This window comes from Hemitrygon akajei, chromosome 21, assembly GCF_048418815.1.
Source record: "Hemitrygon akajei chromosome 21, sHemAka1.3, whole genome shotgun sequence".
Taxonomy (NCBI): Eukaryota; Metazoa; Chordata; class Chondrichthyes; order Myliobatiformes; family Dasyatidae; genus Hemitrygon; species Hemitrygon akajei.
Genome location: NC_133144.1, coordinates 10,011,909 through 10,227,999, shown reverse-complemented (window position 1 = coordinate 10,227,999; position 216,091 = coordinate 10,011,909). Strand labels below are relative to the sequence as shown.

The window sequence follows — 216,091 nt, the reverse complement described above, 5'->3', positions numbered from 1 at the left end:
AGCCTTCATTTCAAGAGGACTAGAATATAAAAGTAAGGATGTAATGTTGAGACTTTATAATGGGTGAGGCCTCACAGAGTATTCTGAGCAGATTTGGGCCCCTCATCTTAGAAAGGATAAGCTGAAACTGCAGAGAATTCAAAGGAGGTTCGCGAAAGTGATTCCAGAATTGAATGGTCTGTCATATGAAGTGTGTTTGATGGCTCTGGGCCCGTATTCATGAGAATTCAGAAGAATGACAGGTGACCTCATTGAAACCTATTGAATGGTGAAAGGTCTTGAAAGAGTGGATGTGGAGAGGATGTCTCCTATGGTGGGAGAGTCCAAGATCTGAGAACACAGCCTCAGAATAGAGGGCATCCCTTAAGAACAGAGATGAGCAGGAATTTCTTTAGCCAGAGTGGTAAATCCATGGAATTCTTTGCCACAAGCGGCTGTGGCAGCCAAGTCTTTATGTATATTTAAGGCAGAGGTTGATAGACTCTTGATAGGTCAGGGCATGAAAGGCTGCGGAGAGAAGACAAGAGATTGGAGCTGAGAGGAAGGTTAGATCAGCCATGATGAAATGACAGAGCAGACTCAATGGGCTAATGGCTAATTCTGCTCCTATATCTAATGGTCTAAATGGAGAAAGAAAACAATACATTGTTGCTTTGAAAAAGTCTTTAATTTCTTTAAGTAGATCTATGACAATATTTCCACATCCATTAAATAATGAGTAATTTGTTTTAAGCCATTTTATATTACAAGAAAATTACTGTGTACTATATAATATTGTACAAAAATATGTCTGTTTACTTATCTTAGTAAATCATCCAGAATATCAGCATTATAGCAATAGGACTTCACATCACAGCAAGCAGTCATCATCTGTGTTTTAGTGCAATGCACTGTGGAATAAGACTGGAAATGAGTTTATGCAGCCCTTTTAATTTAGTATCGGTGATTCATTTTGGGTTCTGATTCTTCTCGCCCTCTGCAACCCAGTATCTCCCCAATTTTCTTCCCATCTCGACCAAAGGCTTGACACCAAGTGATGAGCCCAAGTGCCTATGTACAGTGTATGAATAGGTAACTGATCACACAAGGCATCACAGCATAGCCCAATAACCAACTTGTGCACTTTAAAATGGCACGTCACTGAATAGTCACTGAGACAGTAACTTTGCTTTCCACCAACAAACCTCAGCAACATTAGAAGAATTACAAGGATGTTGCCAAGACACCAAGGAATTGGTGATGGGAAGAGGTTGGACAGACTAGCTTTTTCTTGGAGCACTGAAGAGGGAATGAGGATAATAAAATAATAAGGGGCAGAGACAGGGTGAACACACATCAGTCTTTTCCCCCTACAGCTGGAGAACTACAACTCATTCCTTTCAAGTCTTTGGTCAATCTTTCAACAAGACCCGATTTTGTGACTGCTTTATGCACAAGACAAGATCTGGAATGATTAAATATATTAGTGCAATGTAACTACACTGGAGTGGGGAGAAGGGGGAGAGGAGACCAGAACCCAATGAGGTGCTGTCTTTTATAATGAATTATAAACCATCTCAATGTGCAAACATTTCAGCAAATTTGTTTTTATCTAGCTCGGGCAAAGTGTAATGGCGACTGATCAACCAGCAGGAATGCGAAGAACTAATGATTATTTGTAAATTTCCAACTAATTATGGAGATGCTGGGGTAACTAGCATTTGCACAGAATACTGCCAAAGGAGCTGTGCAGAAAGGTCAGAAACCACATTGATCTATTCCTTAATTTTTGCATATTCTGCTGCGTTAATAAGCTGTTCAGAAAAATCCAGACAGTATGAAATATTTTATCAGCTCTTCCTTCCAACTTAGTACAACAATAGATATGGGCTTGTGTTTTAACCAAATGCTGGAACAAGTTTCCCAGAACAATGCTGATTTGTTGAGTACAGCATCTGGGGTTCATCAGTAGACTAAAGTGCATTGACAAATGTCAGAAGGTGGAGCTGTTTAACATTTGACAGTGAAAAGCTATGTTGGGGATGGACACAATGGAGCAGAGTCTGAGGTAATCGCTCTAAATGTGGCACCAACAATGAAGTGCAGGTCAGGATTCGGGCAGCAAGACACCTCCACGAGTTTAGAGGAGTACCCGCACAAGATGGCTGCTACACCATTATGAAATACAGCTCTGCTCCCTGTCCGTCCATATCCCCACTTGGGTATCCCACAACGCACTGCAAAACATAGCAGATTAGGCGATGTCACTCCATCCCCTTACCCAACACAGCACTGGGACAATCAACTCCCCTGACGGACACACACACATACTTTGATTCTTTTACATTTTAAGTTGCATATTATCAAATCATTGTTTATAATATATATATATTACAATTTACAACATATACCTGCCCCCACCCCAAGGCCTGTAATTATATTGCTTTTATTAAAATAATAGTTACATGGTGCCAAGTTCAAAGAAGCCACAGTGACCCAGCTTTACCAGGATTTCAGTAAGGGTGCTGCACATTGATTTTGGTGCCTGATATTGACATAGAAAGAGAATTGTGCATATGAAAATAGTGCAAAGTCAAGAGATAACCTAATGATTTGCAAGGCTGTTAGATGACACATGCCTGAACTGTCTCTTCCAACACTCATAAACCCTCTGTCTGATCTGTGTAATGCTTTGTGTTAGCCCGCTACTCAACATGGTTTGTACAAACGCCAACCAAGTGGCTTCCATCCTCCAGCGTAACGCCAGCACTTGTGACTGTGTCATTTCTTCATAGGTTGAGGATATACAACCGGACATCCCTGCTGAACACATTATGAGATGCCTGTCAATCAACAGACAGCCCACTGGGAAAGAGCCCCACTGCCAGGTTGGGACCCATTGCTCACACCTACACATTTAAGCCAGAATACTGATACCAACCCAGCAACAGGAACTTTTGAAAACTCTTCAGTTTCCCTGATGGAGCAGTGCTGGATGTAGGGGCCCAACTAATTCACTGGCTTTGGTCAATTGAGGACAAGACTTCTATTGCACAGTTCATAGTTAGCCAGGGTCCAACAGAACCCTTCTCACAGTACCTCATTTGGCTTGTCAGAACAGCGGCAATACAATTACAATGTTTCACTGTAGACGTGCTTCACAATTTGCAAAGTTATCCTGCAGAATAAAATTTAATTCCCTACGTGCAACAACATTTCACTAGCCCAGTCAAGTACAGGAAAACACCCAGTTTTTCAAGGTTCAGCTAAATTCTCTCCATCCCAAGTAACTTGTGCTTTCAATTTTTTCCACCCATCACCCTGACAATGAATTTGAAATTGGTTAAATGCCCAGTTGGAGATGTATCATAAGAACTCAATGATACTCCACTAACTATTCCTGGCAGTAACCATTCTGTGATCAAAGCTCGATTCAACTTCCTTGAAGCTCTCCCGGAACCTGTGATATTCTATGAGCTTTATCAATGCTGCCTAGAATTTTTATCTGATCACCACAGCTGTGAAAATTTGCAAAGTGGCTCAAGGGTCTGAATGTGGCCTTTCTGCTTGTGTCAATTGTTTCTTTAATCTTTCTAAAGATTGAAATTTGAAACACCAGGATGCAGTGCTATGAGAAGTGTCTTGGTTAATAGTGAAAGGTCATGAATTGCAGGATTGGTTGAAGTTTGATTTTGTTCTGCACTGTGCCAATGCAAGTATATTAGACAAGCCAAAACCAAAAGCGACCAGAATCTCCCCTGAAAACACAGCATTAAATACACTTCATGTTGGCAGCTACAGCAAAGCTCTGAGTATGGATTGGTGAGCAACTCCTCCAAAGTGTAAATAATTTATCGGTCTCATCCATTATTATTGATACATGAGAAAAATAATGTAAAAAATTCTGAGACAATGCCCTTGCTTCACCGAGAGAACTGTTGGTGTCAGTGAATCACCCTGAGACAGATTTGATGATTTGGGAATGCCTTTGACCCAAAGTTCTGAACACTCACTTTGAAAAAGACTTATCCTTACCCAAACGCAGTGATGTTTTGTGCTCGTTGTATTTGCTCAGACACTGAGGATCAACATTTTTCACAGCTACTCGCCACAACTTTAAGCATGTTCTCTCAGGCCAGGAGGCACGAATGGTAAATGGGGATAAACACACCTTGTTTAAACTGAGCTAATGAGGTAGAAACACTACGCAACTGTACAGGACATCTCAAGGCTTCATTTCATGACTCAATCAGTAGGTACAAATTTGTGAACTTCATGTTCAGAATGGGGAGAGAGGTTCCCAAGTGGACAGTTCTATATCATAGGTGGTTTTTGCCATAGTCATATAATGAAGACAAGTACAGCACTTAGACATAGGATAAAGTTTCCTATTTTCTGTTAAACACTCTTGGCATAGAGTACAGGTCAGACACTGAGGGAAATTCCACTGTTCTGTTAATTTACCTCTGCTCCAGGTACAACAGCTTGCGATCTTCAAACCATGTTGCCAATTAAACAATTGAGTGCTCTGTACACTACAGCTGTCTACTTGGAATTAAGTGGAGAGCAGACTTTACATTAAATCAGATTTTTAGAACTGGAGGAGAACTCTGCTCTTTCCAGATTGACCTGTGTAGGGTACCAAAAGAAGCACCTCAGCCACTTTGTCACCCATTGGGAATATTTCCCTTAAATGGCAGAGATGCCTCAACAGTGTCTCCTCAGAACATGAAATATTTTGTGGCTCAATGAAGAAACGTGTATCAAACATACTGGAAAAGGTCAGGAGAATGGGAATACCACTGTTTTAATCACATGAACACACTGGATTTAAACCTGCCTGACTTTGCTTTTTTAGTCATATAAACAAGCATTTCCTTCCCCATAAAAAATGCAAGCCACGTGCTTACAACCAGTGCTTCAAATAAAATAATAGAAGTTCGATCTGAAAATTGTAAGCCAGGTAGGAACTAACATCTATATAAAGTGCTTTTGAGGAGAGGTGCATCAACAGCTAAATTGCATGGTGTGCAATAAATAGGGAGGTGGCATCCTGGGTATCCAAATTGGTACACTACTCCTTAAGAATTATCAAGCCCTCTCTCCCCCAGCACCACTCTCAAAACCATACACCCTCTGCATAGATGATAAGTTTTGATTTACTGTCCATCCCTTCAGTCAGAGGTTTTGCCTCTTACAGTCTGTATGGACAGTGCACAGCCAAGGAATCTTGCAGAAGAAAGGAAGCTGTTGTCCCAAAGTAAGGCCTGGATTTGATGCCAGACCTTGTCTAAGTAAGGTACATGACAATTTCACCTAGGAATACCAAAGATTGCAAAGCAATGAGCCACAAAGAGCTCCATACTTAACCTCTGATAATTTTATTCCCCCAGAACTGTCTGTGTCCAACCTCCACTGGAAAGCAAAGGTGTTACAGAGGAACACTCCCCACGTCTCTGCTGAAGGTGCTGATCTTTGGGTTTGGGCTGCAGAAGGAAATGCCGTTGGATGAACGGGATCGAGATCAGACTTGACTTGCATCCATATGCACTTTCAGCAGGAACAGTTCTGACAGCCTCACTATGCTGAGCCTTAATCCATAAAGTTCCAATGCCTCAAACACTAGAGTGCTTCCTATTTTGCCTTACAAGTCAGAGAGAAAGACGTATAAATTACTTCCAACTTCAGCCACAATTCAGTGAGGGTTTTAAGGGATGGAAGTTTTAATTTCTTTTTAAAGTGCAAAAAATGTTACCCCTTGAAACTGTCACTACTGCTACAGAACTAAACCACTATCAAATATTAGAAAGGCTTCAATTTTCAATCAAAGTGATTAAAATAATTTTCCAATAATTTTCTAAACTGCAAGAAGTCCACTTAATTAAATGACTTCAATGTAACCAAATCACTTGTCAATTTTATACACAAATTTGGGATTTCCTACCATTACTATTCAACCATTCTGACCATATCCCACAGAGAAGTCTGTACCTACCTCAGTTAAGAGCTGTGAAAAATGCCCAATTTCCAGTATTAAACAGTTCAGCTACAAGGGATGTTCCAGATAAAAGCGAGTGTGTGGATTTCTTGTCCATTAGAGACACCTTTCCCTGAAGTCCATGAAAATGATAGATAGGTAACCCTTCATTACTTAGAGGATACTTTTGAAAAAAAAAATATTAGAGGACACTTTGTATTTTCTTTAAAAAAGCCATTCTCTCACTTTGGCCCTCAACATCAAATTCGTCGCAATCCGATTCGGATAAATCCCCGTCCTTCCAGGTGTCAGGAATTCCTTTGTAAGATATAATCCCTTTCCCATTCTGAAGTGTGTAGACCTTCACCTTGCTAAACTGGAATCCTGATCTCACCTGAAGAACGACAAATATTATAAAAAAGACCATTATAATAAAGGCACAGATGGTTAACGCAAACCATATTGGTACGTGGGAGCCAGTTAGAGGCTCCATGACTTCCTCATCTTCCAGGGGCGACTCTCTGCTGACTTGCATCTGAGGCGAGCAGTTCAATTCAACTTCATTGTAGCGTGAATGAGGAAGGCAGGAAAGGCAGTGATTGGCAGTGAAGCCATTGCATGTGCGGCAAGAAGCATGACAAGGAAGGCAGGCCAAGACTTTCGGAAATAGTTCATTGTTTACGAGGGGACCATCGATGATTTCTTTGTAAAAACCAGGTGGGCAATTTTCCACACAGCTTTGTTGGTGCAGAAAAAATGCTTCATTACATTCTATGAGAGAAGAAAAATAAATATGTCAGGAATAATTTTAGTAGACTGCTCCGTAGCTACTGAAATGGGACAAGACAGAAGAATATAACACTTAATGCTGGATTGGACATATTGCAAAATCATTTGTTAATTTGCCATTCATTTTGGTTCAAATGATCAAAGTTCAAAGTCTGGGGTGTCTCTAATCTTTTCACACCATAAGATGTAGGAGCAAAATTTGGCCATTTGGTCCATCAAATCTGCTCCACCATTCTATCAATGGTGTGATTTATTGCCCCTCTCAACCCCATTCTCCTGCCTTCTCCCTGTGACATTTGACTACTCAAGAAGTAATCAACCTCCACTTTAAATATACCCAATGACTTGACCTCTTTGGTGTCCATGGTAATGAATTCCACAGATTCACCACATTCTGCTACTCATAGTAATTACGAAAAAAGGGAGTAAATAAGAAGAAAAAAAATCCCCAAAAAAGAAAAGAAAAAAAAACCTAACCAACATGGGCCATTGCATTATGTCAAATATACACAGTAGCGTCAATAACTCCGCACCTCCATCCAAATAATTAAGGATAATAGTAGCAGGGTTTAGGAAAAGTCAGTTTAACTGATATGAAAATGTTGGATAAATGGTCTCCAAGTTTCTTCAAATTTAACTGAAGAATCAAAGACAACACTTCTAATTTTTTCTAAGCTCAAACAAGAGATAGTTTGAGAAAACCACTGAAATATAGTTGGAGGATTAATTTCTTTCCAGTTCATTAGGATAGATCTTCTAGCCATTAATGTAACAAATGCAATCATCCATCGAGCTGAGGGGAATAAACAAATATTATCCACCATTGGTAAACCGAAAATTGCAGTAATAGGATGCGGCTGCAATTTGATATTCAGAACTGTTGAAATAGTACCAAAAATATCTTTCCAATAATTTTGCAAACAAGGGCAAGACCAAAACATGTGGGTCAATGAAGCTACTTCAGAATAACATCTGTCACAGGTTGGATTAACATGAGAGTAAAATCGAGCAAGTTTATCCTTGGACATGTGAGCCCTATGTACAACCTTAAATTGTATTAGGGCATGTTTAACACAAATAGAAGAGGAATTGACTAATTGTAAAATTTTCTCCCACTGCTCAGTGAGTATAAGACAATGAAGTTCTTTTTCCCCATTCCTTCTTAATTTTTTCTGATACTTCTGGCTGTATTTTCATGATCATATTATAAATGGTTTTTTTTCTTTTTTTTTTATCTTTCGTCTGTTTTGATTCCTTAGGTTCTCGTGATTTAGACATTTTAATGAGTTGAAAATGATTCAAACAGTTGAAAAAGATTTCATAAGTATGAACCCCTTTAGAATAGGTATAAACAGGTCAATTAGGGGGTGTTTGTAGGTAGAAAAAAGTAAAAGGATTGGAGCGAAGCCTAAAACAGTTTCACTCCATAAGTGCCATCTTGAGACCTCCTGCTCCTCTATGTTCTAAAGGAATCAAATTGGAGTCTTAAAAACTGTGGTTCAACCAGAACTGAAACAGGCACTGCAAAGGGGATTTGACTACAATTCTATATCGCGATCTTAAATAGCCAGGATTTCAGAGGGTGTTTGCACTTACTGTTAATTCTTTGCACTGCTTGAAATAGCAATGAATGGTAATTCAAGCAAAACCAGTGTTCAGCCACTGGCGCACATCACTAAGGTTACACTGGGCCGATGATCATGATTAAACCCTGCTCACAGACTGTTTGTCCCACTCCAACAGGAAGGAGGGTATACAGCATCCATGCCAGGACCACCAGACTGAAAAACAATCACTTTCCCCAAGAAGCAAAGCTGATCAACCCCTCCACCTACTAACCCATGCCCCAACAACCACTATTTTATCATTTTGTGTCAGTCACCTTATGTACAGACACTCTTGAATCTATGTGCATAAGCTATCTTAAATATTTATATTTATTGTGGTTTTTGAAAAAAGTGTTACTGCGTTCTTTATCTTGCGCTGCATCTGATCCACAGTAACGATTATTTTGTTCTCCTTTACACTTGTGTACTGGAATGACATTAAACAATCTTGAAATACTATGTTGGAGCATGCATACTTGTCAACGAACAAGTACAACTAAAGCTGTTACTATTGTAAAACACCAGTCATTGCTCCAATTTGTACCCATTAAGCTGGTTCCCTTTGATGTTTTTCTGCAGTGGCTGCCTTCTCCAGCTCCCAACTTCTGACATTGGCATTCAAAATAATTAAACCAGTCTGGGACATCATCCAAAAAAATTTATCAGCATTTATTTGAAGGATCATTGACACTTCAAGGAACAGTAATTATTTTTTAATTAAGTGCCTTATATTTGTTTTTAGGGTGTGGGAAGCTCATTTTGATAAGCAAAGGATAACATATCAGAAACATAGCATAAACTTTTAACCAGCCATTTCTCATACTGGAGATAACACCTGCGTTTTAAGGCAACATACACAAAATGACAGAGGAGCTCAGTAGATCAAGCAGCATCTATGGAAAAGAGCAAACAGTCGATGTTTCAAGCCAAGACCCTTCATCAGAACTGAAAAAGGGAAGTGAAGCTGAAATGGGTGGCCAGAGGGAGATCCTTCTGTTTCTGCTGATACAGCATAGATGTTCAGTGAAGTGGTCTCCCAATCTATGTCAGGTCTCACTGATATACAGAAGGCCACACCAGGGGCAAAGGATATAGTAGATGACCCCAACAGACTCTCAGAATAAGTGTTGCCTCACCTGGAAGGACTGTTTGGGGCCCTGAATGGTAGCAAGAGAGGTGGTGCAGGGGCAGGTACGGCACTTGTTCTGCTTGCAAGGATAAGTACCAGGAGGGAGATGTGCTTGGTAGTGGGATCCCATTGGAGATGGTGGAAGTTACAGAGAATTATGTGCTGGATGTGGAGGCTGGTGGGGTTGTAGGTGAGGACAAAAGGAACTCAACCCCTGGTGATGTGGCAGGAGGATGGAGTGAGGGCAGATCTGTGCGAAATGGAAGAGATGTGGGTGAGGGAAGAGTTGATGGTAGAGGAAGGGAAGCCCTTTCTTTGAAGGAGGAGGACATCACATTAGTTCTGGAATGAAAAGCTTGTCCTGAGAGCAAATGTGGTGGAGACGGAGGAACTGAGAGAAGGAATAAGATTTTTATAAGTGAGAAGAGGGATAGTCCAGGTATACAAGCGACAGGGTGGGAAGACCTATAGTGCAGGTAATAATATCAGAAATTTTTAATCCCACACTCAGACTTTTCCCCCAATTAAAAAAAAATCAGATTGAAGATGTTTGTTAATTCACACTCCTTTAAAAGTACTGTAGAGCAGAGTAAGTTGTGAAACAGAAAGTGAAAGAAATTAAAATGACAGAAAGGAACCAGTTAACTTCAAAAAAATGTAAATCATTTTTAAGGTCACCTTTTAAAAAGCTCCCCCAGACAAATTTGGCTCAAAGGGAGATATAAACACCAGACTACCTTTGCAAGATGTCTTATCATAGATCATTACAGTGCAGTACAGGCCCCAGGGCCCACATTTTAACCTACAAGATTATCAAAAAATAATATGTGGGATTTAAAATCTGTTGCAACCCAGTCGTCATCAGTTTAAAAAAAACTAACAAAACTATACCTGCAAAGTAAATATACGGTGGTCAGAAATCTTTTAACAGGGTGCACAAATAAAATGAACTTTGAAGAAGTTTTTCAAACTATTTTTCCAATTATTTTCTAATGATAAAATCCAGATGACTCAATCCCTGAGACTAAGCACAGCTCTATGTCTGGCTGTGGAAGTGATGTAAAATGGAGCTACTGTAGCGGTGTGCTACACGCAGCGCTAAAATAACGACATGGAGTCGTAAACTGCAGTTAAAGAAGATTTTATTCGAACTTCACAGCCTTGCTTTAAAGCCTCCCTGATCCCACCCTCCCTGGGTGCGGATGCTGTCGGGGGCACGTACTCACAATCCCCTGCAGGCTTTTCCCTTTGTTGGTGAAGCAGACCTGGCGCCCTTTTGGGACTGGCCTTTGTGCCGGCGCGCTGGCTATTTGTGAGCCGGTTCGAGTGCGCTAGGAAGTGGGTCGCCACATAACCCCCCCCCCCCCCCCCCCAGAACTGGCGATACATCCCCCAATGTCCACAGTCTGGGCCGGACCCTGTTTGGGAGGTCGGCCTCTGCGCCGCGGTGCCGGAAACTCGACCGGTTGCGCCAAGTCCACATGGGCCGGTTTGAGTCGGTCCACCGTGAAAACCTCCTCTCTCCCCTCAACGTCCAGCACGAACGTGGACCCGTTGTTCCTAAGCACCGTAAACGACCTCTCATAGGGCCGTTGCAGCGGTGGCCGATGCCCGCCCCTTCGTACAAACACAAACTTACAGTTCTGCAGGTCTTTGGGTACGCAGGTCGGGTTCTGCCCATGCTGTGAAGTGGGTATGGGGGCCAGGTCACCGAGCCTCTCGTGTAGTCTGCCCAGGACTGCTGCGGGTTCTTCCTCTTGCCCCCTTGGGGCTGGTATGAACTCCCCGGGGACGACCAGGGGTGCGCCGTACACCAACTCGGTCGACGAGGCGTGCAAATCGTCTTTGGGCGCCGTGCGGATGCCGAGTAGGACCCAGGGAAGCTCGTCCACCCAGTTAGCTCCTCTCAGGCGGGCCATGAGAGCCGACTTTAGGTGACGGTAGAAACGCTCCACCAGACCGTTCGACTGTGAGTGGCAGGCAGTGGTGTGATGCAGCTGAGTCCCCAAAAGGCTGGCCATAGCTGACCACAGGCTGAAGGTGAACTGGGCGCCTCTGTCGGAGGTAATGTGGGCCGGTACACCAAAGCGGGACACCCAGGTGGCGATCAGTGCCCGGGCGCAAGATTCGGAGGTGGTGTCGGTGAGCGGGATCGCCTCTGGCCATCTTGTGAACTGGTCCACGATAGTGAGGAGGTGCTGCGCTCCTCGCGACACTGGCAGGGGGCCCACGATATCCACATGAATGTGGTCGAAACGCCAGTGGGTGGGGTGGAACTGCTGCGGCAGAGCTTTGGTGTGCCGCTGCACCTTGGCCGTCTGGCAGTGCATGCACGTTCTGGCCCATTCACTGACCTGCTTGCGGAGTCCATGCCAAACGAACCTGCTGGAGACCATCCGGACGGTTGTCCTGATGGAGGGGTGCGCTAAGTTATGAATGGAGTCGAAAACGTGTCGCCGCCAAGGTGCCGGGACGACGGGACGGGGCTGGCCGGTGGCGACATCACAGAGTAGGGTCCTCTCACCTGGGCCTACGGGGAGGTCCTGGAGCTGCAAACCGGAGACTGCGGTTCTGTAACTCGGGATCTCCTCGTCTGCCTGCTGCGCCTCTGCCAGTGCTTCAAAGTCTACCCCTTGGGAAAGGGCATGAATGTTAGGGCGAGAGAGCGCGTCCGCCACGACATTGTCCTTACCCGAGACATGCCGGACATCCGTCGTGTATTCAGAGATGTAGGACAGAAGGCGCTGCTGGCGGGATGACCAGGGATCGGACACCTTCATGAACGTAAAGGTAAGCGGCTTGTGGTCCGTGAACGCGGTTAAGGGCCTACCTTCTAAGAAGTACCTGAAATGCCGGATTGCCAGATATAGCGCCAACAATTCCCGGTCGAAAGCACTGTATTTGAGCTCGGGTGGCCGCAGGTGTTTGCTGAAAAACGCCGGGGTTGCCAGTGACCCGCGATGAGTTGCTCCAGTACCCCACTGACTGCCGTGTTAGATGTGTCCTCTGTGAGGGCGGTAGGGACGTCCATTCTGGGGTGCACTAGCATCGCGGTGTTTGCCAAGGCTTCTTTCGTTTTAATGAAAGTGGCGGCAGACTCCTCATCCCAGGTAATGTCCTTGCCCAGACCCCGACAGCAGGGCAAACAGGGGGCGCATGATTCGGGCAGCTGAAGGGAGGAAGCAGTGGTAGAAATTGACCATACCTACGAATTCCTGAAGGCCTTTGATTGTGGTGGGTTGGGGGAAATGGCAGACCGCGTCTACCTTAGTGGGCAGAGGGGTTGCCCTGTCTTTAGTAATCCTGTGGCCCAGGAAGTTGATGGTGTCGAGCCCGAACTGGCATTTGGCCGGGTTGATTGTTAGACCGTACTCACTCAGTCGGGCGTAGAGTTGACGGAGGTGGGACAGATGCTCCTGACGACTGCTGCTGGCTATGAGGATGTCATCCAAATAGATGAATGCGAAGTCCAGGTCACGTCCCACCGCGTCCATTAACTGCTGGAACGTCTGTGCGGCATTCTTCAGGCCGAACGGCATGCGGAGGAACTCAAAAAGGCCGAAAGGGGTGATGAGAGCCGTTTTGGGGACGTCGTCCGGATGCATCGGGATTTGATGGTATCCCTGGATGAGGTCTACCTTGGAGAAGATCCGTGCGCCGTTCAGGTTTGCTGCAAAGTCCTGAATGTGCGGCACAGGGTAGCGGTCCGGTGTGATAGCCTCGTTCAGCCTGCGGTAGTCGCCGCATGGTCTCCAGCCCCCTGTCGCTTTGGGCACCATGTGCAGGGGGGAGGCCCATGGGCTGTCGGACCGCCAGATGATCCCCAATTCCTCCATCCTCTTGAACTCCTCCTTCGCCAGTCGGAGCTTGTCCGGGGGAAGCCTTCGAGCACGGGCATGGAGGGGTGGTCCCTGGGTCGGGATGTGGTGCTGTACGCCGTGTCGGGGCATGGCTGCCGTGAACTGCGGTGCCAGAACCGATGGGAAATCCGCCAGGACTCTGGTGAAGTCGTTGTCGGACAGCGTGACGGAGTCGAGGCGTGGGGCTGGCAACTGGGCTTCTCCCAGGGAGAACGTCTGAAAGGTCTCGGCGTGGACCAGTCTCTGCCTCGGCAGGTCGACCAGCAGGCTGTGAGACTGCAAAAAATCCGCACCCAGAAGCGGTTGGGCTACGGCGGCCAGTGTGAAGTCCCACGTGAACCGGCTGGAGCCGAACTGTAGCTGCACCGTACGGGTGCCGTAGGTCCTTACCGTGCTGCCGTTCACGGCCCTCAGGGGGGGACCTGGTGCCCTGTTGCGGGTGTCGTAACTCATCGGAGGTAAGACGCTGATCTCGGCACCGGTGTCGACCAAAAAACGGCATCCCAACCTCTTGTTCGACACATACAGGAGGCTATCCCGATGGCCAGCCGCCGTAGTCATCAGCGGCGGCTGGCCCTGGCGTTTCCCGGGAACTTGCAGGGCGGGCTATAGCGGCGGGCTTCTGCGCCCCACCGCTGGTGGTAGAAACACCATTGTTCGTTGGGCTCCTCACCCCTGCCTCTGGGGTTAGCGGGTTCTGTGGCCGGGCCTGGTCTGGTTTGCTGCTGGGAACGTGGCCTGGTGATCTGTGCGACGGACGCCCCACTCACCTTCTTGGCCTTCCACAGCAAGTCCACCCGGGCTGCCACCTTCCGGGGGTCGCTGAAATCTGCGTCGGACAGCAGCAGGCGTATGCCTGCTCAAACATGAGGGAGGGCTTCTGTCCTCCGGCCAGAGACAACATCTCATTCATTAAAGCCGATGGAGGTCTGTCTCCCAAACCATCCAGGTGCAGAAAGCGGGCAGCCCGCTCGCGCCGTGAGAGTCCGAAAGTCCTTATGAGCAGGGCTTTGAATTCCGTGTACTTGCTGTCCACTGGGGGAAACTGTATGAACTCCTCAACCTGGGCCGCTGTGTCCTAGTCGAGGGAGCTCACCACGTAGTAGTAACGTGCGTCCTCCGAGGTTATCTGCCGAACGTGGAATTGGGCTTCTGCTTGCTGGAACCATAGGTGAAGTCGCAGCGTCCAGAAGCTTGGCAGTTTCAACGAAACCGCATGAACAGATGCGGCGTCGGTCATCTCAGGTCCAAAAATCGTTTGGACTGTCAGGGTCACCAATTGTAGCGGTGTGCTACACACAGCGCTAAAATAACGACACGGAGTCGGTAAACTGCAGTTAAAGAAGATTTTATTTGAACTTCACAGCCTTGCTTTAAAGCCTCCCTGATCCCGCCCTCCCTGGGCGCGGATGCTGTAGGGGGCACGTATTCACAGTCCCGCGTGGGTTTTTCCCCTTGCTGGTGAAGCAGACCTGGCGTCCTTTTGGGACTGGCCTTTGTGCTGGCGCGCTGGCTATTTGTGAGCCGGTTCGAGTGCACTAGGAAGTGGGTCGCCACACTACCTTACTTAAACAGAGGACACTGAAACCAGGCTCAATGTGGCCTTCATGCATTCACATGAACTGGAGTTCGATCATTCCTGCCCCGTCCTTCACTCTACCTCCAGAAGCAGACTACAACACTCCTACTGCTGGCCAGTCAACAGACAGAGCCTAGTCTAACTTAAATATAGTGCACTGACCATCAAGAGGCCAGAAGCTGGTGATTTTTTAAACATGTTAATAACACATCTAGAGATGGGCAATGGGAGCTTGCAGTCTAAATTATTCTTACATTTTACCAATAGAAGATTCATGTTTGATCAGTTCAACCAACCAGTACTTCATCTATTTAATTATTAATCAACAACTTCAGGTGAACGTGCACCATTCACACCCCTCTTGCATCGGCAGCATGGCAGTGGAAACTGTGAGCAGTTTCAAACTCCTGGGAGTCAACATCATGCACACATTCTCGTGGTCCCAGAACACATTATACACAATCAAGAAAGCTCATCAATGCACCTACTTTGAGGCAGCTGGACTCTGCACACCTATACTCACATCATTCTACAGATGCGCAGTAGAGAACATCCGAACGTGCATGGTATGGAATCTGCACTGAGGTGGATAGGAAGTCTCTACAATGAGTAGTCAAAAATGCCCAGAGCAACCCTGCCCTAAGCCTACTCACAACTGATGACATACATACTGAGATGCCGGAAAAACATAGAGCAGAAGAGTACAGCACAGAAAGCAAGGCCCTTTGGCCCACAATATTGTGCCAAACCAGCTAAAAGGTAAAGCACCCAAATGCTAATCCCTCCTACTTACACAATGTCCATATCCCTCTGTCTTTCTGACATTCACGTGACTATCTAAATGTTTTTTAAAAGCCTCTACCACCATACCAGGCATCCATGACTGAGTAAGGAGAACTTACTCCTCACCTCCCATTCACTTACCCTCTCTCACCTTCGATGTATGGCCTTTGGTATTAGACATTTTAACTCTAAGAAACAGATACTCTCTGTCCACTCTATCTATGCCTCTCATAATCTTATAAACCTCCATTAGATCTCCCCTCAGCCTCTGCCACTCCAGAGAAAACAGCCCAGGTTTATCCAGCCTCTCGTGATAGCACACGCCCTCTAAACCAGGCAACTTCTTGGTAAACCGCTTCTGCACCTTCCCCTACATCCTTCTTTTCGTGGGGTGACCATAACTGTACACAATACTCCAGATGTGACTGAACCAGAGTTTTATAACGCCAGTAACATGATCCCACCCATCCTACTCATGGACTGTTTGTCCCACTCCCATCAGGGAGGACGCAAAATAGCATCCATGTCAGACTCAACACCTCCACCACTAACCCACCATTCCACACCAACTACACAAACTACTTTATCATTTCCTGTCACAGTCACCTCATGTAGATACTCTTGCGTCTAGTGTCACCTAATGGACATTCAACCAATCTGCGTATATAAGCTATCTTATGTTCATATTTCTTTTTTTTTAATCTTTATCTCATTGTGCTTTTTTTTGTGCTGCATCAAATCCAGAATAACAATCATTTTGTTCTCCTTTACACTTGTGTACTGGAAGTGATATTAAGCAATACTACTCATTCCTTTTCTGGTGTTCTCACAACCGATGGTCTCACTTTAAGGACTCTATCTTATTATTTTATGCTCTCATTATTTATTGCCATTTATATTTGCATTGATCCTGCTTATAGTTACTGCTCTATAGATTTGCTAAGTATGCAAATCTCAGGGTTTCATGTGGTAACATTTATGTACTCTGATAATAAATTTTACTTTGAACTTTGAATCTTGAATTGAAGAGCAATGAGGCAGATTGGGGATAATTTATATTACTGGGGCACTGTATACATGCACAGTACACTTTAAGAAAGGAGCCATGTCCCTTTAATGACAGACATATACATGACTTGTGATTCAGTTTTGTAACAAACTTCACACAGGGATAATTTTAAAATTTGCTTTAATGGAAGAACAATACACGAGTCCTAATGAAAAGTCTCAGCCCAAAATGCTATTTATAGATGCTGCCTAACCTGGACTTCCTCCAGCATTTGTGCGTTCCTCTGGATTTCCACATCCTCTTGCAATTACAATGGAGGAAGCCAATTCTCTTCTTTCCAAGCAACTTCAGCTTTTATTCCCCTCCCTTTAGTTACTAACTTCATCATTTTGAGCTAAAGATTTTCACTTCAGTTTTCTTTAAACTATTTGTTTCTCCATACAACTGTTTACTCTTCACAAGTTGGCAGTGACTTGGGGATTAACATTATGGTGCAATCTGATGTGTTGGCTTTTCATCTCAAATGTTACAATGCAGTGGCATAAGATCCAAGTTGTAATTAACCTCAGTTAATACAAATATTATGACTTGAATTTTAATACCAGCAGGGCTCAGCTTAATTCATGCTTTTGTTTTCACTTGATTCCCAATCAAGTTACAAAATCCACCTTTTTTGTTTAAAACAATTAGGTTTGCAAAGCCCCTTGGACTGGGGTGCATGGATCAGGAATGAACCAAATTGGTGCAACAATAAAGCCAACAAACATGAGCAAAGAGCTGCCAGAAACACCTGCCAATCACTCAGATTTAACATTAGTCACAAGCTGGAAACTTGGTGATGCTCTGTACATGGCTATGGAATGATTTAAGAATGATTTGACTGAATTTATAATTGTTAATCACTTATTTCCCCAAATGCTGGAAAATCTACCATAAGACATAGGAACAGAAATAGGTCATTTGGTCCATTGAGTCTGCTCTGCCATTTGATCACGGCTGATTCATTATTCCTCTCAACCCCATTCTATCTTCTCCCCAAAACATTTGACACCCTTATTGATCAAGAACCTATTAACTTCCTCTTTCAATATACCCAATGACATGGCCTACGCAGCCATTTGTGGCAATGAATTCCACAGATGTACCATCCTCTGGCTAAAGAAACTCCTCATCACTTCTATTCTAAAATGATATATTTCTATTCTGAGGCTGTACCCTCTGGTCCTAGACTCATCCACTATGGAAAACATCCTTTCCATATCCAGTCTATCTATGCCTTTCAATATTTGATAGGTTTTAATGAGATCACCCTTCATTCTTCTAAACTCCAGTGATTACAGGCCCAGAGCCATCAAATGCTTCTCATACATTAATCTTTTCATTCCCAAAATCATTCTCATGAATCTCCTCTGGACTCTCTCCAATGCCTGCACATCCTTTCTTAAATTAAGGCCCCAAAATTGCTCACAATACTCCAAATGCAGTCTGACCAGTGCCTTATAAAGCCTCAGCATTACATCCATGCTTTTATATTCTAGTCATCTCAAAAGGAATGCTAGCATTGTATTTGCCTTCCTCACCACCGACTCACCTGCAAACTAACCTTTCGCGAATCCTGCACAAGGACTCCAAAGCCACTTTGCATCTGAGTTCTGTATTTTCTCCCTCTTTAGAAAATAGTTTACCCCTTTATTCCTTCTGCCAAAAGTGCATGACCAGACATTCTCTACGTAATATTCCAACTGCCACTTCTTTTCTCATTCTCCTAATTTGTCCAAGACCTTCTGCAGGCTCCCTGCTTCCTCCATACTATCTACATGTCCACCTATCTTTGTATCATCCACAAACCCATCAATTCATTCATCCAAATTATTCACTTGTGGAAAAGAAATAGTCCCAACACAGACCCCTGTGGCACACCACTAGTCACCAGCAGCCAACCAGAAAAGACCCCTTTATCCCCACTCTTTGCCTCCTGCCAGTCAGCCAACCCTCTATACAAGTTAGTAGCAGTAACTTATAGAACCAGAATAGTATACAGGCATCCATTAGTCTCGTGAGACCATGGATTTGCGCCTTGGAAAGCTTCCGGGGCGCAGGCCTGTATGGAAGGCCAGCAGTTGCCCATGCTGCAAGTCTCCCTTCTCCACGCCACCGATGTTGTCCAAGGGAAGGGCAAGGGCCGATACAGCTTGGCACTGGTGTCGTTGCAAAGCAATGTGTGGTTCAGTGACTTGCTCAAGGACACAACACACTGAGGCTCGAACTTGCGACCTTCAGATCACTAGACCAATGCCTTAACCACTTGGCCATGCACCAACACAATAGAACCAGAAACCTATAGAAAAGCAACAAGTAACTTATAGAATCACTCAGTCTGGAAACGATGAGCTTTTGTTGTGTTTAGTGGGGCATAAAATAACCATTATTTTTTCTTGTTTCTTTTTGTAAAGTGTTTTATAAGAGGTGTTAGATGGAGCAAGTTTGAGACCCTAACCCAACACCTTCCAATTTTTCCCAGTTTCCCCTGTAGAGGGCGCTCCAAGGCAGTGAAATTCAACCTGTTACTTTGCTTACTTACCCACACACACATGCTGAGAGTTCAGTGTTTTGCAGTTGTCAGGCAATGTGACATTTGTAGCTTTCAGCTGGTCATGGTTAGCTGGTGCTGTGCCATACAGAACCAGAGTAAACTGCCTCAGCGTACCTGAATAGAGTAATGCAGAAATATTTTAGGTTGCAAAATAACAGCCAAACTTCTTTTTAAAATAAAACACTTAAGTTTGTAAGAAAATAAAAGAAATTTCAAAAGAGTTTTCCATTTTTAAGAAAAAGTCATTAAATGAGAAGACGATGGAATTGCATCCTGGACGCTCATGAAATGTCAGGCAAATCTCAAGCAAGACTTCCTGATCTCACGTTGATGAACACTAAACATTGCATTCAAGATTTTAAGTGCAAATTCAAAGATAGTTTGATGAATTAACATCAACCAACTGGCGTGTGGGTTTTTAAGGGCAAGACTTAAGTGTTTGGAAGCATGGCGAGGAAGATAACAAGGGAATGCGGACGGGCAGAATGGGTGGGCAAGTAGCAGCTAAAGTTAAACACAGAATTGTTCAGTGATAGTTTGGCATAAAGAACTAAGAGAGTGGCTAAACAACAGCTGTAAAGGCTGAGGAATAACAGAAAGGTGGGTGCTGGTTGAACAGGTGCCCAAAATTCCCATTAACACTTTTGATTCTAAAATCAGACAGACTGAAGATCAGCAACAGATACACAAAGGTGGGTGGTTTAAGGAATGTTTTCACTTGATAAATTCATACAATGTGACAAGTGCCAATTAAGACTAGATTATTTGACAGTAAATTACATAATGGAAAGACTATCAATGGACATCAAGAAATCAGCAGGAAGGATTGAAGTAGGTATCAGTCACAGGCACCATTGTCCCTCGAAATAAGTTATACAGAAGAGACATGGAATCCAAATAGAACATACAGGGTAAATGGTAGGGCATTGAGGAATGCAGTGGAACAGAGAGATCTAGGAATAACAGTGCATAGTTCCCTGAAGGTGGAGTCTCATGTAGATAGGGTGGTGAAGAAGGCTTTTGGAACGCTGGCCTTTATAAATCAGAGCATTGAGTACAGAAGTTGGGATGTAATGTTAAAATTGTACAAGGCATTGGTAAGGCCAAATTTGGAATATTGTGTACAGTTCTGGTCACCGAATTATAGGAAAGATATCAATAAATTAGAGAGAGTGCAGAGACGATTTACTAGGATGTTACCAGGGTTTCAGCACTTAAGTTACAGAGAAAGGTTGAACAAGTTAGGTCTCTATTCATTGGAGCGTAGAAGGTTGAGGGGGGATTTGATCGAGGTATTTAAAATGTTGAGAGGGATAGATAGAGTTGACGTGAATAGGCTGTTTCCATTGAGAGTAGGGGAGATTCAAACGAGAGGACATGATTTGAGAGTTAGGGGGCAAAAGTTTAAGGGAAACACGAGGGGGTATTTCTTTACTCAGAGAGTGATAGCTGTGTGGAATGAGCTTCCTGTAGAAGTAGTAGAGGCCAGATCAGTTGTGTCATTTAAGGTAAAATTGGATAGGTATATGGATAGGAAAGGAGTGGAGGGTTATGGGCTGAGTGCGGGTAGGTGGGACTAGGTGAGATTAAGAGTTCGGCACGGACTAGGAGGGCCGGAATGGCCTGTTTCCGTGCTGTGATTGTTATATGGTTATATGGTTATATGGCCTTTAGAGAAGGAGTCAGAGACGATACAATGCCTGATTTCAGAAGCACAAACCATAATTTTTTAGATCAGGCGTGTTCTCCAGTTCCAGAACCCATTCACCAGATGGGTTTTCATCCCATGAATGTGTCGTCATGAATGCCCAATCTGTGAATCCTTCAGATGAGTAGTCATGTTGTCTGCAAGGGATAAAAAGAATGCAAATCAATACTTCAGAAACAGCTCCATCACTCCACAACCCTTCTCCACGACCCGTTCTTGCATTTGGAAACATTAAATATGATGTAAATTCTGCAGTGGAATAAATGTTGACGTTTTGAGCTGAGTTACATTCCTGATGAGAGGTCTCTGCCTGAAAGATTGACTGTTTATTCCCCTCCATTGATGCTTTCCGAGTTATTCCAGCACTTTGTGTGTGTATTGATCTAGATTTTCAGCAAAGCAGAATCTTGTGTTTACATTAAACTCTGTTCCCTCATCTCATATCCATTTCCCTCAATTTCCATCCTGAAAAATTCGCAAATCCAAGAGCAAGGAGTTTTCTCCTCATCCAATCCTACATGGTTGCTGTATTGCGGTGTAGAACCATTAGTTTTGTTGGAGTTTACCTTTCCTTGCCTTCGGCTACCTAAGCAACAGGTCTACAACATTGGCTCATTGGCTCTCCACACAGCCCTGGAACATCTTGACGGCAAGGATGCATACATCAGGATGCCGTGTTATCAATTACAGTTCAGTTAACACCATCATGCCCACTAAACTAATCAGTAAACTCCATGACCTGGGCATCAATACCCCCTTGTGCAATTGGATCCTAGATTTCCTCATTGTAGACCCCAGTCAGTTTGGATTGGCAAAAACATCTCCTCCACAATCTCCATCAGCAAAGGAGCACTGGTATTGGAGCTGTGCTTAGCCGCCTGCTCTACTCACTTTACACCTATGACTGTGTGGCTAAGTACAGCTCCAACACCACGTACAAGTTTGTTGATGACACCACTGTTGTGGGCCATATCTAAGGTGGTGATGAATCAGCATACAGGAGGGAGATTGAAAATTTGTCTGAGTGATGTAATGACAACATCTCATTCAACGTCAATAAGACCAAGGAACTGATAGAAGACTTCAGGAGAGGGAAACCAGCGATCCATAAGCCAATACTCATGGGAGAATCAGAGGAGGAGAGGGTCAGTAACTCTAAATTCTTGGGCGTCACCATCTGAGAGGACTTGTCCCGCACCCATTATATAAATATAATTGCAAAGGAAGCATGATAGCGCCTCTACTTCCTCAGGAGCAAAGATTTGGCATGTCATCAACAAATTTGGAAAACTTATAGATGTGTGGTGGAAAGTGTACTGACTGGCTGCATTACGGTCTGGTACGGGAACACCAATTTCTTTGAGCAGAAAATCCTACAAAAGGTAGTGGATTTGGCCAGTACATTACGGGTAAAGCCCTCCCAACCATTGAGCACACTGACATGAAACATTGCTGTAGAAAAGCAGCAACCAAAATTCCTCACCACCCAGGCCATGCTATTTTCTCACTACCATCATCATCAGGTAGAAGGTACAAGAGCCTCAGAACTTGCACTACCAAGTTCAAGAACAATTACTACCCCTCAACCAGAGGCTCTTGAACAAAAGGGATAACTACACACTTCTGGTGTTCTCACAACTGATAGGCTCATTTTAAGGACTCTATCTTGTTATTTCGTACTCTTGTTATTTATTGCCAATATATTTATATTTGCATTTACACTGTTTTTCATTGATCACATTTACAGCTACTTTTCTATGGATTTGCTAAATATGCCCACAGAAAAAGAATCTTAGGGTAATTGTGATAACATGTATGTCCTCTGATAATAAACCTTACTTCAGACTTTTTGAACTTTGAATTTGTAATTTTATATAATCATCCATATACATGTCACTGTTCAGTGAATTTTCCAGTAATTTTGGTACAGTTGCTTCTGCATTTTTCTAGAAATTTGCTAATTTTCAATAACAGGTGCTACACCACTTGAGCTAACTACTTTATAGATTAATTGTTATCACTGGAATTTTGTATCTCTCTGGTCTGAGTACGAGATGACCATGAATACATTTTCCTTTGACTTTCTTTCTTTGTTCACAATGCACAATTAAATTGCGAGCAATAAATTTCATGCCTCATTCTTGACTTCCAATAACATTTGGCATTAGGATCCAACACCATTTTGATTTGGAAATGGTTCTTTATCGTTGTAAGATTTTAATCCAAGAAATCCATACTCCATGTTGTAGGCGTATCTTCTCCAGAGCTACTGCTGCCCTTCAGGTTAGCTCATCATCAGTTCGCAGAGGCAATTACAAGTGACCAATAAGTGCCAGCTTGTAGTGATGTCCGTAACACAATGAATGTTCTTCAGCCTCGCATTAGAAACCATTGAGCCAAATCCCTTTTGTCAAATAGGCAAACACAATTTAAAACTGTAAAACCTACAGTACAATTTGATGGCAAACACAATTTAAAACTCTAAAACCCACAGTACAAAATGGCAGATTTTCATTATTCACAACACTACTGATTTTATGCAATTGCAAATTCATACCTTGGTGCCAGCAGTGTTGACCTTGTTCCCATTGGGCTGGTGAGGTATATAGCCAGGTCTCCACGCTTGCTATAGGATAGTGTGATCCTTGCCTGCACATGCTCCAAGGACTGAATAAAGTTTGGTGTTTGACTGCATGCATCAATACTCTTCCGTATCTCCAATCGGTTTTTAATTTCCCTAAAATGGCAAGTTCAAAATCAGACCATGGAAAAGGAATGTCACAACATCCTCTGTACTCTTTACACAAGTTGTAAAGAGTAGTTCTGGCCCAGGCTCTTGTCAGAGCTGTGGAGAACTATTTACATGTAGGTTGCCTCACCTAGTCTAACTCTTGCCTTAAAAACCAGATGGCTACGGTTTCAAGTCTGAGAGAAGGATGCGAACACAACATAGGCTGACACACAAATGCAGAGCTGGAGGCAGTGTAACACTCACACAAGTATCCATGCTCTGGTGTGTTGCCGATTCAGGTGGATATTAAAGGATCCCAGAACAGTCAGGAGAACAGCAGGGAATGAAGCTGTAAATATCCAGCCCCATCAAATACCTCCAGAAATGAATAAACTCAAAGAACGTTCCGAATGATCAGGATTCAATTCCCGCTGCTCTCTCTGTAGAAGTTTGCATGTTCTCCCTGTGACAACATGGGTTTCCTCTGTCTACTCCCACAGTCCAAAGACGCACTGGGTACTATGTTGTGGGCACGCAATGTTGGCACCAGAAGTGTGGTAACACTTGCCGGTTGCCCCCGGCACATTCTTGGACTGTGATTATCGTAGAAGCAAACTGCCCATTTCATTGTCTGTTGTGATATTTCCATGTACTTGTGACAAATAAAGATAATTTTTAATCTCTGCTGGTTGCAAGTTTCTTGACGATTGATTCACTGCCTTGAAGTGCTCAACATTTCAGAGATACTGTACATTGAGATGTACAAGCTTTTTCTTAAAATGTAATTGTGTGAATGCTGCAATTTTACACAAGCCCTGGGGACAGTTTGCAGCCACCCACACACAGAAATTACAGTAGCTGCATTGCCACCACACCGAATGAATAACAACTGTGGGAAGCACAAACCACAACAATGGTGAACTCAAGACAAAAGCCACTTGTCAAAAATCACTTAAGCTTTTGGTTAAGAATTCACCCCTTTATGGTGTCGACATTACGTTCTTCACCCTGAACACGGCTATCACATGAAGCTGTTAGAAAATTATTAATCAGCAAACCAGAACATGTGCTAATGTATTTCAGCAGCTCATTTTCATCAGAAGTTTGACAAGAATTGGTACAATTGCAAGAAAAAGTTTGTGAATCCTTTGCAATTACCTGGCTTTCTCCATTAATTACTCTTAAGTTGTGGTCAGATCTTCATCTGCCTGAACTGATAACACACAAACAATTGTACTTTTCATGTCTTTATTGATCACAGTTTTTAATCATTCATAGTCCAGGCTGGAAAAAGTATGTGACCCCTGGTATTTAATAACTGGTAGAACCTCCTTTAGCAGCAATAACCTCCACCAAACATTTCCTGGTCACAATCAACAGAAAAACTGCAGATGCTGGAAGTCCAAGCAACACACACAAAATGCTGGAAGAACTCAGCAAACCAGGCAGCATCTATGGAAAAGACATTTTGGGTCGAAACCCTTTGGCAGAACTCTGCTGCCTGGCCTGCTGAGTTCCTCCAGCATTTGGTGTGTTGCAAACATTTCCTGATGTTCTTTTGCAAACTTGCAATGTGCAGCATTTTTTTTTGGGAGAGCAGTAGTTTCCCCGGGGTGTCCTTCCATGAACACCATTCTTGTTCAATATTTTTCTTACTGTGGACACACAAACAGAGACTTCAGCAAATTTTCCAGGTCTTTTGCTGTTACCCTTGGGTTCTTTTTCACCTTCTTCAGCATTGTACATTGTTCTCTTGGCATGATCTTCTCTTCCTTGGGAGAATAGCAACAGCACTGAATTTCCTCCATTTGTTAACAATGTCTGTTGCTGTGGACAGATGAACAATCAGGTCTTTAAAAATGCTTTTGCAGCCTTTTCCAGCTTCATGCGTCTCTACAATTCTTCTTCTCAGGTCCTCTGAAAGTTGTTTTGATTGAGGCATGGTGCACATAAGCAGATTGTTCTTGAGAAGACCATAAGACATTGAAGCAGTATTAGGCCATTCAGCCCATTGAGTGTGCTCCGTCGTTCCATCATGGGTGATCCTGGATCCCACTCAACCTCGGACACCTGCCTTCTCGCCATATCCTTTGATCCCTTCACCAATCAGGAAACTATCAATTTTCGCTTTAAATGTACCCACGGTCTTGGCCTCCACAGCTGTATGTCGCAGAGCATTCCACAGATTCACCACTCCCTGACTAAAAAAATTCCTCCTTAATCTGTTCTAAAGGGTTGCCCTTCAATTTTGAGAGGCTGTGCCCTCTAGTTCTGGATACTCCCAGCATAGGAAATACCCTCTCCACATCCACTAGTCCTTTCAACATTTGATAGGTTTCAATGAGAACCCCCCCCCCCCCATATTCTTCTAAATTCCAATGAGTACAGACCCAAAGCAGCCAAATGCTCATGCGTTAACCCCTTCATTCCCAGAACCATCCCTGTGAAGCTTTCCAATGACAATACATCCTTTCTGAGATAAGGGGCCCAAAACTGTTGATAATACTCCAAGTGTGGCCTGGCTGGTGTCTTATAAAGCTTCAGTGTTATAGATAGATAGATAGATATACTTAACCTGCTCCACACATTCTCCATTAATGATCACTGGCTCCATATCTCCTTGTTTTCATGTTCTATTTCCCTTGAAATAAATGCCAACATTACATTTGCCTTCTTTACCACAGACTCAACCTATAAATTAACCTTTTAATTTACAGAGATAGTGATTTAGATGCATATCATATTTTTTACTGAGTTAAGTATTGTATGTAATTAGTTTTGCTACAACAAGTGTATGGGACATTGGAAAAAAAGTTGAATTTCCCCATGGGGATGAATAAAGTATCTATCTATCTATCTTCTGTTAGTAACCTGACTGTGTGTCTTTTTTATAGGGCGGGGCACCTCTACAACCAACATCTGACTCCATATAACAATTACAGCATGGAAACAGGCCACCTCGGCCCTTCTAGTCCGTGCTGAATAGCTTTTGTAAAAGGCATTATCTGAGGGGCTCACATACTTTATTTGAACCTAGACTATGATTGTTTAAATGGTGTACTCAGTATTGAAGCAAAGTAGTACAATTGAGTGATATTAGTTTAGGCAGATTGTGTTTGTCTATTATTGTGACTTAGATGAAGATCAAACCAAATTTTATGAGTAATTAATGTAGAAAACCAAGTAATTGTAAAATGTTCACAAATGTTTTCTTGCATCAAGGCCTGTAGAGCCAGGCCCTGACACCTCATCCAGCATCAAGGACTGTAGGGAGGAACCTGACACTCACCCAGCACCAAGGATGGCAGAGAGGCACACCAACACCTCACCCAGCACCAATGACTCAGTCCAAAATGTCAACTGTTCATTCCTTTCCATATATGCAACTGACCTGCCAAGTTTCTCCAACATTTTGTAGGTATTGCTTTGGATTTCCAGCATCTGCAGAATTTCTCATGTTTAAATGTACCAACAATAAATTGAGGCAAATGGCTGAGAAGTTTGGTTGGGGGCGAGATCAGGGATACCACAAAACATAGGTACAGAATTAGGCTGTTCAGCCCACCAAGCCTGCTCTGCCACTTCATCATGGCCGATTTATTATCTCTCTTAACCCTATACTCCTGCCTTGGTTTATCAATTCCAAAGTAGCCCAATTTCTTGCTTCCTTTAAGAAATCTGTACCATCTTAATTTGAAAGCAACTCAACTGTAGTTTAGGTCTTTGGGAAACTATTAGTTGTATATGTCTATAATTGAGTACAAACCAGGAACATTCCGGGCTCGCTCCAAGTATGCATTAAATCATCGTTTAACCTAATCTGAAGAACTTAAACATCTTTGTCCACGAAAGCTAGTGGTAATGTTAGATTAACATAATGTACAAAATTAGAATATCATTTGGGGTTCGAAGACTTCACAACTCTAGCTTTGCAATATCAGCAATTGAAAGATAGGGGTTCAAGTACTGCTGCTGTTGGTAAGGAGTTTGTACATTCACCCCGCCACCGCGTGGGTTTCATCCAGGTCCTCTGGTCTCCTGTCACACGCCAAAGACCTATCGGTTAGCAAGGGGCTAGTAAATTGTGGGCATGCAATGTTGACGCCAGAAGCATGGCGACACTTGAGGGCTGACCCCAGTACATTTCCGGACTGTGCTGGTCATATGCCACATTGGCTGTGCGGTAGTGTTCTATGTTTTCTGTGTGCATGCCCAGTTCAACTAGTTCATGAATGATTGTTTTACTCAACCATCCAGAGAAGAGAATTGAAAACTTGGCACTGAAATTCAATTAGTGAGGCGTGAGGAGTGAGCAGCCAGATCTGAGCCTGCTCTGCTATTCAGTGAAATTGTGGCCAATTCAAAAGGGATATTTATTTAATGATTTATTTCAGCGATGCAGCGCAGTGTAGGCCCTTCCAGCCATGCCACCTCAGCAACTGCCAACAAACCCGATTAACCCTAACTTAACCACGGGACAATTTTCAATGATCAATTAACCTGCACGGTACGTCTCTGGACGTGAGAGGAAGCTGGAGCACTCAGGAAAAACCCACGCAATTCACAGGGAGGATGTACAGAGACTGGAGTTGAACTCTGAAATGCCCTGAGCTGTAATAACGTCACACTAACAGTTGTGCTACCGTGGTGTAGACCAATAGTGTCACTGTTGGGAAGACACTGTTAGCATCCTAACCTGCAACAGCCAATCATAACTGCATTGATATATCTGACTTTGGTTTCAGTTAATACATCTGCAATCAAAGAGGCAAATTGTGAGGAGGCATCGCCAAATCGTCCAGTTCACCTATGACAATCATTACATGTGATGATTTGGCATTTCATCATATTTCATTTGTCATTTGGAAGTTCGATTAATTTACTACTTATTCAAAGCATGTTATGGAACCAAAACAACCAATGCCCATTGCTCAGCTGACAACCAATCCCAGGCTGACTGCCACTGATTGGTCATTGTTCCTATCAATGTCTCTTCTACTGACGACGACGACTTTTAATGGCAGTTGGCAGTCAAACTTAAAGGTGCATTACCACCATCAACTGGACTGGAGAGTGGTGTACAGAGTTGGGAAATAAAACCCCTACTAGTTCTTTATCAAATGAAATCTAAATTGCCCCAAAAAGCCCTATAAATTGCAAATAATGAAAGACAATATCGTGAATTCAATTAAAGTCACTTCCATAACTTAATGAAGTTTTTAAATGAAAGCCATCAACCCCCAAAGATAGTGGTGATGCCTGTATGTGCTTTCTTTCAACCTTATTCTTTTACAAAGTGAAGCATATGTGTTCAACTATTTGATAATGACAAAATCTACACACCTCATAATGATGCTTTTCCCACAAGACATAAGGAATAATTATGTACAGTATGCCCAATTCTAAGTTGAGTCAATTAATTCCTTCCCTTCTTGTTTTACCCCCTTCTCCCATCAATCCAACAGTTTTATGTATTCTGTAAAGGTATCTCCCCTTATGCCCATTACCCCACAAGTCTTGCCATAACCCTTTAATTCTTAATGCCACCAACCCCATTTGCTTCTGATTTGCTAAGTGGAAGATCTATATCCACAGCTGAGCTTAACAGTTGTTTTGGCCATACAATCAACAGGCTCATTCCCCTCTACACCTCTATGTTCAGGACCCATAAAGAGATGGTATGTAAACAAATACTTTGAATATGCAATAAAGTTTGAAGAGCTTCCAGCAATAAGTCTGACCTACTGCCAGAATGACCTGTTTTATGACTAACCAAAACTGAAAAAGAAGAAGAAAGCCCTTAAATCCGAGTGGAGTCAGCGGGACGCCATCATGACAGCGTTTTTTTTTTTAGCAGACTTTCTTATATTTACGAGGCCAAGTTGCTAGCTCGGCACTCAACCCAGCACAGATGGAAAGCGTGCAAGGGAGCCGGCTGGATTTGAACTCAGGAGCCTTCGCTCCGAAGTCCGGCACTGATGCCACTACGCCACCGGCTGGCTAAACTGAAAAAGAATCTCAACAAATTACAACTTTGCAAGGACAAATTTCCTCCACCCACTGTAAGCCCAAAATGATGGGAACCAATTCTGCTGTATATACTGGGGTGGTTAGCAAGTCATTTCTTTATAGTTACCTGTAATTCAGGCACAAAAACAGCCACACCAGCATTCCCAGTTAAATTACCTTTTGATCCATCAGTAAAAATGGTTAATGTATCACAATATCTTTCTTTAACATATTGATGAACCAACAGACTCACAGACATATCAATGTCTTGAATGTTACTCTGGGTAAACTATTTAAATTGTTGCCCTTTGGGATGTACTGTTGAGTTCTGAGATTTTTGTAGTTGTTTGGTTTTCCTGAATAAAGGTTTTTTCAAGTTCCGCCTTTGTTCTGTCTCCTGGCTTTGAGTCTCATCAGTAATTATAAGACGAGCAAACACAACAAAGCATCAATAATTTTACTTTAAGTTTCTCTACTTCAAGCCGTCATTAGATGAAATACCAAACTGTTCCTCACGTACACGTGTAGTAAGCTAGCAGATAATGAGGACTTCGTAATTATAAAAATCTCTTCACAAGCATCCAATTTTCCATGATCCCATAATCTATACAAGCTATTAAATTCAAGGCAAATAGCATAAAATTTTGCTATAGGCACACCTTTCCAATGGAAGTGCCCATTAATAAATATTTACTTACTTTGGCTCAGAGGTAATCACAATGACACATTTCCGCTGATCTCCAACACTTGTCCAATTTTTAGCTAATGTGACCATAGCTCCAGCATCAAGTAGCCCATATCCATACGAGTGACTGACTGTAAAGGAAGGGGAACACCTCACTGTTAATTTTACAGAAGTAATCTCATCCCTTTTAATTAAATGGTAGCACAGTGATAAGCGCAAAGCTATTACAGCTTGGGGTGTCGGAGATTGGAGTTCAATTGTGACTCCGTTTACTCCCAAAATACAAAACTGTACAGTTAGTAGGTTAATTGATCATTGTAAATTGTCCCATGATTAGGCTGCGGTTAAGTCGGTGGGTTAGAAGGGCCTGTTCCATGCTGTTATCTCTAAATTTAAAAAAAATCAATTAAAATAATACAGCTAAAATGACAATTAGGGTTATACATAGAGAGAGCATTTTAAGAAACCCATAACTATCTATGAAATAACTAGGCAGGGTAGGATGGGAGAAAGAAACAGAAAAGAAACTGAGGTGGAAGGAAAAGGATGATTGAGGAGAGAAAAATATAAATTACAAGTCTGAAATGTTGAATCTTTTTTAAACCTACTGTACTATAGTTTAATTTGCAATTCTATCATAGAACTGGTGAAAGTGTGGAAGGAGCTGAAGGATTCGCTAGACACAGCACATCAAACCTTGCAGCCTCCTAATTTATGTAGAAGACAATAAAATATTATAAGATCCAAAATGACCTCACGGATGTACATTAGCAAGAAGTTCCACAGCAACATAGCCAAGCTACTCGAAAGGAGCAACACACACAAAATGGAGGAGCTCAGCTGGTCAAGCAGAATCTATGGAGGGGAATAAACAGTTGATGTTTCAGGCCAAGATCCTTCATCTCGACTAGAAAGGAAGAGGGAAGAAGCCAGAATTAAGGTGGTGGCGGGTGAAGGGAAGTACATGCTGGTAGGTGATAGGTGAGGGGGAAGGTGGGTGAGTGAGGATGGAGGGGGGAGGATGAAGTGAAAAGCTGGGAGGTGATAGGTGGAAAAGGTAAAGGGCCGAAGAAGAAGAAATCCGATAGAAGAGGAGGGTGGATCATAGTAGATGATTGTTTTATTGTTGAAGAGAGATAGGCCAGTCAGTGTTCTTTTCATTTAAGAGGAGAAAGCTGACGGGGATTCGGAGGGAGAACCCAGAGGGATACAAGACCATGAGGGGCACCATGGCAAGGGAGTCTAAATCCACAGGGTAAAGGTTCAAGGTTAGAAGTAAAAGGGTTAGAGCCAATCTGAGGAAAATTAGTTTTACTCAGTGGCTGGAATCTGGAACAGCGCTTGAGATAGTGGAAGTACTCACGCAATATTTAAATGGTATCCAGAAGAACAACTGAATAGCTAAGAAGCAACAAGACTGAAGACTCAGTGTGAATGGGTAGTTGTTACATTAGACTGCTTAAGTGTTAAGCTGCAAAAAAAATAAATTGTCTGCTTGTATTTTATAAACTAGTTATATTAATGTAACTGTTTAGTATGCTTCCTAGTGGTCCCAGTATGTATATGCAGCTGTTCAGTGTGTCCCCTAGTGGCTACAGTTCTTTGTATCATTCTGGAAAGCTCTGGAAGCTTTTCTGGTGCTGCATTATTTGAATAGGAGCTATCTGACTGGCTGACTCTTATCTGCAAAGTTGAATGCAATGTTCTTTGTCTTTGGAGTACAAGAGCTGAACACATGGTGGTGCCATTTTCTAAACTCGTTTTGCTTCTTTCCCTTCACTCTCTAGTCTCTGCTTCTGTTTCTGTCCATTTTCAATTTTCTTTGTTCTATTAACACTCAATAAAATAAGCGCGAAGCAACAAGTTTCACACCTCTTTCCTGACTTCCATACGAACCTTGGATTAAAAACATCCAAATCCGAACAATTAGCATAGATAAAGTGGGCTCAAGGGCCATTTTCTGTGCTTCATGTTAAAATTTGGCAGCCAGTCATAGAAAAAGAATTAGGACAAGTGCTGAGAAGCCTGGTCAAAGTATCCTGAAGGTTCAGGTTTTTAAACAGGTATCAAAACGGAATGAAATATTGAGGTGTGAAGTGAGGGTAATGGAAGATACCGCACAAAAAACCTTGCATGTTACATGGAAGAATGGCTTCCCTCCACCCATAAAACATACAGAATTTATTACACGTACTATTAACACGCTTACAAAAAGATCCCTTAGCATATAATCTTTCAAGGCACTGCAAGAAAGCATTAGACAACACCAATATCTACAGAGAAGGAAACAATACAGAACTTGATCAAAAACAGTTAATGGTTAGGAGGAAAAAAATCTAATAAATGGAACCACCACACAAAATGTGTTTGAAATCCAAAGGAACTTGTTGATTAGTTCATGGGATAATCTGCCAGGCAGACAAAATGGAGAAACATTAGGTGTTCAAGTTGCAGCTGTTTGTAGGATACAAGCTTGGGTGAGCTGAATGGAGATTCTCTTCCCCTTGATTTTGCTTTCACTGCCAAGAGCAACCCAACACAAAACAGGTCACATAGACGCCATTGTTACCTTTGCGACCAACTCCATTTGTAATCCAGTCGTTGGAGGACAGGTGGGCTGGCTTAGACGTTCGTACTACAAGGTGCTGCATGTCACGCCAGGTGAGATTTTTACTTGGAGGAGAGGAAAAATCACAATGAATTAAATGAGCTTTTCAGTAAAACAGGTTACCCGAGTACAGTTTTCCCCACAGGGAACTCTTTATTCTATTTTCAACACTAAAAGAAGAGTGGCACAGTAGCATAGCGTTTTACATCGGCAGTGATTAAGGTTCGATTCCCACCATCGTCTTTGAGGAATTTGTACATTGTTCCCGCAAGCATGTAGGTTTCCTCCAGGTGCTCTGGTTTCTCCCACATTCCAAAGATGTATAGGCTTGGGTTAGTAGGTAATGGGCATGCTATATTAGCACTGGAAGCATAGCTGCCACCAGCAAACCCAAATAATACCTTTCACTGAACATTTTGATGTTCATGTGACAGATAAAGTTAATCTTTGCAAAGGCATTACAATTATGAAGAGTTGTGTCAAGCGAGCTGGGAAAATATGCCAGAGGAAAGATTAATATGAACAGAAGCAGATTTTTAAGCAGTCATTTCATTGCGCTCAGCAGAAATTTATCCCAATCAGAAAGGAGGACTCAATGAGCATGGGAAATCCAGAGTAAAAAGGCAGTTAAGGGAATTATTATATTTTAATGAGAGTATATATAGTAGTACAAGCTAGTGGTAGCAAAACAACTATCTCTTTTCCTGCCCCCAAGGATCTCATGACTAAAAAGTTAATGAGGAAGAAAAATGAGAATAAACTAGCAAGTAATATGATGAATAGATGAAGTGGAGGGTAACTAAATCAAGCGATGGATCCCTGGAGAGTGTGACTGGGCAATTTGTGAGAAACCCGTTGATCATTTAAACCAGTATCTTACATATAGTGGAGGCCACTGCAAATATTTCAAGAATAATAAATGGGGTATTTTCAAATATAATGGAAGAACTTGTAAAAATTCCTGCCAGGAGGAACAAAGTATTGAAAAAGCTAATGACTACAGACAAATTATTTTCAGGACCTAAACCCAATTGTCTACATCCAAGAGCATTAATGGAAGTGACTGAGATAATGGAGCTACTCCCCACCCCCCCACCAAGTGTAATGGAGCGCCACAATAGCACTGTGGTTATTGTTTCCTCCCACAGTTCAAAGACGTACTGGTTAGTAGTTTAATTGGTTGATGTAAATTGCCCTGCAATTAGGTCAGGGTTAAATCAGGGATTATTCGGCAATTGAAGATTGAAGGGCTGTAAGGACCTGTTCCACTAAATAAACAAAATAAAGTTCCAGAAGTGTTCCGGTTGATTGTAAAGTCACAAATGTGACTCCCCTGTTGAAGAATGGAGGGCAACAAGAAAAAACCTGTAGGTCAGTTCACTTAATGTCTGCTGTTGGAGATACTGGAGCCCATAATCATGGAAGAAACAGCTAGTATAAAAGATGATATGTATTCAAACCAAGTTATCTTGAGTTTACGAAAAGTAACCGTATTTACCAAGTTTGCTGGAGGGCTCTTTACAGAAATAACAAGCAAAGTTGCTGAAGAAGAACCTATAAATACAGCATATGATGAATTTCACATGTCATTTGCTATGGTGACATGTAAAAGGCTGGTGCATGAGATAAAACATTTAGAGGAAGTGGATTGAAGACTGGTTGCCACACAGAAAAGAGTCAACATGGTGTAGCAGTTAGCACAATACTTTACAGCACCAGTGATCACTGATCAGAGTTCAATTCCCACCACTGTCTGTCCATTTTCCCTATGATTGCGAGACTTTCCTCTGGGTGCTCTGGTTTCCCCCCATGTTCCAAAGATGTGTAGGTTAGGGTCAGTAAACTGTGGAGATGCTATGTTAGCAGCAGAATCATGGAAACACTTGTGGGCTGCAGGCAGCACACCCTCGGACAGTGTTGGTCATGAATGCAAAATAAATGCAATTGTAAAGAGGGTTTCTTCTTTTTCTTTGTTACTGCGTATGTTGATCAAAATGGCTTCTTTGTTTGTTAAAAGTAGGAATGCTTCTTTGTTGCGAGAGAGTGCTGGAAGCTTGTTTGGGTTAAAATTTACTGATAACGAGAATTGTATTCCTTTGTAAACCAATTGGGATTAATGGTGTTCTTTCTTCTGAGTCTGTAAACTATTGTTGGCGGGCTTTTGGGCAGATCGGCGCGAGGGGGTGAGAGAGAGAGGACGTGATGCTGTAAACTGGGCGAGGAATGGACCCCAAGTGGGGGTCCGAGGCCAGGAGGTACCCCAAGGAGAGGAGACGAAGATAGATGTGCTTGGTTGACCACTTCGGATGGTCCTAAGCTGCGAGTCGAGGAGTTTGGAGGGGATCGAATGGTGGCCAGAAGACTTCAGTAATTGAGCTCCAAGTAATTGAGCTTCAGTAATTGAGCACGAAGTAGTTTGGACTTTGATAAGTTTGGCACCTTTTCTTTATTTTTTTTCCTTCATATATACTGTATCGTTATTAATCACTTAGTTATAGTAATCTTTATAAATTGTACTAATTTAATCGCATATGGTGTACTGTCTGTTTTTGGGCGAGGCGGGGACATCACACAGTATCCACACCAGCTGATTACCCAGTTTGGCGGGGCCGAAGGCTGCTCCCCCTAGACGAGAACGAGCTGAGTGAGCCTGAGGCGACCCAGGGGGTTACACAATGTTTCAATTATCTTTAAGAGTTAGGGAAAAAAATGGGACTTTTCAGAATGGAAGGGTGTAACTAGCAATTATTTATTAGATTCCTAACTTGGGAGGGACAGAGTGCAAGTTTGCTGATGACAGAAAATTGTGGGAGGTCTCATGAAATTTATACTAGTCAATGAGGTAAACCCAAAAGACACAGAAGCAGAATTACGCCATTTGGCCCATCAAGTCTGATCTGTCATTTGATCATGGCCTTCCTTCTCCTTCTCAATCCCATTTTCTTGCTTTCTCCCTGCAGCCTTCACTCTGCCATGGATAGTCCCAAACCCAGAAACAAAAAGATGGTTGGGCATGGGGCTAGCAACCCTGTCCCAGTGCAAGAGAAATTCTAAGAAAAGCCCAAAATCCTCAACCCTGGAAGAGGAAGGATACATCAAGAATATGAGCTCTACCTGGGGAACTTAAAGTACTGCAGGCCTACCCCAGTAGCGAGCTGTTTGCTGGCGGAGGAGATGGACTTGATACGGACTGTGTTACTGCGTGCTACAGAACGGTATCGGAGTTGGTGCGCGAAAGCAGTCTGCTATCTAACAGCAAGTGACAGTTTTGGACGTTTCTCTCATGATTACAAGACCCTGTTGAACATTGGTAATGTAAAATACTGCAAGTCCGTTTCCCTTGTTTATTGGCGAGACAGATGGTGCGAGACCAATTCATTGCTCAAGGGTTAGAGCCTTTAAATAGAGAATCAATAGTAAAAAGGTACAGCACAGTGTGAGACACACCTGCTTCTTTTACAGTTTTGGTCCCTTTATAATATATACCCTTATTTAAAGTAAACTGGCAATGGCAGCAGTCTAGAATGGATTCACTAGGATCCTGGGATGAGAGGGCTACTCCACCACAAAGTTACACTTTTATTTCAGGAAGAATGAGGGGTGATCATACTGAAATATCTGAGATCATCAGAGGACTAAACAGGGCTGAAGGTCATTGGCTGCAATCTTCCACCTCTACAGAACTTGTACGTGTCCAAGATAAAGAATTGGACAGAAAAATCACTGCAGACACTCCCCACCCAAAAAAGCTCCCTTCTGGAAAATACTATAGGGCTATTAAAACAGTAATTTCACACCATTTTAAAAGTTTCTTCCTCCACCCTCCACCCAGAAGTTAGTCTGATCAACCATTCTAGTTAGCCCTGCCCCACTCCCCTCTATTACCTCACTTTAAACTACTTTTGATAATGCTTGGATTAAAAACATCCAAATGCTCACAAAATGCTGGTGGAACACAGCAGGCCAGGCAGCATCTTCGTCCTGATGAAGGGTCTCGGCCCGAAACATCGACAGTGCTTCTCCCTATAGATGCTGCCTGTCCTACTGTGTTCCACCAGCATTTTGTGTGTGTTGTTTGAATTTCCAGCATCTGCAGATTTCCTCGTGTTTGATAATGCTGTTTACATTGTAAATATATGCTGCCTGCATATATATGAGCACACACCACCCAATTAACCTACAAACCAGCAGGTCTTTGGAATGTGGGAAGAAACCAGAGCACTAGCAGGAAACCCAGATGGTCATGGGGAGTATATACAAATGCTTTCTTGCATGTTACATCAATACACTATAGCAAATTCAGAAGGCTTGTAAATATACATGGCAATTAAAGTTGATCCTTGATGTTTCCACCAGTGGGAAAGTCTTGAACAAGGTGGGGGGAGGGGGAAGGGAAGGTCATTAGTTCCTGAAGTATGTAGGAATTTTCTCTTGGTGAATCTATGGCCTCTAGTTAATTGGGACACATCGGGACCAATACATTTTGGCCCAATTTACCTGTTTCATGGAAATAGTTAAAAGGTATATAAATGGCATAAAATGACTATCTACATAACAAACTATGTATTTAAGTGAAATACAGAACGAATTAGAACACTACCAATACGACTGCAGTACTATAAAACAGTTCCTAATAGTTATCGGAGGAATTCATTCAGTGTACGCTGCCATGTTCTTTTTGACTGACAGTAAATGAACAAAATCAGTGAAAACACCTAGTGTAGATAATGGACTATCTTCATACAATGCTGTAAATGATTGCATCCTCCAAATCTTCATTATCATTGTACCATTCAAGATAACTGTCGATACCTTCAAACTCTTTGTAGTGTCTAACTTGAAGTAATAAAATTGTTTCATTTTCACTCCTGGCCGTTTCAGGCATCTCCAAGCCTGAATTCTTGAAACCACAATGAACAGCTCTGAATTGTCTTGTTGCTTATTTCTCGCCAATTATCATTGACAAAAATCACTGTTTTTTGAACACAAGCATAGGCAACTGATGCTATTTAAAAACTGTTCGTTCTAAGCACAGCGTACTGTCTAATGGTTACACAAATGCATGCAACTGATACACGTGACTGACACTAGTTAGAAACTGTTTGGCAACAGTCTCCTGTCCCAATTAAGTGGCATAATACCCCAAATTAGCAACTATCCTGATTATCTGATGGCCCATTGTATTTGAAGGAGAGAAGGGAAGATCGGGAATTGAGGGCTATGGGGAGCTGACACAAAAGAATTTGAGGCCTGGGCCAGATTACTCACTCCTAGTGTTCTTTGTGATACTACTTGTTAATATTTTTTTATTGAAAATATCTGGAATTCAAATATTAACACATAGCTCTCTGCAGATGTTAGAAATTGTAAGCAAAAATGCTGGAGGAATTTAGCAGTTCAGGCAGCTTCTATGGGGCAGGGGTGAAGAAATAAACAGTTGTAGCAGTGTGCTACACACAGCGCTAAAATAACGACACGGAGTCGGTAAACTGCAGTCAAAGACTAAGTTTATTTCAACTTCCCAGTCTTGCTTTAAAGCCTGTCTCTCCCACCGGATACCTCGAGAGGCACATACTGAAACCCCCTCAGGCTTTCTTCCTTTGTGCCTGCACTCTGGCTAATTGTCAGCCGGTTCGAGTGTGCTAGTAATTGGCCAAGTCCAGAAAAGACCGGGACTGAATCCACAATAAAAAGGTGAAGGAAGGGGAAGGAGTACAGACAGGTGACAGGTAAAGCCAAGTGAAGGGGTAGGTGGGTGGGTGGGGCAGGGAGAATGAAGTCAGGAGCTGGGAGGAGATAGGTGGAAGAGGTAAAAGGCTGAACACAGAGGGATCTGAAAGGAGAGGAGGAGCGGCACCAGAGGGAGATGATGGGTAGGGGAGAAGGGTGCCACAGTAGAGTAGCGTAGCAATTAGTGCAATGCTATTACAGCTTGGGGCACTGGAATTTGTAATTTAACCCTGGCACCCTCTATAAGTAGTCTCCCTGTGGAATGCATGTGTTTTCCCTGGGTGCTCTGGTTTCCTCCCACAGTTCAAAGACTGTGCAGATTAATTAGCCATTGTAAATTATCCTGTGATTAGGTTAGGGTTAAATAGGAATTGTTGAGGAGTTGGCATTGCTTGAGGGCTGGAAGGGTCTACTCTGCGCCGTATTGCCAAAGAAAATAAAATAAAGGGGCGAGAGGGTAACTAGAATGGGAAATAAAATTCCATTCCCCTTTCTGGTTAACCTCTTCCCCTGCCTCCTTCTCTGTTTTGTCTAATCCCTAAAAGGTTGACTGTTTATTCCTCTCCACAGATGTTGCCTGACCCATTGAGTTCCACCAGCATTTTGTGTGTGCTGCTCTAGAATTTAAATAATTTATTAAAACGTTAATAAGAAAATGGGGGCACGAATTACTATGCTGGCAACCATCAAAGAGATTCAGGCATATTGCTTACTTTGCTTCCAGTGCAAGAGCGATGATTCCCGCAGCAAGGGGAGCAGAGGCTGAGGTTCCGGTGTGTGACTCTGTACATTTCTCCCTCAGGTCAGTGGTAACCTAAGCAAAAGTAAAAGATATATGAGCAACAAGAGACTCCAATTTCAGTCAGATGATAGAAACTGGTCAAAGTGCAGGAACACCAATAAAATAGCAACAAATGAAATGGACAGCAGGTCTGTCTACAAGTTTCAAACTGAAACAATAAACTATCTTTCTTGTTTTAACCCGGTTCCATTTTCTGCTGTGATCAAAGAACATTCTCAACAATGTCAACTGAGCACTCATATTCCACTGATTCAAAAGAAGATAAGAAATAGGAGGAGGAGCTGGCCACCTGGTCCATCAAGCCTGCTCCGCTATTCAAGAAGATCATTGCTGATCTGGCTGTGGATTCAAATCTGCCCTCCCATCAGGCAGAAGATACAAAAGCCTGAAAGCACGTCACCAGGCTCCAGGACAGCTTCTATCCTGCTGTAATGTGACAACTGACTGGTCCCCTAGTGCAAGAAGATGGATGCTTGACCTCACAATCTACTTCGTATGACCTTGCACCTTATTGTCATTGTTCCCTCCTTCAACATTCAGGACTATCTGATGATCCAACACTAAAAACAATTTGTACCAACATTCAGTCTAAGTGGCTGAACACTAGCTGGTATTAATTGGCAACACTCAAGCTTTACACTCCATGGAGTTGGAATGAGATCAAAGCACTTTTATTCTTCAGTCATGCAGTTTTTAAATGGTACCACTGAGATTTGGTCTCATTAGCAAATATGCTTTCAGCATCTACAAAATAATGCTGTTTCCTCAAAAACACGCCAATTTGGCAGATTAAAAAAAAATCACAAAATCTCATTTACCTAGCCACGTGGCTATTTCACAAACATAGGCTCTGAACAGAGAGGGACTGTTTGATCAGAATACAAATTTCAGCCAAATTAACCCACAAGTTAGCAATCCTGCCTTGGAATCCAAGCCAACTTTTTAAAAACTCTACAAGCACAATGAAAATCAATAGTTTCACCTTAGAGTGATAGAACATTACAGCACAGAAAAAGGCCCTTCAGCCCATTGAGTCCTTAGGGATCTTAACTGTTGCCTGTTTTACATTAGCTATCTCAATATGGACTGGAAAAATAAAGCATTTTGATCCAAATTGCCCTATCGCTCTGTGGAGGCATTGATATTCCCAGGAAGGGCTCTCACTGGATCGATGTTCAATGGGAATCTGAAAGAGAAGACAGTTTCAGGCACCCCCCCCCCCCCCCCATTCTACAAAGGATGTATCGAGAGCATCCTGAGCAGCTGTATCACTGCCTGGTTCAGGAATTGCATCGTCTCAGATCACAAGACTCTGCAGCGTAGATAGTAAGGTCAGCTGAAAAGATCATCAGGGTCTCTCTTCCCGCCATTACATTTACACCATACACTGCACCCGCAAAGCTAATAGCATTGTGAAGGACCCCACACACCCCTCATACAAACTTTTCTCCCTCCTGCCATTCGACAAAAGGTTCTGATGCATTTGGGCTCTCACGACCAGAATGTGCAACAGTTTCTTCCCCCAAGCCATCAGACTCCTCAATACCCAGAGTCTAGACTGACATCTACATCATTTATTATTGTATTGAAATTTGTCCTCTACTGTGCCAATTGTCTTGTTTATTATTAATTAATTAATTATTGTACTGCCCTGCTCCGTTTTGTGCACTTTATTTAGTCCTGCGTAGGTCTGGAGTCTAGTGTAGTTTTTGTGTTGTTTTACGTGGTCCAGTTTAGCCTTGAGTTGTCTCACATAGTCTAGTGTAGTTTTGTGTTGTTTTACGTAGCACCATCGTCCTGGAGGAACATTGCTTCATTTTTACTGTGTACTGTACCAGCAATTTATGGTCAAAATGACAATAAAAAGCGACTTGACTTGAAAATTCCCACGATTGAACAGAAGAGCAGTTATAGTCCACAGATTCAGTGAAAGGGTGAATGCGGAAGCACAGTGAAGTCAGCTTCACACAATTGACAATGGATCGTTAACAATTAAAATATTTAGTGGCCATGGCTCCTGTATACACAATACCTCCTGTACCTAATATAGTGGCCATTGAGTGCACATTCATGGTCTTCTGCTGCTGTAGCCCATCCACTTCAATGTTGAATAGAGATGCTCTTCAGCACACCACTGTTGTAACGCGTGATTACTTGAGCCCTGTCAGCTTGAACCAGTCTGTCCATTCCCCTCTGACCTCTCTCATTAACAAGGCGTTTTTGCCCACAGAACTGCCGCTCACTGGATGTGGTGCTTTTGCACCATTCTCTGGATATTCTAGATGCTGCTGTGCATGAAAATCCCAGGAGATCAGCAGTTTCTGAGATAGTCAAACCACTCCGTCTGGCACCAACAATCACAGCACACTCAAAGGCACTTAGATCATATTTCTTCCCATTCCAATGCTTTGTCTGAAGAACAACAGAACCACTTGACCAATTCTGCATGCTTTTATGCATTGAGTTGCTGCCACATGATTGGCCACATTAACGAGGTGCATAGATGTACCTAATAAAGTGGCCACTGTGTGTACATAAAGCAATATAACTGAAGACACAAGAATCAATCCAAAGAACTCCTTTTTCTTTAAGAAAATACAAATGGCCCGCCTCACTTTTGCTTCAAGTTTTCAGAGTCAAAATAAATGCTTGTTTAGTAAATGCCTTCAACCATCCCATTCCGAGAATTCTGAAGAAGCACCAAGCACATGGATTCCCAATATATGGCATCACCAAATAACAGGCAAGTGTTTTAGGAATTTCAGTGACATGTTATTAATGAAGTGTTTTGGTGCTCTCAGCAGGCAAAGAAATCAACTGTACTGTAGCGTAGCAGTCAGAGTAACACTGTTACAGAGCCAGCGACCCACGTTCAATTCTGCTGCAGTGATAAGAATTTTGTACAGTTTTCCCATGACCATGTGGGTTTCCTCCAGATGCTCCCAAATTCCAAATAGGTTAAGGTTATTAAGTTGTGGACATGCTATGCTGATGCCGGAAGAGTGGCGACACTTGTGGGCTACCCCAGTTCATCCTCACTGATTTGATTTGATTTGATGCAAGTTACAAATTTCACTATGTTTCAATGTATCTGTGACAAATAAAGCCAATCTTCATTAGTAATTTTTATCTAAGGCGATGCCTCAAGAAGGAAAAAGGTGCCATCTTCTCATTGCTACTATCAAGGTGACACAGGGGCCCGAAGATACACACGATGTTTCAGGAACAGCTTCTTTCCCTCCGCCATCAGATTTCTGAATGGACCATGAATACTATCTCACTATTCTTTTTCTTAGCTCTCTTTTTGCACTACTTATTTATTACATTTAAACATATTTCTTACTGTAATTCAGTTAATTTAGCAAAACAAATTTCATGACATATGCCAGCAATATTAAATCAGATTCGGACTCTAATCTTTTTCTTTACACTTTGGTGATAAATACACTTGAATTTAATTAACGACTTACAATCTGCTTTTCAAATTGCCCTCCACTGCTGTACGTGGTAGCGAGCGTTGAGGAGCATGCCTCACTATACCATGGCACATTCCCATTTTGAGTTGTACTGCTGATTGACAGAGTGTAAATGCTGTTTGTGTATCCATCGCAGTTACAGCTGTCGAGCTCCCGGCCACCATTTCCAGAGGCCCACACAAAAATCGAGCCGAGACCCCGGCGTCCCTGTGAATAGTGAACCAAAGCACAATGATGTACAACGTGAGTCCAAGGTTATAGAACAGATGAAAATAAAAAGTGAAATTGGGTATTTAAAATCTTTTCTTGACCCTGCTAATGCATACTTCACTGCAGAACATGCAAGAGTAAAATTTACTTACCTGAGTAATGCCTTTAAAAAAGGCTGCCTGAGCCAGCTTAGCAGGCCCATCCACTGTCTTTCCATCATCTTCTGGACCCCAACTGGCACTATAGATGTCAATGTGCTGAGGATTCATGCTGAGGGACTTGGCTTCCACAGCATCAGTCACCTCCCCATCCAGCATTCGCACGCCTACACAATCCCAAATAATAGATATTAAATGGTTGAACAGGTTGTTGGAGCACAAAGCTTTGGTGACCTAGGTTCAGAGCTTAGTTGAGTATCAGCTGGATGGGGAAGAGTAGGGTTGAGAGGGATAATAAATCAGGTACAATGGAACGGCGGGGCAAACTCAATGGGCTGAATGGCCCAATTCTGCTCCTACATCTTACGGGTGATACAGGATAAAATTAATGAAAATTAAGAAAGGAAGACATGAAATATCTGATTGTGTTTGTTACAGATCATTCTGAAGTTATGACGTTATAGAGAACATAATTATGGATAAACTAAAATAAGAAACCAGTCATTGGGTGTGGCACATTCTGATTCTGTCCCATCGAAACTACACAAAGAAACACAATAGATTAAGGTTCCTGCTACAGACACATCATTAAAGGTGCATCCCTGCCACTGAAGGCAAAGTCTGGGACAGATTTGCTTTGTCACTTGACTTTCTGATTAATTGTATATTCATGAAGCCGTCCTTCAACACTGTATCAAAAGGAAGATATTTTGGGTGTTACTGAGCCTTTTGGAAAAGGTATCAGTATTGAATATTCAAAGAGGTTCTGTTAGTTGAAATTCACTATCAACATCAATGTGTAATTCTGTAAAATTGCCAGACTGCATTCTAAATGTTGAAGTAGGTGACCATAGCAATTGAAACTGTAGGTATGTGGCGACCCACTTCCTAGCGCGCTCGAACCGGCTCACAAATAGCCAGCGCGCCAGCACAAAGGCCAGTCCCAAAAGGGCGCCAAGTCTGCTTCACCAGCAAGGTGAATACGTGCCCCCTACAGCATCCGCGCCCAGGGAGGGCGGGATCAGGAAGGTTTTAAAGCGAGGCCACGAAGTTCGAATAAAATCTTTTTGTAACTGCAGTTCATCGACTCAGTGTCATAATTTCAGCGCTGCGTGTAGCACACCGCTACAATTGGTGACCCCGACGGCCCAAACGATATTTGGGCCTAAGATGACCGACGCCGCATCTGTTCATGCGGTTTCGTTGAAACTGCCAAGCTTCTGGACGCTGCGACCTCACCTATGGTTCCAGCAAGCAGAAGCCCAATACCACGTTCGGCAGATAACCTCGGAGGACACATGTTACTACTACATGGTGAGCTCCCTCGACCAGGACACAGCGGCCCAGGTTGAGGAGTTCATACAGTCTCCCCCTGCGGACGGCAAATACACGGAATTCAAAGCCCTGCTCATAAGGACTTTCGGACTCTCACGGCGCGAGCAGGCTGCCCGCTTATTGCACCTGGATGGTTTGGGATACAGACCGCCATCGGCTTTGATGAATGAGATGTTGTCTCTGGCCGGAGGACACAAGCCCTGCCTCATGTTTGAGCAGGCATTCCTGGAGCAGCTGCCGGAGAATATACGTCTGCTGCTGTCCGACGCGGATTTCAGCGACCCCCGGAAGGTGGTAGCCCGGGTGGACTTGCTGTGGAATGCCAAGAAGGAGAGTGGGGCGTCCATCGCACAGATCACCAGGCCACGCTCCCAGCAGCAAACCAGACCAGGCCCGGCCACAGAGCCCGCTAGCCCCAGAGGGAGGGGTGAGGAGACCAATGAACAATGGTGCTTCTACCACCAGCGGTGGGGCACAGAAGCCCGCCGCTGTCGCCCGCCTTGCAAGTTCCCGGGAAATGCCAGGGCCAGCCGCCGCTGATGGCTACGGCGGCTGGCCATCGGGATAGCCTCCTGTATGTGTGGGACAAGAGGTCGGGACGCCATTTTTTGGTTGACACCGGTGCCGAGATCAGCGTCTTACCTCCGACGAGTTACGATACCCGCAACAGGGCACCGGGTCCCACCCTGAGGGCCACAAACGGCAGCACAGTAAGGACCTACGGCACCCGTACGGTGCGGCTACAGTTCGGCTCCAGCCGGTTCACGTGGGACTTCACACTGGCCGCCGTAGCCCAACCGCTCCTGGGTGCGGATTTTTTGCGGTCTCACAGCCTAATGGTCGACCTGCCGAGGCAGAGACTGGTCCACGCCGAGACCTTTCAGAAGTTCTCCCTGGGTGAAGCCCAGCTGCCAGCCCCACACCTCCACTCCATCACAATGTCCGACAACGACTTCACCAGATTCCTGGCGGATTTCCCATCGGTTCTGGCACCGCAGTTCACGGCAGCCATGCCCAGACATGGCGTACAGCACCACATCCCGACACAGGGACCATCCCTTCACGCCCGTGCTCGAAGGCTTCCCCCAGACAAGCTCCGACTGGCGAAGGAGGAGTTCAAGAGGATGGAGGAATTGGGGATCATACGGCGGTCCGACAGCCCATGGGCCTCCCCCCTGCACATGGGGCTGGAGACCATGCGGCGGCTACTGCAGGCTGAATGAGGCTACAACACCGGACCGCTACCCTGTGCCGCACATTCAGGACTTTGCAGCAAACCTGCACGGCGCTCGGATCTTCTCCAAGGTAGACCTCGTCCGGGGATACCATCAAATCCCGATGCATCCTGACGACGTTCCCAAAACAGCACTCATCACCCCTTTCAGCCTTTTCGAGTTCCTCCGCATGCCGTTCAGCCTGAAGAATGCCGCACAGACGTTTCAGCAGTTAATGGACGTGGTGGGACGCGACCTGGACTTTGCTTTCATCTATTTGGACGACATCCTCATAGCCAGCAGCAGTCGTCAGGAGCATCTGTCCCACCTCCGTCAACTCTACGTCCGACTGAGTGAATACGGCCTGACAATCAACCCGGCCAAATGCCAGTTCGGGCTCGACACCATCAACTTCCTGGGCCACAGGATTACTAAAGACGGGGCAACCCCCCTGCCCGCTAAGGTAGACGTAGTCCGCCATTTCCCCCGACCCACCACAATCAAAGGCCTTCAGGAATTCATGGGTATGGTAAATTTCTACCACTGCTTCCTCCCTTCAGCTGTCCGGATCATGTGCCCCCTGTTCGCCTTGCTGTCCGGTCCGGGCAAGGACATTACCTGGGACGAGGAGTCCGCCGCCACTTTCATTAAAACGAAAGAAGCCTTGGCAGACGCCGCGATGCTAGTGTACCCCAGAATGGACGGCCCTACTGCCCTCACAGTGGACGCATCTAACATGGCAGTCAGTGGGGTACTGGAGCAACTCATCGAGGGTCGCTGGCAACCCCTGGCGTTTTTCAGCAAACACCTGCGACCACCTGAGCTCAAATACAGTGCTTTCGACAGGGAACTGTTGGCGCTATACCTGGCAATCCGGCATTTCAGGTACTTCTTAGAAGGTAGGCCCTTCACCGCGTTCACGGACCACAAACCGCTTACCTTTGCGTTCACGAAGGTGTCCGATCCCTGGTCGTCCCGCCAGCAGCGCCATCTGTCCTACATCTCTGAATACATGACAGATGTCCGACACGTCTCGGGTATGTCCAATGTCGTGGCGGACGCACTCTCTCGCCCTACCATTCATGCCCTTTCCCAAGGGGTAGGCTTTGAGGCTCTGGCGGAGGCGCAGCAGGCAGACGAGGAGATCCCTAGTTACAGAACCGCAGTCTCCGGTTTGCAGCTCCAGGACCTCCCCGTAGGCCCAGGTGAGAGGACCCTTCTCTGTGATGTCACCACCGGCCAACCCCGTCCCGTCGTCCTGGCAACCATTTTCGACTCCATTCATAACTTAGCGCACCCCTCCATCAGGACAACCGTCCGGATGGTCTCCAACAGGTTCGTTTGGCACGGACTCTGCAAGCAAGTCAGTGAATGGGCCAGAACGTGCATGCACTGCCAGTCGGCCATGGTGCAGCGGCACACCAAAGCTCTGCCGCAGCAGTTCCACCCCACCCACCGGTGTTTCGACCACATTCATGTGGATATCGTGGGCCCCCTGCCAGTGTCGCGAGGAGCGCAGCACCTCCTCACTATCGTGGACCAGTTCACAAGATGGCCAGAGGCGATCCCGCTCACGGACACCACCTCCGAATCTTGCGCCTGAGCACTGATCGCCACCTGGGTATCCCGCTTTGGTGTACCGGCCCACATTACCTCCGACAGAGGTGCCCAGTTCACCTCTGGCCTGTGGTCAGCCATAGCCAGCCTTTTGGGGACACAGCTGCACCACACAACTGCCTACCACCCACAGTCGAACGGCCTGGTAGAGCGTTTCTACCGTCACCTAAAGTCGGCTCTCATGGCCCGCCTGAGAGGAGCTAACTGGGTGGATGAGCTTCCCTGGGTCCTGCTCGGCATCTGCACGGCGCCCAAAGACGATCTGCACACCTCGTCGGCCGAGTTGGTGTACGGCGCACCCCTGGTCGTCCCCGGGGAGTTCATACCAGCCCCAAGGGAGCATGAGGAAGAACCCGCAGCAGTCCTGGGCAGACTACGCGAGAGGCTCAGCGACCTGGCCCCCATACCCACTTTGCAGCATGGGCAGAACCCGACCTGCGTACCCAAAGACCTGCAGAACTGTAAGTTTGTGTTTGTACAAAGTGGCGGGCATCGGGCACCGCTACAGCGGCCCTACGAGGGGCTGTTTACGGTGATCAGGAACAACGGGTCCACGTTCATGCTGGACGTTGAGGGGAGAGAGGAGGTTTTCACGGTGGACCGATTCAAACCGGCCCATGCGGACATGGCGTAACCAGTCGAGTTTCCGGCACTGCGGCGCAGAGGCAGACCTCCCAAACAGGGTCCGGCCCAGACTGTGGACATTGGGGGGTGTATCGCCAGTTCTGGGGGGGGGGGGGGTGGGGGAGGTTATGTGGCAACCCACTTCCTAGCGCACTCGAACCGGCTCACAAATAGCCAGCGCGCCGGCATAAAGGATAGTCCCAAAAGGGTGCCAAGTCTGCTTCACCAGCAAGGTGAATACGTGCCCCCTACAGCATCCGCACCCGGGGAGGGCGGGATCAGGAAGGCTTTAAAGTGAGGCCGCAAAGTTCGAATAAAATCTTTTTGTAACTGCAGTTCATCGACTCCGTGTCATAATTTCAGCTCTGCGTGTAGCACACCGCTACAGGTAGTCATTTATTGTTACGCACAGTGTGTAGAGAAAAACGGCTTGAAATAAACTATTATGAAGTGAACACAGATACACCCTGTTACAAAGCATTCAAATTTGGAGATGGAAAGATTGTTCATTTATGAAAAGAGTGAAAATTCCAACAAAAATAAGGCAGACAAAATGTTACATTGGAATGGTGGTACCAGTGCACATTCCATTACTCCAGGAAAACTTCCCTAAAGAAAGCAGGGGCAGTACTGGACATGGAGAATGGCTTTGAGGAAGAAGCCACAGAGTGGTAGTAGATGGTTGCTATTCTGACTGGAGGCCTGTGACTAGTGGTAATGGGTCCGTTGTTGTTTGTTATCTATATCACTGATCTGGATGATGTGGCTAACTGGATCAGCAAATTTGCAGATGACACCAAGGTAGGGGAGCAGTGGAGAGTGAGAAAAGCTATCGTGGCTTGAAGCAGGATCTGGACCAGCTGGAAAACTGGGCTGAAAGATGGCAGATGGAATTTAATGCAGACAAATGAGAGGTATTGCACTTTGGGTAGGACCAACCAAGGTAGGCCTTGCACAGTGAATGGTAGGCACTGAGGAGTGTGGCAGAACAAAGGGATCTGGGACTACAGATCAATAATTCACAGAAAGTGGCGTCACAAGTAGATAGGGTTGTAAAGAAAGCTTTTGGCACATTGGCCTTCATAAATCAATGTACTGAGTTCAGGAGATGGGATGTTATGCTGAAGTTGTACAAGATGTTGGTGAGGCCTAATTTGGAGTATTATGTGCAGTTCTGGTCACCTACCTCCAAAAAAGATGTAAATAAAGTTGAAAGAGAGCAGAAAAAATTTACAAGGATGTTGTCAGATCTGGAGGATCTGAGTTATAAGGAAAGATTGAATAGGTTAGGACTGTATTCCTTAGAATATAGAAGATTGAGAGGAGATTTGATAGAGGGATATACAAAATTATAAGGGGTACAGATAAGGTAAGTGCAAGTAGGCTTTTTCCACTGAGGTTGGGTGGAACTACAACCAGTGGTCATGTGTTAAGGGTGAAAAGTGAAAAGTTTAAGGAAGGCTTTCATTGAAGCAGTGTTCAGAGAGAATTCAAAGAGCACTAAGGGAACAACTCTGTCCTACAGATGAGAAATATGAGAGATGGGGGACAAAGTGTATTACAAAAAAGTAGACTGTACAAAATGGAAAGATCCATGAAGTTGTCCTTGGTCAGAACGGAGTTGTGGTATTCATGAGACATGGAGGTATATATGTGAGACTGCAGCATCCCAGACAAGGTAAAGCACAAACTGAAGACCATCAGAACTCCATGGAGAATGACAAAAAATGAAAAGCACTTACCTGATGGTGTCAATTGCTCGAACAGAAATTATCACGTGCAAACAAAACACAGAAGCTTCAGTCTTAAATCAGGACAAACTGTGAGAGTTGTAGATCAAGACACTGGTATCACATACAAAGCTGAAGTCTTAGGACGAGCAGGCAAGGTCACTGGGAGAAACAAAAGTTGCTACAACTTGAATTACCTAGAACCAGCCAGCCACTGTCGATGGCATAGCAGGGTCAGTCACATTCATGTGTAGACAGACTTCATATTGAGTCAAGTATAGATCAGGCTGGTCCATCTGAGAAGTGTCAAGATGAAAATGCCCCAGTAACTAAAGAGGTGTCATCTGAATCCGCAAAACAGGATTAAATCAGCAGTTGGAGAAATAATGGAGTGTTTGAGTAAGTCAGAGACATTGGCCAAAAGGCAATATCTACAAGATAAGTGTACACCCTGAAAGATACCCTGACAGGAATTATACCAAAAGCACACTTGGTGGATGGTAGCTTTGAGGAATTGAACATAAAAGAACTCCAAAGAGGCTCATCAACATGTGCAGAGTCACTCCAACTACTTTGCACAGTGATATATGAAAAGCAACAGCAACTCTATTCCATGGACATAAAATCTACATTCTTACAGGAAACAGCGTTGTCATGTGACATTTACATTCAATCCCCACTTGAAGCCAGAAGTGAAGGAACACTGTGGAAACTCCAAGTGTGTTAATGGTCTAGCAGATGCATCACTCTACTAGTATAAAAAGGTCCAGGAACTAATGTTGAAAACAGGTGGGAAGATATCACAAGTGCCTGCAGCTGTTTTTTTTACTGACAAGATTCAGAATGTCATGTTATTGGAATACAAGAAGCTGAAGTTGAGTGACTTAGATCAAAGATGGGTGGCAAGACAGAGCAGATCTGACATCATGTCTGATGCCTGCAACTTGGTATCCAGCACAAAAAAATGCCACAGTACAAACTTTACATTAGGCAATCAAGACTGCGAAATTCAATCTGGAAAAAGTAGTCTTGAAGTTTCAACAGCTTAGAAAAGATGCTCATCGATTTCAGTGATGCTCATTTGGAAACCTTCCTGATGGAAGTACTCAAGGAAGACATTTCATTGTATTGATGGGAGAAGAGGGAAGATTTTCACCTCTTTGTTGGCAATCAAAAAGGATGAAGAGTTGTATGCAGTATGCTGGCGAAGAAACCCATGCAACGTCTGATGGCATTGACAATGCAGTTTATTTGGCCACACTCTATTGAACTTGTCCATGGCAAGCCAAAGAAAAATACTCTACAAGTAACTGGTGTCACATACAACTACTCTTTGGTTGATGCCATTAAATCCACCATGTCAGTTACACAGAAGAGACTTCATTTAGAGATAAGCAGCATCAAGGAACTTGTGCAAGCACAGAAAATTCATCACATGCTATGGTCAACTACAAAGGAACAACTCGCTGACTGACTCACAAGGAAGGGAGCACCAGCTCTTGTGCTGCTGAAGACACTTAGTGAAGGCATTTGGGACCTTAAGAACTGTATCAACATCAAGGGTTAGAACCAATTCCCATATCCTAATGGACAGTGGAATTGATAGTTTTAAAATTTTCTTTAATATACATAAAAAGGATGGGAGATAGTCGAGTTTATTCATTTGGGCTATGTAAGCATCTACTCGGGAGGCACACTTTCGCTGTTATTGCCATTCACATTTACCCTGCTTTGGGCATGCGGAGGTGGGGGGGGGTGTTGCAAGGGGATAAGAAAATGGCAAATGGCAGCCCTCATGTACTGAACTTGAATGGAGAAAGCAAAGTTGATTAAATCTTGTCTTTGTTGCTTGAGCATCAACCGGTTTGCTGTGTGAATAGACTTGTTTTCGCAGTTACAGCTTCCATGTGGCTCAGTTTTAGTCAGTCACAACAGTACTAATTTCTATATTTTTATAGGGGATAAACCAAATCTACAGCAAGCATTTAGAGACTCTCAGTCAGCAGATCAGGTGGCATCTATGGGGAGAAATAAACATTTGATGCTTCAGGGTGAGACCCTTCATCAGGACTGGAAAAAAAGGGGAAGCATCCAAAATAAGAAGGTGAGCGTAGTAAAGAGGAACACTGGGAGTAATGTACTGCAAGTAGTACAGTGGAAGTAATACACCTGGACGAGTATAGTGGGAGCAATATAATGAGTTACATGTGGAAATAGAGTAATATAAAGGAAGATAAGCTAGAAGCCAGATGAAGAAGGAATATAACAGGAGAAGAGAGTGGAAAATGGGAAGAAAGAAAAGCACAATTGGAAGAGGCCAGAATGGGGAAATGAGGGAGGAAAAGGAGGGGGAAAAATTATTTGAAGCTGGAGAAATCGATGTTCATGACATCAAGATGGAGGCTACCTAGATGGAATACAAGATGTTACTCCTCCAACCTGAGAGTCTGACAGCACTCACTATAGAAAATGTGAGGAATATTTGAAATAAATTGCAAAGAGCACCAATGATGTAGGGAGGAGTTTAATCAAATTTAAATAACAGAGACAACTGAACACTGAGATTTTGCCCCTGGATGAGTAAATGTCAGCTATGTTCTGATTCTGTACTTCATCCTGGACATTCCCACATTGTTGGTTACTCCTGAATCACATTTTATTAGCACCTTTAATGCAGTCAAAATACTCCAATGTGCATCACAGGACCACAAAATAAAATTAATATCGAAGTATTAAGGGAGAATATCCATTGCTAGGTTGAACAAGTAGGCATCCAGACATGAAGGTACAGAGGTAGAGTTGTTTAAGGGGCATAATGGGTGACAGATAAGGCCGTTCAAGGCACCTAGAGCCCATGTGTAGGGTATCACACAGAATGCAGGAGGAACTCAGCAGGTCAGGCAGCATCAATGAAGAAGAATAGACAGTCAAGTTTTCAGGGCTTCAGCAGGATTATATCATGCAGAGGATGCTAACTACTCCTATCCCTCATCTTTATAGCACAAGGGTAAAACCTCTTGCTATCAAACTGGCCCTACACTCAGTGATGGAATTGGCTAAAAATAAAATGGTTAATACCAGAATTAAAACAGTGGTCAAAATTATAGATATCAAATGCCTGAAATGCTCACATTGCAATAGCAACTAGGATAAGAAAAAAAAAGTTCTTAAAATAATCGATAATGTTTTATTTTATGGACAAGCAATACATTTCTGTTTGTGAAGATTAGATTTAATAGCACTGAGCCTCATTTTTAAGTAGAATGCTGGCAATCATTAACACGGCTTGCACTGAACTGTGATTACAGCAATGTGGCAGAGGCAGGTGACACCTGAGGCATTGACTACAACGAACAAGTGACGGGGATAAAGCAAATCTAAAAGGGGACACCAAATCAAAATGGCACAAAATCTTTGAGGATACTTTGTTCTTCATTTTCTTTATTTCCTTTTTTAAAAAAAATATACATTGACTTTGGTGTACTTTAGATAGAGAATGCAGGTCATCTGTGTGTCCAGGACAAAGTAGTGAGCAGGAAAAAAATCATTGGCGGACACCTCTCACCCTGCAGATGGCCTTTTCCAAAAGCTCCCTTCCGAAAAGTACCATCTTACAAGTTTTCTTCCCCCCAGACAGTTAATTTGATCAACTATTCTAGTTAGAACCCCCCACTTACCTTTATCTATTATCCCCAACACTACACTGAAAACCATTTAAGCCACTTTTTATAATGCTGTTTAGATTGTAAATACATGCAATATTTATGTATTCAAGATCCAATATTGTTTAATGTCATTTCCAGTGTACAAATATAAAGGAGAACAAAATACAGATCTGATAGAGCACTTCCACCTCCTCTCTGTAGGCAATCTCACCATTGTTGGTGATGAACTCCGCCACTGTCATGTCATTGGTGAACTTGACAAAGTGATTACTCAGCTGTTTGGCCGTGCAGTCACCTGTGGGCAGAGTGTACAGCCGTGGGGAGCGCCTGCATTGAGGATGATGGGGAGGGAGGAGCGGTTGTGCATCCTGACTGTCTGGGGTCTGTTGATTAACAAGTCCAACACCCAGCTGCACAGTGGTGCATTTAGACCGAGGAGTAGGAGTTATGAACACTTTATTCCACACTCATACTTTAACCTCTAACTTTATTTTTATATCTAATTCTTTATAATTATATCTAATTCTTATATCTAATTATATCTAATTCTTTATCATTGTTTTTTGTTGTATATCGTGAAAACACAAGGTGGCAAATTCCTAATACATGTCAATGCACATGGTGAACAATGTTGATCCTTAAACCTCATCATTCCACCCTGCTCTGGGGAACAAACACTTTACTGAAGCTGCAGAGGGATGAAGCTTCGCTTGATGATGGGTCTCGGCCTGAAACGTTGACTGTTTATTCCTCTCCAAAGATGCTGCCTGACCTATTTACAGGTGTTTTTTTTCAGCAGCAGTTGCCAAACCTAATCTCTACCATCTAGAAGGACATGAATCAACAAAAACAGCAACAGCAGTGATCTCTTCAAAGCACCAGCTTGGAAACATTACTGATCTTTCTTCACGGCTAGGCCTGAATTTCGAGTTATTGATGGGAATATGTTCACTGCACACCCATTACAGAGATTCAAAAATACTCCAAAGGCAAACAGGGATGGGCAATAAATATTGTAACATTTTAAAGTAAAACCTTTATTGCATGATAAAATTAAAGTCAGTACTCCAATACAACCACCCTCATTAGATGGATGTTTGAAGAAAAAAAATCTACAAAATTCTCATGGAATGGGCTTTTATATTGAACAATGATTCCTCTTAATTTTGGATAGCGTTAAACTAATTGTTCATTTGGGTTTTCAAAATGAGTAGAACTTTATCTGGAAAAGAATGGTGTTTACAGAGACTGGACTTGGAGCAGTGGAATTACCAATGGTAAGAGAACAGATGAGCCTACCTCCTATTCTGGCATTATATGCCACCCCCACTCCACAAATCTCATTGTTAGCAGCAGCAGCTACTTCCCCAGCACATCGTGTTCCATGCCTGTGAAGAAATGGAAAACAATGCAAATACTTACATGCATATGTTTTTCTGATAAATATATTTGCACACCACTCTTATCATTTCATCCCCTTCAACCTTCACAGAGTCACCAACAGCTGAACCACCCACAGATGAGAATCACAACACAGCTAGACCCTTCAGCCCATCATGTATCAGAGGCCACCACAGTAGCATAGAGGTTAACATGACATTATTACAGATAGGGGTGCTTCAGTTCGGCGTTCAATTCCGGCACCATCAATAAAGAGTCTGTATGTTCCGCCCTGTGAACCGCACGCAATTCCTCACGGTGCTCTAGTCTCCTTCTACATTCCAAAGACATACTAGTTAGTCGATGAATTGGTCATTGCAAATTGTCCCGGAATTAGGCTAAGCTTAAAATTGGGGGTTGCTGGGTGTCAGAAGTGCCTATTTTGCGCTGCATCTCCATCCATAAGTAACAGCAAGAATCCTAGCAGTGATTCCTGTGAGACATCACTGATTACAGCCTTCCAACTACGACAACCCTTTCTCCTGCTCTACCTTCTATTGTCAAACTAATCTCAGATTCAATTCATTAACTTGCCAAAGCTGGAGTAGGATGCAACTTTGAGTCTCTATCATGTGGCCTTCTTCAAAATTGGACCGCATGGTAGAGTAGAAGTGAATGTACCACTTTACTGCCCCAGCTGTAAGATCAGGAATCAACTCCCACCACTGTCAGTAAGGAGTTTGTACTTTCTCCCCATAATTGCATGGGTTTCCTCCAGGTACTCAGTTTTCTTCTTTATTTCTTTTTAAAAAAGACATAGGAGCAGAGTTAGGCCATTCAGCCCATCGAGACTGCTCTGCCATTTTATCATGGCTGATCCATTTCCCCTTCAACCCCATTCTTCTACTTTTGCCCCAATACCTTCAACACCCTAACTAATCAAAACCTCTAAACCTCCTCCTTAAATACACCCAATGACCTGGCCTCCACAACCACCTGATTCCACAGATTCACCACCCTCCGGCTAAAGAAATTCCTTCTCATCTCCGTTCTAAATGAAAGTCCCTCTTTTTTGAGGCTGTGTCCTCTGATTCTAAACTTGCCCACTATAGGAAACAACCTCTCTACATACCTTTCAACATTCGATAGGTTTCAATGAGATTTCCCCTCATTCTTCCAAATTCTAGTGAGTATAGGCCCAGAGCCATCAAACACTCCTCATATGCTAACCCTTTCATTTCCAGAATCATTCTCATGAACCTCCTTTGAACTCTCTCCAATGTCAGCCTATTCTTTTTAAATAAGGGCCAAAAACTACTCACAATACTCCAAATGAGGTCTCCCCGATACCTTATAAAGCCTAGGCATCACACTCATGCTTTTATATTCTGATCCACTCAAAATGAATGTTCACATTGTATTTGCCTTCCTCACCACCAACTCAACCTTCAGGGACTCCCAAGTGCCTTTGCACCCCACACAGAAAACAGGCTATGCTTTTATTCCCTCCACCAAAGTGCAATCCCATACACTTCCTGACAGCGTATTCCATCCGCCTTCTGTCCATTCTCCTAATCTGTGTATATCCTTCTGCAATCTCCCTGCTTCCTCAACGCTATCTGCACTTCCACCCATCTTCATATCGTCTGCAACTTGGCCATAAAGTCATCAATTCCATCATTCAAATCATTGACATACAACGGAAAAATACGCAGTCCTTACACTGACCCCTGTGGAACATCACTAGTCAGTGACAGCCAATCAGGAAAAAGTTCCCTTTATTCCCACACTTTGCCTCCTACCAATCATCCAATGCTCCATCCATGTTGGTATCTATCCTGTTATACCATGAACATGCAACTTGTTAAGCAGCCTAATGTGTGGCACCTTGTTAAAGGCCTTCTGAAGATCCAAGTGCACAACATACACCACTTCTCCTTTGTCCATCCTGCTTTTACTTCCTCAAAGAATTCCAACAGACTTGTTGAACAAGATTTTCCCTTTGGAAAACCATACTGACTTTGGCCTATTTTATCAAGTACATCCAAGTATCTGAAATCTCATCCTTTACAATGAACTCCCAACATTGACTTAACCACTGACATCAAGCTAACTGGCCTATAATTTCCTCTCTTCTGCCTCCTTCGCTTCTTGAAGAGTGGAGTGACATTTCCAATTTTCTAGTCCTCTGGAACCATTCCAGAATCTATTGATTCTTGAAAGATCGTTACTAATGCCTCCACAATCTCTTTAGCTATCTCTTGGACTAACCCTGGGAGGTAGTCCATCTGGTCCAGGTGACTTATCTACCTTCAGACCTTTCAGTTCCCTAGTAATGGAAACTGCACTCACTTTTGTCCCCAGATACTCTCAATCTTCTGACATATGGCTGGTGTCTTCCACAGTGAATACTGATGCAAAATACTTATTCACTTTATCTGCCATTTCTTTGACCCCATTACCACCTCTCCTATGTAATTTTTCAGCAGTCCGATATTTACTTTTGCTTCTTTTACTCTTTATATATCTGCAAAAACTTCTGGTATCCTTGTTGATATTATTGGCGAGCTTACCTTTGCATTCCATCTCTTCCTTTTTTACGTCTTTTTTAAATTGCCTTCTGTTGGTTTTTAAAAACTTCCCAATACTTCAACTTCTCACTAATTTTTGCTGTGTTTTATGCCCTCTTTTTTGCTTTTATGTTGACTTTGAATTCCCTTGTCAGCCACTGTTGCTTCATCCTGCCTTTAGGATATGACTTCTTTCCTGTGACTTCCAAACTGCTCCAAGAAACTCCAGCCATTGCTGCTCTGCCATCATCCCTATTATGTCCTGTTCCAATCAACTTTGGCCAGCTCCTCTCTCATGCCTATGCAATTCCCTTTCTCCACATTTGACTTTAGCTTCTCTCTCTCTCAAATTGCAGGGTCAATTCTATCATATTATGATCACTGTCTCCTAAGGGTTCCTTTACCTTAAGATCTCTAATTAAATCCTGTTCATTACACAACACCCAAACCAGAATAGTTGACCTCTTAGAGGGCTCAACAACAAACTGCTCTAAAAGGCCATCAGGGTCTTAAATCTTGCAGTTTCTTAACTCTATCCATGAAGATTCTACATCTTTTGATCCTATGTCACCTCTAAGGATTTGATTTCCTTTTTTAAACCAACAGAGCCATGCTACCTCCTCTGCCAACATGCCTAGCCTTTCAATACAAGGTGTATCCTTGGATGTTAGCTCCCAACTATAATCTTTCAGTTACGGTTAGTGAATTGTAGACATACTATGTTTCCACCAGAAGTATGGCAACACTTGCGGAATGCCCAGCACAATCCTCACTGATTGGATTTGACACATATTTCACTTCATGTTTTGATGTACATGTGACAAATAAAGCTCAACATTATCCTTACTTTTTATCTTTACTATGATAGTACTGTTGTTATGTGTCACAAGGTTTCTTAATTAATGTAAACACTATATATTTATAATACAGTTGGCCCTCCTTATCCGCGAGTTCCGCATGTGCAAATTCAACCAACTGCGAATCGAGAAAACCCGGAAGTGCTCTTCCTGCACTTGTTGTTCGAATCTTCGATGGAACGAAGCCTCCGTGTCACCCGAAGGATAACAACGTGCCTACAACCACTGCAAGATTTGTTTGATGATGCAAAGAAAAAGAGACAGTTTCCTATAACAATGTTTCTAACTAAAGCATCTGCAATTCTGAAGTCTCCACATTCAATGCTTGAAGATCCTCAGCCCTCAATCTCCATAGTTCCTGACTTTAGTATTATTAAGCCTCCTCCAAAGCATCCTTATTCCCTAAATAAGACAGTTTAACAACTACTGTACGGGTATTACAAGTTTTACTCATTGATCATTGCTCGCTTCGCGTCTCGTTTGTTCGCTGCTTGTGTTGTGAACGAGAGGAACATGTACAGTTTTTTTTCTTGCCAATATTCCCTAAACATTACAGTATAACAACTATTTACATAGCATTTACATTGTATTAGGTATTTTAAGTAATCTAGAGATGATTTAAAGTATACAGGAGGATGTGCGTAGGTTACATGCAAATACTACGCCATTTTCTATAAGGGACTTGAGCATCCGCGTGTTCTGGTATCCACGGGGAGGTCCCAGAACCAATCCCTCATGGATAAGGAGGGCCGACTTTACAGTGCAGAACAGGCCCTTCTGGCTGAATGAGCAGCGCCACCCAGTAACCCGCCTATTCAACACTAGGCTAATCACAAGACAATTTAAAATGACCAATTAACCTACTAACCAGAGCATCTTTAGACTGTGGGAAGAAACCAGAGCACCAGGAGGAAAGCTACATGGTCACAGCAAGAACGTACAAGCTCCTTCCACACTGCACCAGAACGAAACTTTGAATTCTGACCGCCTGAGCTGTAATTATGACACATTAACGACTACTCTACAATGTATTAATGAATTTTCTTTTGATAGCAAACCCATTATGCAACTTGGTACAGGATGTGCAGGAGCATGGAAACAAAAATGAAATAATGGGAAAAAATATTGGTATACTGAGCATATCATCTAAAATAAAATGATTTAGATCACACCCTCTCTCTCCCCCTTGTCACCGCCATCATCCTTCAGATTCCATTCCAAACAAATCATTCATTGCAATAACCCACCGGTTATCATTGAGCTGTGTATAACGAGGCTGGGGATCAAGATCATTATCGTTCACGTCAAAACTGGCACCAGGATCCTAGTACAGGAAAAGAAACAACTGTTTTAGTGGTCTTGTCCCTCTGCAAAAAAAAAAAAAAAAAACGCCTTCCAGTAGGACAAAGACTTTCCTTGTCTTCTGCTGGTACCCAGAACTAATTTATTAGTGAGATCAATAAGGGATTTGCATAGATTTGTATGTCAGCATAGGTTAAGAAGTCAATATTCAAGATTGTTTAATGTCATTCCAGTACACAAGTGTACAGGAGAATGAAAAAATTGTTACTTCAGATCTGATGCAGCACAAGCCACAAGATAAGGAGCCCAATAATAAAAGGCACAATAAATATAAATGCATCAGATAGCTTATAGAACATAGACTGATTGTATGTCCATAGAGTGACACTAGATACAGCACTGTCTGTACATAAGGCAACTCAGGCAGAAAATCTGGTTCAGTTGCATTCTTGAACAGATTATCTGAATCATGCAGCAATGAAAATTTAATACATCTACTTACATAATTAACTTCTAAATCCGGGTGATTTTTCTCAATTCCATCATCCAGGATAGAGACTACGATACCCTTCCCTGTGTAACCTTGCTTCCAGGCATCTTTCACATTCAGGTCACGATGGTTTGAATTATGCTAATTAAAGCAGAACAATACAAAGCTTTATCACCAGATTGATAATTCACAAAATAAATGAAGCCTTTTTGTCCTAGCTTTGCCCTTTCGATAACTATGTTCCAATTTCTAATTGAGTCATCAGACTCCTTTGTGAAGTTGTTTGAAGATTTAACACTAGTCTAACCATTTTAGTATTGTCCAGTGAAACTTCAAACAGACTATGGCAGCACCCATCATTAAGGACCCCCATCACCCAGGACATGCCTTTTTCTCATTGCTACCATCAGTGTACAGGAGCCAGAAGATGCACACTCAACACTTCAGGAACAGATTTCTGAATGGACAATGTACTACTGCCACAAGCAACAAATTTCACAACATATGCGAGTGATATTAAACCTGATTCTGATTCAATAACTGCCATCTGACTGTTCAGAAGTTCTGATAGACTGTTATTGAGTTCACTCATTGATACAGCATACAGACTGGGGGTCAAGCTGGGGATTTGGAGTGCGGCCAGGACACAGACCACGGGGTGAATACACAGTCGGAACTGTGGCTGAGCTCTGGATCACCAGGGATGGACAATGTGGGTCGGTTTGCTGCCAGAGCCAGGGCTGAGTTTCTATATTCTACAGCAGCGTAGTGGCTAGCGTGACACTACTACAGCTCAGGGTGCCAGAATCTAGAGTTCTATTCTGGTGGCCAAAGTTTTGTACATTCTTCCCATGGGTTTCCACCGGGTGCTCTGGTTTCCTCCCCCTCCAAAAATGTACAAGTTAGCAGGTTAATTAGTCATTGTAAATTGTCCTGTGATTAGGCCAAGGTTAAATTGGTGGATTGCTGGGCAGCACAGTTTGGTGGGCTGGAAGGGTCTGTCCACACTGAATCGCTAAACTAAATGAGTAAAAATATGCTTTGGTATTGACAGGATGAAGATCCAATCGTCTAGAAAACCTGATGGCCCAGCTCCAAAGCCTCAAGGCTGCCACATTATCAATTTCAATTGCTACTTTATTATCTATGCCAACTTAATTTAATACAAATTCTGCTTAAGAGTCCTCAAGGTTTATTGCTTCCTCATTACAACACGGGAAACTCGACAATAGCTTCCAGGATTGATGACTGGGGAAACGTTGCACATCTGTTAACAGGCTACCTTGCGCGGATAGCACATTTCAGAATCAGAATCAGGTTTATTATCTGTTGGCAAATTTTGTTTTTTGCAGTAGCAGTAAAGTGAAATACATAATAAATTACCATACAAAATATAAGAAATAAAAATACAAAAAGAGAGCAAAATAGTGAAGAACTGTTCATGGTCTTTCCAGAAATCTGTTGGTGGAGGGGAAGAAGCTGTTCCTAAAAGACAGAATGTGCCTTTTCGGGCTCCTTGCCTCCTCCCTGATGGTAATACTGAGAAGACGACAAACAATAAACAGGTTACACTTAATTTATAAATAAATAGTTTAAAGACAATCCAAAAAATAATACACAAGAGTGGCCACATAAGGTCTGGTCATGAAAATTGTATTTAGAACATGTTGAGTTGCATCCTTGAAGCTTTTTTTTAAAAAAAATCACACTATTCCTGCTGTGTCTGTCTGAACTACTCACAAGGTTTAGCACATTCTCTGGAAAATGTTCATACACATGGGAAGGTTCAAGGGGTAACGGGTTGGAAACTGACCAATGAAGGAGAGAATTACTTACCAGAAGAGATAAGGAGATGGTTAAATATTTGGAGAGAGTATCGTGCCTCTATGTGGGTGTGGGTGAATCTAAAGCTCTCAACAGGAATTAATGTAGGACACAATTGTATTGGACAAGAGAGCTCTGCTACTGAAGATCGTAAGACACAGGAGCAGAACTAGACCATTCAGTTCATTGAGGTTCTGTACTTACATAGTGGCCACTTTATTAGGTACACCTGGTTGTTAATGCAAATATCTAATCAGCCAATCGTGTAACAGCAACTCAATACTTAAAAGCATGCAGACATGGTCAAGAGGTTCAGTTGTTGTTCAGACCAAACATTAGAATGGGGAAGAAATGTCATCCGAATGGCTTTAACCCTGCAACGACTGTTCATGCCAGACAGGTTGGTTTGAATATCTCAAACTGTAGATCTCCTGGGATTTTCATGTAAAACAGTCTCTGGAGTTTACAGAGAATGGTGCAAGAAAGAAAACAAATCCAGTGAATGGCAGTTCTGTGGGCAAAAATGCCTCGTTAATTAGAGAAGTCAGAGGAGAATGGCCAGACACGTTCAAGATGACAGCAACTAAAAAAAACCACGTGTTATAACAGCGGTGTACAGTAGAGAACTCTGAACGCACAACACATCAATTCTTGAAGTGGATGGACTAAGCAGCACAAACCAACACCGGGTTCTACTCGTGTACCTAATATTTTAGCACATTATTTTTAGCATAATATTTAGCACTTTATTTTAGCACATCGGATCAGTGCAGTGCACAAGTTACTACTTACTAGGTACCACTGCAGGGAAAACTTGGGATCATTTGGTTCTGTGTAAATATCCCGCTTTGTTCTTTTTTTCACAACTTGCTGCTCCAGCCATTTGACCTGTTTGACAAAAAAGGAGTTTATTATCCAGTAAACTGTCCATCTCTAAATTATACTGCAAATCAGCAACTGTTTAACTGGATTTACCAAACATTTGGTGCACAAACTGAATGGGAAGAGGTGGATTTTGGATTCTAAACAAAGAATTCCACCTACATTTGAAAAGTTTACAAATAACATCTTACAGAATGGTTCACTACTACTTTCTTTCAAGGAACTTCAGCTTTTCACAATTTTTGATATTATTACACATTTAAGTACAGGTAGTCCCTGAGTTACGAACATCCGATTTACGGACAACTCATTCTTACGAACCAAGGAAGGAGAACACCGTCCGCCATTTTAAGTCGGAATGTGACGCCATCCACCATTTTAAGTCGTTGCCATTGACACTGTGTTGAGTGTTTAACTTTGTATTTGGCTTAAAGTTCCGGTCGGCTGACGGCACACTGAGATCAGCACCGGGTTGGAGAACGGAGTTTCCCGAGTTCAATCCAGTGATAGACCGTTCCCAAGCCGGGTTGATGTTGATCCAGTGACTCCCGTACCATCTGTGCTGGGTTGATGTCGAGCTTGTAACTCGACCTCGTTAAAAAAAACACTGCCACCTCCAGTTTAAATTCCCACACGGAATATTGTGGATGATCAAATACCCAAACCCAGCACAGCCCCCACTTGTCCCATTTAGCCTGTCTCAAAGCGGTGGTCCTTAGGACCCAGTGGACCTCGGGAGCCGGCGGAGCTTGGGACCCGCCGCCCGCAGTGTTTCTGTTCCTTTGATGGGAAGTGATCTCGATTGAAAATAAAGTGGAAATAATAAAGCGTTTGGAAAGAGGTGAAACACCATCGGTCATTGGAAAAGCGTTAGGCTACAGTTGGTCAATGATTGGAACAATTTTAAAGGATAATGGATAAAATGAGAATAATAGAGCATGTGAAAGGCGCTACCCTGATGAAAGCTACAATTATTACTAAGCAACGCAGAGTTTAATTATGGGAATACATACTTTTCTTAAGTGTTTTATATGCATAGAAAGGTAAAATATATACTATATACTAAGACAAACGTTTGACTAACTGACACTAAATAATACTGGATGTACTTGTTCCGACCTACGTACAAATCCGACTTAATGACGGACTCAGGAATGGAACTCGTACGTAACCCAGGGACTGCCTGTATATATTTTAACTGAAGAAACATGTTGGTCACATCAGTTAATAGACCATAAGATATAAGAGCAGAACTAAGCCATTCAGCCCAACGAGTTTGCTGCCCCATTCCGTTAGAGCTGATCCATTCCTTCTCAACCCCATTCTACTGCCTTCTCTCTGTAACCCCTAACACCCTGACTAATTGAGAACTAATCAATCTCTGTTTCAAATACATCCAATGACTTGGCCACCACGGCCCTCTGTGCTAATGAATTCCACAGATTGCCCACCCTTCGACTAAAGAATAGACCATAAGATATAGGAACTGGAACCAGCAGACACAAGACACTTATAAGTACATAAGTCCACAACCAAGCCTCTGATACTCATCAACAAGTCTAGTTTCTTTATGGCATAATTGAATATTAAACTGAGAACAAGAAACTAACACATTTGAGCTTTGATCATTAACATTTAAAATCAGTCATTTACACATATGCTCACCAAGAATTCTGACCAAGTTTTCATACATTTTTCTATTCTGCGATAAACCTAAATCTAAGCCACATATAATGGAAACAATGCAAGCATTGTACTGTGTAGGAGCTATGGTATTAATGATTGGTATCACCTAACATTAGGGTAATTCAGAGCTACCACCCAGTGACAAATGGCAGCATTGTACGTGGCATGTGTGCAGTTCCACGTAGATCTTTAGAGTCTGACTCCAGGAAGGTAAGGGCACTGTAGAATTGTGAGCAAACATTTGCATATGATGTAGAGTATCTTTACTCCTTGTCCAAAATAGCAAATCCCTTTTCAATTCACAAAGACCACCTTCCTAACACAAGTCAGCAGAACACCCATAGCCCTACTTGTCACCCAGATCATGTTTTTTTTAGATAAATATGGGCTGATTAGTGGAACTGTTGGCTCAGAGGTTTTCTAACTCAGTATTTTTCTTTCCCCACTATTGCTGAAAACTCCCAATAATTCTGACCAAATCACTTCTTTTTTTAATATTTGGGATTGTTTTACAATCCACCTTCCCTGTGAATTAGGCAGGAGCTAAAACTGTTACCTATAGAAATATAGCTCTTTGTTATGAAGAACTTCACTTAACATCTATATTATTTATTTAAGTAAGAGAATAACTAACATCCATTTTCTATAGGTCACAAAAACAAAAATAAAATTAAAATGAAGACGAAATAAACTGATCGTGAGAACCAAGCTAATTTAAAAATCAGTGAACTGGAATAAGTCAGCTATTAATAAAAAGCTAAATACATTTTTCTTTTACCATAATTACATTTAAAGTTTCACAGTTGATCTCATGATCCCTGCTCGTTTAAGCTTATAACAGACAGAAGACAATATTTTCTATTGATTCAACAGCTTAATGTTCATGCGCTGTGTGAAAAATCAAAGTTTCACCATCTGTCTCTGAAAGTGGAAAGCAGTAATGATATGGAATGTTGGACCAGGTCACTTAACTCTTCATTCTGCCCACGTGCGGCTGTAATCAAGCACAATATAGGGGAATAAAACAAGAATGAACTAAATACTTAAGCTCCATCCACTGGTGCCTAAAAAATGAGTCTTAGCACAAAATGTCAACTCTATTCCTTTCCACCCGCTGAGCTCCTCCAGCATATTGTGTGTGTTGCTCTGGATTTCCAGCATTTGCAGAATCTCGTGTTTATAATCCACTTATCTAACAGTTTATTGATTTAGCTAGCTTAAGAGAACTCTCTGCTTATCATGCCCCTTTTCAAAAAACAAAATTACTTTGAATCTCATAATCACCTGGGCCAATCTCTGCTTGCTGTTACCCATCTCCTCTGTGCTATGCTTCTAATTTCCAATCATCATGTGGCATTAGGGTCCAATGTACCTTGTGGCTACTCTCACCTGCAACTCTAATAATGGACTCTGCTGTATCCCAAGTCCAGATTTCAGCTGAGGGCTTCAGGGCAGTAGCTGGCAAATACAAGTACTCGATTCCAGAACGCACATGGTACACAAGGGAAAACTGTATATCTTACAGCATGAAGTCCACAACTGGTCAACCACTTTTGAAACAATAACCCATTGTGAACTTCTTTTCAATAAATGTGATCGTGTTGGGAGACAGAGTCATGACCCCTCCTGGTTATGCAACCCAATGAGATAACTTATCTTCGCCAGATGAGTCTCACCAACTTTGTCCCCACCCTGTTTTTTGTAGTCCACATTTCCAGAAGAACATTTTAGAGTTCACTTTGAAACAGACTGATCTTAGCTGTGTCTGCATTCAGAGTTGGTTCTTATCTCTATTCTTTCTAAGAGATTATGAGTCTTGTAATCTTGGTGAACCCATTATGGGCTTCTACCACCGAATAATTTTATTTTGGTACTGGCAGTGATGATTAAGACTACAAAGAAATCTAATCATTATGAATAAATAACAAAAGAACAATTGTCTAACAAAATTGCAAGCACTGTTATGAATGGCTTCTCACTGCATTTTACAGTCAAAATAATAACATTTGCGATGAAGGTAGAAGAGACTCCTCCATGTCTTTCCCAAACAAGTTAGAGTGCATACATGACTTGAAATCAATCAAGCAGTTTGCTTCTAACATTGTTTACTGCCACAGACACAAGAGATTTTAATTCTCAGTGAGAACAAACATGTTTGAATTGTGTCTGTAATAATATGCACAACAAATGTGTCACTCTCCCATGGAATAAAGTACAACTTTATGTTCACTGCCTGAAATGCTTCAAGATTGTCTAACATGGCAAAGGTGGTCAATGGAAGACCTATCCTGGCAGAGGAACTGTAATTCATGTCAAAACTTATTGACGGATTAACTGACACCAAAATCTCTACTATAGTTCATTACATAGGCATTATAGCAGCCAAAGTTTGTCCTAACAGTTTCTTCCAACAACAGCAAGCTGCTTGGAAGGAAATGAGGCATTTGTTTGGGTTTCAAGTGCTACTTATTAAATTAAACTTCTAACACTCCATACCCACCTGCTGAACTATTGACATTGTTGCGAATGTTCTGTGATCACAGCAAGAAACGGTATGTGAGACCAGTACCAGGGGATACAACTTCAAGATTCAAATTGGGGATGGAGATGAGGAGCAGCTTTTCCCAGAAAGCAGTGAATCTGTGGAATTTTCTACTCAGGGAAACCGTAGTAGCTACCTCGTGAAATATATTTAGGAAACAGATAAGAATTTTTGCATAGCAGGGGATTTGAGAGTTGTGGGGAAAAGGCAGGTTGCTAAAGCTGAGCCCATAGCCAGATCAGCTATGATCTTATTGAATAGCATTACAGGCCAGATAGCCAACTCCTGCTCCTAGTTCTTATGTTATTCTGGAAATTCTGGTGACCTTGAACAAGTGGTGCTGATCCACTAAACTGGCTGGCTTATAGAGAAGGCCTTTGTCAGCTGTACCAACAATGAGTGAAAGGGCAATCGGGAGACAAGCTTCCTCCCCTTGTGAGGACAATAAGCTCTTTAATTGGAAGATCTTCCATAGGACCTCCAGTGCCTTAAGTCCTGAGCCATTCATCACTATCTTCTTGGGTACAACCTTGTGGAAATGGATGTGAGGAACACATGTAGTAACTCATGAAAAGTGCATCTAGTCATCACAGGTGGTAAACCCGCAACCACTTAGTTAAATGCCAAGGATCGAGTTATGGCAATTGGCCATCAGAATTTGAACTACAAGTTTACAAACTCATTATCTGCTGATTTTCGGATCTGCACTCATTTGGTCCCAGGCCCCAGCAATCATCATTTTTATAATACAATGCTCATAGAGAAAAATTGGCTCCACAATGAATACATAGGCACCCCACTGTACTCATTAGGGAGCTAATCATTGTCTCTACAAATGTAATGTTCCATTTCTAGACCATATGATCAAAGAGTCTTTATTTGCACGTTCACATCTAGCCATTTTAAAAAGATCACTGCTTACCAGCTTGAGTACAATTCAAGGGGGTTGTTAGCTTTTTCAGTTATTTAAGAGTTTTTAATTTGTTTATTAATGAATGTTAATCGCTTTAGAACATTATTGGCCACTTCTCTCTTTATTTGGGAAGTGTATTGAGTACAAAGGTGAGTGCCATGGATTTTGACATCTTTGGGAAGTCTGTGCTCCTATACCACATGGAAAATGAGGATTTATGAGGATCTTGTGAACCAAATGTAAATCCATCTGTTACCTTAGCTCAAAGTAAGCTTGTCTCCTTGTGGAGCGGGATAAATGGAGCTGAATTTGTCAGGTGTGTTCAAGAAGGATTCCTGACACAGTATGTGGACTGGCTGATGAGAGGACAGGCCATACTGGATCTAGTTCTGGGTAATGAATCTGGTCAAGTGGCAGACCTCTTGGTGGGGGAGCATTTTGGTGAGAGTGACCACAACTCCCTTAGCTTCAGCATAGCTATGGAAAAGGATAAAAACAGACAAAATGGGAAAGTGCTTAACTGGGGAAGGGCTAACTATGAAGGGATGCGGCAGGAACTAGTGAGAGTAAACTGGAAACAGATGTTCAAGGGTGAAAACACAGAAGTAATGCGGAGGAAGTTTAGGGACCACTTGTGCTGGGTTCAGGATAGGTTTGTCCCACTGAGACAAGGAAAAAAAATGGTAGGAAAAGGGAACCGCGGCTGACGAAACACGTGAGGCAACTCGTCAAGAGGAAGAAGGAAGCATATGTTAGATATAAGAAGCAGGAGGGGCTCATGAGAAATATAGGGTAACCAGGAAGGAGCTTAAGAAAGGACTTAGGAGAGCTCGAAGGGAGCATGAGAAGGCCTTGGCATGTAGGATTAAGAAGAACCCCAAGGCATTCTATGTGTATGTGAAGAACAGAAGGATGACAAGAATGAAGGTGGGGCTGCTAAAGGATAAAGAAGGCAAAATGTGCCTGGAGGTGGAGGAGGTTGGAGAGGTCCTAAATGAATACTTTGCTTCAGTATTCACAAGTGGAAAGGACCTTGATCAGGGTGAGGTCGAAATAGAACAGGCCTGCATGCTGGAAAATGTGGAGATTAAGGAAGAAGTGTTGGATCTTCTTAAAAACATCAAGATTGATAAGTCCCCAGGGCCAGATGTGATATATCCCAGGTTGCTGTGGGAAGTGACAGAAGAGATCACTGGAGCAGTAGCTATGATCTTTGAATCCTCTTTGGCTACAGGGGAGGTGTTGGAGGATTGGACAATGGCAAATGTAGTTCCCTTGTTTAAAAAAGGTAATAGGGAGGAATCCCGGGAACTATAGACCATTGAGTCTTACGTCGGTGGTCTGCAAACTATTGGAAAGGATTCTTAAGGATAGGATCTACGAGCATTTGGAGAAGTACAGTCTACTCAAAGATAGTCAACATGGCTTTGTGAAGGGAAGGTCATGCCTCACGAGCCTAATTGAGTTTTTTGAAGAGGTAACAAAAGAAATTGATGAGGGTAGGTCAGCAGATGTGATCTACATGGATTTTAACAAGGCATTTGACAAGGTCCCTCACGAGAGACTCATCCAGAAAGTCAAGAGGCATGGGAGCAGTGGAATCTTTGCTGTTTGGATAAAAAATTGGCTTACAGGAAGAAAGCAAAGGGTAGTAGTGGAAGGAAAGTATTCTGCCTGGAGGTCGGTGACTAGTGGAGTGCTGCAAGGATCTGTCGTAGGACCCCTGCTCTTTGTGATTTTTATAAATGACCTGGATGAAGAGGCGGAAGGATGGGTGAGTAAGTTTGTGGATGACACGAAGATTGGAGGAGTTGTGGATGGAGCCGTAGGTTGTTGAAGGTTACAAGAGGATATAGACAGGATGCAGAGTTGGGCAGAAAACTGGCAGATGGAGTTCAATCTGGATAAGTGTGAGGTAATGCATTTTAGAAGGACAAACCAGAAGGGTTAATGGTTGGTTACTTAAGAGTGTGGATGAACAGAAGGACCGTGGGTTTCAAATCCATAAATCCCTCAAGGTCGCAGCACAGGTTGATAGGATAGTTAAGAAGGCCTGTGGGATGCTAGGCTTCATTAATAAGGGGATTGAGTTCAAGAGTAGAGAGGTCATGTTACAACTCTACAAATTTCTGGTGAGACCACACTTAGAGTATTGTGTTCAGTTCCAGTCACCTCATTATATATATTATATTATTATATATTATATATATGGAAGCTATGGAGAGGGTGCAGAGGAGATTTACCAGGATGTTGCCTGGATTGGAAAAGTCTTATGAGGCAAGGTTAGCAGAGCTGGGATTTTTCTCTTTGGAGTGTAGAAGGATGAGAGAGGACTTGAGAGAGGTCTACATGATTATGAAAGGCATAGATAGGGTGGATAGCCAGTACCTGTTTCCCAGGGCATGAATAGCAAACAGCAGAGGGCATATGTACAAAGTTAAGGGAGGGAAGTTTAGGGGAGACATCAGGGGTAAGTTTTTTTTTATACAGAGGGTTGTGGGTGCCTGGAATTACTTGCCAGGGATGGTGGTGGAGGCTAAAACATTAGGGGTATAACAGCCTCTTGGACAGGCACATGGATGAAAGAAAAATAGAGGATTACGGGGTAGTGTGGGTTTAGTACTTTTTTTATAAGGAATATATGGGTCAGCACAACATCGAGGGCTGAAGGGCCTATATTGTGCTATAGCATTCTAGTGTTCTAGATTATCTGTAATCATCCAGTTTTTGCACTTGCAAGTCTTCAGCAATTGATGACCAATTTGCCAGCACACAATTTATTTCACAAGGAATTTCACTGCGCTATGTATATGGCAAACTAATCTGAATAAAATAATCTAATCCAGGAAAAAACAAATAAACATTTCATTATGCGCTTGTTTATTGATTAATGAGAAGATATAAGCACAGAGCAACACACTCAAAATGATGGGAGGAATTTTGCAGGTTAGGCAGCACCGATGACCTGATGAAGGGTCTTGGCCTGAAACACAGACTATTCCCCTCCAGAGATGCTGCTTAACCTGCTGAGTTCCTCCTACCTTTTGTGTGTGTTGCTCTCCATTTCCAGCATCTGCAGAATCTTGTGTTTGTGAAAGGTGAGCCCATGTCTGTGCAATGCTATTGGAGGTAAGGAGTTGTGATTGAACCTTGCTATGTGGCAGAGAAAAATGAACCAGTACTTCAACACGAAGGGCACCTCAAGACAAGTTTCATACACATAGTTGTCCATCGCTCACTTATGAGTACGTATCACTCATTATTCCATACGACCTAACCCATATCACGCATGCATTTTACATTGTTGCTCACTACATAATTGATGGGGATGGCTTGTACTCCTACAAAATGCTGGAGAAACACACGAAGGGTCTCAGCTCAAAAGGACAACTGTTCTTTCCCCTATACAGATGCTGAATTCCTCTAGCGTTTTGTGCATGTCAAGATTTCCAGAAACTGCAGAATCCCATGCCTCTAGCTCGCACTGCTGACTGTTTCACTTGGTCTCTATTTTAGTTTGACAAAAATTAGCATACTTAATCTGGTTCACAGATGGTTTTGCTAATCTGTTTATTTTAATTAAAACAAGATAATATACAATAATGAAAAGACTACATACAACAAAACACGATGAACATGCTCCGTTTTCACATTTATCAGCAGACAAACAGTGGATTTACAACAAAGGCAAAGCAAGCCTTGCTCTTTTTGCATGCAAATCTCACAGCAATGTTTGGTGTGTATTGTTTGCCTCTGCCAGCTGCATCCTGCTGGTATGCTCACAGGGAAATAAATCGACTTTGTGAAGCTTTGTGCTTCAGATGCAACCCATCCCATAAGGAAACAATAGGTTTCCTTGAATTACTTCATTACCTCATCATCTAATTGCATGGGGATGCTAAATCAATTACTGCATACTAAAGCACATAGTTACCCAGAAAAGCCAAACAGTAAATACAGTGGATTCCGGTTTAATTGGGACACATTGGGACCAGTACACTTTGGCCCAATTAAGTGCTGCCTCAATTAGCTGAAGTTTCATAGAAACAGGAAAAGTAAAAAACAAAATTAGTGACAATCAACTGAGTAACAATGTATATCATTAAATGAAATACAGAACAAATTAGAACTCTACCTCTACAGTACTATAAAACTACCAGCTCCTAATAGTTGCTGACAGAGGTATTCATCTGTGTTCTTTTGATTGACTATAAATGAACAAAATCAGTGCAGACACGAAGTGCAGATAATGGACTGCCTTCATAGAACACTTTCAACAATTACATCTGCCAAATCTTAATTTTCATTGGAACATTCAAACTGATTGTTGATATCTTTGTACCGTTTGTAATTCCCAACTTGAAGTCATGAAATAATTTCACTTTCACTCTCAGCCATTTCTGGCACCTTCAAGCCTGAAGGCTTGAAACTCCAGATTGAAAGAATTCGGAATTGCCTTACTGTGTATTTCTTGCCAACTATCAGCGACAAACATCACTGCTTTTTTCAAACACAAACACAAGCAACTCCTGCTATTTAAAAACTGTTCACTCTAAGCATGGAGTAGTGTCCAACAGCCATGTGACACGCTCATTAGGAGCTGTTTGGCGACAATCTTTTGCACCAATTAAATGTCATCATGCCCTAAATAAACAAAAGGGTATTTTCCTGATTTAGATTTTGTTCTTTAATAGTCATCCCAAATAAACAACTGACTCAATTAACTAGAATCCACTGCATTCATAAACACAAGAGATAATCTTGAGCAACACACAAAAAATGCTGGAGGAAAACAGCACATCAAGGCAGCAGCCATGGAGGGGAAGGACCTCTGCCTGAAATGGCAACAGTTTATTCCCCTGGGGGTGGCACATGTGTAACACTAGTGCACTCTCTCTGGTGTCTTTGAGGAGGTTGTACATTCTCCTGTGACCACATTCCAAAGGCGTGTAGGTTTGGATTAGTGAGTTGTGGGCCTGTTATACTGGCACCAGAAGCGTGGTGACACTTGCAAGCTGCCCCCCAGCTTGCTCATTTGATTTGACGTAAATGACACACTTCACTATATGATTTGATGTACATGTGAGAAATAAAGAATCTCTGTATCTTAAATACAAGATGTTCTGAAGATGCTGGAAATCCAGAGCAAACCACACAAAATGCTGGAGGAACTCAGCAAGTTAGGCAGCACCTAAGGAAGTGAGTAAATAGTCAATGCTTTAGGCCAAGGCCTTTCATTTATCCTAATGAAGGGTCTCAGTCTGAAACATTGGCTTTTATTCATTTCCACAGATGCTGTCTGACCTGCTGAGTTCCTCCAGCATTTTGTGTGTGTTGATCTCCATTCTGTGTGTTGTAGTAAATATTCAGAAGACCTGAAATCACCTCTTCTGGGTTACAGTTCCAGGGGCTTTCATTGCCAAGTAGCAATTATTCAGAAGTGCTGACAGTCTAACTCGCTGCCAAGCTAAACCTCTTCTCAAATTCCACATTCACGGCACAATAACCAGTAGTAGTATTCCTGGTAATTTTTTCTCAACTGAACATCAAAAATCATAGCAACCAACCACTGTGCCTATAGAGATCCATCACCCGCTGATGAATGAGAATGAGACTTGGCAGCAAAATCTGAAAATGGTGGACAAGTTCAGAAGAGTACACAGCACATGTGAAGAGAGAAAAGGGAGTTAGAATTACAGGTTGACAAGCAAAATAAATTGAAATCTGAAGTAAAAACAAAATACTGTGAAATACACAGCAAGTCAGGGAGCATCACTGGAAACAAAATGGGGTTAACTTGAAGACTCTACTTTGAAAATGTAGTGGAGATATATGCAAACACAAAGATTAAAGATTAGCTTTACTTGTCACATGCAGAGAAATGTCAACGACCACAGTTCAAATGTGTGCTGGGAGGGGCCTTCAAGGGTTACTGAGCTTTCAGCGCCAACCCCCAACTAACCTGTACATCTTTGGAATGTGGAAAAAAACCGAAGCACCCGGCAGAAAACCCACATGGTCAAGGGGAAAATGTACAGTGACGTGAACCAAATCACTCATGCTGTAAAGAATTGTGCTAACTGCTATGTTACTGTGCAATGCCTGTCTTTTTAACCTCTGCCTTTCCACCATACAGTACTTTTTCACTTACACTTCTAATTCATTGAATTTGCTACTCATCACCTCTGTATTTGATTAACCAAACAGACCGGGTAACCAGCTTTTAGATGCAAGCTATTTGGCTTTTAAGCTCCAAATCACCTGTCTTTATTGGAACAATACAGGAGGGCAGTGTGAGATAAAGGTCTATATGAACTCCTAGGACCAAGCCCTCTTTTGACTAGGCACCTCAGTCCTCACAACTCAAAAGTTCAATAATTTCAGTTAACAGACCAAAGACCGTTAGCAATGGTGGGGTGATTTCTTCATGGATTATCACCTTGTTGTGAAAGAGAGGCTTGTGAGTTCGATGCTGCCTGGAGCTTGGCTCCTGTTAGTGTCACCCACGGCAGTACTGTAGGGAGGAATTACAAACAAAGAGCAATCCAACCAAGTTCTCAATGGTGGAGCTGCTGGAAGATAATATCACCATGGCCGTAAAGGCAGAGGAAGGCCACAACAGCAAAATGTCCCCAGTTGTCCATGCCATAGCATCTTGACCCTCGACCTGTCAAGGAACATATCAGAAGCTGCCCATGCATCAGCCTCCTCACATTAAACAAAGTCAAGTACAAACATTCTCCATTAAGGGAATATCATACTTGACTTGAGTGATTACATCTACTACAACTGGAGTGGGTAATTAAAGTGTCAGGCGATTGGATATGGCCAAAGTACCTCTGCTTTCTCTGATGTTCAGTATGATCAACAAATGCAATAAATAAACTATAAAAAGTGCAAGTGAATTGCTGCTTCACTGTAGGACATTTGGGTTTTTGAAAGGTGGGTGGGAAGGAGACAAAGAGGCATGTTTACTGTACATCAACCTCCAAATCACATAGTTTTATTCCAATCCAAGATAATGAAAATTTCAAAGAGCTGTCATCGCACTAGCTAGAAAAAACACAATAAGGCATGGTTCAATTTTTGAAACCACACATCAGTAGAAACAATGGCACATAACAAGTCTTTGTGTGAGTTACTCCTAACCCAACTCCGCCTGGCTGTGAAAAGAGTTGAGCAACCCCATCCTGTAAAAACCCAGTGCTACAGAAAGGCAAACAGAAGCTACAGAGACAACACCCCTGCGTGAAGAAAGAGAACATAGGCTACACCTGGGATAACTTGAAATACTGGCCAAGGACAGAGGATTCTGGCGAGCTACTATTGGCGGCCTTTGACCCAGTAGGGGTGATGAGTTTAATTAGCAAGCAAGTACTCCTAACCTGCTGACAGCATTATTCACCACATTCTGAATACCATTCGGGCATATCTAATTCAACTTCCTTCCAACAGATACTTATAAATGCGTAACGTCCTGGTTCATATTTTCACTACTATGCTGTAGTTATTTCATTCTAATAGTTCTGCAAGAGCAATCTGTTCTGCTTTCAGCCTTTTTGGGATACTGTTAAAGATAAAGATGCTTAGGAATGTGTGTCATCCAATTAGGATGGTGGAACTGGGAGAAGGTTCTAGAGAATGTGGGGGGGGAAGAAGAGGTTTGCTGAGGGACACTAAGCTTGGTCTTTGTCATTGTTCAGTAGGGGATAAGGAGAGAAGAAGCTGGAGAGAACCGGTCATAGGATTCAATCCAGTGGGAATGCATGATTCGTAAACACAAAATACACTGTAGATACTGGGGTCAAAGCAACACGCACAACACGCTGGAGGAACTCAGCAGGTCGGGCAGCATCCATGGAAACCAACAGTCAACGTTTTGGGCCGAGACCCTTTGTCAGGACTGAAGAGGGAGGGGGCAGGGGCCCTATAAAGAAGGTTGGGGGGAGGGTGGGAAGGAGAAGGCTGGTAGGTGCCAGGTGAAAAACCAGTAAGGGGAAAGATCAAGGGGTGGGGGAAGGGAAGCAGGGAGTGGATAGGCAGGAATGATTCAGGATCAGTTCCCAACTGAGTTGCACTCAAAGTAGGAATATTCAAGCCAGGTCACTCAGTAATTATGTCTCATTATTCAGTGGGTTCCCAAGGATCTAAATGCATTGCACCACTGGTAACACCCAGCATCTCTTAAAAATTAAACAGTTGTATGCAATCTGTCAATACAACCTGAGACTGATAAATATATGATTGTACCTCTGAATATTTTCTCTGAAATTAAAGGGAACATAGTCACATTTTCATTAATTTGTGGAGCAGCATTAAAGTTCATGCACTTCCATCAAACATAAAACAGTACAGCACAGGCCCTTTGGTCCACAATGTTTTGCTGGTCTTTTAACCTACTCCAAAATCAAACTAACTTGTCCTGTCTACATAAGCCTCCATTTTTCTGTCATCCTTGTGCCTAAAAATTTCCTAAATGCCCTTAATGTATCTGCCTTTATCACCACCCTTTACAGTACATTCCATGCACCCATTACTTCGTGTAAATAAACTACCTCTGACATCCTTCCTTTAGTTTCCTCCAATCACCTTAAAATTATGCTCCCTCACATTAGCCATTTACACCCTGGGGAAAAGGTCTTTGACTATCCATTCAATTTACGTTTCTTAACAGCTTGTACACCTCTTTCAAGTCATCTCTCATCTTCCTCCGCTTGAAAGAGAAAAGCCCTCATTCTCTAATCCAGACAGCTTCCTGGTAAATCCCCTCTGCATCTTCTCTAAAGCTTCCATAACCTTCCTATAACGAGGTGACCAGAAATGAACACAATACTCCAAGCGTCATCTAACCAGTCGCAAAGAATGTGGACCCCAGAAATAAACCAATTCACAGGTATTTAGAAATGATAATAGAAAAGTGACCCAGATTTGGTCCATGGCCTACCTGTCTTGCCAGTCGCAGTTTGTTGTGCTGGTACTCATGCTGGTTTAGTGATCGTTTCACTACTCCTTGATGCCGAAAATGATAGTAATCATCAAAGATCTGCAAAAGAAACAAAGGTTCTAACACCAAACCCAAAAAAACACAAGGTCAAAATACCAGACATTAAAAGAAAAACACATGCTTGTTGTCAAAGTAACCACCTGAGGCCTCGATGTCACAGAGAATTAAGACAAATTTCTATTTTTGGCTGATCATAATCAGATAATGCCAAGAGAGAACAGTGGACAACAAAAACAAATTTAAACATTGTAATTCAGAGTGCTAGCTTCTGTATGTGTACATCTGACAAAAGATTTATCAACCATCAAATAAACTGGATATTTAACATTCTTCAGCTGGGTATCAAACAAACTTCAATTGATGTCTGGTGGACAGTATATTGACTGGCTACATCACAGCCTGGTATAGAAACACCAATGCCCTTGAATGGAAAACTCCTAGAAAAAAGTAGTGAATATGGCCCAGTCTATCATGGCAAAGCCCTCCCCACCACTGAGCACATCTACATAAAACTGTCACAGGAAAGCAGCATCCAACATCAAGGACCCCATCACCCAGGACATGTTCCCTTCTTGGTGCTCCATCAGGTACAGGAACCTCAAGACCCACACCACCAGGTTTAGGAACAGTTATGACCCCTCAACCTGCAGGCTCATGAACCAAATGGGATAACTTCACTCAACTTTACTTCATCATTGAATATTCCCACAGCCTATGACCTCTCTCAATGTTTCTTCATCTCGTGTTCTCAATATTTATTGCTTATTTATTATTATTTCTTTTTGTATTTGCAGTTTGTGCCTTGCACATTGGTCAAACGCCCAATGTGGTGTGGTCTTTCATTGATCATATTATGGTTATTATTCTATTATGGATTTATTATGCCCAAAAGAAAATTAATCTCAGTGAATCTCAGGGTGACATACATGTACTTTGATAATACACTTGAGCTTTGTAGAAAAATACAAACTACTTTTGTGTTGTTGGTAGGATTGATTTTTCTGTCCTTCCTACTGTGGTCAGCACCTGACATATTTAGACTGCCTTGCATCAGCGACACTTCTATATTGTGGGCATGATAGAGGACTACAAAGGGAGTAACAACTGACCTCAATTTTCATTTAGGTCCACATCTGATGCACACCTAGACGTTATTGGCTACCCATTACTTAACAAACAAGGCAAACAATAACCCAAAAACCCTCAAAAATGGGAGCAGCATGTTGCAGGATAAAGAAATGGAACGCCTGCATAAATGAGAAGACTATAGGCAACATGCAGCATCAGAATTTAGCCAACTGACTGATGGCCCTGCAAGTCTCTTTTCAGTGAGATTTATCTGTCTGAGCAAACACAAAACAACAAATGGCACATTGGGCACGTATGCCAGCTTGATTCAGCCTTTTAAGGAAAATGAGAGGTCTGGGATCAAGAGATTGTCATGAATAAAATTGAATTATTCTGTTCTTGGAGAAGTTCTCCCTTTCTACTAGTCTTCAATGTTTGAATAAACATCTCCACTTATTTGCATAAAACAGTAATTAAGGTGTTGGGGCTATTGCAGTAAACTGAGTTTAAATAGGAGCAAAATTTTCCATTGAATATTCTGTGAAATTTGTGGAGATAAACCAAGTAATTAAAGGGAGAGAATCAATTAAAAGCGTACAATTAGCCTGGACAAAACAGGTTATGTAGCACAAACTAAATGCTCCAGAGTGAGGAACTTTCATCAGAGGGCACGGCCACAGAATAGAAGTATGTCCCTTTAGAACAGAGATGAGGAGGATTTTCTTTAGCTGGAGGGTGGTGAATCTGTGGAATTCATTGCCACAAACAACCCAGGAGGCCAAGCTAATGTATATATTCAAAGCAGTGGTTGATAGGTTCTTGATTAGCGGGGGAGTCAAAGGTTACAGGGAGAAGGCAGGAAAATGGGGTTAAGAGGGAAAATAAATAAGCCATGATTCAATAGTGGAGCAGAGGTGAGCCAAATTACTTAATTTCACTATGTCTTACAATCTTGTCTTCAATTTAGTGCATATAGATAGCAAAACTTGACTTGCCAAAGGGTGCATATGTTTTGGCTGAACAGAAGAAGACAATGTTAAACCTGATCTTCAGATGACCTTTCAAACTGACATTTACTCAGCCTCATTCCCACAGAATTAAATGAACAAAATATCTTTGAATGAAGAACAGACTTGGCATAGCTCAACTGGATTGGTTGAAAGCTCCAAACCAGGAACTAGAGCATCTGTGCAACACACACAAAATGCTGAAGGAACTCAGCAGTCCTGGCAAAGGGTTTTAGACCAAAACATTGACTGTACTTTTCTCCCCATTGATGCTGACAGGCCTGCTGAGCACCTCCAGCATTCTGTACGTGTAGCTCGGATTTCCAGCATCTGCAGATTTTCTCTTGTTTGTGACCAGAGCATCTGTGCTGGTAATTCCATTTAGTATTGAGGAAATACTGCATTGTTTGTGGAGCCATCATTGAAATGAAATACAATACCTCCATTAAACTTCAAAGGGGAAGTTAAAAGTTCTACTTGCATTCTATTAAAAATTAATGTTACGATCATTAATCCTAAAAGAGAGACATGATTTAGCTAATTTGCTACTGTGTGACTTAGCAAAATTTAGTTTTTGCCTGACCAAGAACAAAACTATACTTTAAAATACTGCCTTTGAAAGGATTTCCTGGGGATTTGATAGACACAGTATGAGTTACTCTTGTAATTTATATGTACCTGCACTAATTATTTTCTTAACCTCACCATTCTAATTCTGGATGACATAGTGAGGATAAACAGTCCCTCAGTATATCACGCTATGGGTCTAGTATTACACAAGTAAATAATGTCAGAGCTCAGCATAACTTGCCAACTACAATATTTATTACAAACATACTTCCTGATGTGCCGTTCAAGTTTAAACCATTGTGTTGACACAAAGTGAAGTGACATAGAAAAGTTCCTCATTTCATTGAGTTACTGTGGTAAAACCGAGCAAAACTGCACCTGTCCATTAAATACTTTGATCATATTTGCAGAGAGCTCAAACTTCTGACACAGATCTACAATGGTGCAATCATCATGTCTTGTTTGCATTGATGACTACCAGCAGGGCACAGCATCACCGATAACAAATTCCAGAAAGGAAGCCGAACAAATAAGCACTCATGTAATGTCTGGACAGTCCATGAATTCAGAAAATTTGAACCATCACGAATATTTCACATGGTCAATATGAAACCTGCTTTGGCTATGAATTGACATCATCAAGGACACTCACCGTTCAAGCCATCCTCTCTTCTATCAGGAAGGAGATACAGGAGTCTAGGGTCCCACACTACCAGGTTCAGGAACAGTTATTACCCTTCAACCATCAGGCTCCTGAACCAGTGTGGAAACTTCACTGACTCCACAACCTACAGCCTCACTCTCAAGGACTCTACAATTCAAGTTCTCAGAATGATTTAATTACTTTATTATTTTGGACAATTTGTCCTCTTTTGCACATTGGTTGTTAGTCAGCCCTTGACACAATTTTTCATTGTACTTCATCTTCCTGTAAACGCCTGCAAGAAAATGAATTTCGCGGTGACATATGCATTCTGTGATAATAAATATACTTTATTGGCCATTATTTGACATCAAACCAGTATCAGTTTGTAGCAGGATTCAAATTAAATAGGACCAAATGCATTTTCAATTTAGGGTAAGAAATCAAATCAAGGATGTTGCCATTTTCTGCAGCAGTTCCTGCCACTATATTTTGTTATCAACAAAATGAAATCTCTTGGGTTTGATAGAAGTATGTTTGAAGTAACCATATACATCACTATAAATATTGCAAAATACAAGGTATCCAGAAAAGGGGTTATACCTGCTGGCTTGAACACTTTCCCTCCCCCAACATCTTGTACTGGCTTCTTCCGCCCCCACCGCCCACCTTTCTAGTCCTGAAGGGTCTCAGCCTGAAACCTCAACCATTTACTCCTTTTATAAATGCTGCTTGACCTGTTGAGCTTCTCCAGCATTTTGTATGTGTTACACGATGCAAGCATAGTTCCTTGTTCAAAGACTTTTCAGATGTGGGATCACTATCTGAAGCATCAACATTTTTCCCCAAAATTCAGCTCAATGGCAAAATAAAGGAAATGGAAGATTTTAGAGCCTCCATGTCTGGATCAGGGTAAAGGAAGATGCAAGCACCGTTAAGGGACTGATAGTGACACAGTCACCAGTGGTTCTCATCCTACTCTTTGATATCTGATCAGAATGGAAAATGCAGCTTCAACTTCATATCTTATCTAAGTTTGCACGATAAAACACTCTCAGAATTTCTCAAATTGAAAGGTTTCACCAGTAACCAGGTAACACAAGATGCAATAAAGTACAGTTACCACACTTGAAGATCAGGCTCCTCCAACTAGAGAACATGTGACTGAGCATACGAGTTGGGACATCATTTAACGACTGCACAGAACATTCGTGAGGCCACAATGGAGTACTATGTATAATCCTTGCTGTCAAGCTATGTGAAGGATAAAAATCAGGTTTATTATCACTGACAAATTTGTTGTTCTGCAGCAGTATACAAAACATACTCAAATATTAAGAAGATATATGAAATAAGCTGTGTGATAAGAGAGTAAAAATAGTGAGGTAGAGTTCTATATTGGATCTGAAGTAACAATTATTTTATTCTACTTTGAACAATGTTGAATCTTCATGGGTTGGTTCATGGTACATTCAGAAATCTGATGGTGGAGGGGAAGAAGCTATTCCTAAAACATTAAGTGGGTGTCTTCAGGCTCCTATACTCCCTCCCTGATGGTAGCAATGAGAAGAGGATATGTCCTGGATGGTGAGGAACCTTAATAATGGATGCCGTCTTTTGAAGGTTCCTCGATGCTGGCGAGGCTAGTGCTTGTGGAGTGACTCCTCCAAACCAGATGAAAACAGTGCACAAAAGATTCACAAAGATGTTCTACCAGCATTGGAAAGCTTGAGTTTGAAGGAACATCTGGATAGGCTGGACTTTGAGGGTGAGGGTTTATATAAATATATAAAAGCATGAGGGGCATAGACAGGATAAATGGATACAGTTTCCAACACCCAGCCCCCCACCCCAGGATAGGGCAGTCTAAAACTAGAGGGCAATGTTTGTTCATTTATCTATTGTGCAACGATGAGAACCGCTCTGGTCATCTCTGATTTGTAGGTTCCTCCAAATTACAAATGGCTGGAGAGGACAATCCATACTCAAAAAGTTTTTTTTTGCAGTGTGGAAAACAGATGATAGCCACATTTGGTTAGGGGTCACTAGCTCGGGCTCTCCTGGCCAGCCCAAATCTCTCTGCTGCAAATGTCACTGCACCCATATGGAGGGAGGAGTGCCACTAAACCAGATCTTGGGCAATATGATCCCACGTGTCTGAGTTGATGCCAGAGGCTTTTTGTTAAGCTTCCAGGGCATCATTACAGTGTTTCCTTTGGCCTCCATGGGAACACTTCCTTTCTGTAGTTCATTGTAGTCTCTTAGGCAGCTGATGGTCTGGCATATGAGTTATATGGCTTGCCCAGCATAACAGAGACTGCACCAGGATGATGTAGACAATGGGCAGGTCCACCTTGGTAAGTACCACAGTGTCAGGGATTTTGTCTTCCAATTAATGTTGAGCAGTTTTCTCCGGCAGACTGTGTGGAAGTGGTTCAGTTTATTGGCATGTTGTGGGTACACTGTCCAAGTTTCACAGGCGTAAAGCAGAGTGGGATATACTATTGCCCTATACACCTTCAGCTTCATCTGTAGACATATGCCTCTTCTGTTCCAAGCGTTGGTATGAAGCTTGCCAAAGGCTACACTTGCATGGGCAATCCTGGTGTTCACCCTCATCCTGGGGTTGAGTCTTTGATTGTTGATTGCCATTTTTGGTTCAAGACACTATTTCCCTGGAACTGACTTCAGTATTCTTGGTGTTGATAGTGAGCCCAAAGTTGGTACATGCATGTAAGAAATAGTTGATACAGTGCTGCACATCATCTTTTGAACCAGCATGGAGGGCACAGTCAATGAAATGGAAGTCTCTGATGTCTGTCACAAATTCAGTTTTTGCTTGGAGCATCCTGAAGTTGAACAGTTTCCCATCAGTGCAGAATCTGATGCCTCCATCACTGACTTTGAAGGCATCAATCAACATGGCAGTTTAACCTCATTTGAGACAGGGAAGGGCTTGGATGACTCACCATTGTCCTGAACTCCAGCATGCATTGCTGTACCATGGTGATAAACTTCCTTGGGCTTTCGTATGTCAACATGAAGTACTTGTCTATCTATGATAGATTTAAGGTGAGAAAGGAAAAAATTTAAGGGAACATGGGGGACAAGTCTTTCCGCAAAAAAGGGCTGTGGATATGTGAATGAGCTCCCGGAGTAAGTGGTTGAGGCAAGATCAATTGCAATCTTTATGGTACCGGTTCAGGAAAGGTTTAGAGGGATGTGTACCAAACACAGGCAAAAGGGACTAGCTAGAGTAGACAATTTGGTTGGCATGGACAAGTTAGGCCAAAGTGCCTGTTCTTGTGTTCTATAACTATGACTACTGCAATAGCTGATAGGGTGTGCAATTAAATGGTCAAAACTGACAATGGAATTCTACACACTACATGGGAATTTCCTGTAAAGAATTAGCTACCTATAAAGTTCAGTTATTAGTTATTGTAAATCCAATATTCCTTCACATTCTTCACATAACTCCCTCAAATCCTCTTTTAACCTTCTATTCCCATGTCTGCTTGTAAAACTCAAGCTGCTGTCAAGTGACTACAACTTGTCTGAATTTCTTCCCTCACAATTAATCATGAGCTTTGCTGGGCTGTAGTATGGATACCCTTGCCCCATCTCCAACACGGACACCCTCCAATGCAGTCGCCTTCCCCTGCACTCAATTTAAAAACATAATGGCCTACTAGAACAGAGTGACAACTTGGCAGAACTCACCGTCTTCAAGTAAATGTGAAATCAAGCATTATACTGTAACACTGAGCATCCAACTGAGTTCCACCACTTCAATGACTCATGGACAAACCCAGAGAACTTGCTCCTCCCTGAAAAACTTTGTCTCTGAAACCATGAACTTGACATCTTTTAATGTTTCAGTTTAATGTGCTTTCACTCCATAAGGTGGCAGTGTATTTTCCTCTGAATTTTAAGTGAGAAGCAAGAACATGATTTTTTGGTCTTAATTCTGTCTCTAGTGGATCAACAAGCTTCTGCCCTTATCCTGACCTCTGCAACCAGAGTAGTCACAGTTTAGAAAAACAACTCTGGGATGTTCTGGCATTGTGAACACAAGACAGAAACAGCCATACAACCTCTCATGCCTGCTCTGCCATTCAGCAATTCCCACTTCCTTCAATCCCAAAACTGTTAAGCCCTAAACTTCTACAGATATGTGGAGGAGAATATACTGACTGGTTGCATCACAGCATGGCATGCGAACACCAATGCTCTTGAAAGCAAAATCCTATAAAATTTAGTGAATAAGGCCCAGTCCATCATGGGAAAAACCCCTCCCCACTAATGAGCACATCTACACAGAGCACTGTCACAGGAAAACAGCATCCATCAAGGACCCCCCCCACCCACCCAGGCCATGCTCTCTTCTCGCTCAGGAAGGAGGTACAGGAGCCTCAGGATTCACAATGAAGCACTTGAACCAGTGGGGATAACTTCACTCACCCCATCACTGAACTGTTCCCACAATCTATGGACTCATTTTCAAGGACTCTTCATCTCATGTCTTGATATTTACTGCTTATTTATTATTTTTGTCTTTTGTACTTGAAAAGTTTGCTGTCTTTTGCACATTGGTTGTTTGTCTTCCCTGTTGGTTTTAGTCTTTCAGTGATTCTATTATGGTTCTTGGATTTACTGAGTATGCCCACAAGAAAATGAATCTTCTGGTTGTAGATGGTGATATCTATGTACATTGATAACGTACTTTTAACTTCTGAACAATATCCATAACTCCAAGGAAAAGAATTCTACACTTCTACAACTGAGTGAGAAAATCTCTCATCATTTTCTTTAATAACTTGCTGAACCTCTTTATATAAAAATTGTTATAGAAATGCAAGCTTATTCTTAGGATGTTAAAAACTCTGATGCCATTTGGGTGGAATATCAAACCATAAAACCATAAGACATAGGAGCATAATTAGGCCATTCCACCTATTGAGTCTGATGCGCCATTCCATCATGGCTGATTTATTTTCCTACCTTCTCCGCAAAACCTCTGACACCTTTACTCATCTAGAACCCATCAACCTCCCCTTTAAATACACTCAATGACTTGGCCTCCACAGCTGTCTGTGACAATGAATTCCAAAGATTCACCACCCTCAGGCTAAAGAAATTTTTCTGCATCTCTGTTCTAAATGGACATTGCTCTATTCTGAGGTTCTGCCGCCTGGTCCTAGACTCCCCCACTATAGGAAACATCCTCTCCACATCCACTATCTTGGCCTATTAAGGTAACACTTTAAATCCTGTAAACTTTTCTTAACACATTAATGTACACAAAACACATGATATACATCAGTGATAATAAACCTGATTCTTTAAAAAACAGAGATAGTCAACGTTCAAACCCTATTTTCCCATCTCAAACAGATTTGTGCATAGTTACTGCAAATGGCCTTCGGGAAAAACGTCATTAAAGACGCTTGCTCATGTTCCCAATTCAATGACCATAAAAGGAAATATCTATGTCAAGTAACATCTGCATATGTCTGCACCTCAGGCTCAGCTATCATTATCTGCGTCAAATAGCATTCACAGAACATTAATGCAGATGATAGTTACTTTGAAGTGTAATACTATGCCGAAATTTCAACAATCCTGGGATAACAAAACTGAAAAGGGAGCATTTTTGGAAAACTCTAGCGGTCACCTTACTGTCACATAGCAAATTTAAGAGCATTGCTGTTGACCTTGCAGAAGGTGGGGGCAGGAAACAAAAATACATAAGCACGAGATACTGCAAATGCTGGAAATGCAGATCAGCACAAAAAATGCTGGAGGAACTCAGTCCTGATGAAGGGCTTTGAACTGAAACATCAACTGCTTATTCTCTATAGATGCCTAGTTCCTTCAGCATTTTGAGTATGATGTGTTAGACATATGAAGCATTACATAGGCTCATTACTAATCACCAGCACAATTCAATAGTGGCCTCAACCTGGCAAAGACTATTTCAGCATCATCCCAAGGTGACCAAGTGGGATCATTGCTGCTTGAGCTTGTAGATCTTCTTGTAAACCTTTCCTCATTAACTTAGATACAAAGTATAATTTCTTATATTTTATGCTGAAAGCTCTCACTTAGATTGGACAGGTTAAAGAGGTTAGTGTAAGGGGATATAACTCCATTTCTGAATCAACATAAGCAGCAACAATGATTTAACATTTCAAATTATTTGGCTCTTTCCTACTTTCCAAATAGTTTGTGTTTTTTTAAAGCAGTCAAATTGTAAAACAAAACTTAAGCAAATTGCAGATGGAAATTGTTCTTTTATAGGTAGATGTGAAAATGCAAGACCAACAACATCTCCAAACATCTCTGTATGAATTTGGAACAGCCTGCTAGAAAACTCAACTCTGCTAATACTTGGACTAACTTGAAACAGTAACAGCCTATCCCAATTTAAGGTTCCTTAAAAACATACCAATGGATTGCAATTTACAATAATATTGGTACAATATTAACACGCTGTTCCAAATTCAATGTTATACTCAGCTATATCCAGGTTAATGGCTGTATCAAAATAAATGAAATTACACAAATTCTGAAATTATAATAATCACATTCTCCCCATTGATTGCAATTAGTGATATGAGCCAGGGATGTGAAAGCCCTAGGAATTGCTGAGAAACACATCCAGTGTTTGAAAACACATTTTTCCTTTTATTGTAATATTTTAATAGTTCCTTAATGCCAATCACATTACTGATACTAACTGCACACTCCACTGAGTTCCTTATTCCACTAATCCAATCTTCTTTCTGTAGTATTTCTAGATCTGTACATTTAACAAGTGTGGCTTGTTGTGAGCACTATCTCAGTATAATTTTACTCTGTATTTACGCTTATAATAACTTATTCTATATTTTATGTTTTGTACTGTACTGCTGCTGCAAAGCAACAAATTTCACGGCATACAAAGTTCAAGTACAAAGAAAATGTATTATCAAAGTACATAGTTACATAGTTGTCACTATCTACAACCCCGAAATTCATTTTCTTGCAGGCATTCATAAAAAAAAAACACAAGAAACACAATCGAATTATTGAAAGACCGTCCCCAATAGGATGAGCAAGATGACAAACTGTACTAATACAACATGAAAAAAACAACACAATAATAATAAATAAATAAGAAATAAGTATCGAGAACATGAGAAGAAGAGTACTTGAAATTGAGTTAATTGGTTGTGGGAACAGTGGGGTGAGAGAAGTTATCCCCACTGGTTCAAAGCCTGGTAGTTACAGGTTCAGTGATATTAAACCTGATTGTGATTCACAGTTCACTCTTAGCATCCTTTATACCATCCTTCTTGGTACCCAATGTGAATTTTTATTTCAATTAGGAAAAATATTTTACTGATCATAACAGCCCACAGAACATGAAGAAGAGTACTTGAAACTGAGCTAATAGGCTGTGGGAATAAAATACATAAAGGGAGGGCTGTGGACCTGTCAATATTAAAATGAAAAATTGCTGAACTCAGACCTCTCATAAACATGCACGGCATTCCCAATGTATTTTTTTTTTGTCCACTGAGATTTGAGATGACAATAATTAACCAAATTCTACTGTTTTCAGAGAATGTTTAAATGGTGGTTAATATGGGAGATGAAGCATTTGTGTCACTGTTCTCAACCTTGGTAACTGAATTGCTGCAGAGACAAGTCTGCATTCATCTACGTAGAAAAATGTTAATTTGCTGGATTAACTCCCCCCCCCCCCCAGTGAAATGACATTCAAGCAGGAAACTCCTCTGCATCTGACTCCTAGCTTCACTTTAAATGTCTGCAGTGTAATATGTACCATCAAGTTGTGTTTAAACTAAGGAGCTTCAATAATGTATCAGACACATTCAATTCATCTCCACATTGCGGGCAAAGTTGAGGGAATGTGCAGACTCAAAGGTTAGTCACACTCTAACCGCAGATTAAATTTCTTCCAAATCCTCGCCTCTACACCCACTCATTTGGGGAAAAGAACAGAAGAGTCATCAAATTCACAAGGTTGTGCAAACACCCCACATCTGTGAGGTAGCTGTAGTTACTGATCAGGCACGTATGTGCATGCCTGAAGCCACCCGAATGCTTCCCTTTTCCCCACCTGGTCACATCTGGTTCCACCACTTCCACCACTCATCCCATTCTAGCCATCACACACCTGTGTCTACTTCCAGCCTTCTTCATTTCTTATATACTAGCTACCTGCTTCAAGCAGGCTTCAATTATACCAGCACCCAGGAAGAGCGTGGTGGTGACCTGCCTCAATGACTATCATCCAGGAGCACTCACATCCACAGTGAGTAAGTGTTTTAAGAGGTTGGTAATGAAACATATCGACTCCTGCCTGAGAAGCAACTTAGGTCGGCTCCAATTTGCCCAACAGAGCAATAGGTCCACAGCAGATGCCATCTCACTGGCATTTTACTCAACCCTGGAACATCTGGACAGCAAAGATGCACACATCAGGATGTTCTTTATTGACTACAACTCAGCATTTAATACAATCATCCCCTCAAAACTAATCTATAAACTCCAAGACCTAGACCTCAATACCTCCTTGTGTAATTGGATCCTGGATTTGCTCATTTGCAGACTCCAGTCAGATCAGATTGGCAACATCTCCTCCAGAATCTCCATCAGCACAGGTGCATCACAAGGCTGTGTGCTTAGCCCCCTTCTCTATTAACTTTACACTTATGACTGTGTGGAAAAACAGTTCCAATGACATATGCAAGTTTGCTGACAATATCACTATCATAGGCTGAATCAAAGGCGGTGATGAATCAGCGTATACGAGGGAGATTGAAAATCTGGCTAAATGGTGTCTTAACAATAACTCCTTACTCAATGTCAGCACAAGACCAAAGAGTGTTTGCTGATTTCAGGAAGAGAAAACCAAAGGTCCATGAGCCAGTCCTCAGAGGAGGAAAGGGTTGACAATGTTAAATTCCTAGGTGTTATTATTTCGGAGGATCTATCCAGGGCCCAGCATACGAGAGCAATTATGAAGAAAGCATGGCAGCGCCTCTAAATCCTTAGGAGCTTGCAGAGATTCTGCATGACATCTAAAACTCTGACGAACTTAATAGATACGTAGTGAAGAGTAAATTGACTGGCTACATCACAGCCTGGTATGGAAACACCAAAGCCCTTGAATGAAAAATCCTACAAAAAGTAGTGGATACAGTCCAGTCAAGCCCTCCCAACCACTGAGCACATCTACATGAAATGCAGCACAGGAAAGCAGCATCCATCATCAGGAACCCCTACCATCCAGAATATGCTCTCTTCTGGCTGTTGCCATGAGGAAGGTGATACAGGAGCTTCAGGACTTACACCTCCAGGTCTAAGTCTCAATCAGCAGGCTCTTGAACCAAAAGGGATAACTTCTCTCAACTTCAATTGCCCCATCATTGAAATGTTCCCACAATCAATGAACTCACTTTCAAGGACTTTTCATCTGATGGGTGGTCTTCTCATTGATTCTGTTGTGTTATTATTGTATAAATTTATTAAATATGCCCACAAGAAAATGATTCATATATAGTGATATATATGTACCCTGATTATAAATTTACATTGAACCTTCTCTAGTCTACACTTAGTCTTGACCCAAACCATTAAACACCTCTGTCTCCAAGATATTGGTCGATCCACTGAGTTCCTCCAGCAGTTTAGTGATTGCTCCAGATTCCAGCATCTCCATGGGTATTCATCAATTTGGATGTGAAAGACTCCAACCCAAAACATTAATGAGACTCTCTCTTAACAGATGCTTACAGATCCAATTTGTACTTTCAACATGTCTCACTGTCATTTAAAAATCTAGTGTTAATATGATTTTCCCCCTATGCGTAGCAATACTTTTTTTTTCTAATTCATACATCCACTTTACAATACAGTTTTGTTAATAGTTCAAGCCTGGGAAAAGAGGAGTTCAATTCCCGAATACTTTTCACCAGCTTCTCCCAATACACATGCTAGGACTGATTGATAACAATTTAGTTCTGTACTATAAATTCAATTCAATATTATGTAGGGTTCTCAGTAATATTGACTGTAATGTTAACTGCTAATAATAAAATGGCTTCTCAGTAATGTTAACTGATGAGGTAATGTTCTTTGTAGCTGAAATGTTTGAGTTATAATTATAGATAACGGGGAACTAACCAATGGAAGTCATGTTATTCTATCTGTATGTGTGGGAACCTGGGTGAGAGCATGGGAGATCGGCGAGGAGAGGCGAAGAGGAAGGACGTGCGGGGAGCAGAGTGGTAGACCACCGTGGCTGGTCCCAGCCCGAGGGTCGTGGAGTTCGGAGAAAATCGAATGGTGGATCGAGGATACTGCGTGAGCTCCAACGTTGTGCACGAACTGTATAATCCCTAATCTTGGCACCTTTTTATTTTATATTTTTGTTTCTCTACTAACCCCATAGTCACAGTAAAATTTATAAAGCGTAATCATTTAAATGTACATTGTGTACTGACTTGATATTTTACGTTGTGGGTTGTACAGGGGGTCATTATACAGCATCTACGCAAACGTGAGACACAGTTTGGCAGGCAGACGGCGGTTTCCCCTAGATGAACGTGGGTTGATAGAGCTGGGTCTTACATTATTTTTTATTGTTTGCATGGTTTGTTCTTTTAATCCACATATTGGATGTTTGATGGTCTTTGTTTTGTGTTTTTTTGTGGATTCTACTGTTTCTTTGTTTTATGCCTGCATACAAAATGAATCTCAAGGTTGTGTATGGTACATATACTTCGATAATAAACATACTTTGAATTTCGAAATTTAATGATCAACTGCTGCCGGTCCATGACTTCCTGGCAACCATTTTATGAAGAGTTTCGAACATTTTTGAATGCTATTAAGTTAATTGCAATGCTGTATCTAAAGAAACAAATGGCAAACCTACACCACAAAACTAAATCTGATATTTTCACCACTGGTACAATTGTTTTAAACCATCAAATTTGAAAAGCAGATTTGCTAGCTCCATTGTAAAGCTTCTGGGTACTTCACGTTTGACATGAGAGAAATCCGAGCTACACTGGAATGGTTTTATCAAAATAATACTGTTTTTGTAGAGTGCTTCACAAGTTTCGTAGAAACAGAAATTTGCTGTAAACAAATTTAATTTTGCTCTGTTAATATTCTTTTTTTAATCTCCAATTTGAAGTGTGTCTAATTTTCTGACCAGCTCCTCACCACTAACTTTTCTGTTTTCAAAAAAAAAAAGCAGGGATTGTTTGAGTTTATTTGAGCTAAAGTTTAAAAAACCTGAACCAATTTACATCAGTACATTGAAGGATCAGGTCAAAGCCACGTTAAAACACAGAACATAGTCTGCAAACTGCTGTGGTTTATGTTTAAGGTCTTGGTCACCCTCTATACGATCGTGTTGACACATCTGCAAACATGCAGACAGAAAGCCATACCGGCTGCAAAGCACACTCCTCAAAAATGAACAGCAAAATCATCGTACAGTTCAAAGAGATTCGCTCTAGCATATTTAGATTTTAATGCAGTTCCTCTTGCTCTCACTCAGCATAGCACACTAATGCTTTTAGGTTAAAAGGCAGTTAATCTCATCCCCTTGGCAATAAGACTAAATTGTACCACAAACATTTCAGCTCTGCATTTGTCCACTTTGATTACAACTGTATATTTAAATTTTCAGGCTTTGAGGCCCTCCATTGTGCACAGCAGAGACTGATGCAGTTTGGCACCAGTGGCATCGCAGGAATTGCCGGTCAGCATTGAACTCAACGTAGAACTGCCTTAGGGATGCCAGCTCCAGATTTTTCCTCTGAGTTTACTCCCAAAGTCCTCCCCATGAGTAGGTATAGCCACAAGGCAGCAGAGGTTTGAGATTAAAATTTACCTTCTCTAGTAATAAGAAATAATCACATTTCCATCATTAAATGATGGCCCGTTTTCCAATGTTGATGGAGATGGAAGTTGAGAATTTAATAACTCCCAAACTTCCTTGTACTAAAAGTAAAATCTATTTTCTCCTGCTGCTTTCCTTTTCTGTCCTCCCAAGTCCTGGTTGTGGTGATTAACTCCAAAACGAGAGACCAGTCTTGCTTTCCCTCACACTGGCAAGGAAGAGGAGACTAGCTATAAAAACATTTGCATTCCCTCCCTTCAGAGGAAATGTATTTACTGGGAACCCTTGGTCAAGGCTAAAAATTCACAGCAGAGGGTCACAAAATGACAGTAACAGCCCACCTTCATTGCTTTTAAGATGACAAGAGTGCTGTTGCCTTGACCGACTACAGTTCTTTGGGTGAACACACTCCATGGTACAATTGGTAAGGACACAGAATGCACACTGAAGAAACCATAATCAGATTTCAAATGACAAATGCTACAGGAACTCAAGGTCATGCTGCATCTATAGGAATGAATAAAGTCACCATTTGAAGTGTCTCAGCTCAAAACATCAATTGTTTATTCATTTCCAATGACACTGCCTGGCCTGCTGAAATCCTCCAGTATTTTGTGTGTGTGCCTCTGGATTTCCAGCATCTGCAGAATCTCTTCCATTTATCAGATTTTCAAGTCAGGATGATGTACAACTTGGAGAAATTTCAGGGGGTGGTATTTCTAAGCATCCTTTGCCCTGGTCTTTCCAAATGGTGGAAGGGTTCCATAAACCTTGTTCTATAAAGCTTTGGTGAGTATCTGAAATCCATTTTATGGATCGAGTTGCAAATGTATACATTGGTGTTGAATTGGGGGATGTATACACACCAAGCTGATCTAAGTTAAAGTGTGATCAGAACAGCACTTATTCAGGTAAAATATGAATATCACCAGTTAACAGCTTGATGACAAGATTTCTCCAAGAGCCAATGATCAGAAGGGGAGAGGGCAGCTATGAACTGGATTGAATTTGTCTCATATTGTGGGAAGAATGCACATGGGCAATTTTTGATATTCTCAATCAACAAACAGCTACAAATAATTAGGATCAAGCTATATGTCTGAACATTGGTTAAACTCAGCCAGCTCCATCATGGGCACTACTCTCTCCACCAGTGAGGATATCTTTAAAAGGCAATGTCTCACAAAGGAGGCATTCATCATTAAGGACCCCCATCACCCAGGAACTACCCCTTCTCATTGCTACCATCAAGGAGGAGGTACAGGAGCCTGAAGACACACACTTTATGTTTTAGGAACAGTTTTTCCCCCCACTGCCATCAGATTTCTCCATGTACACTACCATGTACAATGACTCCATGTACACTACCTCATTATTTTTGCACTACTTAATATAGCTGCAGCAAAAAAATATTTCACGACATATGCTAGCGATAATAAACCAGATTCTGAAACTCAACTCGGCTTGACAGGCATTAGATTCAAAGACCTGTCAGCACACATCTATGTTTGAAGCAATTTCCAAATTTAAATGAAAATCCAAGTCAGTGAGAACACCTTGTGACTCTTCCACTGAATGCAAATAGCAGCACGGTTACAGAATTTCCAAGTTAACAGCACATGTGCTCTAAAAATCAAAAATGTCCAAGTTGACCCAAATATAGCGACGAGTGTTTAAAGCTAAGTTAAGGAGCTTACAGAGATTGGTTGCTGCAAGAAAACAGTGTCTATTAAAATGGCAAAAAGTCTTTATCACGCTTGGCCTTTAATCCCATAATTGCACAGTATCTGAATTCAGAATTAGGTCACAGAAAAATTTTCTTACCCACCATGGAATAGGGTCAGAGATGTTTACTCTTCAATGTACAAAACTATTTTTATATGCATGATTGCAGCAATGCATGCAGAAACATAACCCTCTGGCATATTATCTTCGGGGGCATTGAGGACATTTGTTCCTTCCTGGCCATTCCAAACTCAGTGTAATTAAATACCCTGAAATTCATCAGTTCCACTTCAGTTATGTCCACACCACCCAAGAACACTCTGCAAGAATACGAGGGGTGATTGATAAGTTCGTGGCCTGAGGTAGGAGTCAATTTTAGAAAACCTAGCACATTTATTTGTCCTACATTTACACACTTAGTCCAGCAGCCGTGGAGCATATAGATCCCTTCTTTGTATAAGTCGGCATCTTAGACCTCCAGAAGTGGTCCACAGCATGGGGTGATTGATATGTTTGTGGCCTAAGGTAGGAGATAAGTTATTAACTTCAAACTTTCTATACTTTCACTCAAAGAGTTGAACTGCACGTGCATGTAATGAGAGCTGTATAACTCATTGCCTTCTACCTTAGGCCACAAACTTATCAATCACCCCTGCTGTGGACCACCTGGAGATCCAAGACACTCTCGTTACATGCAGAAAGTTTGAAGTTAATAACTCATCTCTTTCTACCTTAGGCCACGAACTTATCAATGACCCTTGCTGTGGACCACTTCTACAAAGAAGGGATCTGAATGCTCCACGACTGCTAAACTAAGTGTGTAAATGTAGGAGGGGATTATGTTGAAAAATAAATGTGCTAGGTTTTCTAAAATTGACTCCTTCTACCTTAGGCCACAAACCGATCAATCACCCCTCATACATTGCAGCAAAAATAATTACCCGAGTATCCAATGCTAAATTTTAAATTTACAGGTAAACAGATATCTTCTAGAGAAACCAGTGCTCAGAACTAACTCATAACCATAATGCTGGCTTGGCACATTTCCTTTAGAACAATGTAAAACAAACTTATCATATTTGCTCTTGAATAAACACTGAGACTTTTAGCAGTTCAGAATTTTACACAGTGAGTAAATGAGTCACAAAGACCATAAATTCTAGTGTGACTGGCACCTTAGCAAGCTGTAGGAGCAGTGACATTTCTTTTTGTTCTGAGTTGGAACAGTGAGGTTAGGGTAGGATGAGGGGAGATGGACAGTGTGCAATAAGTAGGCTTTACACGGTAACAGGGCACTCTTATCAGTGATGCAGCAGGAAATGTAGCATTTTCTGAGGAAGAATTAGTCATATTCTCCATATATTCCTGCAGTCTAGTGACCCACTGACATATATATTTGCTTCACAACTAACGACCTGATGAGTAAGGACTGCTTTCAGTTTTGAGAGGTCGGGGTGGAAAGGGACAAGGTAAAGAGAGTAGAGGTGCTGAAAGGAAAACCCGGCACAACAAAGCCGATAAAAGAATCTGTTGAACATAGTAACCGCTTTTAAGGCTTTATTTCTGACCTAGTACATTGCTGAAGCAACAAGCATCAACTTCGAGGCCCTCCGCTGATTAGGATCAGCCATGGGCCTCTCGTCCTAGCTGTCATACACAAACCAGTATGCAAACCAGGCTACTACAATATGGAAAGCAAGCTGTTGCTCATGTTGCAGGCTGCCCCTCTCCATGCAGCTAATAAATCCAAAGAAATGGCAGAAACTAATACAGATTGGCACCAGTGGTATCACAGGAGTTGCCAGTCAGTAATGAACTCAATGGCAGACTGTTTTGGCGACACACAGCTCAAGATTTTTCTTTGAGGTTACTCCCAAAGCCCTTCACACGAGTGGGTATGACAAAGCAGTAGAGGTTTGAGATCAGGAATTTTCCTTCTCCTAGATGAGCTGTCAACTGGTTTGACAGCTGGTTTTAAGCTGCCAGTAACCCGCCTTTGCCCCTTCTGTCAGTAATATCAATTTATGTAAGTGAAGTCCAAGAACCATCCTGCTAAAATGACTTGTAAACAATTGCCAGGTTAAAAGAGGCAGCAAGAAACTTTTTAAAGTAAAATTGTTAACCACATGTTAAGATGGAAACAGCTAACAAATGAAAAGACAACACTAGCAGAATCACTGTTTAAATAAGCTTGAGAATTACAGTTCAAAACATTTACTAAGATCTATCTGAAAAATATGAGCTAGATTTTAAACTTGAGGGAAAACACTCATGCATTAAAATCAATTTAATAAACAGAAAAGAGTTAAGACATATTGCATGGGACGGAAGGTGAAAGGATAGTGTGAAAGAAAGAGAGAGAACCTGAAAAATCAAGAATGATTTGGATGATTGTAATCTATAGTAGGTATTACAACTCAGATTTATATATTGACAGTTAAACTAAATTTATTATCAAAGTATGTACATGTCACCATTTACTACCTTGAGATTCATTTTCTTGCAGGTATTTACATGAAAATAAAGAAATACAATAGAATTAATGGAAAGTTATATTCAAACAAAAACTGACAACCAATGTGCAATGTGCAAATTGTGTAAGTAAAAAAATAATACTGAGAACATGAGTTGTAAAGTCCTTCAAAGGGAGCCTATAGGTTGTGGAATCAGTTCAGTTATGGTGAGCGAAATTATCTATGTCAGTTCAGAAGTCTGATGGTTGTTGGGTAATGACTGTTTCTGATAGGGCAATTTGACTACCAAAACCTGACTGCAAAATAGTCAAAATATTTTTGAAATTAGAGAGATAACTGCAGACAGTCCTCTGGATACTGACGGGATCAGTTTCTGGGAACTACAAGTCAATTTTTCCATAAGTCAGGAATGCACATCATATGGTATGGTATCATATCACTCTCCATGCATTTCCCAAGTCATTTCACGGAGTATTCAACATAGCATTAGGCATCATTAAACCTATATACGGCAGCCAGCTGTTAATGAATACTACAGCGAAAAATTCTTTACAGATTTATGGGAGAACTTGCATGAGGTCCAATTTCTACAAGTCAGACCTTCTGTAACCTGGGTAGCCCGTTTTTGTGCAAAACCTTCCATTTGCTAGGCACAAAGTAACAACGTGAATAGAGGGGTGTCAATGCAATTCAGAACACCACAAGCTGCTAAACCATCTTCACATCAAACAGCATCTTTGGGGCTTTAAAAGTTCCTAATGCATTTTTCAGTACCATGAGAGGTTGGAATTCCGAGGTTCCTGAAATTAAAATGCGCACAAGAGAAGAATTTAGCTGCCAACCTACATGAGCTTTACAGGCATGGAAATAGTAGAAGACTGGTACACAAAGAGGGAGACATTAAGAACAAAACTCACATGGAAGCTGAGAGCACCATGAAGGCATTGAATGAGTATGTGGCATCTGCTTTCAGAATGGAAAATTATCATGTTAATATTACAGCAGAGAAGTTAGTTGGTGCTGGTTTTATTAAAAATGGATAGCACTAGAAATATTACAAAAGTTAACCAAGTTTCAAGCAGGTAAGATGCAGGAACCAGATAGGACATTTGGAATTTTAAAGGATATGGAGGAGGACATTACAAAAGGTACTGATCATAATATTCCAACATACTTCATCTAGGAAGCTGGTCCCAAAAGACCGGAGAGAACCAAATGATACTGCCTTAAACGAAAGGATAAGCCAGCAACTACAGACTTGTTCTTTTAAAGCTAAGTGGGGAGGAGAAACTGACGCATGATGGGACTCATTGTCAACTGCAGGAAACAAGATTAGGAGATTTGTTTGAGAAAGTGTTTTAACAATTTCAATAGACAGTTTCACTAATTTAATAATGAAGATAATGCAATCAACTTAATGCACATCAACTTCCTGTAGGCTTCTCCGAAGGTGTCACATGTCAGGCTTATTAACAAAATTGAAGCAGATGAGAAAAAAGGAACAAATTGGATACAAAACTGGCCAAGTAATAAAGTGTTAGTTGTTTTTCAGGCTGGAGGAAGGTGATTAATATTGGGGCCATGCTTTTCTCTGTCAACATTAATGACCTTGACTTGGAAACATATCAGGCAGCTTCTATGAATTGTAAAAAAAAACTGTCAGGGCATAAACATGCTGATAGACTAAGCTGGCGCAAGAGAGATAAAGTTTGTTAAAGGCAAATGTGAAGAGATGCATTTGGTTGGAAGAATAATATGTTAAAGTTTTAAAATGGTGCAGGGAGCAACCTGTACATGCGCAGAAATCATTGAAAAGCAAGGCAGGACAGGACATACACATTTCTGGGTTTATTCAGAGCTGATGTGCAATCATTGTCTAAACACAGGTCTAGACTTTGTTCAATTCTGGTAGATTATAGAAAAGATGTGTGGGCATTAGAAAGGCCAAAAAAGCTAATAAGAATTGTTTCCAATTTGAAGGTCTACAGCTACGAGGATAAATTAAACATGTTGGGACAGCGTTCTTTGGGGGAGACTGAGGAAAATGCGCTACTCCTGATGAAGGGTCTCGGCCCAAAACGTCGACAGCGCTTCTCCCTATAGATGCTGCCTGGCCTGCTGTGTTCTACCAGCATTTTGTGTGTGTTGCTTGAATTTCAAGCATCTACAGATTTCCTCGTGTTTGCTATGGAAACAGATTATGGCTTAATTACATTTGCATACACACACAATTTCACAAACTGTTTACCTTGTGTTTAAGTTAACACTAGAAGTTTCTCTTATACTCGAAACTCCAATTTTACACACAGAAGATTAAACAGTTAAAACATAAGGCTGTAAAAATCATGGACTTAAGAGATATGTGAACATTTTCACAGCATGAAACTAAAATATACTAAAAAAAAAGTTCAACTGAACTGTACCACATTTACAACTACCAAGTTACTCTAAACAACAGATTAGTTTTCTTTGAAATACAAGAACATGAACATTTGACACCGGGCAAATTCTCTCACTATAAAACCAAAACATGGCAGATTTTGGCTTAAGTTACATTTATGACAATAAACTCTAATAATACAATGTCAATCTATATCAATTTCATGCAATGATGTGAACAAATTGCCATTTCTATCAGCCAGTCAATGATTAGCAAGCATGCCTCCCTGAAAGAAACCTTATTGCTTTCAATAAATGAATAAAACAATAAATGCAAACCATTGCCCTATAAATATAATTAGTTACAGAGGCTGTTGGTCAAGACTAGTAGTATCACAAACACAAGATAGCATCACAGACTAGTAGTATACTTGAATTCATTTTTTTAAAGATAGGATTTCCAAATTAAAAATCAGAAATATTTAGCTGAAATTCAGTGACAGAATTCGAGTTAAATAATAACTCACTTCTAACATCAAACTAACTTTGATAGCCAAATTTATTCTAATTATGGGTTAATTCATACAAATAATTTACAAATATAAAGATGGCAACTGATTTAATGTAGCACGTCCCTTGAACTAATTCCAGATACGAAGATTAAATATGGGATTTTGATACTATGCAAATAACTTTGGCTCTAACGCCACCTTTGTTTCAGCAGCACCCTGCATTAATCACCAGCTTCAAAAAATCAATCTTTGAAGTTTCATTCTGACTAACTCATCAAAATCTCACTCCTCCCAACAAGTAGGTAGAGCATAGAATGTATTGCAGAGAAATTTACAAATTTACACAGAAACTGAGTTGCTGCTTGTAAAGAGTTTGAATGTTCTCCAGGTGACCACATGGATTTCCTTCCACAGTCCAAAGACATACGGTGTAGTATGCTAATTGGTCATTGTAAATTGTCTTGTACTGTAATTAGCTCAGGTTAAATTGGTGAGTTTTTGGGTGGTGCAGCTTGTTTGGGAAGGGTCCGTTCCATGCTGTAGCTCTAAATAAATAGAACTCCGATTAATTGCTCAACCCAGTGCTGTGATCTTTACACTTACAGCAGAAGGTAGTCATGAGCTGGCAGAGCTCCCTTATGAAACTATTTTTGGTGTCTTCAAAAAAAAGTTTGATGTTTAGACTAGGATTACCTCTGCTAAAATAATAACCTGCTTTTAAAGAGACTCAGAGACTAAGCAGCTTGTAGCAGTAGTTTGAAGTGTAGCAGGCATTCACAAAATAAATCCTGCTGGGTTTTACATTAATTCCTACAATTCAACAGGAAAAACAAAAATAAAATGTATTGTACCCTCAAGTTCAACTACCAAGCAGTAGGCAATAAAATGCTTAAATAGCATTTTTGATAGATTTTTTCTAGATTGCAATTCAACTACATCAACCACAATTTCTACTGATTTACAGATAACATTCTATCTCAAAAGACATGAGAGAAGATATTAAGTTTCCACATAAATGTTTTTAATAATTTACTGATTAAGGGTATTTACAAAGAATGATGTCAAATGTTTATAAATCATGCTTTAAAAGAAGACAATTTTGTCTTGTGCCTGACAGCATTTATTTCAAGAATTCAATCATTTCGGTGAATCTCCAGAAAATGAACACGCAAATGGGCGCAGCTGCTGGGTTGATATGACGTCTGAAAATTTGATACCATGAAAGCAAAGCAGAACTTGCACAACACAGGATGCAATATTTTCATTATTTATGTAATCCCGTTGTTGGATGGGAGTCTAAATTGTTTTTTTTCTTGCAGTTTAACCTTTTATGCTTGCTTATATGTTTATATAATCACTAGTTTGTAATTTTCAGTGAATTATTGTTCATCATAGTTTTGCTGGTTTTGTATTTTTCTAGTAGTCTGTGTCATGCCATAGACTTGACAGTCTCATAGGTTGGTCATAATTGCTGGATATATAGATAACTGAGTGTAGTTTTTGTTCTCTCACTTCACCACCTCTCCCTACAACGGAGTGATCTGGCTATTATTTCTTTGTTATGAACAATGAATGAAAATGTCTGTAACCATGTTTTCTGCCTCATTCTTGACTTCTAAAGAACCTTCTGGATCAAAGATACTATGTGAAGTTTTTAAAAATTAATATGATTTCAAGTTTACAAATGAAGGCAACACAGTCATACTTCATGCAAGTTTTAAATCAGACTTGTAACATTCTTACTAGATAGCCTATAGCACCAGGTAATAAAGATAACTTTTCTCTTTTAGACTGTCTTTAAGGTTTAGCATAACAATGTTTTTGATTCTAGGGATTCTCAGGGTTTATGATGTAGAAAATTAACCACTTCTTTCCATGGATACAGCTTCATCTGCTGAGTTCCCCACTTCCACAGTGTTTTTTTTGTTTGCCTTCTACTCACGGAAAATGTAAATCATGAATTTTTGCAGGTCGAAACCTGAAACTGGTCCGATATACTTTGGCAAAGTCAGTGAGGTAGGTCCTATTTTAAAGTAATTCAGTTGTTCAAATTTGACCTACAAGAAAATAATGAAGGTACTCCACCAGCAGATAAACTTCCAATAATGATTTTTCTTGCCTCTGTCACGACCATCTCATCTGTTGTGCACAGATCAGCCATTTCCTACATTTTATTAGTGACTGCACTTAGGCTGAAAGTACTTGTGATGACACAGCTCTAAAAGTTGATAGAGAAATTCCAGCTTTACAACCATCACTTCTAAAGGAATGAGTTACACCCTGTGCTTTTGAACTCTGCCTACTTTAGCACAGAACAAGGACTGAAACATGTCCTTCAGTAAGTTATTTATAATTACAGAAGATTTTGAATTAGGAGACATATGGATTTTTCCATGAAGATTACTATTTGATACAAACGCAAATTTGCATTTAAAGGTCAAATGCATCACAAAAATTGTCAAAACAGCAGCAGACTGCTGGGTTAAATGGTTAAAATGACCAACGAGAAAACAGCCTTCTGTTCAAAAGTCACTTAGCTTTTAGAATACAAAAACATTTGACAAAATGGAGAATGTTCAGTCTCAATATTTTTACATTTTAGTTATCAATACAAGCAGAATCTTTGGAAGCCTTACTGAAAAATTAAGGATTGAATTGCAATTTTTTTCCACTAAACCCTTGACATTGATTTATTATGTTACTAAAAAGAGCTTTTTGTCCATTAGCCACATCCACACAGCTAATTACTGATGTGCCTGATCACAATACTTTACATGGTGTACACTTAAAAACTTAGTGCATTTGCTTGTAAAAATGTTAAGAGAAGGAATAGTGTCAAGGGTTGGAGATTGCAGAGTAAAACATTACCATGAGTAATTCGTCACTGAGTTACCTGTGGCATGATGAAAGTGCCGAGAACATTGCATGGGAAAGACTGGCTCGGAGGAAGCACTACGCACAAAAAGAACCAATCTTAACAGTGAGGTAATGAGCACTCCAACCCACTCAGTGTGGATGGGCATCAGAACTACAAGTCAAAATTATCAACACTTATGAAATCAGAGCACTACTTTCAATTCTTGGACAGAAGACATGCGGACGTGTTCAAGCCAGAATTCTGAACTTCATCAAAGAAACAAGCTCATAGTGAACATTGGCAGAAGGTCATTAAATATTGACATGAATAAACAAGATATCTACATCTATGAGAGTACACAGTTACGTACAAAAAAAAGTACATAGAACAAGCTGTGTTAACATTGTATTATCTTATCCTACTATTTAACATCAGTCTGGTTAATCAGACATTTTCATGGACACTTTAGGCATTAATCCTGAACAGTGAGTGTAAGGACCTTTGGTGTCCCTTGAACTCCAATTACCATGGCAACCAACAATCACCCACACAAGGTTGTTTCTCTTGGTGCATACTGGATAAACATTCCAGGCCCTGAACTCTTGGAACAGAGTGTCCCTGCAAAGCCGAGAAATATTTAATTGCACATATTGCATTGATTTTCCTCAGTAATTCTACATTAGTTTCTAGCGATTAGAAGTTCAACTCTCTCCATTTCAATTTGTTCAAAATCCTTCAGTATTACATTATTTAAAAAGCATAAAAAAGAACCCACGCCAGAAGGGGAAAAAAATGCAAAATCTGGCAACTCAAAATATTGTGCTTAACTTTCAGATAAAACTATAATGCAACAATTCTGCAAGATCAAACATTTCAGTATTTTACAAAAATAGCATTAAAATTATTTGGAAGAGTGTACATGGTGACTCTTGTACACACAGAATGGACTGGGGTTGGCTGATGGCAAATAACCTCTTCCTCAATGTCAACAAGGCAAAGATTATCGATCAGGAGAACTCGCACCATTCACACCCCTCTTTCGGTGGCACAGCAGTGGAAACTATGAGCAATTTCAAACTCCTCAGAATACACATCCCGCACAACATCTCATAATTCCAGAACACATTCTGAACAATCAGGAAAGGTCACCAATGCGGTGGACAATGCACATTTATACTCACAGTGCACTACAGAGCATCCTAATATGCTACATTACTGTATGACATGGAAACTGCACTGTGGTGGACAGGAAGGCTCAGGGTAGTCAAACCTCCCCAACTCATCACTGGCACCGCCCTACCACTATCAGGGACGTAAATAGAAAGGTGCCAGTAACATCATGAAGGATCCCACCCACCCTGCTCATGGATTCTGACCCACGCCCATCAGGGAGGAGGCTACATAGCACCCATGCCAGGAACACCAGACTCGAAAACCAGTTACTTTCCCCAAGCAGTAAGGCTGATCAACACCTCCACCCATTAACCCACCCCTCCACAACCCCAACAACCACTACTTTATCATTTACTGTCAGTCACACTAAGTAAAGGCACTCTTGTACCTAGCATTACTTTATGGACATACAATTAATGCATATAATCTATTTTATGTGTTTATATTTATTGTGTTCTTAATTGCTCTTTTTATTATGTTTTCTTATGCTGCATTGGGTCTAGAGTAACAATTATTTTCTTCTCCTTTGCACTTGTGAATGGGAAATGACATAAAACTACCTTGAATCTTGATGTACTCCTGCAATACCTGGTGTAAAATGTGCAGGTTTTGGAACAAAAAAAGTAGATCCACAGGGAAGCTGGAGAACGTGACAACCAGTGTCAAACTACTGTTGGACTTAAAAGTCAGTAACTTTCGTCTCATAACAATGCTCTCACTGGAATTTGTAAAGACCTTGCTGTTTGAGCTGATTATGAATATTAAGCAAAATGTAACTTTAAGTGGAATCACAGAATAGAGAAGATCAGAAGGAGATTTATCACTGACATATGTCATAAAACCTGTAATTCTGAAGCAGCAGTGCAGTGCAATATATTCTTTTAAAAACTAAGTTGCAATAAGACATTACAAAAATGCAAAAAGAGAGGTGGTGTTTAGGAATCTGCTGGTGGAGAGGAAGACGCTGTTCCTAAAACTCAGACCAAACAGGAATTTTGTTTAATGCAAATCAATACAAACAAAATATCTGCTTGGCATACTTTCTCTGAAACTTGATATACTGATCCAGTGCCAGCTACAGCAGTAAATTTCTTTGCTGGCTCCATAAATCTTATAAACGCACAAAAGGACAGCCATTCATCAACAGCTAGATGATTTTTTTTTAATCTTCCTGACAGAATTCAATCAGTCAATTTAACAAGAAACAGCAAGACAGTCCATACTAAGAAATTGATTGAGATATACAGCTGATTCAAAGGCCTTCAGGACAGAATAATGTCCATATCTGGCAGAGTGTGCAAGAAAATCACATTAATATGAAGAAAATTACCAAAGTTACAGAGAGAGCAGGAACCAAGGCAATGAAGGGAAGAACAAAAACATTTGTGAATTATTTTTAAACACTGAATGTGCAAAACATTTCACTGCTTTTTACTTTTCTAGAAGTTACACATTTTGAAAAGAGTTTATTTGTATTGTAAAAAGCCATCAGTTGGCCTCAATAGTCTTTTGCTAAGCAGAAGTTAATTATTGACAGGGTTTCCAAATTCAATCCATGTAAAGCGGAAAAAGCTGGAGGTCTATGAGCCAGTCCTCATTAGGAAAACAGAGGTGGCAAGGGTCAGTAGCTGTAAATTTCTTGGCATTAACATATCAGAGGATCTGTCCTGGGACCACCACACAAATGTCATCACAAAGTAGACACAATAGTGTTCTACTTTCTTAGAAGTTTGCATAGATTCAACATGTCATCAAAAACATTGACAAACTTCCATCTATGTATGGTGGAAAGCATCTTAATTGGTATGGAAGCACCAATGCCCAGGAACTGAAAAGATTACAGAAGAGTAAACACAAAGTGCACTGCAAATGCTGTGGTCAAATCAAGATGTGTCCACCGCCTTCTGTAGTCTTACAAAAAAGCTGGATGAACTCAGCAGGTCGGGCAGCATCCGTTGAAAGAAGCAGTCGATGTTTCGGGTCTTGACCCTTCGTCAGGACTGCCTGACCTGCCGAGTTCATCCAGCTTTTTTGTAAGACTACAGAAGGCGGTGGACACATCTCAGCCCATCACAAACAAAACCCTCCCGGTGAATGAATACATTTACATGGAGCCCTGCCACAAGGAAACAGAAGTGATTGAAAACCACACCCTGTCCACTATATAGAACTTGCTGCTACCACAGGACAGGAGTACAGAAACCTTGAGTTCCACACCACCAGGTTCAGTAGCAGTTATTACCAACAACTATCGGGCTTCTTAACATGAATAACTTCACTCACCTTAGCTCTGAGCCATTTCTACAACCTATCATAATTTTATTTGCACAATTTGCTTTCTTGTAATTTGTCAGTTTTATGTATAGTTTTAAAATATATTTTCCAATATTCCCATCTTCCTCAATAAATGCCTGAAAGAAAATGAACTTCTAGGTAGCGTAGGGTAACTTATACCCACATTGATAATGAACTGATTTTGATCGTTGAAAAATCTTAGCTAGCTGAGTTTGCAACATCACTTCTCGTCCCCCAACATTCTCAGCCTAGTGTTCTCATTCTTGCATTGAAGTCCTTTTTATTTCCTCTCACTTAACTCTCCGCAGTCTCCTACAGCCCACAGCCTTCCAATAGCACCCAACCCAACTTCGCTCCTTGCCCCACTTGGTGATCATATTGAGTCATCGCTGCCCTTTCTAGAGCACATTTCCAAAATTTCTCCAACAGTTCAGCTTCCTCTTCCAAATATCCACCCTTCTGACTATGCTCTGGTTATTGCTAATTAAGTCCCCTTGCTTCCTTTAGGAAAATTTTTGGAACTTTGTAAAAGGCATCTTATAATAATTGGTGTTGTTTGCATAAACAATATTAAGCATGTACAGTACTAAATAGTACTAAACAGTACTTCAGCCATGAAGTTTAGCCATCTTCCTCTCTCTTATTGCAATTCCACTGCCAGAGAAAACCAGTATTCACAACCCACCACATCTAGAAGAATCCAAATCCTAATAAAACATTCAGGGACTCCTGAAACTCTTCTCCAGAACAAGCTATGGGAGAGACAAATGAGAAGGAGAAAAATAATCAAAAAGAAATACATTTACAATGTTGGAGGAACTCAGCAAGCCAGGCAACCTCTGTGATGGTGAATAATTAGTTAATGTTTCGGACTGAGACCCTTCAGCAAGGGATTGCTCAAGATTTTCAGCATCAGCAGATTTTCTTACGTTTGTGTTTGGAAGAGTTACCCTCAATTGTGTTTAGGTCACTATATTATATCCAAAAAGTACAATGATAGAAACTGGCCCAACATTACCAAATGATCACATTATTTACGACCATAAGACATAAGCCATTCAGCCCATCATTACACATGGGCTGATTCAGTATCCTTTTCAACACCATTCCCCCACCTTCTCCCCATAGCCTTTGACACCTTGACTAACCACGTACCTATTAACCTCTGCTGTAAATATACCCAGTGATTTGGCCTCCACAGCTGTCTGTGGCAATAAATTCCAGATTCAACTGCCTCTGGCTAAATAAATTCCTCATTTTTGTTCTAAATGGATGAGCTCCAATTCTGAGGCTGTGTCCTCTAGTCCTAGACTCCCCCCACTATAGGAAACATGCTCTCCACACCCTCTATTTATATTTCTCTGCTCCCTTTTCCCCAAAAGATGACATGATTTTTCACTTTGTCCTTTTACGTTCTGTTGGGCTTGATGAGTCCCAATATCTCTGAAGTACAACTATATAAACGGGGACGTCTGGGTGAAGGTGGTAGGATTCAGTTAGTGGCAGCAGAATAAGGCCCTCCACTGGTTGGGGTTGACCATGGATATTGCATCTTAGCTAGACATGGAGAGCAACCTGTTGCCTATGCAGCAAGTTCCCTCTCTCTTCGCAGCTGGTGAATCTAAAGGAACGGCAGAAATGGATACAGTTTAGCACCAGCAACTTCAGAGGAGTTGACAGTTAGCACTGAACTCAATGTAGGACTGCCTTTGGGACTCCAGCTCCCGATTTTTCCTCACGGTTATCTCCAAAGCTTTCTCTCTGAATGGGTAAAGCCTCAAGGTTTCAGTCAGAGTTTTCCTTCTCCTAGACGAGCCAATACGGCTGACAAGCTCCATCTGAAGGAAGGAACTGGTTTTAAGGTGCCAATAACCCACCTTTGCCCTTCCTCCTGTCAGTAGCAACTGTTCTGCTGGGCTTAGTAACTAAGTCACACACGAAGGCTAGGAGCTGGACTTGGTTGTCAGAGGCTATTTGAGATGCACACTATTGGGAGCATTTAATAAGGCAGTGGAGTTTATCCCCACTACCACAGAAGAGTAGAACTGACATAAAACCCAAATATTTGTTGGAAGTGGAAATTAATTCATTCAAGGCCCTCACACCTACCACTCTTCAAAGCCACACTACTTTGTGGCACAAAAAGAATGACTCATTCGGAGATCTCAATGCCTCTTTTCACTGATATGGATGACTTTTCCATTTTCGAGAATTTGACAGCATCTTTCCGTTCAAGGGAAAGGTATTTCAAATGGAAGCCAGAATCTGACAAATGCCACAAGTGCCGAAAGTGAAGTTCCACTGGAAAACAAGGCCCCTGATGATGATTATTTTGTCCATAAATTGTAATGCCATACAGTAGTACAGTTCAGGCAAACACTCAGCTGCAGTGGTTAAGGATAATTTCTCCATTCCCTTGGCTCAAATAAAGTCCAGACCTCACACTAAACAAACTCTTCCAATCCTTAAATACACAACAGCTATTGTACTACTAAAACACCCGTTAAAGTATCCGGTATTCCCTTACAAAGTGTTTAATGGCTTCAAAGACTAAAGTAAACACTGAAAAAAGCCAGTGTGAATGAAGAACCCTGTGAAAGCCAACTGAGGATTGATCATTCTAGCTGCACTTGGGGTTTACACAAAACACTCCCTGAACCTATTATATTGATTGTGTAAATTAGTATCAATTCAAATATATGAAAGTTTAAAGATCAGGCACTCAGTGGCTACTTTATTAGATACGTCCAATAAAGTGGCCACCGAGTGTATGTTAATTATCTTCTGCTGCTGTAGCCCATCCACTTCAAGGTTCAACATGTTGTGCATTCAGAGATGCTCTTCTGCACACTCCTGTTGTAGCGTGTGATTTTGAGTTACTGTCACCATCCTGTCAGCTTGAACCAGCCTGGCCATTATCCTCTGACCTCTCTCACTAACAAGGTAAACAACAACACACACAAAATGCTGGCAGAACACAGCAGGCTAGGCAGCATCTATAGGGAGAAGCGCTGTCGACATTTCGGGCTGAGACCCCTTTGTGTGTTGCTGTGCTCTACCAGCATTTTGTGTGTGTTGTTGTTTGAATTTCCAGCATCTGCAGATTTCCTCGTGCTTGCTCACTAACAAGGTGTTTTTTCCCCCCTCACCATTCTGTGTAAACTCTGGAGACCATTATGCTTGAAATTACCAGGAAACTTGCAGTTTCTGAAATACTCAAACCACCCATTCTAGTACCAACAGTCATTCCATGGCCAAGTCACTTAGATCACATTTCTTCCCCATTTTGATGCTTGGTCTGATCAACTGAACCTCTTGACCATGTCTGCATGCTTTTATGCAGCTAGTTGTTGCCACGATTAGCTGATTAGATATTTGCATGAATGAGCAGGTGTACCTAATAAACTGGCCACTGTGTTTATTTTATGTTTCACACAAGTATTGGTTTTATCAGAAATGAAGGTGGAGCTTAGGAAGAATGATGGCACCTAACGGAGTCTCCTTTGCTTGCATATTTGGAAGCAGCTCTTTTCTACCTTTAATATCTTTATTTTTCCCTTTCAGGGTTCTTTTGAGGAACCTGACCTGGAGTTACACACAGGCTTTGGTTCTTTGTGGAAATGGGACCCGTTCTTGGGGTTTCACAACTGACCATTATTCGACATGCCAAGGGTTTGGCCTGAAAATCTCGATAGTGTTCGAAAACCTAAGATCTCGGGCCCTAGAGACGGATGGATCGAGGGTCAGTGTCACGGCAGGAGACTCGTGTCATCAGGAAGACTGGAAAATCTTTCACTTTGGGCTTAAAGACCCGAGGTCTTTGTGATCTTCAGACACAGAGCTTGAAAAAAAGCGACGAAATGGGACTTCTTAACATCGTAAACCATAAAATACAAGAGCAGGATTAGGCCATTTGGCCCATTGAGTCTGCTCCACGATTTCATCATGGCTGATCCATTTCCACCTCAGCCCCAATGGTTGGCACAACCATTGTATGTGCTGTAGATTTCTATGTTCTATGTAAACCAGTGGGTTGTTGTTACGTCTCCTGCTCGGTGTGAAAATGGGGGACACCTCCCTCTCCCTTGCCAGGGAGAGACAGAACCTTTGGTTTGTTGATTGTCGGATGAAACACAAAGCTTTTGGGGTAACTTTGGTCTGTGTCTTTGCTATCGCTTTAGCACATGCTTGGGCTCGGTGATGGTACCGATGCGCTTATTTTTGCTGGTTATGGGAGGGGAATCATTGCTTGCTGCTGCTTACGCACAGGAGGGGGGAGCTGGAGGGGGACTTTAGGGTTCTCATGTTTAACTGTCGTTCATTCTTCTGTGTTTTCGTGGATGTTTGCGAAGAATAAGCATTCCAGGATGTATATTGTATACATTTCTCTGACATTAAATTTGACCTTTGAACCTTTGAATTTAGGACCTGAAAGTCAAATCTGCTGCAAATTTATATGATGTATAATCAAATGTACTCCAGCCAACACTCAATCCAACCATGACCAAGGTCCTTCACTTACAACTTTACTCAAGGTTCATGCCATTTTAATGGGCACCTTAGACCAGCAGCTCCAACAATCCATTTTACACTGTAGCAAGTTCTTAAGCTGATCCAATGCATTAGAAAAAAAATAAGCTTATGTTAAATTTGAAGGAATTAAACACGTTACTTGAGACTCAAACCAAAAACTGAAGCAACCGTGAATCAACAACATCTGAGGGGAAAAAAAGATTATTTTACTGGTAACAACGCACACAAAGTGTGGAAGGAACTCAACAGGAAAGGATGCATGTATGCAGAGGAATAAAGAGCCAACGTTTCAGGCCACAACCCTTCTTGGTATTGGGACTGCCCCACCATGCAAAATGTACATTTGCTCTATCACCACTACAACTGCAGCATGTCCCACCAAACCACACTGCTCAACTTGCAGACTATCACCAAGGCCAAGGAGAACAAATACACAAGAGTATCAGATGGTTCATCTAAGTCACACACCAACCCTTTATCGTCATGAGGTATAAACCTTAGAGCTGTCAATCCAAAAACACACCAGTGTTGTTGAATTGATACTTTTCTTGTAGTTTAGCTTTTCAATGCTTGCTTTATTGTCTATTTATTGAGATACAGTGCTGAATAGGCCCTTCCAGTTTGCCTGTATGCATGTAGTTATTCAGTGTGTTTTCTAGTAATTGCAATAGTTATTTCTGTATTTCTCTGGAGACTTCTTAGTTTACAGCAGCAGGCATCTCATCACTTGAATCTAGCTATTTTGCAGGTTAATTGTTTTCAATGGAATTTTTGTTATCTCTGATCTAGGTATGAGACAACTACAACTCATATTTCCTTCTTTTCTTTGTTCTGTCAAAGTAGAACAATTAAAACTGTCAAAGATTAGCTTATTTGTCATAACTACATCAAAACATACAGTGAAATGTATTGTTTGCGTCAAATCAAATCAGCAAAAGATTATGTCAGGCAGCCCTGTAAGTGTCACCAAACTCAAACCCCATTCGTACATCTTTGGAATGTGGGAGGAAACCAGAGCACCCAGAGGAAATACACAGAGTCAGGAACAGAACATGCAAATCCCGTACACTAGTCACTACCCAGAGAAACATGGCTCACACTTTCCTAAAAGTGAAGGTGGCCCCTTAAAATGAACACCCCATCTTTCTTCCCAATGTAGACAAAACAGCAAACCAGAAAAATTTGCTTCACTCAGAGTGCTCAAGGCTTTAAAAGAAACAAAGAAAAGATGAAATCACATCTCTTACCCTTGTGCAGGAAAGCAGCATGAGATGTTTCACAGGGTAACCCACCCATTAAGAGAACAACTGCCTAAAAATGCAAGTTGTATCACGTCTGCAAATCCAATGTAAAATTCTGAAAACAACTTTACTCTTGTTATCACCAAAAATTCCTCCAATTCTGTGCTATCTCTGGCAGCTGACAGATATGCAGAACCGCACCTTCTCCCGTTTCCTTAGTTGGAACAAGCTACAGGATAAACCCCTTAGTACAATACAAAACAATACTGCAGCGGCATACTCCTAAACAATCTGAAACAAGTGCTTCACATTCTGGACAACAATGTTTGGTTGACAGATTCTTGATTGGTCAGGGCATGAAGGGATTCAGGGTGAAGGCAAGAAATTGGGACTAGGAGGAAAATCAGATCAATCATGATGAAATGGCGAAGCAGACGTGAAGGGTCAAATGGCCTAATTCTGCTCCTATATCTATATCTTAAGGTCTTCTCAATATATTATACAGAGACAGAATTTGGGGGAAAGTTATGAAGGAAAGTGTTCATGTCACAAGACTGGTAAAATTGTATCAGGCCATAAAAAGGCATCCCCTGTAGTGGAAAATAGATCAGCTTTTTCTTCAACTGTTCTAAATTATTCACTGCTACACATTTAAAATAACCAACAAGCATATCTCTAGGATCCCCAAGGATACTTAAATATGTTTCAATATTTTAACAAAACATTTAATGTAGCAAGTATTTCCCTCATAGTTTGGATAATCAAGTTTAAGCCTAAATGGAGATTTAGGCTTAAACTTGATTATCCAAACTATGCACAACCTCAGAATAGAAAGATGTCACTTTAGAACTGAGATGAGGAGGAATTTCTTTAGCCCAGGGGTTCCCAACCTTTTTTTTATGCCATGAAGCCTTACCATTAATCGATAGGCCCACGGAGCCCATGTTGGGAACCCCCCCCCCTTTAGCCAGTGATGTGTCTGTGGAATTCATTCCACAAATGGCTGTAGACGCCAAGTGATTGCGTATACTTAAAGCAGAAGTTGACAGGTTCTTGATCAGTAAGGGTGTCAAAGGTTACAGGAAGGAGGCAGGAGAATGCGGTTGAGAGAAATAATAAATTAGCCATGATGGAATGGTGACGCAAATTTGATGAGCTGAACGGCCTAATACTACTCATGTGTCTAAAATAAAATACCTTTAATAACCAAATGCAGAGTTAGCAATGTCAAGTAAGTTTTCAACAGCAACCGAACTAAAGAAACTAGTGACGCTACACTCCATGAAGACATTGCTGAAATTCACCCTCAACTTCGGTTTGTCAGTTCAGGAAATGTTAGTTCAAAAAATGTTGATGCTAGTCCCAACGTTTGCTAATGGTGTTGAAAATCATACCCAATGTGCCTATGAATGGAGAGAATTTACATAGCAATTTATTTATGAGGAAACTCCTTTGTCTCCAAGAGGAAAATGATGGCAATGTGCAGAGAATCATTTTTGAAGACAGATGCCATCATGAACCAAATAATTTTCTATGGAACAGAGGATAAACTATTGATTGACATCAAGGATAACAAACACACCCAAGAAGTTCAAGTCCAAATACCTTCCTGAAGATATTAGCTGGGACTTTGTGGGCATTTGGTCCTTACAGGATCTTGATTTGTTCATGTCATGATTATACTGTATAATGTTATAACAGCACCAGTGACCCTGGTTCAATTCCCACCACTGCCTGTAAGGATCTTGTACCTTCTCCCAGTGACCATGTGGGTTTCCTCCAGGTGCTCCGGATTCCTCCCGCAGTCCAAAGATTTACCTATTAGTAGGTTAATTGGTCACATGAGTGTATTTGGGCAGCACAGGCTTGTTGGGCGGAACAGCCTGTAACGACACTATCTCTAAATTTAAAAATAAATAAAATACAAAGTGAATTGTTGCATCTCCTGTAGCTAACTGTTTCCTGTAGAGTTAAAAGTGAAACATTGGGAAAACAGCATGTACAATAAAAGTACACAGATTTCATCTAGAGGAAAATCTTCTGTTCTCTCTGGGGTCTTGATATTAGTAATGGAAGTTACTTAGAGAATATTACATAAAACATAACTATAATCTCACATGAATAAGATTAGATGAAGCAGAGCAAGAGGTAGTTCATGGAAATTATAGATCCTGACGTGGCATCAAACAGTTGTGCCAAATTATTTTTTCTTTGCCATACAAGCAAAGCAGTAACAAATTCCATTGATTGAATACGTTAATATGCTGGTCAGCATCGAAGTAAAACTTATTTAAACATTGGAATTGAACTAGAAAACCTAAGATAATTTGCAACATCTCAATTACACTCAAATATTGTACAAGTAAGGTGGGGCACCAAGACAATCTAAGTGCCAAATCATACAGCTTTTGGGATATTCTTATTTTATTTATAGATACAGTGCAGGAAGGTCTCTTCTGGCCCTTTAACACACAACATCCAGCAACTCACCAACTTAATCCTAGCCTAATCATCGGACAATTTACATTGATCAATTAGCCTATGAACCAGTACTTCTTTGGACTGTGGGAGGAAACCGGAACACTCGGAGGAAACCCATGCATGCTTGGGAAGGACACCAGAATTGAACTCCATCACCCCTAGCTGTAATAGTATTGTGCTAACCACTATGTTACCATGGCATCCGGTTAGTATTCTTTTGATGTTGTTTTGTTGTTGTGTTCTGTGTTGTTTTGCCAAGAACTTTGGGCATGCTATATTGGTGCAGGAATGTGTGGTATAATTTTTAAGTATGTTCAGTTAGTTTATAATCTAATTGAAGTTTAGGTGAAACAGTGCAGTGACTGGAGTAACAGATAGGAGCTAACCAGAATGGTAAATCAGATTAACTACCTGGGGGAAGAAATTTCTAAAATGGGGTTTAGTGGCCCTATAGCACTTTCCAGCAGGGAGAGTTTAGAAAGAGCCATTTGCAGGATGAGTAGTATCCACAAATGATTTTTCCTGCCCTCTTTTTTTTAATCCCGGCCGCATAAAAGTCTTGCAGTGATGGTGGACTGCAGCCAATTACATTTTCTGCTGACCTGACCTCACCAACATGTAAAAATAGCAAGAGAAAAAATGATGTTAAAAGAATGGGGCAAAAGAAAAGTGGTATAGAAACTGTACAGACTCATTAAAAAGAGGTTTTAAATGTACATTAAAGATCAGTTATATCACAGTTCAATTTACATTTCTGTAAACACAAACTTCAAGATTTTCACATGTACATTTGCATTCACAACTAACACATCCAAAAGTGTGCAGGGGGTAGCCCGCAAGTGTCACCACACATGCCAGTGCTAACACAGCATGCCCACAATGCTAAGCAAAACATCACAATACACAACAAAAACAAAACAAGTCCCTTTCCTCACTCTCACCCATGCACACACACAGTTATTTAACTCTAGGCAGGCCTCTTGGGGACTCAGATTTGCAGACAATGGGCTTCAAACTCCCCAGCGGATTCACAGGGATTCAACAATGACAAAATATCAAAAACAAAGCTAGCTTCACAATTATACTTAGAGCATTTGAAAGGACACCTTTAAGTTGTTATGGCTGGGGTTGATAGTGAGGATAAACTCCTACTTACCTATTAAATGCTCCCTATAGGATGAGTCTCAAATAGCCTCTGACAACCAAGCCCAGCTCCTGGCCTTCACGCGTGGCTGACAGTGGAACTGTTTCTACAGACAGGAGAAGGGGCAAAGGCAGGTTACTGGCACCTTGAAACCAGTTGCTTCGGGCAGATGGGGCTTGTCAGCTGTGGTTGGCAGCTCAACTAGAAGGAATACTCTGATTTCACACCTCTGCCACCTTGCAACTTCATGGAGAAGGCTTAGGAAGTAAACTCTGAGGAAACATGGAGCTGGACTCCAAGGAGTTCTAAGTTAAGTTCAGCGCTGTCTGGCAACTCCTTTGATGCTGCTGCTGCCAAACTGCATCGGCTTCTGCTGTTCCTTTGGATTCATCAGCTCCATGAAAAGAAAGAGGGGAGGGAGAGGGAGAGGGGGAGGGGAGGGAGAGAGCGAGGGGGAGGGGAGGGGGAGAGAGAGGGGAGGGGGAGAGAGAGGGAGGGGAGGGGGAGAGAGAGGGAGGGGAGGGGGAGAGAGAGGGAGGGGAGGGGAGAGAGAGGGAGGGGAGGGGAGAGAGGGGGAGGGGAGGGGGAGAGAGAGGGAGGGGAGGGGGAGAGAGAGGGAGGGGAGGGGAGAGAGGGGGAGGGGAGGGGGAGAGAGAGGGGGAGGGGAGGGGGAGCGAGAGCTACATAGGCAATAGCTTCCTCTTTATACTATACTGCTCTGGCTTGCACATCATAGACAGCTGGGATGCAAAATTCATGGTTTACCATGACCAATGGAGAAACTCAATTTTGAATCGCTTTTTAAAAAAATCAGTTTTATATCTGCCACATGAAGAAACCCCACTGTTCTATTTTAAGGGATTCTGGGCCTGTATTCACTGATGTTTAGAAGAATGAGGGGGGACCTACTGACAGCAATGGATCTGGGGTTGAGAGGGTAAACAGCTTCAAGTTCCTCAGCATCCACATCACTGAGGACCTCACGTGGTCTGTGCACACCAGATGTATGGTGAAAAAGGCACAACAGCACATCTTTCACCTCAGGCGGCTGAGGAAGTTTGGTTTGGGCCTGCAAATCCTAGTAACTTTCTACAGGGGCATAATTGAGAGCATCCTGACTGGCTGCATCACCTCCTGGTATGGGAACTGCACCTCCCTTAATCGCAGGACTCTAGAGGAAGTAGCTGTGAACTTCCCATGATTCGGGACATTTACAAAGACAGGTGTGTAAAAAGGGCCAGTAGGATCATTGAGGACCTAAGCCATCCCAACCACAATCTATTCCAGCTGCTATCATCCGGGAAGTGGTACCGCAGCTTAAAAGTCAGGACCAACAGGCTTCTTCCACCAGGCCGTCAGACTGATGAACTCACACTGATTTGAGTGTACTCTGTATTATAAATTACTATGATTGCACATTGTACATTTAGATGGAGATGTAATGTAAAGATTTTTACTCCTCATAGATGTGAAGGATGCAAGAAATAAAGTCAATTCAATTTGAATATTGAAAGGCTTAGATAGACTGGATGTGGAGAGGATGTTTCCTAGTGGGAGAGTACAGAACCAGAGGCTATAGCTTGAGAATAGAAGTACACCCCTTTAGAACAGAGATGAGGAGGGACTCCTTTAGCTAGAGAATAGTAAATCTGTGGAATTGATTGTTACAAACAGCTGTTGAGGCCAAGTCACTTAAAGTGGAGTTTGATAGGTTGTTGATTTGCCAGGGCATCAAAGGTTACAGGGAGAAGGCAAGAGAATGGAGTTGAGAGGAATAATAAGTCAGTCAAAATGGAATGGCAGAGCAGACTCAATGAGCCAAATGATCTAAGAATTAAGTCAGCTTCAAAGATAACAGTGGTCTTTTCCACTAAAGTACTTGCTTCAAAAATCTTGCAAGCTAGTTTGGAAAAATTCAACTTTTATGACCAACTGATGTGCAAAGAAACTCCACCATGGTCAGTCGCAAGCCCAGCTGCAAAAAGCGGAGGGTTAGGCATGGGGCTAGCAACCCCATCCCATATAATGATGGAGCTACAGAAACATCAGAAGCACCAAAACCACATCCCTGGCAGAGGAAAGATCTTTGTCTAAAGAAGCTGCACCTGGAGACATCTTGAAAGACTGGCCCAGTACAGGGGACTGTGGCAAGCTGCTGTCGGTGATCTATGCCCCAGTGAGGGTGATGGGCTCAAGAAAAAAGATGTATAAAGAAAACTGAATTGGGGTCAGATGCTTCCTGCAATTGCAACAGAGCAATAACCAGTAACTCCTGCACACATGCAGAAATACTGCAGACTGCTTGTATTCAAAAATATTTCCAATCTTGACAGAGTGCAGACCCAAACCACAGAATATTTTGAAAATTATACAGTTCACGGGTGCTCAGCACAGGGTGGGTTGTTAAAATGTTCCACAAATATGCATCTATTTGCTCACTTTTCCTTTTGATGAAGGTCTTAAAATAGTGTTGACTCTGTGATCTTTCTTTGCACAAATGAGTTGTTAATTTGGCTCTTAGCACTGATAAAAATAAATACAGCTTTCCTTTCACAAGGTTCCCAAGTTTGTGCAAAAATTCAGGAACATTTAATGGATAATACTGCACACAGTGAGAAGGTAATCCAGAAGCAACTATTTTTCAAGCACTGAACTGTACACTTCCTGCACCTAATACAGTGGCCACTGTATGTTCATGGCCTTCTTTTGCTGAAGATCATCCACCTCAAGGTTCAAGCTATGATGCGTTCAGAGACGCCCTTCTGCACACCACTGTTGTAACATGTAGTTATTTGACCATTCACTCTGACCTCTCTCATTAACAAGGTGGTTTCACTACAGATTTGGCAGTCACTGGATGTTTTATTTCTTTTTTCCACACCATTCTCAGTAAATTCCAGAGACAGATGCGAGAAAATCCCAGATCAGTAGTTTCTGAGATACTCAAACCACCCCCTCTGGCACCAAACAGTCAAAATCTCTTGGATCACATTTCTTGCCCATTCTGAAGTTTGGTCTGAGTAACTGAACCTTTTGGCCATGTCTGCATTTTTTTAAAAAACATTGACTTATTGCCACATGATTGGCTGATTAGATACATATATGCATTAATGAGCAGGTTACAGATGTATCCAATAAAGCAGCCACATATTTCTTATAGGCAGATCAAGAGAATGACGGTCATGATTCAAGAATACAGCATTTCCAACGCAGCTGCTACAGAATTCAGTTTCACGAATTTCTGAAAGGACAAGACTGCAACCGTTCCTCTATCTTTTTTATTGATGTTCTGAAATATTTTAGGCTTTGCTCTTCAAGACTTTTGAATATGAAGTTTAGTTGTTGGATAACATACAAATGCAAGTCAAGCTATTTTTCAAAAAGGAAGCAGTCAGTGTATAGCCATTTAATAATTCCTTCACTCAACACCAAGCTGTCATATAACTGGCCTTTAGGTGAAAATGATTTACTCGGCATGGAGAAAGGTCAGATCTCATGTCTCCCCGGGTCAAATGAAACTTAATAGCTTAAGGGGAGAAAGTAATGCATTTTCCATGTGTGGACAGTAAAGAACATGAAATTACACATCAGTTATATAGAGTATTTCAATGCTACAAATATTCATTTCACAAAAGCCACAAATTGCTTCTAGAAGCTACTGAAATACACATTCCACAGACAATTAAGGACACCAAATTAAACTAGGGTACAAGTGTGTGGGGGAGAGTGAGGTGGTGGCTTTACATCACCACATTGTACAAAGTAGGACCCTTTAAGAAACAGAACTCTATGCTATCAACATGCTAATAAAACCAAAAGTCAACAAGAAATAAAGAATCAATAAAATGTGCAATACATGAGAAAAGTATACTAAACAGACATTCAAAAATTGAGACACTGAGTTTACACTAATCTTTATAGATTGCAATAAAGACATAAGAATTAGAATCAGATTTAGTATCACTGGCACGTCAAGAAGGCTGAGGAAAGTCCATCTCCCACCCCCCATCCTCATCACATTCTACAGGGGTTGTATTGAGAGCATCCTGAGCAGCTGCATCACTGCCTGGTTCGGAAATTGCACCATCTCGGATTGCAAGACCCTGCAGCGGATAGTGAGGTCAGCTGAGAAGATCATCGGGGTCTCTCTTCCTGCCATCACGGACATTTACACTACACGCTGCATCCGCAAAGGAAACAGCATTATGAAGGACCCCATGCACCCGTCATACAATCTCTTCTCCCTCCTGCCGTCTGGGAAAAGGCTCTGAAGCATTCGGGCTCTCACGACCAGACTATGTAACAGTTTCTTCCCCCAAGCTATCAGACTCCTCAATACCCGAAGCCTGGACTGACATCTTGCCCTACTGTCCTGTTTATTATTTATTATAATGCTTGCACTGTTTTTGTGCACTTTATGCAGTCCAGTGTAGGTCTGTGGTCTAGTGTAGCTTTCTCTGTGTTGTTTTTCTATTATTACGTAGTTCAGTCTAGTTTTTTGTACTGTGTCATGTAACACCAAGGTCCTGAAAAACGTTGTCTCATTTTTACTATGCACTGTACCAGCAGTTATGGTCGAAATGACAATAAAAGTTGACTTGAAATTTGCAGCAGTAGTAGTGCAATACATTAAAACTAAATTACAATAAGAAATTTGTGTGTGTATCTATATATATATATATATATATATAGATACACACACGCACACAAAATCTATTTATTTATTTATTTAATGAATTGCGCGGGGAAAGACCAAAAAAATGGTGAAGTAGTGTTCATGGGTCAGTTCATTCACCACTCAGAAATCTGATGGTGGTGGTGAAGAACCCGTTCCTGAAGTGTTGAGTGTGTCTTCAGACTCCTATACCTCCTCGCTGATGGTAGCAATGAGAAGAGGGCATGTCCTGGGTGATGAGGGTCCTTAATGATGGATGCTGCCTTTTTCAGATATTGCTGTTTGAAGATGCCCTCGATGCTGGGGAGGCAAGACTGCCTATGATGGAGCTGGATGAGACTGCCAAGTTGCTGCAGCTTTTTCCTATCCTGTGCAATGTCCTTTCTATACCAGACAGTGATGCAACCAGTTAGCATGCTCTCCACAACAAATCTATAGAAATCTGCTAGAAGTGTGCACACCTACAGAAATTTGCTGTAGAGATATGCAAGAAAGATATCTGGCTTATGTATAAACTCATGCAACAGCAGCACATTTGTGCTATGCAATTCTTCCATCAATTTCCACTTATAATTTTGTCCAGTTTCCCTTCAATTTAATCTTTAGTCCCCGTGTGGGTTTTTTAATTCCCTTCTGTTGGTTTTTAAAAGCTTCCCAATACACTAACTTCCCACTAATTTTTGCTCTATTATATGCCCTCTCTATTGCTTTTATGTTGTTTTGACTTCCCTTGCCACTACGGTTGTCTCGTCCTCCCTTTACAATACTTCATCTATGGGATGCATCTTTCCTGCACCTTCCAAACTCCAGCCAGCCATTGCTATTCTGCCATGTTCCCTACTCATGTCCCCTTCCAATCAACTTCGGCCATTTCCACTCTCATGCCTCTGTAATACCCTTTACTCTACTCTAATACATCTGACTTCAAACTGCGGGGTGAATTTTATCATATTATGCTCACTGCCTCCCAAGGATCCCTTTACCTTAAGCTCCCAATTAAATCTGGCTCATTATGTAGCACCTAATTCCAGAATTGCCTTTTCCCTTGCGGTTTCAACCACAAACTACTCTAAAATACCATCCTGTAAGCATTCTACAATTTCCCTCTTGGGATCCCGCACCAACCTGATTTTCCACAATCTATCTGCATAATGAAATCACCCATTACTATCTCAACATTGCCCTTATGACATGTCTTTTGTATTTCCCATTGAAATTTATAATCTATGTCCTGGCTACTGTTCAAGGGCCTGTATATAATTCCACCAGGGTCTTTTTACCTTGCAATTTCTTAACTCTACCCATAAGGACTCTACAACTTTCCGACCCTAAGTCACCCCTTTCTAATGATTTTATTTCAGTTTTTACTAACAAAGCCATTCCACCCTCGTCTGCCTACGTAGATATATCGTGGTATTCAATTTGCACATGGGTCAAACTTGGATTGAAGCCACAAAGTCATGAATATTGAATTCAGAATATTTCCATGAGTGAGCTCTGAAGTGAATTTCTCGTATCATTTTGCAGCTCATTTCACATGGATCTATCTCACGGAACAGCACTCACTGAACTCACCTGACAGACAAAGCAATCTGATGCAATTTGCCCTTTTATTTACAGCCTGTTCAGTCAGGTGTTGACCTGGTGAAAATTGGATTGTAGCTGAAGGGAAATCTAAATGATACACTTTATCCATTTTCATATTCTATACTTCAAAATTACAGCCTAGCAAAATATGCCAAGTAATTTAATGTTGTCGGCCACATTTCTAACACGTAATTTGGAATTGGTACAGCTTGTGACAAACACCACACAGCCAGACTAGGTGAACACAGCAATGGTGGTTAAGCAATAGACATATAGTATGGAGACAGATCCACACTGACCATCAACCACCCATTTATACAAATCCTACACTGACCCTCTTTATGTAACTTACCCCGCCCCAGATTCTATCAGCCATCTGCTCACTGCCTAACAATCAAATAACCTACCAACCCATGTCTGCAAAGAGGAAACCCACTTGGTCGCAGGGAAAATGTGCAAATGCTAATGCAGCCATATTACACATTGTATGATTGGGATCAGCTTTATTTGCCGCATTGAAACAGAGTGAAAAGTGCCGCTTGTATTGGGGATGTGGTGGGGTAGCCTGTATCACTACACTTCCAGCACTGATGGAAAATGCCCAGAACTTACTAGCACATCTTTGAAGCGCAGGAGAAAACCAGAGCACCCAGAGAAACCAACACAGTCAGAAGGAGAATGTACAAACTCTTTACAGACCTATAATTTCCCTTTAAGAAACATACTTTTGATGTACTGTCTAAATGAACTAAGAAATTTACAATCTCCTGAAGGATTTAGTGAACTTGACTCTCAGGAATGTAACTATGGCCCCTTGAGGTGGACAAATATTGGCCATCGCTGGAAGAGAGGGCACTGATTAAAGCAAAGCCCGAGAGTGGAAATCTAGCCTTTGTTCAGCCCCACTACATCCAGCCAGACAAGATCCCCCACATGAGCCCACCCCAGCTGCCTGCCTTCTGATGGGAGGCACACTGCCAGGTTCAGGAGCATTTGTTGCCCTGCAACCATCAGGCTCCTAACCAGCTTCATATATAGAGTGGTATGCAGAAGTTTGGGCACCCCTGATCAACATTTCTGTTACTGTGAATAGCTGAGTAAAAGATGGCCTGTTTTCCAAAAGGCATAAAGTTAAAGATGACACATTTCTTTAATTTTAAAGCAAGATTACATTTTCTGTTTCCATCTTCTACAGTTTCAAAATAACAAGAAAGGAAAAGGGCCCAAAGCAAAAGTTTGGGCACCCTGCATGGTCAGTATTTAGGCTACGTCCACACTAGACCAGATAATTTTGAAAATGCCGGCTTTGCGTGAAAACGATAGGCATCCTCACCAGGCATTTTTGGAAATACCTCCATCCACATTAAAACAGGTATTTGGGCGAATCTCCTCCTACTGCACATGCACAGGACACATCTACAGAAAACAAGCAACATGTTTGGTGTTGAATCTCGCTGTGAAAGTGTGCATTTGTGCAGTTACAGACTAGAAAAACTTAAAAGGAAATTTCCAAACGATGGACAGTTGTTGGCTCTCGCGCAGGAGGACTTAAAACTAAAAAAAATACTGGAGCATATGGAGGCAACTGACAGGGAGTTCACGGACAGTGACCCGGCTGATGACGAACACTGAAAAACTGACTAACTCTGTTGCACTAATAAAGCACCTTGTTAAATGTATAAAACATGTCTGCGTTAGAGTTACCTTGTATTTCCATACAATGTTACATTAGGCTGTTACACATCTATTGTCATATAAGCAAGGACGGAAAACAGGGCAAAGTGAGTATACTTATTTATTCAATAAGTTATGGGTCAAAGTATTTGGTGAGTACATTTCTAACTCTTCTGGCTTCAATCTCGTTGCTGTCTGTTCTGAAAGTGTTCAGTTGTGTGGTGAGTTGTGTTCAAGAAAACAATGAAATGCCGCGCTGCCACCAACATTTGTTCCAATACATCACAACAGCGTTTTTAGAAATCTCCGGTTACCCCGCCCACACTACTCCGCCCAATCAGTGTTCTCAAATTTACACACTCTGAAGGGTGTTTTAGAAAAGCTCCATTTTCGGGTGAGGAAAACGCCATTTCAGTGTGGACGGAGGGTCAAAACTAAGAGAAAAGGCTTCGGTTACAGATTTATCTGATCTAGTGTGAACGCACGTAGCCTTAGTAACACCCCCTTCTGGCAAGTATCACAGCTTGTAAACACTTTCTGTAGCCAGCTAAGTGTCTTTCAATTCTTGTTTGGGGGATTTTCATCCATTCTTCTTTGCAAAAGGCTTCTAGTTCTGTAAGATTCTTGGGCCGTCTTGCATGCACTGCTCTTTTGAGGTCTATCCACAGATTTTCGATGAGTTTTAGGTTGGGGGACTGTGAGGGCCATGGCAAAACCTCATGGCTTGTGCCTCTTGAGATAGTCCATTGTGGATTTTGATGTGAGTTTAGGATCATCATCCTGTTGTAGAAGCCATCCTCTTTTCATCTTCAGTTTTTTTGTTTTACAGACAGTGTGATGTTTGCTTCCGGAATTTGCTGGTATTTAATTGAATTCATTCTTCCCTCTACCAGTGAAATGTTCCCCGTGCCACTGGCTGCAACACAAGCCAAATGCATGATCGATCCACCCTCGTGCTTAACAGTTGGAGAGGTGTTCTTTTCATGAAATTCTGCACCCTTTTTTCTCCAAACATACCTTTGCTCATTGCGGCCAAAAGGTTCTATTTTAAATTCAACAGTCCACAGTACTTGTTCCTAAAATGCATCAGGCTTGTTTAGATGCTCTTTTGCAAACTTCTGACGCTGAATTTTGTGGTGAGGATGCAGGAAAGATTTTCTTCTGATGACTCTTCCATGACGGTCATATTTGTGCAGGTGTCACTGCACAGCAGAACAATGTACCACCAGAGTCTGCTAAATCTTCCTGAAGGTCTTTTGCAGTCAAACGGGGGTTTTGATTTGCCTTTCCAGCAATCCCATGAGTGGTTCTCTCGGAAAGTTTTCTTGGCTTTCCAGACCTCAACTCAACCTCCACCTTTCCTGTTAACTGTCATTTCTTAATTACATCACGAACTGAAGAACCTGAAGATGCTTTGCTATCTTCTCATAGCCTTCTCCTGCTTTGTGGGCATCATTTATTTTAATTTTCAGAATGCTAGGCAGCTGCTTAGAGGAGCTCATGGCTGTTGATTGTTGGGATAAGGTTTGAGGAGTCAGGGTATTTATAAAGCTTTAAAATTTGCATCACCTGGCCTTTCCTAATGATGACTGTGAACAAGCCATAGTCCTAACAAGCTAATTAAGGTCTGAGACCTTGGTAAAAGTTATCTGAGAGCTCAAATTTCTTGGGGTGCCGAAACTTTTGCATGGTGCTCTTTTCCTTTTTTTCCCTCCACTCTAAAATTGTACAAAACAAAAATAATACACTAATCTCGCTTAAAATGTTGAAAAGAATGTTTCATCTTTAACTTGATGACTTTTGGAGATCAGTTCATCTTCTACTCACTTAACTGTTCACAGTAACAGAAATTTTGACCGGGTGGGGGGCAGCAGTGAGAAGAGAGAGTGCCCGGGGTGCTGGGGGTCCCTGAGGCTCCTGTCAGCAGGGGGGGGGGGGGGGGGGGGGGGGGTGTGTGTGTGTGTGTGTGTGTGTGTGTGTGTGTGTGTGTGTGTGTGTGTGTGTGTGTGTGTGTGTGTGTGTGTGTGTGTGTGTGTGTGTGTGTGTGTGTGTGTGTGTGTGTGTGTGTACACACACAAATAGCAATTAGTGCTCTTTGCACATTGGATGTTTGTTGATCTGGTTTTTTTTTGTGATTCTATTGCATTTCTTTGCAAGAAAATTAATCAAGGTTGTATATGGTATACTGTACACACTTTGATAATTCATTCTTGGTATTAATGATCAAATAGCCCGGAAAAATTAAATTTTCGGTCAAGGCTAATAAACATAAACCAAATAGTTAGGACTCCTTGAGCTACTGAAGTGAATATGTGATGACTAAATTTTATTTTATTCTGATGAACAAATTTAAACATTTTATGTTCCAAAATAGTCTGACTTAGCATATTTATGGCTTCAGCTAATTAAGTTCAATTTTACAGAGTTTTGAAGGGCTGAAATGAATTAATCATATAATTCAAATCAGCTCAGTTCTCCGGCATTTATGAATTTCCAATTAGTAGAATGACCTCCAACCTTTTGATCATGTCCCTATCAACTTAAGGGTTTCAATTTACCATTATTTATGTTAGCAAAAAGGATCTGCTGCAACTCATTTCCTAACCTAAAACTAAGTGAATTAGATGTCCCAAAATGGCTTTCACTATTTAAGAACACAAATACAAGTCAATCCAGCAGCCATTCAGTGAGATCATGGCTGATCTCAGCCTCATGTTTTTATCCTAATATTTTAAAACCTATCACACGCCATTATAAATACCCTTAAGTAACCAAGCCTCCATATCCCTCCTGGAAGGCTGCCAAAGATTCAATTCATTCTGAGCAAATAAAAGTTCTCTATCCTTAATAGATAATTCCTTTTAAGATCAACCACTGGTTGGAGACATCCTAATTAGGTGAATGCTTTTCCCTGCATCAACTTTGTCAATCTCTAAGAATTTTGCATGTTCTCAGGAGATCATCTTTATCATCTAAACAAAGAACGTAATTCCAGTCTATTTAACACTTCCCCACACAAAAAAAATACAATGGCAACAACACTCTGGCATGGAGAAGAATGGATCTGACTGGATTTCTATGAAGCTTACGTGGACTTGTTGGACTGAATGCCTTTCCACAAAAAATCTCTCCCTATTCTCTGTGAATGTGGACAGAGTACCTGGTGGAGGAAGAGGAATGCCATTGATTGTACGTGAGATTGGGGTTTTCTGCCTTCATCTTTTCAAGCATTGATTACGGACAGGCGGACAGATGGATAGATAGATGTATATCCAATCTACAGTACTTGGTTAGCGGACTTCTTACTAAATTACACACATTAATTTGTTACGGTTTTTGTATAGATGTATTTAACATGGTGAATATGAGGAAGAAATTGGAAGACGAGGAACCAATATGGATAGGAACACAAAAGGATCACAAGCATCAGCACTCAGGTGTTGCATACTCTGTTTAAATCTAAACAGCAAAGGATTTGACCAATTTCTAAAGCTTTTATTAAAGTTTTCACATTTATGAGACTGGACATACTTGGGGTTGTTTTCTCTGGATTGGCAAAGGCTGAGGGGGAAATATGATAAAAAATTAACAAGATTACAAGAGGCATAGGGTAGACAAATGTTCCCCCCCGGCTTGAAATGTCTAATACTAGAGGGCATGTACTTAAGAGGCGAGGGGATAATTTCAAAGGAGATGTGAGGGGCAAGTTTTTATTTAAAAAAGAGTGGTGGATGCCTGGAATGCACTGCATGGGGCTGTGGTAGAGGCAAAAGCATTAGGGACTTTTAAGAGAAGTTTACATAGACACACGACTGAGGACTATGGAAGGATATGAACCGTGTAGGCAGAAGAGGTTAGCTCAATTGGCCATTTGATTACTGATTTAATTAATTTGGCACAACAATATGGGCCGCAGGATCTGTTCCTGTGCTGTAATGCTTCATGTTCTACGTTCTTTAACTATATTAAGCACAAGTTATTTAATTGACAAATCTACAAGTGATCTTTTGATCACAGAAATCTTGGTATAAAGGAAATTGAAATAATACTCCAAAGGAAAATGATGAAAATCCTTCAGACTCAATAACAAAGTTTATTTCTGATTAGATTCTCATTGTACCCACACTTTAAGACACCAACAAATACATTCAATGTATTAGAGGAACAACAAAATTCAAACTTTATTTGATAATGCAATGTTACCCAACACTTTGAACACTATTAAGATGCTGTTCACAGTTAAAGTTCATATCCAAAGTCCTGAAGCTAAAGAACTTCACCTTAAGATAAACCAGCTAACCCAGTTTGATTACAGACAAATTTTGCCCATCAGAAGCACTGCTTTCCAATTCCAACACAAGTTTAAATACACCCCAAGTTACACCCACATAGCCACAATCTATCTTTTGCTGAAAAGATACATTGCTGATCACAAGAACCAGATTTCTAGCCAGCAAATGGAAAATTACTAAAAATGGAAAACTTCCTCGTTTGCATTTTGCAAGTAATAATCATGTGGATTTTTCCAGCCAGTATACAAAAATCCCAAACCTGCCAAACGCACCAAAATGGAAGGGGATAAAAGCCCTCAATGTTAACAGCAGGGAGTGCTGAACAGTCACTGCATTGTCAATAATCAGACCAGCTGGAATTTAAGCAGCAAGCCCAAAATGAATAGGTAATTCAAATTAATAATTACGCTACAGTTACACTCTGGGAACTGAAACCTCAGTGATATCCCATTTCAACTGCCCTACATTGGGCAAATTAAAATACTCTAGTCTCCTCTTAATGTGCCTTTCAAAAGTAGTCACTGAACATTCTGAAGACCTATATGTTTAACCTTGCAAGAAATTTGCTGTCCTGGTTTCATTTCCATAATTATTTGATCCTAATAACCTTCCTCTGGGAAACATTTGCTGCAGTACTTCCTGGCGCTGCAATCATTTCCCCAGTCTGAGCAGACAGGGATTCCAGTGTTGTACAGAGCTTATTTAGGCATCAAAACACCGTAGGAAAATATTAATTTGTTCATGCGCTTTAGAGCTTCACCAATAGATGTCCTGTAGGATTCTTCACCATCGTGTCCAATTGCTTCCACTGGTTTTTCCTACAACTCAGATACTAACTGCATTTCTTTTACCCCAGCTTCTACTCAAAGTGGGGGCAGCACGGTAGCTTGGTGGTTAGCGTTTCACTTTACAACACCAGCTGTAAAATCGTGGCTCAATTGCTCCTGCCATCAGTAAAGAATGTTAAGTTCTCCCGCTTTCCTCTGAGTGTTCCAGTTTCCTGCCACATTCCAAATAAGTACAGGTTAGGGGTAGTGAGCTGAAGGCATTCTGCATTGGTGCTAGGAGCATGGCAGCAATTGTCAGCTGCCCCCAGCATAACCACTGATCTAATTTGTTGCAAACATTTCACTGTGTATGTGGCAAATGAAGCTAATGACCATGAGGGCAGAGATACAATTTTTAAAAATGAAAACAGACCAATAACTTACTGTGCACACAGGAAATTTTGAACTCAATGAAAAAAATATATAATTTCCAAGCAAAGAACTGAGGTACCAATAGGGAAAACAGAATACAAGGATAACTGAAGAAAAGATGGATAAAGACGTACACTTGTTATGAGAGCTCCTGACAGACACGCGTAAAGGAGAACAAAGCAATTGTTATTCCAGATCCAACGCAGCACCCAAAAAAAGAACCCAATAATAATAAAAATACAATAAACATACATGTATAAGACAGCTTTTATCAATACACTGATTGTATGCCGCTAGGCACAGGAGTGTCTGTATATAAGTTGACTGGCAGGAAATGATAAAGTAGCGGTGGCTGGGGTGTGGAGGGGTGAATTAGCATGTGGAGGTGTTGATTGGCCTTACTGCTTGGGGAAAATAACTGCTTTTGAGTCTAGTGGTCTGGTGTGGATGCTACATAGCCTCCTCCCTGATGGGAGTGGGACAGACAGACCATGAGCAGGGTGGGTGGGATCCTTCATGATGTTACTGGCCCTTTTCTGTATGATGGTGAGCAGGCTGGTGCCAGTGATGCACTCGGCAGTTTTGATTGCCCATTGAAGAGCCTTCCTGTCTGCTGCAGTGCCGTTTCAATACTAAGAAGTGATGCAGTTGTTAGAATGCCCTCTACTAAACATCTGAAAAATTACGCGAGTATGGCTGTGCAAAGTCCAGTTCTCTTTAGCCTTCTCAGAAAGTAGAGGCATTGGTGAGCTTTCTTGGTTATGGAGATCGTGTTCTGGGATCCTGAGAGACTGTGTGTGATGTGAGCTCCCAAGGAGTTTGAAGCTACTTGCAGTGAAGTTAGATCAAGGTAAAAGTGGCAGAGGAAATAAAACCAATTTTGTGTTTGTCCCTGGGGAAGACACAGATACCCTTCCAGTAAGACGAAAGAGTTAAGGTCTAGAATGAATGAGCTCAATGAAACTGCTACTTGCAGGGGGAAAAAATGGGATTTAAAGGTGTTAAGTTCCCAGGATCTGCTAACCTGTGTCCGAAGGCTTTGAACAGTATGAAATAAGGCAGTGTTGCATGGATTCTAGAATGGCTCCCAAAGATTAGAAAGGAATGTCCTTGAAAAGGCAGGAGAGAGTAAACCGAAAAACACAGACAAGCTATGTTGATTTGAGTAGTACAGGAAATGTTAGCAAAGGAAATAAAGGAAGTGGCAATGTGCCACTTCAAAAATAATCTTACTGGGCAGAGAACTAACAAAGCAGAAATTTTGTTTGACAAATCACTCACAACTGACATAACAGTTAAGAGAGGCAAATCTGTAGATATGATGTATTTGGGCTCTGAATACCTTAGATAATAAGCCATTGAAGACATTACCAAAATTAGATAATACAGCAATTTTTTTAGCATGGACTGAAGGTAAATTTATGGACAGAAAACAACAAGCATTAATGGATAGTTTTCAGATTAGGTGACTGTAACAGGGTGCTACAAGATTCATTGCTGGGCCCCAACTATTCACCGTTCAGTGATTTAGCCAAGGGGCCAGGCGCACCAATGGCATCATGACTTACAGGGAAGAACAAAGTAACATCATGGAAGATACAGACAGGTAGATGAATAAGTGATGTCATTCAATAGGTTACGAGAAAAATTGAAGCCATCTATTCTGGTAGAAAACGGAAATGTGTAGCATTTTTCTTTAAAATGACATAATTGAAAGGTGTTGGTATTGAGATGATCTTAGGTTTCCATACACCCAAATCAGTGTCAATAAGGACAGCAAAAAATTAAAATCTAGGGTATGTTAGCTTCAGAGAGAAAGGGGTGAAAACAGAATCTTTAACCCACCAAAAAGGTGCTAATCAAACATTCATTTACACAGGTCTACATTAAGTTCTTTTTTGTTCTCCCCATGTTGTTGCTGTTCACATTGTTCTGCTAACCATTGTGGGCAAACTATGTCTGCGCTGCTCTAGAATGTGTGGCCACACTTGTGGGCTGTCCCCAGCACACCCTTGGGTTGTTAAGGCAAATGACACATTTTATCTGTTTTGATATACATACGATAAATAAACAAATCTTAAACAATTCTGCCCATATGGTAACATTCACCTATACATCAGAAGTTAGAGCAGTCAATTTATCTATCAGTCCACATCATTGGGATATGGGAGAAAACTGGAACACTGGAGAAGGGGAACACACGTGCTGACAGGAAGAACATACAAATTCCACACAGGCAATACTCCAGGTAGGAGTTCCCAACTTTTTTTGATGTCATGAAACTTTACCATAAACAAGAGGTCCGAGAGGTTGGAAACCCCTGCTCTAGGGTCTCTCGTGCTTGAGGCAGCAGCACTACAAATTGTGCCACTCGCGACCCTTTAAGCTTGCCCTCTAATGCTTTAATACGTGGACTGGACATTGAGAGGAAGTTTCCTATAGTGGGGAAGCTACAGCTTCAGATTACAAGGACATCCTACTAGAACAGAGAAGAGGAGGAATTTCTTTATCTTGAGGGTGGTGAATCTGCAGAATTAACTGCCACAATCAGCCTTGGAAGCCAAGTAATTGGGTATATTTAAAGCAGGTTCTTGATTAGTCATGATGACAAATATTACGGGGAGAAGGCAGGAGGCGGGGTTGAAAGGGAGGATAAAACAACAGTGATGGAATGACAGAGAAGACTCGATGGGGCGAATGGCCCAATTTTGTTCCTATGATTAGAGGCCAAGAAATGTTTTACTCTAATTGTATAGGCTCCTGATGAGTCCAAATCTGGAATAGTATGTGTATGGGTCTGACCTTCCAATCCATGTAACAAGATGCCCAGAATGATTCTTGGGTTTCTCTTTTGACAGGATATACCATGTTTGGAGATAATAGGAGACCTCATTACCTTTAAGGCTGAGAAAGTAATGCAAGGATGAGATATCCCCAGCTAAGTTATCTAGAGTCAAGGATCATGTCCCAAAATAAACTGTAGGATAGGGAGGAAATTTCTTCACCATAAGGGTAACAAGCCAAAGGGCTGTCGAGGCCAAGTTGCCATGCATATTCAAGACAGGTGCATACACTTTGAGATGTTAAGGGAAATGAAGAGGTCTAGGGCTGGTTCAGGAAATGATGTTGAAGTAAAACGCAGACATCTGAAGATGCAGGAAATCTGCAGCTACACACGAGTGAGCTGGAGGAACTCAGCAGGTTGGGCAGCATCTGTGGAAGGCAATGGACAATCACAGTTTCAGGTTGAGACCCTTCATCAGGGCTGGAAGAGGGGCGAAATCCAGTAAAAATAATGAGGTAAAATATGCAACCATGATCTTATTAAAATCTCTCTCCTGTGCCTCTTTCTTGCATTTTTATATTCTTAAGATCCAAATGAATAAGCTTCCTTTTATCTTTCATAAAACACTAAATCAAGTGAAAGTCACCAGCTGGCAAAATTTGACAGTTTTCAACCTCCTGATGCAGGTTTTTAAAAATTAAAACCAGTACTTATACTAAATTATGTGGTTAGCAAGCTATCAGACTTGAAAAAATATTTGGACACTTCACTGGTATTCACAGTATCAGAGAATGTTTCTTCAATTTTCTTAGACAACTTTACAACCATGAAATACTGAACTGTGCAACCCAATGATCGAAATTCCTTACAACCTTTGCTCCTACTCCCTTCATATAGATATAAGCAACGTGCTGGCATTGGAGAGGGTTCATGAGAATGATCTTGGGAATAAAAGGGTTAATGAGCATTTGATGTCTCTGGGCCTGTACTCACTAGAGTTTAGAAGAAAGGTAGAGTGTCTCATTGAAACTTATCGAATATTGAAAGACCTAGATAAAGTGGACGTGAAGATGAAGTTTCCCAGGACCAGTGAGCACAGCATCAGAATACAAGGATGTCCCTTTAGAACAGAAATGGGGAATTTCTTTAGCCAGAGGGTGGTGAATCTGGAATTCATTGCCAAAGGCACCTATAGAGGCTTTTAGGCATATCGAAAGTGGAGGTTGATGGGTTCTTGACTAGTCAGGGCAAAGGTTAAGAAGGAAGGCAGAAGAATGGGGTTGAGTGAGAAATTAGATCAGCCATGATGGAATGGCGGAACAGACTCGATGGGCCAAATGCTATTTCTTATGGCATTATAATCCATAAATACTTCCCCTTCGTTACGTACGTACAGAGCAAGAATGACAATGGAGCAGTATAATTAAACGCTTTTACTCGGTCGTGTTAGTAACAGTACACGCTGGGCAACTTGCCATGTGGGAACAATGAGCTGAGCCTGAAGCAAAAACATGCACATTCAAAAGCTCATGTTCACAACTGTGAGAGCCTCCAGCACGTAGGAGAGCAGACCGTTCGGTTACAACATTCCTGCAATTGATCTGATACCGTTCAGTTACCATCTCAGCTGACATGAATAACTATGGCTTGGCTGAAATAACAGGTTACTGCGATCAGTGGAACTGAACCTCCGCATGAGGCAGTCCACTTGCAGGGCAGGAATATTGAACATTGTTCTATTGGATATACATTACGGAAGCTGACCATTTGACCCCGACAGGCAGTAAGCATTAGTGTATTACTCGAGTCTCACTTCCCCTTTCATCTAAATCTAATCATTTGACCCTCTATTCTGTTATCTTTCATATGTTTCTCCTGCTTTCCCTGAAATGTGTTCATACAATTCACAAATCATTCTGACACATTCTTGCCACTCTGAGATTAGAAGTCTTTTCTGAACTTTCTTGTGGATTTCTTGGATACGTCCTGCACAGAAAGCCCCTAATTTTCATCTTTCCCAAAAGTGGAAAAATATTTTCTAAAGGCACTCAATCAACGACTTAAAGATCCCTTTCACAATATGCAAAACTCACAATTATGCAAGTCTCGTGGAACACAACTGTATGCAGGACACCAGGAGTTCGATATTAGCTTAACAGAAAACCTCCAAGTTACAAAACCACCCCTCATGACATTAATCTAAGTACATAGTTCCCACTCTTTTTTAAAATGCTGCGTTATCCTTCTCTAGTGGCACTTGAGTCACTTAGTAAACTGCTAAATCGCTGTAGAAAGTGACCATTTTCTTAGCTGAACTTGAAGTGTTGGGGATAGGAATGAACTGAAGACTATTCCATCAATTACAAATTATATTTTCTGTAATAGCCAGAATTCTGCTCACACTTTATCTGTTTTTGTTCCTTAAAAAATTGGGAACACTTGGGAGATATTATAAAACAATGCTTCAATAAAGTAAATACTTGCTAGTATCAGTATGCAAACTCATTAATGGCAAACATAACCGAACTCCATGACACTCCAGCCAAGTGTGTGATAGTGAACAGCAATAAAAGATTACTTGCAGAATAAATGCTCCTGGCATGGCAAGCAAAGCAAATGTTGCCAGTTGTTTTAACAACAGTGTGAAATTTCACTGTAACAGCTGAAATATAACACATACACGTGGTTACAATTAAAACCAAAATGCCACATCATTGTTAGGTGCAAAAAGAAAACATGTCATTCTGATTTCACAAGAAATTTCCCTTTTTAAAAATACTAGAAGTTTGTGCTCTTGTATGCAAATCACCTTCCCCATTTGCTATCATTAAGAAATTAAAATTCACTTAATGTAATGAGAAACACTACGTTTATTACAGTCCGAATTTATTTGAAAGTTCAATGTAAAGTGAATAAAATAATGGAGAGTCCACCTGAACAGTTATTAATCATGTGGTTTAAGGTACTCCCAGGCGGACCAAATCTTATACCTGAAATACACAGTAGCCATTTTGAGTTAATCACATCGTTTAGACCTGTAGTGACATGTAGTTCAGACTGGTTACAGGCACAACTTTCAAAGAGCAAAGGGAAGCTGAAGGCATTTTCTGAAATTGATACCTTTGTTTGTTTATATTTATATGTAAACATAGGAGCAGAATTACACCATTTGGCCTATCAAATCTGTTCTGCCATTCAACCATGACAGATCCTTTATTCCCCCTTCTCAGCCCCACTCCGCGGCCTTCTCCCCATAACCTTTGATGCTGTATCCAATCAAGAACCTATCAATCTCTGCCTTAAATAAACCAACAACCTGGCCTCCACAGCTACCAGTGGTAACAAATTCCCACCCTCAGGCCAAAAAAAGTCTTCACATCTCTGTTTTAAATCTTCTGATGTTGTGCCCTCGTCCTAGATTACTACACCATGGAACACATCCTTTCCACATCTACTCTGGCTAGACCTTTCAACATTCAAAGGGTTTCAATGAGATCCTCCTCCGCATCCTTCTAAATTCCAGCAAGTACAGACCCAGAGCCATCAAACGTTCCTAATAACCCTTTTGTTTTTGGAATCATCCTTGTGAACATCCTCTGAACTCTCTCCAATGCTAGCACCTCTTTTCTTAGATAAGCCAAAAACTGTTCACAATACTCAAGGTGAGCCAACACCAATTATTCCCATTCACTGCCTCCTACCAATTAGCTAATGCTCTAACCACGTTAGTAACTTTCCTGTAATACCATGGGCTCTTAATTTGGTAAGCAGCCCCATGTGTGGCACCATGTCAAAGGCCTTCTAAAAATCCAAATATACAACATCCACTACATTCCCTTTATCTATCCTACTTGTAATCTCCTTAAAGAACTCCAACGGGTTTGACAGGCAGGATTTGTCCTGAAGGAATCCATGCTGACTTTGTACTATCTTATCTTGTGTCACCAAGAACTCCCATCACCTCATCCTTTAACTGGCCCCACCGTCTTCCCAACCACTGAGGTCAGGCTAACTGGTCTATAATTTCCTTTCTTAAAGAGTGGAGTGACATCTGCAATTTCCCAGTCCTCTGGAACCATGCCAGAGTGCAAGGATTCTTGAAAGATCATTACTAATGCCTCCATAATCTCTACCGCTACCTCTTTCAGAACCCTACGGTGTAGTTAATCTGGTCTGGGTGACATGTATGATTAGGTTGTTCAGATTTTTAAGTACCTTCTCCCTTGTAATAGTAACTGCACTTACTTCTCTCACACCCTTCAACAACTGGCATACTGCTTGTGTCTTCCACAGTGAAGACTGATGCAAAATACTCATTTAGTTCATCTGCTATCTCCTTGTCCCCGTTATTATTTCTCCAGCCCCATTTTCTAGCAGTCCAATACCCACTCTCATCTCTCTCTCATTTTATACACTTGAAAAACTTTTTCTACCCAACTCAATATTGTTTGTGTTAACTTGCTTTCATATTTCATCTTTTCCCTCCCAATCATTCTTTTAATTGCTTTTTGTAAGTTTTTAAAAGCTTCTAAATACTACATCTTCCCTTTATTGTTTGCTTTGTTGAATGCCATCTCTTTTGCTTTTACATACATAACTTTGACTTGCCTTGTCAACATGGGTGTACTATTTTTGCCATTTGAGTATTTCTTTGTTTTTGGAATACATCTAACTCTGCAAGTTCCTCATTTTTCCCAGAAACGCACATCATTGCTGTTCTGCTGTCATCCCTGGCAGCATGTCCTTACAATTTACTTTGAATAACCCCTCTCTCATACCACTGTAATTTATTTTACTCCACTGAAATACTGCTATGTCAGACTTTACTTTCTCCCTATCAAATTTAAAGTTGAACTCAATCATATTGTGATCACTGCCTCCTAAGGATTCTTTTACTTTAAACTCCCTAATCACCTCTGATTCATTACATAACACCCAATCCAGTTTAGCTGACCCCTAGTAGGCTCAACGACAAACTGCTCTAAAATGTCATCTCATCGGCATTCAACAAATTCACTCCCAAGATCCAATACCAATCTGATTTTCCCCAATCAACCTGCATGTTAAAATCTCTCATGACTATAACATTGCCCTTTTAACATACGTTTTCTATTTCCCGTTGTAATCTGTGGTCTACATCCTAGCTACTGTTTGGAGGCCAGTATATAACTGCCAACAGGGTCCTTTTACCCTTGCAGTTTCTTAACTCAACCCACAAGGATTCAACATCTTCTGATCCTATGTCATATCCTTCTACTAATTTGATGCCATTCTTTACCAGCAGAGTCACACCAACCCCTCTGCCTACTTCCTATCCCTCTGAAACAACACGTAAGCTTAGACACTCAGTTCCCAGCTACATCATACCTGACAATCTATAATAGTGCAACAAGATCATTCACCTTATTTCTTGCACTTTGAGTACTGTATTTGCTACTCTTTTTGATTCTGCATCCCTAATGCTGGCTGCAATTTTGTCTCTTATCTGCCTGCCCTTCCTGACAGTCTGACTGCACAGTATCTTTGCTTTTTTACCACCCGTTCTATTGAGTCCCTTCACTGTACTTCCCACCACCCTGCTAAATTAGTTTAAACCCTCCCCAACAGCTCTAACAAACATGCCCGCGAGAATATTGGTCTCCCTACGCGCCCCCCCCCCCCCACCACCGGCTTCAGGTGCAACCCTATTCCTTTTGTACCAGTCCTGCCGCTCCAGAAGAAATCCCAATGATCCAAGAATTTGAAGCCTATTGCAGCAGCTTCTCAGCCATGCATTTATCTGCCAAATCATCCTGTTTCTACCTTCACTGGTGCATGGCACAGGCAGCAATCCAGAAATTAGCAGGTCCTGCTTCTCAGCTTTCTGCCTGGCTCTCTAAATTATCTCTGCAGGACCTCTTTGCTTTTCCTTCCTATGTCATTGGTATCAATATGTATCAAGACATCTGGCTGCTCTCCCTCCCTCTCCAAAATGCTGTGGATGCAATCCAAGACATCATTGACCCTGGCACTTGGGAGGCAACATACCATCCAGGTCTCCCGTTTGCCCCCACAGAATCTCCCATCTGTTCATCTGACTATTGAGTCCCCTCTTTTAACAAGCCTCTGCTCCCCTCTTTTTCCTCATTCCCTTCTGCACCACAGATCTATCTCATCCTATGTCACCAATTACTCCATAACCTTATCCTTAACAATTGATTTAGGCAGTTTGCAATCTAGCTGTGATGCCTGGAGCTGGTTGGGGTATCTGAAGTGTAAGGTTACTCACTTGGCACGTCAAATCTGGTCCACTATTTCATGACCACAGAACCTACACTTAGAGACCAATTTATTAGGTACAGAAGTGGAACCCCATGTGGTCTTCTACTGCTATAGCCCATCCACCTCAAGATTCAATGTGTTGTGCATTCAGAGATGCTCTTCTGCACACCACAGATTTAAGTTATTTAAGTTATGGTTATTTAAGTTACCGCTGCCTTCCTGTCAGCTTAAACCAGTCTGGTCATTCTCCTCTGACCTCGCTCATTAACAAGGTGTTTTTGCCAACAGAACTACTACTCACTGTGTGTTTTTTGGGGGGTTTTTTTTAAGCAGCATTCTCTGTAAACACTGAAGACTTTCGCACATGAAAATACCGAGATCAGCAGTTTGAGATGTTCAAACCATCGCCATCTATAGCAATAGAAGACCACACTGGGTTCCACTTCTGTACCAACAATCACTGCACGGTCAAAGTCATTTAGATAATTTCTTTCCCATACTAATGTTTGATCTGAGCAATAACTGAACCACTGACCATATCTGTATTCTTTTATGCACTGAATCGCTGCCACTTGATTAGATGTTGGCACTAACAAGCAGGTGTCCTAATAAAGTGGCCACTGAGTGTGTATGCAGGAGCTTTTCGTAAGGAATCAAACCACCTGAAAAAAGATTCAAACTCTGTTCCCACCAATTGCTGAAAACAAGTTCCAAAACCTCAGTGGTTATCAACAAGAAAATATGCTTCATCTTGTGTTAAGCATCTTTAAACAATGGCCTCATTCTGAATTCTTCCACAAGGAAACATGCTGTCTACACCCCACCCTGCCAAGACTCATTCACAATGAGAACGTAAAAGCAAAATGAGCTCAAATAAAACAAGCTGTGGTTTACAGATATCAATATGCTATATCAGCCCAGGAAATTGATACTATTAAACAGAAATATTGTCAAAATATAAAGTACTATCGAAAAACCGTTAGTTGCAAAGTTACACCAGCAATTAGTAAATTCTAACAAGTGTGCACTAGGAGGTACTTTTAAAGATAATACATCAAAACTTAAAAGGTACCATTTCAGTTGCAAGACATCCAGAATGTATTATTTATGATTGTTTCAGCCAGCTCTTGTTGCAACTAACTTTTTGAAGTTCATGTAAATTTGATTATCAAAGTACAGAAATATCTCAATACCCTGAGATTCATTTTCTTGTGGGCATTTACAGTAAATACAAAGAAACGCAAAATAAATGAGAAACTGCACAAGATGGACAAACAACCCAAGTACCAAAGACAACAGACTTTGCAAATCTAAAAAGTAAAAACAAACTAAATAATGATAATAATAATAATAACAATAATACTGAGAACATGAGATGAAGAATCCTTGAAAGTGAGTCGATAGGTTGTGGGACCAGTTCAGCGAAGGAGTGAGTGAAGTTATCCCCACTGGCTCAAGAGCTTGATGGTTGAAGGATAGTAACTGTTCCTGAACCTGGTGGGCTTGACGATCCTGATGACAGCAGTGAGAAGAGAGCATAGCCTGGATGGTGGGGTTCCTTCATAAAGGGTGCTGCTTTCTTGCAAAAGTACTCCATGTCAATGAGCTCAATGGTGTGGATGGGTTTACCAGTAATGGACTGGGCTGTATCCACTACTTTTTGTAGGCTTTTCCATACTAAGTTCTGTTCCTTACCCCCCCCCCCCCCCACCTACACAGATATATGACATCTGATGTCGTCCATCGTTGAGCTTCCACTTTCTTATCTGCACCTCATTTCCACCAAGGACATCAAACACTCCATATGGCATCTCACACCAGCATGTCTGAGGCCCCTCCTATCACCTCTATTCGCCTGGCCAAACTCAATTGCATATCACTCAACCTCTTCAACTCCACATTTTCCAAACCAAAGGTGTGGCTATGGCAACTTGCATGGGGCCATGACACACATACTCCAGAGACTCTGCTGATGCTGGAACCCAGAGTAAAACTCACAGAAAGGTGGAGGAACTCAGCACGTCAGGCAGCATTAATGAAAAAGAATAATCAGTTAATGTCTCACAGGCTAAGCCCTTTCATCAGGGTAGTATTCCTTTCCATCAGGGGTTCCCAATTTTTTTAAGCCATGAATCATTACCATTAAGCAAGGGGTCTGTAGACCCCAGGTCAGGAAACCCAGGTCTCCATAGAAGCTGTCTGACCTGAAACAACTCCATGACATGCTGTAAATTTACATCTTCCCCTCAATTCCTTGTGGCTCACACCTAACTCTTCCCTTTCTGGGCTTTTCTGTTCAAACCAGCAGGTTAGTGCCCAATGTTATGTCCACAGTTTCCAGTCACACTGACAACCTTCCTGTGAGGACTCCATTTCATCCTTGAAGTTCTACCTTCCCTGTAGCACATTTTGATAACAAGTGCTTCAGTGAGATTTTTACTTTTCCTTTCTCCTTTATCAGGGTTGGTCAGACTTCTTCACCCTCACCTTCCACTCCACCAGAATCTGCCTTCAGTGAATCTCCCTCTGTAGCTTACACTGCATTTATTTAGAGATACAGAGCAGAAAAGGCCCTTCCAGCAACCCACCTATTTAACCCTATCCTAATCACAGGACAATTTACAATGACCAATTAACCTACTAACTGATACGCCTTCGGAATGTGGGAGGAAACCCATTCATTCATGGGAAGGAACGTACAAACTCCTTACAGGTGACATTGAAATTGAATTCCGCCACCCTTAGCTGTATTAGCACCATGCTAACCGCTATGCTACAGTGGCGCACCTTCAACTATCCACCAGCAGATACCCCCTTGCCTCCTAGCATTCTGAACAGATTAATTCCTCTGAAATACACTGCTTTGCTCTTGCATCAGTTCAGGGTGCAACCATCTCTGCTCACTATCCATACATAAACAGTACTTCCAGGAGCAGTTCATTTGCACTTGTCCACCAGTGCTCGCAATAGGGTGGGCATCTCTGTTTAGCCCCAAGGGCTACCCTGTACTTCCAGTCACACTAATTTACCATCACACACTCACTCCAATCTCTCTTTTCCTCATATAATGTTTCAAAGAAGCTCAACCCATGTCTTTGGAATGTGGGGGGGGGGGGGGGGAAATCAGAGCACCCGCGAAAATCTATGTAGTCACTGGGAGAACGTACAAACTCCTTATACACAGCAGTGGGAACTAAACCAGATCTCACAGCTGGTACTATAATAACCACTATCATGCTGCCCTAAGTTTCTTCCCTCCACAGATCTTCACAGCATTCCTGGTATTCTCTTCTTTCATGTTCCCAATAGTTCCACAACTCATAACATTGTTTTTCATCCTGACTGCTAAATCCCCACCAATACACCACTAAAAGCAACTGTATTACCTTGACAACCATGGGTCTGCATTTTCCCTGAGAAATTCCCATTGCTCCTTCCACCCTTAGAACATAAGAACATAAGAGATAGGAGCAGGAGTAGGCCAATCGGCCCCTCAAGCCTGCTCCGCCATTCAACAAGATCATGGCTGATCCAATCTTAACTCTAGTTTTCACCGAATCCCACAAGGCAACAGTGCCAACCAACAGGGTACCATGCTGCCCATTTTATTTTATTATTCATCCCGCCCAAACCCATGTGATCACCTGGGGGAAAAAAACCGAGTTGCCAATTGAGGAGAAAAAATCTGGAAAATTCCTCTCCGACCCATCCAGGCTATCGAAAACTGGTCCAGGAGATCACATGGCTGATCTAAACCTAGCCTCATGTCCACTTACCTACTCGCTCACCGTATCCCCTAATGCCATTTTTATCCAGGAAAATGTCTATCTCCGTTTTGAATTTATTGAGTGTAGTAGCTTCCACAGCTCTCTGGGGCAGTAAATTCCACAGCCCCACTACCCTCTGAGTGAAGAAATTTCTCCGCATCTCAGTCCTGGAACGGCATCCCCTTATTTTAAGATTATGCCCCCTAGTCCTAGTTTCACCCATCATTGAGAACATTCTCCCCGCATCCACCCGATCAAGCCCCTTCACAATCTTATGTTTCAACAAGATCGCCTCTCATTCTTCGGAACTCCAATGAGTAGAGTCCCAATCTACTCAACCTCTCATCATACATCAACCCACCCATCCCTGGAATTAACCTAGTAAACCTTCTCTGCACTGCCTCGAGAGCCAGTATGTCCTTTCTTAAATATGGACACCAGAACAACACGCAGTACTCCAGGTGTGGTCTCACCAATACCTGGTACAACTGCAGTAAGACCTCCCTGTTCTTATACTCCATCCCCCTAGCAATAAAAGCCAGCATTCCATTGGCCTTCTTGACCACCTGCTGCACTTGCATACTAACTTTTTGTGTTTCCTGCACCAGGACCCCCAGATCCCTTTGCACAGAAGCACTTTCCAGTTTCTCTCCATTTAGATAATAACTTGCTCTATTATTTTTCCTGCCAAAGTGCAAGACCTCACACTTGTCAGTATTATATTTCATCTGCCAAATGTCTGCCCAATCACTCAGCCTATCTATGTCCCCCTGCAGGGTTTCAATGTCCTCTGCACTCATTACACTCCCTCCCATCTTTGTGTCATCAGCAAACTTCGATACGTTGCACTTAGTCCCTTTCTCCAAATCATTAATATAGATTGTAAAGAGTTGGGGTCCCAACACCGACCCCTGCGGAACACCACTAGTCACCAACTGCCAGTCTGAGAATAAACCATTTATCCCAACTCTCTGTTTTCTGTTAGAAAGCCAATCCTCCACCCATGCCAGAATATTATCCCCAATCCCATGATTTTTACTTTAAGTAATAATCTTTGGTGTGGCACCTTGTCAAATGCCTTTTGGAAGTCCAAATACACCACATCCACTGGTTCCCCTTTATCTACCCTGTATGTTATGTCCTCAAAGAACTCCAACAAATTTGTCGAACATGACTTCCCTTTTGTAAAGCCATGCTGACTTTGTCCTATTAAGCTATGTTTATCCAAATGCCTTGGTACTGTTTCCTTTAATTATCGATTCCAACATTTTGCCAACCACAGATGTTAGGCTAACTGGCCTATAATTCCCAGCCTTCTGTCTATTGCCCTTTTTAAATAAAGGAGTTACATTAGCATTTTTCCAATCTGCCGGGACCATTGCCAAGTCCAGCGAGTTTTGAAAAATTATCACTAATGCATCCACAATCCCGACCGCCACTTCCCTTAAGACCCTAGGATGCAAGCCATCCGGTCCAGGGGATTTATCCACCTTCAGTCCCATTAATTTATCAAGTACCATTTCCTTGGTGATTTGAATCTTCTCTCTCTGCAACTCAAACCTCTTTCTTACTTCTCCAGTTCTTGTGCCCCATTGAACCTTCCTGATCTGTGGGAGAAATCCCAACATTTGCAGGTTTTGTTTTCCAATACATTAGTACGACTTTCCAAGTTAGTTTGGAGTACTTGATACCATTAAATATTTTTAAACCTGAGAGACAGATTTTTTTCAGAAGTGCAGCAAAAAACTTTTCAGTGAGGACTACTTTCAGCTCTATCACTGTGTGACAATGCACATTAGAAGCCAACAGTTTCAAGCTCACCACATCTCCTTCCTGGTAAGTGGCTATTGTTTTTAATTGGGAACCACTCCTGAGGTTACAGGAAATGAGCACTGGCTTTTTGTTTAATCTAGAAATGTGAACAACAATCTGGACTTCTGTAGGGTGGGTACTGAGCAAATAAATATTTATATCTTTTCTCAATTCACCAAGTTTTGTCGTGTCCCCCCCCCCCCCCCCCCCCCCGGTCTTCTTACCCAATCTGCATACACAATCTACATCACCCTAAAACTCATCAAACTCAAGTTAAATATTTATAATTGGATAAGTTTGTCAGTCTTGGTTATTTGTCAGTCTTTACTTATGTATAACTTTTCATAAATTATATTGCATTTCTTTATTTTTTGTCAATGCCTGCAAGAAAATGAATCTCAAGGTAGTATATGATATATACATACTTTAAAAATAAATGTACTTTGTTTACTGGCTAATTTGGCATTGATGTGCATGAGGTAAAAGGAATAAACTGCTATTTGCCAGATCAGTAGACTGTTAACCGTGCTGCAACTATCTATCCTTTGGTCTCAGCCATTTACAAGCTGTCAGTGACTGAGAATACTCAGGATGCAAAGCTAATGGGAGAACAAAGTACAAGCTCAATAGTCTGAAGAGGCTTATAATGAGCAAGGTTACAGCAGATGACATATGAATAAGGTGAGGTTATTCACATTTGAAAACAATCTTTAACAATTACCAACTGGTGAATGTTGTGCAGAGAAATGGGTGTGTTGGAATTGCAGCAAGTTAACTACCAGGTACACTTAGCAACAAGGAAAGCAAACTGAACAATGACATGGTCATATTCTGCATATAGGTTGGTCACCAGCGGAATGCCTTAGGGATCTGTTCTGGGACCCTTACTCTTTGTGATTTTTATAAATGACCTGGATGAGGAAGTGGAGGGATGGGTTAGTGAATTTGCTTATGACACAAAGGTTGGAGGTTTTGTGGATAGTGTGGAGGGCTGTCAGAGGTTACAGCAGGACATTGACAGAATGCAAAACTAGGCTGAGAAGTGGCAGATGGAGTTCAACCCAGATAACTGTGAAGTAGTATCATTTTGGTAGGTCAAATATGATGCCAGAATATAGTATTAATGGTAAGGCTCTTGGCAGTGTGGAGGATCAGAGGGATCTTGGGGTCCAAGCCCATAGCACTCAAACCAGCTATGCAGGTTGACTCAGTGGTTAAGAAGGTGTATGGTGTATTGGCCTTCATCAATCGTGGAATTGAATTTAGGAGCCGAGAGGTAATGTTACAGCTATATAGGACCCTGGTCAGACCCCACTTGGATTACTGTGCTCAGTTCTGGTCGCTTCACTACAAGAAGGATGTGAAATCCATAGAAAGAGTGCAGAGGAGATTTACAAGGGTGTTGCCTGGATTGGGGAGCATGCCTTGTTAGAATAGGTTGAGTGAACTCGGCCTTTTCTCAATGGAGGATGAGAGGTGACCTGATAGAGGTGTATAAGATGATGAGAGGCATTGATCATGTGGATAGTCAGAGGCTTTTTCCCCAGGGCTGAAATGGTTGCCACAAGAGGACACAGGTTTAAGGTGCTGGGGAGCAGGAACAAAGGAGATGTCAGGGGTAAGTTTTTTACTCAGAGAGTGGTGAGTGCGTGGAATGGGCTGCTGGCAAACGGTGGTGGAGGTGGATATGATAGGGTCTTTTAAGAGACTTTTGGAGTAGGTACATGGAGCTTAGAAAAATAGAGGGCTATAGGTAAGCCTAGTAATTTCTAAGCTAGGGACATGTTCAGCACAACTTTGTGGGCCGAAGGGCCTGTATTGTGCTGTAGATTTTCTATGTTTGTATGTATGGAATTCAGAATAAGGAAGTTTACTGTCAATGCAGAGGTCGCGTTGGTGAGGCCACACCAAGAGAGCTTGACACCTTTGTTCACCCATCACCAAGAAGATTACTAACAGGCAGAGTAACGGATTCACAAGACTGATTCTTGAGATAAGGCAAAGTCAGGAACACTTGAGGTTATTGGAAAGAAGCTGCTTCACTGAAACGCCCAAATGCTTGAGATGGTGAGAGATTATTTTTTGTGTGCATGATGTTTTTAATTGAGGTTGTAGCCTCAGGGCGACTGCCCACTCTGAGATGTGAACTGCGTTTGCAGAGAGCTGTGAATCTTTGTAATTCCGCACCTCAAGCATAGATAGTCAGGTGTTTGATATATTAAATTTTGATATGTAAACTTGCACACAGTGGGTTTCACAAGAACACACACACAAAATGCTGACAGAACTCAGCAGATCAGGCATCATCTATGAAAATGAATAAACAGTCAATGTTTCAGGCTGAGATCCTTCATAGGGACTACAAAGGAAGGGGAAGAATAAGACAGAATAAGGTGGTGGAGGGAGGAGGAGGAGGACAAACTAGAAGGTGAAAGGTGAAGCCAGGTGGGTGGGGGAGAGTGATGAAGTAAGAAGCTGGAAGGGTGATAAATGGAAAAGACAAATAACTGGAGGAGGAATCTCATAGGAGAGGAGAGTGTATCATGGGAGAAAGGGAATATCCATGGGGAGATGATAAGCAGGAGAGAAGAAATAAGATGCCAGAGTGGGGAAATGAAGAGGGAAGGGGGAGGAAGGTACCACAAGATATGGGAATCAGGTGTTTTAATGGCAGAGCAGGTGAAGAGTCTTGGCCTGAAACACTGACTGTTTATTCATTTCTATAGATGCTGCCTGACCTGCTGAGTTCCTCCAGTAGGTTTATTTGTTGCTGTAGATTTCCAGCATCTGCAGAATTTCTTATGTCTATGATTCTAAAACCTAATTCATTTCCAGCAAGGAAATTTTACACAAAAATCCTCCAAATGGACCACAGCCTTGCCGTGGTTTGGAGGCTTGCGTGCCTCAATGACCCAGAAAGCAATGTTGGCTGCAGTCAGGGCCTTGTGCTGGGTCAAAGAGTAGAGGCCAGGCTAAGAGTGGTCCACCAGGATTGGGAGTTCAAGCTAACAACCCTGACAGGTAAAACAAAACTGTTAGAGAAACAGCAATGAAGAATCCTTCTACATCTGAGTGGCCAAGAATAGACAGACTTCACTGGTGCTCTAAATGCTAGCAGCGTAATGGGCAGTAAGTTTACATAAACATGCTTGGATAAATTGGTGTCAGCCTTGCCTGACCCTAGTCCATGAGTGTTTCTGGATTCAAGTTTACTCCACAAAGCTGGTATTAATCTAAACAAATACTTTCAGCATAGACAGTTCTGCATTATCAAGGACTAATCTGTTAAATGACAGGACATCAGATTTCTAAACAGACAATAAACCAACCCATGAACACTACCTCAGCTTTTGTTCCCTTTTTACACTACTTAAATATAAATTTTATTATAAATCATAGTGGTTTTTAAGTATTACTCCATACTGCTTCGGCAAAATAACAAGCATGTCAGTGATAATACACATGAGAAAATAAAATGACGACACAAATACTTGTGTAACAATACATTTGCTGTTGAGTAATCAGAACTATCAATAGTGGAGACCCAAGCATCATGTGAAGTAAACCCCAGAAATGACCAAAGCTCCAAATCCTGAAGCCTGAAATTGGTCTAAAGCCACGCACCAATGTTTGGGAAATATTAAATAAATTTAAGGTTAGGTTTTTTTCTCCTGATACACAAGTGTGTACTCTCTCTCGGCTACATAGATCAACAGATCACTTACTGCTATCTACTGCAAGTGAGACAGAATCTGCAGTTATTTGGGCAATAGAACGTTCCTTTATTGTTTTAAAAGTATTTCCACACATTGTTTACAAAAATTAAGTGAAGATCCATTCTGTGTACACACCTCTAACAATGCTAACATTTTAGGTTTGGGCACGACTGCAATTTGACAGTAAACAGCTGATCGGGCTAACTCAATTTCCAGAGTGACAACATGAACAAACAGATTACAGGCAAAGATAATGGAGAGACTTATCATTAGGGTCTCAATTCCGTAGGGAACAACCACCCTCCCTGCCCTGTTGTGTCAGTCGCTTCACGCCACGGAAACCAGCATAAACACCAGCCAAATGAGCCTATAACGCTCAGGACAGACTTATTTCTTATTGTAATTTATATATTTTTTAAAATTGTATATTGCAACGTAGATGCAATACATCTACACTGGGGTGGAGATGCGATTCTATCAAAGCAGGTTAAGGTGTTTCTTCCCTCCGCTAAGCTGCAGGTCACCCTTGGGCAAGGTGTAGCACCAGATTAGTCCTCCAATCAGGATCACGTGGGCCATGGGTGAAGGTGGTGGATGGCCATATGAGCAGCTGGTGCATATAACAATTCCTGGATATGTGAACTCTTTACGTCAAACAATCTCCAAAGAGTACTAATAATGGCAGGGGCCACCCATCTTGTACAGACACTGCCCAGAAGGCAACAGCAAACCACTTGTGTAGAGAAATATGCCAAGAACGTTCATGGTCATAGATCACACCCGACCACGTCATAAGACATGGCACCTAATGAACAAACAATTGCAACGTACTGCTGCCACAAAGCAACATATTTCACAACATTTGCCGGTGATATTAAACCTGATTCTAACATGCAGTAAAATGTGTTGCTCGTGTTAATTACCAACACAACCCAAGGATGTGCTGGGGGCCGCCTGCAAGTATCACCAAATATTCCTGCTTTGTAGCCTCGTAAAAGCCACCTAGCACAACTTCATTCACGTGAATGGAGTTGATCAGCTGGAAGAAAAAGATTGAAGTATTTGTTCCCTCAACTAGCATTTTCAAAGTAATTTTATTATGAAACTACACATGGTCACCATACACAACCCTGAATTAATTTTCTTGTGGGCATTTATAGTAGGCACCAAGTAACACAGCATAATCAAAAAAAACTACACACAAAAACGGATAAACAACCAAGATGCCAAAAAGCAAATTATGCGAATACAAAAAGAAAAAAATAATAAATAACGCAAGGACATGAGTTGTAAAGTCCTTGAAAGTGAGTCCACAGGGTGGTGGGATCAGTTCAGTGAAGTTATCTACCCTGGTTCAGCAGCTGAAGGGTAATAACTGCTCTTGACCCTAGCGGTAAGAGTTCTGAAGCTCCTGTACCTCTTTTCTGATAGCAGCAGCAAGAAGATAGCATGGCCTGGATGGTGCAGTCTTTGACGATGGATGCTGTGTTAATATTTTTGATACAAAGCTAAATCTTTATTAGATTTTATTTAAATAATTTAAACTAAAATCTATTTCTACTGTTTTAAATATCTATAATCAGACATTTAGAAAGAGTTTAAATGGTAAAGCAAGGAATCAAAAGGTTATCAGGGCAATCTAAGATAGTGGTCCTGAGCAGTCAAACTGATCACCACTGGAATACACGGCAGTTAGTGAGGCATTCAGTGGGATTAGAGCTGCAATGCTATGAAGGTTGATTAAGTGGAACGGGGAATGCACAAAGTACGGAACAAGTCAAATTAAGCATGATCTAATCCAGTATCCCAGTCCAAAGGATCATAGGTTTGAAGCAAAAGGAAAAGCTCAATGATTCTAATTGTTTCCAATAAAATAGAAATATTCCACTAGAGTTAATCCAGGGGAATTTAATCTTTCAGGGCTTGACAAATACATGCAATTCAGAACATTCTGAAAGCTGTTAACACAAATACAGATGAAATTATCAAGCATTCTTACTGACGCGGTGCGACGTTTTTCCCTTCAATGTCACAAACTGAACTATTGTTCAAGGGTTCCATTTCTTGCCTCCACTTTATGAAATAAGGGACCTTTACTGAAGAATTGCCAGCGAAACACATCAAGCTTTTTCCAGCAACATGCTAAGAAATCAGACTGTGATCAGAATTTTACATTACAAAAACAAAGCAAATGTCAAAAATTTGACATGTACACAGAATGGCTGAAAAAGTCAGCTGGACTGGACAGTAAAGAGACCATGGGATCAGAAACAATAAGCTTTGTACTCCGTGGATGAATGTCACCTATCAAGAATCTGAACCCATCTATTAACCCATGAACATTACCTCATTATTTTGTTCTTTTTGCACTATTTTTATATTCTTATTGTAATTTATAGTAATGTTTTATATACTGCTGCCACAAAGCACATTTCACAGCATGTCAGTAACAACAATCTTGATTCTGATATTATTTTCTGTTGCTGAAGTAGGTAAAAAAAACTTTACTATTTTATTGCGACTAACTCTAAACAAATCATTTACATATAGATTTGAAATGCAGTTCAACATTATATGCATATACAAGTACGTCAGCACAAAATGGGACCTCATCGTCTAGAGCTAATTTATCGGATTTGAAATGTTGCGATCAGTAAAGTAGACATTATCAAAATGCAAAGCCACACATTCATCCAATGCAAAATGGCCTCTTCACAATCCCACTGTGCAAAGCCGACTGATTGGCATATTGTTTGAAAAAAGTCAAATGTGGACTGGGGCATAATTACATCTAGAAAGTCAGAATCTAAATGTCAAATGCTCCGCTTAATAAAGTAGAAACTACTCAATAGTATGATAAAATACACCTTAAGATGCATGTTTCGAAGATGACTAAACTGTAATTAGCTTAATTAATAATAATTGTAATTCTGGAATTTGCAAAGCATTTCCTCGAATGAAGATTTCAGAAAGAACGACACTGTTGTGGAACATATTCAGAAACACTCTCCTTAGAGCCCTGAATCTAGGAAGTCAGAGGCAGACTTTCTGGAACTGAGAGCAATCCATAACAAAACTTATCTTATATCGCCAGAAACATACATTCTCAACTTTCATGAGTTGCTGCACTACTTCCAACGAAAAACAAATTGCGGCGACAGACTCACTCCACCTCATTATTACAGACTGCAGGCTTCAAATAGGTCCTTTGACTGATAACTAGCTAAACAAGCAGAGGTGGAGAGTTAAGTAGCCCAACTCAAAGGAGAATGTGGCTTATTGCAGTGTATCATTTGAACCTCCTATATTGGCTATTGATGTTAAAACTATTACATTCATTCACTCCCCCATTTTCTGCCTCACAGACAACATGCAACATCTGACAAAATGAAACTCAGAGGGAAGAACATCTGACGGCCCACTTGTGAACTCCCTAAACTGTACAGATCCCTGTGGTATAACAGATGCCCTTGGACCTCAACATGATGGCTGTGATCAGGATTACCACCAGACATCAATAAAACGCTCCAGAGTGGAACAAGCAGAAAGCCAGTTGTCTCACTCAAGTATTACTGCGTTGCCAAATATGACAATGTTTCAATTTCTAAAATTATGACATGCTGATGGATGGCAGACAACACTAAATATCCCTATTTAGAAAACTGCTGATCCTTTCTTACTTACAGAAAGGCTTTGAAACATACAAATCAAAATGAGTCTCCGCTCAACACATTGACTCTTTATTCCTCTCCATAGATGCTACCTGACCTGCTGAGTTCCTCCAGCACTGTGCATTAATCAAAAATAAATAGCTCCATAAAATATTACACCTTTACTAAATTGCTACAGAAGCACCCCAAATAACATGGTAAAAATAAATACATTCAAAGAAAATACAATTCAGAAGCTTCAATGTTCTTAAGTATCTTTTAATTAATGTGTTTGATAAATTTTAGTTAATCCTTTTACTTAAAGCATTAAAGCTGCTAGGCACTGGTTTTAGGGTAACTTTGATTTTTTTTCTTAAAATCACAGCAAAATAAAAATCTACAACTTCAGCATAAAGCTGACCTCAAAGAAACAGTAGTGATCAAATTGTGTCTGGGTGGTGTTGAGCACATCTACAAAATCGGAAAATCAGTTGTTTCACTCATGGAGCAACTTTTTGTACATTTATCGGATAGATCGAACTCCACATTGGACTGTCAGCACTGATGTGAGAAATGTATTATTCCTAAAACACTTAAAACAACTGTCAAGATACATTGTCATTCGGGCAGCAGCAAGCAAGCTGCCTGGAGGCTCGGCACTTCAGGGGAGGGAAAGAACTGCGAACGTTTCAGGTGGAGACCCTGATCATCAGTGGATGCTTTCAGGCAAAACTCTTCAGAAAATAACTTCCTATACCTTAAGCTCTCTTTAAACTATACCCTTGTCAGCAAAATATTATAATCAAATGTATATCCAAGACGGAAGTACATAATCAACGGACATAATATATATAATTATTTATGATCATCAATCATTATTTGATTCTTTAATGTTTAACAGCAAATTTGAACAGGTGGGTGAAAAATAAAAGCAAACTCTTTTTTTCGGCCCAGATTGCAGAACCACTTTTCAATTTGCAGCCCCATTTAGGACGCAGATTACGGCCCCAGGACTTGGAATGTAAAAATTCAACCATTAGTTACGCCAGCGACATACACACACAATGCTGGAGAAACACATATATGGAAAAGAGTAAACAGTCCACGTTTCGGTTCGAGACCCTTCATCAGGACTGTCCTGACGTCGACTGCTTATTCATATCCATAGATGCTGCCTGTCCTGCTGAGTTCCTCCAGAATTATGTGTGTGCGTGTGTGTCACTTGGATTTCCAGCATCTGCGGGTTTGCTCCTGTTACGCAAGTCGCTTACTCACTGGTGGTTCATAGGCAAAATGATTTTATCAGAGTTTCTCCCCTTCCTAAATTGTGTGTTACAGGATTGGGGGGGGGGGGTTGGGATGCAGATTGAACGAAGCGATAAAACATCTCCCACAAGGAATCATTGCGAATATAAAAGGCACTTCTAGAAACGAGATGAATTAGTAATGACCATTTAAAATAACTCATGACGAGTCAGTTTTCTGTAAACAAGTTAATTACCGATTAGTTTTATAATGCCCACTTCCATTTTGCTTTTTAAAGAACTTCTACCCAGATGAGCCCCAAGGAGGAGTGACTACGGCCGGTGCTGCCGTGAATGGGACAGCGGGGTAAGTAGGGGGTCCGGAGCTGTGCAGATGTCAGCGCTGTTCGGCCGGGTTCCGGCTCAGAGCCGGGGCTGCGGGTCGCCGTAGGCCCACCGTCCCGGTGGAGTGCAGCTGCCCGGCAGTGTACGGAGAGAGGAGGCGGCGGCAGAGAGCGTCCCCATTCCACCGTCTCCCCACCCCCGGTCCCCACCAAATCACCCCCGGCCCGGCCCGGCGCGGCGGCCACTCACCTGGCCCAAGTTGATGAAGCCGTGCTGCCGTGCGATCCTCTCCGCCTCCTGCGGGCCGCCCGCCACCTGCACGGCCCAGGTGTTGGTGTAAACTCTCGACACGACGCCCGCCACCCCCGTGCCCGCCGCCAGCAGCGCCCAGAACCACAGGGCGGCCCCGGCTCCCCGTTCCATGGCCACTACCTCCTCACTCCGCAGCCGCCACTCGCTCGCTCGCTTGCTCTCCTTCCGGGCCTCGCTCGCCAACTCAGCCACCCGGGGAAGAAAGCCGTCAACCCTGCTAGCTCAACGCCGGCTGCCCATGGCGCCGCTCCGGCCGCCCTCTCCCCGCCGACCCGACCCGACCCGACGCCCCGCCCCCCTACGGGTCGCCGGAAACGCGTCAGCCACACACAGCGCGAGACGGCGGCGCCGGCCCGCCCCTGGCTCCGCCCCGCATTGGCCACGCCCCTGTCCCGCCCGCGGCGACCACGCCCACTCCAGGTTGTCCGCTGTGTGGGAGAGTTTTTCAAAGTGTAAAAGCCATGGAACTGGGACAGCTCCACTCTCTCACCATTCAATTTTAATTATCATTCCACCATATCGTACAGCGATTCAAGGAGCAAAACACCTCACAAATACGATAAAAACATGGATAGATGCTTCCAACTCGACGGCAATGCCTTAACCATTTGTGTGTTGTAAAGCCTCGGGGGGGGGGGCGGGGTGCTATTTTGTCTCCTTTCACATAACAAGTCCGAATCCGAGTCCGGTGTGTGCTCACAAACTGGCTGCGGTGGCTTGTTGGGCCCCTCGCTCTCCGGGAAGCGCTGCAGAGCCGCCTTCCTGACTGTTGGATCTCACTGCAGATCCCATCCGCCCGGACCTTCAATTGCTGCTTCAGGCAGGGTCCTATCTCGCCGGAGTATGAAGCCCAACTACAAACAAGAGAAAATCTGCGGGTGCTGGAAATCCAACCAACACGCACAAAATACTGGAGGAGCTCCGCAGGCCAGGCAGCATCCATGGAAAGGAAGTGAACAGTCGACATTTCAGGCCGAGACTCTTCATCAGGACTCACTGGGGTATGAAACCCACCAGCTACCCTCACCTGGTTTAGCCCACCTGTCGAAGCGGTATACCACAGTGTGGCCACTGTCCCATTCAAACAGCCTCTTGGAGCCACGGGTGAGTGCTGAGTGTCTGGTGGGGACTGAAGGTGAATGAGCTGCCCCAGAATTGACATGACAAGCCCCTTCACCAGTGTCCTACCCCTCCCTGGACCAGGGTGTCTGCCCATTGCAGTCATGGTTTATGGAAACGGGCTTCAACTCTCCAACAGAACTGCCAGAGACATCCTCCCAAACACTCACCTGTAGAGATTCTCCCACCACCCACTCCTCTACTGATACCTCAGAATGCAGCACACTTTCTGACAGGTAAACTTCTGACTTTCTGACTGGTCCATCTTCTCTCTCTCACACACACACACACACACACACACACACACACACACACACACACACACACACACACACACACACACACACACACACACATCTCTAACCTACTGTCCCTGACTCCTGACAATCTACCCTCAGCCCCCCCCATCTCTAACCTACTGTCCCCGACCCCTGACAATCTACCCTCACCCCCCATCTCTAACCTACTGTCCCTGACCCCTGACAATCTACCCTCACCCCCCCCATCTCTAACCTACTGTCCCCGGCCCCTGACAATCCACCCTCACCCCCACAATCTCTGACCTACTGTCCCTAGCCCCTGACAATCTACCCTCATCCCCCCCATCTCTAACCTACTGTCCCTGACTCCTGACAATCCACCCTCACCCCCACAATCTCTGACCTACTGTCCCTAGCCCCTGACAATCTACCCAATCCCCTGACCACAACTCCCATCACACTCCACATTCATAAAACATACATCATTACAACACAGTGCCTTCAGCCCACTATGTTGTAACCTTTTAACCTAGTCCAGCCTAACGCTCCCATCCCACAAGGCCATCCTGCGTTCATCCATGTGCCTGTCTAAAAGTCTCTTAAAAGTCCCTAATGTATCTGTGATTACCACCGCATGTGACAGCGTATTCCACACTGTGGGGGAGAAAACCCACCCCTCTTCAACATTCCTCATATTAACCATGAACTTGTGCCCCCTCGTATTAACCATTTCCACCCTGGGAAAGTGTCTGGTTGTCCACTCTATCAATGCCGCTTATCATCTTTTTACTGTACCTCCATCTAGTTATCTCTGATCCTCCTTCACTCACTGTTTTAAAATGTCCATCCTTTAAACATCCCTGTAATCCTGACTCTGAAATCTCCAACTTCACAACCGTCCACTGTTTATAACAGATATGCCTGAAGCAACACACACAAAATTCTGGAGGAACTTAAAAAGGCCCAAAACTCTGTTTACTCTTCTCCGTACATGCTGCCTGATCTGCTGAGTTCCTCCAGCATTTTGTGTGTGTTTCTCTGGACTTCCAGCATCTGCAGAATCTGTGTTTATAAATCACTGATCAACTTTGTGTTCCAAATGGACTTTTTGTCTGGTGGTAAAGAAATATCATTTTTCCTCATCACCCTTTCTTAAATGCTGTAGGTTGGCTTATCATCCATGTTTCCTATTTGAAACAGGTTTTTCATCACAAACACAAGAAAATCTGCAGATACTGGAAATCCAAAGTAACACACACAAAATGCAGGGCAGGCAGTATCTATGGAAAAGAGTAAGCAGTCGACGACCTGGGCCAAGACCCTTCTTCAGTCCTAGTCCTGGAAGGGTCTTAGCCTGAAGCATCAATTCTTTATTCCTCTCAATAGATGCTACCTGATCTGCTGAGTTCCTCCAGCATTTTGTGTGTGTACCAGCATATACAGGATCTCTGGTGTTTATGAGACACACATTTAGATTTAGATTCAGATTTATGTTTCAGATGCACTGTTAATTGAAACATACAGTAAATGTGTCATTTGCATTAACAATCAACACACGCAAGGTTCTGGAGGTGGCCTGCAGGTGGCGCCACCAATTCTGGTGCTAACATTGCACGCCCACAATACTTGGCAGAACAACATAAACAGTAAGTACAAAACACATCAGCAAAGTAAGCTCCCCAGCTACACACAGACAGGTTTCCAACCCCAATACAGGCAGCCTCAGGCCTTTGGGCCTTCAGTCTGTGGCCCTGGGCTCTCAGACTCACAAACATCAGTCCTCCAACTTTGGACTTCACCCCAGGGCACACCAATCATGGGTTTGACCTTCAGGCCTCAAAGTGTAGACACCCATGGATCTGACCTCAGTAACCTGGGCTCTCATGACCTCGGGCCTCTACCTTTAGTCTGCTACCTCTGGACTCACCTGCTCTGGACTTTGACATTCAACTTTGTCAACAACTGGGTGACGGCCCCAGGACTTGCTGATCAAGGGTTTAACCCATGAAAAGGTCAGGAAGCAACAGCTGCACCCCAGAGATTCTGCAGATGCAGTAAATGCAGAGAAACACCTCCCACTAAAGGCCATCTTGTATTTGTGAAGGTTTTTCCCACTTGCTGACACTGCATAACAAAATTGCACAGTGATGTGTTTGGTATTGGTTCGGTATAAATTATACAGCAATATGTTTGGTAATGGGTGGAGGTGGTTTATTTGGTGCTTCATAAATGCAAGTTGTTGTTGGATCTTGAAGTCTGGCCACATAAGAAAAAATCCCATAAAACTGTCTACATCTGGGCGGGATTAAGTTGCTGCAGCTGTTAGCCTTCAACAGCTGTTGGGATTCGGAGAAATTCCACAAAGAATGATTTATCAGGAAACTCTCTTACACTACATCGACAAGAAGACCTCCACAGTGAGAACATCATATTTTACATTCACAGAAGGTGAATCAAAAGGTTCTAATATTTATTACAGTGTTCATAAGTACTACACATTCTAAAAGCCTGACATTGCATTCAACACTCCCTCAGCATATTTAATATGGTGTAAAATGTACAGAACACTCCCAGGACGGTCACTGGCTAGCAAAAAGCTGAGCCTGTTAGGAAAGCAAACAGTGTATTTCCAAAGGTGAGAAATAGGGAGCCGTTGCTTCCTTCACCTGATGAGGCTCCCTCACACAGGTTCAAAGTTCAAAGAAAATCTACCATCAAGGTATCTATATGTTGCCATATACTACCATGAGGGTAATTTCTTGCAGGCATTCACAGTAGTAAAGAAATGCAATAAAGAATCAGTGAAAACCTACACATCAGGCAGTGTTTATCGAGATGAATACACCATTGACATTTTGGGCCAAGACTCTTCTTCAGGACTGGAAGGGAAGTGGGAAAATGCTGGTATGAAAGAGTGGTGGGTGAAGGGGAAGGAGGATAGCTAGAAGTTGACAGGTTGAAGCCAGCTGGGTGGGAAAGCTAAAGGGCTGGAGAGGAAGGAATCTGATAGGAGAGGAGACTGGACCATGGGAGAAAGGGAAGGAGGAGGGGACCTAGGGGGAGGTGTTAGGCGGGTGAGGAGAGTTAAGGGGCTAGAGTGGAGTTTAGAAGAAGAGGGGAGGGGGAGGAAAAGTGTCATTACCTGAAGGAGAAATTGATATTCATGCTGTTAGGTTGGAAACTACCCAGATGGAATATAAGGTGTTGCTCCTCCACTCCGATGGTGGCCTCATCTTGGCACAAGAGGAGGAAATGGATTGACAAGTTGGAACAGGAGTGGGAATTGGAACTAAAACCTTTGACCACCAGGAAGTTCTGTTTTTGGTGGATGGAGTGGAGGTGCTCAACAGAATGGCCCCCCAGTTTATGACAGGTCTCACTAATGTAGAGAAGGCTGCATTGGATGCAGTAGATGGCCTCAGTAGATTCATAGGTGAAATGTTGCCTCACCTGGAGAGACTGGGGTCCTGAGTGGAGGTGAGGGAAGAGGTGGATGTACAGGTGTAGCACCTTGGCCACTTGCAAGTTTAGAAAAAGAAGACAAACTTCGCAAATTAAAAAAAAAGTGAGTAAATAAATATACAAAGAACATGGGTTGTAAAGTCCTCAAAAGTGAGTCTATAGGTTGTAAATTTAGTTAAGTGTTGAGAGAATGAAGTTATCCACACCGATTCAGGAGCCAGATGGTTGTCAGGTAATAACTGTTCCTGAACCTGATGGTGTAGGACAAAGGCTCCTGTACTTCCTTCCTGAAGGCAGCAGTGAAAAGAGAGCATAGCCTGGATGGTAGTGGTCCTTGATGATGGGTGCTGCTTTCTTGTGCCATTGGTGCAAAATATACAGAACATTTCAAGGAGCTATAAAGGCTGTTTGGAAAACAGCGCATTTTGGAAAAGTGATAGATGGGGTCTGTTGCCTCCTTCACCTATTGGGCTTCCCTCACACCAATCAGCAAAGGCCAAGAGTCACAGAGCCAAACAGAGTCCCTCTGGCCCAGTGGCTCCACACTGGCCATCAAACAGCCACTTATGCTGACCTCAGGTAACTCTCCCCACTTCCCAAGATTTTAACACACACCTCCCAACTTGCAGCGGAAGTTGATGGGCCGGTTAAAGCATATTGTCCTTCATTAGTCAGAGGATTGAGCTCAAGAGACACAAAGTATTGTTGCAGCTCTGTAAAACCCTGTTTAGATCACATTTGGTGTATTGTGTCCAGTTCTGGTTGCCTCATTATACAAAGGATGTGGAAGCTTTGGAGACCATGCAGAGGAGATTTACCAGGATGCTGCCTGTATTAGAGAGTATAGCTTATGAGGAAAAGTGAGCAAGCAAGGGCTTTTCTCTTTGGAGCAAAGGAGAATGGCTTTATAGAGGTGTACGAGGTGTTAAGAAGAATTGATAGAGTGGACAGCCAGAGATTATTTCCCAGAGTAGAAATGGCTACTGTAATACGAGAGGTTACAATTTTTAGATGGTCAAAGGATGATGTCAGAGGTAAGTTTTTTTACATAGAGGAGGAGGATTAGAGGTGACTTAATAGAGTATATGAGATTATGAGAGGCATAAACAGAGTGGACAGCAAAAGACTTTTTTTCCCAGAGCAGCAATGGCTAATATGAGAGGACATGTATTTATGATGGTTGGAGGAAAGTAGAGTGGGGAGATTTTGAGGTATGTTTTTTTTAATACAGAGTTTAGGATTTGTGAACTGCATTGTCTTGGGTGGTGGTAGAAGCTGATACATTAGGGATATTTGAAACATTCTTGGCATATAGATGAAAAAAATGGAGGACTATGAGGGAGGGAAGGGTTAGACTAATACTTAAGTAGGTTAAAAGGTCAGCATTACATCGTGGGCTGAAGGGCTTCTACTGTGCTGTATGTTCTAATGCATAGTGATCAATTAACCTATCAACCAATGTTGATAGAGCTGTCAGAGGAAATGGGTACAATAAAAGACCTGTGGATATTTTCAAGGATAAAAGGGATTTAGGGGCATCTAGGCTCAAGGTGGGCAAATGAGACTAGCTTGGTGGGCATTAGTGTTGAAACAACAGTGGGCTGAAGTTCAGGGTGTGGGGGAAAAACAGAGCACCCAGAGGAAACCCACACAGTCACAGGAAAAATGTACAAACTCTACACAAACAACGCCAGCTGTTGGTGATGTCCTAGACGAACTACATAGAGACCACAGCCAAGAAAGCTCAACAATGCCTCAACTTCCTCAAGAGGCTAAAGAAATCTGGCATGTTCCTGTTGGCCCTCAACAATTTCTTTATTGCTACACCATAGAAAGCATTCTATCCAGACGCACTGCAAGAAACTGCAGAGAGTTGAAAAACTCCTAACTTCTCAGTTAAGCAGCCTGCAGAATCAACTACCCCAGTCATTCTCTCTTCTTCCCTCTCCTATCAGGTAGAAGATACAAAAGTCTGAAAGCATGTGCCACCAGGTTCAAGACAACTTCAGTGCTGCTGTTATAAGACTATTGAGTGGTCCCCTAGCAGACTCTTGGACCTTGCAGTCTAACTTGCTGTGATCTTGCATCTCATTGTCTGCCTGTACTGTCCTTTCTCTGTAGCTGTAACACTTTATTGTCTGCATTGTCACTGTTCTTGTTTACTTTGTTCTACCTCAGTGATCAATCTTCAAAGACAAATAAAGCTGTAGATTAGGGGAGTAGTCTTTAGAGAGGATCTTCACTGAGAACGATGTCACAAGTAGACAAGGTGGTGAAGAGGCATGTGACACACTGGTCTTCATCAGTCAGGGTACTGAGATGGGATGTTATGTTGTAGTTGTACAAGATGTTGGTGAGACCACACTCAGAATATTGCATACAGTTTTAGTCACCACCAAAGACATCACTAAACAAGAAATGCAAATAAGATTTACTAGGATGCTGCCAAGACTTGGGGATACTGAGTTATAGGGAGCAGTTGGTCTAACTAAGACTTTATTCCTTGGAATGTACAATAGGAGATTGAGGGGTGACCTTATACAAGTGTATAAAATCACGATAGCTAAAGAGAGGGTGAATACCCACGGTCCTTTTCCTAGGGAAGGGGAACTGAATAGCAGAGGGCACCGGTTTAAGGTGAGAGGTGAAAGAGTTAAAAAGGACAAAGGCAACTTCATCATGCAGAGGGTGATACATTATTGGAATGAGGTGCCGGAGGAAGTGTTTGAAGCAGGTACAATAAAAGACTTGTGGATAACTTCAAGGATAAGAGGGATTTAGGGACATCTGGGTCCAAGGTGGGCAAATGGGACTAACTTGGTGGGCATTAGAGTTGAAATAGCAGTTGGGCTGAAGGGCTTGTTTTCATGTGACATAACGTGACAAAGGCAAACCTCAGAGCAAAGAAATTTTACAGAGAATGCAAACAGGAAGCCAAATTAGGGCAGCCATCCTGAAATGTGCACATTCCAGTCAGTAACTAAACTTTTTCAGTGTAACAACGGTATGCACCTCAAACCCATCGGAGGCAGCAGGGCTGGCGGGGTTGTGGGGGAGGGGTGTTGGGGAAGGGACCAAGCAAAGTGGGACATGAAGCAATGCTTAGGATTTTAGAAGCACTTCCAAACTCCCCACCAACTCTCGCACAACTCTTATTATTCCTTCAGTAATTTTCAGACAAGATAGTAGCACGCTCAAATGCAGCTGCTGCTACTAGGTCAACCAAAGGTATTAATGTCTTTTGTAAATGTATTTTTTACGATTGAAAGACCCCTGCTGGATATTAAAGTACTGCAGGTCTACCCCATCAGCGAGTTGCTCACTGGCAGAGAAACTGAAGGAGCTGGAATTAGTGTGGCCTGTGACAGGTGAGAGAGTTCTGGTTGAAGTGTGCACCTTAGACAAGAGGAGATCTCTGTGATGCAAGACTTCATCACTCTCAGTATCTCCACGGAACTTCTCATGTTTGAGGGAAGCTTGAGGAAAGGACTTTGATACTGGTGAGGGTGGAGGTCCTCCTCCCTCTGCAGAGTGGAGAGCGAACTCTAATTGTCCTCATCCAAGTTCATCAAAAGAATTGATGTCCAGGTGCCAGACACAAGTCAGAATCACTGACATATTCTGGGAAATGTGTTGTTTTATGGCAGCAGTACAGTGCAGTACATAAAAATTACAGTGAGAATACATAGAGCAAAATAGTGAGGTAGTGTTTATCAGTTCATTGTCCATTCAGAAATGTGATTGAGGGAGGGGAAGAAGCTGTTGAGTGTGTTCCTTTGGGCTCCTTGATGGTAGCAATGAGAAGAGGGCATATCTTGGGTGGTGGGGGTGGGGATCCTCCATGCTTTTTTTGAGGCATCGCGTTTTGAAAATGTCCTCAATCTCGTGCCCATGATGGAGTTGGCTGAGTTTACAACCCTCTGCTGCTTTTCCTGATCCTGTGCTGTGGCCCCTCCATACCAGACGGTGATGCAACCAGTCAGTATGCATGGTACATCTACAGAAATTTACTAGAGTCTTTGGTGATATACAAAGATTCCTCGAACTCCTAATGAAACATAGCTGCTGTCATGCCTTCTTAGTAATTGCATCAGTATGCTGGGCCCAGTACAGATCTTCAAGGATGTTAACACCGAAGGGCTTGAAGCTGCTCTTCCTTTCCACTACTGACCCTGCAGGGTTGGCAAGGTTGACAATGGATTCCGCCTACAGTCATGTGGACATTGGAACAAGTCATTGGGCAGGAGGTACAGGAGCCTTGCGTCCCACACCACCAGGTTTAGGAACAGTTATTACCCTACAACCAAGAGAGTCTTGAAACAGCATGGCTAAATTCACTCACCTCAACACAGAACTGATTCCACAACTTGTGGACTCACTTTCAAGGACTCTACAACTCATGTTCTCAGTATTATTTATTTACTTTTTTTAATTTGTAGATTTGCATATTTGTCTTTTACACAACGGGTGTTAGCTTTTGTTCATGTATAGTTTTTCATAAATTCTTTCGTATTTCTTTATCTTCCTATAAAAGTCCACAAGAAAGTCAACCTCGGGAGTATATTGTGACATGTATAGACTTCGATAATAAATTTACTTTGACTTTGAAGTCATCAATTTGTGCTTTTCTAGAGTCAGAGGTGCAGATCCTAATTTGAGAATGAAGTGGTTTCCTACAACTTGAATGTTTGCTGTGACTGCAGAAAGGAGGAACAGTAAATTTGTGATGGCCAGAAAGACAAATAAAATAACTTGTGTTTCCTGGCTCTACAGATCCTGGAGAAGCCAACATACAGAAGTGTGCAACACAAACAAAATGTTGGAGGAACTCAGCAGGTAAGGCAGCATCTACGGAAATGAGTAAACAGTCGATGTTTTGGGCCTAGACTCTTCTTCAGGACTGGGAAGGAAGGGGGAAGATGCCAGAATAAGAAAGTGGGGGGAAGAGAAGGAGGAAAAGCTTGAAGGTGATAGGTGAAGCCAGATGGGTGTGAAAGGTAAAGAGCTGGAGAGGAAAAAATATGATAGGAGAGGAGAGTGGATCATGGGAGAAAGGGAAGAAGGAGGGGCACCAGGGGGAGCTGATAGGCATGTGAGGAACAGAGGGTAAGAGGTCAGAGTGGGGAATAGAAGAAGAGGGAAGGAGGACAGGGAAAGAAAAAGAAAAAAATACTGGAAGGAGAAATCAATGTTCATGTCATCAGGTTGGAGGCTACTCAGACAGAATTTGAGGTGTTACTCCTAATCCCTGGAGTGGCCTCATCATGGCAGAAGAGTTGGAACAACATGTTGGAACGGGAGTGGGGATAGGAATTAAGATAATTGGCCACTGGGAAATATTGCTTTTGGCAATGGAGCAGAGGTGGGCAGGCAGCAAGGAGAGAGTGAGCAGCGGAGTTACTGAAAAAATCTAATCGTACCCCTACCAACCCAACGCTTCCTCCCTACCCACTGTAACCCAATGAGGAACATCCTATTGATGTCAATGCATCTGGGGTTGAGAGGGTAAACAGCTTCCTTGGTATCCAAGTTCCTGAGTATCCACATCACCAAGGATCTCACGTGGTCTGTACACACCAACTGTGTGGTGCAAAAGGCACAACAGCACATCTTTCACCTCAGACGGTTGAAGAAGTTTGGTATGGGCCCGCAAATCCTAAGAACTTTCACAAATGAGTGCATCCTGACTGGCTGCATCACTGCCTGGTATGGGAACTGTACCTCCTTTAATCGCAGGATTCTGCAGAGAGTGGTGAGGACAGCCCAGTTCATCTGCAGTTGTGAACTTCCCATGATACAGGACATTTACAAAGACAGGTATGAAAAAAGGGCCCTAAGGATCATTGGGGACCTGAGTCACCTCAACCACAATCTATTCCAGCTGCGACCATCTGGGAAACGGTACCATAGCATAAAAGCCAGGACCAACAGGCTCTGGGACAGCTTCTTCCACCAGGCCATCAGACTGATTAACTCACGCTGATTTAAATGCATTTCTATGTTACATTGACTGTTCTATTTATTATAAAATATTATAAATTACAATGGTTGCCTATGGCATAGAGTCTGGCCCTGTGGTAGGGAAAGGAAGAGGATGGCAGCAGTGATAGGGTACTCTATAGCTAGGGAGTCAGACAGGCGATTCTGTGGACACAGGAAGGAAACACAGATTTGTTTGCCTCCCAGGTCCCAGGGTCCGAAATGTTTCTGATTGCAATATCCTGAAGTGGGAAGGTGAACAGCCAGAGGTCATGATATGTATTGGTGCCAACGAAATAAGTAGGAAAAGGGAGGAGGTCCTGAAAACAAACTACAGGGAGTTAGGAAGGAAGTTGAGAAGCAGGACCACAAAGGTAGTAATCTCAAAATTATTGCCTGTACCACATGACAGTAGGTATAGGAATAGAATGAGGTTGAAGATAAATGTGCAACTGAGGGATTGGAACAGAGGGCAGGGATTCAGATTTCTGGATCATTGGGACCTCTTTTGGGGCAGGTGTGACCTGTACAAAAAGGATGGGTTGCACTTGAATCCCAAGGGGACCAATATCCTGGCAGGGAGGTTTGCGAAGGCTATTGGCGAGAGTTTAAACTAGAATTGCTGGGGGAGGGTGGAAACTGAACTGAAGAGATGGGGGAAGAGGTGGCTGGCTCACAAATAGAGGAAGCTTGGAGACAGTGCGAGAGGGAGGATAGGCAGATGATAGAGAAGAGACGCGCTCAGACCGATGGTTTGAGATGTGTCTATTTTAATGCAAGGAATATTATGAAGAAAGTGGATGAGCTTAGAGCGTGGATCAGTACTTGGAGTTATGATGTTGTGGCCATTACAGAGACTTGGTTGGCTCAGGGGCAGGAATGGTTACTTCAAGTGCTAGGCTCTAGATCAGGGGTGTCAAACTCATTTTAGGTCACGGGCCGGATTGAGCAAAATGCAGCTTCATGCGGGCCGGATCAGTCGGACGCGTGCGAATGCAGCTTTCGTTGCCTCCGTTTTTTCAGCTTGCTCTCATGTGTCTCAGTCTCTGCTATAACTACAAAGTGTTTCACTTTACAAATTCCGTTTCTTATGAAGAAGACTGCCGAATAAACACTAAAAACCCTGAAAACCTGGTACCTGAATAAACTCAGCATTAGCCATATCATACGCCATAGGCGCTTCGATTACTGGGACCAGCTTTAATAATAATTAGATATTATCTCGCGGGCCAAAGATAATTCCACCGTGGGCCGAATTTGGCCCGCGGGCCTTGAGTTTGACATATATGCTCTAGATGCTTCAGAAAGGACAGGGAGGGAGGCAAAAGAGGTGGGGCATAGCACTGTTGATCAGAGATAGTGTCACAACTGGAGAAAAGGAGGTTATGGAGGGATTGTCTATGGAGTCTCTGTGGTTGGACGTTAGGAACAGGGAAGGGGTCAATTACTCTACTGGGTGTTTTTTATAGACCACCCAATAGTAACAGGAACATCAAGGAGCAGATAGGGAGACAGATTCTGGAAAGGTGTAATAATTACAGGGTTGTTGTGGTGGGAGATTTTAATTTCCAAAATATCGATTGGCATCTCACTAGAGCAAGGGGTTTAGATGGGGTGGAGTTTGTTAGGTGCATTCAGGAAGGTTTCTTGACACAATATGTAGATAAGCTTACAAGAGGAGAGGCTGTACTTGGTCTGGTTTTGGGAAATGAACATGGTCAGGTATCAGATCTCTCAGTAGGAAGGCATTTTGGAGATAGTGATCACAATTCTATCTCCTTTCCATAGCATTGGCGAGAGATAGGAACAGACAAGTTAGAAAAGTGTTTAATTGGAGTAAGGGGAAATATCAGGCAAGAACTTGGGAGCATAAATTGGGAACAGCTGTTCTCGGGCAATGTATAGAAGAAATGTGGCAAATGTTCAGGGGATATTTGCATGGCGTTCTGCATAAGTACATTCCAATGAGGCGGAAAGGATGGTAGGGTACAGGAACTGTGGTGTACAAAGGCTGTTGTAAATCTAGTCAAGAAGAAGTGCTTACGGAAGGTTGAAAAAAACTAGGTAATGATAGAGATCTATAAGATTATAAGGCTAGTAGGAAGGAGCTTAAGAATGAAATTAGGAGAGCCAGAAGGGGCCATGAGAAGGCCTTGCTGGATAATATTAAGGAAAACCCCAAGGCATTCTACAAGTATGCGAAGAGCAAGAGGATAAGACATGAGGGAATAGGACCAATCAAGTGTGACAGTGGAAAAGTGTGTATAGAGCCAGAGGAGATAGCAGAGGTACTTAATGAATACTTTGCTTTAGTATTCACTACAGAAAAGGATCTTGATAATTGTAGGGATGGCTTACAGTGGACTGAAAAGCCTGAGCATGTAGATATTAAGGAAGAGGATGTGCAGGAGCTTTTGGAAAGCAAGTTGGATAAGTCACCAGGACCGGATGAGGTGTACCCCTGGCTACTGTGGGAAGAGAGGGGGGAGATTGCTGAGCCTCTGGTGGTGATCTTTGCATCATCAATGGGGATGGGAGAGGTTCCAGAGGATTGGATGGTTGTGGATGTTGTTCTCTTATTCAAGAAAGGGAGTAGAGGTAGCCCAGGAAATTATAGACCAGTGAGTCTTACATCAGAGTTGGTAAGTTGATGGAGAAGATCCTGAGAGGCAGGATTTATGAACATTTGGAGAGGCATAATATGATTAGGAATAGTCAGCATGGCTTTGTCAAAGGCAGGTCGTGCCTTACAAGCCTGATTGAATTTTTTGAGGATGTGACTAAACACATTGATGAAGATAGAGCAGTTGATGCAGTGTCTGTGGATTTCAGCAAGGTATTTGATAAGGTACCCCATGCAAGGCTTATTGAGAAAGTAGGGAGGCATGGGATCCAAGGGGACATTGCTTTGTGGATCCAGTACTGACTTGCCCACAGAAGGCAAAGAGTGTTTGTGGATGGGTTATATTCTGCATGGAGGTCGGTCACCAGTGGTGTGCCTCAGGGATCTGTTCTGGGACCTCTACTCTTAGTGATTTTTATAAATGACCTGGATAAGGAAGTGGAGGAATGGGTTAGTAAATTTGCTGATGACACAAAGGTTGGGGGTGTTGTGAATAGTGTGGAGGGCTGTCAGAGGTTACAGCGGGACATTGATAGGATGCAAAACTGGGCTGAGAAGTGGCAGATGGAGTTCAACCCAGGTATGTGTGAGGTGGTTCATTTTGGTAGGTCAAATATGACAGCAGAATATAGTATTAATGGTAAGACTCTTGGCAGTGTGGAGAATCAAAAGGATCTTGAGGTCCGAGTCCATAGGACACTCAAAGCTGCTGTGCAGGTTGACTCTGTGTTTGAGAAGGTATACGGTGCATTGGCCTTCATCAATCGTGGGATTGAGTTTAGGACCCAAGAGGTAATGTTGCAGCTGTATAGGACCCTGGACAGACCCCGGTCAGGCCCCACTTGTAGTATTGTGCTCAGTTCTGGTCTCCTCACTACAGGAAGGATGTGTAAACCATAGAAAGGGTGCAGAGGAGATTTACAAGGATGTTGCCTGCATTGGGGAGCATGCCTTATGACGATAGGTTGAGAGAACCCAGCCTTTTCTCCTTGGAGCGACGGAGGATGAGAGGCGACCTGATAGAGGTGTACAAGATGATGAGAGGCATTAATCATGTGGATAGTCACATTAATCATGTGGTGACTTTTTCCCAGGGCTGAAATGGCTAACACAAGAGGGCACAGTTTTAAAGTGCTTAGAAGTAGGTATAGAGAAGATGTCAGGGGTAAGTTTTTTACGCAGGGAGTGATGAGTGCGTGGAATAGGCTACCGGCAGCAGTGGTGGAGGCATTGTAAAAAGGGCAATGTTACAATAATCATGTGGGATTTCAGTTAGGAGACATATTGGGAAAATCTGGTTGGTGCTAGATCCCAAGAGAGGGAATTTGTAGAATGTCTATGAATTGGCTTTTTAGAGTAACTTGTGGTTGAGCCCAGTAGGGGAAAGACAATTTTGGACTGAATGTTGTGTATGAACCACACCGGATCAAGAAGCTTAAGATAAAAGAACCCTCAGGAGACAGTAATCATAATATAATAAAATTCACCCTAAAATTTGAGAAGGAGAAGCCAAAATCAGATGTATCAGTTTACAGTGGAGTAGAGGGAATGACAGAGGCATTAGAGAGGAGCTGGTTAAAATGGATTGGAAGGGGACACTAGCAGGGATGATGGCAGTGGCTGGTGTTTCTGGGGGGAAATTCGGAAGGTGCAGGAAAGGAAAAATACATCCCTAAATTGAAGGGAGATGAGGCAGCCATGCCTGACTAGGAAGTCAAAGCCAACATAAAAGCAAAAGAGAGGGCATATAATACAGCAAAAATTATTAGGAAGGTAGAGTGTTGGGAACCTCTTAACAACCAACAGAAGGCAATTAAAAAGCCATAAAGAAAGAAAAAGTGAAATAAGGTAAGTGAGCCAATAACCTGTGCAAAAGGGATGGGTTACACCTGAACCAGTGGGGGTCCAATATCCTTGCAGACAGATTGGCTAGAGTTGTTCAGGCGGGTTTAAACTAATTTGGCAGTGGGATGGGAACCAGAGTGATAATGCTGAAGATGAGGTAGCTGGTTTACAAACAGAGGCAATGTGTAGTGAGGAGAGGCTGTTGATGGGGCAAGATTGCAGTCAACAGGATGGGTTGCAATGTAAAAGGCCAACAAAATCAAAAATGGTGAAGGTGCTGTATTTGAATGCTCGCAGTATACAGAATAAGGTAGATGAACTTGCAGCACAGTTACAGATTGGCATGTATGATGTTGTAGGCATCACTGAATCATGACTAAAAGATTACTGCTGGAAGTTTAATTTCCAAGGATGGACACTATATTGAAAGGATAGAAAGGGGAGGTGTTGCTCTGTTGGTAAAAAATGAAATTAAATCATTAGAAAGAGAGGACATAGGGTTAGCAAGAATTGAATCATTGTGGGTAGAGGTAAGGAACTGCAAGGGTAAAAAAGACCCTGATGGGATTATATACAGACCTTGAAACAGCAGTATGTGGTAAGGATGTGTTCTGCAAATTACAATGGGAGATAGAAAATGCATGTCAAAAGGGCAATGTTACAATAGTCACAGGAAATTTCAATATGCAGGTAGATTGGGGAAATCAGGTTGGTGCTGGATTCCAGGAGGGGGAGTATCTAGAGAGCTTACGAGATGGCGTTTTAGAGCAGCTTGTGGTTAGGCTATTCTATTCTAGATTGGGTGTTATGCAACGGACCAGAATCGATTAGAGAGCTTAAGGTAAAAGAATCCCAAGGGGAAAGTGATCATTATATGATTGAATTCACTCTGTAATTTGAGAAGGAGAAGCTAAAGTCAGATGTATCCATATTACAGTGGAGTAAAGGAAATTACAGAGGCATGAGAGAGGAGTTGGCCAGAATTGACTGGAAAAGAACACTGACAGGGTTGACAGGAAAGCTGCAATGGCTGTAATTTCTGGAAGCAATTTGGAAGGTACAGGATATATACATCTCAAAGAGGAAGAACTATTCTAAAGGAAAGATGGCACAATTGTGGCTAACAAGAGAAGTCAAAGACAACCTAAAAGCCTAAAGGAGCATATAATAGAGCAAAAATTAGTGGGAGGTTAGAGGATTGAGAAGCTTTTAAAAAAACAACAGAAGGCAACTAAAAAAGTCAGTAAGAAGGCAAAGGTGGAATATGAAAGTAAACTAGCCAATAATATTAAAGAGGATACCAAAAGTTTCTTCTGATACATGAAGTGTAAAAGAGAGGTGAGAGTGGATTTTGGATCACTGGAAAACAATGCTGGAGAGGTAGAAAAGGGGGACAAGGAAATGGCAGACAAACTGATTAAGTATTTAGTATCAGTCTTCACTGAGGAACTCACTAGTATGGTGGAAGTTCCAGGTGTCAGGGGTCATGAAATGTGTAGTTACTAGTACTAGTACTAGAGAAGGTGCTTGGGAAACTGAAAGGTCTGTAGGTAGATAGGTCACCTGGACCAAATGGCGTACACCCTAGGGTTCAAAAGAGGTGACTGGAAAGTTTGTTGAGGCATTAGTAATGATCTTTCAAGAATCACTAGATTCTGCTATGGTTCCGGAACACTGGAAAATTGCAAATGTCACTCCACTCTTCAAGAAGGGAGAGAGGCAGAAGAAAGGAAACTAAGGCCAGTTAGTCTGACATCAGTGGTTGGTAAAACGTTAGAATCGATTGTCAAGGATGTGATTTTGGGTAACTTGGAGGCACATGAAAAAACAGGCCATAGTCAGCATTGTTTTCTCTAGGGAAAATCTTGCCTGACAAACCTGTTGGAATTCTTTGAAGCTGGGTAGACAAAGGAGAATTGGTTGATGTTGTATACTTGGATTTTCAGAAGGCCTTTGACAAGGTGCCACACATGAGGCTGCTTAACAAGCTACAAACCCATGGTATTACAGGAAAGATTCTATCACAGATAAAGCAGTAGCTGATTGGCAGGAGGCAAAGATGGGAATAAAGGGAGCCTTTTCTGATTGGTTGCTGGTGACTAGTGGTGTTCCACAGAGGTCTGTATTGGGACCGATTCTTTTTACATTATATGTCGATGATTTGGGTGATGGAATTGATAGCTTTGTGGTCAAGTTTGCAGACGATATGAGGGGCAGGTAGGTTTGAGGAAGTAGAGCAGCTACAGAAGGACTTAGACAGATTAAGATAATGGGGAAAGAAGTGGCAGATGGAATACAATGTTGAGAAGTGTATGGTTATGTCCTTTGGTCGAATTAATGAAAGGGTTGACTATTTTCTAAATGGAGAGAAAATACAAAAAGAACTGAGTTACAAAGGGACTTGAGAGTCCTTGTGCAGGATTCCCTGAAGGTTAATTTGCAGGTTGAATCTGTGGTGAGGAAGACAAATGTGATGTTAATATTCATCATTTCAAGAGGACCAGAATATAAAAGCAAGGCTGTAAATTGAGACTTTATAAAGTACTGGTGAAGCCTTGCTTGGAGTATTGTGAGCAGTTTTGGGCCCCGTATGTGCTGAAACTGGAGAGGGTTCAAAGAAGGTTCACGAAAATGATTCCAGGATTGAATGGCTTGTCATATGAAGAGTGTTTGATGGATCTAGGCCTGTATTCTCTCAAATTCAGAAGAATTAGGGGTGACCTTATTGAAACCTATCAAATGGCGAAAGGCCTTGACAGTACAGATGTGGAGAGGATGTTTCCCATGGTGGTTGAGCCTAAGACCAGAGACAAAGGCTCAGAATAGAGGGGTGTCCTTTTAGAATGGAGATGAGGAGGAATTTCTTTAGCCAGAGAGTGGTGCATCTGTGGAATTCTTAGCCACAGGCAGCTGTGGAGGTCAAGTCATTCAATATATTCAAAGCAGAGTTCGATGGTTCTTGATTAGTAAGGGTGTCAAAAGTTGTGGGGAGAAGGAAGGAGATTGGGGCTGAGAGGAATATTAGATCAGTCAGGATGAAATGGTGGAGCAGACTTGATGGGCCAAATGGCCTAATTCTGCTCCCATACCTTATGGTCTTATACTCTTATAATATTAAAGAGGATACAAAAGTTTCTTCAAATATATAAAGTGTAAAAGGGAGATGAAAGTGGATACCGGACCACTGGAAAATGATGCTGGAAAGGTAGTGGGGGTGGGGGGGGGGGGGGGAAGAAATGGCTGAGGACTTAAAAACAAATAATTTGCATCAGTGTTCACTGATGCAAAATGCCATTAATGCAAGAGTGTCAAGGACAGAATTGGGTTTCATTGATAGTACTAAGAAGGTGCTTGGGAAGCTAAAAAGTCTGGAGGTAGATAAGTCACCTGAACCAATGGACTACACCCTGGGTTTCTGAAAGAGATTGTGGAGGCATTAGCAATGATCTTTGAAAAATCTCTAGATTCTGGAATGGTTTCTGAGGACTGGAAGATTGCAAATATCACTCCACTCTTTAAGAAGGAAGAAAGGCAGAAGAAAGGAAATTATAGGCCAGTTAGCCTGACTTCGGTGGTTGGAAGAACATTGGAGTCTATTATTAAGTATGAGATTTCGAGGTAGACAGACAGACAGACATACTTTATTGATCCCGAGGGAAATTGAGTTTTGTTCCAGTCGCACCAACCAAGAATAGTGTAGATATAGCAATATAAAACCATAAATAATAATAATATAATAATAATAAATAGTAAATTATGACAAGTGGAAATAAGTCCAGGACCAGCCTATTGGCTCAGGGTGTCTGACCCTCTGAGGGAGGAGTTGTAAAGTTTGATGGCCACAGGCAGGAATGACTTCCTATGACGCTCAGTGTTAGATCTCGGTGGAATGAGTCTCTGGCTGAATATACACCTGTGCCTGACCAATACATTATGGAGTGGATGGGGGACATTGTCCAAGATGGCATGCAACTTGGATAGCATCCTCTTTTCCGACACCACCATCGGAGAGTCCAGTTCCACCCCCACAATATCACTGGCCTTATGAATGAGTTTGTTGATTCTGTTAGTGTCTTGGAGACGCATGATAAAATAGACCAAAGTCAGCATTATTTTCTAAATAGGAAATGTTACCTGGCTAATCTGTTGGAATTCTCTGAGGAAAGAACAGGAAGGACAGACAAAGGGTGTTCTTTATTTGGCTTTTGACAAGATGCTACACATGCAGCTGTTTAACAGGAGCCCATGGTACTACGAGAAAGATACTAGCATGGATAGAAGAAGGAATTGATGGCTTTGTCACAAAGTTGGCACTCTAAATGACGATAGTTCAAGCGGCAGGTAGTATTGAAGAAGCAAACTATCTGCAGAAAGACAGACAAGATGGAGGAATGGGCAAAGAAGTGGCAAATGGAATATAATGTAGTGAAGTGCATGGTCATACACTTTGACAGAAGGAATAAAGGTGTGGACTATTTTGTAAAATAGAGAGAAAATTAAAAAATATCAGAGATGCAGAGGGACTTGGGAGTCCCCAAAGAATAACTCACAGATAAGGAAGTCAAATGCAATGTTCGCATCCAATTCAAGAGGATTAGAATACAAAAGCAAGAATGCAATGCTGAGGCTTAATATAGCATTGGTCAGACCACCTGTGGTGAACTACATATGCCTGTCTGGACACGCCCCCTGATGACGGCTCCTGTGGCTCCTCCCACAGACCCCTGTATAAAGGTGATGGAGGTCTGAGCCCGGCCTCTCAGTCTCCAGGATGTACTGTGGTGGTCACTCACTGCTTGTTCCTTCTTCCAGTCAATAAAAGCCGATACCTCGCTTTTACGTCTCAGAGTGAGTTATTGATGGTGCATCACCACTCTAGGAGTATTTTGAGCAGTCTTTACCCTTTATCTATGAAAGGATGTGCTGGCATTAGAGAGGATCAATGGAGGTTCAGGGGAATGATCCCAGGAATGAAAGGGTTAACATGTGAGGAATGTTTGTTGGCTCTGGACCTGAACTCAGTGGAGTTTAGAAGAGTGGGGGGAGGGTGGAACTCATTGAAACCTGGAGAATATTGAAAGGTCTGTATAAAGTGGATGTGGAGAGGATATTTCCTATAGTGGGAGAATCTGGGATTAGAGGGCACAACCTCGGAAATGAGGGATGCCCATTTAGAACAGAGATGAGGGAAAATTTCTTTAGCCAGAGTGTGGTGTCCTGGGTCCCCACCCAGGGTTGCCAGTCAGGTTGGCTGCTGAGGTTTGCGTGTCAGTCCTGGGGAGCAGAGACAGAGTCAGCATTTGAGAAAACATGCTGTGGTCACACTGGGTTCCCAGAACAGCTCATGATATATGGTCTCAACCGACTTCCTACCTCGATGGTTTCCTCCACAGCGAGATTATATTCAGTTGTTTTCTTTGAAAGGTAAGGATGGGATTTCCCCAGGTAGGTTTCGGGAAGGTTTACCATACCTGCTCCAGAGATGCAAAATGGCTGATCCTCACTGAGGTACAGACTGACTCACTCACACTCACACTCACACACACTCACACACATGCACACTCACACAGTCACACACACACACACACTCACTCCAAGGACAGCTACCCCACACACGCACACTGACCCTCACTGGGAACAGGACCCACACACACTGACCCTCACCAGGGACGGGCCCCACCCACACAAACCCTCACTGGGATGTGGGCCCCACCCACACAAACCCTCACTGGGAACAGGACACACACACAGTGACCCTCACTGGGGACAGGTCCAGCACACACTAACCCTCACTGGGGACAGGTCCCTCACACACTGACCCTCAGAGTTCGGTCCCACACACACTGACCCTCACTGGGAACAGGACCCACACACACTGACCCTCAATGGGGACGGGTCCCACACACACTAAACCTCACCAGGGACGGGTCCCACCCACACAAACCCTCACTGGGATGTGGGTCCCTCACACACAGACCCTCTCTGGAAATGTGTCCGTCACACACTGACCCTCACTGGGGACGGGTCCGTCACACACACTAAACCTCACCAGGGATGGGTCCCACCCACACAAACCCTCACTGGGATGTGGGTCCCTCACACACAGACCCTCTCTGGAAATGGGTCCGTCACACACTGACCCTCACTGGGGACGGGTCCGTCACACACACAGACCCTCTCTGGAAATGGGTCCGTCACACACACTGACCCTCACCAGGGACGGGTCCCTCACTCACTGAGGACCGGTCCCACACACACTGACCCTCACCAGGGACGGGTCCCTCACACACTGACCCTCACTGAGGACGGGTCCCACACACACTGACCCTCACCGGGGACGGGTCCCTCACACACAGACCCTCTCTGGAAATGGGTCCATCACACACTGACCCTCACTGGGGATGGGTCCGCCACACACACTGACCCTCACCAGGGACGGGTCCCTCACTCACTGAGGACCGGTCCCACACACACTGACCCTCACCAGGGACGGGTCCCTCACACACTGACCCTCACCGGGGACGGGTCCCTCACTCACTGAGGACCGGTCCCACCCACACAAACCCTCTCTGGGGACAGGTCCCTCACACACAGACCCTCTCTGGAAATGGGTCCTTCACACACTGACCCTCACCGGGGACGGGTCCCTCACACACTGACCCTCTCTGGGGACAGGTCCCTCACACACTGACCCTCACCGGAAATGGGTCCGTCACATACTGACCCTCACTGAGGACGGGTCCCACACACACTGACCCTCACCGGGGACGGGTCCCTCACACACAGACCCTCTCTGGAAATGGGTCCATCACACACTGACCCTCACTGGGGATGGGTCCGCCACACACACTGACCCTCACCAGGGACGGGTCCCTCACTCACTGAGGACCGGTCCCACACACACTGACCCTCACCAGGGACGGGTCCCTCACACACTGACCCTCACCGGGGACGGGTCCCTCACTCACTGAGGACCGGTCCCACCCACACAAACCCTCTCTGGGGACAGGTCCCTCACACACAGACCCTCTCTGGAAATGGGTCCTTCACACACTGACCCTCACCGGGGACGGGTCCCTCACACACTGACCCTCTCTGGGGACAGGTCCCTCACACACTGACCCTCACCGGAAATGGGTCCGTCACATACTGACCCTCACTGAGGATGGGTCCCACACACACTGACACATAAAACTATACATAAACAAAAATTAACAATCAACCAATGTGCAAATAAACAAATAATACTGAGATCATGAGTCATGGAGCCTTAAAAGTGAGTCTGTAGGATGTGGAATCAGTTCAGAGTTGAGGTGAGTGAAGTTATCCACACTGGTTCAGGAGCCTGACGGTAGTGGGGTAATAACTGTTCCTGAACCTGTTGGTGTGGGGCCTGAGGCTCCTGTACCTGCTTCCTAATGGCAACAGCAAGAAGAGAACATGGCCTGGATCGTGGGGGTTCTTGATAATGGATGCTGCAGTCTTGTGACAGTGCTCCGTGTAGATTTGTTCAGCGTTGGGGAGGACTTTTCCTACAATGGCTTGTATTCACACTTTCTGTAGACTTCTCCGTTCCTAGACATTGCTGTTTCCATGCCAGGCTGTAATGCCACCAGTTTAGATATTCTCCTCTGTACCTCTACAGAGGTTAGTCAAAGTTTTTGGTGACATGCTGAATTTTGAGTATTTTCTGTAGTAATTTTAGCAAAGACAATAATGGGAAGGAAATATAATGTTGTATGGAGTCGCTGCAATACAAATTCCCCTGTTGGAGATTCTTATCAAAACTTTCTTTCTGTGTTGAATTTCCATTAAAATGACACGTGTGTGTGTGTGTGTGTGTATATTTGAGGCCATTTGGTCCATCAAGTCTGCTCTGCCATTTCATCATGACTGATCCATTTCCCTCTCAACCCCATTCTCCTGCCTGCTCCCTGTATCCCTTCAAGCCCTGACTAATCAAGTATCTATTGACCTCTGCCTTCAATGCACCCAGTGACTTGGCCTCCACACCCACCTGGGAAAAAAAATTCCACAGATTCTCCACTCCCTGGCTAAAGAAATTACTCCTAATCTCTATTCTAAAAGGATGTTCCTCTATTCTGAGGCTGTGACCTCTGGTCTTATATTCCCCCACCATAGGAAACATCCTCTCCACATCCACTCCAGCAAGGCCTTTCAACATTCGATAGGTTCAAATAAGGTCACCCTTCCTTCTTCTGAATTCCAGCGAGTATAGACCCAGAGCCATCAAACGCTCCACAAATGACAAGCCTTTCAATCCTGGAATCATTTTTGTGAACTTCCTTTGAACCCACTCCAATGTCACATCCTTTCTTTGATAAGTGGCACAAAACTGCTCATAATATTCTGAGGCCTCTCTAGTGCTTTATGAAGCCTCAACATTACATCCTTGTGTTTGTATTCTAGTCCTCTTGCAATGAATACTAACATCGCATTTGTCTTCCTCACCATAGACTCAACCTGCAAGTTAACCTTCAGGGAATCCTGTACAAAGACTCCCAAGTCCCTTTGCACCTCAGATTTTTGAATTCTCTCACTATTTGGAAAATAACGTAGCCTTATATGTCTTCTACCGAAGAGCATGACCGTAAACTTCCTGACACTGTATTCCACCTGCCACTTTTTTGTCCTTTCTCCTAATCTGTCTAGATTCCTTCTGTAGTCTCTCTGCTCTCTCAACAATACCGGCTTCTCCACCTACCTTCATATCATCTGCAAACTTGGCCACAAAACCATCAATTCTGTCATCCAAGTCATTGACATATAATGTAAAAAGAATCAGTCCCATCACAGAACCCTGTGGAACACCACTAGTCATGGCAGCCAACCAGAAAAGGCTCCCTTTATTCCCACTTTTCTCCCTCCTGCCAATCATCCAATGCTCCGTCTGTGCTAGTGTCTTCCCTCTAATACCATGGGTTCTTAACTTGTTGGGCATCTTGTGTGGCATCTTGTCAAATGCCTTCTGGAAATCTAAGTACACAACATCCACAGATTCTCATATGTCTATCCTGCTTGTTATTTCTTCAAAATATTCCAACAGATTTGTCAGGCACTATTTCCCTTAAAGTAATCATGCTCCAAGTACCCTGAAGCCATAGACTTAATAATTGAGTCCAATATCTTCCCAACCACTGAGGTTAGGCTAACTGGCTTATAATTTCCTTTCTTCTGCCTCTCTCCCTTCCTGAAGAGTGGAGTGACTTTTGCAATTTTCCAGTCCTCCAGAACCATGCCAGAAACTATTGATTCTTGAAAGATTGTTACTAATGCCTCCACAATCTCTTCAGCCACCTCCTTCAGAACTTTGGGGGGTAGACCATCTGGTCCACGTGACTTATCTACCTTCAGACCATTCAGTTTTCCAAGCACCTTCTCCCTATCAATAGCAACTTCACACACTTCTGCTCTCTGAAACTCTCAAACTTCCAGCACACCGCTAGTGTCTTCCATGGTGAAGACTGACACAAAATATTTAATTAGTTCATCTGCCATTTCATTGACCCCCATTACTACATCTCCAGCATCATTTTCCAGCAGACGGATATTAACTCTCGCCTATCTTTTGCTCTTTATGTATCTGAAGGAACTTTTGGTATCCTTCTTTATATTACTAGCTAGCTTACATTTGTATTCTATCTTTTCCTTCTGTATGACTTTTTTAGTTGCCATCTGTTGGTTTTTAAGAGATTCCGAATCCTCTAACTTCCCACTAATTTTTGCTCAATTATACGCTCTCTCTTTAGCTTTAACCTCTCGTCAGCCATGGTTGAGTCATCTTACATTTAGAATATTTCTTCTGCCTTGGGATGTATCTATCCTGTGCCTTCCAAACTGTCCCCAGAAACTCCAGCCATTGCTGCTCTGCCATCATCCCTGCTAGTGTTTCCTTCCAATTGATTCTGGCCAACTCCTCTCTCATGCCAATGTAATTCCCTTTACTACAGCAGAATACTAATACATCTGATTTAGTTAGTCAGTGTGTATGTGTGAGAGAGAGAAACTGAACCCGTGACAGTCAGTGTGTATGTGAGTCTGAACCCGTGACAGTCAGTGCATGTGTGAGACTGAACCTGTTAGTCAGTGTGTGTGAGACTGAACCTGTGACAGTCAGTGTGTCTGTGTGAGACTGAACCTGTTACTGTCAGTGTGTGAGTCTGAACCCATGACAGTCAGTGTGTGTGTGAGACTGAACCTGTTACAGTCAGTGTGTGTGTGTGAGACTGAACCTGTGACAGTCTGTGTGTGTGTGTGTGTGAGAGAGAGAGAGCGCGAGCTGAACCCGTGACAGTCAGAGTGTGCGTGTGTGTGAGAGAGAGACTGAACCCATTACAGTCAGTGTGTGTGGAATTGTGAACCATTAGGTGCTAGTGTCTAAGCAACTGTACTCCAGTGATGTTCAGTGGGATTGGAACTGTGAGGGTCAGAATGTTTGTGATTCTTCTCCTGTGACAGGCAGGTTATGTGGGACTGTGTGCTAGTTACAGTCTGTGAGGGTCAGGTTCAGGGATAATCCCCCCCCCCAACTGTAATTTTCATTGTCTAACAAACTTATACCAGTGGCCATCGTACCAGTGTCAATTGTATCAGGGCCAATCATACTGGTGACCATAGCACCAGTGTGAATCGTACCAGTGTCAGTCATACCATGTCAATCATACCATTGTACCAGTGTCAGTCATACTGTAGGGTAATATAATTGGCAGAATTGTATGTAATTCACAATCACCAACCTTGAGTTGGGATTCACTTTGAAGTTGGTCTGACGTGGTGATTCTGTAAAAGGTGTTTTTACTGTTTTGTGTTCAGGTTTTGGAGTTCGATAAAATGTGTTACGGTCTTTCTCAAACATAAAATACCTCACCTCATGTTACTTGTGAAAACCTGCATTGGTTATTGTGATGCACTAGGGTGATTCCTGGATTATTGAGCATGTCAGTCAGTGCAGTCACTTTGAAACTGCCGGAGCTTTGGGAGCTTGGTTTGTACAAGCTGAAGCCCAATTCGCGCTGTGAGAAATCTCTGCTGACAATAACAATTTTTTAATGTGGTGATGTTGCTCAGTAATTCCATGGCTGTGAGAGTGGTGAGTCTACTAGAACACCCGCCTGAACGTGATAAATACCGATCACTGAAACTCACCTTTTACAGACTTTGGGACTATTGGAGTTTCAGGCTTGCTCTTCTTGCCAGTCCTTGGTGATGCTGAGCCATCGGAGCTAATGGACCACATGTCGTCTCTCCTGGGAAATCACCATCCTTGTTTTATTTTTAAAGAACTCTTCCTGCAGCAACTGCCTGATCAGGTTCACTAGTGCACCCGTGAAGGACCATAGGGAGCTTGCCAAAATGGCTGACAGTCTGCTCTCGGCCAAGCAATGGTGCAACCTCTTCCTTTCTCCACCTTGGGTCAGCAAGGCCCCCAACATAAGCACAAGAAATAGATTACTAACTAATGCTGAGACAGAGACTACAACAGGCCTGTGTTTTGCCATGTTCACTTTGGCACAAATACCAGGAAGTGCCGATCGCATTGCAGCTTCAACACTACCAGCGCACTGGGACATCAGAAGTCTGTGAACACCGTGGGTTCCAGCTGCCAGGGTTGCCTGCTGTTCATTATGGACACCCTTCACACCTATTCCTACCTCCCATCATGGCATACAGCACTCCTGGGTTCCTGTTGATCACCCATGACCATCGTACCAGTGTCAGTCAAGCCTGAGACTATCATACCAGGGTCAGTCAAACCAGTGACAGTTGTACCAGTGTCAGACAGACCTGTGACCATCGTACCAGTGTCAGTCAAACCTGTGACGACCGTACTACTGTCAGTCAAACCCATGACCATCGTACCAGTGTCAGTCAAACCTGTGACGACCGTACTACTGTCAGTCAAACCCATGACCATCGTACCAGTGTTAGTCAAACTCATGAAAGTCATACCAGAGACCATCATTCCAGTCAGTCAAACCCATGACCTTCATACCAATGTCAGTCATACCTGTGACCATCATACCAGTGTCAGTCAAACTCGTGATCATTGTACCAATGTCACTTAAACCCGTGACCATCGTACCAGTGTCAATGAAACCCGTGACCATTGTCCCAGTGTCAGTCAAATCCATGATCATTGTATCAATGTCAGCCAAACCAGTGACCATCATACCCGTGGCAGTCAAACCTGAGACAGTCGTACCAGTGACATGATTAAAGCACACGGCACTGAAGATAAAATACTCGTGTGAATGGAGAGCTCATTCACAGATAGATGACAGAGTAGGAACCGTAAGACCATAAAACATAGGAGCAAAAGTAGGTCATTCAGTCCATAGAGCCTGCTCTGCCATTCCATTGTACTGATTTACCATCCCTCTCACTCCCATTCTTTTGCTTTCTACCTGAAACCCTGATTAATCAAGAACCTATCAACCTCCACTTTAAATATACCCGATGACTTGGCCTCCGCAGCCGTCTGTGGCAAGGAATTCCACAGATTCACTTCCCCCTGACTAAAGAAATGCCTCCTCATCCCTGTTCTGAAGGGATGTCCCTCTATTCTGAGACTGTGCACTGTGGGGAACTCAAATCGACATTCGACTGAAGGAAGCTGAACACAACATTTCTACATTTGCTGACGACACAAAAATGAAGTGGGAATGTGAGGGGTGACGAGGCTGCAAGGAGGATGTAGACTGTCACAGAAATGCGTGGTTAACCACTTCAGTGGAAATGACTGAAATTCTAAGTATTTCTGTGATGATGTCAGACCAGGAATCAAGACAAAGAGACAAAGACTTCGTAACCCTAGCCATTTCCCCTGGGTCCCTGCATGCTACTATTTATGCATATTTTATTCCCTCTCTGCACTTCTGACTTTACGTTGTGTAATTATTTATGTATTTATTTGGACATACAGTCCAGAACAGGCACTGCCAGCCACTGAACTGCATTGCCCAACTGATTTAACACTAGCCAAATAATCACGAGACAATTTACAATGACGAATTAGCCTACCTACCAGTGTGCCTTGGACAGTGGGAAGAAACTGGAGCACCCGGAGGAAACCCACGCATTTCACAGGAAGGAAGTACAAACTTCCTTAAAGAGGGTGCTGGGATTGAACTCTGGACTCTGACGCCCTGCTGAGCTGTAATAGTTTCGCGCTAATCACTATGCTATCATGGTGCAATTTTGTATAATTGCCGAATGTTGTTTGTTTTTGTTCCATGTTGTGCCCTGACCAACACACCACAGCAACTTCCCAATACAGGTAAATGCATACAGCAAATACAGTTGATCTTTCATCCTTGTCTCTTGGTTATCCTGACTGGTTGCGCCACAACCTAGTATGGAAACACCAGTGCCCAGGATGGGGTAAAGCCCATAAAAAGCGGTGGTACTCCCCTGTTCATACTCTCCCCACCACTGAGCACATCTACAAGGAGAACTGCCACAAGAAAGCAGCACCCATCATCAAGGACCCCCACAAACCCCCTCATCCAGACCATAGAACATAGAACACAGAAATCTACAGCACACTACAGGCCCTTCGTCCCACAATGTTGTGCCGACCACGTAACCTACTCTAGAAACTGTCTAGAATTTCCCTAGCACAAAGCTCTGTATTTTTCTAAGCTTCATGTACCTATCTAAGAGGCTCTTAAAAGACCCTATTGTATCCACTTCCACCACCGTCGCTGGCAGTACATTCCACGCACCCACCACTCTCTGTGTGAGAAACTTACCCCCGACATCCCCTCGTGTTAGCCATTTCAGCCCTGGAAAAAAGCCTCTGGCTATCCACATGATCAATGCACCTCATCATCTTATACACCTCTATCAGGTCACCCCTCATCCTCTGTCGCTCCAAGGAGAAAAGACCAGGTTCACTCAACCTATTCTCATAAGGTACACCCTCCAATCCAGGCAACATCCTTGTAAATCTCCTCTGCACTCTCTCAAAAGTACCCACATCCTTCCTGTAGTGAGGTGACCAGAACTAAACACAGTTCTCCATGTGGGGTCTGACCAAGGTCTTATATAGCTGTAGCTTTTCCTCACGGCTCTTGAACTCAATCCCATGGTTGCTGATTTCCAACACTGTCAACCTGTGCAGTAGCTTTGAGTGTCCTATCAACATGGACCCCAAGATCTCGTTGATTCTCCACACTGCCAAGAGTCTTACCATTAATATTATATTCTGTCTTCAAATTTGACCTACCAAAATGAACCACTTCACATTTATCTGGGTTGAACTCCATCTGCCACTTCTCAGCCCAGTTCTACATCCTATTGATGTCCCATTGTAACCTCTGTCAACCCTCCAGACTATCCACAACATCCCCAACCTTTGTGTCATCAGCAAACTTACTAACCTACCCTTCTACTTCTTCATCCAGCATTTATAAAACTCACAAAGAGGAGGGGTCCCAGAATAGATCCCTGTGGAACACCACTGGTCACCGTCCTCCATTCAGAATATGAACCATCTACAACCACCCTTTGCCTTCTGTGGGCAAGCCAGTTCTGGATCCACAAAGCAAGGTCTCCTTGGATATCATGCCTCCTTACTTTCTGAAGGAGCCTTGCACGGAGAACCATATTAAATGCCTTATTGAAATCCATATATACTACATCCACTGCCCTACCTTCATCAATGTGTTTGTTACATCTTCAAAGAATTCAATCAAGCTCTTAAGGCACGACCTGCCCTTGACAAAGCCATGTTGACTATCCCTAATCAGATTATGTCTCTCCAAATGCTCATAAATCCTGCCTCTCAGGATCTTCTCCAACAACTTGCCCACTCACTGGTCTATAATTTTCTGGGTTATTTCTACTCCCTTTCTTGAACAAGGGAACAACATCTGCAACCCTCCAATCCTCCAGTACTTCTCCTATCCCTCTTGATGACTTAAAGATCATTGCCAGAGGCTCAACAATCTCCTCTTTTGCTTCCACAGTAGCCTGGGGTATATCTCATCCAGTCCCAACAACTTATCTAACTTAATGCTTTTCAAAAGCTCCAGTACATCCTCTTTCTTAATATCTATATGCTCAAGTCATCCCCACAGTTGCCAAGGTCCTTTTCCCTGGTGAATACTGAAGCAAAGTATTCATTAAGTACCTCAGCTACCTCCTCCGACTCCATGAACACATTTCCACTATCGCACCTGACTGGCTCTATTCTCACACGGCTCATCCTCTTGCTCTTCACATACTTGTAGAATGCCTTGGGGTTTTCCTTAATCCTGCTCACCAAGGCCTTCTCATGGCCCCTTCTGGCTCTCCTAATTTAATTCTTCAGCTCCTTCCTGGCAACCTTGTAATTTTCTAGAGCTCTAACAGTACCTAGTTTCTTGAACTTTTTGTAAGTTTTTCTTTTCTTCTTAACTAGATTTTCTACATCCTTTGTACACCATGGTTCTTTTACCCTACCATCCTTTCCCTGTCTTAATGGAACATACCTATGCGGAACTCCCTGTAAATGTTCCCTGAACATTTGCCACATTTCTGCTGTGCATTTCCCTGAGAACGTCTGCTCCCAAGTTCCTGCCTAATGGCATCATATTTCCCCCTACCCCAATTAAATGTTTTCCCAAATTGTCTGTTCCTATCCCTCTCCAGTGCTATGGTAAAGGAGACAGAGTTATGATCACTACCTCGAAAATGCTCTCCCACCAAGAGATCTGACACCTGACCAGGTTCAGTTCCCAATACTAGATCAAGTACAGCCTCTCCTCTAATTGGCTTATCTACGTCTTGCATCAGGAAACCTTCCTGAACATACCTAACAAACTCCATCCCATCTATACCCTTTGTGCTAAGGAGATGCCAATCTATATTAGGAAAGTTAAAATCTCCCATCATGAGGAATGGTACTCCTTGATATCCCTGTTACTATTGAGGGTCTATAAAAAACACCCAATAGAGTTATTATACCATGCCCTCCTCTTACTGCTGCTGTCAGGAGGGAGGTACAGGAGCCTTAGGTCCCACACCACCAGATTCGGGATCAGTTATTACCTCACAACTATCAGCCTCCTGAACCAACATGGATAACTTCACTCACCCCAGCACTGAACTGATTCCACAACCTATAGGCTCACTTTCAAGGACTTTACATCTCATGTTGTCAGTTTTATTTATTTACTGATTGGGTTTTTTTTGCATTTTTTACAGTTTGTCTTCAGTTGCACATTGGTTGTCAGTCTTTGTGAATGGATTTTCATTGATGCTGTTGGATTTCTTTGTCCAGCTGTAAATATCCGTAAAAATGAAGCTCCAGGTGACATGACATGTACGTACTTTGATAATAAATTTATTTTGAACTTTGAACCTGTCATTGGTTCAAACCCAGATGTTGCTCAGGCAGCATCTATAAGGAGAAGTACTGTCAACATTTCGGACATTTCCTTTTATGTGTGTTGTTTGAATTTCCAGCATCTGCAGATTTCCTCGTGTTTGCCTAGATGTTGCTCACAGTTCCAACATGCTGACAGCTATTTAATCTCAAGAGTGGAACTTCTTACTGTCTTGCCCAGCTCCTGATGTGAGTTCAGTTTGAAGCTCTCTACCATCTTAAGTTTACTGAGTGGCTGAGTGGTGTCATAACAACAACCTCTCACCCAATATTAGCAAGACCAAGGAGATGATTAGTGACTTCAGGACAAGGAAACCAGAGGTCTATGAGCCAGTCCTCTTCGGAAGAGCAGAGGAGGAGAGGGTCAGCAACTTCATATACCAAGGTGTTATTATTTTGGATGGCCTGTCCTGGGCCCAGCATTCCCGTGCAATTACAAAGAATGTGCCTCTGCTTCCTTAGGAGTTTGCTCAGATCCAGCATGACACCTAAAACTTTGACAGATTTGTGTAGTGGAAAGTATATTGATTGGCTGCATCACAGTCTGGTATGGAAACACCAATGCCCTTGCATGGAGAATCCTACAAAAAGCAGTGGATATAGCCCAGTCTATCATGGGTAAAACCCTCCCAACCAATGAGCACATCTACATGAAACATCATCGCAGGAAAGCAGCATCCATCATCAGGGACTCCCACCACCCAGGTCATGCTCTCTTCTCACTGCTGCCGTCAGGAAGGAGGTACAGGATCCTCACGATTCACACCACCAGGTTCAGGAACAGTTATTACCCCTCAACTATAAGAGTCTTGAACCAGAGGAGATAACTTCACTCACCCCATTATTGAAATGTTCCCACAACCTATGGGCTCACTTTCAGAGGCTCTTCATCTCATGTCCTTGATATTTATTGCTTATTTATTTATCATTACTATTTCCTTTTTGTATTTGAACAGTATATTGTCTTATGCACACTGGTTGAACAAAAGATAAATGGCCGTTCATTGATTCTGTTAGGGTTATTATTCTATTATGGATTTATTGAGTAGGCCTGGCAGAAAATGAATCCCAGGGTTGTATATAGTGAGATATATGTACTTTGATAATAAATTTACTTTGAACTTTGATTTATCTTATTTAGAGATACAGTACAGAACAGGCCATTCTGGTCCTTCGAGTTGCTGGCACCAAATGACTTAACCCGAGCCTAATCACAGGACAATTAACAATAACCAATTAACCTACTAACCTTGTATATTTGGACTAGGAGGAAATGCACACACACATGGGAAGGAACAATATTCCAGAGACTCCTTACAGAGGATGCCAGAGATGAACTCTGAACTCCGACGGCCCAAGCCCACTAACCCCTACCCTACTTGTTGCCCCTTCTTCACTTCAGTTTTGCCTTAAGTTAATCTGCAATTATTTCAACTTATGTGTTATTTATTACAATTTTTGTAATTTAAAAAGTGTTTGAAGTATTTTGAGTGTTTTGAATGGCTCCAGACACCATGTTTTCTATTAGCAGTGACCTGTCAGGGCATAATGCAGAGGCTTTATAAGGCATTGCTCAGACCACAGTTGGAGTACTGTGAACAACGTTGGGCCCTTATCTAGGAAAGAATATGCTGGCATTGCAGAGGGCCCAGAGGAGGTTGACAAGAATGATCCCAGGAGTGAAAGGATTAACATAGGAGGAGTGTTTGATGGCTCTGGGCCTGTACTCGCTGGAGCATAGAATGAGAGGAACTTTCATTGAAACCTATCGAATATTGAAAGACTGAGATAGAGTGGACATGGAGAGGATGTTGCCCTATAGTGGGGTGGGGGTGGGAGGGGACACTCAGACCAGAGGGCATAGTATTAGAATACAAGGATGTCCATTTAGCATAGGGATGAGGAGCAATTTCCTTAGCCAGAGAGTGGTGAATCTGTGGAATTCATTGCCACAGATGGTCATGGAGGCCAAGTCATTGGGTATATTTAAAGTGGAAGTTGATAGGTTTTTGATTAGTAAGAGTGTCAAAGTAAATCAACTCTGATTGAATGGTAGAAGATGGGCTGACTGGCCTAATTCTGCTCCTGTGGTCTTATGGGTGGTGCTGGTGTTTGAGGTTCTACCACCTGAGAAGCAAGTTACCCCCTGTGGCTGGCCTTACCCCACAGAGGGGCAATGAAAACACAACCGATAAGAATAGCTGCTCTGTGTGTGTGTGTGTGTGTGTGTGTGTGTGTGTGTGTGTGTGTGTGTGTGTGTATGTGTTTGTGTGTGTAAGAGAGAGAGAGTGTGTGTGCATGTATGTATGTATGTGTGTGTGTGTGAGAGTGTGTGTTTGTATGTATGTGTGTGAGTGTGAGAGAGAGTGTGTATGTGTGTGTGTGTGTGTGAGTATGAGAGTGTGTGTGTGTATGTATGTATGTATGTGTGTGAGTGTGTGTATGTATGTGTGTGAGTGTGAGAGAGTGTGTGTGTGTATGTATGTGTGTGAGTGTGAGAGAGTGTGTATGTGTGTGTGTGTGAGTATGAGAGAGTGTGTGTGTGAGTATGAGAGTGTGTGTGTATGTATGTGTGTGAGTGTGAGAGAGTGTGTGTATGTATGTGTGTGTGTATGTGTTTGTGTGTGTAAGAGAGAGAGTGTGTGTGCATGTATGTATGTATGTGTGTGTGTGTGTGAGTGTGTTTGTATGTATGTGTGTGAGTGTGAGAGAGAGTGTGTATGTGTGTGTGTGTGAGAGAGAGTGTGTGTGTGTGTGAGTATGAGAGTGTGTGTGTGTGTATGTATGTATGTGTGTGTGTGTGAGTGTGTGTATGTATGTGTGTGTGAGAGAGTGTGTGTGTATGTATGTGTGTGAGTGTGAGAGAGTGTGTATGTGTGTGTGTGAGTATGAGAGAGAGTGTGTGTGTGTGTGTGAGTATGAGAGTGTGTGTGTATGTATGTATGTATGTGTGTGAGTGTGAGAGAGTGTGTGTATGTATGTGTGTGAGTGTGAGAGAGAGAGTGTGTGTGTATGTATGTATGTGTGTGTGTGTGTGTGTGAGAGAGTGTGTGTGTATGTATGTATGTGTGTGTGTGTGTGAGAGAGAGTGTGTATATATGTGTGTGAGTGTGAGAGAGAGTGTGAGTGTGTTAGGGTGTGGGATGACCACAACTGACGATGGAGCGAAACAACCCAGCCAGTTCAAGCTCACCCATCAGCCATCTCTCCCTCACTCTTACCACATGAGCAGGGCAGGGTGCGGCCAGACTGTGATGTCGTGTGCCCTCTGCTGGCGGTGCCTGGTACTGCAAGGCTTGCTGGGCTCTCAGCCACAGCTTCCTCATTGGCAATTCTCTGCGTTGACAGTTAGGCTTAAAAACCTAAACCCCAAACATGATCACATAGAGACAGAGAACATTGAACAGTACAGTACAGGCCCAACGGCCAACAGTGTCGTGCAGACTTTATTAAAACTACTCTAAGATCACTCTAACCCCTCCTATCCACAAGGTGCAACTGTAACACAGTGGTTAGCACAATGCTGTCTATTTCAGCTCGGGGAATTCCGGACCAGAGTTCAATCTTAGCATCATCTGTAAGGGTTTCCTCGGATGCTCCAGTTTCTTCCCACAGTCCAAAGATGTACTGGGTAGGTTAATTAGTCATTATAAACTGTCCCGTGATTAGGTTAGGGTTAATATGGGTTTGTTGGTAGTTGCTGGAGTGACATGGCCCGAAAGACTTGTAAGGCCCACTCTGCACTGTATCACTAAATAAATAAAAATATACTTGGGTCACCCAGGATGTGCCCGCTTCTCACTGCTACCATCAGAGAGGAGGTACAGGAGTTGAAAACACAGACGCTCAGCGTTACAGGAACAGCTTCTTCCCCTCCACCATCAGATTTCTGAATGGACAATGAACCCATGAACACTACCTTGCTATTTGCTCTCTTTTTTGCACCACTTACCGGTATTTAATTTATTGTTTAGATATATTTCTATTGCATTTGTTACTGAGGGAGAGTGCAGAGCACACCAGTACAGCACCATGCAGGCTATTCAACTGAACTTTATTGATGACACTGCTTGTACAGTCTGTGAACTCCTCCCATGTGGGGGTGGGAATAACACTATTAACTACCACAACATCTCTCTTTCTTGAAAAAAAACAGGTATGCATTGAAATTATAGTCACTGAAATTGAATAATTCAGTTCACTTTATCCAGAGCACGTAACTTGTGCTGCTTACATAAACATAAAAAGAATTGCCAACATTACTTTTTCTTTGTTTCTAACGGTCTCCCTCTTTGTTTTCCTCTTTCTTTCTCCACCAATTCCTTTATTCAAAGAACAGTCTCATTTTGTGAAATCTTTTTTTTAAAATCTAATGGAGGTCAGGGTGGACTGCCTGAACACTCGGGCAAAGTGAGAGGATTATTAGTCACTTCCTCTAAGCCAGGGGTGTCAAACTCATTTTAGGTCACGGGCCGGATTGAGCAAAATGCAGCTTCATGTGGGCCGGATCAGTTGGACGCGTGTGAACGCAGCTTTCGTTGCCTCCGTTTTTTCAGCCTGCTCTCATGTGTCTCAGTCTCTGCTATAACTACAAAGTGTTTCACTTTACAAATTCCGTTTCTTATGAAGAAGACTGCCGAGCAAGACTGCCGAATAAACACTAAAAACCCTGAAAACCTGGTACCTGAATAAACTCAGCATTAGCCATATCATACGCCATAGGCGCTTCGATTACTGGGGCCAGCTTTAATAGTAATTAGATATTATCTCGCGGGCCAAAGATAATTCCACCGCGGGCCGGATTTGGCCCGCGGGCCTTGAGTTTGACATATATGCTCTAAGCTGTTAGGCTATGGAGAATATGTCTGTGGTGGGACAAGTGAATGACCATATCAGGTGTAGGTTTCTGGAAGTGTTGGAGTGGATGGAGATCCTTGAACAGGTGCTGCCACGTGGTGCTTGTCATAAATATCAGGCCACTCTAGTTCTTCCTTTACCTTTCATGGACTTTGAAGGCACACAAGCGCACGCATGTTCAACCTGATTTCACCTTGTGATGTCTGACCACAAACGATCATGCTGCTGGACTATTGTTCCTTTGATGGATTTGTCTGAAACCCAAACAGCTTCACCTCTCCAGAGTGGCAACAAAGACTTTGCTCAGTATCTGAGATCGTACATGCTCTTTGTTTTCCCAAAATTTTGTCTCAAAGTTTCTCACTTTGTCTAAGTCTGGTAAGTGAGGTTGGAAAGGGAAGGAAGAAAAGTCAGGCTTGTTCTCATTCTCCAGCCCACCAACAGCTCTGATGGACTGTAACATTTCGCAAGATGTTGATGCACCATCAATAACTCACTCTGAGACGTAAAAGCGAGGTATCAGCTTTTATTGACTGGAAGAAGGAACAAGCAGTGAGTGACCACCACACTACATCCTGGAGACTGAGAGGCCAGGCTCAGACCTCCAACACCTTTATACAGGGGTCTGTGGGAGGAGCCACAGGAGCCGTCATCAGGGGACGTGTCCAGACAGGTATATGTAGTTCACCACAGATGTGTAGAGCATTGAGCTAGCATTGTTTTGTAGGGGCTTTTGCTTTCAGTAGGAGACACTTTGCATTGTTCTTTCTGCTTCTCCATCTGCCTGTAAGTACTGTGAAATGCTTGTCTGGAGTTTGAGCTCATAGTCTCTAGCAAAGGCTTCGAATTCTGAGCAGCTGAACTGTGGACTGTTGTCTGATACAAGTGTCTCTGGTATTCCATGGTGAACAAATATGGCTTTCAGGTGCTGTATAACTCTTGCTGACAATGAAGAGGACAGCTTGGACACCTCAACATTCCATGAATTGTAATCCACAGTGAGAAGATTTTTGTCTGTGCCTGCAATTTTCCGTGGGAAGTCTGGGAATTCTGTGGGAATTCAGCATGATTTTGTGCAGTTTTCTGCATGTTTCACATTACATCATCTCCCAGCTGTGAGCTCACACCAGGCCACCACACGGATTTCTTGCTCTTAGGCAACATTTTTCAATGCCTTGATGTCCTTGGTGGACTTGACTGATGACGTTAGCTGTGCATAGAAGCAGGAATGATGAGTCAGGAGCCTTTTAGCAGCAAATGGTTTCGAGCCAGTAAGGGCTGATTCATGAGCTCCTATTGGAACAGCTGGCCATCCATGCTCACTGTATTGCACGACCTTGCTGCAGATTTGGTCCTTTCTCAGTTCAGTGTGAATTTCATCCAGTTTACTCTGTGTTGCAGGAAAGCTTTCACGTAGCTGAGCTAAGTAGATGTTGGTGTCTTCCATGAGGACAGAGTCAGCTTCTGTCCACTGTCTTTTGCATGGCATCCTCGGCAGTGTCTGGTGTAATGAAAGATTTGCCAGGGACATGTTCAACATCATTACGTATCACTTAAGACTCGTTCTGAATCTTTGCAGACGCGGAGGAAAGTCATCCAAGTGTTTTGAGTGGAGGAGGCTGACAAGTGGTTTGTGGTCTGTTCAAATGGGAAATTATTGCCTATTAAGTAGCAGGTGAAGTTCTCACAAGCCCCCAGCATCTCCTTCTCAATTTGGATGCAACACTGTTCAGAAGGACTCAGTGGTCTCGATGCATATGCTACAGGTTTCCATACACCACTGCAGTCTCGCATGAGCACTCCCAAACTCCTGCCAATTTGTCTGCTGAGACCTTGGATGCTTTGTTTGCATCAACGAATGCCAATGTTGGCAGAGTAATAAGCTCTGCTTTAAGTGATGAGAACTTCTGTGGTGCGTCTCAGATCTAAGAGAAGGTAAGGTAGTGGCTTTGTGTTCTCTGCCAAATCTGGAATGAACTTTCCTAGCTGGTTTACTCTGCCGAGGAAACTGCGGATCTCTAATACATTCATAGGTTGTTCCATGTTTCAAACTCCTGCCAGTTTGTCTGAATCTGGTTGCACTCACTCTGAGGACAGTTTGTGGCCTGAGAACATCACCTCCAACTTTGCAAATACACATTTCTTTTTGCTCAAGGTGATTCTAGCTTGTTTCAGTTTCTCCAAGGCAGCTTCCACTCATTTATCATGTTCTTCACTTGAGCCTCCAAAGATGAGTATATCATCCATGTGGCAGACCAGTCCCTCCAAAATTTGATCATCCTCATCTGAAATTGTTCTGGGGCTGATGAGATGCCAAAAAGGAGTCTCTTGAAGGCTTGATGTCTATATGATGTGATAAAGCTTGTGAGCTTCTGTGACTCAGGAGCTAAACAGATCTGCCAGAACCCCGAGTTTCCATCTAGTTTGGAGAAGAACTTTGCTCCACCCAGCATACCCAGTGTGTCCTCAACAGAGGGCAGAATAAACTCCTCCTGCCTCACTGCTTTATTCAGCTTTGTTAGATCAGTACGAATCCTCATTGTGTCATCTGGCTTGGGAACAGGACCAATGCCCAGACATCAGTCAGTACATCCATTCACTCCAGTTATGATGTCAAACACCTCCATTCTCTCAAGTTCAACTTTGACTTTATCATCAATGGGAATGGTATGTGCCTCGCTGTGGTCAGAGAGTAGGGTGTCAATCCTGTCCTCAGTTGGATAAGGTACTCTTCTTCCAGTACCCCCAGGCCTGGGAGCAGCTCCGAGTCCTTCTGCCACTGAACATCATTTAGCAACTCCAATTTTGCAATGAAGTTCAGCTTCTCGATGGCATCTCCTCCCAAGGGTGGAGAAAAGAGATCTTGAACAACATAGACATCATCTTTTAACTGTTTCTCATTTTTACGGATGGAAGTAGTAAACATTCCTTTCACACTCAGCTTGTGTTTCCCTGGGCCTATGAGTTCTTTCTTTGTTGGGCTTAACCTGTTTCCTTTGTCAGTTTTGTGAACAGACATTTGGGGATGACTGTGACATCTACCCCAGTGTCCATTTTGAACATCACTGCCTTATTTTGCAACTGAACCGTAGTACACCAGCCTTGTCTATTTAATCTAGAGCTCCAAGGAGAGCTCACTCTTTGTCTGAAGCATGGTCTTCTTAAACTGCCTGAAGAATTGTTTTTGAGTGACACTGATTTTTATAATGGCATTGGCATTGGTCTCTGGAACGGAGACTCGCCGCATCTCCTGCAGTTGGATATTTTACCTGCTCTTTGTTTCACTTGTCTGTTTTGTTCGAGCTGAGCTCTGCTGTCACCTCTTTCTGTAGTCTTTGTAACTGCACCTTGTTTGTACCCTTCCTTCTGTACAGCCTCTAGCTTTACCCGCTCATATATCACATATCACTTCCCTTTGGAATAGTCTTTGAATTTGGCCTGTACTGTTTACTCCTTTTCCTGAGCATCTGCCAGTCCTAATCCACCCTTGATGTCATCTGCTTTGTCACCTATGCAGTATATCAATGTACTTACCTCTGAAGCTTGAGTGAGATTGCCTAAATCTCCCAAAGCCCTTTCATTTAGAGACATCAAATGTCTCGGGGGGAGGGGCTTTATTAGTTAAGTAGATGAAGGGATTGCAGATATTTGCACCGTTTTCTTGTTTGTTTGTGCATTATTTTATTTATTTGGACTACAAAAGTCTTCTTTCTCTCCTTGCGAGTTTGACTGACTTCTCTGACTTCTCTGCTGTGTCTGTGCACTTCCCCAGGCCAGTGGCCCACAGATTATTACAACAAATCCACTTTTGGGGGTAGCTCAAAGGTGTTGCTTAGCAACTCTGGCCAGGTCTCAGCTCAACCTCGGTGTGTACAGTTAGCAACTAGCATAGACAGTCCAGGCCGACAAGTCTCTGGACACCTCCCACAGATATATGCGAACAGGAAAAGACGCTGCAAATTCAGTCTGGCTGAGAGTCTCCTTCAGTCTGTAGCACCGATTCATCAACAATCAACCACTTCTGACACCATGTTGTGTTTGATATTGAAGGAGAGTGCAGAGGACACACCAGCACATCAGCAGGCAGGCTAATCAACTGCACTTTATTGACAACACTGCATGTACAATATGTGAACTCCTCCCATATGGGCATGACTGACAGAGTGACGTAGGAATAACCTATTTACAACCACGATCCTCATCCTTTCCCCACCCATCCTCCCTCTCCTTCACCTCACTCTCATGTCCTCTCCCTCATGCTCATGCCCTTGTCCTCTCCCTCATCCTCATACCCTCTCCCTCCCTCACCTCATCCTCACACCCTTTCCCTCACATCCTCACACCCTCTTCCTCACCCTCATGCCTTTGTCCTTTCCCTCACATTCTCACAACCTCTCCCTCAGCTCATCCTCAAGCCCTCTCCTCTTCCTCACCCCCAAGCTTTCTACTTCTCCCTCACCCCATCCTCACATCTTCTGCCTCACCCTCATCCTCACGCTCTCTCCCTCTCCCTCACTTCATCCTTTCACCTTCTCCTCTCCCTCACACCCTCATGCCTCCCTCTCACTCACATCTTCATGCTCTCTCCCTCACCCTCATTCTCATTTCCACACCTCCTCACCCTCACTCACCCCATACTCACCGCACCATCACAAACTTGAGCCCCCTCACCCTGTCACCCTCAGGCACCCAACATCATCCCTTCCCTCATCCTCTCTCCCTCAGCCTCTCAACCTCACACTCTTTCTTACACCTTCACTCCCCACACCTCAATATCACACACACAGCCTTACCCTCCCCTTCATCTTATCACCCATTCTTCCCTCCTTATCCCTCACCTCTCCCCTCACTCTCCGTCATCCCTCTCTGTCCCTCTCCCTCACTTCTCCCTCCCTCCCTCTCCCTCACCCAGTCACTGAGGCCTCTGCAAACTGGTCACAGCTGCTTGCGGATGGGGCAGGCCTGGGGCCTGGACCTGCCTAGGTGGCCTGGACCACTCGGCGCCTCTCACTGGACACACAGCAGGGTGGGCAGAGCAGCAGTACCAAGTACAGGAGCAGGCAGAGCCAACACGAACAGCTCTTCACCCAGAACGTGGACCAGCTGCCATGCGCAAACACCGTTTCCAGGGTGGCCGACTCGTAACTGCACAGGGGTGGGGGGACAAAGGGGGAGGGAGAAGTGGGAGGAGTGAGGGAGGTGGAGATAGAGGGAGAAAGATGGTAGAGAGGGTAGAGAAAGGAAAGGTGGGGAGGACATGAGGGAGAGGGGCGGAAGACAATTGAGGAGAAGAGAGGGAGGGAGGGAGGGAAAGTGAAAGAGGCAAAGGGAAGGAGAGCGAAGAAGAGAAGGGGAGAAATGGGAGAGAGACAGGGAAAAGGAGAGAGAAAGACAGCGGGGAAGAAAGTGTTAGCAGTGAGACTGGGACAGGCCCATTGTAGAAGAGACCAGACACCCCTGGGGAGGCTTGAGGAATCCCACCCACCAGAGCTCCCTGACATTCAGTGAAGACTGGGACAACAACCGCTCTCCCACCAGCCTGTCCCACTGACGTGCATCGTCCTCAGCACAGGGTGGCCTTTTGGCCCATTCCTCCATGCTGGTCATGTCCCACCCCTCACTGATGCCACCCTGGGCAGTGGGGATCTCCTGTCCCAGTCTCTTGCTGACCGGCACCAGGGGTAAGGGTTGTTGAACTTTGGCCGCTGGCTATGACTTTAGCCGTTTCTCCCTGGCACAGACCTGCCTGATGTCAGGGACCCTATCCGAGCAGCAACTCCTTCTCCTAAGCCACTCATCCTCAGCTCCCAATGCCAGGCCTCAAAACCAGAGGGGTAACACCCACCCTGGTTTAGAGGTCAAACAGGAGACTGTTCTCCGCCCCCCCCCCCCAGGGGTTCAACACAGCCTTTGGCAATGTGACGGTTCAAGGTTCTATCAGCACAGAATGTGTCCTCTCCATCAGGGTTCTCACTCTCACACTCACACACATAGACACACAGATACAAGGACACACATGCATGGACAACCACACACAGATACACGGGGACACACACAGAGACACACAGACAAATACACGGACAAATGTACACACACATACACAGACACACACACGGATACACGGACAAACACACACGGATACACGGACACACACACACACATGCAGATGCATGGACAAACACACAGATACACGGACAAACACACACACAAATACATGGGGACATACACAGACACACACATGGATACACGGAGAAACACACACACACACACAGATACAAGGACACACGGATACACAGAGAAACACACACACAGATACACGGACACACACACACACACGGACACACACAGATACAAGGACACACACACACACACACACGGACACACACAGATACACGGACACACACACACATACACACGGAGACACACTCACACACACATGGACACACACAGATACACGGACACACGGACACACACACGGACACACGGACACACACACACATGGACAAACACACAGATACACGGACACACACAGATACACGGACACGGACACACACACACACACACACACACACACACACGCACACATGGACAAACACACAGATGCACGGACAAACACACACACATGCACATACACAGATAACCAAACACTGACAAATGCATTCACAATCTTTGTGCTGGAAACATGGTGACAATTGTGGGCTGCCCCCAGTGCACCCTCAGACCGTTGGTCGTGCAGGTTTCGATGTGCATGTGACAAATAAAACTCATCTTTAAATCTGTCTTTACAACTCAGCTTTGAGTTTGAGACGACTTACTTGAACCAGTTGGTGAGGGTCATCATGACGTAGAGAGAAGCCAAAAAGAAGACGAAGTGGAACGATGAGTAGCTGTAGGTGACGTGCTCACGTTCATTGTGGATCACTGCCTGTCCCCCTGTGTTCTCCACCTCGAGGCTGGGCTCTGCTCCCTCAGCACGGCGGAAAGACACGGCAGACAGAGGCAACACATACATTTCACTCTCCCACTCACACCGAGGAATCTCTACACTCTGTGTCGGGTGGCATAGTACTGCACAGTCAGCACAACGCTGGCGATCGGGGAATCAATTCCTACCGCTGTCCATAACAGGTTTTATATTCGCCCTGTGATGGTGTGGGTTACGTCCAGAGGATCTGGTTTCCTATTATGTCCCAGGGAGAGTCGGTATATCAGGGACTGTAACCCAGGGAGAGTCGGTACATCAGGGACTGTACCCCGGGGAGAGACGGTACATCAGGGACTGTACCCCGGGGAGAGTCAGTACATCAGGGACTGTAACCCGGGGAGAATTAGTACATCAGGGACTGTACCCCGGGGAGAGTCAGTACATTGGGGTCTGTACCCCGGGGAGAATCAGTACATCGGGGACTGTATCCCGGGGAGAGACAGTACACCGGGGACTGTACCCTGGGGAGAGTCAGTACACCACGGACTGTACCCCGGGGAGAGTCAGTACATTGGGGTCTGTACCCCGGGGAGAGTCAGTACATCAGGGACTGTACCCCGGGGAGAGTCAGTACATCAGGGACTGTACCCCAGGGAGAGTCAGTACATCGGGGTCTGTACCCCGGGGAGAGTCAGTACATCAGGGACTGTACCCCGGGGAGAGTCAGTACATCAGGGACTGTACCCCGGGGAGAGACAGTACATCAGGGACTGTACCCCGGGAGAGACAGTACATCAGGGACTGTACCCCAGGAGAGTCGGTAACTTTGAGCAGAGTTTTCGCAAAATGGATTCACTCACCCTCTCCATCGAGGCAGCAGAAAGAACAGGAAGCTTTCTGGAATGGGGAAGAGAGTCACAGTGAGAGGGGTGGGGTGTTGTGGTGGACTTCATCATGGGAATCAGGAGTATACACTGGGACTAAAGACAATTAGAAATCAGAGCTGAACTCTGCCATTTGGGCCCATTGGGTCTACTCCGCCATTCCATCAACCCCATTATCCTGCCTTCTCTCCTTAACTTTTGATTCCCTGACTAATCAAGGATCTATCAACCTCTGCTTTAATTATACCTGATGACTTGGCCTCCCTAGATGTCTGGCGGAAACCAGAACAACAGCAGGGAGCAGGATGCTGGGGGCAAATAGAATATGAAAATTTCAATGATGTTAGGAAATGTTCCGCATGAGTAAGTTTGAATGTGGTAGCGGTGAGCGGGCAGCAATAGATTTGAAAGCACAGCAGGTGATCAGCCCAGCTGCAGCCAAATGGGACAGGGCAAAGGGGTCGAATGGCCTTGTTCTTCTGTGAGAATATGGAAGGAAATGCAATCTGTGCGACTCTGAGGGTGTAGGCAAGAGGGCTTGTGGTGTGGAGGTGGAGGAATAGAATCTGCACTACAATGGACTTCTGATTTGTTTAAATTGTGTTGTTTCTTGTAAAAATTGTGTATAATTGATGTTTCAGCTTTGCATTTCTGTGAATACTAGATACCTGCAAGCAAGTACTGCAAGGAAAGAAAAGGGTCCCGAGGAGGTTCATGAGAATGATCCCAGAATGAAAGGGTTAATATGCAAGCAGCATTTGATGGCTCTGGGCCTGTACTCAGAATGGAGCTGGATCTCTTTGAAACCTGTTAAATATTGAAGATCCTATATATTAGAAGTGGTTCCTTAAGGATGCTATAGCCAGGGGGTGGGATGGTGGGAAAAGTGGGGATAAGCTCCCACCACCTATTGAATGCTCCCAATGTCTCAAATAGCTTCTGACAACCAAGTCCAGCTCCTGGCCTTCACGTGTGGTTTAGCTACTAAACCCGGTGGAACTATTTCTACTGACTGGAGAAGGGACAAAGGCGGGTTACTGGAGTCTTAAAACCAGTTGCTCCATCAGTTGTGGTTGGCAGCTCCAGGGAGGAAAACTCTGATCTCAAACTTCTGCTGCCTTGCGGCTATACCCACTCATGGGGAAAGCTTCGGGAGTAAACCCTATGGAAAATTCTGAAGCTGGAGTCCCTAAAGCAATCTTAGGTTGAGTTCAGCACTGACTGGCAACTCCCGCAAACCCTCTGGCGCCAGACTGTGTCAATCTCTGCCATTCTTTTGGATTCATCAACTCATGGAGCGAGGGAGCAGCTGCATAGGCAACAATTTGCTCTCCGTATCATACTGCCCTGGCTTGCGTATCAACGTGGACAGCTCGGTCACAACATCCGTGAGTCGACACCGACCAACGGAAGCCCCTCATTAGATAGAGTGAATGTCGAAACGATGTTTCCTTTAGTGAGGAGTTTAGGTCCAGGGGCCACGGCCTCAGAATAGACAGCATTCCGTTAGACAGACATAAGGAGGATTTTCTGTGAGCAGGTGGTGAACCTATAGAATTCATTGTCACAGATGGCAGAAGCCAAGTCATTGGGATTATTTAAAGTGGAGGGGTGTGACTTCCTGTCTAAATGGCGCCAGCAAACAGTGATTTCTCGGGCTACAACTTTCAGATAGCTAATCTCTTCAATTATTTCACTTTCTCTATGTCTTCTGTTTGTTCTTTTTGTCTCGATTGGAGCCTGCGACATGCAGTTTGGAACTCAGTCGAATGATCTTACCGCCTGCTGTCCCCGGAGAGGACTAAGAGCACGAGAAGCCTCGTGGAGGAGGCCGGAGATGGGGTGTGGGGTTCTGATCGACTCCATTTCAAAGTGTCAAGGGAGACTGCAGCTCAGAGGTGAAAGCAGGGGAGGCCAGATGTCACTCTCCATGGAGGCCGCAGGGCTGACGGCGGATGGTAGCTGGGTTGGCGGTCATTTTTCACCGAGGGACTGAGTTTGTGCGGCCGCTGTCATCAAAGCTGACAGAAGGACATTCTCAAGATTCCGAGATTTATGTGATTATTGGACAGTATAATGTGATTATTCTTCTCCTTCAGTTTTCGTGTTGCCGACTGGCAGGTGGGCAATGTGTTATTTATGTGCAAGAGAGGGGTTGAGGACTTGGGGTGTGATGTCCTTGTTGGAGTTTTTCTGTGGGGGTGATCTGTTAGTTTTTGTGTGTGAGAGTTCAATGTTGTTTTCTGCGAGGAGGGGGTTGATGATTTGATGTTATTGTCGCTGTTTTTTGTGTGAGGGAGGGGGGTTGGGGTTTTGAGAGTTTTTTTATATTCTAGCTGCCGCTTTGGATGGGCAATCCGTTAGTTTTGTACGAGGGAGGGGTGGGGGGTTTGGGGTTTGTGAGTTTTGTACGAGGGAGGGGTGGGGGGTTTGGAGTTTGTGAGTTTTGTACGAGGGAGGGGTGGGGGTTTGGGGTTAGTGAGTTTTGAGTAAGGGAGGGGTAGGTTAGTGCTATCTGGAGAAGACAAATACCAGTGTTCTACTGTACATGCATTAATGACAATAAAATTAACCTTTGATAGGTTCTTGATTAGTCAGGGTGTCAGAGGTTACAGGGAGAAGGCAGGTGATTGGGCTTGAGAAGGATAATAAATCAGCCATGATGGAATGGTGGACCAGACTCAATGGGCCAAACGGCCTACTTCTGTTCCCATGTTTTACGGTCCATATTCCATTGTACCTCTACGTACATGTACTTGTGCATATGACAATAAACTCAACTTTGATCATGGATATCTTTTTCGATACCTCACTGAGTAAACACCAGCCTGTTCATCCTCCGCCCCCGTTCCCCCATTCCCTTTTACGCAACAGTGATTCTGCCCCCTGGGGTGTAGATGGTTTCTCTCCTCTGGTCCTGCCCTATTCACTGGTATTGATGTCAGAGTCATGGAGAACTGCACAGGAGAAGCTCCAAACAGAACCAAAGGTCCATGCCGCCTTTCCGCCCATCTACACTAATCTCCTTTCTCATATTAGACCCAAATCCTCTATGCTTTGCTTGGTTAAGGAAATGTCTCTGAGACATTGTGATTGTCTCTGATTCCTCCTCCTCAGGCAGCACATTACAGATATCAACCATTCTTGGTGTAAAACAGCCTCTCCAATTCCCTTTAAAACTCTAACCTTAACCCAAGACCCCCTTGTTTCTGATACCCTTTCCATCAGAAAAGGTCCTGACTATCTATCCTATCTCTGCCTTTTGAAATAATTTATATTTTTATCAGAACACCCCTCAGCCTCACTCCAAGGAAACAAGCCTAGTCAGTGTGAATAATAAAATTGTCCCTTGACCTCGATCGCGGTGGCACAGTATTCTGTTCCTCGGTCTTATGGTCTAAAGTTTTCTCAAACCAGGGAACATCCTGGAGAATCCTCTCTGCAATCTCTCTAATCTGGTGACCAGAACTGTACATGATACTCCACATGTGATCGAGCCAGTTAAGCTACAAAATAATGTCCCAACACTTACCTCTACACCCTGACATTTGAAGGCAAGCATGTCAAATGCCTTCTTCGCCACCCATCAATATCCTCCTCCAGTCTGGCTTCCTAAAGAACGTGATCTCAAACTTGTTGAAATTAAATATCGAGGCAAATGGACTTAACTGTGTTGTCTAGAGATGCTTCACTCCTCATCCAAGAGGATTCTTCACTTCTGATCCATGGTGAGTAGTTTTCCAGCTTATAAACTCTGTGAGCTGTTTAAAGGTATAGCAATCACATGAGGGTCATTAAGAGTCATAGAGAAAAGGAGCGGGTCATTAGTCTTACTTTGCATGAATGGAGGTGAGAACTGTTGTGGAGATACTGGGGTAGAGATGATGGGACTACATTGTAAGTAGCTGATAGCTGGTGTTGTACCCCACCCTCTCTGTTCAGGGATGGGTATTCCAGTTTGGCTTCTTTAACCGCTCTTTCAAACCCCTTGTCCTCCTTGTCCAAATTGTGCATGTTGTTATCATCAAAGGAATGTCCCTTGTCTTTTAGGTGTAGATATACAGCTGAGTCATAACCTGAGGTATTAACCCTCCTAGGTTGGGCCATCCGTTTGTGAAGTGGTTCTTTTATCTCGCCAATATACAGATTTGAGCAGTTGTCATTGTATTGGATAGCTTATACAATATTGCTCTGTTGCTTGGGCGTAGGATCCTTGCGGTGGACGGCTTTCTGTCTGAGTGTGGTTGTAGGTTTGAGAAAACACTGGGATTTGGTGTTTCTCTGAAACTCCAGCTGTATATGGGATGACCATGTTTTTCCGTCTGCTTTGCCCCTTACCTCTGTCTGTGGGGCTGATGTCCCCTATGGTGTTTGTTGCTGTCTTGGTGAAGGCCCAGTCAGGGCAGCCACAAGCTTTCAAGGCTTCTCTCAAATACATGTTTCAGCTGTAATGTTGGCAGGCACATTCTCAGCGTGGTGATGTGGTGTTCTGATAACCCCCAGTGTATGTTCTAATGGATAATGAGAGTCAAACCATAGATACTGATCTGTCTGGTTGGTTTCCTGTAAACTTCAATATCTAGATGTCCATTTTCTTTGACAAGTAACGCACTGTCTAAAAAGGCCAGTCTACTGAGGGGGTGGGGTATGACATCATCTACTTACAATGCGGTCCTAACATCTCTACCCCGGCGTTTCCACAACCATTCACACCTCCTTTCATGCAAAGATAAAACCAATGACAGTCTCATCATCTCTACAACTCTTAACAACCCTCATGTAATTGCTACTTAAACAACTCACAGAGTTTATAAGCCAGAGAACTACCCACCATGGGTCAGAACTGAAGAAGCCTCGGATGAGGGGTGAAACGTCTTCCAGACAACGCAAGTCGAGTTGCCTGGATTTACTACTGTTTGATATACAATGACCTGGATGATGGAGAACCTTCATAGACAATGTGTTGGAATGAAGTTCTGCCATAAAATCCCTCCCTATCTCCCAAGTGACCCACATCCCACTGTAGCCTGCAATAATCTTCTTCGCTATCCACACCACCACTACATTAATGGAAGCGGGAGGTCAGGGCGAGGTGCCAGAGGGAGTGAGGTTAACACCAGAAGGAGGGGCACCAACCTTGAACTCATATCTGTAAACCCGCAGCATCCAGGAGGGGCCAAAGACCTTGGCCAGGTAGGAAGCTTCGTTACTGGGGAGGAGGGGAGAGGAGGCAGAGTGAGCAAGCACAGTTCAGACAGCCAGTGGGCTCTCCCAATCACAACGGTCACAGCAATCATCCACATCTCAATCTCCCTCCCACCGTGTGAGACTCCACCCCTGGCCCTGAGGTGTGACCCATTCCCCTGTGACCACAGCCAGACCAGGGTGGGTCATGACCGAGGATACAGACTGATCCTTGCCCTTCAGGACTGACAACAGAAATCCTACACTCAGCGGCCACTTTATTAGGTACACCTGCTCATTAATCCAAATATCTAATCAGCCAAGATGTGGCAGCAACTCAAAGCATAAAAGCATGCAGACATGGTCAAGAGGTTCAGTTGTTGTTCAGACCAAAGATCAGAATGGGGAAGAAATGTGATCTAAGTGACTTTGACCATGGAGTGACTGTTGGTGCCAGATGGTGTTTTGAGTATCTCAGAAACTGCTGATCTCCTGAGGTATTCACACACAACTATCTTTAGAGTTTACAAAGAGTGGTGTAAAAAAACATCCATTGAGCAGCAGTTCTGTGGGTAAAAACACCTTATTAATGAGGTCGGTCAGAGGAGAATGGCCAGACTGGTTCAAGCTGACAGGAAGGTGACAGTAACTCATGCGTTACAACAGTGGTGTGCAGAAGAGCATCTCTGAACACACATGTCGAACCGTGAAGTGGACGGGCTACAGCAGCTGGTGACCACACTGGGTTCCACTCCTGCTGAGTGTAGAACAGTACCGCCTAGTAGAGGCCTTTCAACTTGCAACGTTGTGCCGACATCTTAACCCAGCCCGAGATCAATCTAACCCTTTCCCCCCCTCATAGCCTCCATTTCTCTATCATCCACGTGCCTATCCAAGAGATTCCTAAATGTTCGTAATGTATTTGCTTCTACCACCACCCATGGCAGTGCTATGTAAAAATCTTACCCTCTCACCACTGACTCTCCAATGACCACCTTAAAATTATACACTCTCATATCAGCCATTTCCCCTCTGGCTGTCCAAATGCCTCTTATCATCTTGTATACTTCTATCAAGTCACTTCCCATCCTCCTCCGCTCCAGAGAGGAAAGCCCCAGCTCGCTCAACCTCTCCTCATAAGAAATGTTCTCTACTCCAGGCAGCATCCTGGTGAATCTCCTCTGCACCCTCGCTAAAGCTTCCACGTGCTTCCCATAACGAGCAAACAGACCTACCAGGCAAACAGCACGCAGCAGTACATGACTGCTGCTCCAGCAACGGTGATCATCTTGCCCTCTGCCTGCTCCCCATCCTGGCCAACGACTGGGACGCAGACGGTGATATTCTGTCCCTGGTATTCCACTGAGAGAATGAGAGAAACATCACACACTTCCCACTCCAGGGCCCGCTCCCCTCTCAGCTGGCCTGTTCCGACACAGAACCACGGTTGTAGAAGGTTTTAACCTATCAAACGTTGGAAGGCCAAGATAGAGTGGACTTAGAGAGGATATTTCCTGTGAAGGGGAAATCTAGAACCCGAGGGCACAGCCCCAGAATAGAGTGATGTTCCTTTTGAACAGAGATGAGGAGGAATGTTTTCAGCCAAAGTCATTGGATATGTTTAAAGCAGAGGTTGATAGGTTCTTGTTAAGTCAGGACATCAAAGGTCACGGAGAAGGCAGGAGAAAGGGGTTGAGAGGGATAATAAATCAGCCATGATGAAATGGCAGAACAGACTTGACAGGCTGAATGGTCTGATTATGCTCCTGTGTCTTACGGTTTTATGGCAAGAATTTCAGCAGAGAGTTCATTTCAGATTTCCAGGGAGTCACTCAGCAAGGAGACAAGCCCTTTGACCCTCGTCTCTGCTGACGATCACTCCCCTCACATCCCTCCCCAAGACTCTACCTCACCCACACACTGGGAACTCCGCCAGGGACAGTGCCCAGCCCGGCTGCGAGAGGAGGAGAGCTGGGCATGGGCTAGCAACTCCATACCTAGTGCTACAGAAGTGCCAACAGAAGCTCCAGAGACCTCGTCCCTGGGACAGGAAGGATCTTCACACAGAAGACATACGAAGTCGTGTGGTGAAAGCAGGGCTGATCCACCCTCCGTTGGCCCAGGACAGAGGACTCCAGTGAGCTGCAGTCAGCAGCCTCTGACCAGGTAGGGGATGGCACACGGGGGGAAATTTACACCAACCCTGCAGGTGGTTGGGATGAGGGAGGGAACCACATCCCCGGGGGGATCCCGTGCAGTCACAGGGAGAAAATCTTCCTGAGCCATCACCGTTTGAAGTGATTAGTGCCCAGCCAGCTCCATTGTGGGCACTAGCCTCCCCAGCATCGAGGACATCTTCAAAGGGTGATGCTCAAGAAGGCAACGTCATCGTTGAGGATCCTCAGCACTGTTACCATCAGGGAGGAGGTACTGAGGCCTGAAGACACACACTCAATGTTTTAGCAACAGCTTTTTCTCCTCCGCCATCAGATTTCTGAATAGTCCATGAACCCATGTTTTCAGAAGTCTCACTACTTTGCTGTGTTTTCACATTATATATTTATTTTATATATTCTTATTGTAATTTACAGTAATTTTTATGTTTTGCATTGTACTGCTGCTGTAAAACAACAGATTTCACGGAATATATCGGTGATAATAAACCTGATTCTGATTCAGATTCCAGACAGATAACGGCAGAGGTGGGGATCGAACCTAGGCAGTTGGTGTCGTGAGGCAGAGGCTGTGAAATCCCTTCCCTCCCTCCCCCCCCCACCCCCACCGGCACCCTCAGGTCTCTATCGTCTGTCAGAGCCAGTCACACTTGCATGTGGGCTTCGGGAGGAGGAGGGGAGCAGGGAACCTCCGCAGTGTGTGGGCAGATCTCTGGGATTCAGGAATGGGGGTTGAAACTTTCATTTACCCCCCCCACACACACACACACACCAAGGTGGGACCTTGCGTCCAAGCCTGGGGTGCTCAAGAGGAGGGTGAGCCCTAGTCAACAGCGGAGTCAGCAACCTCTATCACAGGTCCCCCTCCCCCCACAGTGGCCGGTGAAATCAGCGACACCCTCACCCCACCGCATATTCCAAGAGCCCCAGGACGGCTGGGGCTGGGTTCCTGCTGTGTACTGACCTGTCTCAGGAGGCCGGCTGGAGAGGGCGGAGAAGGTCAGGTACATGACGTAGCAGCTGATGATGGAGGCCTGGAGTAGGCCGGTGTGGGGCTGCCCTGGAACCAGAAGCAAGAGGTGAGTTCAGCAAGGAGCAGGTGGCCGGGCGGGCCTAGGCTGACACCGACCCAGGCACAGACACAGACCTGGCCCCAAACACAAAGTCCTGCTGTCACATCTTGTAACTTCAGACATTAAACTAATTCAAAAGACTCAGCAGTCTGAAATGTGAGTCTAACTTTGTGTTCACTTTAAGTGAGGCTCGTACATATCATGTGGTAGTATTATCATGTGTGTAATTAGCATATTTATAGAAATAACCCGTAATGAATTATTGAAACAAACAAGAATGCTTTGAATGATCTCTGTACAGGTTTTCTCAAACATTACTGAAACATTAAATTCACAACACTCCTCCCCACTTAGCTATAAACTCCAACTCAATATAGAATGCATCTGAACTATATACACAGTAGACTGTATAATACAGCTACTATATACAGACATCCACAGCATAGTCAATTTTAAATTGTCCCATTCAGTCTTCTGGGGCAATGTGTTTCCTAACTGTGGTAAACTATGTATATCTGTCTGGACACGCCCCTCTGCTGACTGCTCCTGTGGCTCCTCCCACAGACCCCTGTATAAAGGCGATTGGAGGCACTGCTCCCCCCTCATTCTCCGAGATGCCGTGCTCCATTTTGCTGCTAATAAAAGCCTATTGTTCACCTCCCGTCTCCGCGAGTTATTGATGGTGCATCACTAACAAGGGGTTCACTTTGCTTGGCAGGTGAGACTTGTGGCTGTGAAACTATCTGTTTCTGGGGCCTCCTCCATGGTGGTGTTAGGAGTTGACTCGGAGACTGCAGGAAGTGGTTCTGTCCACCTCTCTTCTTCTACCCCTTGATCTTTCCTCTGATTGGTTTTTAACCTGACACCCACCAGCCCTCTCCTTCCCACCCTCCCCCACCTTCTTTATAGGACCCCTGCCCCCTCCCTCTTCAGTCCTGACAAAGGGTCTCGGCCCGAAACGTTGACTGCTCATTTCCATGGATTCTGTCCAACCTGCTGAGTTCCTCCAGCTTGTTGTACGTGTTTCTTCTTCTAGCTTGTGCACCTTGATCTTGGGCAGGTCCATTTAGTTCACTGGAGTATTTGCTTATTAATTCTTCTATTTCTCCCTTTACAATCTGCTCTCTCCTCTTGGTTTCCTCATCCTCATCATCTGACAAAATCCTCTGCTTTTGTATCTCTATTGTCTCCTTTCTTTTTAGCTTTCCATTCATCCAGCTGGGCTTTGGTCTTTGTATCTACTTTTACAAGCAGCTTTTAGTCTCCTGCCTGAAGTTCATGCATTAACCGTAATGCTCGCAGAGTAGATTCTGGTTCTTTATACTCACAAAAGCCAAAGGCTGTCCTGAGACTCCTTGAACTCCAGGTTAAAACCAAGCCACATGTCGCAAGTAACTGCCTGCTCATATTTCTCAGATAAGTCAGACAACTGCTTTCGTCACTTTCATGATTCCTCGGAGCAGCATGGTCCTTCTTTGGTCCGAGATGCTCTCCAACTAGAGGCACAGAGATTGGCACCAACACCTGTTTGTCCTCTGTTGGGCAACGGTTCATGATGTTTGGCTTGGAGACAGTTGACACTTTTCTTTCAGTTGACACTTTCACAGGGGATATGGCTTGCAAATGATGGATGGATCACCAATCAAATTGTAGTTGCCTCAGCCATTACACAATGGCCCCACAATACTGGTCCTCCTGGTTTTAGCACATACAAGCTCAGTGTGGCTTATTGGTTGTTGTATTTCACTGTTACAAATGTCATTCCCACAAGAATGATCTTTTCTCTAGTGTAAGTTCTTAGTTGGATATCTGCAGGCTTCAGTTTAGTATAAATACATGAAAGTTTGCAGATGCTGGAAATCCAGAGCAACACACACAAAATGTGCTGGAGGAACTCAGCAGGCTGACATCACCTATGGAAATGAATAAACAGCCAACATTTGAGGCTGAGATTGTTCTTTGGGACTGAAAAAGGAAGGGGAGGGGGGAATGCCAGAATAAAAAGGTGGGAGAGGGGATAGAGGATAGCTGGAAGGTGAAAGGTGAAGCCAGGTGGGTAGGAAAGGTAAAGGGCTGAAAACATTTGTTTGGTGTCTGTGAGCCCCTGACACAACAGTAACACAATCTGTTTGGCCAGGCTTGTTTCTGTTTAGACGCTGCAATTTTGTTCACACTCACTTTCACTCTTGCATGCAACTTAATACCGCTCTTCCGTTTCCATTGCAACAGCGATTTCAACTGCTCTTTTAAATGTGAGTGGTGCTTCAGTTAGGAGCTGTTTTTGAATGCTTTCTCTTAAGATTGCACAAACTAAATGGCCTCTTAGTGTATCATTAAGGCCATTACCGAACTGACTATGCTCAGCCAGTCTCTTCAATTCAGACACGTATGCTGAAATGAACTCCACTTTTTCTGATTCCATTTACAAAACCTAAAGCATTCTGCAATAGTGGCTTCAGTTCTAATTGTTCCTGAATTACTTTTACAATAGCAGCAAAGCTCATTTCTGCTGGTTTGGTTGGAGCAGTCATACTTTGAAGCAAGCTCTATGTCTTTAAACCCAACAAACTCAGCAAAATTGGTACTTGGTTCTCATTGGCTATTACATTTACTTCAAAATATCGCTGAATTAGCTCAGTTTCTAGTTATTTTTTGAAATCAAATTTGTCAATCTTCCCAGAATAGCCAGCCATTTCTGCTCTTTGTTTTACAATTATCACCCAGTATTCCCTATTCTTAAACCTGTGAATCCCTCAGTTTTCTGGCTTTAAAAAAAACTTGGTTGTGTCTTCCGTTCTGAAGAACATGTGCTGCACAACTCGACAGTCCTTGCACGTGCTGGGCTATTTTTTGTAATTCGACAGTCTTTTGCTGCAAATTTTTTTTCACTTAAACATCTAGCTGGTTTGTGTCTCCGTTTTAATGCAACTTTTTGTCTGCCCAATTTTTGCAGAAATTTTCATTCTTTCAGTAGAATGTACAATCTTTCCATCTCCAAATTTGAGTGCTTTGTAACTGGGTGTATTTGTGTTGACTTCATTCTGGTTTAGTTCACTTTTTAGCTTTCAAGCCATTATTCTCCACACTCTGTGCATGCATGCCGTATCAACAGCAGATCCTAGAGATTCCATCATCAAAATCACTGCATCAGATGTCTCTGCATTAGTAAGTGATTCTATTGCAATGTTGTACGGCACTCTTCTACATCTTCAGATTTGTTACTTCCTTCAGTTATCTTAAGTTGTTCAGTTCTGTGAGGATGGTTATTTGTCCAGTGGTTAGTACTTTGACAAACAGAACATTTCAATCTCCTGCCGTACTTGTTTAGAGGATTTGTGCCAGGTAATAGTGCCCTCGTCTGGTCACTCTGGGAACTACGCTTGCTACTCTCATTTCTGTTCAGCAAAGTCTGTCACTTCCTGACTCAAACTAATTCCAACTGTTGTATTGGTGACCTTTTCTCCAAAAATCCTCTTCAGTGCTGATTTCATAGATGCAACTCTAAGTTCTGTACATGATGTTAACGGCAGCTGTCTGCCTTTTACATCTAGACACGCAGTATCCAACAACTTGAAAACTAATACAGCGACAGGAAGTTCCATTTTGTAATTACAAATGTAGCATCCATGCCCCCAATTCACTTTTGTTCAAAATCAATAATATAATCAGCCATATTTGTAGAACTGTTTCTAGAAATTTTGTCGAAGTCTGAATATGCCTCAGAAATTGGACCCTTCACTTCCTTCAGAAAATAGTGAGTCAAGTGTATTTATTAGAGTATTCATACCGTCATCTTTGTTCAAATCTTCCACTGAAATTCCTGACCTGGTCTCTTGCTCTTCCTGGAAGTGACAGTACAATGGCAAGGACCTGCTTCTTTTTGAGCTCAGTAACATGAGTCCATATTACAATTTCATTTTTCCGGCTCTAGTAAGACTTGCTCTCTTCGAATGCTGGCAGGATCCTATAATTGGAAACCACCCTCTGCTACCACTGATGACATTCAAACAACAAGGACAAGTTTGTTTTTGCTTTAAAATCTTTACTTTCTCCATTCATGTTTAGTACACCAGGCTCCCATTTTCTTAGCCAACATTCCCCCCACCCCAACCACCCTGATCCGTAACAAGGAAAGTGAACACCCCAACTAAATGCTTATGTAGCCCAAATGAACAGAACTCAACATAAACCAGTGAACTAGACTTGCAGTATTTTACAGCACCGATATCCAACAGGATCTTGCAATCACAAGACAGCCACTTGCATCACTTGTTGGGAAGCATACTGCCTCTGCTGTCTTCTTCCTTGGGTGGCTGAAGCAGCTGTTCCACTGCTATTGAGCAACTCTCTCGTGTGGTAGGCCTGCAGTATTTGACGTTCTTAGTAAACAGCAGTGTCGTGATCATAAAAGAGATGTGAAGGACGGACAATTATGTGTTTGGTTGGACGTGGAGAGACAACTGCATCTGAGTGCAGATGGGGAACCCTGGTAACGTAACTTCCCTTAATATTCTATCCTCTGCACCGGCCCTGCATCCCCCTTCCTCAGCCACTCTATTCTGTCAAGATACTCCTCAAACACAGCTGCCACCTACACCAACCCACTTGTCCTCATTCCCTGAAGCTTTAGGTCTCCATGTCCAAGAACTACAGAGGCTGCCATTGACTCTTTCTGAGGATTTGCTCCAGGGAGGAACTTTGGGACCATGTTCCAGATGCCTCTGAAATGCAGGAGGATGGGATACACACCAGTACCCCACAGGCACAATCCTCCCCACCATCAGTAATGCCACATCTACAAGAAGGTTATGTATATTGTCAACAATTTATTTTATCTTTTTCTTGCAGTTTAATTTTCCTTTGCTTGCTTGAGATTTTTAAAATATAATCAGCTACATTCATGTCATTGTTCAGTGAATTTTCAGGTAATTGTAGTAGAGCTGCTTCTGTATTTTTCTGGAAGTTCCTTCATGTTTCTGCAGCAGGTGTCTTGAATCTGGCTATTTTATTGATTAATTGGAAGGTTATGTTTTCAGTCAGAGCTGCAGCAGATTTTATATGACACGGCCTGTTTCAGCAGCGCTTAATAAGACAACCATAAGCAACAAGTTTTACCCCTAATTCTTGGCCACCAAACTCAGGACCACAAAACCACTAGAATCAAACAACCCCCACCGTTCGGGCCATGCCATCCTCTCACAGCTACCATTGGGCAGGAGATACAGAAGCCTGAATTCCCACACCACTAGGTTCAAGAACAGTTACTTCACTTCAACCAGTCTGGTCTGGAACCAAATGGCATGACCCTACTCACTACAGCTCAGCAACACTAAAATGGAGGGCTTTTTGTTGTAATTGTGTTCCATCTTGCAAAGATTGTGTGTAGTTGATGTTTACTCTTGTGAATTAATTTAATGATGCTGTGCTCCAGCCAGTCATCGTGGGCGTGCTATGCAGATGCCGCAATGCGTGGCAACCCTCGCAGGCTGCCCTCAGTCCACCCCCGAGTGTGTTGGTTGTTAACACAAAGGGCACGTTTCACTGTACCTGATAAATGAGTGATTGCTGCAAGTCAGATTTTCACTGCAGCTCTGCACACGTGTCTGATTAAACGGGTCTGTGAACGTGAGGGAGACTTACTCTGCTGTATGTAGGAGGAGCTGGAGAGGACGGACATCACAATGCAGAGGCTGATGTTCAGGATCAGCAGTGCCTTGTTGAGCGCACAGCCCGCTGGGTGGGTGTAGAACTTGTACATCAGGGAGAAGGCGCTCAATGCCATGATGTAGAAGAGCAGGGTAACGACAAACACAGCGAGACTCCACATCTTCTGGTCTGCCGCTCCCGTCATCCTGCGGGCAAAACACACACCGAGTGGCAGCAACAGTCCTCCCACACACAACCAACCCAACCCCAGACTGCTTCCTCCTACCCTCACCCCGGGACCTGAGGTGTTGGTGGGGGGTGGTAAAAGAGCTGGGAATAGATGGGGTAAACCTCCCGCTACACTGTCTCATTACACAGGACAGGAAATGAATAAACCTCCCTCTACACAGTCCCATTACACAGGACAGGAAATGAATAAACCTCCCCCTACACGGTCCCGTTACACAGTCAGGGATTGAATAAACCTCCCTCTACACTGTCCCGTTACACAAGACAGGAATTGAATAAACCTCCCTCTACACTGTCCCGTTACACAAGACAGGGATTGAATAAACCTCCCTCTACACTGTCCCGTTACACAGTCAGGGATTGAATAAACCTCCCTCTACACAGTCCCGTTACACAGTCAGGGATTGAATAAACCTCCCTCTACACAGTCAGGGATTGAATAAACCTCCCTCTACACGGTCCCGTTACACAGTCAGGGATTGAATAAACCTCCCTCTACACAGTCCCGTTACACAGTCAGGGATTGAATAAACCTCCCTCTACACGGTCCCGTTACACAGTCAGGGATTGAATAAACCTCCCTCTACACGGTCCCGTTACACAGTCAGGGATTGAATAAACCTCCCTCTACACAGTCAGGGATTGAATAAACCTCCCTCTACACGGTCCTGTTACACAGGACAGGAATTGAATAAACCTCCCTCTACACGGTCCCGTTACACAGTCAGGGATTGAATAAACCTCCCTCTACACTGTCCCGTTACACAGTCAGGGATTGAATAAACCTCCCTCTACACTGTCCTGTTACACAGTCAGGGATTGAATAAACCTCCCTCTACACAGTCCCGTTACACAGTCAGGGATTGAATAAACCTCCCTCTACACAGGACAAGGACTGAATAAAATCAAGATGTCAGGCAGCAGCTATGGATGGGAACAGTCATTCTGGGCCAAGACCCTTTATTGGGACTGAAGAGGAAAAGGCCCATTCACCTTCCCCGTCACTCGTCTCAACTATCACATTCCTGCTTCTAATCAGCTCCCTCCTGTACCTTCTCATTCTGCTGTCTTCCCCCTTCTTTTCTAGTCCTGACGACGGGTCTCGGCTTGAAACGCCGACTGTTTATTCCCTCTGTTGATGCTGCCTGAGCTCCCCCAGCAGTTTGTGCGTGTGTTACTCAGGACTGACCTCCCTGGCCATGGGGGAGGGCAAAGCCAATCTGTTGGTGCAGGAATCTCACCAGTTCTTATTCCAGAAATGCGCAAAGACAGTGATGAGGGAGAGTTGTACAAGGATGAAGAGCAGAGCTCCGGCCACACCAACATATCGCCACACTGCACGCACAGCAACCGTCATGGGGTAACACCGTCACACGGCAACAGTCCATGGAGTAATGTCATCACACGGTGCAAGAGGGGAGCAAGGAAAGAAAACTGGAAAGTTATAATGTGCAAAATATAATGTGATCCCTTATTGTTAAGCACTGGGGGGGGGGGGGGGAGCACCTGAGGGAGGACCCCTCCTGGCACTTATCCTTGCAAGTGGAACAAGTGCTACACCAGCCCCTACACCTCCTCCTTCACCACCATTCAGGGCCCCAAAGAGTCCCTCCAGGTGAGGTGATACTTCACCTGTGAGTCTGTTGGGGATAGTTACTGTGTCCATTGCTCCCGGTGTGACCTCCTGTATATCGGTGAGACCCGACATTGATTGCTAGACTGCTTTGCCGAGCATCTGTGCTCCATCCACCGGAAGATGCAGGATCTCCCAGTGGCCACCCATTCCGACATGTCAATCCGTGGCCTCCTCTACTGTCGTGGTGAGGCCACAGTCAGGTTGGAGGAACAACACCTTATATTCCGTCTGGGTAGCCTCCAACCTGATGGCATGAACATCGATTTCTCAAACTTCCAGTAATGGTTCCCCCCCTCACCATTCCCCATCCCCTTTTCCCCCTCTCACCTTAGCTCTTTACCTGCCCATCACCTCCCTCTGGTGCTCCTCCCCCTTTTCTTTCTTCCATGGCCTTCTGTCCTCTCCTGTCAGATTCCCCCCCTCCAGCCCTGTATCTCTTTCACCGATCAGCTTCCCAGCTCTTTACTTCATCCCTCTCCCTCCACCACCTTTTCAATCCGCTCATCTTTTTCTTTCTCCAGTCCTGCCGAAGGGTCTTGGCTCGAAACGTGGACTGTACTCTTTTCCATCGATGCTGCCTGGCCTGCTGAGCTCCCCCAGCATTTTGTGTGTGTTGCTTGTCATCATTTATATTATATAGACACTCAGAGCAGAACAGGAGCCACACAGCCCACCTATTTAACACAAGCCTAATCATGGGACAATTTACAATGACCTACAAACCTAGCGACCAGTACATTTGTGAATTATGGGAGGAAACCCATGAGCACAGGGGAAGAACACAGACAATGCCGGATTCAAACTCAGAACTCTGATGCCCCCGGCTGTAATTGCATCGCACTAACCGCCACGCTACCATGGCAACTGACTGTGTCTGTGGGATCCTGCTGTGCGAGAATAGGTTGTCGCATGCATTACTGCAGAAGCCGCACTGCAGCTCTGGTGCAGCGTTTCTTCTGTAAGCAGGGCCGGGCGTAGGGGGGCTGCCCGCTGGCCCTCCAGCTCTGGAGCTTTGCGTCCTGCTGGCCGGGGCTGTGGGACCCACCCCACCCTCCAACAGAGAGGCTGGCTTCGGCAGCGCAGGAAGAATCAGGCTCACCCACCGTGGAGAAATGACTCGTCCGGAATGAAAAAGGCAGCAGCAGAAATGCCGACAAGAATCAGGAACTTCAGAAACCAGAACCTGTGGTGGGGGTGGGGGGAAGGGGAGAGGGAGGGAGAGGGGCATGGGGGAGAGGGAGAGAGAGAGGAGGGGAGGGAGAGAAATAGTGAACACAAACATTGAAATCACCAGGATGAGGAAGTACAGGCTCCAGGAAGGCGGGGGGGGGGGGGGGGGGGGGGGAGTCTGCAGGTGCTGGGATGAGATGATTACAGGCAGCGGGACAAGAGGGTGCAAGTGCCAGGACGAGGGTTCATGCACCAGGATGAAGGGGTGTAGGCACCGGGGCAAGAGGATATTGGCACTGGGGCAAGGAGACACAGGTGCTGGAATGAGGGGTACAGGCACTGGGATGAGGGGTACAGGCACCGGGATGAAGGAGTACAGGCACCGGGGTGAGGGGGTACAGGCACTGGGATGAGGGGGTACAGGCACCGGGATGAGGGGTATATGCACCGGAATGAGGGGGTACAGGTGCTGGGGCGGGGTGTTACAGGCGCCGGGAAACACTGAGACAGAGAAACACGTGGGAACTGTTACCCATTGTGAATCAGAGCCCGGAATCGCGACTGGATTTTACATTGACCAGGGTCACGCAGAGTAACAGGTAGAAGCACGCCGTCCCAAAGCACACCCCTGTAGACTGCCGAGTATCCGAGCAGCTGGTTACAGTCGGAGCCGGGCTGGAGGTGATCACAGAGAACCCTGAAGAAAGGCACCTACGCCACAGGGAGAAATCACAGTTGGACCACAGACAGTCTGACCCCCACAGTATCCCCAGTCCCCGTCTGTAGACCCAGCCCTCGTCTGTATCCCCAGCCCCCGTCTGTAGACCCACCCTGCTACCTCACTGCTCTTGAACCTGGTGATATTTAATCTGGAAGTTTTTTTTTGGCAGCCAAGAATGAGGCATAAATCCTACTTATTTAACTTATTTAATTTTTTAGAGATACAGCGTGGAATAGGTCACCCCCAGCCCTTCGAGCCACGCAGCCCATTAACCCCCGATTTAACCCTTGCCTAATCACTGGACCGTTTACAATGACCAATTAACCCACGAACCAGTACATCTTTGGAAACCGGGGCCCCCAGAGGAAACCCACACAGTCATGAATGGGGAGGCCTTATGGGGCAGAGAGTGTTACAGAGGTAGGGAGGGGTATAGGGATAGAAGGGATTTACAGAGACGGGGTGGGTGTACTGGCTAGGGGTGTTTATCAGATGGTGAGGGTTGTAGGTGCTGGAGGGGGTTACAGAGAGGGGGGAGGAGTGTAAGGACTGGAGGAAGTTACAGAGACGGGGAGGGGTGTAGGGGCTGGAGGGGGTTACAGAGACAGGGAGGGTATAGGGGGCTGGAGGGGGTTACAGAGACAGAGAGGGGTGTAAGGACTGGAGGAAGTTACAGAGATGGGAGAGGGTGAAGGGGCTGGAGGGGGTTACAGAGATGGGGAGGATGTAGGGGCTGGAGGGGGTTACAGAGGGGGAGGGTGCAGGGGGCAGGAAGGGGTTACAGAGACAGGGAGGGGTGCAGGGGCTGGAGGGGGTTACAGAGATGGGAGGATGTAGGGGCTGGAGGGGGTTACAGAGGGGGAGGGTGCAGGGGCTGGAAGGGTTACAGAGACAGGGAGGGGGTGCAGGGGCTGGAGGGGGTTACAGAGATGGGCGTGTAGGGACTGGAGGGAATTATAGAGATGGGGAGGGGTGCAGGGGATGGGAGGGGTTACAGAGAGGGAGGGTGTAGGGACTTCAGGGGATTACAGAGATGGGGAGGGGTGCAGGGGCTGGAGGGGATTACAGAGATGGGGAGGGGTGCAGGGGCTGGAGGGGATTACAGAGATGGGGAGGTGCAGGGGCTGGAGGGATTACAGAGATGGGGAGGGGTGCAGGGGGCTGGAGGGATTACAGAGATGGGTGTGCAGGGGCTGGAGGGGATTACAGAGATGGGGAGGGGTGCAGGGGCTGGAGGGGATTAACAGAGATGGGAGGGGTTGCAGGGGCTGGAGGGGATTACAGAGATGGGGAGGGGTGCAGGGGCTGGAGGGGATTACAGAGATGGGTGTGCAGGGGGCTGGAGGGGATTACAGAGATGGGGAGGGGTGCAGGGGCTGGAGGGGATTACAGAGAAGGGGAGGGGTGTAGGGGATGGAGGGTGTTACAGAGATGGGGAGGGGTGCAGGGACTGGGGTCTACAGAGATGGGGGTATAGGCCTGGA

General features: G+C 43.1%; 2 protein-coding genes and 1 pseudogene across 2 annotated transcripts in view; all 3 read right to left on the bottom strand.

Annotated features, from left to right (window-relative positions):
* Window positions 1–645: 645 nt before the first annotated feature.
* Window positions 646–152,701, bottom strand: LOC140714066 (furin-like). The gene is made up of 15 exons (XM_073024769.1): window positions 152,348–152,701; window positions 76,998–77,096; window positions 62,823–62,918; window positions 60,219–60,347; window positions 59,662–59,738; window positions 54,907–54,995; window positions 43,417–43,589; window positions 43,049–43,261; window positions 39,490–39,590; window positions 33,008–33,111; window positions 30,452–30,569; window positions 23,571–23,750; window positions 21,026–21,150; window positions 19,294–19,419; window positions 646–6,727 (listed from the first exon to the last, which is right to left on the bottom strand). The coding sequence occupies exons 1-15, from the start codon at window positions 152,519–152,521 to the stop codon at window positions 6,159–6,161; spliced, it is 2,373 nt and encodes a 790-aa protein (XP_072880870.1). The 5' UTR covers window positions 152,522–152,701; the 3' UTR covers window positions 646–6,158.
* A 268-nt stretch (window positions 152,702–152,969) lies between these two features.
* Window positions 152,970–153,081, bottom strand: LOC140714533 (U6atac minor spliceosomal RNA; annotated as a pseudogene).
* A 39,948-nt stretch (window positions 153,082–193,029) lies between these two features.
* serinc4 (serine incorporator 4) overlaps window positions 193,030–216,091 on the bottom strand; it is a 40,864-nt gene continuing 17,802 nt past the window's right edge. The window contains 12 exon segments of the mRNA XM_073025804.1: window positions 193,030–194,090; window positions 195,761–195,905; window positions 196,731–196,767; window positions 201,891–201,963; window positions 203,174–203,300; window positions 205,077–205,172; window positions 210,826–211,037; window positions 212,322–212,415; window positions 213,820–213,899; window positions 214,419–214,443; window positions 214,446–214,512; window positions 214,514–214,597. Coding sequence (XP_072881905.1) covers window positions 193,925–194,090; window positions 195,761–195,905; window positions 196,731–196,767; window positions 201,891–201,963; window positions 203,174–203,300; window positions 205,077–205,172; window positions 210,826–211,037; window positions 212,322–212,415; window positions 213,820–213,899; window positions 214,419–214,443; window positions 214,446–214,512; window positions 214,514–214,597 — 1,206 coding nt within the window. The 3' untranslated portion in view covers window positions 193,030–193,924.

Excerpts from the sequence above, each read along its gene's own strand:
- LOC140714066 (XM_073024769.1), bottom strand. The coding sequence starts at position 152,521 with ATGGAACGGGGAGCCGGGGCCGCCCTGTGGTTCTGGGCGCTGCTGGCG. Across the intron at positions 43,262-43,416 it reads TTTTTAAAGGCATTACTCAG|GGACGCCGGGGTCTCGGCTC; the intron begins GTAAGTAAATTT and ends CACTATTCACAG. Across the intron at positions 6,728-19,293 it reads CTCTCAGCATGTGTGTGTGG|AATGTAATGAAGCATTTTTT; the intron begins GTAAGTAAGCAA and ends CTTCTCTCATAG.